This window comes from Punica granatum, chromosome 5 (genome assembly GCF_007655135.1).
Source record: "Punica granatum isolate Tunisia-2019 chromosome 5, ASM765513v2, whole genome shotgun sequence".
NCBI lineage: Eukaryota > Viridiplantae > Streptophyta > Magnoliopsida > Myrtales > Lythraceae > Punica > Punica granatum.
Window position 1 is genome coordinate 2,225,417 of NC_045131.1, and position 267,019 is coordinate 2,492,435.

At 39.6% G+C, this 267,019-nt stretch overlaps 48 protein-coding genes and 1 non-coding gene across 81 annotated transcripts; 24 read left to right on the forward strand and 25 right to left on the reverse strand.

Moving 5' to 3' along the window:
• The first annotated feature begins 2,007 nt into the window (after window positions 1-2,007).
• LOC116206901 (zinc finger protein 8-like) lies at window positions 2,008-3,281 on the forward strand. The gene has a single exon (XM_031539739.1). The coding sequence runs from the start codon at window positions 2,262-2,264 to the stop codon at window positions 3,033-3,035; it is 774 nt and encodes a 257-aa protein (XP_031395599.1). The 5' UTR covers window positions 2,008-2,261; the 3' UTR covers window positions 3,036-3,281.
• A 9,524-nt stretch (window positions 3,282-12,805) lies between these two features.
• Window positions 12,806-13,690, reverse strand: LOC116206900 (dirigent protein 21-like). The gene has a single exon (XM_031539738.1). The coding sequence runs from the start codon at window positions 13,604-13,606 to the stop codon at window positions 13,028-13,030; it is 579 nt and encodes a 192-aa protein (XP_031395598.1). The 5' UTR covers window positions 13,607-13,690; the 3' UTR covers window positions 12,806-13,027.
• A 1,860-nt stretch (window positions 13,691-15,550) lies between these two features.
• LOC116206927 (dirigent protein 22-like) lies at window positions 15,551-16,635 on the reverse strand. 2 transcript variants are annotated; one of them, XM_031539767.1, is made up of 2 exons: window positions 15,944-16,635; window positions 15,551-15,817 (listed from the first exon to the last, which is right to left on the reverse strand). In XM_031539767.1, the coding sequence occupies exon 1, from the start codon at window positions 16,543-16,545 to the stop codon at window positions 15,964-15,966; it is 582 nt and encodes a 193-aa protein (XP_031395627.1). In that variant the 5' UTR covers window positions 16,546-16,635; the 3' UTR covers window positions 15,551-15,817; window positions 15,944-15,963. The 2 variants fall into 2 exon arrangements, with proteins under 2 accessions (XP_031395627.1, XP_031395628.1); XM_031539768.1 differs by having other exon boundaries at window positions 15,551-15,822.
• Window positions 16,636-20,167: 3,532 nt separating this feature from the next.
• LOC116208808 (dirigent protein 22-like) lies at window positions 20,168-20,991 on the reverse strand. The gene has a single exon (XM_031542367.1). It carries the CDS (start codon window positions 20,923-20,925, stop codon window positions 20,347-20,349), a length of 579 nt encoding a protein of 192 aa, XP_031398227.1. The 5' UTR covers window positions 20,926-20,991; the 3' UTR covers window positions 20,168-20,346.
• Window positions 20,992-29,012: 8,021 nt separating this feature from the next.
• Window positions 29,013-29,994, reverse strand: LOC116208717 (dirigent protein 21-like). Its single transcript, XM_031542265.1, has one exon. It carries the CDS (start codon window positions 29,788-29,790, stop codon window positions 29,218-29,220), a length of 573 nt encoding a protein of 190 aa, XP_031398125.1. The 5' UTR covers window positions 29,791-29,994; the 3' UTR covers window positions 29,013-29,217.
• A 1,940-nt stretch (window positions 29,995-31,934) lies between these two features.
• LOC116206620 (60S ribosomal protein L21-1-like) lies at window positions 31,935-33,270 on the reverse strand. The gene is made up of 2 exons (XM_031539398.1): window positions 32,965-33,270; window positions 31,935-32,414 (listed from the first exon to the last, which is right to left on the reverse strand). The coding sequence occupies exons 1-2, from the start codon at window positions 33,199-33,201 to the stop codon at window positions 32,157-32,159; spliced, it is 495 nt and encodes a 164-aa protein (XP_031395258.1). The 5' UTR covers window positions 33,202-33,270; the 3' UTR covers window positions 31,935-32,156.
• A 1,728-nt stretch (window positions 33,271-34,998) lies between these two features.
• On the forward strand, window positions 34,999-40,315 carry LOC116208115 (carbon catabolite repressor protein 4 homolog 1-like). The gene is made up of 11 exons (XM_031541366.1): window positions 34,999-35,703; window positions 36,427-37,180; window positions 37,806-37,892; window positions 37,977-38,060; window positions 38,168-38,254; window positions 38,354-38,431; window positions 38,902-38,955; window positions 39,064-39,155; window positions 39,359-39,473; window positions 39,567-39,714; window positions 39,817-40,315. The coding sequence occupies exons 1-11, from the start codon at window positions 35,546-35,548 to the stop codon at window positions 39,963-39,965; spliced, it is 1,806 nt and encodes a 601-aa protein (XP_031397226.1). The 5' UTR covers window positions 34,999-35,545; the 3' UTR covers window positions 39,966-40,315.
• Window positions 40,316-41,040: 725 nt separating this feature from the next.
• On the forward strand, window positions 41,041-44,468 carry LOC116209172 (fatty acyl-CoA reductase 2). Its single transcript, XM_031542734.1, has 9 exons — window positions 41,041-41,732; window positions 42,241-42,344; window positions 42,428-42,627; window positions 42,707-42,807; window positions 42,927-43,137; window positions 43,268-43,429; window positions 43,516-43,597; window positions 43,697-44,082; window positions 44,178-44,468. The coding sequence occupies exons 1-9, from the start codon at window positions 41,351-41,353 to the stop codon at window positions 44,341-44,343; spliced, it is 1,794 nt and encodes a 597-aa protein (XP_031398594.1). The 5' UTR covers window positions 41,041-41,350; the 3' UTR covers window positions 44,344-44,468.
• Window positions 44,469-44,571: 103 nt separating this feature from the next.
• LOC116209173 lies at window positions 44,572-48,844 on the reverse strand. Its single transcript, XM_031542735.1, has 3 exons — window positions 48,509-48,844; window positions 48,057-48,404; window positions 44,572-45,324 (listed from the first exon to the last, which is right to left on the reverse strand). Exons 1-3 carry the CDS (start codon window positions 48,740-48,742, stop codon window positions 44,791-44,793), a joined length of 1,116 nt encoding a protein of 371 aa, XP_031398595.1. The 5' UTR covers window positions 48,743-48,844; the 3' UTR covers window positions 44,572-44,790.
• Window positions 48,845-52,470: 3,626 nt separating this feature from the next.
• Window positions 52,471-55,482, reverse strand: LOC116206578 (serine/arginine-rich SC35-like splicing factor SCL33). The gene is made up of 6 exons (XM_031539342.1): window positions 55,332-55,482; window positions 54,662-54,836; window positions 54,332-54,409; window positions 53,552-53,716; window positions 52,886-53,008; window positions 52,471-52,790 (listed from the first exon to the last, which is right to left on the reverse strand). The coding sequence occupies exons 2-6, from the start codon at window positions 54,808-54,810 to the stop codon at window positions 52,685-52,687; spliced, it is 621 nt and encodes a 206-aa protein (XP_031395202.1). The 5' UTR covers window positions 54,811-54,836; window positions 55,332-55,482; the 3' UTR covers window positions 52,471-52,684.
• A 3,564-nt stretch (window positions 55,483-59,046) lies between these two features.
• Window positions 59,047-71,462, forward strand: LOC116207508 (rRNA biogenesis protein RRP5). 3 transcript variants are annotated; one of them, XM_031540475.1, is made up of 40 exons: window positions 59,047-59,344; window positions 59,803-60,011; window positions 60,110-60,250; window positions 60,356-60,526; window positions 61,408-61,507; window positions 61,628-61,749; window positions 61,854-61,976; window positions 62,056-62,127; window positions 62,245-62,337; window positions 62,427-62,540; window positions 62,634-62,756; window positions 63,128-63,313; window positions 63,438-63,512; window positions 63,665-63,801; window positions 63,917-64,051; window positions 64,134-64,279; window positions 64,355-64,420; window positions 64,845-64,951; window positions 65,097-65,177; window positions 65,262-65,336; window positions 65,422-65,523; window positions 65,623-65,791; window positions 65,880-66,028; window positions 66,151-66,234; window positions 66,358-66,458; window positions 66,575-66,728; window positions 66,827-66,901; window positions 66,989-67,127; window positions 67,204-67,810; window positions 67,928-67,988; window positions 68,146-68,291; window positions 68,439-68,622; window positions 68,868-68,966; window positions 69,070-69,443; window positions 69,695-69,871; window positions 69,959-70,055; window positions 70,144-70,299; window positions 70,455-70,685; window positions 70,811-70,894; window positions 70,985-71,462. In XM_031540475.1, exons 1-40 carry the CDS (start codon window positions 59,185-59,187, stop codon window positions 71,090-71,092), a joined length of 5,733 nt encoding a protein of 1,910 aa, XP_031396335.1. In that variant the 5' UTR covers window positions 59,047-59,184; the 3' UTR covers window positions 71,093-71,462. The 3 variants fall into 3 exon arrangements, with proteins under 3 accessions (XP_031396335.1, XP_031396337.1, XP_031396336.1); XM_031540477.1 differs by having other exon boundaries at window positions 65,883-66,028; XM_031540476.1 differs by having other exon boundaries at window positions 61,408-61,504.
• LOC116207509 (mediator of RNA polymerase II transcription subunit 7a) lies at window positions 71,428-73,182 on the reverse strand. 2 transcript variants are annotated; one of them, XM_031540478.1, is made up of 5 exons: window positions 72,878-73,180; window positions 72,694-72,763; window positions 72,350-72,516; window positions 72,201-72,274; window positions 71,428-71,759 (listed from the first exon to the last, which is right to left on the reverse strand). In XM_031540478.1, the coding sequence occupies exons 1-5, from the start codon at window positions 73,010-73,012 to the stop codon at window positions 71,699-71,701; spliced, it is 507 nt and encodes a 168-aa protein (XP_031396338.1). In that variant the 5' UTR covers window positions 73,013-73,180; the 3' UTR covers window positions 71,428-71,698. The 2 variants fall into 2 exon arrangements, with proteins under 2 accessions (XP_031396338.1, XP_031396339.1); XM_031540479.1 differs by lacking the exon at window positions 72,201-72,274 and having other exon boundaries at window positions 72,878-73,182.
• Window positions 73,183-73,914: 732 nt separating this feature from the next.
• On the forward strand, window positions 73,915-76,203 carry LOC116208336. Of its 2 annotated transcripts, none has more exons than XM_031541713.1 (3): window positions 73,915-74,100; window positions 74,535-75,481; window positions 75,708-76,203. In XM_031541713.1, the coding sequence occupies exons 2-3, from the start codon at window positions 74,558-74,560 to the stop codon at window positions 75,900-75,902; spliced, it is 1,119 nt and encodes a 372-aa protein (XP_031397573.1). In that variant the 5' UTR covers window positions 73,915-74,100; window positions 74,535-74,557; the 3' UTR covers window positions 75,903-76,203. The 2 variants fall into 2 exon arrangements, with proteins under 2 accessions (XP_031397573.1, XP_031397574.1); XM_031541714.1 differs by having other exon boundaries at window positions 74,543-75,481.
• Window positions 76,204-76,318: 115 nt separating this feature from the next.
• Window positions 76,319-80,235, reverse strand: LOC116208332 (eukaryotic translation initiation factor 3 subunit C-like). The gene is made up of 4 exons (XM_031541710.1): window positions 80,067-80,235; window positions 79,735-79,800; window positions 77,857-79,641; window positions 76,319-77,479 (listed from the first exon to the last, which is right to left on the reverse strand). Exons 2-4 carry the CDS (start codon window positions 79,756-79,758, stop codon window positions 76,544-76,546), a joined length of 2,745 nt encoding a protein of 914 aa, XP_031397570.1. The 5' UTR covers window positions 79,759-79,800; window positions 80,067-80,235; the 3' UTR covers window positions 76,319-76,543.
• Window positions 80,236-81,051: 816 nt separating this feature from the next.
• Window positions 81,052-84,318, forward strand: LOC116208333 (IQ domain-containing protein IQM6-like). Its single transcript, XM_031541711.1, has 9 exons — window positions 81,052-81,248; window positions 81,450-81,852; window positions 81,940-82,054; window positions 82,143-82,208; window positions 82,309-82,397; window positions 82,475-82,562; window positions 82,668-82,907; window positions 83,068-83,169; window positions 83,260-84,318. The coding sequence occupies exons 2-9, from the start codon at window positions 81,551-81,553 to the stop codon at window positions 84,004-84,006; spliced, it is 1,749 nt and encodes a 582-aa protein (XP_031397571.1). The 5' UTR covers window positions 81,052-81,248; window positions 81,450-81,550; the 3' UTR covers window positions 84,007-84,318.
• LOC116208335 (homogentisate solanesyltransferase, chloroplastic) lies at window positions 84,163-87,716 on the reverse strand. Its single transcript, XM_031541712.1, has 10 exons — window positions 87,393-87,716; window positions 86,570-86,691; window positions 86,280-86,426; window positions 85,866-86,091; window positions 85,649-85,722; window positions 85,317-85,409; window positions 85,001-85,118; window positions 84,811-84,873; window positions 84,701-84,733; window positions 84,163-84,464 (listed from the first exon to the last, which is right to left on the reverse strand). The coding sequence occupies exons 1-10, from the start codon at window positions 87,615-87,617 to the stop codon at window positions 84,390-84,392; spliced, it is 1,176 nt and encodes a 391-aa protein (XP_031397572.1). The 5' UTR covers window positions 87,618-87,716; the 3' UTR covers window positions 84,163-84,389.
• Window positions 87,717-91,151: 3,435 nt separating this feature from the next.
• On the forward strand, window positions 91,152-91,667 carry LOC116209285 (40S ribosomal protein S28-like). Its single transcript, XM_031542878.1, has one exon. The coding sequence runs from the start codon at window positions 91,235-91,237 to the stop codon at window positions 91,430-91,432; it is 198 nt and encodes a 65-aa protein (XP_031398738.1). The 5' UTR covers window positions 91,152-91,234; the 3' UTR covers window positions 91,433-91,667.
• Window positions 91,668-92,527: 860 nt separating this feature from the next.
• Window positions 92,528-94,251, forward strand: LOC116208158 (40S ribosomal protein S5). Its single transcript, XM_031541424.1, has 5 exons — window positions 92,528-92,684; window positions 92,776-92,855; window positions 93,357-93,628; window positions 93,729-93,932; window positions 94,016-94,251. The coding sequence occupies exons 2-5, from the start codon at window positions 92,778-92,780 to the stop codon at window positions 94,068-94,070; spliced, it is 609 nt and encodes a 202-aa protein (XP_031397284.1). The 5' UTR covers window positions 92,528-92,684; window positions 92,776-92,777; the 3' UTR covers window positions 94,071-94,251.
• A 261-nt stretch (window positions 94,252-94,512) lies between these two features.
• Window positions 94,513-97,277, reverse strand: LOC116208156. The gene is made up of 9 exons (XM_031541422.1): window positions 97,080-97,277; window positions 96,759-96,959; window positions 96,495-96,624; window positions 96,177-96,247; window positions 95,958-96,006; window positions 95,808-95,869; window positions 95,545-95,648; window positions 95,031-95,136; window positions 94,513-94,765 (listed from the first exon to the last, which is right to left on the reverse strand). Exons 1-9 carry the CDS (start codon window positions 97,198-97,200, stop codon window positions 94,671-94,673), a joined length of 939 nt encoding a protein of 312 aa, XP_031397282.1. The 5' UTR covers window positions 97,201-97,277; the 3' UTR covers window positions 94,513-94,670.
• Window positions 97,278-97,579: 302 nt separating this feature from the next.
• Window positions 97,580-99,197, reverse strand: LOC116208157. Its single transcript, XM_031541423.1, has 3 exons — window positions 99,135-99,197; window positions 98,752-98,831; window positions 97,580-98,577 (listed from the first exon to the last, which is right to left on the reverse strand). The coding sequence occupies exons 2-3, from the start codon at window positions 98,777-98,779 to the stop codon at window positions 97,871-97,873; spliced, it is 735 nt and encodes a 244-aa protein (XP_031397283.1). The 5' UTR covers window positions 98,780-98,831; window positions 99,135-99,197; the 3' UTR covers window positions 97,580-97,870.
• A 36-nt stretch (window positions 99,198-99,233) lies between these two features.
• Window positions 99,234-101,694, forward strand: LOC116208159 (probable E3 ubiquitin-protein ligase BAH1-like). Its single transcript, XM_031541425.1, has 6 exons — window positions 99,234-100,100; window positions 100,227-100,471; window positions 100,567-100,812; window positions 100,898-101,035; window positions 101,184-101,242; window positions 101,353-101,694. Exons 1-6 carry the CDS (start codon window positions 99,893-99,895, stop codon window positions 101,468-101,470), a joined length of 1,014 nt encoding a protein of 337 aa, XP_031397285.1. The 5' UTR covers window positions 99,234-99,892; the 3' UTR covers window positions 101,471-101,694.
• Window positions 101,695-102,746: 1,052 nt separating this feature from the next.
• LOC116206814 (probable E3 ubiquitin-protein ligase BAH1-like) lies at window positions 102,747-105,003 on the forward strand. The gene is made up of 7 exons (XM_031539620.1): window positions 102,747-102,949; window positions 103,177-103,439; window positions 103,580-103,824; window positions 103,918-104,163; window positions 104,276-104,413; window positions 104,567-104,625; window positions 104,721-105,003. The coding sequence occupies exons 2-7, from the start codon at window positions 103,232-103,234 to the stop codon at window positions 104,824-104,826; spliced, it is 1,002 nt and encodes a 333-aa protein (XP_031395480.1). The 5' UTR covers window positions 102,747-102,949; window positions 103,177-103,231; the 3' UTR covers window positions 104,827-105,003.
• A 618-nt stretch (window positions 105,004-105,621) lies between these two features.
• On the forward strand, window positions 105,622-112,083 carry LOC116208568 (D-lactate dehydrogenase [cytochrome], mitochondrial). 3 transcript variants are annotated; one of them, XR_004157096.1, is made up of 18 exons: window positions 105,622-106,128; window positions 106,329-106,431; window positions 106,573-106,673; window positions 107,077-107,125; window positions 107,369-107,461; window positions 108,423-108,537; window positions 108,712-108,772; window positions 108,991-109,027; window positions 109,100-109,161; window positions 109,435-109,531; window positions 110,003-110,077; window positions 110,148-110,256; window positions 110,495-110,604; window positions 110,690-110,752; window positions 110,963-111,042; window positions 111,157-111,287; window positions 111,436-111,539; window positions 111,807-112,083. XR_004157096.1 is itself a non-coding variant. In XM_031542080.1 (18 exons), the coding sequence occupies exons 1-18, from the start codon at window positions 105,833-105,835 to the stop codon at window positions 111,924-111,926; spliced, it is 1,746 nt and encodes a 581-aa protein (XP_031397940.1). In that variant the 5' UTR covers window positions 105,627-105,832; the 3' UTR covers window positions 111,927-112,083. The 3 variants fall into 3 exon arrangements, 2 of the variants coding, with proteins under 2 accessions (XP_031397940.1, XP_031397941.1); XM_031542080.1 differs by having other exon boundaries at window positions 105,627-106,128; window positions 111,496-111,539; XM_031542081.1 differs by lacking the exons at window positions 108,991-109,027; window positions 109,100-109,161 and having other exon boundaries at window positions 105,627-106,128; window positions 111,496-111,539.
• A 166-nt stretch (window positions 112,084-112,249) lies between these two features.
• LOC116208569 (probable carboxylesterase 15) lies at window positions 112,250-116,801 on the forward strand. Its single transcript, XM_031542082.1, has 2 exons — window positions 112,250-113,438; window positions 116,370-116,801. The coding sequence occupies exons 1-2, from the start codon at window positions 112,780-112,782 to the stop codon at window positions 116,671-116,673; spliced, it is 963 nt and encodes a 320-aa protein (XP_031397942.1). The 5' UTR covers window positions 112,250-112,779; the 3' UTR covers window positions 116,674-116,801.
• Window positions 116,802-119,848: 3,047 nt separating this feature from the next.
• Window positions 119,849-125,458, forward strand: LOC116206633 (probable carboxylesterase 15). 5 transcript variants are annotated; one of them, XR_004156751.1, is made up of 4 exons: window positions 119,849-120,693; window positions 121,411-121,511; window positions 124,729-124,801; window positions 124,918-125,059. XR_004156751.1 is itself a non-coding variant. In XM_031539419.1 (4 exons), exons 1-4 carry the CDS (start codon window positions 119,864-119,866, stop codon window positions 125,044-125,046), a joined length of 1,137 nt encoding a protein of 378 aa, XP_031395279.1. In that variant the 5' UTR covers window positions 119,849-119,863; the 3' UTR covers window positions 125,047-125,458. The 5 variants fall into 5 exon arrangements, 4 of the variants coding, with proteins under 4 accessions (XP_031395279.1, XP_031395280.1, XP_031395281.1 ...); XM_031539419.1 differs by having other exon boundaries at window positions 124,725-124,801; window positions 124,918-125,458; XM_031539420.1 differs by lacking the exon at window positions 121,411-121,511 and having other exon boundaries at window positions 124,918-125,458.
• Window positions 125,459-131,113: 5,655 nt separating this feature from the next.
• On the forward strand, window positions 131,114-134,176 carry LOC116206846 (myosin-binding protein 7). 2 transcript variants are annotated; one of them, XM_031539666.1, is made up of 5 exons: window positions 131,114-131,382; window positions 131,460-131,492; window positions 131,614-133,160; window positions 133,400-133,446; window positions 133,755-134,176. In XM_031539666.1, the coding sequence occupies exons 3-5, from the start codon at window positions 131,790-131,792 to the stop codon at window positions 133,861-133,863; spliced, it is 1,527 nt and encodes a 508-aa protein (XP_031395526.1). In that variant the 5' UTR covers window positions 131,114-131,382; window positions 131,460-131,492; window positions 131,614-131,789; the 3' UTR covers window positions 133,864-134,176. The 2 variants fall into 2 exon arrangements, with proteins under 2 accessions (XP_031395526.1, XP_031395525.1); XM_031539665.1 differs by lacking the exon at window positions 131,460-131,492.
• A 700-nt stretch (window positions 134,177-134,876) lies between these two features.
• Window positions 134,877-136,949, forward strand: LOC116206845 (F-box protein At5g06550). The gene is made up of 2 exons (XM_031539664.1): window positions 134,877-136,328; window positions 136,464-136,949. The coding sequence occupies exons 1-2, from the start codon at window positions 134,992-134,994 to the stop codon at window positions 136,702-136,704; spliced, it is 1,578 nt and encodes a 525-aa protein (XP_031395524.1). The 5' UTR covers window positions 134,877-134,991; the 3' UTR covers window positions 136,705-136,949.
• A 306-nt stretch (window positions 136,950-137,255) lies between these two features.
• LOC116206844 (protein downstream neighbor of Son) lies at window positions 137,256-141,820 on the reverse strand. Of its 2 annotated transcripts, none has more exons than XM_031539663.1 (15): window positions 141,616-141,820; window positions 141,377-141,523; window positions 141,028-141,101; window positions 140,814-140,928; window positions 140,581-140,669; window positions 140,350-140,503; window positions 140,086-140,279; window positions 139,579-139,778; window positions 139,399-139,497; window positions 139,031-139,152; window positions 138,787-138,888; window positions 138,456-138,565; window positions 138,258-138,345; window positions 137,889-138,049; window positions 137,256-137,676 (listed from the first exon to the last, which is right to left on the reverse strand). In XM_031539663.1, exons 2-15 carry the CDS (start codon window positions 141,494-141,496, stop codon window positions 137,478-137,480), a joined length of 1,827 nt encoding a protein of 608 aa, XP_031395523.1. In that variant the 5' UTR covers window positions 141,497-141,523; window positions 141,616-141,820; the 3' UTR covers window positions 137,256-137,477. The 2 variants fall into 2 exon arrangements, with proteins under 2 accessions (XP_031395523.1, XP_031395522.1); XM_031539662.1 differs by having other exon boundaries at window positions 140,814-140,940.
• A 642-nt stretch (window positions 141,821-142,462) lies between these two features.
• On the forward strand, window positions 142,463-146,446 carry LOC116207721 (calcium-dependent protein kinase 20-like). 2 transcript variants are annotated; one of them, XM_031540797.1, is made up of 7 exons: window positions 142,466-143,832; window positions 144,161-144,304; window positions 144,403-144,555; window positions 144,726-144,841; window positions 145,491-145,658; window positions 145,832-146,056; window positions 146,164-146,446. In XM_031540797.1, the coding sequence occupies exons 1-7, from the start codon at window positions 142,920-142,922 to the stop codon at window positions 146,236-146,238; spliced, it is 1,794 nt and encodes a 597-aa protein (XP_031396657.1). In that variant the 5' UTR covers window positions 142,466-142,919; the 3' UTR covers window positions 146,239-146,446. The 2 variants fall into 2 exon arrangements, with proteins under 2 accessions (XP_031396656.1, XP_031396657.1); XM_031540796.1 differs by having other exon boundaries at window positions 142,463-143,832; window positions 145,832-146,300.
• Window positions 146,447-146,457: 11 nt separating this feature from the next.
• On the reverse strand, window positions 146,458-150,812 carry LOC116207720 (prolycopene isomerase, chloroplastic). Of its 6 annotated transcripts, none has more exons than XR_004156964.1 (13): window positions 150,152-150,811; window positions 149,615-149,821; window positions 149,410-149,509; window positions 149,152-149,261; window positions 149,005-149,061; window positions 148,743-148,895; window positions 148,562-148,640; window positions 148,274-148,422; window positions 148,040-148,174; window positions 147,778-147,911; window positions 147,307-147,417; window positions 146,906-147,014; window positions 146,458-146,743 (listed from the first exon to the last, which is right to left on the reverse strand). XR_004156964.1 is itself a non-coding variant. In XM_031540793.1 (13 exons), the coding sequence occupies exons 1-13, from the start codon at window positions 150,650-150,652 to the stop codon at window positions 146,670-146,672; spliced, it is 1,899 nt and encodes a 632-aa protein (XP_031396653.1). In that variant the 5' UTR covers window positions 150,653-150,810; the 3' UTR covers window positions 146,458-146,669. The 6 variants fall into 6 exon arrangements, 3 of the variants coding, with proteins under 3 accessions (XP_031396653.1, XP_031396654.1, XP_031396655.1); XM_031540793.1 differs by having other exon boundaries at window positions 147,798-147,911; window positions 150,152-150,810; XM_031540794.1 differs by having other exon boundaries at window positions 147,798-147,911; window positions 149,179-149,261; window positions 150,152-150,809.
• Window positions 150,813-150,994: 182 nt separating this feature from the next.
• On the reverse strand, window positions 150,995-151,066 carry TRNAC-GCA. Its single transcript has one exon. It is a non-coding gene; the product is annotated as a tRNA-Cys (tRNA).
• Window positions 151,067-156,448: 5,382 nt separating this feature from the next.
• On the forward strand, window positions 156,449-158,088 carry LOC116207722. 2 transcript variants are annotated; one of them, XM_031540798.1, is made up of 2 exons: window positions 156,449-156,943; window positions 157,558-158,088. In XM_031540798.1, the coding sequence occupies exons 1-2, from the start codon at window positions 156,766-156,768 to the stop codon at window positions 157,902-157,904; spliced, it is 525 nt and encodes a 174-aa protein (XP_031396658.1). In that variant the 5' UTR covers window positions 156,449-156,765; the 3' UTR covers window positions 157,905-158,088. The 2 variants fall into 2 exon arrangements, with proteins under 2 accessions (XP_031396658.1, XP_031396659.1); XM_031540799.1 differs by having other exon boundaries at window positions 156,480-156,901.
• A 2,884-nt stretch (window positions 158,089-160,972) lies between these two features.
• Window positions 160,973-162,565, forward strand: LOC116207329. Its single transcript, XM_031540234.1, has one exon. It carries the CDS (start codon window positions 161,881-161,883, stop codon window positions 162,325-162,327), a length of 447 nt encoding a protein of 148 aa, XP_031396094.1. The 5' UTR covers window positions 160,973-161,880; the 3' UTR covers window positions 162,328-162,565.
• Window positions 162,566-165,279: 2,714 nt separating this feature from the next.
• Window positions 165,280-168,735, forward strand: LOC116207328 (fasciclin-like arabinogalactan protein 15). The gene is made up of 3 exons (XM_031540233.1): window positions 165,280-166,834; window positions 168,094-168,244; window positions 168,349-168,735. Exons 1-2 carry the CDS (start codon window positions 165,520-165,522, stop codon window positions 168,165-168,167), a joined length of 1,389 nt encoding a protein of 462 aa, XP_031396093.1. The 5' UTR covers window positions 165,280-165,519; the 3' UTR covers window positions 168,168-168,244; window positions 168,349-168,735.
• A 1,568-nt stretch (window positions 168,736-170,303) lies between these two features.
• On the reverse strand, window positions 170,304-174,055 carry LOC116208747 (protein WVD2-like 4). 2 transcript variants are annotated; one of them, XM_031542298.1, is made up of 9 exons: window positions 173,659-174,055; window positions 172,614-172,809; window positions 172,150-172,488; window positions 171,984-172,045; window positions 171,810-171,887; window positions 171,637-171,718; window positions 171,485-171,556; window positions 171,217-171,324; window positions 170,304-171,029 (listed from the first exon to the last, which is right to left on the reverse strand). In XM_031542298.1, exons 2-9 carry the CDS (start codon window positions 172,806-172,808, stop codon window positions 170,571-170,573), a joined length of 1,395 nt encoding a protein of 464 aa, XP_031398158.1. In that variant the 5' UTR covers window position 172,809; window positions 173,659-174,055; the 3' UTR covers window positions 170,304-170,570. The 2 variants fall into 2 exon arrangements, with proteins under 2 accessions (XP_031398158.1, XP_031398157.1); XM_031542297.1 differs by having other exon boundaries at window positions 172,614-172,818.
• Window positions 174,056-178,427: 4,372 nt separating this feature from the next.
• On the reverse strand, window positions 178,428-181,518 carry LOC116207382 (calcium-dependent protein kinase 26-like). The gene is made up of 7 exons (XM_031540296.1): window positions 180,517-181,518; window positions 180,184-180,327; window positions 179,928-180,080; window positions 179,634-179,749; window positions 179,367-179,534; window positions 179,041-179,265; window positions 178,428-178,901 (listed from the first exon to the last, which is right to left on the reverse strand). Exons 1-7 carry the CDS (start codon window positions 181,334-181,336, stop codon window positions 178,761-178,763), a joined length of 1,767 nt encoding a protein of 588 aa, XP_031396156.1. The 5' UTR covers window positions 181,337-181,518; the 3' UTR covers window positions 178,428-178,760.
• Window positions 181,519-183,563: 2,045 nt separating this feature from the next.
• LOC116207384 (fra a 1-associated protein) lies at window positions 183,564-186,172 on the reverse strand. Its single transcript, XM_031540299.1, has 2 exons — window positions 185,861-186,172; window positions 183,564-184,300 (listed from the first exon to the last, which is right to left on the reverse strand). The coding sequence occupies exons 1-2, from the start codon at window positions 186,058-186,060 to the stop codon at window positions 183,934-183,936; spliced, it is 567 nt and encodes a 188-aa protein (XP_031396159.1). The 5' UTR covers window positions 186,061-186,172; the 3' UTR covers window positions 183,564-183,933.
• Window positions 186,173-187,021: 849 nt separating this feature from the next.
• LOC116207381 (putative pentatricopeptide repeat-containing protein At5g06400, mitochondrial) lies at window positions 187,022-190,469 on the forward strand. Its single transcript, XM_031540295.1, has one exon. The coding sequence runs from the start codon at window positions 187,327-187,329 to the stop codon at window positions 190,420-190,422; it is 3,096 nt and encodes a 1,031-aa protein (XP_031396155.1). The 5' UTR covers window positions 187,022-187,326; the 3' UTR covers window positions 190,423-190,469.
• On the reverse strand, window positions 190,415-193,378 carry LOC116207383 (iron-sulfur cluster co-chaperone protein HscB homolog). Of its 2 annotated transcripts, XM_031540297.1 has the most exons (7): window positions 192,683-193,372; window positions 192,463-192,559; window positions 192,285-192,374; window positions 192,006-192,071; window positions 191,415-191,483; window positions 191,032-191,178; window positions 190,415-190,859 (listed from the first exon to the last, which is right to left on the reverse strand). In XM_031540297.1, exons 1-6 carry the CDS (start codon window positions 193,024-193,026, stop codon window positions 191,041-191,043), a joined length of 804 nt encoding a protein of 267 aa, XP_031396157.1. In that variant the 5' UTR covers window positions 193,027-193,372; the 3' UTR covers window positions 190,415-190,859; window positions 191,032-191,040. The 2 variants fall into 2 exon arrangements, with proteins under 2 accessions (XP_031396157.1, XP_031396158.1); XM_031540298.1 differs by lacking the exon at window positions 192,285-192,374 and having other exon boundaries at window positions 192,683-193,378.
• A 693-nt stretch (window positions 193,379-194,071) lies between these two features.
• On the reverse strand, window positions 194,072-199,330 carry LOC116208286. 4 transcript variants are annotated; one of them, XM_031541637.1, is made up of 11 exons: window positions 198,895-199,330; window positions 198,098-198,267; window positions 197,834-197,958; window positions 197,476-197,584; window positions 197,313-197,352; window positions 196,587-196,676; window positions 196,401-196,500; window positions 196,179-196,318; window positions 195,689-195,791; window positions 194,823-195,499; window positions 194,072-194,732 (listed from the first exon to the last, which is right to left on the reverse strand). In XM_031541637.1, exons 1-11 carry the CDS (start codon window positions 198,909-198,911, stop codon window positions 194,453-194,455), a joined length of 1,851 nt encoding a protein of 616 aa, XP_031397497.1. In that variant the 5' UTR covers window positions 198,912-199,330; the 3' UTR covers window positions 194,072-194,452. The 4 variants fall into 4 exon arrangements, with proteins under 4 accessions (XP_031397497.1, XP_031397499.1, XP_031397498.1 ...); XM_031541639.1 differs by having other exon boundaries at window positions 198,967-199,311; XM_031541638.1 differs by having other exon boundaries at window positions 198,938-199,311.
• Window positions 199,331-205,303: 5,973 nt separating this feature from the next.
• On the reverse strand, window positions 205,304-211,671 carry LOC116208194 (ubiquitin carboxyl-terminal hydrolase 8-like). Of its 4 annotated transcripts, XM_031541499.1 has the most exons (14): window positions 211,228-211,364; window positions 210,272-210,472; window positions 209,993-210,093; window positions 209,809-209,860; window positions 209,485-209,544; window positions 209,289-209,381; window positions 208,562-208,915; window positions 208,322-208,462; window positions 208,049-208,219; window positions 207,532-207,789; window positions 207,298-207,440; window positions 206,607-207,122; window positions 206,067-206,340; window positions 205,304-205,906 (listed from the first exon to the last, which is right to left on the reverse strand). In XM_031541499.1, the coding sequence occupies exons 2-14, from the start codon at window positions 210,290-210,292 to the stop codon at window positions 205,793-205,795; spliced, it is 2,298 nt and encodes a 765-aa protein (XP_031397359.1). In that variant the 5' UTR covers window positions 210,293-210,472; window positions 211,228-211,364; the 3' UTR covers window positions 205,304-205,792. The 4 variants fall into 4 exon arrangements, with proteins under 4 accessions (XP_031397359.1, XP_031397357.1, XP_031397358.1 ...); XM_031541497.1 differs by lacking the exon at window positions 209,993-210,093 and having other exon boundaries at window positions 209,809-209,947; window positions 211,208-211,667; XM_031541498.1 differs by lacking the exon at window positions 209,993-210,093 and having other exon boundaries at window positions 209,809-209,947; window positions 211,228-211,358.
• A 12,543-nt stretch (window positions 211,672-224,214) lies between these two features.
• Window positions 224,215-228,616, forward strand: LOC116208321. The gene is made up of 4 exons (XM_031541694.1): window positions 224,215-224,816; window positions 225,610-225,765; window positions 225,862-226,551; window positions 226,984-228,616. Exons 1-4 carry the CDS (start codon window positions 224,493-224,495, stop codon window positions 228,163-228,165), a joined length of 2,352 nt encoding a protein of 783 aa, XP_031397554.1. The 5' UTR covers window positions 224,215-224,492; the 3' UTR covers window positions 228,166-228,616.
• A 1,567-nt stretch (window positions 228,617-230,183) lies between these two features.
• On the reverse strand, window positions 230,184-231,002 carry LOC116207818 (uncharacterized protein At5g39865). The gene has a single exon (XM_031540910.1). It carries the CDS (start codon window positions 231,000-231,002, stop codon window positions 230,184-230,186), a length of 819 nt encoding a protein of 272 aa, XP_031396770.1.
• A 1,034-nt stretch (window positions 231,003-232,036) lies between these two features.
• LOC116208408 (putative phosphatidylglycerol/phosphatidylinositol transfer protein DDB_G0282179) lies at window positions 232,037-233,913 on the reverse strand. The gene is made up of 4 exons (XM_031541820.1): window positions 233,631-233,913; window positions 232,943-233,044; window positions 232,517-232,677; window positions 232,037-232,327 (listed from the first exon to the last, which is right to left on the reverse strand). Exons 1-4 carry the CDS (start codon window positions 233,722-233,724, stop codon window positions 232,220-232,222), a joined length of 465 nt encoding a protein of 154 aa, XP_031397680.1. The 5' UTR covers window positions 233,725-233,913; the 3' UTR covers window positions 232,037-232,219.
• A 308-nt stretch (window positions 233,914-234,221) lies between these two features.
• LOC116208407 (RING-H2 finger protein ATL70) lies at window positions 234,222-235,097 on the reverse strand. The gene has a single exon (XM_031541819.1). The coding sequence runs from the start codon at window positions 234,932-234,934 to the stop codon at window positions 234,392-234,394; it is 543 nt and encodes a 180-aa protein (XP_031397679.1). The 5' UTR covers window positions 234,935-235,097; the 3' UTR covers window positions 234,222-234,391.
• A 3,241-nt stretch (window positions 235,098-238,338) lies between these two features.
• LOC116206662 lies at window positions 238,339-239,955 on the forward strand. Its single transcript, XM_031539457.1, has 3 exons — window positions 238,339-238,729; window positions 239,293-239,400; window positions 239,510-239,955. The coding sequence occupies exons 1-3, from the start codon at window positions 238,415-238,417 to the stop codon at window positions 239,819-239,821; spliced, it is 735 nt and encodes a 244-aa protein (XP_031395317.1). The 5' UTR covers window positions 238,339-238,414; the 3' UTR covers window positions 239,822-239,955.
• A 16,649-nt stretch (window positions 239,956-256,604) lies between these two features.
• On the forward strand, window positions 256,605-260,094 carry LOC116209538 (nuclear transcription factor Y subunit A-10-like). 2 transcript variants are annotated; one of them, XM_031543193.1, is made up of 6 exons: window positions 256,605-256,827; window positions 257,180-257,466; window positions 258,498-258,571; window positions 258,687-258,755; window positions 258,940-259,080; window positions 259,177-259,594. In XM_031543193.1, exons 2-6 carry the CDS (start codon window positions 257,220-257,222, stop codon window positions 259,582-259,584), a joined length of 939 nt encoding a protein of 312 aa, XP_031399053.1. In that variant the 5' UTR covers window positions 256,605-256,827; window positions 257,180-257,219; the 3' UTR covers window positions 259,585-259,594. The 2 variants fall into 2 exon arrangements, with proteins under 2 accessions (XP_031399053.1, XP_031399054.1); XM_031543194.1 differs by having other exon boundaries at window positions 256,608-256,823; window positions 259,177-260,094.
• A 354-nt stretch (window positions 260,095-260,448) lies between these two features.
• LOC116208287 (RNA-binding protein CP33, chloroplastic) lies at window positions 260,449-262,963 on the forward strand. Its single transcript, XM_031541641.1, has 4 exons — window positions 260,449-261,007; window positions 261,507-261,608; window positions 261,853-262,161; window positions 262,454-262,963. The coding sequence occupies exons 1-4, from the start codon at window positions 260,558-260,560 to the stop codon at window positions 262,577-262,579; spliced, it is 987 nt and encodes a 328-aa protein (XP_031397501.1). The 5' UTR covers window positions 260,449-260,557; the 3' UTR covers window positions 262,580-262,963.
• Window positions 262,926-265,875, reverse strand: LOC116208288 (putative deoxyribonuclease TATDN1). Of its 4 annotated transcripts, none has more exons than XM_031541646.1 (12): window positions 265,731-265,875; window positions 265,590-265,610; window positions 265,371-265,471; window positions 265,151-265,208; window positions 265,003-265,046; window positions 264,829-264,909; window positions 264,501-264,571; window positions 264,288-264,398; window positions 263,970-264,016; window positions 263,552-263,768; window positions 263,364-263,447; window positions 262,926-263,197 (listed from the first exon to the last, which is right to left on the reverse strand). In XM_031541646.1, exons 1-12 carry the CDS (start codon window positions 265,750-265,752, stop codon window positions 263,122-263,124), a joined length of 933 nt encoding a protein of 310 aa, XP_031397506.1. In that variant the 5' UTR covers window positions 265,753-265,875; the 3' UTR covers window positions 262,926-263,121. The 4 variants fall into 4 exon arrangements, with proteins under 4 accessions (XP_031397506.1, XP_031397505.1, XP_031397502.1 ...); XM_031541645.1 differs by having other exon boundaries at window positions 263,552-263,771; XM_031541642.1 differs by having other exon boundaries at window positions 263,552-263,771; window positions 263,934-264,016.
• Window positions 265,876-267,019: the final 1,144 nt, after the last annotated feature.

Sequence of the window (267,019 nt, forward strand, 5' to 3'; positions counted from 1 at the left end):
AACAATATTAATCAGGCGATGCTTAACAATGGGAGTTTTTCTTTTTCAACATCTATGACTTTCACTACATTTCGATGCATGATGGTCGATGCTTATGCAAAAAAATGACAAACCAAGATGACCCTAATTATATAATTAACTTTTACAAATTAATATTAGATTCAAAACATGTGTAGCATTTGCACGATATCTAGCTACCATATATGACTATCAACAATGTTTTGAGGTTAGAAGATTTATATATTTAAAGATTGGTCATTATGATAAAACTTGTTGGCCAAAAGCTTCAAACTGGTGATCCATATCAGAGCATGGATCGACTGCTGTAGCTTGATGAAATCACTTATTCCAAAAGAAGAATTCTTCAAGATCATTACGAAACAAACATTACTTGCGATATAGAGAAATACTTATAAGCAAAAACAAGAAATTAATGGTAAGAAAAAGAGAGATACAATTGACAGGACCAAATTATATCTAGTAGGTTTAAGTATTGATAGTGTACCATATGTCAATTTCACCAAACCAATTTTGATAGCAAATTAAAGCCATGTGAAACCCCATTGCTTGGATGTTGCTGGTGCAAAGCTTCATATAATTAAGTTCACTAGGAGAAGTTATTATCCAAATTTAATGTCATTATTTAATGGCAGAAGATTCAAATGAATCTTGTTAAATACTACTAATCACATCCCTAGCAAAAAAATAGGCAAAAAAAAAATTGGATTATACACATGCAACTAGAACTTAAAAGCCTGTTTGATTTCAAAGTTAAATTTCAAAATTTTAACTTTAACTTTAACTCAACACACTACATAACAAAACACACTCTTCCCAAGTCAAAAAGGTGGGTCTCATAGATTATAAAACATACAATCCCATTATAATCAATTATCTATACAATCATAACAGGTAGAGTCCACAACGGCTAATTTTTATTTGTCATTTTCTACAATCCAAATCACATTTACAAATTCAAAACTTTAACTCTGAAGTCAAACGGATTGTAAATATGTGGGGAGTTTTATCAAGCCATGCATTTCATATTAAATTTGGATGCAACCTCAATAAGAAGACACCTAATAATAATGTACACCGGTTACTGATAAAGAAAAATATTAATCGTGTCCCTCAAATATTAGGGTGACCTGCATATAATTTACTATTTAAGCATGTGATAAAGTATTGTTTTTTTACTAGCAATTTGCCTCCTTACTCAGTAAAACAACTTATATTATGTGAGATGTTTTATATTCAAAATAATATGTTAACTACTTAATAACAAGTTTTCTTACTAGATAGTAATTATATATATTAGACGTATAAGAGTTTGTTTAATAGATAATATATTGTTAATTTATTGGGTTAATACATGAATTTTATAAATTTAATTCTTGATTTATTTCATGCCCGAATTAAAAGTATAAATGATTAATAAAACCAATAAAACGACGACAACTAAATAGGAAAAGAGGAAAAATAATGTTAATGAAGAGAGGGATGAGAGTGAAGAGCAAATAGGAATTGTGAGATAAGTGGAAACAAGAGTCCATGGGTAGTTACTTTTGATATTTTATTATTTCATTATTCATCTAATGATTGTTATAAATCCAAACATATGGAGTAAGATAATATCAGTAACATATAAGTAATATATATATATATATATATTGCTCCTAAAAACATAAAATCAAGTTTTAAAAGCCTCCTCAAATTAGCATCACATTTTAACTTTTCTTTGATTTTTTTATTTTTTTATTCTTATGAATCCTATTTTTTGAATTGCTTAGACCAAAAAGAAGTCCAATTTTGTTTTCCCTTCTTTTCCACCCTTCTTTTGTCTATCATTATTATTATTATTGAGATCTGACATGAAATATTTTTTCTTTCATTCAAGGACCAGAACTTGTGGCCTTGTCAGCTATCACTCTAATAATATGGGTCAGCCCCCTACAGCCCATTGATCATACCGTCCCCTTCCAAGGATGGTCCTACTGCACCACCCACACCTCTCTAAGTCCTAACCCAAATCTCTCTCTCCGCATAATAATAATAATAATAAACCCAACCTTCGTTCACCCCTTCTCGCTTCCTCTCCCATTTTCCTTCCTTCCTTCCCGTCTTTCCTCTCCAAAGGTGGCCTTTTTGCACCCACCTCTGCACTATACACACAGAGAGAGAGAGAGAGAGGGAGACTGACTCTCCAAAAGCTTGACGTTCTCCCTCAGCAAAGGAGAGAGAGAGGCCTCACTCTTCTTCCGATGGACAAGACTGAGAGAGAGACTCGCGACTTCATGAACGTTGAGTCTTTCTCTCAGCTGCCCTTCATCCGCCCGGCGCCTGTCAAAGAGAAGGGTATCAAACTCTTCGGTATAGAATTCGGTGCTGATGGTGCTGCCCCAAGCGCCTCCGACGAGCCCGACCAAACAAAGGTGGAGAACATGAACTTGAGCGAGGAAGTCAAGGATGTCAACAATACCGAGAATGGAGAGAGCGCGCGTAGGTTCGAATGCCATTACTGCTGTAGAAACTTCCCCACCTCGCAGGCACTGGGAGGACACCAAAACGCGCACAAGAGAGAGCGCCAGCACGCAAAGAGGGCTCACCTCCAGTCGGCCATGGTCCATGGCAGCCTCTCCGACGCCCACGTATACGGTTTCATGAATTACAGGCTCGGCTCCGCCGCTACCAGCCCTTCACCTATGACTAATTATCCCACATGGAACACTAACAGCGGCAGTAACAGCAGGTTCTACGGGAGCCACGGGTCTTTCTCTCATCAACAGCCGATCAATGGGAGCCCTCTGGCCCTATGGCGGATCCCATCCTCCATCCAAACTAACCCTGCTACCATTAGTCGTGACCGTTCGTCGCTCCACCCCTTGCCATTGTTTGCAGGAGACGATTTGATGAAGCCATCATCAGTACAGGCTGCTAGTAACGGTAACAGCTGTGACACTTCTTCCCAAGGCAGGTATGTCTACGACGCAAAGCCAAGCATGCAAGACCATGTGAGCTTGGATCTTCATCTGTAGCTGTTCCCTTGACAACTCCCCCCCTCCCCTTCCAATTAAATAGATTTAATTTCTTTTTTTTAAAGATTTTTCTCATAAGCGTATGTGCTGCAGCCGGTTTCTTAATTAATTGAGCAAGATGATGAGAAGGGATCCTAATTATTCGGACAGTCATTGGTTACTGTTAACCATAACCGTCATTAACTTTATTATTATCGATTACCAATTAATTAATTAAATTAAATATGTACATGAAATGATATCTCAGTGCCTGTTTGATTTTATATTTTGATGTGCACCCCATACGATTTTTATTTGAATGTCAAAAGAGGTGGCTAGCTTCTGATCTCATTGATTGCGAATTGGCCATCCTAGCTAGATATATTGGATCGACTATCTGTATTTGTTTCCTCCAACTGATCAGTTTTCTAATTGTGTTAGCTTTTAGCATTAATTAAAAGTAACTCTAATTACACATATATCATCGAAATTTCCACCAGGAGTCTTCTTTTCTTGTCTTATAGAATCCTTCACCCGCGTGAAGAATGTATATTTGAGAGTTATCTGCAGAGAGATCAGATCAGAGGCGAATATGTAGACTTGAACATCTGTCTACACTCACTTCGTACAAGCCCCTCATTTTTTTACAAGTGGCCGGTTCGATAGCGATCACTGATTAGACTAGTAGTGCCTCGTTTTGAGAGCAGGGAAAAATTGTGCACATTATATATATATATGTATGTATGTATATATATGAATTGAAGACCTACCCTTGGCCATGGAGGGTTTTGAAATTTGTCTCCTCCTCTCAGAGATCCGAAAAGAGAAAGTGATACTTCCATGGCGCTTGCAGGTTAGCATTAAAGACGACCCTCATCAAAATCATTTCTCTAAGACATAAATCCATCTTTGGTTATTGAGATGGCACTCGTCAGACTATTATATCTAGATCCTGTCAATCATAATTATGTGGAATCAGAATTTGATGGTGCATGAAAGAGAGAAAGAGAGAGAGAGAGAGAGAGAGAAGAGGGGCATGGGCTTCTAGCAAAAACGTGCCAATCTAACTTTGAGGATGATGTAATGTAATATTGGAGGTGGAACCCCCTTGTCATGAGACCTGGGAACTAAGTATATAATAATAATAATAAACTATCTAAATTTAATAAAGGCCGACAAAAATCCTAAGGAGAGAAAGGATCAAACATATGTTTTGGATTAAACAAGATTTCGGATTCTACTCTCATAAATGGTCGAGAAAATCTATGTTGGGAGATTTTATCTCTCATTAGACTTCTAAATATCAGAATATATATCGATCGAAAAGAAACGAGAAAAATCTCCTTGGTCGGATATTTTATTCCAACCCCGAGGTTTTTTCACGATGGAAGGACAATAATAGCTAGGAATAGATAATTAACTTTAGGGGAAAATGGGGCTCTGATTGATGATGAAACAATATATATATATATATCTGTGTGTGTGTGTGTTTGCAGCATGTTGGCATGATAAGGTTTTTGGATTGGGTCACTCAACAGATAAAGTCGACACGAGGGGTTACCATAACCATGAAGGTCGTCTAATAAGGGCCTTCCTTATAGGAGAGGAAGGGATGGGTCATGTTATTCCTTTTCCACTCCGCGGCCACTGCCAGCTGCTGGGTGTCTACGTCTTGTCTTTTTGAACAACTTCATTTTTATTTTTTTCATCATTCTGAGGTAGCAAACTAAAGTTTTTTCATTCACAGCTTTAAAACGGCAAGACCAACTCTCAGGAAAAAGATGTGTCCACCTTTGCACCACAATGGAGAGAGAGAGAGAGAGACAAAGACTTTAAAGTAACATATGAACATGGTAGTTAGACTGACATCCTTTATTTTTCTCATCTTCTGTACCTCGACTATTATGTCTGCTCTGCTATACATCTATATATATATATATATAGAGAGAGAGAGAGAGAGAGAGAGGGAGGGGGGAGGGTGTGAGGAGAAGACAGTCTCTTGTTAGGTGCGTGGGTAATGCGTGTATTGGTGGGTCGGGTTCTTGGAGTTAGCAAAGCTTTTCTCTAAGTCAGTGAGAAACAACACTCCTCCTAGGCTTAGCTCTAACAAAGAGAAGCAGTAATTAAGGAGACTGAATTATATGACATGATATGATGCAAAATTTTCCTGTCTAATCTATCTGCTCTTGTGGAATAGCTGCATGTCTGGTATTAATCTTAGATAACACGGGCTTGAGTGGAAGCACATAATTCTTCGAAATGAAAAAATTGCCGGTTTGACCAGGTCCGGGGCTATTCTCGATTATCCAATGCATGAGTTGGGCTCGTGTGTCCTTGGTTCCTCTGTTGCGATTCCAACGATAGTAGAAGACAATATGAACGAAAAAGCAAAAGGAACACGGAATTGATTACCCAGTTCGTCAGTAATTCTGACTACGTCTGGGGGCGTCGCCAAGCCAGGTATATCACTATTTTTGAGTTAGGGTTACAAGAGATATAAACTAATAAATCCTAATTACATCACCAATGGGCCGAATAGTTGGATCGCCGATCTCGACCCGGATTCACAGTACTTCAGACTCCATAACTCAACATCCTCTCCATTCAACTCCATATAATCTGACAATGAGTAGGAGAAACAATTACTGACAATGAGTAGGAGATTCAATAGACACAGTATCTGTATGCATACAACGTCCTACTGTAGTTCATCGCGAATCTTCTATCAAATGTTTTCACACGACCAATTTTGTCCTATGCTAAAAGTTGATTATTTTATACAGGATTGGCACAAAATAACAGTGCATTTACTGTAATCACATATATTGGTTATGGAACCAAGTAGTCTTACAATCATGTCCCTGAAAGCATCTACATCAGTGAGCAAAGTATGCACCCATGTAGTATTTATTTCTTTTCTTTCTTTCTAATTAAGTAATTGATTACGTGTAATTATTAAGTAATTCATAGGAGGCAACCAGATCGTAATTTTCCTGGTGATAAAACAAACATATAATGGTTAAGTGATTTCAGGAGGAAACTTGAAAGAATGATCATTGGACACTTATAGCTGTAAAAATCCCAGATGGAACTGCCCTAGTGGTGAGCCGCTCTTAGACAGATGTGTTCTTCCCAAATACAAGAAGTCACTATAGAAAAATGGAAATTTATTAGTTTAGTGCATATGAACTAAACTTAGTACCAAGAAATTACGAGTTCGAAAATCACGTGGAATTTAGTCTGCTCCAATTTAGTTTCGCCCTTCCCCCTACCTTGAAACTGAACAAAGAGAGATACAAAAATTACTGAACAAGCTTTATCTTCCCTCTTAGGCCACTAACTTAGTTGCTTATAAGACTCCTTGTTTCGCCAAATTAGCATTCAAGTGATTAATCTCTATACGAGAAGAAGTCTTCCTAGTTGCAGCTATCATAGAAGAGATGATTTCTGAAACAGCAACTAAACATAGTAAGCTATATAATATGCCAACTTTCCACTACACAAGCACTTCCATAATTAGCCTATATACATGTCAAGTGAATTGACAAGGATGAACATTCAAAAGAAGCAAGAAATGGCATCATAATTTTTGGCACACAATATGGCTGCAAGCATAACTTGAATTGGCTATAAAAGAAAAGGAAAGGGATTCATCAGCGACAGTGTAAGGAGGGCATCCCGAAGGCCAAAATTGATGTAATGTACATAACAATTCTACATTTACATTAGTTACTTAATAGGCGAGACATCTTCGCTCTCTCACCAATACGACCATGGGGGATCCGATGACCAATTTCATCAAAGGGGATCTAATATTGGGTTAATCTTCTTACCTAACTTCTATTCTTGGAGCAAATAGTTAGATGCATGCAAAAATGTTCGAACGAGATTTCTCTCTCTCTCTCTCTTTTTTTGGCTACAATTGTATGCGAACATGAAGACCTAAACCACCTAGAAGGGGAGAAGAAGAAGAAAAGAGTTTCCGAACTCCGGACAACTTAATTATCATGACTGAACAATACCTGTCTGGGACTTTGTTATGGTCCAGACTCCAAAGGGTTTTGTCACCAGCATCAAAAGGGCAGTAATAAGAATAGAGCATTCACTGAGAAGCCAAGGACAAAAAATTGATGGGGAAGTACTTTAGGTTGTATTGCTAGTTAATAAAATAAATACATGTCTGGGATATGGTGAATCGGCTGTGACCTGTGGTTTAACAACTTTCGGTGAACCCACTAGGCCCTCATTCAAGAGCGTATTAACTAACTGAATGCAAGATCAGTATGGCTTTGGATTTCCATCTTTGTTCAACTATAAATTGTGTCCATATCTAATTTTCTAGAAAGTGCTGTCACGATGTAAACGTAGCCCAACAATTCGTGGGTCCACAAGTAAATGCATCTAAGAGATCATGTGATGAACAAGCTGATAAAAGCAACAATAGAGACGAGTGAAGAGTCCATACAATATCATTAGGACCACTCACATCGTGAGAGAGAGAGAGGGGTGGGGTGGAAACATCAGTGGAATTTAAGGAACATTGGCCCACAGCCCTATGAAGTTTCAAGCGAGATTGACAGTTTATACAGTTGACTGCTTCTAACCTGCGCTTTAGGTGCAATGTTCATCTACGGGCATTATTTATTCTCATATATTGCGAAAAATACCGTCTAAGCAGCGAGCCCCTTGTATAAAATGAAAAGCTTCATGTGCACCGCCGAGAGGTTCTTATTGCTCGGGATATACAGAAATAGATTATTAGAAAAATTCTTTAGTTTACCTATGTAACCTTTCAAAAAACTCTTAAGCAATTAATATCAACACTTTCATAACCAGAGCTATATATTGAAGAAAATCTCTGATACACAGCTTTATCTGCTATTCTGATAACGAAGTACCTTTCATGAGTTAGACCTTTCCAGAATACAGTGCATCAAAGTTTTATGAACCCATTGCTGGACCTACTACTTTCTCAACTGGAGCTTTCTTTTCTTTTTTTTTTGATACACATGTTAAACTGGTAATAATTGGTTGATCGTAGGACCGGCATGCAAAATCACGAAAGAAAATTTGATCAAGATGATAACCATTTACGGGCTATGGACACTTCTAACTGCGTATGAAGACAAGGGGACAAAGTCACCCGAACGGCGACATCCTCACGAAGGACCATCATCGTGTTGAGATTTGCCTATTAACGATGGAGAGAATAATGCACATTGCCACAACAGTTGTGCTCTATCTAGATTCAGAAGGTTTCATATTCAAATTGCGGTGTAAATTGTTACGAGCACAACGAGAGCTGTCAACTAACAGAGAGAAAATATATTTATTCCAGCAGACACCTCTGCTGTAAAGATGCAATGATTTTTTTTTCTTTTTTAAAGGACTCAAAGTACTCCTACAACTATTGAATGAAAGGGGACAAAATCATAATCTTGCTTTGTAGAGCCGAGGATTCTGAGGCCTATAGCAAGACTCAATTAGATAAAAATAATTCCAGGATAGACATCCACGTTCAAGATCAATAAACATCAGTCAGGACTATGCTTTAGAAGCCTTAAAACGCCATCGTGAATCCCAAGGGACATTCAGTGAGATCACCTCCGCATACTAGAGAAAGACATGCATCATAACTCAAGACTTGAACTAGAAATGCTATGAAGACCTTTTAAAATACGTCCGGTTTCTAAGGGCTTACTGGTGTAAAATCAGTATCCTAAAAGTAATGAGTGGGGATAGGACCAGTTACTTAACAATGTGTGACCTGTTGAAATCGATTTATCAACTACTGTGCAACAGACCACATACCATCTGACACTTTCAAATCATACTTTACAATCTGACACTTTCAAATCATACTCAATCAGAGGTCATTTAACATTACTTTCCTAGAGGATATACTGTGCCAGAAAATGGTAAAAGCAGAACAGCCATAGGCATTGAGAAAATCTGATACTCTCAACTGATTATTTAGTGCAAGTAGACACGGTTGGACAGGCTAATGTATCCATAAAGGACACAAAATTTGGGAATGAGTAGGAAAAGAGTTCACGATATCGCTATGATCTTAAGATCGCCTATCAAAAGAAATGTTAGAACACCCTGCGTGCTATAGCTTGCATTTGTTAAGCAGTTCAAACCGGAACTCAACTAGGTGGAAAATTGCTTTCAGCATTATCTTAACACGCAAACAGCTGTTCGTTGGCAATTATACTAAGGACAACTACAATTCGACTCTCAATGGCGACTGAGAAAACAGCGTCGAAGATAACCTATGGAGAGATCAGTCCTTAGATTAATGAATTCAACCAGAAAATTCATCACCAATTCATCAAATCTCTAAATACTTAAGATAACCGTGCATGTATGGAGCTACTCTGAGCTCAGAGATCGATAGGATTCAACAGAACAGAGGATCACTCACAATTGAAGTAGGTCATATGGAACCAATCATGTTTGTTGAGATATATTGTTCCATACGGAAAAAATAAAGAAAGAAATCATAAGCTTATATGAGATTTCGGTCAAGCAATCTATTAACTTAAGATTTTGAATTGCAGATAGGTTTAAGGCCGTCTAGGCCCAAGTATGAATTTTACATGATATCTGTAAAATATCCACTTGGGCCTACACGGACTTGAGCCCATCTGCAACCCAAAAGCTTAAGCTTATAAGTTACTGGACCCAAGCCTCATATAAGCTTGTAGTTTCTTTCTCAATTTTTCGATGTGGGACAACATATCTCAACACCCGCCCTCACGTGGCAACGTGTGGTCCAACACGTGCCACGTGCCTTAAACACCCGCCCTTAACAACTGACCCGAGCCGGGCATTCTCTTCCGTGCTCGGGTAAGGGGGGACAAATACCAAACTAGCATCGAGCTCCACACTCGGGCCTAACTAGAGGTGCACCTTTAACTACCTCGGAACTGGACCGGGCCACTCTTGGGCCTGATTAACATGAGGTGCACTCTTGGCTACCTCGAAATCGAATCTGGCGTGGTGTGAGCCCACATGAGCTCGCGGAAACATAACTCGCTCTGATACCATGTAAAATATCCACTTGAGCCTACACGGACTTGAGCCCATCTGCAACCCAAAAGCTTAAGCTTATAGGTTACTGGACCCAAGCCTCATATAAGCTTGTAGTTTCTTTCTCAATTTTTCGATGTGGGACAACATAGCTCAACACAGAGCCAGATTATGCTTCCGCGAGCCCATGTAGGCTCACACCACGTCAGGTCATGTCTTTCTGTGTTTGGACCGTGTGTGGCTAAGTCCAGCTTAGTCAGGCCTTCTGCAACCAACTCTTGGCTAGGACACGGGGTCCACCGTGGCGCAAAGGAGAGAGGTACTCCATTAGCCGATGGCTAGGGGTCACCAGTGCGATTAGCACCTGCGTATACCAACCCTACCAAAAGGTAGCAGAGGTACTCCACTAGCTGAGAAGGCATGCACAGCAGATTCTTGGCTAGGGCAATGGCTTACCGGGGCGATTAGCACGGACATACCCCAATGATATAAGAAGCCCATGTCCCATCACCTTAATGCCCTCACAAGCCTGCGCTACCGAGCTCGGCAAAACTGATCGAGCGATGAGAAGAAGAATAAGCACTGACCGTATGAATGCATCACGAGGGAGGCGATGGTTCAACTTCATCGTCATCGCGAGCAAATTCGATCGTCGTAGTGCTGTGTCCCCATGGCATGGAGAGAGGGAGACGAAACAGAGAGGCGGGAAGCGAGAATGCAGAGGGGGGGAGGGAGGAATGCTCCCGTCTCCCCCACGCTACCGGGAAAATAAACTCTTTGATTTTCTAAATTAAGTGCGTATATATTAGAGGGTCGAAGCCCATTCCCGTGCACGGCCCGGCCCAATCTAACGTCTCCGATCTATGACCTGCTTTGGTTTATCAAACTCAGCCCTCTTGTGAGGACCGGTGGATCTTCGGCTTAGCCCACCACGTAGACCGGCTGGCTTTCAGAAAAAACACCGCCTCGGTCTTGCGGTTCGTGTAGCAGTATTCGATATATAAGATCGATAAAGTACATCCTCAACTAGTTACAATCACGTAATCGGAAACATGGACGAAACAGGTCGTTCTTCGCCGAAGCCAACAAGCATTTTGCATAAACTCACGCGATATGGTTTGCAGGTCATCTGAGCATTCGCAGGTCATCTGGCTAGATCTGCCCTCTCAGCCCAATGGAACTACCGCTGCGTCAGACGTGGAACCGTCACCTCGGCCTTAGCCATAGGCCAGCGATGGGCTTCGTCCAACACTTAGACACTGTGGATATCTTATTAAGCCTAATGAATGTTACTCTGCCCGATCGACTTGGCTGCTTTTTTGTGTAAATAGAGTCTGGTCAAATATATAAATATAGTATTGAAGAGAGATTTTCCTCCTTCACTAAATGAATGAACAAATAAAAATCTCAAAGTTAGCCCACTTTCCCCGGTTGGAATGTTTTTCAAAAAATGCAAAAGCAAGGCAACTATACTAGACAACTGATCATCGAGAGTCGCTGCCGAGAGTGAACGTCCAATTCGTGTTGGGTGATTAGAAACCGCTAAGAGAGTGTCCGATTTATTAGAATCAACAAATGTCTAGAATTTAATTTCGATCCACCGTATTTTTCCAAAGCACTGGTCCACCAAACTTCCCACGACATATGAATCTTAAGAACGAGACATAAATGGTCCATGGTAAATTTATTTTTATTTTTATTTTTTTTATTGCAATTTTATTTATTTATTTATTTATTTATTCAATCTTCAAGGGGGGAAATTAAAAAAGGAGTTGATACTGTCTAATCACAAGCTCTCCCTTTTTCAAAGACCCCTTTTTCTTCCTGCCCCCAGTCGTTTTCAAATAGGCAAAAACTTATAGGCAGGATCCCTTGGAAGATTTGTCGACTGGCAATTGAAAAGGCATTTCGGAGGTGACGTGACAATGATATTATTTTTTATAACAGTGTGTATGCATGTGAACCGAATTCTTACGTGGTCCTTCTTAGCCCACAAACAACAAATCGAGCCCTTTGACATCGACGCGCATATATGTATTTTGTCAAATAGAAGGGGTGGAAGATTTGACTTCGTCTATGTAATGCATTCTGGCGACAACGCAATATAGACAGTGGTAATTTTGTGATTTTAAATATAATTGGATATCTATTCTTGGAAATTAAAAGGAAAAAAAAACTTCTTTCATCAGGTCAGTTTCTTAACAGGGAGACTCAAGGGGAAAAAAGTGCAGACAACCTCGGTAAAATTCTCACTTGAGTCTACACGGATTTGAATCCATCTGTAATTCAAAAACTTAAACTGATAGATTATTGAACTCAAATCTCATATAAGCTTATGATTTCTTTATCAATTTTTCCATGTGGGATAACGTATCTCAACACCCGTCCTCACGCGGTAACGTGTGGTCCAACAAGTGTCACGTGCCCTTAAACACCCACCCTTAACAACTGATCACGAGCCGAGCATCCTCTTCCGTATTGGTGCAAGGGGAGACAAATATCAAACTAGCCTCGAGCTCCACACTCGGACTCAACTAGAGGTGTACCTTTAACTACCTTGGAACTGGATCAAGCCACTCTTGAGCTCGATTAACATGAGGCACACTCTTGGTTGCCTTGAAACTGAATATGACGTGGAATAAACTCATACGAGCGTGTAAAAATATAACCTGCTCTGATACCATGTAAAATTCTCAGTTGGGCCTACATAGATTTGATCTCATTTGCAACTCAAAAACTTTTAAGCTAATAGACTGTTGAACTCAAATCTCATATAACTTTATGAATTCTTCTCAAATTTTTCACGTGAGATAACGTATCTCAACAACCCCAGACATAAAGATATAAGAGACAAGAGTGGTCTGTGTCACCATATTATATGCGCGCATGTTTCTAGTTATAATATCACGCGGGAGAAGATATAATTTCAACCTTCCGTGCCATGATGCCACCACATAAAAGGGAAGTAATTAATCTAGCTAGTAGTGGTAAACAAATACATTGTACTCGACTGTGGCTTGTTCGGCGGTAATCATATGAGTCCTCACTTGGGCGTACCCTCGGGCGAAACGGAACATTCCGCTCCCACCCACGATCGGCATCTCTCGCACCTCGGACAAGACGTTGTTCCGCCCGAGCAAGCTCAAGCTGCTGTCTTTATACTTCCCTTCAAGGAACACAAAGTTCATCACCATCACCAGCCCCAACTCCGCCAGAGATGCCGAGCCGTACATCCCTTGGGCCCGGCCTACGAGCCTCGAGCCCAGATCAGGCCCCAGAGTCAGCGGGTCGTCGGTCACGAACACCGTCCCGAACGCCGTGGGGGACTTGGCAGAGGCGGGAGCACCGGCCACTCTCACAGCAGTCGTATTCCGGCCACTTATGATGTCGTGGAAGTAGAAGTGGAGGTGGGTCAGCTTCTCGCGGTGTTTCGCCGGTACCCAGGGTTTGTGAGCGGATAAACTTCTCGAGAAGGGATGAGTCTCCGAGGCAGCGAGTATGAACATTAACGAAGATATGAAAGACATGAAGACGACTGCCCGGGAGTAGAGAGCCATCTTGATTATTCAGAAACTCGAGGAGGAATTTGGAAGGGGGAGGTTGCGTTTTATTGAGTGGACCAGCTTTTCGCTGTCATGCACATTTACCTACCTTGAAGGTGACTATGTAAAAGGGACGGATCTCATGAATCACCGGAAGGGAAAATAAATAAATAAACAAACAAAACAAAACAAAACAAAATAAGAAAAAAAAAAAAAAAAGAAATACAAAAAGCTCTAATATACATGATGGACCTACCGAAGCATGGGATTCTCATGTTATCAGCTTGGGATGGGCGCAAATCGATGAGGAGCTAACCTTTCTAATCATATAGATTTCTTTTATTCGAGAAATTAATATTTTTAATCAATAATTGATTGATAATAATGGTTACTTTGTCTACATATTTTATGCTTCCTGTTGTATTATTGGCTTAGAAAAGGATTTTTTTTTTAATGTTATTGATGCTTCTATTCATCAATTAAAGAAACTTTATAAGAAGATAGCCACTTGTCCACTATACAATAGCAAAAGATGCAGAACAAATTCAAAACAACTCAAGCAAGCTCATATCTACTGGCTTCAATACGAAAGAGAACCTTCTTAGTCCCCTTACAACTGATCAACATTAATTTCAAGATAAAAACAAAACAAAAAATCTAAAAGCTCTTGTATAAGCTGATATTGCAGCCTTATGCTCCAAATTTTGGAGAGTAATCAACCTTCATTGTCGCGGCGGGCTTTAGTTTTAAAATTTCTGATTTTTAAATTGTAATGCTCATATAAGCTTACAAGCTTCTCTTGTTGACAAAAAAAGAATACAAAAAGAAAATATGAAAATAGTCTGCCGCGGAGAAATAGGCACATTCCTGTCCTGCAATGCAAATTATCATATACTTTGTCAGAAGGGTCCAAAACCAAATGATAACATATAAGATAGATTTCTTTCAAATTTGTTGACTGCTTTTCTTCTCTTTCCGACTGCTTCGGCAAAGGATTGGTAGCCCATCAGTCCAATAAACTCCCGGCAGCTTTTGCGATAAACAAAACTTTCCAAATTCCAAAGCCCATTTCATGCCCACCCCACGAGGAAAAAAATAAACACATTTTAAGCACACAAAGTCAAAAGGAGTTGGTCGACTGCTTTACCAAGTCGGCCCACAAAGGAGCACTTATCGAATGCGCCCAAATTTTCCTACATGTGTGGATGCTGCTTTCACCGCATTATCTCCGTGCATTAATCTTCGTTTGACATCGGATATAGAGACATAAGAATTTTGATACCGTCATCGATTGCGAGAGTTGAAAAAAATAAAAATAAATAAAGAGAGTATGGTGCAGTAGCGTACATTCTCATTTGATAATAAATATATTTCAGGTTAGATTATTGGTATGACTATTCATGTCTATTTATTAGTTATTATAATTTTTATTTTATTGTACTAGATTCACGTATCATTCCTTGTAAAAAGACTAAGTATATGTAATAATGACACTTATTCTAACCTGAGAATGAAGAGGTTTTAGATCTGATTTTGATCAGTAAAATTATATATCTCTTTATTTAACTTTTTATGTCTTCGTAGTCACGAACCCCTTTTGTCATTAAAAGAAAGAAAAAATTATTAATTAATTATATTACGTTTTTCCTTTCTTGTTTATATATCTTTTCTTGGGTGAGGGATATTAATTAATTAGTATACTTGACGCGTAATTAGCTAAGTGAGGTGTGAGGACATTGAGGAGAAGGTTGTCTAAGATGTTAATATGTTTTAGGTAGCACTTCCATTAACACACGACCTTTTAATTTAAATAGGCAGGTGGGCGATTGCCATTTGGCTCCAATTTCCTTGGTTTTAGTTGGAAAAAATTGCTACTTCAATGGAAGATATGATCAAGTAATTTCCCCAACTACACGTACCTAACGATTGACGATACCATGGACACAAATATAGCATGCGTACGTATCAAAGAAATTATATAGAACTTCGAGCTGCTCGTCCATCATCACATACATAAGAAATAACTCGCACATATATAATTCAATTATTTTTATTGTAAATCTCATCTCAATAATAATAATACTAAGAAGACACCGAGACACGACAGTGCGTGAGATGCGGGACAGTTCCAAAAATTGTCCGTGGCCGTCCATTTATGTCCCAAGGCACATCCATGCATGCAGGAACGACGTCGCGTCATCCTCTTCTCAACCGCTCGTCCTTGTACTGAGCTGACACAACATCCCCGAATGTATATAGGAATCGGAAAACAAAAGGACAACTAGATATAACAAACATGATCAATATAAGCCATGGAGCACTCGGGAGAAAAATGTAAAGAGAACGACATACCCCGCGGAGTATTTAAAATATCAGTAATGGCGGACGTAGACGTTGTACTCTACGCAGGCGTCCCCGGTCTTGACATCATATGTGTGAGTCCGTGCCTGGGCATAACCTCGGGCGAAGCGGAACTGCCCGCTCCCGCCAAGGACCGGAAGCTCCCTCACCTGCGAGAAAACACTGTTCCGCCCTAGAATGCTTAGGGTGCTGCCGTTGTACTTCCCTTCCGTGAAAGCAAAGTTCATGATCATCAGCAGCGCTGCTTCGGTCTGGGAGGCCATGGCATAGATGCCCTGGGCCCGCCCCACGGGCTTCGACTTCTGCTCAGGGCCCTCGGTGAGTGGATCATCGATCATGACTGTGGCCCCAAACCCGGTGACGGACTGGTTAGTCATGTTGGCTTCGGCCACGCGGACCGCTGTGGGGTTGGGCCCGCTCACTATGTCGTGGAAGTAGAAGTGGAGGTGGCTGAGCTTCTCGCTCTTGAGGCCGAGGGACAGAGGGGAAATACTTCTCGAGAAAGTACTCGAGGATTTTGCCGGGAGAGGGCCAGGAGAAATCATCAACAAGATCGCGAGGAGGATCGGGAGCTTTGCTAGATACAATGCCATGGTATGTAGGAACTTGAAAGGAGAGAGCTAACCGTGGGATGGGAAACTGGAACTCTATTGGGGACGACTAATGGAAAATTACAAAGTAGCCAAGGGCTCTGCCTATATATATATATATATATATTGAGGGACTTTGCCCTGACATAAGATATAAGTCACCGAAAGTGGACTTATTGGCATACAAGTTCTGATGTAGTTGTTCACACCTAACAACCCCATAAAAGGTGCTAAAAATCGACGGGAAATCTCACGGGAGACTGGCGAGCTCGTAGTTATTGTCAAGATGCCGAACCTAGGTAGTAATCTAACAGTTATGAACTGATCCAGAAATAAAGTAAGTTCTTAGGAAAGATAACCATGGAAACCTACGTACTTTGGCACGAATTATATATCTTGAAGATAATCAAACAAATATTGCAAAGGAACAAGGCAAATTTTGGAAAGATATTTCCCTGATGTTTCAAAAAGAAGAAAAGAAGAAAAGAAAATCCCGTGATCAGGATTAAAATCGATATAGGCTCGAACGAGATTCTATCTTAACATTAATAGACAAAAAATAAATAATAAAAATAATAATAATAAAAGCTCGAATATTGGAGCTGTTATAATGAAGGAGCACCCAACATGCATCTGCTTTCCGAATTGATTTTCTTCTTTTTTTTCTTTTTTTTATCACGATGATAAGTTCTGCTCTCCTAATTGATGAACGTAGTTGATGCTATGCGCATTCAATAATAGTCCACCAAGAAATGTCCAAGCTTCTATAAATATTAAACCATAGGGAAAAAAACATAGATTTTTTCAATTTATATAACTTAAAAGATATTAATTTTTTTCTCTTCAAAAACAATAACGGTAGCGGCTTTAATGAAATCTTGAACGTGCAGAATCCCGAACATTGCTTATTCATTTATAACAAGACGTTGGAGGTAGTTTTAGATTATAGTTATATAAGACAAGTAAGCTATGTGGAGTGGTTTAACGGTGGAGTGCATAATTTGAGGGGGCAAGGAAGTGGGCAATACAGGTAAGGGGTAGCCACCGGCCATTGGCTGGTTGATGAAGTAGTATAATTGGATCCATATATATATATATATATATATAGTCCCAAAACTTCTCATGTCTATATGTATACATTAATAAAAGTGTCGCATCAAGTGAAGGTATAGCGCAGTTGTGTACCTCTCGACTAGTGACCAAGAGATCTCAGATTCGATACTTAGTGGGACACCCATGCCACTTTATTAGATATTTAGAATTTTTATTACAATGTACTAGGCTCACGGGTCTCTCTTGCAACCGAAAAAAATAAAAGTACTTCATGCTAAATTGGGAAAATTAGAAGGATATATATAGGAAGCTTGAAGAGTCTAGATGGCTAAAAAACATATTGTATATATAAATTAGGGTACATTTCGACACCTCCTATACTTTGTGAAATGGCAAACGACACCCTTTCTTTAAAAATTAGCCATACACTACCCCATTTTTGCTTATTTCTATTGTTTTCTCCTAAATTGGGTTATATTTGGTTCCGGTAAAGAAATCAAGTTACGGGTTGATTTGTCAAGTTCTGTGATATGATGTTCATGTGGCAAAGCGAATGCTCTCTTGGTGTCACGTCAACGAAATTATAAATTATAGGGAGTGTTATCGAAATTTATCCTATAAATTAAAGGCAAGTGTTTGTAAATTTTCAACTAGATCTATAATCGATTGGATTCACTATAATCCAAAAGCTCGAATTATAAATTATGATATCTAATTTCTTATAAATCCATTAAATTCTTTATACTTTTTTTAAACGCGAGACATAATAACGCTCAATAGTATAAGACAAAAATTTAGTCCATATATTCTTTATTTTTCATATGGTACGGGTCATATGGCGGGCACTATTTATGTGCCGCTTCAGCTTTAGGGAATATGATTGGGGCCTTGCACGCTTTTTATTTAAAAAAGTTTAGCCCAAAAAAATAATTTTGGGCTTGATGGGCCATTTTTTTAACATTAACCAGACTTCAGTTTTTATTTTTCTTTTTTATTTTGGCCAATCAAGACTTTAGTTGAGAAAATATATTTGCTTTTTACAAATAAATGCATTGGAGGGAAAAAGAAAAGGAAGCTCGAACTTGTTTTGGTATACTGGAAATAGATCTGAAACTAGCTAATTATTCCATGCGTGGATGCCATAGCGTAAAAAGTAAATCAAGCAATGCAAAAAGAGTAAAGGATTCGGTTCATGCTCACTATTAATTATCTGAAACTAAGAGATTATACATTAGCAGTTACTAGTGAGATTTTAATAATGTGTTGATGTCTTTTCCTCGACCTGCCTCGAGCATAATGGTTTTTCAGTGTATAGGGGCTTCATAAATTATCACACGCTTGTTCGATGATCGATGGACAAGCTTTTTCTGTCGAGAACGGATAGTCGTTGTCTATAGAAAAGATTGTTGGGCCAGTCCGTCGGCCATGCTAATAGGTGGGCTTGAAGAATGCCAACTTAGAAGAACCTCATCCCCTCAGGCCCAATTCTCACACGCATCGGCAGTTCTTCTGGGCCATTATTTTTTTAATGAAAAAAAGAAATAAAACTGGGGGCCCCTGAGCTCCCAGCTGATAGGAAAACTAAGTGCGCCAGTATGATCCATAAGGGACCACTTTTAAATTTATATATATATATATATATATATGGTTTAAGATATGATTGGGCCGATAATGTCATATATGAGAGTTGAGAATGGTCGTCATGGGCATGGCCCACTGGTTTCTGGGCTCGGTTCCTCGTTATAAACACGTACAAGACAAGAACGCCAAGTCAAATATGATATATATATATATATATATACCGTGATATTTCCATCGTGCTAAAAAAGTCAAATATGTACACCCGAATATTCCTAGCTAAAGCCAACTTATATAAGTTATAGATAATGGTTTAATTTAATCGTATTAGTGTTGGAAGTCAACCAAAACCAAAACCATGTGCTGCACCGAATGGGAAAAGAAAGCCGCTAATTAAAAATAAACAGTAGATTGTCTACCGGAAAAATAAAAGTGAAATCAGAATGGAAATTCTATAATGTAATCATTAAAATTGGTGATATAGTACATTTAAATATTTTACTAAAAATTTAAGTAAAACTCATTTAAAATCATTATAATTTACTAACAATTTAAGTAAAGACTCTTCGAAAATCATATAATTTACTTGATATGTAAATAATTTACTAAAAGACTAGGTAATTTATCTCAACTAATATGTTTGCATACAAGGAAAGAATAACATTCATTCTATTTATGTTTGGTCAGATATATAAGTAGTAGAAGAAAATGACCTTTTATTAATCAACGTGGGTTGTTTCAAGCGATTCGACGCTTATTCCGCTAAGCAAGATCTCGGGCTCGAGTCCTTGTGAATATAAAAAATTCACGCTGTGAAAGTTTTACCCATCGGTGAGCCGACCCTGTTCGACTGAATTAGTTGGAATCCAATTGAGTTTCCGGATACCAAGTTTATATCGAAAAAAATGACCGTTTATTTTTCCATATATAAAGTCCCTTAGCTTGTCAATCCAATCGTACATGTATTTCATACTCAAAATGTATGGAACATTAATTAATTTGAATCGATGGTGCATTTTACACTCAAATAGCTAGAAATACATAATTTCTTATTAGGATTGCATCCGAAGATCAATGCACTGTTGAAAGAAAGAGAAAAGTATGGACCAAACAAGAAATTAATGACACTGTTGATTAATTGATCATACGAAAGCATAGTGCACATATGCACGGCTAGTAGTAATGAAGCACGTAAAGGTTGTACTCCGCCAGTACAATCCCGGTCTTCCGGTCCAACATCCGGGTACTGGTCTTAACGTAGCCACGGGCAAATCGGAAATGCCCAGTTCCGCCAACAATCGGCAACTCCCTGAGAGGGGCACCCAGCCGGTTCCTGCCCAGCATGGTCAAAGTGCTGCCGTTATACTTCCCCGCCGTGAACACAAAGTTGGTCGCCATCAGCAAGGCAATCTCGCTCTGATCGGCAGATGCGGTCATGCCCTGGAGCCTACCTATGAGCTTCGAGCCCATGTCAGGGCCCTCAGTAAGTAGATCATCAATGACAGCCACCGCCCCAAAAAACGAGGGTGACTGGCTCGTTGTCGCTGCCTGGGCGACTTGCACAGCGGTCTGGTTGGGGGCATTGTTCCTCTCGTGCAGGAAGAACCGAATGTGGGTCAGCTTCTGAGTGTTGAGCCCGAGCTGCTCAGGGGACGTGCTCGTTGCGAATTCAGGATCGGAAGATTTAGCGTCGAGGAGAGATGAGGAGAAGAAGAGGTCCGAGAGAAAGAGTTTTGCTGGGATCATGGCCATACTGAACTCCGATTTGGCTGAGAACTGGTCCAACCGGATACCGGTAAATCGGGCTCGAACAATGGTTTTGCATAGAACAAGACATATTTATATTTTCCTGAAAATTTTAAACATGAAAAAAATATACATATTATGACAACTTGACCTGATTTATTTATTGAAGTCAACTGAGTCTGGTAAAGAGGAGAATCTATATAGCGTAAAAATGATGGACTAATGCTCAATTGCGCTCTCCAAATCGTTAGGTATACCGTATACGTGATCGTTGACGAGCAAGAAATATACAAATTCAACCAATTGATATACTACTTCATAAATAAAACTGTCACATGTTAAACCTTCTAATATCATTATCTTATAATTTTCTTGTATACCGAAGTGACTGACCACCTTGTTTGTCGGAATGGTTTTTATTTTTTTCCCTCATTAACTAACCGCAATAGATTAATTAATGAAAAGATTAAATAAAAACACTGGCAAGCAAAGACAGGACATCATGCGTCTTGTTTAAACACAAGCGGTTTTAGGTTTGATACTCGTAATAAATGAGACTTCCGATGCCACATCCCTTTATATTCAGCGGTTGTGGATAGAACTGAAATAAGACTCCATTTTGTTAGGACTTAGTTATTGCTTTGATAGATTATACGTTCGTCTTCTTGGCATTTGGCTCATATAATTTTATATCTCCCGCGATTTTTCTGATAAGTGGATTTTATTTTCCTTTTTCCCTTTCAAACTATCAAATTCCTTAATATAAGATCAAAATTATAGTGAATGATCAATGATAGAGAAGCTTTTGAATGGCACGATAGCAGTTAAGGATATTCAGGTATTTTAGAGACATAGAGATGATGGTAGAACATGAATTTTGCTCAAGTTCATTTTCAAGTACTAAAACAGATTCGTTAGACGAATCTTGACAGTCGGTTTGTCATAGGCTCGATGTAGCTGCATGTCATTTCATATATAAATATCGTATCGGATTACATTTTATTGTAAAGATCCAGTATTGCAAAGATCCGATAAAGGAAAACTGATCGTACCAAATCGGTATGAGATAGTCATAATTTAGGGATCGTTTTGGTGGAAAAATCAATGGTAGACTTGCGTGATTAGCAGCGAATTTTTCAAGGATCGAGTTGATAGCTGAGGATGTTGTTCTTTTTTTTTTTTTGGCGGGGGGCAGGCGAGGATGTTTTTCTTCATTTTGGTATTAAAAACTGATTTTTTTTTCCTGTCGTTTTATGTCGGCTTCCGCGCTAAATTTATGACACGAATGGATTAGCAGTTGATGACTGGACTATTTTGATAAAACGAGATAAACATTAAGAAATTAACTCGATGACAAAAATCTTTTAGGGACTAAACTATTGACTGACAAAATTTCCTTGAATCATAATGATAGTTATGCAAAACAGTTGGGAGCCATTTAAGCAAATCTTTCGCCAATTATTGGCGCAAGATTTGAGCACGATCGCATATAAGAGTTGAGCGCGATCGTATAATGTATTAGAGTGCTGATGTAGCTTTGCTTTATTTGTCAATGAGAAAATCATAAGGAACTTTTTTTTATCGATTATAAGGAGGTTATGGTCTAATATAATGATATAGAATTTCTGATAACATAATAAACGTGCAGGAGTAATCCCATTATTAGTATTGAACTTGAAATCTCTTATTTAACATGTGAGAGTGTGCGTCACTGGGTTATACCTCTTTGATACCAGAACCAACTCCTTATATCACGGCATACCAAAAATTGAATATATCAAGAATAAATCCGTGGATATTCAAATTGTTTGAGTGCTTAGATGTCAAGGCTATAATGTATGATATTATCTATGTACGACGTGCAAATTTATTTTTTAAATTGATCAAGTTTAAACCAAATACAACACAGCAAGGGGGCTCTACAAACGTGGGTTGATTCAAGCGGTTCGATACTTGTTCCGCTTAGAGTCTCGGGTTCGAGTTTTTACGAATGTAAAAAATCCACGCTTGAGATATTTACCTCTTATTGGACCGACCCGGCTCGACTGAATTAGTTGAAACCCAATTTGGCTTTTGAATACTGTAGTTCACACCGAATTATAAAAATAAAAATAAAAATAAAGGGCCCTTATCATTGAAAGGGTAAACAGAACATAATCTCCTTCACCAAAAGCCAAAGACAAGAACAGCCAAACTCGTTTCTAAGTACATGTAAATGTGGAATGTTTCTTAGCTCAAACTTGATTTGATGTTATTATAATTTAATTATCTTCATGAAAGTATGACACAAAGAATTCGAGATGTGATCTTGGGCCATTTAAGCAAATCTTGGGCCAGTAGTCATATATAAGAGTTGAGCACGATCGTATAATATGTTAAGAGTGCTGATGTAGCTTTGCTTCATTTGTCGATGAGAAAATCAGAACAAACTTTTATTTTTTATTTTTGTCGATTATAAGGAGATAATAGTCTAATACAATGAAATAAAATTCCTAATGACATAATAAACGGGCACGAGTAGTCTCACTACTAGTATCGAACTTAGAATTTCTTGATTATCAGACGAAAGTGTGTGTCACTGCTCTACATCTCTTTGATACCGGGACCAACTCTTTATATCATGGCATACCAAAAATTGAATATATCAAAGAGTAAATCCATGGATATTCGAATTGTTTGAGTGCTTAGATGTCAAGGCTATAATGTATGATCTTATCCATGTACGACATGCAAATATATTTTAAATTGATCAAGTTAAGAACAAATACAACACAACAAACGGGCCATACCAACGTGGCTTGATTCACGCGATTTGGTACTTGTTCAACTTAAGATCTCGGGTTCGAATCCTTGCGAATGCAAAAATTCACCATGGGAGAGATTTATCCTTTAATGGACCAATCCGACTCAACTGAATTAGTCATGACCCAATTTGACTTTCGGATACCAGGGTTCGTACCAAATTATAAAAAAGTAATAAAAACAAGGGCTCTTATCATTGAAAGGGTAAACAGAACATAATCTCCTTCACCAAAAGCCAAAGACAATAACAGGCAAACTTGTTTCTAAGTTCATGTAAATGTGGAATGTTTCTTAGCTCAAATTCGATTTGATGTTATTATAATTTAATTACCTTCATGAAAGTATCACACAGAGAATTCGAGATGCGATCGGATCACGAGATAATATACAAGTTGCCAGAGAAGTGAAAGGTGATATACAAGTTGGTAGACAGCAAAAATATCCAATTGGATATCACCCCCAAAAAAAAAACAATTGGATAAAGTACTCCACGTCCACAAAACGCGAAATTATCATGTGTACATTGTAAATATATTTCAAAATGCTAGAGAAAAATTAAAGGTGTACGCATGAGAAAACAAACTAATAAGAAGACATATATATATACTAGTAAATTTCCCGTGCATGCTCGGGGAAATTAGAAATATTAATAATTTAAAATGTCATTGTTAAAAGATCTTAAACGACATAAATTATATTTTCTAATTATATATATATATATATATATTAAATCTCATTAATTACTTGATTTTAGTAAAATATTAGTGTTCAATCCTGTGCGTTGTACGAGTTTGTATTTATATATTTATATTTTGTACGAATAATAATTATAACAGTTTAATATATTAATTTACTTATTAGTATTAATATTATTGAAAATAAAAATTGTCAACAATCAATTTTTAAAAATAATTTTTAATAGAGTTGCATGAATGCGTTTGAATAGTTCAATTATAATTTTACAATCAACGTTCTTATTTTGTCCTATATTTTTATTCAATTTCTTTTACAATTTTAGTTTGTGTTATATATAATTATATTATTTTTCAAATTTATGGAATCTTCATTTTGGATAAAGATTGTTATTATTCTATATAATATTATTTTTTCAATTTATGTAATCTTCCTTCATGGGTAAGGATTTTATTGTTCCATGTAATGAGACATTATATATATTATATATATATGTATATTAACTCTATCTTGTATATATACTTTTTATATATTCCTTATTGTTTTAGAATTTATTAGAAGGTAACATGTTAAAGTTTACTTTTCAATATACTCGTACATATATATGTTTTATTTTTATGGTAAATTATATATATGCTTCATTAATTTTCAAAAGAATATCAAAATTCTTATATCAAATTCTATAAGCCGGGCTTAATTATATCAATGTCAAATTGAGTTAATTGTTTATATATATATTTATCACTTTTATATAATTAAGAAATTACAAAAAAAATTCTCTTAATTGTATTTAGTAAGAGATTTTAGGTACATTTAATTACAGTTCTTAAATATTTTTAATTATTATTCTTTGTTTTTAATGTTTTCCATATTCTTTTAATTTTCTTTTAATTATTATATACTGAGTATGAGATTTAGATACATTAATTACATTTATTAAAAATTTTGAATTATTATTTTTTTGTTTTTCAGTTTTCTTTTTTCATATTTTTTAATTTTTCTGTTAAGTATATATTATGCACCTAATCTCATTTATTATGCACCCAAATAAATTTTAGTTATATCTAGAAATAGTTAGTAGGAGATTTACATACATTAATTGCATTTATTAAAAGTTTAATTATTGTTTTTGTTTTTAAATTTCTTTTCCATTTTTTTAATTTTCTTTTATGCATTTATTATGCACCCAATCTCATTATACACCCAAGTAAATTTTAGTTATATATAGATATCATACCTTGCTTAACAATTTATAGCCCATGTTAGTAGAACTTACATTGTAATATGTGACAAAATTAATTCAAGTTTGTTATTTTTTATGGCAAAATTTAGAAAAGAAGGAACGTATATAATATTATTAGTTACTTCATAGTTAAGTAAGCGTATCTATCTATCTATTATTATTATTATTAGGTTATTATATTATCATATATTTTTTATGATTATTATTAATATTATTATTACTTACTTCATAATTAAGTAATCTATAGATTTAAATTTTTTTGAACATTAAGAAAAATTATAATTTGTATTATAAAAACGAAAGAAAGTTGCGAGAGTTTGAAAATCCATCGTATTCTCTGCGAAAATTCTCGAAAAGTCGCGAGAGTATGATATATTATTTTATGATTATTATTAATATCATTATTATTACTTACTTCATAATTAAGTAATGTATGGATTTATTTTTTTGCAAATTAAGAAAAATTATAATTTTATGTTATAAAAACGAAAGAAAGTCTTCAGAGTATGAAGATCTATCGTATTCTCCACGAAAATTCGCAAGAGTATGAAAATCTATCTTATTCTCCGCGAAAATTCTCGAAATGCTTCCGCTTTACTTATAGATAGATAGATTGATTGATTGATTGATAGATTGATAGATTGATAGATAATAGATGTGTGCTGCAACAGATGGAATATAAATTAGAAGATGAAAACTACTAAATTAAAGTGGCAAGTTAATTTTGGTTGGTAGATTGACATGGTCTTTTCCTTTATTTATATTTCAGTTTGTATGTAAATTATTTCAGAAATTAAAATATCGTTAATTGTCTCAATATTTTTTCAATTTTTAATGGTTCACGTCTTAGTAAACATATATATATCATTTGGACCTTGTAAGCAAATGTGTTTAAAACTTTCACGGTAGCGGAGATGTCACATGTTGCCCATGTGATTCCAAAAGTCATAGCCATGCGATATATGCATTATGCATATTATATACACTGATTGAAGTGTTCAACTATAATCAGATAAGTATTCATCAGGGCAACTAGCGAAAAATGTGCACCAGGTGGAAAATAAATTGTCAATAAAAATAAATACAAATAACAATTAAAAAGAGGTGGTATGTGTTCTGAATACAGAAGGATATTCCATTCGACACCTTAATTTGAAGTATAATCATACAAAAATAATATGTGACAATAATTCGGATTCAAGCTGGGAATACCACGACGGAATTTTCTCAAATAATATTACTGTATATGCATAATAAGTAATTTAATTTTAGTCAAAAGAAAAATTTATGAATTAAAATTGCCTTCGGGATTCAGGTATAAAAATAAATAAATAAATAACTCAATGCGTATTGCAAGCTGTCAAACTAGACAAAACACGCGTGAGAAAAATACTAGATCATCGTTAATTTGTCGAACTAATTATCTCAGCTAAAAAAAAAAGTTCATGGAAAATAAAATGAATTCATGTCATATCAGGAGAACAACGAGTCTGATAAAATAAAACTTTAATAAGTTGGCATGGAGTTTTACAAAGTCAGCCAAATATAAAATGGCTTGATTACCTAAAAAAGTATGACATTCGCATTTTTTAAAAAATATAACATGGCCTTTGAAAAATAGTATCGAAGTGCACGACCTTTACATTTTTTTCTAAATGTAGCACGACCTTTAGAGAGTAGTATACAAAGGCACGAACTTTAGATTTAGTTGTGCATTTAGATTAATGTAAATTATTCAGTCAAATTTTAATGACAACAGCTAACAGTGCCACGTGACAGAACATAATTGAACGAGTAGACCCCACAAGAATGGGCGATAACTGCTAACATGGAACTAACAGTGTCAGATACCACTCGTTCAATCATGTTGTGTTACATTGCATCATTAACTCCCACTAGTTATTATCTTTACATTTGATAGAATAATTGACGTCATGCTAAAATCACGGCTCAACCTGAAAGTTGTGCATTTTTGTGCTATTTTTTGAAGGTCGTTATATATTTACCAAAAATTGCAAAGGTCGTACATTTATATGCTACTCTGGAAAGGTCGTGCTATATTTAGAAAAAAAAAATGCAAATGTCGTATCTTTATGTATTATTTTCTAAAGGTTATGCTATATTTTGGAAAAAAGTACAAATGTGGTGCTTTGTTATGTAATTAGCCCCATATTAAATTTATGACAACCCATCAATATCCATGACAATGCTATACCTAGTCTTAATATGTCTTAATTAATTGCGTGATCTTAGACGAAATGATGAATTAATGTTTTTATTATATTTTTGGGTTAAAATAGAGGTTTTTACTCTTACGCCTAGTAATACGGGATAGAAAAGACAGAAATAAAAAAAATCTTGGGAATAAAAATTGAATTCTGTGTCTTCAAATTCTAACTAAAAAGCGATGCCATTGTATTAAACCTTTTTTTTTTAAGGTGAACATTTTTTATCAAGTGGGAACTTTATTTCTTCGCCTTTTCATGAGTTAGAATTCATCTTTGTGGGCATAGTTATGTCGCAACAAGGATGTGCGTTGAATTTTTTTTTTTTTCACATAATATCAATTGCTTATCCATCGATCTAAGCAAGCACTCTTTTACGTGCATCGATCAAGTATTGTTTTACCCGCGATTTCTCTCTCTCTCTCCCCCTCTCCCTCTCTTTTCTTGCTGAATTGTTTTGCCTGCGATTTCTCAATTTAATTTTAACTAAATATCGTACAAGGAGAAAAAAAAATGAGAGATGGAGCAAGAGCTTTTCAATTCACCCAAAAAAAAAAAAGCAAGAGCTAGCTTTTGAGTGGCAGAATTAAGGGTGTGTTTGGGAGTTGGATTTGGAGGGAGACAATTTGAAGGGAGAGTGTTTCTCTTATATGGGAAATTTATTTGAGGGAGAGAAAAGGGAGAAGGAGAGATTTGAAAGGTCTCCTCTTTCATTTCTTTCAATTGTTGAGAATCTCCCAACCCTCTAAATTTGAGAAATTTGGAAGAACTCATGAATTTTTCATTTCCTCGTCTACACAACTTTCCTAACTTATAGTAGTTTTTCTAAAACTTTTATAATATATTTTTAAAAACAAAATTATAATTTCTTTTTTCCTGTTTTCACTCCTCTCCTCTCATCTTTCTCGCTATAGTATCAAATAAGGGACTTCATTTCCTCTCCTCTCCTCTCCTTCACTCTCTATTCCTCCCCTCCCCTCTCCTCTCCTCTCCCTCCCTAAAAAACTCCCCAGCACACTGTAAGGATATCAGTTATCCTAATTTGGAAGTTGAACAATTAGACTAATCGAAGCAGATAACACCTCTGATCATATGCAAATAAATTTCGTCGAACTTAATTACTGCAATTACAAAACATTCAAAATTTTCTCTTACAAACAGATTGATTTATTAGATGAATCTTGTCGCTTGATTTGTCACATGTTGGACCGAGGTGCAAGATCCGATGTTGCAAAGGGCCATATTTGGTATGATAAGGAGGAGAGCTGACTAGGTCATTTATTCGATATGATAAGAGATACTTTGTGTAATCAGAAAAGAAACAAAAGGGCCATATCAATAGTGGAGTACATAGAGATCACACTCTACATTAGCATCTCTCTGGTTACTCGTGAAGGTCCGGATCAGGGCGTAGCCACGAGCAAATCGGAAAGCTCCGGTTCCACCTACTATAGGCATCTCCCTCACCTTATGTAGGAAAGGGTTTCTGCCTAATACTGTTATGCTGCTCCCGTTATATTTCGCTTCTGTGAAAATAATATTCATGGCCTGGAGAAGGCTCATCTCCTCCAGCGATGTGAAGGCGTACATCCCCTGGGCCAGCCCCACGAGCTCTGAGGTCAAGCTCGGGCCATTGGTCAGCGCATCATCAAACACGAGCACCGCACCAAAGAACGTGGGGGATTGATCTGAGGTGGCTGCCCCAGCCACTCTTACAGCAGTAGGGTTAGGAACCTCGACCAAGTCGTGCAAGTAGAAGCGGAAGCGGGTCAGCTTCTCAGTTTTAAGCCCAAGCTCATCCAGGGACAGGGTTGTTGCATAGCTTTCATCGGCATCCGCAGAGTGGATAACCACGGCGGAGAAGAGGATTGTGAAGAGGATGATGATCTTTGCCAGGGAGAAGGCCATTGCACGTTGAGGGTGTTGGTGGATAGAACATTAGATCATGGAATGCTCAATCGGGCTCTATCGGTTATATACATATATAAAAGACCGTTGACTGGAGAGGAACATAACCTGAATGGACGTGGAATTTATATTATACTAGGTTATTAAACGCGTGCAATGCACATATTTTGTGAAGAAAATTTTATAATAAGAATTTAAGTATGAAAATAATAGTTTATATGAATTTATAGTTTATATTAATTAATCTATAAAAAAGTTTACTTTCATACTAAAAACCTTTAATACGGTAAATTTTAGACGCACTATGTTGAATATATGTTCAACTCATAAACAAATAATTTATGTAATAAATTCATATATATCATTTCTATTATGAGTCTAAATTTTACATAAATAATTTTAAGAAATCCAAAATATTTCAAAATCTCTAGTTTTATGTGATGAAAGAAAAATAATCATAAAATTTTCTAAGTTTTATAATTTTAGTATTTGTTTGTACATTATTTTTTCACATTACATAATTGAGTTTTATGAATTTGAATATTTTTAAATAAAATGGCCCAATCACTTCGATGAACGAAATGCTCAATCAATTTTTAATAAGTTTAGCTTTACAATACTTCTAAAAATTTATGAATATTTATTTACTAATAAAATAGATAGGAATCCTTTTTTTAGTACTTTTTTGAAAAAAAATTATATTGTTTTAATCACAATAATAATTTTTATCATACTTTATTAATTTCTATATAGCAATTAAACTTCAATTAAAAGGTAATTACTATTATATCCCTATTTATTAGGGTGCAGTCATGTTTATATTATATATAGATGTAATTAAGGTTTTTGTCAAAGGAATCAGTCTAATAGCCAATTTCTATCAACAAGCAACTAAAATTTATTTATGACGGAATGATAAAACTGTACAGAGCAAAGAGAGCATAAGCTCAGACAGATTGCATAGGAGTTTGATATATATAAATATATGTGTGTGTGTGTTCCTGGCAAAACTCTACAGCAACAATCCCTGTTTACCTCCCTTTACACTCGATCTCCATTGCGATGAATCGGGAGAGCGATTTACAGGGAAGAGAAGAAGAATAAGAATGCGCTTCGGGGCAAATTTCGTACTTTCTACTGAGGTGGAAACTTACAGTAATAGGTACAAACACAGAACCTGCCCTTGCATTCTCCATAGCCGTAAGGTTCCTTGGAGCACTCGTGGAAGCATTTCTGGGGATGACATTTTTGGAGGCTTATCTGCTTGTGGCACGTGTGCTCAGGGATCCTCGCGGCGTACCCGCCACGGACTGTCATCATATCTGTGGGAAATAATTATCCTGAATTCATTTGTAGAAACTTCATCGCCTTATATTTTACCAAATGATTATGCAGAGAATTAAAAGCTGTGTTTTGGGTTTTAACACGAAAACTTTGGAAATGGGAAACAAAGAAAAGGATGTTCTAGTCATTGGATAAGAAGATAATGTTGTCATTTTCGAAAAGCTGGAAGACAAGAGCATCCGACCATCAGAATCGTAAGACTCCTACGACACCCTCTAATACTGACCACGAAAAACACCAATGGTACCTGAGAAGACCAGAAGCAGAACAAGAAACAGAGAGGAGAGAGCCTGAGGTGCCTTCATCCCTCGACCTCTACCGGTGGTTTTGGGACTCGAAAGCTCCCTCTCTCCTCTTGCATGGAAGGAGGGAGAATGATAGTTCTCTGAAAAGCAAGTCATAGTTTATATATAAAGGAGGAACAGAGAAACTTATCCAGAAAATGAGGAAAATTCAAGAGGAAGAACACGGCAATCATCACAAGAAGAAAAGGAGATGGATCCATGCAGTTAAGTTGAGATGGAGTTAGAAAACTATAAAGCAGATGAGTAATGAAAAAGCCATGTTCGGCCTGAGAGTGTTAGAGAAGCCAGAGCCAGTTTTCATTCCCATGCAAAGATGCTTGCTGTATGAGACAATCTTATTCTCTTTTGGGACATGTGCTTTTCTTTCTACATACTTATCAGATAATGCCAACCAGAAGCGATTGAGCAAAAAAAGATAATGCCAATCAGAAGCTTTTTAAGCGTTTCAATCATATGGAGTTCAGTTCCAGTGAAGATTCAAGTTATATAGAGAAGAAGAGAATAACAATTCCCACCATTGTAATATATCAAAAGAAGCATTTGAACTAACTCGAGATGAATTCCTTGTCTTTAAATACATACATGTCCATTGTGTCGGAATATCGAAGAGCCGGGGGTCAACGAGAATGTCACAACAGACATCACGCTAACCCATCTTAAAATGCATTCAGAGGGTACAAGTAAAAATAATGGGACCAAAACTGGCAGAGACTGGACCTAATAACCACCCTTGAGATCGTTGACTACATCATAAGGAATTGGAGTAACAGTCTCTATGGTAGCACCCTCCACCATAAATCCAAGCTTGGGCCCCTCAGGCTGCCGCTTTGTGCTGATCTTCTCACCTCTCGCCTTGGCCTCGGCTTTGAGCTGGTCGTTCTTGATCTTCCTCAGGCGGAAGTCCTCATTGCACCGTGAAGGTTGGACATGCTCAATTCGTACATGGATCCTCTTCCTGATTATTCTGTTACCCACCTAATCTCACAATGATTGCAATCAAGTCAGAACACAATGTGACTGATATTGTCATCTTTCCAGGAACCTTAGGAATATATGACGAAAATGAGCAACCTTTAAGCACAACCTAATGATGATAACTGCAACATTGTGAACTGGACAAAAGCCAATACTAAGTTCACCAATCGTTGAAGATCTTGCCAGGGGAATTGGAAATTTACATGTCGGATAATACATAACCACTATGCTAAAAGTTGCGAGCTTTAACATCATTTCCTGATAGACATTTCGGTTCCACCGAAGAGTCATAGCCAACCTCTATTGGCAGACATAACAATGAGGCAACTTTAAACACTACCGTAGCCTCCTACTGAATTACAGTAGAATCAACCCGTATGTCATCATACTGACAATGTGGTATCAAACGGGGAAAAGAACAATCCTAATTTCTGCAAGATTGAAACAGTCTTCAGAAAATCTTTTGTTTGTTCTAACAGTGTCTGTAAACATAGTGCAAACAAATTCCTAGGCGGGAGGGATACAGAAATGCAGGGCAGCGGGAACGCACCTGCTTGTTGACCTCGACGCCGATGGCGCGCTTGGTGACGTTCCAGACGCGGCCGGTGCGGCCGTGGTAGAACTTGTGTGGCATGCCCTTGTGGACGGCGCCATTAACCTTGATGTCGACGTAGTCCCCAATCTTGTAGGTCCTCAGGTACGTCGTCAGCGGGATGTACCCCTTCTTCCTGAACGGCCGTGAGAACAGGTCCCTCGTCCGCGACCTCAGCCCATGCCCCGCCGGCATTTTCACCCGACGATGATGCTTCCTCCCGCTTGCTGCTACCGTTAAACCCTAGACTACCCATCTGCGATGAATGATCAGACTGGCTCTTGCCTGGCCTGAAGAGACGTAGACTGGGCTGGGCTAGACTGGGCTGGGCTGGGCTGGACCTATATTTCTTTTGTTCCATTTTTGCCCCTGTATACTGCTGGAAATTTCTTTCCTCCCTATACGGAGAAAATGTTATAGGCCTCGTTTGTCTCCATGGAAAAAATAATAATTAATAATTATTCCCGTGCAAGTTAGATAAATTCTACAAATATCTTTATATATATATATATATACTTTTTTTTATTTTTTTTTAACCCGGGGTGTCCGAGTTTTGCCCGACTAATCATCGAGATTTCGTAAACCACCGGCGACGCACGAAACAAGTAATTACGTCAAAGGTGTTCCGGTGACTCCAATGAGTTTCGAATATGGAATCGGATGAATACTTAAATTCATCCTTACCACTAGACCAAATTTCTTGGAGTTACAAATATCTTAGTAATTTGTATATGTTGTATTAATTTAATCAATAAGTTCTTTGCAATAATTTATGCATGCAATGATGAGAAAATAAAATTAGAAATTTTTTTTCTATAAAAAGTATTTAGAAAATCAATAATTTATTAATGCGGGGAAACTTTAAGAAATGCGCAAATCATGAATTGAGAATCGCCTAAAAAGCCTATGTGAAAGCATCTTGTCGAACGAATCGGATAACTTCGACGGGACTACATGAGTTCGAATTAATATACATAATAATATATACATACGTAGATTAGAGAATAATAATATATAATCCCCTCTCCCCATACTTTTCAATCTCAAAATATGGTGAGAGGGGAGGGGAGTCGACCCTGCTGGGGGCTCCCCCGCTGGCCTTGGACCCCTCGGGCTAGGTGCTGAACTCAAGCCACCTCGCCTTGGGGGTCAAAGGTCGGCGAGGAACTCTTAGCCAGGTCGAGCCTTTGTTCACTCTTCCCCGATCCAAAATTTCAAAAGAAAAAAAGGGGGTCTTCTTGGAAAATCGGGTGGGTCAAGAGGGTCACTTGTCGCTATTCTATTAGAGCTTAAGAATCGTTAGGCCACGCCAGCAACCGTTAGTTGCCACGTCAGAAACCGTGACGAAATTGGAGACGGACGATATATTTGGTCTAACGTGATGCTAAATTTGGAAACATTTGAGAGTTTATGTTAGATTTTGAAATTCAATGAAAATTCATAGTTTTTGACGTGATTAATCCCACGACAAATTATTGAATTTCAGCGTATAACTGCATCGAAGTGAATGACAACTTCTATTGATTTACAAGGACGTCTTAAGATACATACAGAGATCGTGCATGGACTAGCAGCAAACCGATCTATCGTGATATGATTGCTATCCCGTTTGTTTCGTCTTCTCACGACGGACTAGGCTTTCTTTCCACCCTTTTCTTTGAGTCTGCATGTTATTCACCCGTTCTTTGTGCTAAGACTGGGGAAGTCCGACGACAAATAAAGAAAGAAGTACGTCCGACTTGATTGCATGAAAGAAATCAAAACACAAATTAAACACGTAAAATATCACTTCATTGCACGGAACGACTGCACTAATACAGTAATTCAAATAAAATGTCTATAAATTCACATATACAGACGTTAACAATGGAAAGAACACGCATGCTCTGCGTATAACCAATACGGCTCTACATTTTTTTTTTCTTTTTTGACGAATAATAAAATTATCATCATAGTTCCTGTCTGGTCGTATAAAAACATCCCCAAACGAGCCTCAAGCCAAACCCAAGGAATGGAGTGAAGACCGAGCCGGCGGCCACTAAAGACCCGACCACCTCGGATGACCGCCACGAGCCTCTCTCTCTCTCTCTCTCTCTCTCTCTCGACAGAACACAACTCACTCGACACAACAACTCCAACTCACTCCCCAGTAGATATTTCTCCGCTCTCACTTCCTCTTCCTCCTCCTGCAAAACCCTAGCCCTCGATCTCACCTTCCCCCCCAACTTCCTCTCCCTCTCCCTCTATCTAATCCCTCTCGCTCCCTCTCTGCCTCCGTTTCACTGGATCGCGTCCCCGATCGAGCTCTCTCGTTCGCCGCCGCGCCGTGTCTTTGTTTTCTCCGCCGGGAGCTGAGGATCCGCCTGTCGCCTCCTTTTTGTTGTGAATTATCGGGTTTTAAAAGGGTCCGACAAGGCTGGCGGGCCAACGGGCCAGATAAATGGCGGATCCGCCGTGCATCCGCCGGTATAGAGCAGCCTCTTCTTCCGCTCCCGAGTATACAGAGCTACGCAGCTGTGACGATTTCAAGAAGTGAAGTATGCTGAGCGTGCTCCGCGTGCACCTGCCCTCGGACATACCAATTGTAGGCTGTGAGCTGACGCCGTACGTTCTCTTGCGTCGCCCCGACAAGTCCCTCACCAGCGACGATGTACCCGAGTCTGCCCCCCTTGACGGGCACTTCTTGAGATACAAGTGGTCAGTGATGACTTCCTTTTTCTCTTTGCCTGCCTTTTCACCTATAAAAATGATCAGGTGGACGCTCATTTCTGGTGATTCTGAAGTCTCACTATCGGAGCTTAGCTTGTCTTGCCTTTGTTATCATTGTACACTGGCTTTGTTGGTTTGATAGGCGATGCTTTGGTCAACCGAGTATATAATGGTTCGAGTACGTTTGTTTGAGCATTGTTAGGTCTGAATGTATGTCCGATCGACTTCGGATATGATTAAAACAAGAAAGAGAGGAGTAGGATCTGAACCATCTGTCCCTGTATGATATCGGTCCGACATTTTCTCCTGAGCAGAACTGTGTTGGTCTCGTTGATAGATATTTCATTTGACGTGATAAAAGTTCTTCAGGTTACGAATAGTGGTTACTTGAAAATGGATATTTATATATTCAAATTCCCATAACAAATGTGACACTTTGCGCCGTGTATTTGGCTAACCAGATACTGTGGGATCATGCACAGTAGAAATAAGTGTCACTTGGAAAATCATGCTTGAGCTGTTAACTTCCCTGAAGTGCCGGAGAAATTGCTCTTCCCCAGTATAAAAGAATGATGCACTGAATTTGCGTAGATAGAATGTCAATGAATAGGCTCCAGTTTTCTATGAGGAGGACGTTTCTTTGGAGTTTTTGATCATTTTGATTTGTGGGCATTTAATATGTTTCTCATCGCCGACAATTTTCCTTTCCAGGTATAGGATACAGAGCGATAGGAAAGTTGCCGTTTGTAGCGTACACCCGACTGAGCAAGCCACGTTGCAGTGCTTAGGTTGTCTGAAGGCGAAAATCCCTGTGGCCAAGAGCTATCACTGTTCTCCTAAGTGTTTCTCTGACGCGTGGCAACACCATCGGATCCTTCATGATCGAGCTGCTAGTGCCGTGAATGAAAATGGAAACGAGGATGAGGAGTTATATGGACGGTTCAACAGCTCCGGTTCTGGAGTCTCAAACACTAGTTTGTCAGGTTCTCTATCTGGTCCTGGTTTGTCAAATGGTTCAGCACCTTTATACCCAGGACCCGCAGCTACACAAAGGAGTGGGGGCGAGACTTGGTTTGAAGTTGGGCGCTCGAAAACTTACACACCAACCGCTGAAGATATCGGCCATGCTCTTAAGTTTGAGTGCGTGGTAGTTGATTCAGAGACGAAGCTTCCCGTTGGGCAAGCAAATACTGTACTAACTTCCCGGGTCATTCCAGCTCCTTCGCCCACTCCTCGTCGATTGATTCCAGTGAGCGGAGTGGATCTAACAGGGCATTTAGATTCAGAAGCCCGCGTTTCCTCTGGTACATTTACTGTTCTCTCGTACAACATCTTAGCTGATATGCATGCTTCAAGTGAGTTGTACAGCTATTGCCCTTCGTGGGCTCTTTCCTGGCCTTATCGGAAGCAGAATCTTCTGCGGGAAATTGTCGGTTACCGTGCAGATATTATTTGTCTTCAAGAGGTATGTCTAAGCATTTTTCACTTACTACCTTATATATAAGCTAATTAATTCGATTCAGTAATGAATCCTCTTAGGATATGATTCCTTGGTGCTGTATAAGACTCCGCCATTGACAGTTTCCATGTCTGTGTGGAGCAATCTTCAAGGATATTGAATTGTATATGCTGATCCTCTCCCATTATTGTACAAATATGTATATACCTATATAGGTTCAGCTAAATGCATATCCAGGTTTAAATTAATCTGAGTCGTGTCTTATTTGCAATGTGGATTTTGGTTGCTACAGCTCGTGGAGTCTGGTCCTTTCTGTTAGTTATCTTGAGAGTGCATTACATTGGAAAGCATGCTATTACATTTTTCTGTGTTTTGCTGCATTGTTGTGCTAAATTTAGACTACTGAAGCTGAAGATTGGATGCATCGTGCTAGGGTGCAAATATTTAAGATTTGCCAATGTCGTGTTTAGAACCTTTTCATAAGTGATGTTCATGTATCTAGTTGGTGAAGCTTCAGTCCAAAATTGTCTCAATGCCTAGTCATTGCTCGAGGGAGAAGTGCAATGACCTGTTGAATTAGCTGCGATGATGGCTGTGGGTATACTTGATGGTTTTATTGGTCTCGTTTCAGGTTCAAAGTGATCATTTTGAGGAATTTTTTGCACCCGAGCTGGACAAACATGGTTATGAAGCATTATTCAAGAGAAGAACTAATGAGGTTATTTAGAAACTTCCTGTACGGTTTTACAATATGAGGGTTTCAATTTTTCCTTTTCACTGAGCTGTCCTTTTGCTGTTGCAGGTTTATGCTGGGAATATGAGTATAATAGATGGGTGTGCAACATTCTTTCGCCGAGACAGATTTTCCCATGTGAAGAAATATGAGGTTCGACGAATTTTCTTGCGGCGTCCCCTTTCATCTCTATCATTAACCATTCAAGGAATGCATTGTTTCTTTGCTTTCAGATGCTGAAGTATATGTATTCTATGTAGGTTGAATTTAACAAGGCTGCTCAGTCATTGACAGATGCCTTACTCCCTAGTAACCAGAAGAAAACTGCTCTAAACCGATTGGTTAAGGTTGGTACATGGTTGCCAGTTTTATTCATTTTCAATTTTTGAACTTATACAATAGAATTGTATCAATTGGTTCTCATGGACCATTTTTGCTACGCATAGGATAATGTTGCTCTTATAGCTGTTCTTGAAGCAAAATTTGGAGGAGACATTCCTGGACGGCGACAGCTTCTTTCTGTGGTAAGTGTTTGTTTTACTCTACTCCGCGATACTTGAGCCAGCCACCATTTGTTGTTTGCCCATAATTTTGGCAGATAGCTTCTGAGCTGATGAGCATTATCTACAATGATTTGCCTGACATAGTTCCATGCTAGCATTTTTGTGTTGCAACAATCAGATGGATTGGAAGATTATCAAATCGATTCCTTCACTGATCTGATTAATTTCACCTGGGGTGCAAGTCCATTCTGATTCTGTCTGATTTATTAATCGATTTTATCCTTTTATAGAATCATGTCAGAGTTGTTTGTCTACCATAATTTTCCTCGTACTGTTTTAAAAGCCAATTTTTGTGTATTCTTTTAACAAAATTAAGAATTTATTGGATCATCATTACTTCATGTGCAACTTAATACCTAACAGATGCTTTTCAAAGTTCTTTGCCCCAGCATCATCTGACTTATTTCTTTTGTTTGTGGTCTCGAATACAGGCTAATACTCATGTTAACGTGCCTCATGATCTCAAAGACGTCAAATTGTGGCAGGTTTGCATCTAAAACTTCTCATGTATAGTGTTAAATTGCATTAGTTTTAGCTGTTACATATGTTACTGTAATTGCTAGCAGACTCGATGCTTACTGTCTTGAAATCAGGTCCACACTCTTTTGAAAGGACTAGAAAAAATAGCTGCCAGTGCCGACATTCCAATGCTGGTCTGTGGAGATTTCAGCTCACTTCCAGGAAGGTTTGTCCTCTGTTATCCCCTTGTTTTTTGTATTTTGGTGCATATGTAGCTTGTTTTTCCCCATTTGAATAACTGTTGTCTTTTGATTGCTGTCATGTGTGGAAAGCTCATCCTGAAACTAAAACAACCTTTTGATATTTGACCATTTTTGCCAAGTTCGTTGCAACGTCATATTTACTGATGGAAGATAAACTTTGCTGCAGTGCGCCTCATTCTCTCCTTGCCATGGGAAAGGTGGACCCATCTCATCCCGACTTAATGGTCGACCCTCTAGGAATCCTGCGTCCTCCTGGAAAATTAAATCATCAACTGCCCCTGGTAAGGGAAAAAAGCAATATAATTCGCTCTCGATTTGCTCGGGGAAAAAATATCTTTTCATGCTGCTAGGTTTTGACATGATGAGCAATACAGGTCAGCGCGTACTCCTCCTTTGCAAGGATGAATGCAGCTCCTGGCTTGGAAAAGCAGAGGAGGAGAATGGATACTTCGACAAATGAGCCCTTGTTCACTAACTGTACTCGAGATTTTATCGGCACCCTGGATTACATATTTTACTCAGGTGATACTGCTCGGATGATTATAAATTATATTCATAAACTTTGTCTGAAATATATACCTAGTTCTCACTTTTGTATTTAATATTGCTTGTTCATGGTAACAGCGGACTCATTAACTGTGGAGGGTCTGCTGGAGCTCTTGGATGAGGATAGCTTGAGGAAAGACACTGCGCTTCCTTCTCCGGAGTGGTCCTCCGATCACATAGCACTTCTAGCCGAATTCCGCTGCAAGACTTCGAGACCCCGACGATGACCCCTGTTCTGCTAGCAAGTTTTTCCCCGAAGAAACACATATTAAGAGGAATCGGAGATAGGGATGAGCTGCCGATCCATGGATAGAGGAGTGGAAGACTTGCTGTGATTTGCTCTGTATCATTGCATATAGAAATCATGATTGAAAGCCCATATTGCAAAGCCCCCCTTTCTTACTTTTTTTGTTTTTCAGTTTCGTCTTAGGAATTGGTCCTTTTGAATTTTCAGTGCCGCAATCAAATACAAGTCCGTCAATTGGCCGTAGCCTGTAGTCATCTAACTCCTTGTCAAAAGAAATTTCCAATACATGCTATCGCCCTTTCCGACAACATCGGGAACTTTATATCTTCATCCAATCTCTTCATGTCACTGTTTATGGGTCAGGCTGATTGTCGATATTGGGGTGTATTCCGGCAGTAATAGGATCAACATAGCATATTTATTATATTAAAAAAAAAAAAAAAGGATCAACGGAGCGTGGAAGCTGTGTGACCCACCGAAAACATGCGTACTTAGGTGTGGCACTACGCAGCGCCAAACAGCCAGGGTGGGATGTTGTATAATGAGTTGTTTCACTACAATGTCTATCTCAACGTAATTCACATGCTTATATCAGCTGTGATGAATTAACTTAATCGCATAGCAACATGACTTGCTGCTATCTGCGGACCAAGGTGTCATCCTTCCCGCGTTTGTCCAAAGAACCGCCATTTTTGCGGCGCCTCTCCGGGTGGAGTCTGTTGCCATACGAAAGCCGTTTGAACTTGAAGTTCCAAGTCGCATCCAACGGCAAAATTGGAATTGAAAAACAACGGTAGCTCCCGCCAAATTTGACGGCTATGGCAAAAAGAGAGCCCCTTTTTATTTTTTCTTTTGGGCAAGAACCAGGACATGCTCTCGTATCCTTCTCTGAGACTAATCCTCGCTCGGCAGCCAGCTTGGTAAAGTACAGATCAAGGGTTGGTCTAAATTTAGATTTTGAATTCCTACACTGTAAGTAAAGTCCGTTTACATAAAATGCAGTTTCTTAACTGCATCACAACTCGTGCTTAAAGAGTCATGTCTTTGAGGGACCACGCGATACACAGTTAACAACCGAACCAAACGTTGCGGTTAGTGAGCCCATTTTACGAGAAAAAAATCTGGGAGAAAAAGAAAAAATTCATTTCACCAACCTCTCATCTCCCTCTTTACATGCACCAATATAATCTCCATCTATCTATATATAACCAAATCAAAGCCCACCCTTCGTCTTACAAAGCTCGGTAGGTTCACTGGCTTTTTTCCTTTGGGCTCGCCAAGTGTGTATAACTAGAAATAATCTAAAATCTCGTCACCTTTATTCCCATTTGAAATTCCTCCCTCCCGTTTCTTTTTTGGCCGAAAATGGAGGCTCTCTCCTTCAGCTCCCTCATGGCCTCCCCGGCCAATAAAGTCCGGTTAGTGGCGGCGAGGAAGGGAAGGAGCCTCCAGGTCCGTTGCCAGGGTGGTGGGAATGTGAGCAAGTCGGTCGGGATCTCGTCCTCCTCAAGCGGTGTTTTCACGGAAAGGGAGAGGCCGACCGATCACACAAGAGCTGTGATGGAAGCAGGGAGCCTGGTCTTGTCCCCAAATGGGACAAGTGAGAACATTACCACGAAGGAGCTGATGCCTTATGCAGGTGGGCATGGCCACTCTCTGGTGGAAATGGATGAAGGGATCGGGATCGTCCGGTTCTTGAGGGGGAAGAGGTTCTTCATTACTGGTGCAACGGGTTTCCTAGCAAAAGGTAATCACATGATACATATACTCGCACAAGAAAACACAAAGATTTGATCCTTTACTTGGTCGCAGTTAACTTCTGTGCATATCAAAGCTACATGTGCCAGAAGATCAATGTTCCTGAATTACTAAGAACATATTCTGGTATAATCAGTAGGTAGAAATGGAGACCAAGGATGAAACCAGAAACTGTTCGTTGATATCATGTCGACCAACCCTAGGTGCACCATGTAGTAGTATACAAGGATGGTTCTGCAGTTGATATCTGAAAGGCTCGAGAATTTTAAATTTGTGACAATCTTAAACGTAATCAATGTGCTTAAGCATATAGTGATAATGAGAGAAGGAAGCGAATATATTTGTCTTAGGGTCATAAACTTGTCTTAGGATTCATGCATGTTGATTTCCCACGAAGTGCCATGCAAGTGTTTCCCATCTTAATTATAAACAGTCTCTAGCATTATCCTGCTCTCCCTGAGATTAACGTGTTTCGGAATTGTATGATTCATGCTCAGTTCTAGTTGAGAAGATCCTGAGGACAGTCCCCGATGTCGGAAAAATATTCCTCCTGATCAAAGCAAAGGACAAGGAAGCTGCAATGGGAAGATTAACAAATGAAGTATGTTTTCCTGTTTGGTCTCCTCATTTACTTCACGTTTTTCGTAACTCAGTCGAGAATTGATTGATCTGCATGTTTTCTAGATCATGAATTCGGAACTCTTTAAGTGCCTCCGGCAGACTTACGGAGCATCCTATGAACCTTTCCTGCGGAGCAAGCTTGTTCCCGTGGTTGGAGATGTCTGTGAATCAAATCTTGGACTGGATGAAGATTTGGCCGACTTTATCGCCAAGGAAGTGGATATCATTGTAAATTCAGCAGCTAACACTACATTTGATGAAAGGTCCTCCATCTTTTCGTTTTCTAAAAGGTTAGGCTACATGTATGATAAGGTTTCTAATTCATTATTCCCGACAAGGCAGGTACGATGTAGCTATTGACATAAACACAAGAGGAGCTCACAACATCATGAGCTTTGCAAAGAGGTGCAAGAAAGTGAAGCTCTTCCTGCAGGTTTCAACCGGTAAGTATCAGAAGAGAGACAAAACGAAGAAGGAGAATTCATGATGTTGACTACTCCAACTGTTTTCCTCGATCTACAAAGAAATTCATCTTTTCTTTTCTCTGATTTGCGGTATGCAGCTTATGTAAATGGACGTAGACAAGGGAAAATATTGGAAAAGCCATTCGGCATAGGTGACAGCATAACGAGGGAAAGTTTCACAGCCAAGCAATGCAATGGTTCCTTCCCGAAATTGGATGTGGAAAGAGAAATTAATTTGGCTTTGAGTACAAAGGAAGGTTTAGAGGATCATGCTGCAGCTCAGAAGATGAAAGAGTTGGGTTTGGACCGGTAACACGCCTCTCTCCTCGGTTTTTTCTTACTTCCTCTTTATTGTACTAACCACTAAGGTGTTCTCCATTATGACTCTGGAATTTGCAAAATGAAAAAGTCTCTCATTTGGGGAAATCATGGTGATCAGGGCTAAGAAGTTTGGTTGGCAAGATACTTATGTGTTCACAAAGGCGATGGGAGAAATGGTAATCGATGACATGAGAGGGGAGATACCAGTGGTCATAATAAGACCGAGTGTGATCGAGAGTACTTGGAAGGAGCCGTTTCCTGGATGGATGGAAGGAAATAGGTAACATTATGATTGAACCATCACCGATACAAACCAGAGGAGACCTCTGTGATCATGAATAATTCCGATCTCTGACCTGTATGCAGGATGATGGACCCCATTGTCTTATATTATGGAAAGGGGCAGCTCACAGGATTTCTAGTAGACCCGAATGGAGTGCTCGATGTGGTACTTCCTTCACGACTTATAATTTAACTTTCATGGATTTCGTACATGGCCTTAACAGATGCCACCGCGTTCCCTTGGCTAATACTTAGTTGCTTGCAGGTCCCAGCAGACATGGTAGTGAACGCAACCTTAGCGGCAATAGCTAGGCACGGAATGGCTGCAAAACCCGACATTGCAGTGTACCAGGTTGCTTCATCAGTCGTGAACCCTCTGGTCTTCCAGGAATTGGCTCTATTGCTGCATGAGCATTACTGTTCTTCCCCATGCATGGATCCAAAGGGCAGGCCTATCCCGGTCTCATCAATGAAGCTATTTAGCTCTATGGAAGAATTCTCTGCCCACCTTTATGGAGATGCTTCTCGGAGAAGTGGCGCCTACTCAAAGGGGAAGTTGTCTCAAAGGCTTGAAGTTATATGCAGGAAGGCTGTGGAGCAAGCAAAGTATCTGGCGAATATTTACGAGCCATATACATTCTACCAGGGAAGGTCGGTATTGAAATGAAATACTATAACAATTGATCACTTGCTTGGTTTACTACCGGAACATGCTGTGAACCGGCAAAATTGTTACATGACTGCAGGTTCGATAACAGCAACACTCAAAGACTGATGGAGAGCATGTCTGAAGAAGAGAAGAGAAGCTTCAGGTTCGATGTCCAGAGCATTGATTGGAAAGACTACATCACTAACGTCCATATACCTGGCCTGAGGCGGCATGTGATGAAGGGCAGAAGGACTGCCGTGTAACTTTTAGTGAAACTACATCTTCTCTTTTGGCGGTCTCACTCAAGTTTAATCAATGTAATAAAAATGAATTTCGATTAGATTTAAGGAATGCAGCTATAAAAATAGTTTCTTCTAACTCGCGTCAAACAAGAGGGACATGTATGTCACAGTGATGCTGAAGTCCCTCAAAGCTCAAATCGAGACAATCCAAATACGCACATTTTCGAATAGTAGCCAGTGAATGTATAGTTATTTGGAAAATTCCATCCTATGGACCATGAAAAATTGACTTCTCATCATCTCTGCATCTTCTTTTTTTTTCCTTCAATGCTATGAACTTATATACAGAACAAAATGAACATTTGACCCAGATCAATTAGCTGGACCATGACCAAGCTCAACGGAAGCAAAGAGAGCATCTAAACAAGGAACCAACCACACCGTGGCAGCCCCAAATTCATCCCACCATCACCGGATCGGTGATTTACAGTCGAGATCATCCCCAGGGAACTTATGATCCCGTACATCGCCGGGAGGAATAAAGCTATCCATCGAGAGACCAGGGATGTTGAACGCCACATCATCGATCAACCAAGTCTCCTCCAGCCGAGTGATTGCAGGGCCAGCCTTGAGATCAATGTTGTCCCCGAACCGTGTGATTGTGACTGATGACTGGCCAGAATGGGCAATCATCACTCCATCCACCGGCTGGTAATCCTCAATTTTGGACCCAATCGTAGTCTCCCAGTACATAGGGTGAGTCCCCGGGGACTGTATCCTTGTCAGGTAGGAGTCCTCCAAGTAGACCAGGAGCCCGCTTCGCTGGCTGAAGTAGCCGTAGGCCGTGTGCTTGATCATCTCGGCAGTGGCATCGCTCCGATCAGCGAGGTCCTTCTGGTCAGCTGACAATTTGAGGATGAAGCAATCGACATCCATGATCATCTTCTCTCCCATGTACTGTGCCGCACAGAACATCACCGCTATAGACACTGGATCTAGGCCCTGAAACACGAAACATTCTTTCCCTCATTCGGCATCACCAATGCAGGCATTTACAAATCGATACGAAGATGTGCCATTCAATAATCTATGCAATGAGCATAAGATGCAAAAAAGGTGGTGATGTTTCTATGTGGTCGAAACAAAATTCACAATATTAGAGAAGCAATTAGATATAAGAACATGCGAGAAAACAAGTCAGTCCCCCATGGAAATGGAATTCGACGAGGACATGGTCTAACTAATATACTTCCATAGATCCAACAAGAAAATTCCATAACACATGGAACATGTTCGAGATTCAAAACAAATGAAAAATGATTTACTGACTTGGAAACAAGATCCGGTTTGTTGGCTGCGAGGAAATAGTGATTGGCCAATGGTAGGCCCAAGGAGCGTAGGTGTAGAGTAAGTAGGATATGCATGGACCACCCTAATCTAATACAAATGTATGTGTGTGTATACATATATAAACAAAGATTACTAAATCCGATTCTTACTAGAAATAATTTAAGTTACCACTTTTGTTTGCTAGAAAGGAGCATGCCACCAACTATGAAGTATGTTATGTGAATGGCTTTGGTACAAAATAACACCTATGTCCACCAAAGTTTGAATTAGATTGATGACCAACCAACTGAGCCATTTACTGCGTGATGCAAACGGTCGGTGAATCTGCTCCTCTTCCGATATGAAATTGAAGCTCCTTTCAAGGCCCGGTGCCATGGTAATTGTTATAGGAAGGTACAATTCATAATTAATATTCAACAATTACAGAACAAAAATTTAATGCAAATGGAGTAGAAGATTTTTTATTATTTTTTTTCCAGTGCACAACATGGTATCCAAAAATTTAATGAACTTCCGACTAATTCAATCGAACCAAATCAGTCCAAAATTCCTCCAGCGACCACGCAGATTTTAAAAATATAGGACAAAAGCAGATAATGCACTAATAATTAACAAGTATCCTTCTTTTTTTTTTATTGGAAGAGAGAGGCAGATGATCTAATAAACATCATGAAAACAACAAAAAAGTTCATTGGAGAAGAAATTGCAGTTGCAGAGCAAAGAGGGGGAGGTTGCATTGCATGTCCAATAATTTATGCTTTTTTTTAATGGGAAAGTAGCAGATTCCCAAATCTGGGTTGTGGGCATGTGTGAAATCTGCATCACGGTGTTGACTATTTATGCAGCCTTCCCCTCTTTATGTGACAGTGAAATTCTGCGTGAGAAGTACATTAAATAACACTCTTCCGTTTTTCGTTTAGGAAAATTATCCAGTCCAGGAGGCGGACCGTCCTGGGTGCTATCTCCACCGTCAAATGAAGCCCTCTCATCTGAGCCATCCAAAGAAATAATTGGTTTCACCGGTTGCCCTCTTTCCTTCCTTTTTTTCTAATAAATAAAATAATTAGTTTTCTTTTTTCAGCAAATCGAAGGAAAAGTTAGGCTAGACTGTTTTCTATCTCAGTGGATTTGATGACTAGAAAAAGGGTCTAATAAAAGATAAAAAAAAAAACAAATTATAGAGTGATATATGCCCAAATAAGTTGTTAGTTTGGGTCTCTGATTTGTCCTAGAATAACAGGGGTGCATCTTAGCTTAGGTGTAACTCATACCTAAGCAGAGTTAGTTCAGTTAAATATATTTCACGGTCAAATACCCTTATGCCCAAAGAAGTGAAGAATGTCTGAGACATTTAAATTTGTTGTTCTTATCTGCCCACTTTTAATTTAAAATGGTTATTCTATGTGATATGCTAATTGATATTGTTTTAGACAACTAATTAGAGTTGATTTGCTCTTTTTTTATAGTTCTCAAAATTATAAATTACGGTTAGATGACAAGTTTTCATCTTTTTTTTTCCAGTATATGTTTGAAGTTGTACTTTACATTTTTAATTTTCTTACCATTGAAAATAGATCAAGAAGACGGAGAAGAAGGAAGAGAACGGAATGAACAATAAAGTGTCCTTGAAATTTAGGGGAAGTGACCTTGTAGATTCACGGAAATGAAGAGTTTGATATTTAGTTTTGGGAATTTTGCAGAATTGATATATTGTTTAGTATGTTTGGTATTATTGTTGGTCAAAATATTTATTTATCTTATTTCTTGGTTTTCAGATTATGACTCCAATTTAGTTGAAGGCGTCAACTGAATCTTGAACACCTAGCAAATATTTGGAAAGGCCTTTGTCTATATGACAATCTTGCTGTGAACTTCAGAATTTGGTTGTATTTGCAATAATTAGGAACATCTGATTATACAATTGATTGTACAGTCGATATATTTTGTGATAACTTGCATTTTGGAAGAGTTATCACAAAATTTTTTATTATTAACTATATGAGGAATTTTTTCTTACTAATTTCATATTCTTTTTATAAATTTATTTTTATATATTTCTATTTATTATTAATATAATATAGGAAATAAAAAGGGGGGGTTTACCGGTTGGAACCGGCAATACCGGTCCCCCATACTTGCTTCTACGGGGACGGTGCGCCCCTGACCATTTCTAATCAGGTGGTCCCAAGTTCATAGAATATTCCGGCGAAGAAAGATTACTAAGAAACGGTTTGAAAATGTTCCGACACCATAATACTATGCAAATTTCGACGGAATGTTTAGATAGGATCACCAAAAATTTTCTCATTTCCATATGCCATTGATTCGGAAAGTATTTCATTATAATTTTACTACTGATATGTGCAGTGCAGTAGGAAGCTTGCCTGAAGCGCTCGCCGGAGAGGCCGCACGCTGCCACGGGCGGCGTGAGAGCCGAGCCACGGGGTGTGCCGCCAGGCGACGTGGCCGTCACAGCCGGCCACAACCTTGTGGCCACCCACCGCTAGTTCGATCAGCCACTTGTTGGGGAACATCTGCCACATCACGAAGCACCCCTTCTGCTGCCCGGCGGATGCGGCCCCATTCGCAGCCGAGCCGCCCGATCCAAGGTCATCCACTACCGCCATCACAACCTTCCCGGTAGTGAAGATGTTCTTGACCCTCCCCTCCAGCTTCCGGCAGCCCGTCGCAGCCGCGAAATGCTGTACGATGTATTGCGCAGAGGATGACACCTGATGGGGAAATGTCATGTGACAATTAAAGAAACCTCTGCAACCCAATGAGGAGGACATGGATTAAATGCAGAGAGAGCTCTGCGTGTAATGGAGGGTATTACCTCGTTAATGGAGGACTCGTGGAGGGAGGAGGAGACGGGGAAGAGAGGGCAGCCGAGGACGCTGAGGAGGACGTTGAGATGGCTGGACTTCTTGCCGAACATGGTGAAGGAGGAAATGGAGATCAGCTGGGACTTGAGCCAGCTCCGCCATGACCGGCCCTTCTTCAGGCGGTTCTTGGCGTCTTCTTCTTCTTCGTCGATGGGCTCCTCCGAGAGCGGCGCAAGACGACTCATGATGAACGTCGTCCTTCCTCTGTTCTCTGTTATTGTAGCAGAAGAACAGAGCAGAAGAGAGAGAGAGAGAGAGAGTGTATTTCCGGAGGGAGCAGACGAAGCTTTCTTAAGAAAACCGAGTGGAGTAGGAGGAAGAGGATTTTGTCGTGTAATACTGCTTTGTTTTTTGGCTACGCGCATCCTTTGGAGCGTGTAGCTCACTCGACTTGGTGGCTGGCGAGGAAAATAGAAATTTAGAGTGCGTTTAGTTTAAGAGTTAAAGTAACTTTGATTTTAATTGTGAAAAAGGACGAATAATATGGGATTATAAATTTAACTTTGAAAAAGTTTGTTTTTGTTGGGTTGTGTGTTGAGTTAAAGTTAAAGTAAAATTTTTTACTTAGGAAATGTGTATTTTTGTTATATAGTGTGTTAAGTTAAAGTTAAAAGTTAAAATTTTTGTGATTTTAACTGCGAAAACAAACAAGTTTTTAAATTTTGGAAAAAAATAAAATTATAATTTTTTTTTCTGTCTCTTTTTTATGAGCAAATTGCAATGCATTTTTCTATTTCTTGCATCAGCCAAATTTGGTCTTCCAATTAATCAAAACCTAGTCGCGAAGCCCTCGCATTGTGCAAGCATCAATTTTACATAAAATATCGTCAACTCGTTTTATATAATTTTGGTAAGAATCTATCGATGAACTTCATATTCTATACAAGATAAATTATACTCTTTTTTTATAACAAGGAGTTTATTCTCTCCAAACCATGAACACATCACAAGCCCATGAATTTAGGTAAGTCTATGTGCAAGCACATGTGTGGGTGGCCTCACTAAAGGTTACGCGAGCAAAGGGGGATTCAAACCTACGACCTTGTGATTTGTTTTGTACACACGTTCTAAAAACTTGCGCTAATCTTGGGGGTTATATATATGATTTTTTTAAAATAATTATTTGAATAATAAGAAAACAAAAATCATAAAAATCATAAAAATTCATGGCGGAAGAAAAAATGGGAGAGGAATATGAATAAGAACTTCCGGGAATCGAGAAGAATTAGTAGGAGAAGAACTCGAGGAAGAAGAGAGTCAAATATAACTTAATGGAAGAATGAATAAATTTAATGCATGATAGGTAGCTCGCGTGGCAATTCATTCTCGCACGAAAAAGCTTACATGGTACATTTTTTTTGTACGAACGAAAGACTTTCATGAGAATAGTTCGAATTACATAATATATAGATAGTTTAAGAGACCTTTTTCAAGCAGTGAATTGATCATATATAATAAAGTAATGTCTTGTTCTCGAATTACATCATATTGAAGTTGGTTTCATTTCATAGTATTTAGTGTTCGTGATTATTAACCATCTCTTTAAATCTAAGCTCATGCAAGAGAATTTATGAATAAGGCTTCATCAATTTCATTAACATTACTAGGATCTCATCTCGTAGGCTTGTTCAAACCAGCATGTGGTCAGAAGTCGACTGTCAACCGAATTAAAACCTTACTGAGAGATGAACAAAAGATGGCTAAGTTGCAAACAGAGAATAAGCAAGATAATGAATGTTCAAAAGTGGACTAAGAGAATTCATGAATGACTCAAGACTAAAGACTTGATGATGTCGTCATTAGACGGGAAAGTTCATACTACCGAATATACGATGAACCTTTCCCATAGCTTACAAATACACTCGGCAATGCTTGCCTCTTCCCGTAAAGGGAAACACTTTATTAATCAAAGGGTCTGGACCTTTATTTATTTATTTTTTCCCTCCTTAATTTCGGAGTATATTAATCAAAAGGAACCCTAAGGTTAAAAAAAGGAAAAAAGGGTTCTGATCTTAAAGGGCAAGAAAGGGAGAATTTTATTTCCTTTTGCAATTTTACAAGCTGTTCTTCTGCAGGAATGATATCTTTTTGAAGGTACGATGGATGGATGGATGGACGGAATGAATTATGATGGGAGTTGAGTTGCGTTGCAATGCGTTGCTTTCTTTCGAGCGAACAGAAAAAGGTAACGAAAATGAAAAGGCCAAAGGCAAAGCGGGGCTCTCCTCAAAAGGTGGAGATGGCTTCAGCTTTGTCATCCGACTCAAATATTTATTTATAAGCTTGACAACAAACAATAAGAAGTCGGGTTCATGACTGAACTCTCTTGAGAGTCGACATCTAGAGTTTAATGGAGGTCTCAGGCCGTACAATACGCCACCCGGTGGACTAGTTAGTTTCTACAGCGCCGGACACCATCGATTACACAAAAAAAAAAAAACTCAACTCATGTCTTTTTATGATAAAAGGCATATTCATTAGTTTCTCCAAAAAGTAAGAATCATGACCCATCTTGTACTCGGCTTCTTAATTAATAATCATTTACTTACGTCAAACAAAGGTTAATAAATAGAGAAGATTATCATTGCTCCTGCCTTTGGCAAAGCAATACACGAGTTATTAACATCCAAGTAATAACTGTTCTCGGTAACGGTTACGTAGTTACAGCACAGGAAGAGTTCTTCCTTCTCGCACATGCATTAGTCCTTTTTGTTTTTGTTGTCACTCACAGATCATCGGTCAAGTAACCATTTCATCATCCCTGATAAACTGGAATAGAAGCCATGGGCGAAAATTACAATGATAAAGAGGAGGTTGGCACATGGAGATTTACCGAGATAATATTGTACGAATGAACCAAGGAGCCACGACATATGATTATGAAGATCGGGAGCAGTTCATCAACGGGACTAAGAACATCAGCCGGTCATTTAGCTTAGCACATCAAAAGGTTAGCAACTTATGGATGCGTTATTATTCATTTCGGGCTATTTATTTTGGAAAATGGGACTTAATTAACAAAAAAAAAACCAAAGGTGGTCCTAATTAATTCAATTAATTAAATAGGGGCGCGTGGATCTTGTAGTATATGAGCGGCCTTGAATGCTACAAGAAAAGATGGTTGCAGAGCAGTGAGATACGAGTAAGAGAGAGAACTTCGAAGGCAGGCAACTTCCGGTAGGGGATCCACATCACTCCTCCCCTCCCCTTTCGTAATTTTGTAAAAAATTATTATTATTACTTCTTCTTTTCCTTTTCTTTTTCTTTTTTGCTTGCAAAATGAAACTATGAAATCGGTAATTGTCTGTTCTGTTTGCTGCTGTTACAGAATTGCCGTCAAGAAATAGGGCATGGCGCCAAGCCAGTGATGGCACCGATGTGACGGTTGGACGGTAAAGAAAACCTTTGGCCGAGTCGACGGTTTTCGTTATGTCTTCTCTCGAACAACTTTGTCTTAGTTTACTGTAGATATTGACTTCGGCCGGAAAATGTAGAATTTTCCACTCTCGACAATTTTTAATTTCTGAGGGGCCTATTGTAATGAAAAGCCCAGCAGGTATGCTTTAATATGAACGGACTTCGGCCGTTCAGTTTGATGAATGATGAATGACCCAAGTTGCAGTATGCTTTGCAGCCCTTCAAAGCATCCAACCGCTGCACTCTAACCGGAAAAAATCGGATGGTGGAACTAATCAATCCATAAATAAGAGAGGAGTGAGACCGTCCTAGTTGAACGAGTTCCGTGTGTATCTTCCCGAGCACCGTCTGGCCGAGCCTCGAGATCAAAACTCAACTGTCCTTGATGTATATGTAATCTATTTATATTCTCCTAGGAAGAGGAAAGCACGGGCCACTTATCGTAAGAACTTTGCTTCTGATCCAATGCATTAACATTAATAGAAAAGCAATTCTCGAGGAGAAAGTATAAATTAGCCCACTGAGAAATCGGGATTGAACCATCCACAAGAACAGCCAAGCTTGAGGACACGAAGAGTTTCATAAATAGAACAAGAAAATCTTGGGTTCTCCATATTACTCCAAAATACTATCTGTGTCCACTCTCCCAGTCATGACGCATAGAAAGTCATAGCTAACAGATCTAAAAAACCAACCATCACATAGGCTACTTAGCGGCTGCGGCTGCCGCTGTAGCTCCAGCTGCGGCTCCTAGACCTATAAGGTGACCTCGAATAAGAACGGCCTCGGTACCTCTTGTCCCTCGGCGAAATTGACCTGCATCATATTGAGGAATGGTTCGTGTCGTAAGAAAAGAAACCAAATTAGCTAGTATTGGGAGGATGAAACATACGCTCCTTGTCACTTAATACCTTGAGTAGTGTCGCCCTCTTGGTGAGGGAGAGTAATAGTCTGGACTGCGTGAATAAGTCCGTGCATACCGGGGGGATCGCGAATAATATGATGGAGTTCGCCTATAATCATAGGAACGGCCCCTGACAACAGCAGTAACCAAGCACCCACTTATAAGTAGATAAAAAGATGATTGTGTTAAAACATCTCACAAGACCTACTATACAAGCAGATGACGCTTCTTGAGAATTTGGCGCACCAACAACCTTTAAACAAGTGCTGTTCTCGGCACTATGCCTTGAAATTGGATCCAATCCAAAGGTTAGATATTACTTGTGGGATAAGGGTTAAAGAGGGTAGGTTATGGAACGAATATCAGTGCTCTAGAAAACACAGATTACCCACATAGAATTGCCATACAAAATAACACAGTAACCCAAACAAATAAGTCCCGATAATTTGTGGGTATATCTACTATATTGGCTTGGCTGAGAGTGCATATACATTCAAGAAAGCAGATTTTTCTATTGTATAATGCACCTCACGGAAAACTAAGGAAAAATAATGGGCCAAAATTTTGGAAATAAAGTGTCGATTACTCTACACAAGCTACAATATCCACTTCATGATTTATCATTTATGCTACAAAATAAGTTTAGCCATTAAACAAAACTATCCGAACTAACCTGTATCTTTCTCTTGCTCTCATTTCTGAAGGCTTCTTTCTGTTTTCCTCAGCAAAAAGGACTCTTATTTCACGGCCAAGCAGAATTTCACCATCCAAGTAGCGTTTCGCATCTGCAGCATCTGCTGGGTACACAAACTGAACGAAGCCAAAACCTCGAGGCTCCCTGCCCCACAAGAAGGGTTTAATTATCATAAGAACTCAAAAAAAGAGACGCCCGGTGTGAGGAGTAGATCACGCGGACTTCTCTATATGCTTTGGATAATTGTCATAAAATTGTAGAAAATCACGCTTCTCCAGCACCACAGCAAGACAGAAAGGCTCCTTTTTTTTTTCCCTGCCAACACCCCATATGCAGCAGATATTTGCTTTTAAAACAATCAAACGGTCGCTCACCTTGGAAGAGCCAATCCTAATTGGGATGAAATTCTTCAAGACTTGGTACTTCTTCTCTATGTTTTCACACCAACTTCTTTCTCCATCAACAACAAGAAAATCTTGAACAGAACTTCCCCTTACTTCATTGATGTCTTCAATACTCTCATTACTTGATTTGTGTCTTCAAAACTTTCAATGGCAAACCAAACCCCAATGAACATACATGAATTATCTAAGAAGCAGACCCCTCAACCTCAGCGGGAGGGGGCTATTCACGGACAGACAAAATGATCGACAGTTTCTCCACTATTTAAGACACAAAAGTGGGTGGGTGTAACCTTGTTTTACGAGAGAGGTGTATGTCAAAATAAAAAACACAGAAGTAAAATCAATTAGGACTTACCCAGTATAATAATCACGGGGCAAATATATGTCCTTGAGAGGACCAAACTGACCGAATGGGCCACGAAGATCCTCCGGCCTGCAGAAGAAGAACGTGGTCAGAAGTTCCAACAAATGAAATCGTCTCCTATGGGCGACACACTTAAAAAGTAGGAATAACAAGGTCATCCAGTTAACCAACAACGTGACATCAGAAGTACAAAATAAAATAACCTGATGCAATCAGCTATTAGCTTGTCAAGAAAAAGCTATAAGGTGTGATTGGCCACAAGACATGGATCCATCAACAGAAAGAGACAGAATACACGAGAGAACTGAAACGAAACAAAACCTGCAGTCACGGTGAAGGTTGCGAACAAGCAGACTGGTAGGAGGATCCCTAGAGCGATAACCATATCGATCCCTGGGGCTGGGGCTTCGACCCCTTCTGCTGTAACCCCTAGGTGGAGAAGGACTGTAGCTATAACCCCTGCCCCTCATTTGCACCTCTTATCACAGCCGATAACCTGGAGAACAAGACAGAAACCTGTGTTAAGAAATCAGAAAAAAAGACCAACACGTAACAGAATTGCGACCCACAACAATTCACGGATGTTTTCCCGGACCCTGACAGACACAGACGGGAAGCTACACATTCCGAGCATCACCCCTTCAGCTACACGAATTTCAGCAATATGTCGCATGCATATTTACTATCAACCCAACTCCAATCAATCTCGATTGCTTCCATAATTACCCGAAACCATCAGAATATCATCTGATCAAAGAATAGAAGCGACAAATATGCAAAACATTCATCATGTGGCAATCTGCATGAATCCTACAATAGCAATTCATGTTCTTCGAGAAAGCTCTTCCAAAAATAACCACGTCTAGAGAATTCCATACTCAGAGAAACCACCTCGAATAGGCAAACACAAAACAAAAACACCGACCAAAAATCAATCTTTTCAATCAAACGTATGAATCCGATCCGGAAGGAGTCAGTGGATGGCTCATACCTGTAAGATTCACGATAGAAAAAAACGGTTTTCGGGCGAAGAACACTCGTCTCTACTCTCCTCTCGTCTGGATCGGTTGGTTGCAGCCAAAGAAGTAACGGAGGCGATATGATTGCGTTCCAGAAGCTTCAGCGGTCACAAACGGGCGGGCCCGATGCTTATCGGTCCAGCCCACCCCCATTACTCCCCGGCCCAGTCACGTTCTCTTTCCCCCGACAAGACATTGATCACAGGAAGATCAAACTTAAAGGAGTCTTTTTTTTTTTTTCTTTTTTTCTAGGTTAGAAAAGGTTTTAATTCAGGCTGGATACGAATCAAAGCAAAGGTAGTCGCAATACTTTCCAATGGACACATTTTTATTAATACACACCTACTAACACCAAATGACATTTTTTTATAGGGCGACCCGCTTATTGTATATAATTTTGGTTGGAGCAACACAGTTAGATTTGACGAGAGACAATTATGGGGATTGGTGGAGCGAAAAATAATCTCTCAATAGAATCGGTGGTAATAAATCAATTACGAAAACACAAAAAATATTACACTAATACCATGTGCTTTACCTATGTTATTTGACTCAGAGAGAAATTTAATATATTTCAGGGAGTAGAATGTCCCTAAATCCGACTCTAACGAGTATTTTGCTAAGCACATTTATAGGTACAAGGTAATTGTCGCACGGAAAAACATCCCTCGTGATCGAACTTTCGGAAGACATTTACTTATAACAAAAGTTTTTATTCTTTAATTTCTTGAGATTGAACAAAACATGAAGGAGAAGACATATATGAAATTTACAAAATTATTACGAGGTAAAATTACAAATATACTCTCCCATTAAAATTACAAACTTTTGAACAGGTCGATGGTGGGACATCAACTAATCACCATTAAACTTTTGGTGATGTGGTTTGAGGAATTTAATGGGAGAGTATATTTGCAATTTTACCTCGTAATAATTTTGTAAATTTCATAAATGTCTTCTCCTTCGCGTTTTTTGTCCAATCTCGAGAAGCTTTTTGTTATAAGTGAATATCTTTCAAAAGTTTGGTTGTGAGAGTTGTTTTTTCGGGTTATAGTCACCTTTGTACCTGTAAATGTGCTCAGCAAAATACTTGCTAGAACTGGATTTTGCGACTTGCTCCCAAAAAGATATTATATTTTTGGGCCAGTCAAATAGCATAGATGAAGCACATGGAATTAGTGTAATGTTTTTTTCCATTTTACGTAACTGATATATTACAACTGATTCTACTGAGAAATCGTTTAACCAATCTCCATTATTGTCTCTTGCACTATTATAAAGGGAGAGTTGTCCCGCTTTGTCTCACTTTCACTCCCCGAATTTGCCCATAATAAATGTATTTTAATTAACAAGAGCTATTGATTTTCGGTCAAATTTTAAAATCACTTGAAAAACTACTCACTACTCACTCCCCATTTTTTCTTTATTTTATCGTCTCTCTCGTCTCTCCTCTCTCTTTACTATGTACTTTTCTTTCCAAAATTGTAATTGACACCAACTTTTTTAATTTAATTTGATTATAATTTTATTTTAAATTACATTATTTGGTATTATTCTATTTTCTAATTTTTATGCTGCCGCATGTAGCGCGGGTGCGTTTCTACTCGTAATTAGCTAAGGAGTCAATTTACATATGGTGTGCGTTTGGATTGAGAGTTGAGTTGAGTTGAATTTTGATTTTAATTGGTTTGTAATGATTGTATTATTGAATTATGAGAAAAAATATGAAAAAGTAATAAATAATTGAGAGAAAATAATGATTAAGTAATGATTGTGTTGTTAAATTGTGAAAAACTAATTAATAGTTGAGGAAATTTAATATTAAAAATTGAATTGAATTGAATGGTTAAAAATATTTTAAATAATAATAATAATAATAATTGTGATGTTTAATTGAAAATAAGTGGAGTTGAGTTGAGTTGAACATTGTTTACAAAACAAACACACCCAAAGTTTAAATTTATATATGTATGTATATTGTAATATTATATATTATGAATTATTATATATGTATACGAGTAAAGTTGACTTTTATAACATTTAAAGGCTTAGAATAAAAGAACTTCTATAATATTAAGGATCTTATCAAAATACTTTATTAAATAGATTAATTGAGTTAATTCAATAAACCAATTTATAAAAACCCAATATCTGCTTGGCCTATTTGAATAAGTCCAATTGTGAAAAATAAGTGACCAACAAACAAGTACACTCACAAAATAAGTATCTACTTGGACGGTGAACTAATTTCTATTGTAAAATTAAAAATTTTATAATATAAGAATTTATGGCTGTACAAAAAAATAAAAAAAAATGTATTTTATATCCATTTTATTTTTATATATGAAAGTGAGAGTATAAATTGGTCATAACTATATTTTTTACTATATTGTTTTTTTTTAAATAGCCATATTACTCATTAACTTTAGTACACGAATTAAAACTTTATTTGAGAATGGAGTGGAGTTTTCAACTATAAATAATTATATTTATTTGGATTTGTAATGATTGTGTTGTTGAATTATGAGAAAAAATGGAAAAAAAACAATGAATAGTTGAGAGAAATTAATGATTGTGTCGTTTAATTGTGAAAAAAGTAATGAATAATTGAAAGAATTTAATATTAAAAATTGAATTGAATGGTTAAAAAAATTGAAGAAAACGAAAAAAAATAATAATTGTGTTGTTAAATTAAATATAAGTTGAGTTAAGTGAAGTAGAGGTTAAAAAAAATTTCAAATCCAAACATGCCTTACATTTTTTGAAAATCAACGGTGTCAATTGATTGCATCAACCACCATGTAAATTCTCTCTTGAATACGGATGTCATAAAATATACTTAAAAATTTGCATCAAGTTTGCGTGAAAACCTATAAAAGATCTGTATAATATAATGATATATAAACGATTAAATAAATAGGAAATGCCTACTAAATGAGACCATTACTGTAAAATATTCATTGACTCATTCAAAGTTAGTTTAACTTTATTAATTAAATTATTCTAGGAAATTTGAAATTAATTCATTATATGTATTTTATTGTTTTAACAAATATGTTGTCCAAAAGTCATAATAATTATTACTAGAAATGATATATATAAATGTGTTAAAATGAATATAGATATCATACAAATAATATAAACTCTGTGATAACGTTAACTGATAATATATAGAATTTTCAAGAAAATTATAATCCTATAAAAGAATAAATTTATATCATAACGCTGTGAATTAAGTTTATAAATGAAATAAAATTATAAGACTTAAGAGTATGGATACTTATGTGTATTGTTTTAGGAAAATGACTCTAATTATTAAATTTACTATATGTGACAATTATATATTAATAAATTAACATAAATGTATAACAATGCATATAATTGAAAGTAAAAAAAGATAGATATATTATATTATAACAATTAATTTTAATTTATAACAAAAAATGATCCTTAATATTGTTTAAAAATAAAAACAAAATTATTAGTGAAAATTATTATTATTTCTAATAAGAAATTTGGTGTGTCAAAATGTAAATAATCACAACAAGAAATAATATAGAAATACTATACGCATATAAACATAACTAATACATTTAAAAATTAAACACAATAAAATTAATATTAATAAAAAAAATAAAAAATTATAAATGTGAAATGTTATTAATATGTTCGCTGTAGAGCGGAAAAGCTTGTGAAACATAAAACCCTTCTAAAGCCCCAAACAAAGAGGCCTCCAGCAGTCCCTTTCCTGTACATCGGCAGCTTTCCGGCGGGGAAGAGAGGGGAAGACAGCACCGCAGAGCAGGTCGCAGTTGGAACACTCCGATGGCAGCTCCGAAATCTCAGAAGAAGAAAGCCAGAGATGGCCCCAAAGTCTCCAAAGCTTCGAAGCAACCATTTAAGCCCAGAAACAAATCCCTGGAAGCCGCCCAGCCGCAAGCTCTCCCCTTTCAGCTCCAAGACGACATGCCAGATTTCCCCCGAGGTTTGCGTCCTAACTTTCTGGTGGCTGCGATAGTACCAATCTGATTTCTCATTGATATCAGGCATAATAGTATTGTATACATGGTGCGGTTGCGTGTATTAACGGTAGTAATATGCTAGAATCGGGAATATTGCTCGGGTTATGTCAAATTTCAGTGCTTTTTGGGTGCCAGTACCCCTTTGAGCTGGAAAAAAAATGTACCAATGCTCATCTTCACTTTATATTATCAGCTATTCCATGAGGAAGTTGAGGATAACCATGTTTTTCCTCTTTGGCAGAGCTACAGAATGAGAAATTTTGATGGCTTTAGCTGTGGTAGAATTTATAAAGAACGGAAAAAAAGAGAGATTTTTGCCTACTGTTGATGGAAGCAGCTTCTTTAAATGATGTAACCAAAGAAATTATGGATGTCTTGGTTTAGGTTGATATATTGAGTTGCCTATGCCTTCTGTGAATAGGGGGAGGAAGTTTTCTCAGTAGGAAAGAGAGAGAAGAAGTTCATGCGGAAGTCGACAGGGAGCTTGAAGCTGAGGAGAACGCTTCCAAGTCAAACAAAAAGAAGAATATGCGGAAGAAGGTTAATGCAACAGAAGATGATCTGGGTTCGCTCTTTGGAGACGGAATTAGTGGAAAGCTCCCTAGATTTGCTAATAGGATCACTTTAAAGGTAGCGTGTTCATGGTATAGTTGAGTATGTAGCACAATTGTTAGTTCCATGGTTTCTGAACATTCTAATTTTTTTTTTCCTCATGTTTTTATGTCCAGAATATTTGTCCAGGTATGAAACTCTGGGGAGTTATATCTGAAGTAAATGAGAAAGATTTAGTTGTCAACCTTCCAGGCGGTTTGCGCGGGTTAGTCCGGGCAGCAGATGCGCTGGATCCTGCTTTAGATGATAATGTTGAGGTGGGAATCCTAATATGCTATCTGCACACCTTTTCACTTCTACATGCTATATTTTCATTATTTTCTTTTCCATATTTGCTGAGCATCTTTTCCCCTTCCTATTAGGGGACAGAGAATGTTCTCTCGAGCCTGTTCAGTGTTGGACAGTTGGTTTCTTCTGTTGTATCACAAGTGGATGATGACAAGAAAGAGAAAGGGAAACGGAAGATATGGCTCTCTTTGCGTCTCTCTTCGCTGCACAAAGGCTTTACTCTGGAAGCCATTCAAGAGGGAATGGTAAAAGGAGTCACTCTCAGTGTTCAAGCCACTCTCTTCATTGATTGATACTTTTATATGCATAAATATATGATGAAATCTTTTTTTGTTTTGATAAGTTTTTTATGATGAAAAACTGGGTAAATATGCTTAGCTTTATATCGTCAATCTCTGAATGTGTAACATTCTTTATTATTTATCAATTTAGATATTAAGAGCTCATATCATCTAAATTCTGGTTGAACTCCTGTGATGGGAGACTCGAAGGACAGTTTAGCATTTTTTCGTGATGTGTTATAAGTTGAGCTCATCATGAAGTGTCATCTGGGTTTTGTACGGCAGATGATTATAGTGCTGCCTGCCTAGGATCAAATTGCATGCTTGGTATTGGAGAATCAAGCCTTTTGCTTAAGAATGAGGATGAATCAGATTGTGTACTCCACACTGAAGATTATCTAGAACTCCTTTTTCTCATTCATATGAAGAAGAAATGTCATTTCTTATTTCTGCTTAGGGTGATTTTTACCACGAGAACAATTATGTCCTTTCTTGAAGCAGAGTGTTTTCCACTGTCAGTTTTCATCCTATTCTTTCTTTTACTCTTCTTTATAGAAAGTTTAGATTCTTGGGTATTTTTATTTTATCGTTGAGAATTCTTCAGGGATCAACAAACTGAAAGTAAATGAAAGAAAAAGAAATTGTGAATGCTTTTTGAGTTCATAAACACAACGTAGCCTAGATATTCTCTCTCTCTTCCTCCAGCCAAAGTGTAGGTGCTTTAGTGCTTTGGCATTGTGAGAATATAATTTCTTTGATCATGTTATATCACAGAAAGAAATGTAAGCCAGTTCAATTCTGGGACGTGATGGTATGGAAATTAAAGTTCATTTCTGGCCATACAGGTCCTCTCTGCATGTGTAAAAAGCATTGAAGATCATGGTTATATTCTCCATTTTGGATCGCCATCTTTTACGGGTTTCTTACCAAAACCCAGCCAAGGTAGCAGTTCTCCGTCAACAATCTTCTTCTTGACAGGGTGTGATCAAGTACTGTTTAATCAGTTTCTGCATTATTTCATCTTGTAAATAGACACTCTTCTTAAATTTGGTTTTCTTTTTCCAGCGGACCCTGGAGGGTCGGAGTTCAAAAGTGGGAAGCTTCTGCAAGGGGTTGTTAAAAGCATAGACAAAACCCGTAAAGTTGTCTACTTGAATTCGGACCTTGATATGGTGTCGAAAATTGTGGTATGCTAAATTTGCAGTGAATTGCTTCCTAGCTATCTTACCTATACTTTTTTCACTCAATAGGATTTAGCCTTGATGAATCTCTTGCTTTGACTGCTTCACAGACAAAGGATCTCAAGGGCATTTCCATGGATCTCCTTGTCCCAGGGATGATGGTTAATGCTCGTGTTCAATCAACACTTGAGAATGGCATCATGCTGTCTTTCCTTACTTACTTTACTGGAACTGTGAGTTAAGGATTCTCTCTATGATTTCATAATCCTTCTGCCTTTTTATTGCTGACATGTCTCTGTATTCAATATTCAGGTTGATTTATTCCACTTATTAAATCCCTTACCTACAAAAGACTGGAAGGATGATTACCCCCAAAATAAGAAGGTTTCCCTCAACCTACTTGTGGTTCTTGTTTCCTATTGGCTTTATTGTCTTGCTACAATCTATTTTGTCTTCTTTAATGTCCTGAGTGTTGATTAAGTCTTTCCTATTTCCGTGCAGGTTAATGCCCGAATATTGTTTATTGACCCATTAAGCAGAGCTGTTGGTTTGACTCTGAATCCACATCTTGTTCATAACAAAGCGCCACCTTTGGTGAGTTATATAGCAAACTTGTGTTAACTTGTGGAAATGAACGGTTGGACTTGATTTGTTATGTACTGACTATGTACTTTGATATGCAGCATGTTGGGATTGGAGATATTTACGAGAATTCCAAAGTGGTTAGGATTGACAGGGGGCGAGGCCTTCTACTGGAAGTCCCTTCTTCTCCTGTTTCTACTTCTGCTTATGTCAGCGTATGTTAATTCTGTCACTATGTTATTTGTGAGAATGGATAGGCGCTAAGCAACTCATACGGTTGATGCTGTTTTCACTATTTTTGGTCACAGGTATTGGACATTGCTGAAGATGAAGCACGGAAGTTGGAAAAGAAGTTCAAGGAAGGAAGTAAAGTTCGTGTCCGCATCCTTGGGTTCAAGCATTTGGAAGGGCTTGCTGTTGGTGTACTCAAGGTCAGGTTTCCATGTGACTATAATTAGAAATTGTTACTGATCTACTGAGCATGATCACAGAGGAAGCGTACTGTCTTCAATTTGGAAGTTGATACCAACGATTCTTTATCAAGATGCTTCTTGTTAGGATTTCTATTTAGATTAAGAAGTTATAATTTGTAGATGTTACAGCTGGCTCTTTTCCTTTATATGCTGGTGAATTTTTTCTTTGTATATTTTGTGCAGCTTTGTTGCTAAAATGAAATGGTGAAGAAGCCATATTCTGAATTGGATAGTCTTTTTTCTTATAATTCTAGATTTGTTACCTTGTTTACTATCACACTCAATCATAGACCTAACCTTTTCCTCCCATTCTTATTGAATTTAATCAGGCCGCTGCATTTGAAGGGTCAGTCTTTACCCATTCTGATGTAAAGCCTGGGATGGTGGTGAGAGCTAAAATCATAGCTGTGGACGACTTTGGTGCCATTGTCCAATTTCCCGGTGGTGTCAAGGCACTTTGCCCTGTAACGCATATGTCTGAATTTGAGATTGCTAAACCTAGGAAAAAATTTCAGGTATTGTTTCAGCCACTATTTTTCCTTGTATCTTGTCATATTATTTGGCTCTTTACCTCTTTTGGTTTATTTAGTTTTCTCTCGTATCATTTTACAAGTAATTGTTTGCTGTATCTGTTAATAGGTTGGAGCTGAATTGGTTTTCCGTGTGCTTGGTTGCAAGTCCAAGAGAATAACTGTCACGCACAAGAAAACACTTGTAAGATACATATGTCTGATATTTCCATGCAATAATATTAGCGTGCACTCTCGGGAATTAAATTCATAGACGGTTAGTGGAGTTGTTAAAGATTTATAAAAGGATTTCATCCGGTTTCTAATAGGGAAAATTGCCACTTACTGTTTTTGCAGTTAAAGTCCAAGCTTCCTATACTTAGCTCGTATGCAGATGCTACTGATGGATTATTAACACATGGATGGATTGCAAAGATTGAGAAGCATGGATGCTTCGTCCGGTTCTACAATGGAGTCCAAGGCTTCGCTCCCAGGCAAGTATCTGATCATCTGATGTCATCCCTCTTAGAATCTCCTTTTTCTGAATTAGATTATCCTGTATCTGATGGATTGCATACATGTTCTTGATCTTTCCTTCCTTTAAAGCAGACATGATCTCGGTTTAGAACCTGGGTCCGATCCAACTTCAATGTATCATGTTGGACAAGCTGTCAAATGCAGAGTGACAAGTTCTGTTCCTTCAGCACGTCGGATTAATCTTAGTTTTACAACAAAGCATTCAAGGTTGGTTTTTCATATGTTTGCATATATTTAACTGGAGTCTCATTATAAGGGGAGAAAATAACGTGTATCTGTGTTTTCACAGGGTTTCGGAAGAGGAAGAAGTAAAGGTGGGAAGCATTGTTTCGGGAGTTGTCGATGGACTGACACCTCGTGGGGTTATAGTGTATGTTAATGGGAAAGGTTACTCAAAGGGTATAATTCTGGAACAGCACCTGGCAGACCACCATGGTAATATTTTATTCCGTCCTCGAAAAGTTAACATTTGATTCATTTTACAACTATATCATGCGCTGTTCGGTGCAGAGCTTGCTACTTTGCTGAAGTGTGTGTTAAAGCCTGGAGCAGAGTTCGATCAGCTTCTAGTTCTAGGTATTTCCATGTGCTCACTCTCTTTGCTCTATTTCTCTCTCTTCCTTAGCAAATTTTAATTTGATTCTATTTTTCTTTTTTCTTTTAAAGAAAACGAGAAAAGTAAGGTAAACTTTACAAGGCATCATGGATTATAAACGTCTTTGGGAGTGTATCCCTTTTTATTATTATTATTATTATTATTATTATTTGAAGAAACAAACTAGAAAATTGGAAAATTTCCCCGCTTCCCAAAATCAGAGGAGGTTCACTTTTGGTGTTTATACCAGACCAAGAGGCATTCAAAATTGCTCATCAGTTCGTAATTGTGCTTAGTCCAAAAAACACATTTAAGAGATGAATTCCTAGAGTTGATGGACTGCAATTTTTGGAAGCTTTGTGGAATGGATCTCTCTGTATGTGATTTCAAATTTCTTTTCTGTAGATATCGAGGGCCACAATCTAGTACTCTCTGCAAAACATTCCCTGATAAATTCTGCTGAGAAGCTTCCCTCCGAAATTTCTGAAATCCATCCGAACATAGTAGTCCATGTAAGTAAATCATTTTTTTTACTGTGTATTACCCTATGCAGAACTCTTCTATTCCAAGAAGAATTTTCCTGCAGCTCAGCTCTATCATCAATAAATTTACAGATTCATCAAGTTTTTACTGAATGTTGTCCATTTGCTGAGTTAGGGATTCGTCTGTAATTTGATTGAGACGGGCTGTTTTGTTCGATTTCTTGGTCGTCTGACTGGTTTCTCTCCCCGAAAGAAGGTATAATTTCTATAGAAGGCCTTTCACACCTTTTGTTGAGTTGGATAAACGCGTTCTTACATTATACTTATTTTCTTGTTGAAGGCTACTGATGACCTGAGAGCTGATCTTTCTGAAGCCTTTTTCGTGGGACAATCAGTTCGTAGTGAAATACTCGATGTGGGTACAGAATTTGTCTTTTGATTGCAGTTTGCTATATTTTGGTCATCTCAAAATTCTTACATGTCAGTGTTCTCTTCGACAGGTGGACAATGAAACGGGTAGAATAACAGTTTCATTGAAGCAATCGACTTGCTCTTCGACTGATTCGTCCTTAATAGAGGGGTACTTCCAGTCTGAAGAGAAGGCAAGTATATCACAAGGAAATTAACCCTGTGAGTTTGAGTTTTTGATTTTGAAGTACTCTACTTGTTTTCAAGTTTCTGAGTTGACCTGACTGATTCAGATTGCTAAATTACAACTTTCTGACTCAAACGGGTCTGAGTTAGAATGGGGGGAAGGATTCAAAATTGGCAGCATTATTGAGGGTCGGATTCAGGAGGCAAAAGACTTCGGAGTTGTAGTGAGTTTTGACAAGTATAATGATGTGTTCGGTTTTATTACTCATTACCAGAGTAAGTCCCTTCATTTTGTTTTTGATTAATAATAAACCCAATTCTTGCAATACCTGATCTCTAGAGCTGTGAAATGATATCTCTACAGCAGGTGGAAGTTCCATGGAAGTAGGCTCTACTGTTCGAGCTGTGGTTCTTGATGTTTCTAAGAGAGAGCACCTTGTAGATTTATCTATAAAGCCAGAGCTTGTTAAACAATTCGACAAAGAAAATAGCAGCAGTCAGTCACAGAAGCAGGTTAAAATCAGCTTATTCCACCTTCCATCAATTCCTTTCTTATCTTGATTGGGTCTTCTCTTAGTGAAGTTTATATCAACTGCATCAAATGCTTGAGCATAACTTTACTGCAATCATTCCAGAAGCGGAAAAGAGAAGCCTCCAAGAGCTTAGAAGTGCATCAGACAGTAACTGCAGTGGTGGAGATTGTAAAAGAAAATTACCTGGCAAGTTATCTATATTATCTATGTGCTAGTCATTCATTCTTTCTATCTTTGAGATCATTCTGATTCTTTCTATCTTTGAGATCATTCTGACTCGTTTTTTTGGTTTTTATTTTGAGAAAACAGGTTCTTTCAGTTCCGGAGTATAACTCCGCAATTGGATTTGCAATGATATATGATTACAACACCCAGAAGTTTCCCAAGAAACAATTTTCCAGTGGACAGAGGTTCGTGCTTCATGATCATTTATTTTTGTGGATTTGTTCTCTCATTTCCCTCAATCTTCTGTTTCAATTACATTCACTTCATGATTGTGGAACATGACAAGTCTTCATTTTCTCAGTGTCGGAGCCACTGTAATGGCACTTCCTAGTCCTTCCACAACAGGGAGGTTACTATTGGTCCTTAAGTCTGTTACTGAGGCCAGTGAGACTTCTAGTTCGAAAAGGGCAAGAAAGAAGTTAGCTTTTAATGTTGGATCTCTGGTTCAAGCTGAGGTAAATCATCATATTATTTCATATAGTCCTCTTTCTTTGTGAATTTTAATTGTCTATAGCTAGCCTTTTCTCCTTGATTGATGTCTGTTCTTCACCAGATTACCGAAATCAAGCCCCTTGAATTGCAAGTGAAATTTGGAGTCAATCTTCGAGGAAGGATTCATATAACAGAGGTGATTTCTCTATCCCTAAATATTGAAGCCAATTACAGTTGCTTTGTATTGATCCTATCATGAATGATGTACCTTTTCTTTGTGAAGATAACTGACGGAAGCACTATGGATAATCCTTTCGGTGACTTCAAAGTTGGCCAGACATTGACGGCGAGGATAATTGCAAAAACAGACAAGAAGAGAACCAGCCAATGGGAGCTGTCTATTAAACAAAAAATGCTGACAGGTAAAAACAGTAATTTCTCTCCATTTTAATTTGTCTCATTAACTTTTTCCTGATCTGAAGGAATCTATCTCGTCAGAGTCTTCTTGGAGCGAGGAGAAGCTCAATGAGGAAGACTTTAGCTATTCTTCTGGGCAACCTGTCTCCGGTTATGTGTATAAAGTAGACAGAGATTGGATATGGATGACAATATCTCGACAAGTGAATGCGCAGCTGTTTATTCTCGACAGTTCATGCGAACCAAATGAGCTCCAAGAATTCCAGAGGCGTTTTCCTATTGGAAAAGCTGTCTCAGGCTATGTCCTAAGTGCTAACAGAGAGAAAAAATTGGTGCGCTTGGTCCCACGTTCGTTTCCTGTCCCTAGTGGTGAGACTTCAAATGCAGATGTTACACTTCACATGTGCGAAGGAGATGTGGTGGGCGGAAGAATCTCAAAGATCCTTCCTGGTGTTAGGGGAGTGGTCGTGCAATTGGGCCCAACTGTTTCTGGGCGGGTCCACTTCTCAGAACTCACAGATTCCTTTGTGACTGATCCATTGTCGGGTTATCATGAAGGGCAGTTTGTGAAATGCAAGGTCATTGAGACTGGTCATTCAGCTACGGGGACTTTGCACATCGACCTGTCGTTTCGTTCTTCACTGAAGGGAATGGGAGGTCTTAGTTCGAAGGAGCTTTCAGACAATGTGTAAGCAGGGAACTTTGCCTTTTCAGAGTTTTATATCATTCATATGTGATATGTTTGTTTAATTTACATATTTTATCTGTAAAACCAAGAGGGGCTACAAGTTCTTTGTGTTTGCAGGGACAGTAGCTATAAACGAGTGGAGAAGATAGAGGATCTTCATCCTAATATGATGGTACAGGTATGTGATACCATAATTTCCTTGGATGAAAATTGATGAATGGCTACCTTTATTCTATGTTCATTTATTCGATAATATTTCAGGCTCACTCATCTTTTCTTTGTTTCTTTTCTTTTCCTTGTCCTATCTTTTTAATCTTAATGTCGGATTCCTTCAGGGTTATGTTAAGAATGTTTCCCCCAAGGGATGTTTCATCTTGCTCTCTCGGAAGTTCGATGCTAAGATTCTCCTCTCCAATTTAGCCAGTGGTTTTGTTGATGATCCCGATAAAGAATTCCCTGTTGGAAAACTCGTGATGGGCAGGTAAGTTGTCATTTAAACTCCATCTAGTTGATGCAATAACATGATAATGTAATGAGGCCTAGAGTTACATGGATCTTGGATTTTGGTTTGATCATGTGGTCGGTGAAAACAAAAGAAATATTCGCGTGCTGACAAGATTCACAACAGGGTCTTGTCTGTGGAGCCTGTATCTTGTCGAGTCGAAGTTACTCTGAAGACAAATGATGCAGACAGTGAACCAAAACCGAAGAGTTACGACTTCTCCAGCCTACATATCGGGGCAATTGTCTCAGGCAGGATCAAGCGGATGGAGGCTTACGGTCTATTCATCACAATAGACCATACGAACCTGGTACAAATTATTTATCCTTTGTATGGCTTTCAAGATGTGGAGTAAATCACAGAATAATCTCATTTTCTTTGACTGTTTTATCAAGCGGATAAGGGAACTGCTGGAAGAAAGAAATAATATGAGGCACTGAATATGACAGATTTTTTTTGAGAAAAATTGTAGGAAGAAAATGCATCCTCTCCCTTTTGGTTTCACACTATCAAACCAATGTTTCTGATTGTCTTTTTAATGTCTTTTGTTAATAGGTTGGGCTATGCCATATTTCTGAGCTATCCGATGACCATGTTGATAATATTGAGTCCAAGTATAAAGCAGGAGAGAAGGTCACAGCAAAGATATTGAAGGTGACATACTCAAACTTGTGAGAGGCAGAGCTCTGTCTCTGTAGTGCTTTGATAACCCTTTATGATGATCCATCTGTTCTGTTCTTGGAATCTCCTTGATCAGGTCGATGAGGAAAGACGCCGGATTTCTCTTGGGATGAAGAATTCTTATTTTCAGGATGTTACAGACATTCAGATGTCATCAGATGAAGAATCCGACGGAGTGACTAAAGAAAATAGCTCCGACGATGAAATAAACTCTACAGTGTTTCGTATTTGCAGTTCGCAGGTCATTGAAGAGGAAAATGGGGGTTCTGCAGCTCTTGCTCAGGTGGAGTCTAGGGCTTCCGTTCCTCCTCTTGAGGTCCCTCTTGAGGAGATCGAGAACCCTGATGAGGATAATCACATGAAACCAAACGAAGATCGTAGCGATGAGGTTAACAATCAAGATGATGATAAGAGCAAGAAACGGGCAAAGAAGAAGGCAAAGGAAGAGAGGTAATTAACTTGGATGAACCATTTAGTCAAAATTAATCATTTAGGTCCTTGGTTAATTGAAAAGAGTCATGGTTTTTCCAGTTCTGAATTTTCTCATATTTCCCAAAATGTTATCCTTGTCACTTTCATCCCCCTTTTTTTTAGAAGAAAAGGAAGCTAAAAAACATTCCCTCTTTTTCAAGAAGCGTGAACAAACTAACGCTCAAAGCTTATTAGTCAGTCACTTAGGCATGGCAATTACGGTGCTGCAGGGAACGACAAATTAGGGCAGCTGAGGAGAGGCTTCTCGAGAAGGATATTCCCAGGACTGCTGACGAATTTGAGAAACTTGTCAGAAGCTCCCCAAACAGCAGTTTTGTTTGGATAAAGTACATGGCATTCATGCTCTCCTTGGCTGATGTCGAGAAAGCCCGCGAGATTGCTGAAAGGTACTCTCTGGCTTGAGCATTTTCTCTTTCAGTTCTCAATTTTTGCCAGGATTATTCTATGACACTGCTTCTGTCCTTTGTCTAAAGGGCTTTGAGGACAATAAACATTAGAGAAGAGAGTGAGAAACTCAATGTCTGGGTCGCATACTTCAACTTGGAGAGCGAGTACGGGAATCCTCGCGAGGTCAAATTATACTTGCTTTTCTGTAATTTTGCATTATTGTTCTAATTAAGGTGCTTGGAGAAAAATCTTAAGTTGGTCTTTGTTTCAGGAGGCTGTTCAGAATGTATTCCAAAGATCCTTGCAGTACTGTGACCCGAAAAAGGTCCACCTTGCACTTCTGGGGATGTATGAACGGACAGAGCAATATAATTTGGCTGATGATCTCCTTGGCAAAATGGTGAAAAAGTTCAAGCATTCGTGCAAGGTACTCTATTGGACCATGAACGCATTGGACTTGTTTCGATTTTCGGTCTCATGGGTGGCCAAGCTGTATGAAATGGGATCGAGGAGCATTCTATTTTCTTACATTTAGTTCTTTGCAATTCTTTTCTGAATTTTAGAGTGGCATTCTGATTTCAGGTGTGGTTGAGGCGGGTGCATATCACATTGAAGCAGGAAAAGGAAGACGTTAAGCCGGTAATAACCAGGGCTCTGATATGCCTCCCCCACCACAAGCACATCAAATTCATCACACAAACCGCGATTCTCGAGTTCAAGTGTGGGGTCCCTGATAGAGGACGATCATTGTTTGAAAAGATATTGCGGGAGTACCCGAAGCGGACGGATCTATGGAGTGTGTATATTGATCAAGTGCGTAGCCCTTTAACATTAATTCACGGGTGAAACAATTTCGCAATCATTCTTAAACACTCATACCTCTTTTTTTTTCCACCCCCCCCCCCCCCCCCCCCCCCCCCCCCCCCCCCCCCCCTCAGGAGATCCGGCTCGGAGATACAGACGTGATTCGGGCACTCTTTGAGAGGGCAACAAGCTTGAGCCTGCCACTTAAGAAGATTAAGGTGGGTATTCTAACTTCCCGAGTTTCTGAAGAATTCTCATATAAACTCCTGCTGTTTCTTGAATTTTAGTCGGCTTTTATTCTTTTGCAGTTCCTGTTCAAGAAGTATCTCATGTTTGAGAAGAACACAGGCGACGAAGAACGGGTAGAATACGTGAAGAGGAAGGCAATGGAATACGCTGAGAACACGCAAGATTGAGATACCAAATTAACCCACATTTAAACTTCACTCCTCACCCAGGCCCCAAGTCGACTCGCATATCTTAAGAGTCCAAGGAACTGCTCGTGCAAGTCCGAGTGGTGGACTAGTTATGCCCAAACAAGCAAACTAGAGGTGTTCCGCGGAGGAACAACAGTTTTGATTACAATGTCATATTTGTCTTACCGTAAAGCACATCAAAGAAATTTTGGCTCTCGTCTCTGTTCTTCCTATTATGCTCTGAAAAGGTTCTAACTTGTGTAATTTGGTCTGATCCTTGATGTCAACCATCAGATACATGTAATTCGATAACATGAATTACAACTACAGTCATATTCGGGTTTTCAATAGGCTTGTTTCTGTTTCTTCATTTTCCCTGATCTTCAGGTGACAGTAACGGGATTTAAAGCTACAGTTCCTGTTGCTTAGTGCATGAAAAAAAAAAAAATCCCAATGGAGAATAAATTTAAACTTCGACGATCTCTACCCCATACTAGTATTTTCCAAGCCATCCATTTGGCGTGGAACAAAAGCTCCATATATGTGAAGGCAACAAAAAGCTTCATACATTTCTAGCCAAGGAGAGGCACGGACTTCAGTCGTTGGCTATTGTCCCTCTAATGTTCCGATGGCCTCCTGAAGAAGTCTCTGCGCCTCTTCCCTTCTCCTGAATATATGCAAATAAAACATCAGGGTCAGTAGACTGACTACACCCCAGCAATGCAAGATGAAGAACACATGTCCAATTTCTACAGTTGATAATTATTCTTTCGATCCGAAAGATAGATGGATATGAATATTTTATATAATGAAAATTATGCCCTCTAATTTGCCTGGTTCTTTAGAAGAGCTTCTGCAATAACTAATCGAACTATTCCCATAGATATAACGGGTCGAGTATCCGAAGCTATGGAAATTGTAAGCACTGCATATGATTCCCCGTGGATTATATCGAGATCATCTCATATCTGTAAGGATATCAATAAACTAGAGTATGAAGTAAGTAATCTTGTTCCCCTTACTATTGCTTTAAAGGTTCCAGCTTTTTCATTTTCCTCCCATTGCAGACAAGAAACGAGGACTACTGGCCAATCAGTAGAAAATGTACCTCTTGATATCCTCGACAGCTTGTTTGCGGCGTTGAATTTGAAGTTCTAGTATGTGAATTATTGTTGCTCGGGCCTAAGAAAATACGCCATCGATGAGATAGGTCCACGGACGGCTCTGAAAGCAAACAAGTAGATATAAAGTCCTCACCTGATGGGGACGCAAGGAATTGAGAAGGTGATGTAAGTTCTTGAATATCAGAGATATCTCCTCCACTCTCCTTGCATACTGCGATGGCCTCTCTACAAGAACATCGGCAAGCTCCAGAAGGTGCAGCTGCAGTTCTCTGTTAAGAGACTTCAGCTCCTTCTTGAAATCTGAAATGGTGCGAACAAAACCATCAGTCCAGGATTCACAATCATATACCGAACCTCGAAACAACACTATTTTTTGTTTTGAAGTACATAAAATCCAATCAAACAACTGCTTTCGTAATGCAATCCAGCCAAATTTGCATGTTCATCATCTAAAGACGATTCAAAATGGAAACATACCGACATTAGGTCCCTTCGGGTAGAGCTGCCTCACGCCCTGCTCTTCCAAGCTTGGGAGCACATCATCAGTCTGCACGACAAAAGACCCAACTTTCAAGCGAACTCTCGAGTGTACAAATGAAGCTTTTACATAAGAACAGACACGGAATCACAAACAGCGAAGTAAGCAGAGCTAGTCCCTCACAGTGTAATTGCCTCCGAAGCAGACGTAGGTCCCCTCGATAGGAGGCGGCGGCTCGGGAGCCGAGTCGGGATCTTGCAGGTAGTCCTTGTAGAGCCTGTAATACGGCGGCGGAGGCGGATATGTTGCTGTTGACATCAGACCCACCTCCTCAAACTCTTAGAGATCGCTTCTTTTATCACTTGGAGATGGAATTCAATGGCTTCGAAGGCTTCTTCAGAGGAAACCGATCACCGCCTGGACGGACGGAGAATGGCGGAGCGTGGGATGAAGTTGTGCTCTAGAGAGAGAGAGAGAAAGGGCCTTGGAAGTTGGAAATTGGAAGTTGGAGGAATCATTTGGGCTTCGCAGGCCCAAAATGAGAAGACGAAAGGCCCAATTTATTGAATGGCGGAAGTGGAATCAATGGCATACGGTGTTCATCTCCATACTCCCGGCGCGCCGTGTGCATCGGTTTCATTACTCTTCTCCTATTCAATTCCCGGGCCGAGCATGATCCGTGACTCTGGATATACTCCCGGATCATTGAGTTAACCGACGGACCGTCCTTTATTGTACATGCACCGGGTGCACGGAATTTTCACAAATTTTTTGAACTCATACGAACGAAGGAGACAGTTGGACACAGTGCGATTAAGGAAAAAAAACAAAAGCAAATCTCCCTCCCCTCTCCCTCTCTTTCCCTCTCTCGAATTTTCACCGGGTGCAAGTCATTTTATTTTCCGATGTGATCGTGATATTCAAAATTCAATTGTTTGAGTTTAATTCAATTCAAGCTGAGTCGACCCACTAAAGAAAGAGTTCTCATAATATGAACTTTCATCATTCACAATACTCAAATCCGACATCTATAGGTAATAAGGCGGTGAATCAGTTAAATCAATCTATATTGATTCGAGTGCAAATCATTTTCCGGCCAAAACTCTGAATACCTCCATGCTCCTTGAGCATTGACTTTGACCCGTGCACCGTTCTTTGGGGTACATGCACCGGCTGCATAGAATTTTCAGAAATTGTTTGAACTCGTACGGACGAACGAAAAGCAAATCTCCCTCCCCCCCCTCCTCTCTCCCCCTCTCTTTCTCTGTCTCTCTCGCCCTGTGACAATCGGCGTCTCAGCTCATTTCAAGGTTCGATTCTGGACGGAAAATCCTCGGATCTTATTGCATTTGACCGGATCTCCAAGCCTTTCCCTGTCGTCGAAATACGAAATCAATTGATTCTAGGTAATGTCTCCTTTACCTCTTGCCAATTGAGCTTCTTTTCCGCAGTTCGATTCTCCGTTGTCGATGTGAATGGGGACGTATCTCAGCTCGCGTTGATTGAAGTTCCATTCTTGCGGTTGTGTAAGTGAATGTGGGGATAGATTCTCAGCATTCTTCGTTGAGTGTTGAACTCGGCTTTGGTTCGGGATTCTTTCTGATTCCGAAGAGGAGAATCGAGAATTTTGATTATGAAATCATTGACATTACTGTAGTTTCCGGTATGAAACTGGGGGTGCTGTATAGATGGATGTGGAATTAGATAAACCATCTCTGTGTTAATTTTAGGTGATAGGTTTGTCCTAATTGGGAATTTGCACGTTCTGCTTAAATCTAGATTGAAATGATTCAGATTGATTAGGGTTTTTTTAGCTTGATCGAAAGATACTTTTATTTAGGTTTTCAGTTATATACCCAAGCAATGGATGCACCTGCTGCAGATATGGAGCTCGAACACAAGAAGATTGAAACCGAGGAGAAAAGTCCTGCCTACCCTTGCGGCCTGTGTGATACCGAAGTAGTCCACAAAATAGCCCAAATGCTGCTCCCAGGGTTAGCCACGGCCTGCGTGGACAGCACAACTGGTGACATCTTCAGGACCGCGGCTTCAGTTGCAGTTGATATGAGGAAAGAGCTCATCGAATACCTCACTCAGAGAAGCGAAACATTCGTGGCAGATACTGTTATCCTGGAAGAGCACCCCGCTGAAGAAGTCTCTGATCACCCTTATGATATAATTTCCGATTTTGTAGAGGACTTTGCCACCTTGAAGAGGAATTTGTGGGGTCGGGTTTCGGGGTGGCTTCTTAGCGAGAGGAGAGAGGACAGGATTGATGATATTGTACAGGAAATGGAACTGACTAAGTTTTGGCTGATTGATCGGAGACAAGCACTTGCTCAAACTCTGCTAAAGAATGTCGATTTAAAGAACACGTTCCACTGCGATATGAAGTTTAACACGGCAGAGGAACTCGAAAATCATGCGCCTCAGTGCAGGTTCAGGTCCATGATATGTGACAATGAGGGCTGTAATGCAATTTTCATTGCGGATCATATGGAGAAGCATGATATGACTTGCCCTTTTAAGATAATTCCATGCGAGCAGAAATGCCCCTCGGATGGCATCATGAGACGAGATATGGACAGGCACTGTCTCACTGTCTGTCCCATGAAACTTGTGAACTGTCCGTTCTATCAGGTCGGGTGCCAGTCCACGATTCCCCAGTGTGCTATGGATGAGCACATTTCTGATAGTCTCCACGACCACTTGCTACACGTTCTTCAAAGCACCCGTAGGGAGACCTCTGCAGATAAACTTAAAGCTCTCATGGAGCAATTGGAGAAGGTTAGTTTTGCTCATATTCCCCCCCATGGATATGTTAATATTGTGTGTTAGAAAGTTGGGATGGCTGTTTATTGACGAATCTCAGGTACCTCTTCCTCAAGCAAAAGCTTTCATCTGCTTACGCACTCATTTGCTGGTGACTTATTAGAGTGGATTTTCACATTCCTCCTTTCTTCAATCTTCTCGATGATAATATTTGCTTTACGACATCCTGTCTGTGTTACAGTCCCCATTCAGCAGTCAGCTTGCAGCAGCACGTGATCCAAGATCCTTAATATCAGCTGTCAAGGCTGTCGAGGCAAAATTGGAGCCGTCGGAGATGGAGGTGGTGAACAGTTCTTTTGGAGAACAAGCACCCACTTCTAGTTCAGCATCTCCATCTGCAGAGGATTATCACGGTCAGAATGGAGACGTCAACTGAGTCCTCGGCCGATTCCTTTAAGGGAGTACTGACAAACCATTCTTTTGCCTCGTAAAGATAATCTTCAAGGCGCAAGTATTTCACAAGCAGATATTTGAGTGCTGACCATTTTGGTCTACCTTCTAAGGTTTCCCTTTTTCTTTTTTCATTTTCCGGGTTCGAACATCTATACTATACAAATTTTGTCGCTGGTTTGTTCCAATCGAGTTTATATGATACTTCTGTAACCAATAGTCTATTGTTGAATGCCAATGAGGATATACTGTACTACTTTTGAAACTACATCTTTCTATCCGAGTTTAAGATTAGTCTTCTATGCTTTAGCTCAAGAAGTACATATTGGTCGGAGAAATCAAATATGGTTCTTGGTCATCCCACATAGCAATGCAGAAGATTTTGAGTGTCAAAATCCGAAATGGAAGCAAAACAATAACAATACATTCTCGTAACAATTACTCATTGTCAAAGTATCACGGAAATTCCCTAATAGTTCAATAATTGGCCAAAACTTAGGATCTAACTTAGGACCCAAAAATGAACAACAGAAGTGAAAATCCAAGATCAACGATTCTGCTATATAAGGTTATGGCTAGTGAAGATTTCAGAGAGAATTCAGAAGCCTCTTTCTGCCAAAAACCCAACTACACGCGAACCCCTCTATTCAGACTAACCATGCGACCTGAACCTTCCATCTGGGAACCCCTAGCGGCCCGATTTGAGTACCCACCACCTCTGACCTGACCTGCCCGATCCCTCGAGTAACCACTACCTGTCCCAGATGACCGCCCACCACCGTAACCTGATCTTCCCACTGAACTCCCCTGCCTGCCCTGGTTAAAAGAGAAGCCACCCTCTGCCCACTTGCCGCCTCCAGCAGTTGAACCGCCCGCATAGTCCTGGTTATCCCTCCTCCTCATCGGCAGCTCCAGTCCTCCACCACCAATCCTCGCCTCGAGGGCCCTCTCATTGCTCTCAGTCAGGACTGACAGTTTCTCAGTGAACTGGAAGGCAAGGGCCTGCAGCCTCGTGTGCTTGACCTCGTGGAAGACGATCGACCTCATGGGCTGGTCCCAGCTGGCGTGGAGCTCCTCGTTCACCATCATCTTGCTCACCACACCATGGGCCTGGGACTCGGAGAGGTCAAACATCTTAGAGAGCTCGTCCAAGCTGAAAGACTCGTATGATGAGGAGAAGGTGAAGAGGTAGGTCCTCAAAGCTTCCTCCTTAATATTAGCCCTAAGCATCTCGAGGACAGAATCCTTGTTTCTAAGAAGCTTCCATGTGTCGAGGGCCTTGATGGCATTAAAGGCTCTTTCATGATCTCCCTTGGCGAGTGCTCTGGTTGCCACCATCACATGGTCCCGGACGTTCTCAGGTGGACCAGTGAAGGTCTGCCTATCACTCACCTCGAGAAGGCGGCGGAAATTCTTGCTTATGACTTTGCGCTTTGCATCATAGGTGTTTACCGCCATGTTCGGGACCTCTAGAAGCATTGCGCATATCAAGTGGACTGCTTCAAGAAGCTCAAGGTTTATGTGCATGTGATAAGGCATTTGACGCCTCCTCTCCAACCTTTCCTGAAAACAGAAGAGCCAATAGAGAAGCTCATATTAGCAGAGAGCCCCATATATTATGAATTAGATGCAATCTGCTGATCTTGTCAAAATCCCCAATAAAGTAAGAGAAAAATAGAGTCACGGTGACATCATTTTAAGAATTCAACATAGCTTGAAGAATGAGTAATTCTTTGAATGGCCAGATTACTAACAGGTTCACCTAAAAGACAGATACATTTACATGCAAATATTCAGCTCATCTACCACGAACTACAAAGGCGAAAATACGTAGTATTGAATAATGCACTATAATAATATGCTCAAAGGGCCAAAACTGCATTCCACATAGTAGCGTTGATGAATCATGGAGAGATGGATTATTGGCAGAAAACTTTCACCTGCTCAGGGGTCTTCTCATGATACCTACTTTGAGAAACGCCTTGTGCAAGCAACTCCTTCACCCTTCCACCTGAATACAATTCAGCAAGGCAACCGTGTCCTTCAGCAATAAGCCCAACCCGGAAAGCACACAGCCCGAGCTGTGCCATGGCCCTATTGAAGAGTATCTGGGTTGAAATGTCCATAAGTTGAATACTGTCTTGCAAGTGACTCATCAGCAGCAGGTCGCGGGCAGTGGAGAACTCATCAAAGAGGGCATGGTGATAAATGTCACAAAGCATGGCACGGGCCTTAGTCCTCTCATCACCATATTTGTAGATGAGAGAGACCAGAATGTCCATCATTGTCCTGCTGTTCTCAGGAAATGTCGGCTTTCTGGGCACAAGCTCGGTAGTGACAATAAACATAGGTGGGGCCCTGCCTTCCTCAGGTACTTTAGGCTCCTCCCCTGCTTCCTCCCCATTATCCTCAATCTGTTCAGCTAACTTCCTCATAGCATCATAAACCTCCTGAGGCTTATAATATATAAGTTCAACTCGTCGTAATGCTACCTTTGAGGCAGCTCTGAGATCTCCGGCACGTTCCAAGTAATCCTGGACATTCTGGGCAAGAACTAAAAAGATGGGCTCATCCCTTAACCTCTTAACATACTCACGAGTGTGAGGATCAATACACTGCAAACTTTTGAAGAACTCAGCATCTATCCTCTCCAGGAAGGCAACTAAATTTCCCCATATCCTGATTGTCCCAGTGAACTCTGGTCCCTTCTCAGACTCGTTCTCATCAGGCTCCACAGAATCGTTCACTACAATGTTGGGGTACTGCATGAGAATGTCGAGAATAACAAGCATATTCTGCACGCATTGCTTCCACACATTTATCGGCATGTGACCAGTCAGACCAGGATTAACATCAAATTGAGCAGATACAACACTGAAAAGTATCTCAAGCTTCTGCGCAGGGGTCTTCGCCACCTGAGACAAGAATGTCAGCTGCTCAACCTGCTCGTACCGTCCAGTTCCCTTTCTTCCCCTGGCAGAGACAACCTCCTTAAACCATTTATTAACCTTCTCCCAAGTAGCCTCCTTAGGATCCCTAAACTGCTTGGCCAAAAGGTTATCTTTCTTGTTCATCTTTAACTTCCAGCCACTCTCCTGACTATCAGGCTCATCAACCTCACTTGCCTCTTCCTGATCAGAAACATTGAGCTTCGTGGGGTCCTCGATCTCTGAATCATCAGACTCTTCTTCCTCCTCTTCTTCCTCATCTTCCGGTTCCTCCTCACTCTCAGGATGTTCCCGGTACTTGTTAATCAACTCTTCATATTGCTTATTATTCTTCTTTAGTTTCTGCTTCATTGAGTTCAAAGCCTTCGCGTTGCTGCTACTGATCTTCTTCTTGGCCTCCTTATTGGCCAAAGACTGAGCCAGAAAATCCTCCAACATAACCAGAGCCTTAATATAAACAGTGGGGGCCTTGTCAGACTCCATCACTCTCATAACCTTCTCAAGCTGCTTGTTTATCTTGTCAAAACTCTCCTGCAGGCTAACCCAGTCATTGATCTTCATAGCATTTTTCATCTGGTCAACCGTGACCAGCATCTCCTCAAAGCGCTTATCTTTAGCAGACCGAACAACCCGCTTCTGGGTGTCGGAATCTTCGCTATCACTAGCATTGACCGAAAGGTATCGATTCCCAGCAACTTGAGCAGCATTATCAACTGGGCTCCCGTCCTCGTTTTCGCTGTCATAATCGCTGCTCTCCTCCTCGGTGTCGCTTCCACCCTAATTTCAACAGATAGTAACTACAGTAAGCAGACAGAAATCTCGTACAATTCTTGGCAATAAAACAGAAGAAATAAAGGATTAGGCCCAGACCTGAGTCCAGAATTTCGACGCCATGTTCTTCAAAAGCTAAAGGCAATCAATCCGAAGCGTCTGGATCTGCATAACAGTACAATAAATCGTTAACAGCCCAGCTCACCAATCCGACGGTCCAAACTAGATAAAGCTAAAAACTTTTCATTCACAGGCAATTGGTGGTAAAACCGCAACACTCTAAACGCATAGGGATTAATGTGAAGAATCATGCAGAACGGACGAATTATCCACTGACCATACCATCCTTATTCAATTTTATCAAGAAACGGATCCCTTCTGATGCAAAAGCTCTGCAAATTTACAAAAACCTAAAGATGAAAACCGGTTACCTCTTTCACTTCGGCCAGCAACGAGAAGGCGGCAAAAACGAAAGAACTTGCAGTCCAAATCGATGTCGGCGAGAGAGAGCGGGGACAGAGAAGACAGGGAGTGAAACGTTGAAGGGTTCCGGCGGGATCAGCTTCACAGGAACGAGGAGGAGGCAGCAGCCGACATTTGCGGATGGGCTTTAGGGTTTTGATAGAGACAGATATGGACTACGTGGGCCTTCACAATGGGCCACGTGGGCCCTTGAAAATGTTAAAACATGATAAAACTATCAATATGGTCATTCAAATACCATATTATCATCAATTTGACCCTTTAAAAATTTTTACCATCAATATAGTTCTCCAAAGATCATATTGCTATCGATTTGGTCCTTTAAATATTTTTGCCCTCAATATGGTCCTTCAAAGATCATTTCGTCCATCAAATTATAATATCATTAGTATTGCTTAATTCCGTCAAATAATTTCTATAAAAAAATTTAGAAAAAATTATCTGCTGAAACAAAAAATTGACAATATTTTTCATTACAACACGTGTGCTGTGATTTTATTAACCGCATAATAGTTTCCATCTCCACTCCATTTCTACTCATCTTCATCTTTTCCATTAATAATGAGAAGAATAACAAAGAAACTAAGCGGACACGTATATTTTCAACATGAAAATATACAAACTGAGTATTACAAAGGGAATGTGAGAGAGACTGAGATAAAACAGTTTTTCTTCTATCCAAAAAAAACATTTTCTATTTTTATTTTATTTTTTATAGAAATTATTTGATAGAATTAAGCAATTCTAACGTTTTTTCTAACAAAGATTAAATTGATGGCAATATAACATGAGATCTAATCATCCTCTCCCCCTCTGTCCATAGGCTAATTACGTCTACTAACAAATAGCAGTTATAGCAAAAAGTTAGCCAAAACTATTTTGGGAAAGAAAAGAAAAAAATTCGTGAACGCCTTAATTAATAATTTCCTCGGATTTCCACGTTATTCGGTCCCTCTCCCGTTGTTACCTGCCGGAGTTTTTCTCCAAATGTCGGTTTCTTTTTCCCGTTTTCCGGTTGGGATCTCCGTGTTTTATCTCTTCCCTCTCTGGTTCTCTCATTCCGACCTTCCCCATTGAACCAGCCTCTCTCTTGTTCATGGAGATCCCCCCCAACCACACCGTAGCCTGAGGTATATCAACCTGCCATTCTCTCGATTATGATCATCTTTTATATGTTGGGTGAATTGGTTCGATTCGATGCAGCATCCACGGCGGAAGAAAATCATCTGGGAAACACATTTTTACTTATGTACATTCGTAGGTTGTCACGTTTGATGTAGCATTGTATTTTTTTTCGACGGAACCTGTTATGATGATTCCCCTCATGGCAGGTACTAGAAGTCCCAAAGACTGCACCCGTTGTCCATCGATATTTTGCATCCAGGGCCACACCGAGAGAACGGGGGAACCAGCAGAAAACTGTCGGGGAAAGATGATTTTCCACGGGTCGGCTCTTAGCTTTAACGGGAGGGAGCTGGAGGCCTTGTTCGCACTCTACTCTCCTTCATCGGACTTGGAGGGGAAGGACTTTGCCTGGTCGGCGAGCTTGAGGAGCAACAGCTGCCACGACTTCCTGGGAATGGAGACTACCTCGAGGAACAACTACTCGCCATTATCTCCTATGCGCACGAACCAGAGGCATCACCAGGCGGCTCTGAGGCTGCAGAAAGTCTATAAGAGCTTCCGGACAAGGAGGCAGCTCGCAGACTGTGCCGTTCTCGCCGAGCAGAGATGGTTCGTAGATTACATACCTTCGGCTATTTCTACTTTCCCCTTCCTTCTCGTTGGTGTCGTCATTACTGTTGCTCCATGTTTTTATAGGTGGAAACTGCTGGATTTTGCCGAACTGAAGAGGAGCTCCATATCGTTTTTCGACATAGAGAAACCTGAAACTGCTATTTCCCGTTGGTCGAGAGCAAGAACTAGGGCCGCAAAGGTAAATACACATCATAGATAATCAAAGGTATATCTGGAGCATATTACCGATGATAAAATTCGAGTGACTAATGATGTTCTCGGTTCAGGTGGGGAAGGGCTTGTCCAAGGACGAGAAGGCTCGAAAACTAGCTCTGCAACATTGGCTAGAGGCGGTGAGGCCCATAGTTTCATTATCAGAAGCAAACTTTCCATGTTTTTTCCGATACGAGATTGAACCCTTACTATCTATAACATCTTAATGTTATCGAACAGATCGACCCTAGACACAGATACGGCCATAATCTTCAGTTTTACTATGCTAGATGGCTCCACTGCGACAGCAAGCAGCCTTTCTTCTACTGGTAAGTCAGACTTAAGACGTGTCAAATTGAGCCAAGCCAGGAGGACAAAATTGACAATTTTAGTTCGGGCTATGCAGGCTTGACATTGGAGAGGGGAAAGAGACCAACCTTGATTGGTGCGCCCGATCGAAGCTTCAGCAGCAATGCATCAAGTACCTTGGAACAGTAAGCATCATCTATCGTTCTCCTGTTAGATGGGAAGAGCTCAATCGATGCCTTCCTCAGAATTTCAGGAATCTCATTTGCGGTTCTTTCGGTCCCATATTGCAGGAGGAAAGAAAGGCTTACGAGGTTTCAGTGGAGGATGGCGAGTTTCTGTACAGGCAGAGCGGAAAGCTTCTGGACACGAGGGAAGGACCCCCTGATGCAAAGTGGATATTTGTTCTCAGCACTTCGAAGATCTTATATGTCGGGCAGAAGAGCAAGGGCACATTCCAGCATTCAAGTTTCTTGGCTGGCGGAGCAACATTAGCGGCCGGAAGATTATTCGTGGAAGAGGGGATCCTCAAGGTAAAACCGCCATATAGAGAAGGATAACCAATTAACATGTTCGGCTCTATGGAACTAAATAATTTCCGGATTTTCCAAACAAAACCACCTTGAGCTCTCTTCCACAATGTTGCGCCTGTTCTTAAGCCCAGAGCTTACCTTTTTCTTTGGTTTTCTTCAGGCAGTTTGGCCTCACAGCGGGCACTATCTCCCAACAGAAGAAAATTTCCAGGAGTTGATGTCTTTCCTCGAGGAACACAAAGTTGATCTTTCCAATGTAAAGGTAACTTAAGGTCGACGTCTTCTCTTCTTGAAGTTGTTATAATGATCTGCCTCGTTTTGAAGCATTTCGACATTCCAATGTCCCTCACAGAAATGCCCAACCGAAGAGGAAGAAGCTACACTGTTCAAAAGAGTCAACAACACAATCTCAAGTTGCTCTTCAGAAGAGAATCTAACCCGACGTATGGACGAACCAAATACTGAAAAATCAGCTCAAGGGAAAGATGACTTGAGAAAGCAAAACCAGAATGCAGATGAAAGCTCCGACCAGACCGCTTCTACTTGGTCCAGGAGACGGGGCATTAGACTGGGCTCTTTGATCACAAGACTCGAGATACCTGGAAGGGCTGATCGGCTCTACATGTTTAGGAAAGATTTGGGCACTCAGCCCCCGAACTGTGAATCTCCTGGAGAAGATGGATATGAAACGGCCGAGGAATATTTCCTGGAGCAAGAGTTCATGGTCTCGAAGCCGAACTTGTTTGATGATAAGAACGACAAGGACCTTATCCCGAAGGAGAAGATCATGAAGAGGATTGATTCTCATAAGGGGATGAAATCATACCAGTTGGCGCAGCAGCTCTCAAGCAGGTGGACCACTGGGGCAGGTCCACGGATTGGGTGCATGAGGGACTACCCCACAGAACTTCAAGTCCAGGTCTTGGAGCAGGCGAACTTGTCCCCGAGGGGAACTGCCCGCACCTCAGCCCCCAGAGCAAATTCACGTTTCGGCTCGATGGCTTCGCTTACTTCGATCTCTTCTTGCAGAGAATCGAACAATGGTGGAAGCCCTCTCACTCCCGATAGACTTGTCCTGTTCCAAACAGCAACCCCGTAACAAATGTAACGGAACTGCGGATTAGAGTAGAGATGATGGTGATAGATAATTATCGTCCTGATGCTGCATTCTTTCTTGGTCGTACATGTACGAGCATGATGACTCTTTTTGGTAGAAAGTATTTCTTACCATGATAAGAATGAGATCTTGAAAGAATTTTGCAGATCAAATGTTCCTGGAACATCGTTATGTATTTATATTCACGTGAACATTATCTAGCACCAGCCACGACATGGAACAACACTGCCCGAAGAGTTTTACAAGAGAGCTACAAGAAGTTACTGGTAAAAAAGGAGGAGCTATGTGTACAGTCAGGTCTCAAAAAGTTGAAAGGAAGTCTTCTTTCGCACTCCAAATGTATGAGAGGAAGAAGGTATATATGCTTAGATGAATGGAAATATAATGTACTCTGCATAGAACAGGTTCCATATGAACCGGTAGAACCCGGCAATTGCTTCCTGCAAAATGGAGCATGACAACATAATCATATAACAAGCGCTGCAGGGGTCCTTAAAAATAATTATAGAGATTAAACTTGAAATAGTGCTCATCTTAACTCTATGATTCGTGCGCTAACTACAATCTACAGTTGGGCAGCATTTTTTCAGGAAAAACATGCATTTATAATAAAGCGACTTCACAAGCAAAAGAACCCTTTGCTTCTATGGAATATAGACTGCAGATTAGAGACTACCTTAGTGTAGTTTGCTTTCTCCAAGACCCATGTCTGAAAAGAGAAAAGATGTTAATTACAAAAGAAACAGCTATTTGGCAAATTCTTTTGCAATTTAATATATAATATACCTGGAAAATCAAGCTCAATGCCAAGACTGTATGCAAAGGTATCATGAGGTTACGTTTGAAAGCCTGGGCAAAATCCAATTAAAGTACTTAACTTTGGAGCTCATCCATGTCAAAAAATATGTGGGAAGGAAAAAAGAATAGCAACAACAAAAAACATCATCTCTACACAAAGAAGAGTTTGAGGGCCTACCTGGGGCATGTAGATTGCAGCGAAGATGGAAGCAATATAGTTTAACAGCAGAAGTCCAGAACCTAGAAAGGCGATGTTTCTGACCCCAAGCTTTGTTGCAAAAGTAGATATCTGAAACCTGCAAAAGAGTAGTTCAAGAATTTTAGCTTTCATATGAGAATGCAAAAGGAATCAACTGCAGAACCTGTTGGACTGCCATATTTGAGGCTCATAAAACAAGCCCAGCAAAGTTTGAGAATATTGGATGGGCTTGCCATGGCAAACTATATTCTACACTGAGTAGCAGCAGGTGCTGGAAAAGGATTCAGCAATGTACTTGCGATCGCCCTCGACGTCTGGAAGATCCTTGGTTATGGCTATGACCAGGGCAAATAGCGTGACAAAGGTTGTGATGAAAGCCACAGGTGAGCTATTCAAGGAGCAGTTCAAATCAACACGAAAATGCTATGTCAATAATTTGAAAATTTTCTGACAAAGAGATCGTATCAAATTAATTGGAGAAATGATACAAGCATTCGCCAAAAGCAGTAGCATCATTTCCAATGAAACTGCATCACTAAAGCACCTAAGCTGGTAGTTATATAATAGCTGAAAAGTAGGTATCTATCATACATATCACTAAACAATTTGTAATAGGCAGAGACATACCTCCACTCAAATGCAAGTCCTAGGGCAGCTCTTGTGGCATAATATACGCCGAAATTGAGGAGAAAACCCCGTACCTGCAAATAATCCATTCTCAGGTAATCTCTTTTAAAAAATAAACTTTTATATCAAGAAAATGGTCCAAGCTGATCCTCGTACCGTCAAGCAGTTACAACTTATAGGATCACTTATAAACCACAAAAAGGGATTAAAGACTTACTGTGGCAATTATAAGAAATGCTGCGACTGGGAATCTCTTCATTCTGAAAGGAGGAACTGAATATATGGTGCCAAGAAAAAGACCGAGACAATAAAGGGAAGTAATGAATGGTCCAAAATAAGCTGCAACGATCAACAGGCCAGTCACCGCAAAAAATATTACCAATAACCACGCAGTTTGAATGGATAGATCTCCAGCAGCTACAGGTAAATAAGGCTTGTTGACCCTGAAATTGGAGAGGAAGTATCATACTAACATCCCAAGACAAAACGACCAACAAGAGACATAATTAGAAAATTCATGATGCGTTAATTTCATAGTTTTTCCTCTCCTCACCATTTCTTTAGTAGTAAGAGAAAAAGTTGCATTATCTATACAACAATATGGCAACATATTAATAGTATATACGCATACCTGTCAATGCCAATGTCGTAAATCTGGTTGATGCCGACAATGTAACCATTGCCACATATGAGAGCAAAAAGACCTGAGAATGCTTTAAATAGCAGAGACCACTTTATGAGGTGCGAGTTCTCGATCAAGGCTCTTGCTACCAGCGAACTGCGGAGGTGCAAGTTCTATTATTTAGTTAGATCACGAAGGAAAAAAAGAGTAAAAATTTATTATTATTTAAAAAAAAAAAACTGGGAAATAGTGCAAAACTAGTAGTAAGTTAGGCAGGAAAATCACAGATCACAACTCACAAGGAGCCCAGAGCAGTCCCACGTATCGTATGAGGACGCAAGAATCTCCAGCATGCATCTTTGAAATCCGAGACTTTACTCGATATAGGATCAGATCCAGCTGCTCCTGCTTGCGCACAAACCTGGAAGAATTTTCATCCACATAAATCAAGCCACATTCCAATAGAAATATGAAACTAAGAATAAGATCTTTTGAGGATCTTTGAATAAACCGTGATATTCTTACACATAGAAGCATATAAACCGCAGAGTTTCCTGCAGTTGGAAAGAGACCAATCATAGATTTTACGTATGAAAGGCGCTTTGACAGCGCGTTTTCCTCGGGACCATGTTCGTAACATTGTTAGTGTATCATCCCATTAGCTTTGACTTTCACCAAAACAATCAGCACCAAACACGAAATCAGAGGGCAGTTTCTTCTTCCGGGTCTTAGCAACTTTCCCTGTTTCTATTAAGAATCTTCTCCGCAGCCGCTATGCATTTATTATTCCTGGTTTTAGTTTGAACTCAACTCTGAGAACAATTTAGCGCTCCTGTAGGCCGCTGTTCAAATTGGAATCGCCTGTCTGTTCATAGTCGCAGACAGTTAACCACCAAACCGCAATTAGATGGAGCGGCTACCACGAATTTGCAGATGAAATCTGCTGCACGGCACATTGGGCAGGAACATTTCACTTATTAATCCAATTTCACGGAGAACAAGTAACTTGGAAGTACACTACAACAGCTTCATCAGACGAGTTGCAGAAGACACAAACTATCCCAGCAGAAATTGATGATTGCACACAATAGGGGGGGACCAGAGCTTGAGAAGAACTCAAACCTTGACAGAATTTCGCCTGCTGTGACCGTTTACATCAGGTTTCAAGGAGCTGCCATGGCCGAAAAGCTCAGTCGAACGCAAACCTCTGGAGCGTTTGAAGCGGGGATGAGTGGAGTAGAGTGTGGACCCGGCGGGTCTGCTTGTGTGGTGAAGTGATGGGAAGTTGTGGTGTGGACTCAAAGAAGGAAGTCGGACCAGAGAAGAGGTAGACAGCAAGAGCTCCATGCACAGCACCGAGAAAGATATGCGACACTGAGAGAGAAAGGGGGGAGAGAGAGATGTGGGGATGAAGGAGCAGCTGCCCGAGTGCTCTCTCTCTCTCGTCGCATTTTTCGGAATTATATATTTTAATTTTATGACTTATTTGGTATCAAAATAGAATTTAAAATTACATTTTAATTTAATTTTATTAATAATAAAATAAAATAATTTATGTAAAGTTAAAAGGTAAATTTTATTTATATGACTCTTTTTTATAATAAAATAAAATAAATAAAGGGTGAATTTATTTATATCACTCTTTTTTATAATTAAAATCTAATTTTAAAATTTTATTTTGAAACCAGGTTCAACATTAATTATTTTATTTCTGATCCTTCCATATTAGACGGACTGTCTGGTTCGAGTTACAAAAACGAAAATAGAAACATGACCGACATATTTGGTTCAATGAGGAATCCGAATTTAGTTTTATTCGACTATGCCTGGTTCAAATGGCTACGAAGTCGGACTTAAATTTCAAAATTTAATAATCATTTGTGAGTATTATCCTATTGTGCTCCAAATCTTTTGCGAACCATAATCACCGATTATATTGACAAAGGGTGGCTACCACGATCTTGACCGAGATCGGCAATTGACCTTTACGGCTTTCATGATTTCGATTGATCGTTGTATCTGTTTCCAAAGATCCGCCAATGATTTATATGTAAATTTTATCTATATACATGCAATATATATTAGTTTTTTTGTTTCGTGCGATGCCCATACTCATTTTTATATCTCTCTTTATTTTTTATTATTGTAACTATTTTACATTTTGAAACATCAATTTTCTTATTAAAATAATAATAATTAATTTTAATTTACAAGTAATAGCCTTCAATAACTTTTATGTTATGAGTTAAAGTATCTTAATTATTATAATGATAAATTTAAATTGATCAATTAATATGTATCGTATTTTTAAATAATCTGCTAATATAGATATGGCACATATATTAAGGTTTGGAATTAGAATAAAAAATTATTTCGTCCTTTTTAAAAAAAATTGCTTAAGACATCCTTAGTTTTATTTTTTATTTCATTTATGACCTTAAATTCACAGTACTATGTCATAATATATAGACCAGATAATATTCTTTTAATAAGTTCTATATATTATCAGTTAATTTTCTTATAGGGTTTGTATCATTTGGAGTCCTTGTATGTGTATATATATATATATTCGTTTTAATATACACACAATACATATATATTATTTCTTTATAACAATTAGTCTGAATTTTGAAAATACATTTACTTATTAACATAATAAAATATTTTCAATATTATTTTTAAGTTTATATGATAATCAATTAATAAAACTAAATTATTTTTAAACGGTTCAATAGATTTTTTCAACTAATGGTCGCAATTACTGTATATTGTGTATTTGTTTAATTGTTCTGTATTACTTACTTACACAAATTTGATTACATATTTTTAAGTACAAAATTTTATGACAGTATTTTTTTATAGGGCAAATTACAAAAAAAAATCCAAATTTTATAAAATGTCTAAGTTTTGTCATAAATTTTGTTTTGTAACAAAAAAAACCATAAGTTTTCTAAAATGTCTAAAAAATGACCTCCGTTATAACTTCCGTCAATTTTTGCCTACGTGTGACATACGTGGACTGTTAAAGGGACCCACTAGCCTACGTGTGACCTACGTGGACTGTTAAAGGGACCCACCATCAGCAGTAAAAATTGACGGAAGTTATAACGGATGTCATTTTTGAGACATTTTAGAAAATTTATGGTTTTTTTTGTTACAAAACAAAATTTAGGACAAAATTGAGACATTTTACAAAATTTGAGTTTTTTTTTGTAATTTACCCTTTTTTATATTGCGATAAGTTCATATATTATAATAAGAAATATATAAGATATGAATTATTTTAGATCATCTCTTTGATCTTTTGCATAATTTATTTTAATAATTTTATTTCATTAATGAGAAAGCATTTATTGTTCAAGAAGTCAACATATTTACCTTATACTATTAGAAAATTACTCTTTCAATCCTATTTATTGTGTGCGATACAACTTTATACTGGCTTTTTTGCCTGTGCGATGCACAGATTATTGGTTATAGTGGTTATTTTTAGTGGATTTGTAAAAATTTTGACATCACGATTGAAATGTTTATTAAGTTATCTATATTCTTAAATTGAAACGATTCAGATATTAATGCATATAATAACAAATTAAGGATGACTGAAAGTGAATTATAATACTAAATATGGATGAATAAAATGATATTACTTAAAAAACATATTGCATTTTCTTAAATATTAAATACTAATAAATTGTAATAGATGACTTCCATGTATTTTATTAAAAAAAAGAAGTGCAAATAATCTATTATCATATATTCTTCCCACAAATTCTTACTTTTAATAATTTTTAAATAGATTTATCTTTTACTATTTAAAAAGTGTTCAATATATAAGCTATACTCACTGCATATCAATAAAATTTTATTTTAGTTATTAATTATGTCGAAAAGTTTTTTTTATAGATATGTTATTTTAAAAAATTGTATTTTTTCTAAATAAACTTTCAGATTTCATTTTTTTAAACCAAGAATGTGATTGTATAACAAAATTATTAGTGGATAATGATTTACATGCTATTACTAGTTTAACCTTAATTGTATATAAATTTACATTTTTGTATTTAAATATTTACCTTTATGACCTCGTGCTATGTATAAAATTACTTTTCTAGCCCTATTTATTATTGGGATACAACTTTTATATATATATATATATATACACACCTTTATGACCTTATACTATATATAAAAATACTTTTCTAACACTATTTGTTACGAGAAATACAGCTTTATATTATATATATATATATATATTGATTGCCTAATGCTGTAAGAATAAAACTAAGAAAAAAGGCAAAATTTGCCTTAAGTGATATTTGAATCAAATAATTTTCATTCCTCTTGTCCATTTACTAAGATTTCCAAGGAATAAAAATTCCCTTGTTTAGAAAATTGAAAACTGGTTTCCCAAGATAAACAATCACGATCGGAATGAATATTTTTTATTTTAATTGTAATTCCGATCTCATTTTGATGAACCAAATGCGACCTAAACAAGGAAAAAAAAAGGATTGAAAAAAGAAATGACTCGAACGGGTCACATCCAATCTAGAATAGTGGAAGGCACTCTGCGCTGACATGTAGTACTCAGCTGCGTTTCTGTGCATCATTTTGTATGTATACTGTCTTCATAAATTGAAGAATTTTTTTTTTGACATTATGTGGCCTATTATTCGAAGGGTAATCGATTTTGAGTCGCTGTTTCTCAGTTTTAATCTCATAAATGCATTAGGCTTGTGTGTGTATAAAAGTGTCTGCTTTCGGTGTTTCTTGTCATGGTTCTTGATCTCACAGCGTGGATCAGTTTGTCTGCTTTAGGCTTAATGACTTCTTTGTATATGGGAACTTATGTTATGATGGAGCATCGTGAATTAAATTTGCGTACGCTCATGAAACAAGCCCGTGACCTCTGCAGTTAATTTACAATTTCTCAATGTATTGCTGGGTTTGCTTTGCGCAGGATGGATAGTCAGATTAGGCACGCTATGGCGGCCAAGGTTATGGGCAGGACCGAGTCGAGGGGGCAGGTGACCCAGATGAGAGTCAAGTTCCTCGACGACCAGAACCGGTTCATCACGAGAAACGTGAAGGGACCCGTCAGAGAAGGCGATATTCTCACTCTGCTTGAGTCTGAGAGAGAAGCAAGGAGGCTCCATTGATGGTTCCATCTCAAGGGCCAAGCTTTCTTTGAGTTTTGGTGCAATGATGGTTTATGTTACACGGATGAAATCTACTGCTAGAATCTTTGAAGGATGTTTCTCATTTTCGTGCTTTTCTGAATCTAGACTTACAAGGTTAGAACTTGATCGAGTTGCAAGTTTGTGAGACATAGCTTGTTTGAATATCAAGTGTGTTCTGGGAATTCTCCAGACAATTTTTGCTTCAGTATCAGCCATGAACGGAGCCACCACCTAAGTATAAAATTTTCTTAATGGATGACAATAAATCTCGGGCTGTCTTTGAGAATGTATTCTATATCCAGGACTCCGTGCTATCCTGATCTGCAGCTAAATTTAGCACACAGCAGATCAAAGTGCAAAGGCGACAGGCTATACGGATGTTTTGATTGGTTGTCGTGATGTTGACATACGCAAAGCAACAGCAACTGTTGCGAAAACACATTGTCTGATGGAACAGAATAACTCGACAATGTCTAGCGAGGTCCGAACCCGGATGAAAGAACCGGTAGATCTTGCAACTCTTCCTTCAAGTTACTCTCTCCTTTCGACCTCTGTCGACAATAGGAGACCAGCGTGCAACCAATTGATTTTCATATACTCTACATTCATCATTATCTCCATTCTCAATATATATTTAAGGCTTTCTGAACACGCACAATTTTCTACTCTAAAAGCACCTATTCTACCTCGGGCACCAACCCGAGAACCCTTCTTGCCAGTACAGAGCAGTGGCCGGATCCGGGGGTAGCAATTCGAAGATTTTTTCACACATCATAGGCCGAGGCCTTCTCTGCATGCATATTAACCGAGACAAATTCTCGTTCGGGTTCTGAACTGTTGCACTGCAGGTCAAGTAGTGTACGTCTTTTCCGCTTGCTTCATATCGTATTTTTTGCTAAAATGAATGGAAAAAAAGAAAAAGCGCAGATCGTTGTGCTCAGCCATATGCAGTGAACATTCGACAGCGCATGTTGGGCTTTCGTTCATTCTGGGCCGATTAGAGATAATTGGGCCGGAGTACCCGATTCGTGCGAAAGCTGGTCCAGTCCGCAGTTGGTAATAATCGGCTTTCCTCTTAACCCTTTCGGTCCCTGGTCGGGGCGAGCTATAAAAGCAAAAATCTCTAGGGTTTTCGGATCCTGCTGCGTCTGTTGAGAGAGAGAGAGAGCTCCAGCAGCGCCGCTCCTCTTACCATTCCGGCTCTCTGCCCGCACTAAACCCTAATTTGCAGGTAAATGCTTCTGTCCCTCCGTCTCTCTCTCCGATGCTTCCGCAGGAGCTGTTGAGCTCGACATAATTGTCCTTGCTCACTGGTGGTGCAGGTATGGCGGTTGCTGTCGATCAGACTCAGCGGGTTGATGATGTGAAGCTCTTCAACCGGTGGACCTTTGAGGACGTCCAGGTTCTCATCTACCCCGCACCCTGATTGATATGAAATGCTGACGCTATGCTTTCATGTCGAAATGCTCCGTGTAATCCGTGGTTGATCTGTAGTGCTTCTGTTAGAGGTATCGGGGTGATTTGGGGGGAAATCAGCAACTTCTTAGCTATTAGCAGAAATCCGGTTCTAATGTAAAGCTGTGAAGGATAATGGGCCACCTTCATCTCTAGCTTGATAATTGCCGAATTCAACACGATGACCTTCGGGTGTAACTTGTCACATGGATATTGGGATGTGGATGAGGTTTATGTCTCTCGTTAATGTCGATTTGTTAAAGTTGGTTTTCATCTGCTATAGCTCATTTGATATGTTGAAGTTGGTATTTTTTCTGTTGGAACCAAATAGCTTGATTATTTTTTTCAGCATTCAATCGAGAAAAGACCGGCTGATTAATGCTGGTGCAATCAGTGCTCCTTTCTACTATTGAACTCAAGGGATTTCTTTATTTATCATAATGTGTAGGTCAACGACGTCTCGCTGCTTGACTATATCGCTGCACAACCTGCCAAGCACGCTACCTATGTCCCGCACACCGCAGGGAGGTACTCAGTAAAGCGTTTCAGGAAGGCCCAGTGCCCGATTGTTGAGAGGCTCACAAACTCCCTCATGATGCACGGGAGGAACAATGGAAAGAAGTTGATGGCTGTGAGGATTGTCAAGCACGCCATGGAGATCATTCACTTGCTGACTGACTCAAACCCGATTCAAGTCATTGTTGATGCTGTCATCAACAGGTATTGGATGATTAACTGCAGTCTTCTAGAGGCCTGCATTTTCACCCTTCTATGTTTATCTCCATCCTCCTTGCCACTGATAACCCTTATCCCATTATAGTGGACCTCGTGAAGATGCTACCCGTATTGGGTCTGCTGGTGTTGTGAGGCGTCAGGCCGTGGATATTTCTCCTCTCCGACGTGTAAATCAGGCGATCTACTTGCTCACTACCGGTGCTAGGGAAGCTGCCTTCAGGAACATCAAGACGATTGCGGAATGTCTCGCTGATGAACTCATCAACGCTGCCAAGGGTTCGTCTAACAGGTAAACTGGGCATCAATTTCTATTCCCTTTCCTTACATGTAGAGTCATTTCATAACCCGTTCGGTTGGTTCTCGTGTGCGCAGCTATGCCATCAAGAAGAAGGATGAGATTGAAAGAGTTGCCAAGGCCAACCGTTGAGTTGTTGCTTCGGTGAAATGGAGCTTCGGGATCTCTTGGCAGTTTTCATTAAAGTTTTTAATCTTTTTGGAACATTGTGATAATAGTGTATGTGATGATGGCTTATCAAGTTTTGGTAATTGGATCTTACCTAAGTGTTGAAGTGTTTTCATGATGATGGTGGTTTTGAGGCTTACTCTTAGTACTATGTTTTACTGTTTTTCGTTGTAGTATAATCGGTCAAATGTATCACTATTTCCACAAGAACGTTGGTTCATGAGATTAGGACTAGCCATATTCATAGCCTCGGTTATATTATAGAACATATTATCTATCAAAAAAAAGACACAGAAATGGACACAATAATGTGCTTCCCCAGTTACGAAATTCTTTTGGGTGGGGAACTAGAAGTTGTAAGGATTGTATCATTTTATGTATGATGAAATATGGACTTACCAAAGTATTAACCACGATTAAGTCATGAAACAATTAATCAATCCATCATCAATTATTATAAGTGCTCGGCAAGATACAATTTATAATTTAGATGAGGGTACAAAAGCTGAGCGTCACTCGTGAGAAGGTCGAGCATTATACGATCTGCCATGGGGATGTTGAAGCTTATAATAGCCCGTATGCTATCAGACCATCGACAGTCTCAACAACCAGCTTTTTCATACGTACTAGCAGTAGCAGATAAGATCTCGCCTTTGGACCTGCAACCAAATCACCCCAGAATTAACAGCTTCAAAGTAGCATTGTCTGCATTAAACTATCAGAGCTCGAAGAGATACTAGACGAAAGATGCTGATATTATTAAATACGGGCCCTAACAATTTTAAGCAGGGAAAATGCTCAATGAACCCAACATTACACAATTGGTTGCATCGAATTCACCTCTCGATCTATTTATGCCCTCTGAAGATCCCAGAAATGTAAAAATTAATTTACAAGTTTATTACGTCGCATTTATTTACGTACCTAATGACATAGATGATATTTCATCTTGAAAGAAATGGCTTGCTCCTGTTGCGCTCCCTTTCTTGCATAGGCTTGTATTGATCTTATCAACAGCATCAAGCAAATCCTGCAAAGTCGAAAGCACATTGAACGTAGGACCTCATGCAACTTCAAAGATTGTAGTGAACTAGAGTATTCTGAGGCTGGACGTACAGCCTTTGGCAATAATATGTGGCCATTAGATTAGATCTACCTATGTCATCTTACATGGAAATTATTTCTACAGACAGATCTGATCGCTGATCACCACGCCCCATCTTCATCCAGCCTCGTATATATATGAACAAAACCATTCACAAATGAAGACGTGTACAGAGGACTGTGCACACATTCTTTGCGAATGTTATTATACATGCACATTTTGTCAAGGTCATAAGTATAGTTGTATTACCCCCAATTTTATCAAAGCCATTTCTCTAGCTATCAGCTTGTGTGTGAAGAATATTATAGTCAACAAAAAGGTAACTCGATATACCTCCCGTGATGCTAGGGCTTTCAAATAGGAAGGCAGGCTTTCGTAATCTTCTTTTGACACCTTCACCATAGATGTAGGAGCTTCTACAGGTTTCACAAGATCTTCTGCTATCCCAGTATTTCAAATCAAATGGTTTTGTAATCATCTTCACAAAATGACAGCCGCAAAAGGAGTGCAATAGTTTGTGACAGGGGTGAACCCCCTTGAACTAGGAAAAAGAGAAAAATCCGAAGTAGCTCTAGCAGTAGTACAAACTGTTCTACCTTCAGTTGCTGTTGCAGATTGAGATGACCGCTCCACAGAATCAGTTTTGCTCTCAAAGGATCTTCAAGTTGGAAACACGATAAACAATTAAAAGAATTGGCCAAGCTCCATAGTTACATATAATAATATCTTAGAAAAGATAAACTTACTTCATTGGTTGCCTCGAGCATAAATCTGATTCATTAGTTTTACTGTTTGCTGTAGAAAATGGTATAAGGAGAACAATTTTCAAGCACAAAATCAGAAAGACCATAAGATCAATGACACCTCCAAATAATCTAGTACAGTACATGCACGCTTGATACGAACCCTCAATGACATCCTTAATGCTGGAAGCATTGCTCATAAAGAAACTGATGTTTACTGACCTTCAGAAGCTAATGTAGCCAGAGATACATCTGAAATGCCAAGATTCTTCAAACTCAGTGATTCATCAAGTCTAACGAACATCAGGAAAGACAAAGGGTTGTGGATTTTGTTTCATCCAGAAACTGATAGCAGACCAATCATATTAATTAAGATCTATCATCCATTACTGTCGGTCAAGAAAGGAAAAATACCAATTGGACAATGTTTTGCGATATGGAGCAAAGCCACCTATATTGACGACCAATTGGTGTTCCCATTTTCATTTTTTTTTTCCAGATTTAATCTTAAGAACGGAATAATTATATGGGTAAGGATACAGAAGGTCCTCTTCAAGGCTGTTCATTGTAGAGCTTGCAGCAAAGACTCTCGGGGCATAAGAAGACAGCTTGTCCATCTCAAGAGGAGTTGACGCATCGGAAACCTCATCCTTTTCTTCAATATCAACCACTGATTTCATCAAAAGACTTGTGTTGAGATTCGAACGTCAAGGTAAGCAAAAATCGGCTGTACTATAAAAAATGAGAATTTGAACCTGAAATAATAATATAAAAAAAGAACCTCAAAATAACAAAATTAATTACCGGGATCGTATCCGAAGCTCCTGAGACGATCTTCAAGCTCAATGAGGGCGTTTTGGTTCATTTTGAAGACCTCGTTGCAGTGACCCAGCAGCTCTTCAAACGACACTGTCCCGAACGACATCGAATCCAGCATGTTCAGGTCGTTGCTGCAGCTCGACACCCGACGGTTCAGGGACTGTATGAAGGTCGACGAAGCTGAATCTGCTCAGTAAATCGCCGGTAACAGACAAAATAAGAAGGAAGACGATTCAATTTCTGGACAGAAATGTCCTAGGGTTCGTGAAGAAATGGAGCTAAAGAGAGGGAAGAGCAATGGCGCACCGAGAGGGATGGGGCGGCGGTCGATCGACTGCTTGAGGGCGTCGACACTGGTCTGCAAGTGGTTGCAGAAGGATCCGAGGCTCTTGCTGAGCATCGATATCGTCTCCTCCATCTTCTTCATCCTCTTCTTTCCACAGATCCACACAGCTTTCTCTCCTCTCTGCCAAATTCTCTGCGTGGGAAAACAAGAAAGGAGCGGGAAATGACTTGTCGGCTCTTTTCGAATGGAGATGACGGACGGCGATCGAATAACGTTAACGGAGACGGCGAGCACCGTTAGGTTGGACAAACGTTAATACGCCCTTGTGACAGTAATTCCTCACTGGGCCTGAGAAAAGATGGCCCGACTCATTGGTTGGTTTCAGTTTGCTAACTATCATCGAGTTGTGGTACTATACAGCCGGGTGTCGTGTTCGAGCTCACAGATGAAATCGAAGCTCCAAATAGGAAGTCGAATTCACGAACATTTGAAAACTCACATGCATACCATTGGAATCAACTTGGAAATGAGGACTGGGATTTCAGAAAAGAGAGGAAGACCCGGTTACACATTACAAAGCAGAAACTTTACAAAGCTCCGTGCACATATACATGCGGATATCTCTTCTGTCTCACATTTCGAGTTTTCGGGTACAATTTGCAGCTCAGAAGAATATCTAGCAGCAACCAGAACTTATCTAATCCACCACAAATATGTACATATCCATCATGAGAAGAAGAGATAATAAAGTTGATCAGGTGGCCACAAAACTGGGTTTTACAAGACAGGATCCTTGGAAGCCTTGAAAGAGTCACGGTCCGCAGCAACAGTCGATGGCATGCATCAGTTTCCTCCGAGGGCCGACAGCTATTAGCCCCATATCCTTGAGCTTATTCATTGTGAGGCTTGCGAGCTGAAACTTGTTCACACTCCTGCGCTCAAAGATCTGAACAAACTGCCCCAGCCCCAGCGACACTAACCACCTGCTCAACCCACCTGCGGTCTCAAGCTTCCTCTCGAGGTTTCGTGCTCTGAGTCTCTGCTTTATTAGACTGCACCCATTGGGGAAACTACAAGGGCTACTGAATCTTCGAATCTGCTCAATGCCATTTGAGGATTTCGATGGTTTCAGCAATTCACGGAACTTCTCAGAGCCAAGTTGGTACAGATGATGAGACTGTGGTTCTCGGGATGCAGGGAAGTCCAATGGAGACGTGACAAATCCACCCAAATGAATGCCTCCTCTAGGTGCCACTTCATCTGGATGTTGGCATTTCTTGCCCACAGTCGTCCTAAGGGAGCCCTCCACTGGCTTTGGACGTGCCTTTGGTGCTAAAATGTTTTCTACAACAGGTAGCGGAGGCAACAGAATGGTGACCCTCTGCTTCTTAACGACGACCCAGCTGCTACTGTCATGCAGGTCCATCTCCGAACAAGTGTAAGGATCGAAGCTCTCACTTTGAAGATCCAGCTCTTGCTTTCTTTGCTTTGCTTTCACCATTCCTCGTAAGTCGGGACCTGTTTGGCATATATTGCCATCAATCCTTTAACAAGCCGAGTCTTTCTAATTCCGTAAAAGGTCGTGAGCAATAACAACATGAAAACAGCAAAACAGTCTTGTTCTAAGCAGGTCTTCTGTGTGAACGAAGAAAACGGAAATGAAAATCCCAAGAATCTGATTAGATTAGGTACCTATTATCAAATGGAGCAATCGGCGCATCGTCTAAGAATTTCAGGCCATATGCAGGACAGGCTATACCTATCCTCTAATGCTGAACATTCAGAATCAACAGACAGATGAACATCGGCCCTTACAAGATTCAATCATATGCATATGTCGAGATAAGAAATTGCCGGGGGAAATTCAACTGGCGTCACGAAGGACCAAACCAGAACTTCGACGTGCTCAAAGAACAGCTAATATTGATCATAAACAGAAAAACTGAGACCCTATTTCAGCGTATTATAAGTGAAGAGAAGCCATTGGCTCCCACCAGCACGTGAATTCAGCAAAGAATCAAATACACACAGACAAGAACATCAGCAGTTGAAGGATTTGCAGAGTAAAGGCAAACCTGAAAGTCCACAAACCCTAGCAGACGATCGAAGAGCGGAGATAGGAGAGATCGGGCGAGATGATGCAAATGGTACGGAGAGAGTCTTCGACTCTGCTCGATGAACTGAAGGATCCGGAAATGGAAACGGGTCGGGCTTCACTAACGGGTCAATAATCTGGGCCTACGCTGGGCCCAACCTGGTCAGCTCGGATTCATCGCCGGGCTCCGGATAAGTCAACGAGCCCAAAATCCAATTCGAACCGTCCCGACATCTGTTTGTCCGGTCGTTCAAGGAGGAGATCACGAGCACGTGCGGTGCATGCGCCCTTCCCGACCGGGAATCCCGACGTTGCCGCGGGACTCTGCTGCTGCTTCAAAAGTTTCAAAACCTCCCCCTCTTTGTCTCGCCTTCATCTCCATCATCGGTTCGTCCCTGCCCTTCCCACTCTCGCTGGGAATTGCGATCTCAGCTCATGCTTCCCAACTCATCGGTAAGTCGACGGACGAGCTCGCCAGCTAGCTCCTGATACCATTCCTGGCTCTACTTGGTCACCAAGAAACCGAAAAGCTCCGTATAGCAAAGGAAAATCAATCGTACTAAAGCCGCATCGAACATCATAGATCATCATCCTCTCTTTCTTAAGCAGCTCCTCTTTAATCTCATTGATTATATGATTGATTTTGTCGAGTTTGCGGCATCGTTGGCGCGTTTGATTACACGGGACTGTGGATTCGACTAGGGATTCGGTGGGATCAATTGCTCCATTCATGAGAAGATGAAGTTCGAGGAGATGTTCACGGAGTACCTGCACGGAGATCAGGAGCGCTTCCTCGATAAGTGCTCCCATGTCGAGTATAAGCGGCTGAAGGAAGTCCTCAAGAGCTGCCGCAGTTGCAAGCATTCTGAGAATTCTTGCTCTTCTGAGCAAGAGAGCGCCAATGGCAATGAAGCCAAGGGATTGTGTCAGTGCGAAAGTTGTCCATGTAACGGTCTGTTTCATCTGCTTTTTTTTTTTTTGTCCTGTTATATAAATTTCTGGGCAGAAGTTCGGAGTCAATGCTACTGTCTGTGTCTTATACCGGACAGTTGATTTGATCTTGAATTCCTAGTTTGCGATCAGAAATTTTTCACCGAGCTGATGAAGGAAGCTTCAGATGTAGCCGGATGTTTTCGCATTAGAGTCAGACATCTGCTCCATCTTCATATGGCAACTGGAATGCAGAAGTACATAAAGTTCCTGCGCCATTGCTTTAGGGATGATCAACAGCTCAAGCTCCAGGAGGGAAGAGTGCTAATTCAATACATTACTATAAATGCCATTGCCATCAGGAAGATCCTCAAGAAGTATGACAAAGTATGTAGCTGAATGAGTCTGTGACGGTCGGTCATCCTCGTGTTTGACTGAATTTTCTTTCTCCGTTAGTTACCGAGCCTTGCACACCTTTGCAGGTTCATGGCTCGACGAATGGAGAGAATTTCAGATCCAAGATGAGGGCCAAACATTTAGAGCTTTTGCAATCGCCATGGCTGATAGAATTGGGAGCCTTTTTTATGAATATCAGGGGATCGAATGCTGAACGTTCCCAAGGCTCGAATCAATACTCTTTTGACTTTGATGCTGCACGACCTGTGATGACTATGTCTCTCCTGGAATCCGCAGAACTTGAATATGATCTGACTTGTGCTATTTGCCTGGTATAATCATCCCTTTTTCAGTCGGACGCAAAAGTTTCCCGTTATATACAAATAATTTGATTTTGTTCTTCTTACTAATTGCCAGGATACCGTGTTCAACCCGTACGCTTTGAGCTGTGGTCATCTGTTTTGCAAGCTGTGCGCACGTTCTGCTGCTTCCATGATGATCTTCCAAGGGCTTAAAGCCGCAAGTCCTAATGCGAAATGCCCCGTTTGTCGAGAGGTAAGGACTTTCAACCCTGTTGTAGTTCAATTTGTAACTCTGAAAAATTACAGGAGAGATGGGAATAATTTCTTCACTGGCCTGTACTGTATTTTGCTTTCATGATCCTGCTCGAGTTACTCGTTTCCAAATGTGAACTCTTCTGCAGGCAGGAGTATATGCCAATTCCGTGCACATGTTGGAACTCAATCTGCTCTTGAAAAACAGGTAATCGAATCGAACACTTTGACACGAACTTTCAGGAATATTTAGAGATAAAGAAAGAGAGAGTTGATTATATCTGAATACACACTGTGAAATGATGAAATCACTTGCAGGTGCAAGGAGTACTGGAAGGAGAGGATGATAGCCGAACGTGCAGAGATTGTGAAGCAGTACAAGGAGTACTGTGACTTCCAGACCAAATACGCGATTGGACATCAACTTCTGCTCTAGCTCAATATTTCATATAATCATATGAACAGCAATTAATTGTTCGAGATGTTCACACTGCATTTTTTGAAAGAAGGAATAGTCGGTCATGCATTTGTATCGTAAATTTTTTGGACAAGTGTCAGTAATTTTACTCGTATAATCAAAGATTTACAAACACTCATCCAGATCATTTGTGTCCTAAATTTGCTCTATGACAGCTTCAGAATTCGGTAATACCAGCGAGTATACAATGATGCTTATCTGATCAGAATCCTGGTGCCTTATTCTTACATATGCTCTCCCGGCAGGTGTTTTCACTGCTCTGGCATTGTAATTGGGACAGAACAATGGGAGAGATTCTACACAATTCTTTTTTTTTTTTTCTAAATAAGATTCTACACAATTCAGTTCGTACTTTCATGTCTGAGAGAACAACTGAAATTTCCAATACAATTAACTAGGAAAATTTGATAGCGTATTTGATTTTAGAGTTAAAGTAGAGTTAAGTTTTGATTTTAATTGAGTTGTAATAATTGTGTCGTTGAATTATTAAAAAAAAGTATGAAAAAGTAATGAATAGTCGAGAGAATTTAGTATTAAAAATTGAATTGAATATAATGGAGTTGTATGTGGATTTATGTATGAAGCTCACTTTTTTTATTTTGAAGTGTTAATTTTTATTGTGTAGTGAGTAGAGTTAAAATTATAGTTAAAATTTTAAAATTCAATTACGAAATCAAACGGAGTATGAGGATCTTAGATTGGAGAAAGTCTTATATAACCAGTATACCACGAGGTAATGTCATAAGTTAACGAGTATACTACGTGGTAATATCACAAGTTAATAAAAAAATTTCAATATTTATTGACTGTTGTTAAAAATAGACTGTTTTTATATGTCCGGTAATAATGTGCTACATTGTATATTCGTTGTTCTCCCCAAGCTGAACAGTCTTGTGAGGTTTGGGTACCCCTGCCGAATGTGGTCCCTCTCATCCAATGGTCACATGACCTGTTGGATAATCTGAGAGGCCGGAACTCCCCTGCACTCCCTGTCATGGATCTGCCCATGAAACGTACCGCCAACCCCGTTTAGGTCAGGTTAATGAACTGAAGGATCCGGGGTAACGGAACGGGTCGGGTTTCACTGTTGGGTCAATAATATGGGCCTATCCTTGGACCGTTCTGGTCATCACGGGGCTCCAGGGACAGGTCAACGAGCCCAAAATCAAATTAAAACCGACCCGACAAATCAACGAGCCCAATATGTCCGGTCGTTTCAACGGGGAATCACAAACACGTGCGGCTCATGCACCGTTCCCGCTTCTCCTCATAGCCTGCGAATCCCGACGTGGCCGCGGGACTTCGTTGCTGTTTCAAAAGAATCAAAAGCTTTTCTCCATCTGCCTCCCGGCCCCTTCATCTCCATCGCCGACACGGCTCTCGGATTCCCTCTCCCTCCGGCACCTCTGATATCGGTTCGCGCTCTTCAATTCATCGGTGAGTTGATCGATGAGCTCGCCTGCTGGTTCCTGTTTCCATCACTCCTAGCTCTGCTTGATCGCCGAGAAAGCAAGCAAAACGTCGATATAACGAAGGAAGATAAATTCCTGAGAAATTAGAGTTTCTCGTCCTCTGAGCTGCTTCCGTATTATCTCATTGATTACTTGATTGATTTTGTTGAGTTTACGCCATCGTTGGTGCGTTGGATCCTCGCTTTTCGACAGGGGCTGCTGATTCGATTAGGGATTCGGTGGGATTCTCCGTTCGCTCCATGTGAGGATGAAATTCGGGGAGACGTTCACGGAGTACTTGCACGGTGATCAGGAGTGGTTCCTTGACAAATTCTCTCATGTCGAATACAAGCGGCTGAAGAAGGTCCTCAAGAGCTGCCGCAGTTGCAAGCACTTGGAGAGCTCTTGCTCTTCGGAACAAGACTGTGCCGATGGCAATGAGGACAAGCGATTGTGTCAGTGCGAAAGTTGCTCATGTAAGTGTCCGTTTCATCCGTGTTTTGTTCTGTAATATAAATTTATGGGCTAGTGTTCATAGTCGAAGTTACTGTCATAAGTATGTGTTCTATACCGGACATTTGATTTGAAAGCTTAACCGGGGACTTTGATTTCGCAGTGTGCGATCAGAAGTTCTTCACCGAGCTGATGAAGGAGGCTACAGATATAGCTGGATGTTTTCGCACGAGGGTCAGGCATCTGCTCCATCTTCATGTTGCCACAGGAAAGCAGAGGTACCTACTGTTCCTGCGCCACTGTTTCAGGGATGATCAACAGCTCATGCTTCAGGAGGGAAGAATGCTGATTCAATATATCACCATGAATGCCATCGCCATCAGGAAGATTCTCAAGAAGTACGATAAAGTATGTACATGAATGATGCCGATTAGGTCGATCACCTTGTTTGTCCGAATTTTCTATCCGTTAGTTACTGGGGATTCTGCTGCACCTTTACAGGTTCATGGCTCGGTCAGTGGAAAAAATTTCAGATCCAAGATGCGGGCTGAGCATACAGAGCTTTTGCAGTCACCGTGGCTGATCGAATTGGGAGCTTTCTATATGAATTTCAGGGGATCGAATTCTGAATGTTCTGAGGGCTCGAGTCAATTCTCCTTTGACTTTGATGCTGCACAACCTGTGATGACAATGTCTCTCCCTGATTCAATGAAACTGGAATACAATCTGACATGTGCTATTTGCCTGGTATAATCCATATTTCAAATGGAGACAAAAATTCCTTTCATTCGCGAGCGAGTGTGTGATGGGTATATATACATATGTTCTTTATAATTTGGTTCTACTTATTAATTGCCAGGATACTGTGTTCAACCCATACGCCCTGAGCTGTGGTCATCTATTTTGCAAGTTGTGCGCTTGTTCTGCTGCTTCCGTGATGGTCTTCCAAGGGCTTAAGTCCGCAAGTCACGAAGCAAAGTGCCCGGTTTGTCGAGAGGTGCGGACTCTGAGTTTCAATCCCATTTTGTGATCTCAATTGTGTCTCTGTTAAGTTACCTGAGAGACGGGAAGGATATCTTTGCAGTCCTGTGTATTGCTTTCATGATCTTGGTTGAGTTACTTGTTCGACTGCTGAACTCCACTTCTGCAGGCTGGGGTATATGCCAATTCCGTGCACATGCTAGAACTTGATTTGCTGTTGAAGAACAGGTGATTGACTCGAGCACTTCGACATAAAATTTTGGTCATAATTGAGAGAGAGAGCTCGTTGAATCTGACTACACACTCTGTGAGATCACTTGCAGGTGCAAGCAGTACTGGAAGGAGAGGATGATAGCCGAACGCGCGGAAATGGTGAAGCAGTCCAGGGAGTACTGGGACCTGCAGACCAAGTACATGATTGGATATTAACTTCTTTCAGGCACAATCCATATAATTATTATAAAGGCAATGTATTGTCAACGTGTTTATACTGCTTTTAAAAGATGAAATTGTTCATCTATTCATTCGTGTCATAAATTTGCTGCTGAACAGCTCTGGAATTCTGCTGATCAATCCCAGTATGGACTTATGTTTATTCGCTGAGAATCCTGCTGCCTCAGTTTTTTTTTTTAAACATATGCTCTCTCGGCAGTGTTAAGAAAAAATCAAAAGTCGAAAAGGAAAATTTCATGGTGTGTTTGGTTTCAGAGTTAAAGTAAGTTTAATTTTGATTGTGAAAAAAGACAAGTGATTGTGTAGTGTGTTGAGTTAAAGTTAAAAGTTAAAATTTTTAACTGCGAAATCAAACGGAAAGGATTGAGGCCCGGATTATTTTGCGTCTGGGGACCATTGGATAAAGGACATACCCTTGCTAAATGTGGGCCTTTCACATCCAACTGAGGCAGGGTTTCCCGGATGGTGCGACCGGGACCTTCGTTGTATATTCTTAGCTGATCTGCCCGTGAAATGCATCATCCGAGCTCGAGCCTTCAAGGCACAACATGATTAAGAATGACTCCCACGCTCAACGTTGGACATGCAATAGTTAATTGTCGTGGTTAACTTATATTTAATTACGATTTATATGGGAAAAAGACGAAGAAGGAAAATCAAATTCGACCCAAGCCTATCGACAAAGATTGGTTCGAGCAGTTTAAAACTCGTCAGCAGAGCATTTAGGGGGCCCGAACTGATTAGTCGGGGCGGGGACTTCCCAATGGCAGGAGGCAACCCGTAATTAGATTCAAACTCAAGCCTGACTTGAAGTTGACCAATCCAATCCCACGTGCTGTCCTGATCTGAACTTGAGCTCATCCACGGAAGCTTTGCTCAAAAATCCGGACCTTTTCTTGCTCACCTCTCCGTCTGCATTCAGTCGATCATTTCCGATTTACCCAAACAGATACATAGAGAGAGATTCGTATAGTGTTTTCACATGGCTTTGAGCTCGTGGCTCTCCCGCCTCCGCTACTCCTCGAGGGCCGCCTTCCTTAGCAGCTCCCGCGCCGGCCGTCCACATTCCATCGGCCTCCGCGCTCCCTCTTCCCGTCCTCCTCCTTATCAGTGTCGAGGCGCAAACAACCAGGTCGTTGCTCCTTCGAGATATCACGGCAGCTCGGAAGAACCGTTCCTACTGTGGCCGAGGGCTCTGCTTCCGGTGGCGGTTGCCGCGTCAGCTGCATCGATGGCGCTTCAGTCTCAGGCGAATCCCTCACTCTGCGATGATTCCAGGTGCGAGCTTTGATACTGTCGTAGCAATCTCTAATAACAGAACTAGTACATAGACTAGAGCTAGTGGCACAGACACGAGCCACTGGCGTTGTTTGTCTGGGAGTTTGAACATAGCTGGTTTTAACTTCAAAAATTGCTTGTTCTTCACTCCTTGATTAGTTTGATTTAATTGGAAGTGTTCATATTCTTTCTTCTGTTAGACAAGTCCGATTTGGAGGCAAAGGGAGCACTGAGTTCGTGGTGAAGGGCAATCATAAGGAAGTTCCAAGACAGCTTATTGATGAACTCAGTACAATCTGCGGAGTACGTAATGCAATAAACATAAATAACATCATGTCGTCTTTCAACTTTGAAGCAGATTAATGTCGTTGCGCCGATCACAAACAAGACAGGATTTTCTGATACTCATTATGAGAGCGTGATAGTTTTCCATGAACCTTACAGGAAGACATGACTCTTGATTATGACGAGAGGGCTTTTCACGGGAAACCACAGAACAGTTTCCATAAAGCTGTTAACATTCCAGATGTGGTCGTCTTCCCCAGGTTAGTTTGAATGTATGGGACATTGATTCATGAATAATGAAGTGATTCTCTAGAAATTGGTTTCAGGTGTTTTATTTTGACATTGCACCAGAAAATCCAACTGAATCTAGAAAATAGACAATTAGTGGATTATCTGATCTAATGATATGATGCTCAGTGAGGGCTTATCATGTTGATGAATTATCAAATGACTTTCTGTGATCATCACCATGAAAGTGGCAGTACAAGGAGCATATTTGATGATGCTGTAGTTATTGTCTTTAGTAGGAACATGAATAGTTCGCGTCAGTTTTTAAGACTCTATTGCTTATTCCAGCTTGCCTCTAGGTCTGCCTGTGTTATGGTTGATCCTTGCATGTAACATTAGACGCTGTTTCCTCACATTTGCTTTATGGACATGCAGGTCAGAAGAACAAGTTTCCAAGATAGTTCAGTCTTGTAATAAACGCAAGGTACTATTTCAAGCGTCTGTAATGGTCTTTCAATGGTATAACTGTAACTTTAGTATTCCAGGAAAGAAAGATCTTACACGAAACCAAAGCCAAGGATATTGTTGCGCAAAAGTGATGTGATAGAGTGTATAAAGATTGCATCCATTCATCAAGTCATATGCCTGAGATATTTCTACCTTACAATCTACATAATCTGATTTTTCCTTAATAGCTTAATTTGGCCTGCTTCTATTCCATATGCAGGTTCCTATCGTGCCTTATGGTGGAGCCACATCAATTGAAGGTCACACTTTATCTCCCAACGGTGGTGTTTGTATAGATATGTCATTGATGAACGTATGTAATAGTGACCTTATTTTCCAACTTATATATTTTCTCACAAAATACAAAAATCTATTTTTTGATGTGGACTTTTGGAGCATGAGTTTGTCTGGTAGTCTTATGATCACTTTAATAGGTAATTTCTTTTATGCTTCATACTCCAAGTTAGGTTCATCTCCGTAATAATCTAATAATCCCATGAACTAAGTTAGAAACCTGGAAGCTTACGAACGCGAGGGGCGTCCGTCAAGATAAAAGTGACTCCTCTCTGTGGGGATAATGATTATTCTATCATGGAATGAATTTGAAAATTCTTCTGGCATGCATCTTTCATTGAAATGTGATTGGCCTTGCAATTGCAACTGTGATCAGCAATAATTTGATACAAGTGTTCCCATGGGCCACATTGTTGTCCTAATAGGAAGCTGCCATTGGGTTTTTGAACTCACTGCAATTGAAGTTTCACGCAGTTCATACCTACGTATTTTCTGTGGATTTCTTTGAGCAAGCTAATCATATGCCTCTTAGGATATCTGAAATGGTTTTTGCAATTGTGATCTTCGGCATATCAGTTGATATACGTCCTACTTGTGCCTGTGCGTGCCTGATCAGTTGAGACTGGAAAGCTAGGTGAAGCACAGCTAATTTATAATACTGTAAACTGAATGCGGTTAAATTTGATTTGCCTGACATTTTGTGTACCTATAAAAGTTAATCTAAGCAACAGACCACATTTTGTGTACTTCCAGAGGAATTTTGCAGGGAGAATCTTTTTCCCCTGCACTAAGCAGTAGTTTTATAAATAATTTTGCAAATATAATCTTCATTATTACAGATAATCCATTTATTAGCTTAATTACTGGTGCAACTGAGCATATAGCTCTTGTCAGACAAATGCAACTCTACAAAAAGTGAATTTGATTTAGTACTGCTATCTCTGGAAATTTTAACTGTTATCCTCAATAATATATTGCAGAAGGTTAAAGCTTTACATGTGGAGGACATGGATGTGGTTGTTGAACCTGGCATTGGGTGGATGGAGCTCAATGAATACCTCGAGCCTTATGGTTTATTCTTTCCTCTTGATCCAGGCAAGTTTTTATCTTTTCGCCTTGAGTTGGATCTGATTTATGCTCATATATATTCTTATTATTTGCTTTATTGAAACTCCTGTTCCATTTATATAGGTTAATCTTATCAAAATGCTTTGCTTTTTCATATCTTTTACTTCACCGAAATTTTATTTGCAAATGTTTGATGGACAGGACCTGGTGCAACCATTGGGGGTATGTGTGCCACTCGATGCTCTGGTTCTCTGGCTGTAAGGTAGCTTCCTTCGCTTAAATTCACTGCATTCTTTGATCATTAATTTTTTTATTACTTTCACACCACATAGCTACTTTATATCTTATTCTGCAAGATATGTCCTGAAACTCTACCTTACAACATATTCTTTTAAAATTCCAAAGCAAATGGCACTCTCCTAAAGATATTTCCATGAACTATAGCCTTGATGGCTTTAATGATTTTGCAATAGCATGTAGGTATGGCACTATGCGTGACAATGTCATCAATCTCAAGGTGTGCCATTTTCTGATTTGGACGTTGATCTGTTCACATGAGACTTGGTCTTTTACACTTTATAATTTCCAGGTGGTTCTTCCTGATGGAGATGTTGTCAAGACAGCGTCTCGTGCACGAAAGAGTGCTGCCGGGTCTGTTTCTTATCTTTTTTGACCAGTTTTGCATGAGGCAGTTTACCTCCTTATACACAATTAATATGCATTACTATGTAGTGTAGTGATCCTATAAAATTTGTTGTAATCATGCTATTCCTTTGTCCTTGTCTCAAAGCAGTGTGACTATCATGATTATTGGTTAGCAACTTCTCTTGATAGATGGTTTTGCTTTTATGCTGGGTAGCACAATATTTTATTACTTCGTACAATGTGGGCAAGCTGCTAAATTTGTAGACTTCTGACTCGTAGGTATGATTTGACTCGCCTGATTATCGGAAGTGAAGGAACCTTGGGTGTGATAACAGAGGTCACTCTACGACTTCAGAAACTTCCGCAGCATTCAGTGGTACTTATGCTTTCTCCATAGTTTGAGCTTTTCATTTCATTGTGTATAGATTTATCAGGGCGTCGGATAGTTAACACTCTGTATTTGTATCTTTTCTACTTAGCTGAATGGCTTCTGATTTTATTTATCATTTTGCTGCTGGAAACAGCCACATATAAGGGAATGTTCTGATGATCAGTACTCTGGGTAATTTTATTGGTGATTGGGCCCTATATGACTAAAGGCAACCAAGCAGACAAATGATAATAACTATTATGTTACTTGTTATTTGTCGGTTGTGGATTTGTTAGTAAATGTCATACTTGCTGGAGGAGATATAACTTTCATTTACACTAGTGTTATTTTAGACGAGAATATGTACTTGTTTCATTTCAGTCCCATGTCTCGGGTTTTAGAAGCATGAGAAAAGTTCTTAGGTTGATTTGCTTGCATTAATAGATTTTGATTAACTCATCTCTACAATTATCGCAGGTTGCTATGTGTAACTTCCCAACTATTAAGGATGCTGCAGATGTCGCCATCGCCACTATGCTCTCTGGAATTCAGGTAGTTTGCTCTGTATTGCCATGGAGGTATCTATCAATGTCACTGTACTTAAACTTGATATGCTAATCAGGTATCAAGGGTGGAGCTGTTGGACGAGGTTCAAGTGAAAGCCATTAATCTTGCTAATGGGAAGAATCTACCTGAAGTTCCAACATTGATGTTTGAATTCATTGGCACAGGTATGCCAGTGCCCATTACCATCCGCAGATATTAAGTGTATATCATCGGACTGGAAACACCTAATTTCAGCTCTACTGAGCTTGATAAGTTCATGTACTGATTGTTCCCCTGGAGAAATAGCAAGTTGATCTTCTGTTGCAGATGCGTCTCTGTATTCATTCATGGAGCACCGTATAAGTTTTAACTCTTTTTTCACTTTTATTACATCAGCTTATTTATATTTTCTCGGTTTTGTAGAGGCATACTCACGAGAGCAAACACAGATTGTCCAGAAGATTGTTTCTGAGCACAATGGCTCGGATTTTGTATTTGCAGAAGACCCTGAAGCAAAGAAGGAACTTTGGAAGGTATAGCCATTAGTTGAATATACCTGTAGGTCATAACCGCCAGTTCTTTTGATATGTACCTTTCTAATGATTTACTTTTATGCAGATAAGAAAGGAGGCACTCTGGGCTTGCTTTGCTATGGAGCCCAACTTTGAGGCAATGATTACGGTAAGTAAATTATGTCCATATCAGCTAAGTCTTCAGCTTCAGTATATTTGACTTTCAAACAGAATTAGATTTGCCAACGTAGTTGCTTCAACATCAAGGACAATTGTAACTTTCTTCTTGGATGGTTTAATTGGTCCCCCCCACTGAAGAGTGAGTTTCCATTTCCTTCTAAATTATATTTCCCCGATGGTTTACCTATTCTAACTGCAGGATGTATGTGTTCCCCTCTCACACCTAGCTGAACTGATATCAAGGTCCAAGGAAGAGCTCAATGCATCACCCTTGGTCTGGTGAGTTATTGAAATTCTCTTGATTATAGATATAAAAAAATATTATCCATCTTTCTTCTACCGATCCCATATAGATCATGGTCTAATTATACTTGCACGAATTACTGATGACAGCACCGTTATTGCTCATGCTGGGGATGGGAACTTCCACACAGTTGTTCTCTTCAATCCTGACCAAGAAGATCAAAGGCGCGAAGCAGAAAGACTTAATCATTTTATGGTCCACACAGCCTTGTCAATGGAAGGTAAGATTTTCCCTCAGGCTTATTGGAAGATGGACAAAGAACTTCTATACCCCAGTACTGACCGAAAAGTCCTCATATTTTTCATGCTTATATATCAAATTAAAATTGTCAATCTCAAGTTTAAGTTGACCTAGTTTTATATTCTTAGCTGAATGAGAGACTTGTCGATCAAGAAGATCCTCGTGCTAAAATATTCCTGGTTGAGCAGGAACATGTACTGGCGAGCATGGTGTTGGCACCGGGAAGATGAAGGTTAGCAGTCTCAAGTTTTGTGTGTTATGACCAGTTGTTTTCTTACTGAATTCCGATGGAGAAGAAGTGCAAGTCTACAGTAGGCGTTCTTTTGGATTCCATCATTGTGAACCTTCCATTTTATTGTCTCTGCAGTCTGCTGCCATGATGAGATAACCCTTTCAATTTCAGTTGCTTTTGCCCTGATCTTGGGTTGGTTTGGTTTTAGAGTGTTCATCGCCAATTTCGTTTCCTGATGAGAACCTGGCTTTCTGTACATGCTTGCAGTATCTCGAGAAGGAGCTAGGGATAGAGAACTTGAGGACGATGAGAAGGATCAAACAAGCCCTGGATCCGAACAATATCATGAACCCGGGAAAGCTGATCCCTCCACACATATGCTTCTGAGATCCCTTCACATACAAAGTGTAAGTCCTTTTCAATAAACGACTACGAATTCTTATGCCATCTCCGGTTCAGCCGAATTTTAAAAGGGCTACAATGTATCTGTACACCACTGATTGTCTTGTCAAAAATAAAATGTCAAAAAATTGAGATTAATGAATGTCAGTGCTTTGAGTTATGCACATAAAAGCCTTTGTTTTCTCCCCGGTAAAATTAATAATTTTCAGACGGTAAAATGGTAATCGACATCTGCGGCGGCATCATGCCTTTGTTTGACAAGGACAGAAAAATCGTTTTAATCTGTCACATGGGAAATGCAAGAACGACGGATAGATTTAGCAGTTTGTCCTGCTGTTGACATTATATTTAATCTGTGTTAGGTGGGAGGGTGGTTGAGCTGCCCCTGTAATTACCAAACTGTATAAAGAATTGGACTTGAGAAAGGAGTATGCAGCGTATTGTCACACGCCCTCATTAGTCCCTTGTAGTACACAAGGAATGTGCGATGGACAATACAACCGATTAGAATCGTGTCCTCCAATAGGCTTATGAAACCAAAGTGCTTGGATCACCCTGAAGCAACCAACTTTTACATGGTCATGGTCATAGTAGGGCTGAAATATGTTTGCATTACTGGTAAACTCTGCACATCTCCAATGTTTAAAATTAGTGTTGGTTGTTACGATTAACATATTATATTATAGATTTTCAAACTTAGAATTAATATTAAAATCAAACTTTGTCAGTCGTCGTATATTATATACGCGATTCATACGTCATAAAACCTCCCTACAATTGTATTGAGAGAGGATGAAGAAGGCACATTTCTCATATCAAGACAGCAATTTAAGGGAAAATGGGAACCGCCGCCCCTCATGTAGTAGAGGACTGCCTCGGCCTCATCCGGCTCTACAGCGACGGCAGCATTTGGCGGCAAAAACCCGAGGTCGTGAGCAGCTTATTTCCCGAAATCGCAGATGACACGGTTGTCTTCGAAGACTGCACCTACGACCCCCACCACGGCCTCTCCTTCCGCCTCTACCGGCCGAAATCAGCCTCCCTTGGCCGCCCCCTCCCACTTATCCTCTATATTCACGGTGGCGGTTTCTGCTTGGGCTCCCCCCGGAGTAACTTCTCCCACAACCCGTGTCTCCGGCTCACCTCTGGCTTAGAAGTGGTGGTTGTCTCGCTCGACTATCGCCTTACGCCAGAGCATCGGCTCCCGGCAGCGATTGAGGACACGCTGGGTGCGGTGGAGTGGATCAGGGGCCAGGCGGGAAGCGGAGATGGACGGTGGAGCGGAGTGGACTTTGAGAGGGTCTTCGTGGCAGGGGACTCTGCAGGTGGGAACCTCGCGCACCATTTGGCAGTCAGGCTAGGGCTTGGGTCGGCTGCGGCGGCACCGATGAGGACCAGAGGGTTTGTGTTGATGTCGCCTTTCTTCGGCGGGGTCGCCAGGACGCAATCAGAGGAACGTCCATCTGACCCCGTCCTAAATTTGGAGGGAGCCGATAGGTAAGCATCTAGAGTTGACTATCCAGCGTTTGACCGCCTCTTTCCTTGATTTCCCTCTTGCTTTTGACCGTCGTTTTCGTTTTTCTTCCAACGGCTAGGTCTTTCTCTATTAGCATAAATTTGCACTAGATGGATTGCAAAAAAATTCAAAGAAAGATTCACAAAAAATAAAAATAAAAAAAAATCCAAAGAAAGTATAATCCTCGATTGTCATTTATCGTATCATTAATTCAACGTGAATATCAATCAGTTATCGTAGTCGCTAGAATTCTAAAACTAAAGCTTTTTGCTCGAAGCTATCTACTACAAGCGCATGCTTCATAACTTTCGTAGATACATGCTTATAAGCTCATGCTTCGTCGATTCATAATTAATTGAGTGTACTATCAATGCTTCATCATATCTTGCTCGCACAAATGATCGAAGATCACTTGCAATGGATAAGCATCACTTATCAAAAAAGAAAAAGGATGGACATCATGTAAGTTGGATTGACGTGTATAATAAAATCATCCGCGTAGCTAGAAAGTGAATTTAGGACCATCATGCGACCTAGATAAGAATTCAAATTACTTAACAACATTAAAGATGATACTTTTCAACAAAAAGTCACGAATGATTCTGAATTTATTGATTAAAATTAATTCTTACGAATTGATGTCGGATTGGTCCTGGCAGAGAAGATATCACTAATGAGTTTTGAATTTCTGCACTATAAGTAATTATGTTTGTCAAGTGTAATTTGTCAATAAATGCATTATATTTTGTAATTAAAAAAAGAATAATTAAACTGAAGCTTTTTGCATAGCATAATGGAGTAAAAATAGCAATTAACATTTTTCCACCAGATAAGGGGAGGCCTCTTACATACATTAATCAAAGAAGCAATCACTAGAAAAAAAGTTTTTGAAAGTGCCATCATGTTTTGTCTTTTCTCATCCTCCACTCTTCAAGTTGACTGTCACTTACGATTAAGAATATTATGCTGTCCCATCTGCTAATCATTTCTTATTTATTTATTCGTAATTAAAAAGCAATAACCAGAAAACTAAAGCTTCAGTAATTTTTCCATTTATAATCTTACTTAACTCAACTTTAATTTTCCCTCATTTAACTACACAATCATTACTTTTTAACTATTTTTATAATTAATTTTTAATAATAAATTCTCCATCTACTTTCACATCTATATATACATATCAATTTTTTAATAATAATTTTCTTATCAACTTTCACATTTATATATACATACGTATATATATTCTCACACATTAATATATTTATTAACAATTGCAATCATTGTACAAAATCAAGTTGAGTTGGATCATTATCCAACTAGAAAACAAACGCAAGCTAAATATTATGCAGTCAAATATAAAATTTAACCTATCCAAAAAAAAAAAATCTCTCCTAACAATTTATGACTCTTTAAGTACTATGGTGAAGTTGCATCTTCACCCATTAAACGGTAAAAAGCAGCAACATTCTATAGCATTTTTCATATCTTGCCAAATTTTGACTGATATTTTGTAATATAAAATATCTTCAGAGGAGACATGCACGGGCTATATGTATCATGGCAATATTGTTATTTATTTTTTCTTTTTTTCTTTTTTTTTCTTCTCATTTTGGCCTAATATCAACGGGTCCTTCTAATTTTTTTTTATTTGGACAAAATGATTGAGAAAATGAAAAAAGAAAGACTAAACGTGAAGATGTGAAGGTTAGTGGTAGAGTAGTGGCTTGTTAATGAAAAAAATTCAACGTTGTGAGAGTTTTAACGGGCCGATCTGACTCGAACTGAATTAGTCGGAATTCATTAGGCTTTCGAATACTAGAGTATATATTGAAAATAAAAATAGTGATAACTCCTTTTATATGGATTTTTTGCCAATCATGACAAATTTTAAGATAATGATCGATCTAAAAATCTTTCTATGATCTAATTTGATTTGTTCCTTATCTATGTGAAGATAGTGGACGATGCATTATCTTTGCTGATCACATTTATAAAGAAAATTCCCAGCCTTCATCAGCATGCAATTATAGAAGTCCTTTCCTTCTCATCATTAGTGACCTCGAATTTATCCCTCGATTTTTCAGTATGCATAATTAAACAGGTGAAATAGATGTATACCTTATCCCACTATAGAAATTGCAGTAGTTTTGTCCTCACACGTGTGAATTGCCCGATTTGCGTGAATTTAATGTTTTTAAGTTCAACATTTGTTCTTTTTACATGGGATTTTTAAGTTCGAGTCCTATCAACCAAAAAAATTCATGGTGATCAACGTGAGTTAATTCAAGCGGTTCGACGCTTGTACCACTTAAGTAAAGTCTCGGGTTCGAATCATTGTAAATACATAAAATTCACATTGGAAGAGTTTTGCTTCTTAGTGGGCTGACTCGACTCGACTCGATTAGTCGGAGCCCAATTGGGTTTTCGGATACTAGGGTTTGCACCGAAAAAAAAATCATGGTGTGAGAGTTTTACTCTTAGTGAAACAACCTTACTCAAATTGAATTTGTTGGAACCCATTAATTTTTCATATACCAAAATGCACACTGATAGATAAGCTTCAAAGTTTAGTGTCATAATTAGGTCTCTTAATTAATGGTGTTAATGGAGCACTTAATTTCGTTTTCAAGAGAGGCCTAAAGGTCAAGTACAAAAAAATAAAATACCTATATCATAAAAGGCACGGATAATCCTATTATAATAATCAAATTTAAAACCTTTGGTAATTATTAGACTGCTGTATGTCACTGTACCACCCCTATCATTTAATTAAACTAATAGGGGAATAAACCAATATTCAATATATTATTAATTAATCTACCTGATAAAATGTACACAATTACGAGAGATATATAGAATATCCTCAAGTTCGCTTTATTTTTGAGTATGATATGTATTTCTTTGATATATAGACTGTGGAGGCTATCACTGCCGCAAGGAGAGAATAGGGACCATCCATTTGCCAATCCATTCGGACCATCCAGCCCGAGCCTCGAGCACATGGCCCTCGACCCGATATTGGTCATTGCAGGCGGAAAAGAAATCATGAGAGACCGCATACGCGACTATGCTCAAAAGCTGAGAGATGTGGGGAAGACGGTAGAATATTCCGAGTTCGAGGGGCAGCACCATTCCTTTTTCACCAGCGATCCCTACTCAGAAGTTGGCTTTGAAGTCATCCAAGTAATTAGACGTTTTATGTCCAAATGCGATTAAAGTGTAGTATTTCGCTTGCTATATATAAGCAATGGTAGCTTCTGCATTACAAGCAATAAAAATCTTCATGTTGACATTATCGTTGGAGTTTAATGAGAGATGCTGGGGCACGATCAGTTTCCTTTCAACTCCGTGTTTATGTCTTTTTCTTTGAATAGTATAATACTTCGGTGATATATTATATAAACACTAATATGAAAATACGTAAGTCTTTCTTTCTTTAATATTCTTGTAACTATTTCCATAGCTTGCCTTAGAAAGAAAGCTCGAAAAACTGGATAATATCAAACATCAATTCGTACACATGCTGCACGTGAATGTTGCACAAGACATTGTAAACAAGTGAACAATGCTTTTAGAACAAAGCATGACAAATGAATAGTAATGTAAGTTCTAATTATATATTTTTACTGGCTTTGCATTACAAACAAATGGCATGGCATGACTAGCTAGGTGTAGGGCTTCTCCTTTCTTGGTGATCATTCAAGGTTTTTGCGTAATTAGTTCTATTTGCCTTAATAACTACATGCTACTAAGGGCTCATTTGATTTCTTAATTTGATTTTAGAATTATGATTTTGATTTTAACTCTATCCACTACACAACAAAAACACACGTTTTCCAAGTCAAATTTATAATATCATCTCATTTATCATTTTTCACAATCAAAATCAAAATCAAAATTACTTTAACTCTGAAACCAAACGCACTCTAAATCTTCCCCAACATGTTATTTGAAGTTTTTCTTTTAATAAGCTTATACGAGCAAAATCTTAATAAGTTTTAATTATATGTAGTATAATGTTAAATTTCTACAAATCTATGTAAGTAATTGAATTTATCATATTCAAATTTAAACCGATTATAAATGACGAGGTTCATCATATTTTTATTTTAGTATGAAGTCAACCATTTGCCAATATAATATAACTTAAATTCGATCTTAAGATTCCTCGATTATATATATGTCTGATAAAATTAGCACAAAAGACAGGGTGGTCTAATCATTTCCATGCAAATGATTAGCAAGTAGAGACTGTCGAATTTGTGTTGGAAAAAGGATTGGGGGGGGGGGGGCCGGGGGGGCTTGGGGGAGAAGGAGGTGGGGCCGCCGCCCATTGAATGGCCTGGCGGAAGAAGACAAATTCAAGAAAACAGGAAGAGATATTTAAAGAAAGAAGAGCCAAAATGGAGGAAAAGGACAAAATTGAGGTACGATAAAGTAGTGTCGGATATTCCCAATTTAGAGAGAGATTTCCATTTTTATTTGTTTAATTAATAATTATTTATAAAAATTATTTCTTGCTTTTTCCTCAGGCAAAGAAGAGAGATGTTACCAGAAGTATTGATTGAATGGTCAGTAACTCACCCTCGTAAAGAGAAAAATACAAGTTTGAACTCCGGAAAATATACTTGTTGGGAGAGAGAATAACCTTTAATATTCGATTTCTCGACTGAATTAATCAGATTTTATTAGATTTCTGGATACGATGGTACACACTGAAAAAAAGAAGAGAGATGTTCGAGAGGAAGAGGAAGAGGATCATTTGATGAGACTCCTCAAATATCTTAAAAGTGAATCTTGCATTTCGTACGGGTCTTAGAGTCTATAGATTTGGAACCAATCGGGGGCCTTCCCCTTCCTTTATTTGTGTGCATTCTTGCATGCACGTGACATTCATCTAGGAACATGGCCCCTGCTTCTCGGGGTTGGAGTGAGATGATCTTATCTTTTTCTTTTATGCCGGCCACTTTTTAATACAGCTCGAATATTCAAACTCCTCGTATCATCGATTCGATTCTTCATTCATCCCTTGATTCAGAAAAGATGACAACTTGAATAATTACAAATTTAATTAGTATTCAACCAGCAAGTGGTTTGGATTAAAATATAGAACCATCACGACTCCGTATATCGTGTTTCATCCTTGAGATACAATGCATGATTACTATATGAGGATAAAGGATTCTCAAGATGGCTGAAAACGTTCACATAGCCATTGTACATCACCAAATTAATAACATGAGTTGCAGCTGAGTTACCACGTCCAAAATATGTAATATGCCATGAGTTATTCCAAGCATCCTCACTTTTTAATAAAATTCGAAAATAAACTACGCGAAACACATATGTACATGCAAACCCCTACATAACTATTTTCTTTATGTTGGCCGAGGGGCAAGTAATTGCATGACAAGGCGAACAAGATACTCGAACTCTTATTCGCCCGTTGGCTCCTGCATAACAGAAAGGAGTAAGCATGCGCAATGAGTTATGTGATTATGATATGTTTTTATAAATTAGAGGTCGGGACAACGTGCACTGGAGGCAGTCAAAAGATAATTCCACCAATCCCTCCTCTTTTAACTCATAGTCATTGCTTATAATATACAATACATAGCATGATTAATTGATCACTTTGAATAAATTAGCCTAATAATGTGGCGGCTAATAAGATTGATAAAATAGTTGAGCTAAAACAATCATAACTTATCATCACATATCCAAAAAAAAAATCATAATTAAACTTATTATGTTATGTTACTTATGTATATGCTTATTATATGTAAAAAAGCCCTAGCTAGCAAATGAGAGGAGATGCCACCTATATATGTAAATGCGGAAGACCTAGTCTCATGCTTGTTATGTACATACACATGTATATATACGTGTATATATATATATAGATACATATAGGAGTCTCATATTTAGGGCCAGATCTAGTTGAGGCCCGAAATATCCGTATCAATTTCCTGGTGAGAAAAGCAAAGTTTCATAAGCGCTAAAATTCAACCTTGATATATGGTAATTAACATGTGCCATTATAATTTCGTTTACAAATAATATATATGATATACATTGTCTGTCAAAACTAATCCATACATATATTAATTGTACGTGATGATCTTGCATTCTGCAATATTCCAAACTATATATAAAATGACAATCTCCAAAAACAAGCTCATCTCCATGCATGCATTCATGGTCCATGTTGTAAAAAAAAACAAAGAAGATAACACCAATTGCTATTGCTTCAACATGTGTGGCGCACAAATGCCAATTCAACCAATGTTATATATTCACCCAAAAGACAAAAAGAAAAGGCATGGAAATGAAACTACAATTTCACCCTTCACGGCCCCACCATTCTCTCTGTCCATCAGCCTCACTTCGCCTATTTATACACCACATGATCGATCTAATCCTTCCATCAAATACTGAAGAGCCCCAAGCAAAGCAATCTTCTATAAAGAGAGAGAGAGAGATGGGTTCATTGCCTCATGTAGTCGAAGACTGCATGGGAGTCCTCCAGCTCTATAGCAACGGAACCATTTTCCGTTCCAAACACATTGACTTCAGCCGCATCCCCGTTGTCGACGACTTCTCTGTCCTCTTCAAGGACTGCCTCTTCGACAAGCACCACAACCTCTACCTCCGCCTCTACAAGCCAGCAGCCCTCACCGCCACCCCAAATATTACTACTTATTATGACGACAGTGATGGCAATAATATCATCGAACATAATAACCATAACAACAAGATCCCCGTGGTGTACTACCTCCATGGTGGTGGTTTCTGTGTCGGCTCCCGTTCCTGGCCCAACAGCCACAGCTGCTGTACCCGCCTCGCCTCTGGACTTGGGGCCCTCGTGGTTGCCCCTGACTATCGCCTGGCCCCAGAGCATCGGCTCCCTGCTGCCATGGAGGATGCCCACAACTCCATCAAGTGGCTCCGGGACCAGGCGAAATTGACTGGCAAGGAGGAGAGGGAGGGTGGTTGTGATAGTTGGCTGAGGAACGGGGTTGACTTTGACCGGGTTTTTGTGATAGGGGACTCCTCCGGAGGGAATATCGCCCACCACCTGGCTGTCCGGTTCGGCAGCTACGAACCGGAGAAGGATCTGAGTCCTGTCAGGGTGAGAGGCTACATTCTGTTGGCGCCGTTCTTTGGCGGGTATGCCAGGACCAAGTCCGAGGAGGGACCCTCCGAGGGTTTGCTAAATTTGGAAATACTCGACAGGTAATAATGATTTGCTTTATATATTTTATATAAAGTAGTATTAATGAATCACCTCACTTCACAGACATCAGTTCGCATATATATATGCACACCACTTCAATATATATGCATACATAATATATAGCATCACTTTGTTGGAAGTATAATCATTCACCTCCAATAAATATCTATCCGATCCAGATACATAAATGTACATGTATATGTGCATACGCACATCTAGGTGCAAAAAAGGACCACGTTGCAGTTAGATTCACCGGCAGATATATTTTTCTTTACATTATCTGTTATTCTGATCAAATGACATGTGAATATAAGTTACTCGAATTGTTCTTCATGTTAATATTCAACTTTCAAGGAGTTATCAGTTTTAATTACAGGATATATTTACAAAAGTCAGGTTCTAATTAGCATATATACATATATATTCGCAAAATAAATTAGTAGGATATATATATATAATGGCTCAGAAAAGTGGGAAGAAGCTAACAATTCAGTGATGAGAATCAATTCAATGGAATATGTGGACAGAATTATATAACATGCAGAAACTGAAATATTTTTCGGTTACAACGGAAGTCCGTAGACCTATTATAATGAAATAGAAATATTAATAGTTAATAAAAAGGCGCGGATAGTCTCACTGAGTATCGAACATGTAACATTTCAGTTACCAGACAAAATCGTGCACAACTGTACTATACCCTCTTTTGATTGCAGAAACCAATATATCTGGTCTTTCGATTCATACCTCAAAGCCTGGACACATACCATATCTAGCCAACTTTTTGTGAAAGAAGTTACTTACACACTTGATTTAGGTAAAAGATTTCTTCTCTTCTTATTAATACTGCTATAGTACATGCTCTGAAAACTTCCTGGATATTACAGGTTTCGTTTCTAAGATAATTTATAAGAGAAGCTGCGAGGTTATAAATCTTTATAAAGATCGGTACATCCGGTTTATGAATGTTAAATTCTTGTCTAATCTCTCTCTCTCTCTCTCTGCTATATACTGTTCTATTTCGGCCTTCTTTTTTTTTTTCCTTTTTCTCTTTGTGTTTTTTCTTTTTGAATTTTCTCGGATGTTCTATTATTCTTTCTCATTTTCATAAACATCGTTTTCATGATAATGAAAAAAGAGTGAAAGTGACCTCTGTGTTTTTTGTGGGCTTTTGGGTCCAGACACACACAAAGGGGGTCGCGACTAGTAATGGGCACTGACCAGTGACCCATTCACTCCTTAGGAATCTACCTCATATTTCTCTTGCACAATAGTATTTAATCATTGTTGTATATTCACCGAATCTAATATATATATAGATAGATAGATACATATATGTGTCTACAGGTATGACATTTGACCATAATTTTGTTTTAATATTCAAGACCTAGAAACGGGACAAGGATAGGGAAGGTTCAGAGATAGATTAAGAATTCTCAGGAGTGAGAATCAATGAATAAATCATCGTATATTCATATTTTTATGAACCAAAAATTTAAATCGGTATAAAAACCCACCATTTTTCAAAATATTGTGAAAAAAATTGTGAAATATTGCCCATTTTTCTTCTTCTTCTTTCTTTTCTTTTTCTTTTTTTCTTTTTAGTTTTTTTGTGAATTTTATACACCCAATCAATTATAATACATAAAAAATGAGGCTCAATATTAGAATATATCACGACCAACTTCTTTGAAACCCTCAGCCAGTGGTTAATGTATTTTTGATTGGCTGGACAATTTAATTCATGATCGGAGATTCGTGTATTTTGGTATTTCTATCACTATCTTCACCTTTTTTTTTTGAACATTCTATATATGTAAGATATCGGGAAGACATTTCCTACATTCTATGCACGTAGTATATCGAGAAGATACTAAATATATTCTTGAAAATATATAAAAAAAAATTATCCATCGTGAATAAAATATCAAACACGATTTGTGAAAAAATTCTTTTTATGATTTAAAATATTCTATATACATTTTGGATAAAACTAAATTTTATTCACATTTCTTCCGAACCCGTGCTACTCGCATACCTACACCTAACTATGAGAATTGACAAGGACTAATGCAAGGTTTGAAAAGTTAAATCCTTTCGGTTCAATGTATATTCCAAGGGTACCCATTTGCAAATCCTAATCCCAAAACATGCATCGCGAGCATTGCTCACCAATAATAAACAAATTGATTGATATATCCGGAAGAATAATTTTTTTCTATTACAAGGGAGGCTCATGGGTCTAGTGTATTGAAATATAAATCCTAAATATCTAATAAAAAGGCACGGATAGTCCCACTGGGTATCAAATCTGAGACTTCTTGATCACCAGGCGAGAGGTGCACCACTGTACTATTCCATCTCTTGATATCCGGAAGAACAATTTACATCCACATAAGTTGCTAATGTTTCCCCTCATCAAATTTGTTCCACCATGTAGACAATTAAAGATCAAATTGCCGCCATTATTGAAAAAAGAAGAAGAAGAAGAAGAACAAAGAAATATGCATGTCTAGTTTTTATCAAGACCCCCTTTATATATGTACGCATGCATATGTCTATATAGTTTCAAAGCAGCAATTATATTTTCTTCCCAACTCCAACACAAATATCCGTGAATTCCACATACGAACCGAAAAGAACCACTTGTCTTGTTTTCTATGGCCAAAGAGTTTCCTCCCCATATCATAAAATGCAAATATTTGGAAAGAAATCGTTCTCTCTTTTCCTATTATGATGATTCATCATGCGCGCACACATACACACATATATAGCTAGTCACCTATATATACATGTGTGTAGGGGCGGAGCCAAGATTTTATTTCAGGCGGGGCAAAATCATACTTTTGGGGTAAAATTTAAAAATTTTAAAGTTCAGGGATGGCAAAATACAAATTTTACATAATAAAAAACTCATACTTTTGGAAATAAAACTTAAAAACTCTAAGGTTCAGGGGGGCAATTGCCCCCCTGAATATACATTGGCTCCGTCCTGTGTGTAAACGTTTAAACCATCGGTCTTTGTACCCAATTTCTTTCTTAATAAAAGAGCCTTCTCTTCTAACCATAAATTTGATAAATAAATAAATAAATATATATATATATATATTTAGTGCAGAGACACCTACTTTTACTTGATAATTAAAGATTATAAATTTAATTTTAGTGATAGAGCTCCGTGCTCTTTATTAGGTTTTAAATTTTCTTATATTAAACTCATAAACCTCTATTATAAACCAAAAAAACGAATATAATCTCTTCGACCAGAGAAGCTTCTTTCTTTCTTTCCCTTTTTTATAGAATTCTCAAAGTCAAAAGATTAATTATTGGCAGCAGAGAGAAACGTCTCATTGATTAATTTGCTGATATTATTTCGATGATACAGCACACCATTTGCTAATTGTATTATTTGCAAAATCAAAGACTTTTAGCTGATTGAACGTCCAATTGTGTCTTATAATTAGTGGAGGAACAATTTTAGATGGGTGGCTTTCTGTGATCGCGCACACACATATATAGCTATCTTCCATTTATCTTGTAGTTTTTTTTTTTTTGGGATAAATGGTGCATCCTCATTTGTAGTTTTTTTTTTATTTCATGTTCATGTCATTATTATACATTATAAAGCACTATGTCTTTATACAGTCGTCCACTCAAGTGGTTTGAAAGATTAGCAAGCTAAGACCATATACAATTGGCATTGTGTATATGCCAACGTGCACCATACATTGTGAGAAATGACTGCAACCAAAAAAAAAAATTGATATATTCACCCAAAAAAAAGTAAAAGTTAATATTAATATTGTTGGAACTTATGACGATCCAATTAATGGTGCTTATCTTCGCCTTTTGATTTTCAAGAAATCAATGAAATAATTATTGTTAGTTTACCTACATAATTTCTAAAATATGACGTAGACCAAAATTCAAATAAATATCTTCTCTCTCTTTTTTTTTTTTTTTGGTGGACAATAAATAAGCTTTCTATTTTCGCTTTTGGGGATACCTGAGATTCGAGATGTCATGCAAGCTAGGTACATATATAGGAGTAATATAGCCTACAGGAGAGGACAAAGCTGGCCTACATATATTATAAGGGCAGCAGAGGTCAGGTCATTTGATTTATTGGCCTTTTTTTCCCCCTTGAAATAAATAAAAAATTTCTCTTATACTTGTTGACACAAAAATAAATTTCCAACATTAAAATGGGAATAAATATGCAGGTTCTGGAGGCTGTCGATGCCGGCAGGAGAGAATCGGGACCACCCACTAGCGAACCCATTTGGACCGGCGAGCCCCAGCCTCGATCGGGTGGCGCTTGGACCGATCTTGGCCATGGTGGGCGGAGATGAGCTGTTGAAAGACAGGGTGGACGACTATGCAAGGAGGCTCAAGAGTATGGGAAAGATGATAGAGTATATAGAGTTTGAGGGCAAGCAGCACGGTTTCTTCACCAACGACCCTTACTCCAAGATCGGGAATCGAGTGGTTGAGATCATAAGACGATTCATGCTAACGAACTCTAAATGATGGATATGGTACTTAAGATCGGTCATGTGGATTTTCGGTTCCGCGTATATGTATTTTGGCGAGGGTTGTCTACAACCTTTCTGATCTATCTACTATATCAAGAATTCCAAGAGAGAGAGCGATAAACTACTATATGTGATAGCAATTATAGCGTGTTCTTGATGATTTTGGCCAATTGATCACCGAAATGTTGCGTCTTGATCAATATATTAACATTATTACCGTGTTGAATAATGTGATAATCACTATAACAATCGATTTCACCATTACTGACTTTCAATGAACACATATACGTACAAGATCATTGTCCATATTGTATTATATACATAAGAATATTCTTTATATTGTAACTTTCTATCAGTTTTCTAACGTACCAACACTCAAATAGTAACGAAGTGGTCTTTTTTTTTTCTCGAGGTCAAAAAATAATAAAACCGATTGGGTGAAAATGTATACATTAGACGAGAGCGGGTGATATAGGAAATATTTTCTATTATAATTTGGTCACGATAAATAACTGATTGGGGTCATCATCATCCCATCACCTTAAAATGATTCAACCACAAAAGGCCCTATGCTATCTATCATGAATATATATCAGCGTTAGTTAATTAAATTGATAGCATTAGTATATATAGAATTGATTATTGCATGCACACGCGACATACTATTGATAGATACATAATAAAATACGTCGGTTTTGATCCCTGAAATTGGGGATAACGAATCATAATGAATTCGATTCAATTTGTTGTCCCCGATGATCCTAAAAGAAATTTCCTATGAACTCAACCCGCCCCTTTTATATTTCTGTTCTTATATGTGATTAATATGATTTAATCCATGGTCAAGCTTTACTAGGACATGTGTAAAGGATAACTCGAACATTCTTAAAGGAGAAATAGGGCTTACAATTGTAATCAAATATAAAATAATCATAATCCCTTACCCAAAATAAAAGGACATAATCATAATGAATCCATTATATTTTATTACAATTCAGTTAGGTCAAGGATAAGATTCACACACTGGTCTCTTTTCTTTTGTCGGCATAATTATTTAATATACATCCTCAGCATTCGACGTGAATTTGATGTTAAAATTGCATCGATATTGCTCAGGTTTTATCTCTGTCACAGGCTCACAGCAGTAGAAAATTTAATTACTATATATATATATTTATTTATTTATTTATTTATTTACATACACCGCCTAGACACGAAAGTGGAAGAACCCAACTAAAGTTCCTCATCTTTTTTTGATAAATAACTAAAGTTTCTCATCATTTATCTAATTAAGCATGTGAACATATTCAAACACCATATACACATGTCGAAGGAGAAATTTCACCGAACAAGTGATACATACATATATATATATATTGAATAAATTTGCATAGGATTTGCTTATTAAAAGGACAATTATTCAGAATACAGATCACTATCAAGTTCATTTAGTATAGATCACATTTCATATATTAAAGAGACCTCAAACACAACCTATATATGTAATTCGGCAAAAAAGAAAAAAGAAAAAAGAAAAAAGAATGATGTAGATTTTCCTCAATTTCTAATGGAAGTTGAATATCGTGACTAATTAATTGAGGCGGAGTGATTGATTGACCAATCGACTCAGTGGCATGTTGGAGTTGCGAATTTTTCAACGAATTATCGATCCATAAAAAAAGACCGGGAAAATGAATAAAAAAGATTTCTTGCTTTTGGTTCGTGTTTGAGTCTACTCCAATAAATCTAATCGACCTTGTTTCATTGATACCTGGTCAAACTAATAATAGAACTTATATTATTATGCCATACGTGTATAAGACAGAATTATCATATGATTATATGTATAGATATAAATTTGGTTTTTGATTAGATAGTGTAAAGGTGGAGAATTTCTTGGAAAGATTTTATGGGACCCAGAATCTCCTAATTTCATCATATGATCAATCGATAATGAACATCTAGTATCTCTTTATTTTGTTCTTCTTTCTTGTAATTAATATAGAGATATAGAATAAAAAATATTGTCCACCTTCCTACATATCAATGTCATCTGATTTTCGAGATAGGTATGACCGGGGTGATTAATTAATCAAAAGAGAGGTTTGATATGATCTTATCCCTTCCATAAAGCTAACAATAATAAATGGGGAAAAAGAGATTGACGGTGAAGGAGCAAAGTGAAAGGTAAACGTTAGATCACATAGAAGAGCAAATTTAGATCATTTTTCAGTGATCAACTAATCGATTTCCACCATTTTCCATGACACTTTCTAGGGGACCAAAACAAACAATTAATTTATATATTATGTAACTGTTTTTTTTGGCCAAATATAATTGAACAAAATGTTATATATATATATATATAAAATCTATGCCATTATAAAATATTATATGAAAAGTTTTAGTCTGATTTTTAATTTTCATAAATGCTCATCATAAAATAGTGTCATAATTTTTTTTGGACAAATGCGATTTTATTTATACTTCAAGTTAACAAAATGCTCAACTAATTGCATCAGATCATCAAACCAAACTTAGAAGTTATAGCAGGATCAAACTTTGCGAGTAAAGTTGGGGAGGAAATTGCTTTCACTCAACAATCTGACATTTGAATTTTACAGTAAGTCTGTCCAAAAATTACAAGGTAAGAAATAAAAGACACGCGTGGGTATGTCTTGAAAACCAAATAAGTCTATGCCAAAATAATATAATAAATTAAGAATCATTGGATTTTACAAAATTAAGAATTAAATTATTTCAAATATTTATTTTTCAGCACTCACTTCATTACTCCTATTATTACTCCTATTATTTTCTCTCTTCCGCTCTCTTCCCCCCAACCCAACCCAAAACCCCTCTCTAGTCACTAGTTTCCCTCCCCTCTCTTGGTTGTTAGTTTGCAAAAATTCTTTTAAATTTTTAAAAGGAAATCTATCCATATTTTAAGAAATTAACAATAAATACTTTTACTTTTTTATAGCTATATTAACATGATAAGAGAAAAAAATTTGTAACGTAATTAGAAGTGCGTGCGACACTCGCACATAGCGCAAGCATTGATTGTAATATCTATATCTATAATCTATAATATTATAAAGGGAGAAAATAGTGAGTTATTGTAACATTCAATTTCTGAAAATGCCCATAAAATATACCATACAAAATTAAAAACCACTAGATTTAGAGAAAATTGTGGGTAAAATTGTTAATGTAGGTGCATTATCCAACCATAATCCTCTTTTTTCACTCATTCATTGTTTTTTTTTTATTTTTGACAAATTTTCACTAATTTTTGCTCTCCCACTTTGGTTGGGACTCTCTCCCTCATTTATTTCTTTTCTCTTACGTCTCACCTCTTCCTCTCCTCCTATCCTTGAGTAAAACCAAATCTCCGATTTCATTTTTTCTTTTAATTAATTAGTTTCATCTCCTAATCTGTAACTACTTAAGTAACAAGTGTTTTACAAAATATTTAAATTTTTACTTTCGGTGAGATTTATAAAAGAGGCCCATTATACATAAATTAATGATTAAGGACAGACTAAAAGGATAATAAAATATGTGCTGGCATCAAATTGGGGGATAAGGTCCATTGGAATCTATATATATAGATTATTGAGCCCAAAGAATTTGTGGGCAGATCACAACTCCACACCAACAGTCCAACTAACTCATAACAGATTCTCTCGGCCCAAGAGCTCCGGCTCTCTCTCCCTTCCACGTTCCCTCTCCCGAACAAATTCTCGAGAACCTGGCCAGGGCTTGATGGTGGCTCCGCCATTGCCCAGCCATGCCTAGACGCTCCTCTCCGATCCGCCACCGATCGCCGAAGCCCTAGGTTGGTTCATGAATAAAGATTACACGGAAACCGTGACTAGCCCGGGGCACCGCCGATTGCGGTTTTTGTGCTGGGCCGATGATTATATACAGATCAACTGGACAGTTAGGCCCACTGGAAACACATAAGCCCATGGACATGGACTGTTCCTCTAGCTTTGCTCATCTGCATTCTTCTGAACCTCATGATGTACCCATCTCTTTATCTGCACGAGGCATGCACTTGGCAAATAATGTACCTTGTACTGGACGGGATCTAACTGTGTTTGAGAAACCGAACATTAAAAGAATCGGTTTCTTTTTACGAGTTCAGTTTCGATTATTCACCAGAACTGTCTCGCCAGATGGCGTCGTGCCGTTGAAAAGCCTTGATCCATGCCCGACCAAATTCAATCAGCACCGAGAAACTTCCTACAATGCTTTGTTGTACTATTTTAATGTCACAATCTTGTTTCGTACAAAATATAAACTGACCATACCATAGCATTTTCAAAGTATGTTTGTGATCATCATCTCAATATTTCAGAAAACAATGACAATAAAATAATGATTATTTACGATTTTATAGGTATGGATATCGTAAATTTTCATGGTATTTGAATCTTATGACGACGTATAAGTGAGTCCATATATATAGTAAATTCTATAAAATGGCCGTGAGAGCTGCACAAAAATACTTAATTATAATCGCCATTAGATTAGGATATAACACGTGGTGTTATATTGATACGATGAATTCGAAATTACTAGTGTATATATAAAGCCACCAATTATAGCCATGAAACTTTATGGGATCTGTTGGAAGGAACTTTGAGTTCTTCACAACTCATCGCTTTTCTATTTCGAGTTGTTTGGTGGTTTCACTGGGGGTGGGATAATATGATGGAAAAGTCGTTAATCTACAGAAGTGGTGGTCACCACTTATCTACTTGGAGTTTTAGAAAGGAAAAAAAAAGAAAAAAGAAAAAAGAAAAAAAGAGAGTAAGTGGCCCACAAATTGGGTAGCCCTTTGAATAAGTATTAGTTTTCTCTCATTAAAAAAAAGTATGAGTTTTTTAAAAAAATAATTTTTCCTATTTATGTACTATTTAATTGGGGCCCAAGAAATTGATTAAAGAAACTAAGACAAACGAGTGGAGAAGGCCACCAGTCAAGTCAAAAACTCGCCACGGCCAATTCATAGTTTCCTCAATCATGACTCGTTATTATTGGTCCATATTTACACATCCTCTATGAAGGATTGAAGATGTAATCAATAACTCAATTATAAAGTAGAAACAATCAAAGAAAAAAAAAATTATAATCCTATCTATCATATCGCGGGACGAAGTATTAACTAAATTGCAACCAACAAATGAATAAGCTTATAAATACATAAATAATGAGCCATAAGTTTACGTAATAAAAGAATTTTATTCATTTTTTCTTGTCACGTCTAAGTATTAATTGATTATAAAAATTTTTCGACAATAAAAAAGAAATTCCTTAGATGTTTTTGAGAGACGAGCAATTAATCCATAATTTCACCTTCACTACATGAAGTATATGCTCATGTCATTTTTTTTCGGTATGCACCGTGGTATTGGGAAGTCAAATGATCCATGACTAATCCAGTTGACTCGAGTCAGCCGACTAAAAATTAAAACTCTCCCAATATGAATTTTTTCTATTTACAAAACTTGAATCCGAAACCTTACTTAAGAAGAATACGTGCTAAACCGCTTGAACCAACCTACGTTGATTGCTTCTGTCATTTTTTGAATCACATAAATTCCAGAAACAATAGGGACAGTTCAAATGAAAGAAATTTCTTTTCTTTTCTTTTTTATGTTTTTTATGAACTGGATTTAAAATTTTTTGAAAATTTTATTTTTTTCAAAGGAGAAAACAAGTAAAAAGATAAATGCTAAGAAGAAGAGATAGTGCTTTGGTATTTTCTTGTTGCTGGATGAGTGTTTTGGTATTTTGTTTCTTAGTTGTAAAATCCGACAAATTATAATTAAGTTTAATTGAATTAAGGAAACAGGTCATAACACAGTCACTAGTCCCCATGAGCCGTCCGTTCATCCTCCCCTTTCCAACCAACACGCCCCTTTCCTCTCTCTCTCTGTGTCTGCCTCTCTGATAGCAAATCACATTTCAAGAAAACAAAAAACCAATAAAGATTACGTTTTTATCGAACAAAAAAGCATAAAAAAATCTAGGGTTTCTCGAAATTCCCTCAGGGTCCTCGGTGTTCTTCCCCCCGCGGAATTGTCGAATTTTCCCGGGGAGAAAATATCTTCCCCCCCGTCGCTGTCAGCATCTCAGAAGGTGAGGGATCTTCTGAGCATCATTCTTTCTCTGTATTTGTTATAGAAAGTTCTGATTTTTCAGTTTATTATATGTAGAAGAAGCTGGCATCACGTATTTTCGTAATTTGGGTATGCTTGAAATAGTAGTTTCATCATGTTTCTATTTTTATGTATCAAGCTCCCTGGGGTTCTTCTTGGATTGATTGTACTTCGTCATTGATTGCTTCTCCTGCTTTTCTGTGTATTCTAGGTGTTTATTTAAGGAAGCTTTTGATCTCAAAGGAGCTGGTTTTTGGCGGAGGTAATCACGCGTAGATCGTTTGTCATTCTAGAATCAAGAGGGTAGGATTAAATCAGCTAGATTGTGATCCGGAGGAGGATTGGTTGATCGAGGAATTATTCGAGGTTAATTAATGCTCTCCTTGTATGGAGTCGGAAGCATTGATTGTTGCAAAAGATTTGGTCCCATGTTGTAGTTGTGGGTGTAGCTGCTGTTCGGACAGCTACAGCTCCCCGGGGACTTGGCTCCGATCCGTGAAGCGGAAATACGATGAATTTGAAAGTGGTGGTAGATTTTTCATACCTGGGTTGGATTATACGGATGTTGTTAAGGTCCAAGTCGAGAATGAGATCATCGCGCTTCGGGAGATGGTTAGTAACCAACAACAGACTATACAGGACCTCTGCGCTGATCTCGAGGAGGAGAGAAATGCCGCCTCTTCCGCTGCGAATGAGGCCATGTCGATGATCCTGAGACTGCAGAGGGAGAAGGCGGAAGTCCAAATGGAGGCGAGGCAGTTCAAGCGTTTCGCGGAGGAGAAGATGGGCCATGATCAGCAGGAACTTGCTGCATTGGAGGACTTGCTGTACAAGAGGGAGCAGACAATCCAGTCCTTCACCTGTGAGGTGCAGGCCTATAAGCACCGGATGATGAGCTATGGGCTCACGGAGGCAGAAGCTGAAGGTGAGAGGAGCCAGGGGCATAGTCGTAACCCAAGCATGGTCGATAACTTTGATGACCAGTTCGACTATGAATATCCTCCTCTGAGATGCAAAATGAATGAGAATCCTGACCCTTTGGAGGTCGAGAGTGATGCCGCTGATGTTGAGAAGTATGCCTTTGGTGAGACTCCTCGTGGACGAGAATTGAAGAGCTTGGAGTACAGGATCTGCCAAATGGAGAGAAACCCCAGCAGCAATCAGATGAATGGGGACTTTTCTGCCCCAAAAAACATCCTGGAGAAGGTTGTAGTTGGTCAATCTCCGCACCATGGGAGGCATTCCAGGAAGTTTTCTGTCGATAGTTCGAATTCCTTCCTAGGCATGGGTGGAGATGCAGGCTCAGAGTTGGTGAAGGATTCCCCAAGGGCGAACATTAGCATAAAAAAGATGGATTATGTCTCTCATACTGACAACTACACTAAACCGGGGGTTTTGAGCAATGAGTCGGAACTCGGAGATGATGGGGTTGATAGAGTTTGCACCATTGATTCTGTCCACAATGGAGCACCGGGAGTTGGGGCTAGTGAGGATTATATCAAAACTCCGGGAGGATCACTGAATCAAGTTGATTGTGGAGATCCAGATATTCAGAAGCTCTACATGAGGCTTCAGGCTCTCGAGGCAGATAGAGAGTCAATGAGGCAGGCAATTGTGTCAATGCGGACTGATAAGGCCCAATTGATACTACTGAAGGAAATAGCCCAACGTTTATGTACTGACATTTCATCCGAGAGACGCGTGCCTGCAAAAAAGCCTTCACTGGTTGGAGCATTTTCCTTCATGTCGGTTTTTAAGGTAATACATTCTATTGGTCTGTTCCTTGCATCTTGCTGTTTTCCCATTTACTTGGATATCATGAAGTTTCCCGACTCTCGACTCAACTCTATCGATCATGTTTGTACATCAGCATTTTGTTGTGATAATGTTCCTCTCCAGTCTGTCTTCTGTAACTGTCGGTTTTGGGTTTCCAGGTGACTGTATTCCATAACTTCTGCCTCTAACTTTGACTTGTTTTCACTTTTCGTTCTGTTCAGTGGATCATGTCCTTCATCTTTTGGCGGAATAAAGCTCGTAGAAGCAAGTGAGTTTTTTACTTCTTTTCTTTTCATCTATAGTTCTTCTTTTAATAGCAATAACTTAGTCCTCACTTATAACGATAAGAAACGATGAAGTTAATGCAAGAATTTGGCTGTCTTTTGAAAACTTATATGCATACCTATGTGCTAGTTTGAAGTGGTTCATCTCATCCCTAGTGATGAAAGAGCTGTTTAGCTGAGAAATGTTCGACAATTTTCTGTCATGACTAAATACATGATAAGATTTTACTCCTACTCGTTGCAGTACTCGTGCCACCAAGTTCTGTAATATGCATTATTCTTTTTACTGCAGGTATCTATTTGGGTTATCACCGGACAATGTGGGTCTGCTGATGTTTCTGGACAAGAGACCCCTCACAAGGCCATGGAGATGTGTTACCAGCTCGCAACTCTGGAAGTAGTTCCCGCGACGGGTGGGATTTGATCATGTGCGTGTCTCAGTTGCCGGATTCTATCTATGCTGGTGCATAATCCATTGGGTGTTTTATGCAGCGGTCTATATAGGTTTGGGATTTGGATTATACAATTTGTTGCTTGATGATGAGTGAAACACGAGTGCTGGCAAGTGCTGCGCTTGCTCGAATAGTTTGGGCTTTTCGTTTCCGAGGTAACCAGTCTTTCTGACTGCCCGGCCTCTCATCTGTGTATAATTTGTATTATTCTTTTGTATGATAATCCCACTCGAAATTGTGCAGTCCCGATTCTTTTCCTCAATCAACACAATCTCTTTGTAGTCGATTTGTAGTCGGATTATTCACGGGCCGTTTGGTACTATTGGAAACGGTAAGGGAATGCCCATGGTTTTAGGATTCGGGCCTACTTATTTTCTTGTATTCCCGTACCAAACATGGCATTATTGTTAAATTTCTACTTTGGTCCTTTTGATAATTGCTAGGCTTAAAAGGCAAAAGGAAGCGTGTGAGCTATAATTGCACCTTAGAAAAAAACTTATCCCAACCCCTCTATGGTTGTCATTAAATTTGGTTGATTTGTTAATAATGTGGGGGACTCATCATCCATTCCGCTCATAATTGATAGTCGTTTCTCCTAGGAAAGGAAAATGGATTTATCATAATTAAAGCTTCACATTGAGTTGTAATTTCGGACGAAGGTTTCACGTGTCGGTGACTACGAAAATTTCGATTTTACTAGGAAAGCTATAGGTAGGTGTAAACCTTTGATTTTTTTTTTGGCCGAAGGTCTAAATCAAAGATGAAGTGCAAGATTTTGGATGATGATGTGAATCGGGGTAATTAACCGATGCAACGTTATTAGGCCTTGTCGCGTGGGCTTCATGGGCCTGAAACGGCAATTAGGCCCATATGCACAGGTCCATTGACCAAAGTTACTGGGCCTGCAAAGTCCAAACGCGTTTCGTTTGGAGGTGCCCAGAAACGCATTCAGCATTCTTCCCCCTGAATTGTTATTCCGTCTCGTTAAACCCTCCGGAGGCCGGCGGCTGGACTGGAGCTACCCGCCACCGCCACCTTGTTCTGCAGCACACACCGCCACATTGAAACTTCATAACAATGCTTCGATGCAGAACCTTGTTGGCCAAGAACTCCTCAAGGAGAAAGAAGAAGAAGAACAACACTGGCAAAAGCAAGAGCAGAAGAAAGATAAGCATCAGAGAGGGATCTGTCTCCAATGGTCCCACTGAGCTGGAAGAATCGTCGGAATACACAAGAGAGGATCAGGAAGAGGAAGAAGACGACGACCCAGAATTAGGGTTCAGCCTCAAAAGCTCTGCCCTTTCCCAGACTCACGGGGTTCAGCCGCTGGGCAACCTCTTCCTCAGCCCCGGCGCCGTAAATTCAAGAAACACCGGCCTAGGTAACCTCCAAACCTTAACCGATGAGCTCGTTCTTGAGATTCTCGGGCTCCTGGGCGGGTCCCACCTCGGGGTCCTGTCTGCTGTCAGCAAATCTTTCTACATTTTCTGCTCCCATGAGCCTCTTTGGAGGAACATCGTACTGGAAACCGTTGGTGGCGGGTTCTTGTATAATGGGTCTTGGAAGTCTACTTATGTTTCTGCAAAGTATCCAGCTTTCGGGGCTGTGAGGATTCGTAGTCCGGGTTTGAGAGTTAGGGACTTCTATTCTGATTATCTGTTCCAGAGTTGGCTCTGTGCTAATCTAGAAATGAAGCCGGAGTGGCTCGAGAGAGACAACATTGTGAGAAAGAGGGGCATTTCAGTTGAAGAATTCATAAACGGTTTCGAGGAACCGAACAAGCCGGTCTTGTTGGAAGGGTGCATGGACAATTGGGCTGCACTGGAGAAGTGGAACAGGGACTATTTGGTCGATTTGTGTGGTGATGTCCGGCTTGCTGTTGGTCCTGTGGAGATGAAGCTTGAGGACTATTTCTGTTACTCGGATCAGACGAGGGAAGAGAGGCCATTGTACTTGTTTGACCCGAAGTTTGCGGAGAAAGTTCCTGTTCTGGGCTCAGAGTATGAGGTTCCTGTCTACTTCCGTGAAGATTTGTTTAGTGTTTTGGGCAATGAGAGGCCTGACTACCGGTGGATCATCATAGGGCCAGGCGGGTCAGGTTCGTCGTTTCACATTGATCCCAATTCAACTTCAGCTTGGAATGCGGTAATAAAAGGGTCCAAGAAGTGGGTCCTATTCCCTCCTGATGTGGTTCCTCCCGGCGTCCACCCAAGCCCTGATGGAGCTGAAGTGGCGTGCCCCGTCTCGATAATAGAATGGTTCATGAACTTCTATGGCGCCACGAAGAGTTGGAAGAAAAGGCCCATTGAGTGCATCTGTAAGGCGGGAGAGGTGATATTTGTCCCGAACGGATGGTGGCATCTGGTGATCAACTTGGAAGAATCCATTGCCATAACGCAAAATTATGTCAGCAGGTAATACTTTCTCACTATTTTCTTGCATAAATGACTGAGGAATTGATAATGTATTATGTGTTAGCTAATGTTGATGAATGTCTCTTTTAAGTTGTCTGATGACTTATCTTTACAAACTTGTGGTTCTGTTTGCAGGAGAAATCTATTGAATGTGTGGGACTTCCTTAAGAAACCGAATGCTAGTACACTCATCTCTGGAACGAGAGACCGAGTGAATCTTTACGATAAGTTTAGGAATGCAATCGAGGCCTCTTTTCCCGGAACTATTGAACAGTTGACCAGGACGGCAGAGGAGACGGCAGCTCTGCAGAAGAAGCCTTCCTTCTGGGATTCAGTAACCGATTCCAAGGCCGGGGCTTTCAAGTTCTCTTTCTAAATTGATGCTCTTCCAACAATGCTCCTTCTAATTATTCGGGCGTTGATCTGTCTTCTGCTTTTCTTACTTGGGGAAGATAGGAAATGATTTGTCAAAGCTCTTGGGATCGATCATTCTCATCACAGTTTGGCACTCTGACCATTTTCTGTAGTTATATGAATTCACTAGCAATTTTGCCCCTGAAAGAGCAAATTGCCGACGTTTTTGTCCCTCAATGAAAATTGCCACCAATTTCGTCCTTGAAAGTCCAATCCATCCAACATATTAGTGCATCCGTCATCTGCTCGTGGAAACCCTTGACGGAAATCTGATGTGGCGCTAACATGTACATAGACGGCATTAGATAAAAATTACTCAATCCCATAAGCAAAACGGCGTCCTTTTTAGGTTATTTAGATATTAAAAAAATAAATAAATAACAAAGGATTAAGGGAATAGGGGAGAAAAAGTTGGCAATTTGCTCTTTCAGGGGCAAATTAATTGATCATTAATTGATGTTTAGCATATTCACTGTTTACTCATGCCAAACTGAGCACACTTGTGCAAGTATATCAGAGAATTAAAGCCCATTAGGGTCCTGGTTCTGATAATTATTCCCTTTAAAAGGACGAATATTGCTCAGTCAGTACAAGAAACACAAACTAAATCTGTTCTTTATGGTAGTGACAATAATTGAAACACGGAAAGATCTATGATATGCTTAAGCACCCAAATAGGGACTTGGAGGAAATTACATTAGCAGCAAAACCCAGGATGAATTGTTAGTATCTCATTCATGCAGGAGAAATTGAAGCTGTATAGGAGCCATCACAGAATCTCAAGCTCTTCAATGATCCCGAAAGCAAGAAAGGGGAAACTGTGGCTTCTGAAATACCAAAAGCAGGGCTATCTTTCGGGTCTTCTGAATTGGGTTCTGCACGGATTGCTTCAAGGGCCGCATTCAACCCGATGGAGATGCCTTCCGTCATGAAACTGCACATGCACCATAAGAAAGATAAGAGATCATTCAAACTAATGCCAAGATGAGGCTAGCCAATTAATGTATTCGAAAAACCTGTCTCTGAAGTAACAAAACAGAGGGGCAGGGGAGCTCTATATGCAAGTTGGTAATAAACTTAAGTTGCAGCTGACTTGTTCGAGAATGTCAGTTACTGATATGATGTGAGGAAATTCAATTTCCATACCTTGCCTCAAAACTCCCGAGAGAGCCCACCAGTTGACATAAGTTGCACACAATCCAGGGTGGAAGATATGAATCCTTGATTTCTAGACTATTGCTAAGAGTCGATTCAGCAACTTGATTAGTAGGTCCTCGATCAGCCTGTTTCATCTCAATGCATCTAACCTGCAAAGCACAGCAGTAAACATGCTAACTGTTTGAATCCGATAAACAGGCGAATGAAATAGTTATTTACTGTCGAGGTGGAAAAGCAAGAAAATCCCGTTCACATATACACTAGTCAAACTCAGCTCCCAAAAATGAGTTTGCAAATAGCTAATCATGAGAGAAAATAACTAGCAAATCAATTTTTAAAGGAGGGCACAAAATTCACCTCTGGCATAGACAGAGCAGCATTCCGAAATGGGACAGGTGAAAATAATAATGGAACATCCTCTCCAGCCAAAACTGGCAGAGATGACCTGAAGGAAACCATTAGTACAAGAGCCGATAAGAAAATGATCGAGACTATAGAAGGTACGCACCCTTGATCTGATCATAAAATATTCACAAACTATAATCCCATACATACCTATAATTTAGCAGTACATCATAAAGACATTGGACATTCTCATTTCCACAGAGAGCTAGAAGAGATTGTGGGCTGTTATCGATGTTAGTCAAGGAACTGGGCTTTCGGGCCTATAAAAGCAGCATGACATGTGTCAAACATAAATCAGAACATGATTTAAACAAAGGAAGTGAACAGCCTTTAGATGAAGCAAGTACTAGCTGGCTCCCTTTGGCTTAGAGGATAGACTTGTAATCTCCAAACACATTAATGGCAAGGCACTGCATGTGCCACTACTATACAAACTGAAAATTGGAACAGGATTTCAATAAAATTCAATTATTGGCATCACCTGGCCTAAATTATTCTTCTCTATCTCTGAGAGTTCAACAAGATCTTCTGTAGTAACTTGCTCCACTTTAGAGAGGCAAAGTGGCATAGAGAAGGAAACATCCTGGTATATTGCCGAAAATGGAAATAAAGAAGTCTCAAATTCAGATCATAACTAGATAGTCAATAGATTCATTAAAATGAGTGCAAAAGTCAAAAAGAAAAAAGGGATGAACTAAGAGATGATTATGGCAGGCAAAGCTTACATGCTCTCTCAGCAATGATCTCAAACCTCTGGTAGACCGGGAGACATAAGCATTGCATGCTTGTTTGGTCCTCTCAAACTCGTTATTGCCAGTAAACATCACCACGAATTGTGAAGTGCAAACTATTTCAAACAGAATATTGTTTGTATCACAATCAACAGACAACAAAGACCGAAAGGATTGAATATAAAGCATAACAAGAATAACAAATAACAAATGATTGCATAATAGTCATTAGACATCTACAAAATGACCTATAGCTGCAGGCATGATGGCTATGGGATACATCATGTAACAGTTTGCAATACACATGCTACTAAACTATCATGTATTATTACATCCGAAATAGTTGAAGGAAAGGAATTTACCGTAAAATATGTGACATGCCCTCTTCCGAAGCATATAATAAAGACTTCGAAATGATTCCTCCCATCCCAACTCTCTTTTCTTAAGGAAATCCATTTCGACTGCAGACATAAAGGAAAATTCTTTTCAGGGACAAAACCCAGAGACCTGATCCATAAACTTATGTCTTCAATTTGACAAACCTTTCTCAGTTGCTGAAGAGATCAAAACCGATATAAGAGATGATGGAAGAGTTGACTGTGGGTAGATCCACGAATGTAAGCCTTTAGTATCAATGTCTGAGGAAGTGGATGCTATTCCCGAGCTAGAGCTGATTTTTTGAGCTTCGAAGCAACTAGTCAGGGTTGAACCATAACCATCCTGCATAATAGACCTATAAATCCTAAAAACCATAAAGAATGAAACACATTAGCATGCAACTATGGGAATCATCATTGCACCACCTAAGTTGCAACTTTATATTAGAACAGAGAGACTGCTAATGATGTCCTCCCTATATGAAGGTAGCTTGCATGTATATCTCAACATGTGAATATAAAAGGGTTAAATAACAACTGAAAATTCAAATAAGTTATTCAAGCTCCTTTTGCCATAATACTGAATAACAGTAAGAAGATCTCCATAAGTTATTATATTAATGAAGTCCTTGAACTGAAATCAAGGCCAAAAGCACATATCACCAGACTCACCTATTCAGAGGAGATGATGAAACCACTCGGACGGCAGTTTTCAAAGTTAAATCTATAGGAACTTGTTTGCTGATAGTGGTGCCTTGAGCGCACATATTGCCCACTGCTGAAGGACCTTTAGATGTTTCTGCAGAATCGATGGCTAAACCAGAGGATGATCTTTCCTGAGCAGCCAACCCTTTTAAAGCTTTATCCTGTAAAGACAGTGGTTATTTTAATAATAAGAGTACCCATCATACGAGGTAAAAGCAGTAGTGCTGTTACCATATCAATGGCTGCCAAGGAAGATAGTTTTTCACTCCTTGATGAAATCTCAGCAACATTGCGAAATTTACTCAGGCTACAAGCCTCAATCCTTTGATGAGTTTGTGTTCCCATGTTATCAGAAATATCAGGGGGAACAGTAGAAGTTTCCTGCCTGTCAGGAACAAAGACCACTATGAAAAAGACTGCATAGCCAGAACCACTAAATATAAGCAAGATAAAGGAGAGTACCCAGGAAGTTGATGTTTTCTCTGAGCAGCAAAAGATGAAAGTGTGGAGATGTTCCTCAAAGTGTTATTATGCTCAACTGAATGGTTTTCCTACAAGTGTGTGTATGACTTGGAAATGAGAACCAATAATCTCAGGTCATGTGAACTAAATTCAACCATGAAGAACGGAGATTGATAAGAAACAGTAACAACAGTAAAATCTAAAAATTCTATTTATCAAAATGGGATGCTGACCTTGGCGTTTTCTTTCGCAGAAATCATCTTAAACCTCGACTTTTTGGCAGGATATACTTCATCTACACGCATGTCGATGTATCTTGGAGGCTTCAATGCTCCTGGTTTCTTAAGACTGTCCATTGAACTGTTGTTATTATTGGGAACAAACCAGCTTCTCAGTAAGCATCTCATCAACGAGGGAAAATCCCAACACAAGCTAGAAAAAGCTTACTTAATAGACCCAAGCAAAGGGGCTGGAGATTCATCTACAAGCTCAGCAACATTTGCCTGCTTCAATTGCTCCCCCTGTCATGAAAATGTAAAACATTTTCTTCACCATTCCTAACAAAAAGCTACTGCAAAACGCTTTTTTTCAGCTACAAAAATGAATTAAAAAGGCAGATAATATGGTAGAAGAGGAGCTATTCATCGGGAGATACTGGACTAAAATAGTGCACCATGAGCACATATTTTAATGAGTTTTCGAAGCCTCTAACGCATCGAATCTTCGAGAAAGAAAGCAGATGGGACTGAAATTCCACGAGCACCTAAATTTTTTTTCCAAAAAGCTTGCAACATACCCTGAGCTCAGATGGCGTTTTCCGTCTAACTCTGGTGCCGACCTTCAGAGATCCACCACCCCCTCCTCCAGGACGAAGCGACTCGGGAGGTAACGCACCGGGACCAGCAACCGTCGCCATCCCACTCGCCACTCTCAATCGCAACTCCTGCCAATCAATCAGAAGCTCTTCGTTTCATTACACTCAGACGCAGAACCAGCAAACGAATCATCCTCAATCAACAAAGCGACAACCCGCACCTTTTGCGTTTGCGATGGGATTAATTCATACCCCGAGCTCAGAAGCAAGAGATGCCCTAATCTAAGCACTGTTCAAGCGAAGCTCCGAGTAGATTCAGCCACAGACGAAGGTTCGAAGACAATTGCAGCCTTCAGAGAGAGTGCGATGAGAGAGAGAGAGAGAGAGAGAGAGAGGGAGAGAGAGAGGGTGGGGGGGGTAAAGCTGCTCCTAATTGGAAATGCGTTTGAATGAAATTCCGGTTCCCTCTCTGCTGCAACTGACGGCGTCAGCAGCAAGTCTCAACGTTCGTTAAGGCAGCCAGAGATCGTCAATTCGGGGACCGCCGTGATTAGACGGTGGATCCAGGCCCATACTAGGGCCCGTAATGCTAAATTACGGGCCTCTCTTAGGATGGGCCAGGCCCAATGATAACTCCGTAGATACGAGTATAAAAATAGTAGGCCCAATAGTGGCCCATGATCAGAGAGCCCATTTCTGAGCCAGCCAGCGGAAGTGGAAGAGGGCCGAGGAAGGGAGGAAGGAAGAAGACGAACCCGGAGAAGCCGCCATTAACGAGCTGATGATCGTGGTTTATGGTGAACCTCTGCACGAGGCGGCCCATGACCTCCTCGAGCTTGACGTCCATGATCATGGGCAATGTCGAGCACACCTCCACCAGCTACGTCTTCTCCTCTCCTCCTGCGTCCGAATGCACCATCTCCTCCCGGCAGAAGATCGTGATGGAGTTCCTCCTCCGGCCAAGGAGTTTGCATGAAATTATTAATTTTTCATATTTTTTTGAAAATTGGATGCATGAAGATATATTATATTTATTTAAATATTATTAAATATTAAGATGATGATTGATGAAGGAGAACGAATGGAAGGTGACAGCACAGCTTTGCTCTCTCTACTATCTATATTCATCGTCTGTTCCATAATAAGAAAATTATGGAGCTCACAGAGATTTCTTTGGCCACATCATTTTTCTTCACCTTCATCTTCTTCTTCTTTTTCGTCTTCTCAATCTTCATTTTTTCGTCATTTGTAAATTCCCCCGTCCAAAAAGTTCATCATTTTCGGTGAATATACTATGCTTTCGTCGGTTCCGCTGTCGGAGTTTTAGGTGAGTTGTCGCATTCAAGTTCTCCGACGAAGAGTTCGCCATTTCCATGACCGTTTCGATCAGGAATCTTCTCTCTGGGTTGGGTTCCTGATCTGGTGACTGACTGCAATTTTTACCATATGGAGCCAACGACTATCGGTCCCCATATAGTAACGCTAAGGAGGAAGTCGTTAAGGAGTTGAGAGACCGGTGAAATTGATGGGGAACACGTGCTCGGGACCGAATCTTGGCGGCAGTGGATTCTTAGGATCTGTAAGCGCCGCGATTTGGCGGAACCGACCTCTTCAAGACCGCCTCCCTGCACCATCGGCCGGGGATACAAGCTCCCAGAACACCGTTAACTCAAGCTCCGATGGAAACAAAGGCTCCAACCCGCCGCCTCCTAATAATCCAGCTCCTGTCCAAAGCACGCCGCCAGAACCAATGAAAATCCCTTCTTCTCAGGAGCCTAGAGGGGTGGCCTCTCAGGAGCCTGGAGGGGTGGCTTCTCAGGAGCCTAGAAGGGTGGTGGTAGAGCCGGAGAGGCCAGCCAAGCCAGCGGAGGAGGCGAAGCCGCAGAAACCGACCCATATGAAACGAATATCGAGCGCGGGGCTTCAGGTTGAGTCTGTGCTCGGGAGAAAAACTGGAAATTTGAAGGATATCTACAGCTTGGGCCGCAAGCTTGGGCAGGGGCAGTTTGGGACAACATTCCTGTGCATAGAGAAGGCAACGGGGAAGGAGTTTGCCTGCAAAACGATAGCCAAGCGTAAATTGACGACCCAGGAGGATGTCGAGGATGTGAGGAGGGAGATTCAGATAATGCACCACATGGCGGGGCACCCGAATGTGGTATCGATCGTGGACGCATATGAGGACGCCATGGCGGTCCACTTGGTGATGGAATTGTGTGCGGGTGGAGAGTTGTTTGATCGGATTATTCAAAGGGGCCATTATACAGAGAGGAAGGCGGCTGAGCTTGCAAGGGTGATCGTGGGAGTGGTGGAAGCTTGCCACTCTCTTGGAGTGATGCACAGGGACTTGAAACCCGAGAATTTCCTGTTCGTAAACCATGAGGAGGAGTCAGTGATTAAAACGATTGACTTCGGCCTCTCTATGTTCTTTAGGCCAGGTACGGAGTTCTTGATTAATACGGGAGGGCAGCATCGAATAAGCAAGCGATGCCATATTGCACCATCAGCTTTACGATCCTAATACACGAGTAGTAGGACTATTAGTTCGTTGTCTCATTACCATTTTTCGCTGTTCATTTCTTTATGCTCCTCCCTTGAAGCCCTTCTAATCTTGATCATATTAGTTGTCACTGTGTTTTACGTAAATTTAGAACAAATTCATAATCGAGATACATCAAATCCTATTCTTGTCCATGTCTGTTGTCTACTTTGGCTGCTGAGCTACCAAGCGAATTTGAGTTTCTCATGGCAACAGTTTCCTCTCAGGTGAGACATTTACTGATGTGGTGGGAAGCCCTTATTATGTGGCTCCAGAAGTATTGAGGAAGCATTACGGTCCCGAGTGTGACGTTTGGAGTGCAGGGGTCATCATTTATATTTTACTAAGTGGAGTGCCCCCATTTTGGGACGGTGAGACCAGCATGATTTAATTCTCCTTCGTTCTCCATTAAATCCACCGGGGATTGATACGGCAATTTGATCTCACTGGCAGTACACTTCTTGATCAGAAACCGAGCAAGGAATATTCGAGCAGGTTTTGAAGGGAGAACTTGACTTTATGTCAGAACCGTGGCCTAGTATATCTGAAAGTGCAAAGGACCTCGTCCGCAGAATGCTTGTTAGGGACCCAAAGAAGCGGCTGATAGCCCACGAGGTTCTTAGTAAGTGGCATCATGTTACTTTGCACACATATTCACAATGCTTGAGCTGCAAAACCCGGTTATACAAAGTCTAATTCTTTAGAAAGTGAACTGCTTACCTCTGGCTAGGAACCGGTTCCATGGAGCAGTGTTAGCATATGGATAAATCAAAGCGCTATTGCCTTGCGCAGGTCATCCTTGGGTTCAGGTCAATGGTGTTGCTCCAGACAAACCTCTTGATTCTGCAGTTCTGTCTCGTCTGAAGCAATTCTCTGCCATGGACAAGCTCAAGAAAATAGCCATCAGAGTAAGCACTTTTATGATCCTATTTTGTGGCAGTTTTTGAGGCTATATACATGGGGGGCTCAGATAGTTGGATAGCGGTAAATTGGATGTCAGTTAGATAGTCAGTCCATTGATTTTTCGGATCTAGCCAAGAGCTTATAAATTAATCAAGGTGTGTCCATGTGTGTTTGAGAACTTCCAAAATAACCGAAAACAACTTTTTAATTTGTCCGGACACTGTTCACATAACTGCTTTTGGGAAATTGTGAATTCTGAAAACAAAGTTTGAAATTTACAATTTTCTTTTGTAATGTTTCACTGACATTGCGACCACCAGCATCGACCCCCTTCCACCCGCGGTCTCCACTTCCTTATTTTTATCTGCCAGTCACTGGTTGTCGGATTTGTGATGGTTTTGGGTTCTAAAAACTTCTTTGGGAAGCAATTCATGGAAAATGATCCTGAGATTTCTTAGACCAATTTTTTGCGGCAATGCTGAATGTTCCATATCTTTCTGAAGTGCCTAGAGTTTGAGCTCTCTTCTTTGCATTGCCAGCTTCCTTTTTATCGCTCCGGTTAGTATAAGGTTTTAGTGATCCTGTTCATTAGAGTTCTTTGCCCCGACATTCTAACTCATCTGCTCGTTCCCCCTGTCATCGATCTTCCTGTAGGTCATGGCAGAGATCCTCTCAGAAGAAGAAATAGCAGGGCTAAAAGAAATGTTCAAGATGATAGACACAGATAATAGTGGACATATAACTCTCGAGGAGCTGAAGATCGGTTTGGAAAAAGTGGGCGCTATGGTCAAGGATTCCGAAATCAACAATTTAATGAAAGCCGTAAGTTAAATTCATTGATGGAACTTTATGACGAGATAGATTACATCTGCCTCGCTCGGAGCAGAAAGTGCTTCGCCAAACCCAAACTCAAGAGAGTTTGGACATTTTAACAAGAGCTCGGTCTATTGAGGCTTACATTATTCGACATTTTCATCTATTCATCATGCTTGCAGGCGGATATAGACAATAGTGGTACCATAGACTATGGGGAGTTCGTAGCAGCAATGTTGCATCTCAACAAGGTCCAGAGGGAAGATCACTTGCATGCAGCTTTCTCCTACTTTGACGAGGATGGAAGCGGATACATCACCAAGGATGAGCTTCAGCAGGCTTGTAAGAAGTTCGGTCTCGAAGATATTCAGTTGGAAGAGCTCATGAACGAAGTCGACCAAGACAATGTAAGAGAGAGATTTCTCAATGCCAATAGATTGTTCCAGGCCTACTTTTCATCCGTTAGCACTATCAGAAATGTGATTCGAGTACTCATGGTCTCCTTTATTTCCAGGACGGACGCATAGATTACAGCGAGTTTGTGGCGATGATGCAAGACAGTGGCTTCGACAAGAAAGCACATTTATAGCATAACTCAAACAAAGTAGAAGCCCGTTTGTCTGTCTTGGGCTATTCATGCATTTGTGCAGTGTTTGTACTATGTTTTTATCTCTCTCTTTTTTTATCTTTTCTCTTTTTTTTTTTGTATGGGGCAGTTAGGAGAGGCAAAGTTAGTTATTTTGCTTCCATCTTTACCCTATTTGTTCTCTCCATTCTTTTAGGTGATTTTGGTCCAGAAATAGAAATAGATGGAAAGATTCTTCATTTTGAAATTATCTTTGTATCTTCTGTGGGAGCATTTGGGATCTTCGGTAACCATGAAAAATCATATCCGCGATCAACATCCCGAATGCTAGTACTAGTACTCGATTGAAGAATACGGAGCTTCCTTTTACAGCCCATCTCTCTGCCTCAAAACTGTACGTTCAAGTCTGGCCACCTTTCATTTGTTACGTTTCTTCATGCCAACGAACGTAACCAACCCAGTAGGCTGAGGAGAGCGTTGTCCAACAGAGGAGACTTCTTCTCGAGCCCTGTCGGAAGAGAGGCAGCAAATTAGAAAATATACATTACAAACACCAGCAATGAGTCTAGCGAACGATATGCCAGGGCAATCAAGCACGGAAATGGTGCGCTTGATTTCAGCAACAACTCAGTTCATTTTAACCAATGAATGTAGTGAGCCTCTGACTTACCGATATCGGCAGCTACCCGATGAGCACACATTACTCCGGAAAAGGCCACAGCTATGACACCTTGCCCGGGAAAGCAGCTGTCCCCAACGCAATACAAACTGTTTAGTCCCTGCAATATTTCAATTTTCCCGTGAAAGTCCAGTAGAGATATTCATTACTTAGTCTAATAAATACCCGATTATGCGTTGGAGCCAATACCCGATTATGGGTTGAGCTAAAAGTTTAGCAATCCATAATTTTATTAATATAGATGTGTGCATATATACAGGCAGACTACAGAGGCAATAAATGCTAGATTGCTACCACCCTTTCTCCTCCCACCACTTTCTCAGTTTCCTTTTTTTTTTTTTTTTTTTCCTTTTTGGGGATAAATTGCTACCACTACCTCTACTAATGCTTACCGTAGTATTGAATGGCATTCCTAGCAGGCCTTTAGGAGTATTTCGAGGCATCGGTCCGTAGGTTCCGCTCTGCCGAGCTAAGTATCTCCTGTGCGTCTTAGGTGTGCCCACCTGCCCATTTACGTTATAGCAAAAACTGACGAACAGCACAAAACAATAGCAAAATAAACACATTTACCAGTAGAAAAATCCTTTTACTTAATGGTTCCGAAATAACAGATTGGGCCCTAGAGAGTCAAAGGCAACTTCATTCCAGCTCGATTTAGGTTTTAATCGGTTATGTACAGCTCCCGTACTGTATGAAAAGTTTGAGATTCACACTGCAATCATCAATTTTGCAAGACAACCCTTTCATTTAATAAAGTTTTATACGTCTAGAAAAGAAAGGGACAAACATTCTTCTCCCACAAAAAATTGGAATAAATATCTATCAGAATCAATCGTAAGAATTTTTATGAAATTGTCCATTACCACGAAGGAGAAGGCAATACCTCCACAAAAGTAATGGAAGACTGGAGACCTGGAAATAGCTTCTTTTCTAATCTCCTTATAATTTCATCTGCAACCTTTTCCTTTTTTGCCTCATATTCTTGCCGTGGGAGACCCTGTAAAAGGAATACCAAATTTGTGCATTCAGCTTTTGGGGGAGAGCTATAATGAAGTCTCTCGAGTGCATGCTAAATGTTGTTAGGACTAGCGCAGAAGCAATCTTTCTCAATTTAAGCACACAAACCTCCCAATCTTCGATGGAAGAAGTCGTGAATATGTGTAGTATATGGCGCCCTTCTGGAGCTAAAGACGGGTCCAGGACAGTTGGAATGCTTAAGAATATACTTCCATACGGCTCTTCCAATCTTGACCACGAATCCTACATGATTGAAGGAACACCAAGAAATAGAATTTTATGCAAATCATTATCAACTAAATATTCCGGTGAACCAGTATCCAAACAAGTACACTGACGCACCTCAAGAACAAAATGATGGCAATCTGTTTCTGGTGGCAAAACCTCAGCTTTCACCCCCATGTGGATGGATAGAAAAGACGGAGCCTTAACATACCGCTTTTGAAAATCCCTCTCTTCTTTCGGAAGGTTTTCTCCTTTCAACAACTTCCCTATGCCAAAAAATACATAATTTTTTTTAAAAAAAAATAACAATGATGATGACGATAAAGTCTAAAGAAAGGTCATCCTTAAGGACTGCAAGTACAATCAAGATCAAAGAAACTTTAAAAAGCATCCGTTGAAACTCACCAAATGTGTCCCATCTTGTAGCGTTAGATATTATTGTTTTAGCAAAGAACTGCCTTCCACCAGAGAGCCTGACTCCTACCTTCAAAATCGAGACTTTACAAATAATAAGCAAAAAATAGTGTGAAAATTTGAATTCACCTATCATTTTAATCCAAAATCACAAGTAGATTCCGGCACTCACAGCCTTCCCATTCTCGACAATGATATCAGTCACGTTTGCTCTGTACAGTATTTCACTCCCCTTATCAACTAACCCCTTCGCCAAGGATTTTGCAATTCCTCCAACACCTCCTACAGGGTAGTTAATTCCTCCAAAGTGCCTGTCACATAGGACCTGGTCCAAGAGATAGATAAGGAAGCGTGGCCTTTCTGTGATGAAGCAAGAAATGAGAATATATCTACAATAGATGGGGCTCCAGGAAGACATCAGTTAAGAGCCTCACCATGCTTGCATTTATCATTGGAGTCTGGAGTGCGTTAACTGTGCTGACTATAAAACACTAGAAAATAGTCAAACAAGAAGATTCATCAGAGAGTTATCAAAGTCATCGTGAAATTTTCATGAGCTTTGAAGAAGTACATGGAAGAACCTTTTTTCTTTTCCCCTTCTGTCTCACCTCGGCATCAATGAAAGACAACAACTGGGGATCCTTGATGTACTTCCGAGCTATGTCTCCAGCATTCTGGGGTAGGTAATACGCTGCGACAGGTGGCCAAATTCCATAACAATTAATATGAATCAGAAACTGCAGTTGTTTATAGATAGAGCTAAAATACACCCTCCATTCCTATCATCAGCATGCCCGATGCATAAAAGCAACGAAATGGTAATAAGCAGAATTAGTTACCAAGGGTTAAACATTCAATCGGCTTCTGAAAGAATTGTCCGAAAAGGTAGAGTGGCTCCTCGAGCGACTTTAGCTCCAGCGAGTTCAAGGCATTAAAGATCTGTCACATGCATGTAAAGGTTCTACGAGTAAGTCACAGAGGGATTCGACTTACAAGTACAAAGTCACTAAACAAAAAGTTTCAGTCATCACACTTGGTACAGACCTTCCAACACTCGCCATAGAATTTGAGTATCCCCCCCTTTTCATGTGGAAACTTGCTGATCAACTCTCCAATAAATTCACCATACCCCCTGTGGACTTGAACAGAAAGGTCGTTTGGTAGATGGAAATGGACAGTCGTTGGATCAGGTATGACCTCCATCTTGCAACCAACTGCCGCCAATGCTTGGGTTATCAAATTTAGGTTTCCCTGTGACAAGTCCTAGGCTTAGCTTCAGCAGACAAATATGGTAAGCATCATGTCTATGTTGTGCCGTTGAACACAGCTAACTGTGACTATTCCTTCAATATACTGCGATGTAATTCAAACTAGCCAAAGCCCATTTCATCAGCACAACAACATGATCATCATGCATAAACAGAATGGTAGAGTCCAGGGATTCAAATCGCAACAATGTTCTCTGAGACAAAAGCTATGCTTCGTATAATCTTCAAATAATCATCTAAAGAACGATAAGACACGCATCAAGACATTCGGAGAGCCTACAAATTCCACAGAATAGCAAGTGAAGGAGCTGACCTTGTCACTGAAACCGAACATCACAGAAGACCCAACGTCGAAAGTATACCCGTCCCTCTCATAATACCCGGAGCTCCCACCAGGAATCACGTACTTCTCAAGAACAAGAATCCTAGCTCCCTTCACCGCGAGCTGAGTCGCGGCCACCAGCCCACCAATCCCCGACCCGATAACAATGGCGTCATAATAAGCCTCCCCGCTCAGTCCTCCCCTCTCCGCTGCCTTGTCCGGGCTCAGGACCGCCTGTGAACGGACCCTGGAGTTTGAGCTCCCGGGAGAAGCTCGAGCTCCCCAGCTGCTCTGGGTTCTGGGTTTGTGCCGGCCAAATAGGTGGGAGCTGCTGAGCTCCAAAAGGTGGGAACTTGAGACGTAGCAAGCATCAGCAACGCCGATGGGGCGGAGATGGGGAAGGCCGGGGCTCTGGGCGGTGGGTCTTTCTGGGTGAGCGGAGAACGGGGGACTGAGACAAAAGGATGAACAGAAGCAGAGCCGCTCGGCCATGGCAGAGGAGAGAAAAGGAGAACTACCGGCAACGGTTGGTTCTTTGTAGCATCAGCAAGAGCACAAAATGGGGCGGCCGTGGGAAGTGGACTGGAGTGAGTGGGGGATTTGATTGTCTGATTCCAAATTGCTGATTCCATTACCCGGACGATGAGAATCAGACAAAACCACAACAGTAAGACTGAAGAAGTAAGAGGGACAAAAGAAAAGGTTACAAACGGGATCATAAAATCAAACTCGGGTCGGGTGATATAATGTCGGATGGGCTTTTGCTTTCTGGCCCAGCAGAGTTGACTCGGTCCAGCCCAACATGAATTTTGAGTTAAAATAAAAAGACAAAAGAGGGCCCAACCGGGATCGAACCGGTGACCTCTTGATCTGCAGTCAAATGCTCTACCACTGAGCTATGGACCCGAATCTGATAGACACCCGTCCAACTGTTCCTAATGACAGCTCAACTCTCTAGACCAGTCTCCCCCCCCCCCCCCCCCCCCCCCCCCCCCCCCCCCCTCCCCCCTCTTTCGATTTTTTTTCCCCCCTCTTTTCTAACCAACGTGCATCACCTGATATTGAATCCGAGATATGAAAGCAGTTTACCCCCGATGGATTTCTGAGCCTTTTGTTGAATCCAAGAGATAAAAGAGTGGTTTAGAGTTCAATATTTACAAATGGAGAGAATCAACGATTGAATCTAAGAGAATTTTTAACGATTGAGTTTTTATTTACTTGAATTAGTCGAAACTCATTAAATTTAAGAGATAAAGACATTATGTTCCCCAAATCATGGGGTAGTTATTAAGTTTGCCCCCAAACCTTCAAAATTTTCCATTGTGCTTCCAAGCTAATTGGAAAATAAGCACAGTAGCCCCTCTTACCAGACTCGGATACTTTTCTTGCTCCTATCTAAACGAACAATTTCAACTACTTTTTTTATTTTTCTTTCATCAGACCTTCAATTTGGTGTCTTTGGAATTTTTATGCGGTGTGTATTACAGTCTAGAATCAATTAGAAGTCGAAACGAGAAGGAATGATATCAAAACTTGGGATTGAAATTAAGATTTTGTCATAAAACTGGAAACTCTACTATGCAACTATTAAATCGTGCAATGAAATTGAGTGCCTAAGAGTGCGTTTGGATTTAAAGTTGAGTTGAGTTGAGTTTTGGTTTAATTGGTTTGTAATGATTGTATTATTGAATTATGATAAAAAGTGTGAAAAAATAATGAATAGTTGAGAGAAAATAATGATTGTGTTGTTGAATTGAAGATAAATGGAGTTAAGTTGAAATTTTTTAAAAAAATAAACACACCCTAAAATGATATAACTTCCTTATTACCCTTACATTCCATTTGGTTTCACAATCGGATTTTAATATTTTAATTTTACTCACTACACAACGAAAATTAACTCTTCAAAGTCAAAAAAGTGGATCCCACATATAAACTCACATACAACTCCATTATACTCAATTTAATTTTTAATACTAAATTCTTTCAACTATCTATTACTTTTTCACACATTTTTTTCATAATTCAACAATACAATCATTACAACTCAATCAAAACTCAATTCTACTCAACTCTAAAACCAAACACACCATTAAGATCTAGCCAAATAGAAATTTAATGTCAATAACAATCAGATAATCACAATAGTTACCCAATTTATAGTTTTCTCATTCTCGGTTAAAGGCGACTTTTTGGCGTATTATTTTCAGCCTTAAATTTTAATATAGTTAGACTAAAAGCTGTAAGGAAGTTATATAAGTTTTTAACAACACTCAATTTCACTGAGTAACTTAAGAGTTATTGCATTGTAAAGTCTTGGATTTTGTGAGAAATTGCTAATTTCAATCCCATTCCTTCTTGTTTTGAACTTGCAATTGTATCAAAACTGTAATGCTCCACGCAAGATTTATAAAGACACTAAGAACACCTAATTGGAGATCTAATGCAAGAGAGAAATGTTGTGAAATTGGTGGTTTGGATAAGAAGAAAAAATGTACAAAAGAATGGCAAATTCGCCCTGTTAAAATTCTCTCAATTATGAATATTTATCCGTTCATAAATATCAGAACTCTAGACCGCACTTTAAACGAACGAGCATCGAAACCAACCCGCATTAAACCAAAGCAAACGGGACGCCCGACAATTGTTGTTGTTGTTGTTGTTTTTTTTTTTTATAATGAGCGACGCCCGACAATTGTTGCTTACAAGGCAAGTGATAAAATATGCATTTTACGGTTAGCGGTTAGTACGTGCAAGAGAAGCTTTCGAGTGTGGGACCACACGTGGCAGGCATGTGCAGCGGTGCCCTGCCACGTTTAACCAATGACGATTCTCATCCAGTCCCTCCGTCCTCCAAAATTTTCAAAATATCGCTCTTATCCGCACTTTATGCTCTCTCTCTCCCTCTCTCACTCTCACTCCCAGATCTGAGATTTTCAGGCGAGAGCAGATCGGAGACCAGACCAATGGCGCTGAGGATCGTGTACGGCCTGGTGTTCCTCTCCTTCTCCTGCGCCTGCTTCAAGATCCTCCACCTCTTCCTCCGCCCCGTCTTCTACCTCACTTCCTGAGCGAGCTCCCGCAGCGGCGGCGGAGGCGGATTGTTCTCTACTTCCGCCGCCGCCGCCAAATAGATTCGAGCTGAGATGGGTTGATGGGTTCGACTCCCCCCCCCCCCCCCCCCCCCCCCCCCCCCCCCCCCGACGCTCTACTGCTATACCTTTTCTGTTCGTTTGTTTGTTTATTAAGATGTAATTAATCAAAGACAAAGATATTTGGTCCGGTCGGGTCGATTGCGCTTGTCTCTTTCATCTTCTTCTCTAATTTGGATTTTCTTTTTTTATTTTCCCTTTCTTTTTCCTGGTGGGGCAATTGAGTTTGCCTCCGATTGGTTGCGTTGTGATGGGAGGGATTCTACATGTAAGAAAGCATATATATTGATGTGATATGATTAAAGTCCTCTTGCTTCTTTAGTTCTTTCTAATTTTGGTAATCACGCGTTCACCATGTGATTGAGACATGACTTTGCGATTTATTTTATTTTATTTTTAGAGTACATAATTATAGACAGATACGCCTTCGAGGGATCTAAACTGACTTAACTGCGTCTAGACTCCATTATGGATTAGTTAATGGATTGGTGTCTATTCCCTTGAGTAAAGTGATGGATCCTGAGTACTGAAAGAGTTTAATCCTATAATATAATGGGCCGAGTGGTTCAAACTGAATGAGTTTAGTTATATTAGAGTTTTAAATATAAGCGTATACACCTATAATATATATATATATATATATATATATATATATATATATCCAGTCCATTAATCCACGTCTGGTCAAGCTTGCAGCGGCGGTTACATTGCAGAGAGTGCTCGACTTGACCGCAATGCCATGTCGTTGCCATGTCAATGTGCGGTGCACCAGGGCAGTTGGGACGCCGTTTCTAGAAGAACAAGGGCAGTGGTTAGTCGCGACCCCTCGGCCCCATTAACCGGATTTACCCATTCCACCCACTCGGCCCACCTTATTAATTAACATTTTGTTTTTTCGGTAGGTGTTAATTTACATGTTTGACTCCTCTATAATCTGTAGAAAAAAGGCTGATAATTGACGTTCCATTTCCATTGTCATTTTTCATTTACCAATGTAAAGGCAAAAATAAAACCAAAATGAGATCATATTTTCGAACCAAAATCCTTTCCTTTTGCGAAAGGATTTTGGTTCGAAAGTTAAACTTACCCAATGACGGTATGTACGTACTAAGATATAATCGATAATTCACATCCTATTGGAGTTAACATACGTATGGATGTTTGTTATTACAGTAAATACTTTTCGGCCATCAATGCTCTTATATAAGGAGAAGACTATAAAATGGTCGTGAATTAGGTGCCCCTATTTGCCCTCCCTTGTCGTGGGTATACATTTTTTTTTTTGGTGGAATGGGGCCGAAATCCAAGAAAAAATTAAATTACACGAGATTGGGTTTTGTGGATATAATTAAAAGTTGTTTAAGCAAGTGGTAGGTTGACAACAAATGTTTGCAGTAGCAGGATATGACCAGACATTTCCTTATAAAAGAATATCAACAAAAAGGAAGGTGGTAGTTAACAGGTTTCCAAACCTCAAAAGGCAACCAATTAATTGAATGATTATCTTAACACTAAACTAAAAAGAAATGTTAATTAATAGAGAAATATTAATTAGTGGGGGAACACAAGACACAGAAAAAGATAAGTCAGCCGCATCAGTAGGCCTAGAAAATTAGCAAAAACTAATTGGTTTTTGCATGAATTCAAAATTTACTGAAGCCAATTTTTTTTTTCATTCGAAACAGATTAATACTCAAAAAGGAGTAATTTTAACCAAATAGTCTGATAATACCTTTTAGGAACTTATCCAAAAAAATCTTACAAATTTTATCAAAAGAAAAAAAAAGAACTTAAGAAAAATAAACCAAGCGCAATCTTAAGAGATAAAGAAAAAAACTCCTCTTTTTTTTTTTGGCGTGCACATAGTATCCAAAAGTTTAAGCTTGCGTTTAGTGTTTGGGTCGGATAAATTATCCAATTTAACTTGATTTTGTGCAATGATTATAAGTGTTAATAAATATATTGATATGTGATAATATATATGTATATATATACAATGAAAGTAGGTGGTGAATTTATTATTTAAAAATGGTATGAAAAAAGTATAAGTGGGAAAGTAATATTATATGAAAGTTTAAAAATGGTTAGTAAAAAGTATGAGTGAGAATGTATTATTAAATGGAAGAAAAAGATAAAATAATTATTATTATATTGTTAAATTTATGAAAGAATATAATTGAGTTAAGTTGGATAATTATTCAAATACCAAACAAGACTAAGCCTAGTTTGGTATATGAACTTTTTTTTAACTCTACTTCACTTATCTTCAATTTAACAATACAATTATTATTTTTTCTCTTTCTGTAAATTTTTTTATCTTACAATTCAATTCAATGATCGTAAGTGTTAATAAATATATTGATATGTGATAATATATATGTATATATATACAATGAAAGTAGGTGGTGAATTTATTATTTAAAAATGGTCTGGAAAAAGTATAAGTGAGAAAGTAATATTATATGAAAGTTTAAAAATTATTATAAAAAAGTATCAGTGAGGATGTATTATTAAATAGAAGAAAAAGATAAAATAACAATTATTATATTATTAAATTTATGAAAGAATATAATTGAGTTAAGCTGGATAATTATTCAAATACCAAACAAGACTAAGCCTTATTTGGTATATGAATTTTTTTTAACTCTACTTCACTTATTTTCAATTTGACAACACAATTATTACTTTTTCTCTTTCTGTAATTTTTTTTTATCTTACCATTCAATTCAATTATTAATACTTAATTCTATCAACTATTCATTACTTTTCTACAGTTCAACAATACAATCATTACTTTCTCTCTACTATCCATTTTTTTCGATTTTTTTTCATAATTCAATAATACAATCATTATAATTTTAAATAAAATATAATTATTTATAGTTAAAATTGAGTAGAATATAATAGAGTTAAAAAAAATTCATTTGCCAAATAAGGCCACTTATAAAAGATAAAAGTCTTTCATTATTAATTTTTTTATTAATAATACTTGAATTTGATAACTTAATTAAAATAAATAAACGTCTAATTCCTCGAACCAAAGCACTCCTCGTTGCCTGGGGAAAAGATTCTTTACGCTTCCAATGATAGTCAAAGTCACCACGGACGAACCATTAAAACGAGAAAATAAAAAAGGAAAAAAAAAGGCGGAAAAGGAAAAAAGAAGGGGGCCGCCCACATTTTAAATTAGTGTTCAGTATTTGTCATTGACCAAAAACCAATCAGACTGGTTCTATGTTCTTGCCCTTGATTTCTCCCTCAAAGGCTATCGAATCTTCTTCCCTATACCCCTTCTCCTATGTGTGATCGCCATGGATCTTGTGACAACAGCCGACGAATCTTCTCCAGCAGTGGACGAAGATCGATGGGAGCCTGAATCTTAACGTTTTTGGGATTCTGGGCCGGGGAAGAGAGAGAGAGAGAGAGAGAGAGGTTGAGCATTTGCAGATATATATGGAGAGGTCAAACAACGGATCAGTGGGAGTGTTGGCAGTTTGCGCGGTCTCATGGAGCGTGGCCCTGATCGCTCTTCAAGCTCACAAGCGCCTCCTCTCCGATTTCATGAAGAAGATCGACTCCGAGCTCCATGGCACGTACTCTTCCCGCCTGCACTTTCTTCCCCGATTCCCAGGTTTTTTCGAGAGGGCTAAGTCCGTTGGGGTGCCAGATGTGTGTATATACGTATATCACTTTATCTCTTGATTAGATCATAGTATATATGCCTGTCCTTTTAGGTCTCGTACACATTCATCGACTCGGTCAGCCAGTTTCCTACGCGTGAAATGCATGGACCATGGTAAGGTCTTTTGCAGATTAGCATAATTGATCGTCGTCGTGGTGGAATGAATTTAGATCGATTGAATACTGACCTTGCTCTCATAGCAAACATTAAATGAGATATTGTTCTTCGAGTTGAGCTTAGCATAATCACGGTGAAAGGCTATGTGACTAGGATTTGGATCGGGCTAGACTTGCTTGTCGTCTGTCAAGGTTAAGTCGGACAGAAGAAGTCTCGTTGATAGACCAAAGTCAACGAGCCTAACCGAAACAAAACCCTCGGGTACCAATTTGGTCCGAATAAATGGAAATTGACATGGAATTATCCACATTAAAATGCAAGTCTTACATATATGGTGGATCGGTAAACATAGAAGATGGTAGTTTCCTTTATATAGGAGTACTGATGACTAGAGATTCACGTACGATAATTTCTCGTGATTTGACTGGAGAAAATACGATATGTAGGTGGTGAGAAATGTGATCAGAGCTGCAAGGTGAAGAAGGTGAGGTTTGCAGAAGATGTGGTGGAGCCTTCATCGGACAACAAGGAATACAGAAGGAGGAGGAGGAATAAGGGAGGAGGAACAAGATCTTCCTGCATCCCAAATGGAAATGGTGATGGAATATTCTTGATCGGAAATCGAATGACGATGCAGGAGGAAGACCGACGACTTCCATTCAATGGGAGGCTGTGTTCTTTTGCGGATGATCAGCATAATAATATGCCTTTGAACAGGCAAGTTTTGTACAGAGGGATCATAGAACATAGGATGCTTAAGGCCGGCCACAATCTCCCTAGGCATTTCTATTGATTTGTGTCTTGATTTGGTAGGATGCGTATGCTAGCTAGATGATCGACCAACCAATCGATCCACCAAAAGCGATGAAATTCATCACCTTGATTTATGTATGTTAATAGCTAATAATAAGGAAAACAAATACTATATTATGTACATTGTTTTTTTTTTGGATAGATTATTTTAAGACGTCTTTCTATTCGGTTTTATTATGATATATATTGACTGATCGGATATTGCACTTAAGTCTGGCCTACGGGCTTGAGTTAGGTCATATCTCTTGAAAGAAGCTGTTAGGAGTAGATTAAGATGGCTCAATTAAAATCATAGTCAAGCACAGATATGGCTGCCCAAGAAATATAATATTGAGCCCAATTTATGTCCTGAGATGCATGCAATTATTGGACTTAATTCCCAATTATATCCTATCCTATTAATCATCGTTGCCGCCGAACATAGCCAAACACGAAAATTGGTCATTATCAAACACATAATATGTGGCACGACCATCAGATATTGTATAATTGTCTATGCTGCAGAAAATGACAAATACCAAATTGAAGATCTATCAAATAGAAGCCAACACGGAACATGATAATTTGGAGGTTTTAGATTTTGGATAATTTTGAAGTTTTATAATTCATTTTTATGGTAGATTTCAGATTCAATTTTCATTAACAAGATTATATATATACTCTTTCATTTAACGTTTCTTTTCGTTCTCTTTTATTAAATCCATTAACTTCTTTTACAACTGGAAAAAAATCACTGTCCTGTGCATATTTCTTATCCTGATATTCAATCTCGGTGTCGCCTGCATATAATTTATGGAATTGTCGCGATATAAATATCTGGAGATTGATTGAATTTGAGAGTGTAATGATGACATCTCTAGATTATTCGTCCATGCCTGCGATTAATTTCTCGACACAATCATATAGTCAAATAATAATTATATAAAAAAACAAAAAAAGAAATTTTGTTCCCGAAACCAATGGATTATGCTAATTTCCCGTGAATTTTGATTATCAGCCACGTATATGGAGATTCATTTTTTGCTCGATATTAATTTGAAACTCGTTCCATTGCCTCCCGGCTTGGATATGTGCGTTGTGCTGCAGTGCAGTCCTCACACGGATGACTGCCGCCATCAGTTAGCTGCTGGTCGATGTTTGAAAAAAAATATGCTTAATTTTGGCCGAGGATTGGCTCTAGCCGGCCTTGCAGCTACCAGTCCATCGCCGGGCGGACCTAATCATTTACGCACTCTTGGCTGTTTTCCAGATCCAGAAGCAGCACGATGCGCAAGCTCCTCGACCAATTGCCCAATGTTATGGACACCCTAAGCCATAACTAGCAAAGGCTCTGTCTGACGGTCAAATACTCACGGCGCGGGACAAGATGTCCTGGGTCGAAGTTATATGCAAACAGCCGCTCGCATCCTCTCCATATTAAAGACATCACATGCCTACTACACAGGTGCATGCACACCGTGTACCTAACAATCCATCAGTACCACACGGATCGTGCATTATGCATTGATATGTTTACATGACCTAGCCATGTAATATCGGGATGCAAGGCAGTACATATAGTTGACGAGATTTTTCACTAACACTTTATTTGGATACCATTATGAAAGGTTATGGAGGGATGGAGTGAGGTGAATTATAGAGGAATGGGATGGGATGGGGTGAATTATAAAAGAATTCTTTAATTTTCATAACATTACAAATTAATAAGATTAAAATATAAAGATTATGGAAGATTATGACTGAACGAATTATCCTTTGTAACTCTCCAATCAAACAAGATGGAAAAGTCTGGGGGTAATGGCATGCATTGATGGACATCCGAAGCTTCCAGAATGACAAGTCAGCCGATTTGCAGAAAGACCCCACCTGTACTATGATGTTCTATCAGTCGTCGAACACTCGCACGTGGGCAGTGGGATTCTAATGTCAGATGACTTTCGCGGGGTACTGCCAAATTAGAGCTCTTAATCTTTATCTTCGAGTAGCAATTTATCTTTCAACAATCGATCGATATTTTATATATATATATATATATTCATGATAAAACAACCTAGTCAGCTCCTCGTATTTTTTCCTATACGAAACTAAAAAATTTAACCACCAGCATGGTGGCTTAGTGATTAAGCATCAAGAACTCCACTTGAATATCACGAGTTCGAATCTCACTGAGGACGTAGAGCTCGCCACTATGTGGGTGTATTATGGGATGGCGGTGGCCGGCCCATAATACTTGATCCAGTAGACTTTGATTTAATTCACTAGTGTGTTGATGAGATTGCAGTGACCAAGTTAGGCTAAAGTCTCAGCGAGCTATGGCGAAAGGAACATTCCGTGGTGGTTAGATTTTCTTAGTTGGGGCAGTCAAAGCGGGTTAATAATTCGACCTAACCTTTTATTAAAAAAAAAAAAAGAAACTCAAAAATTTAATAAGAGAGGGAGAGAGAAATAAAAAGAATGAAGATTTTATTAGAACTGAAGTATCTTCGTTTCAACAATTACGTGTCTGCTGTAAGACCACATCCCATCTGAGATGATCGAGACCTTCTAATTAATCGCATATCAATTAACTGATAAGTTAACTAATATTATTATGTTATCTTACGCCACTATGATTCACGCGCAATGAAAGCGAAACAAAATCAAATCAACAACACGTGGCGACGCGGAGCCCGCATGCTGTAACAAAGAGGTCACGTCACATCGGTTCACACGGGCATGATGTGAAGATTGAAGAGAGAATTGCTTCTGCTGTCCACATGATGAGCAGCAGCACGCCACGTCAGCTACGAATCACATTCTCACTTGGACTTGCTTGCTTAATTGCGTCTCCAATACGGCGAACACCGTCGTTATTGAACCGTGCAAGGCAAAAAAATCTTTAAAACAACCTTTTGATACAGACAGAGCAAGGGATGTAGCGTGAATGATACCTGTCATCATATTTGGATTAAACTTGTTAATTACAATATTTGGATTAAACTTGTTAATGCTTACCTGTCATCATAAGTGAGAGAACATATATGTCATCCAACATTCATTTATCAAGTTTAGCAGCTGACAACAGTTTTTCACCATACACAGTGCTACCTGAGTTTGTATAGGAGAGATCCGATACTCGATAGTCATCATCGGTTGGCCCTCGACAGCCGATGTTACTCGAGCAAGTATGATCTGTTGAAGCTAAATAATAGATGGGAGGGGAACGGACGGACTCCATGTCACCATTGAAGGTCCAGGTCCTGCCCTTACATATATAGGATTTTTTGCACGCAAGATTCCATGAGAATCCTCTCTTGATCTTCTCCATTTCCTCTAAAACATAAATTAATAAAAACAATTATTATTATCTGCTATTTCCTCGCCATTTTCCGCGATAAAATTCTCTTGACTCTCTCAATCTCTCTCTTATATATCTGTGGAGCAGCTGCTCTTTTGTCAAAAATATCCTTAAAACAATTTCTGAACCGAAAACCTCCCTTTGCACCATTTTCGGTCCGATTCAATCACAATCCTCCCCGTTTCTTCCCTTTTTAATTTAGTTGGGACTTGCAATCATCATCCCTTGAACCCGTCCCCCATCTGATTTCCCCTGTTTTCCGGCGGACTCTGGCCGTCGGGCGGCTAAGCTAAGACGTCCCCTTTTCTTTCTCCTTCCCCCAGAGAGAAAACCACTCCGCCCCGCCTTCGCCTTCGCCGCCGCCGCCGCCACAGTCCACCGCCCCCGTGGAAGTGCTCTCTCTCTCCTGAAATTCATTTCCTCTCTGTCTCTGTCATTTTCCTCCCCGTAAAGAGTTTTGATCGGAAAATTCAACAGTTCCTGAGAAAAATACAATCTTGATTCAAGAACCGACACATTTGGAGAGATTGACTTGGGTAAAAGGAAGGGTCTTGATAAGAAAGGACGAATCTCTCTCTCTCTGTTTTTTATTGGGGCTGAATAGCGGCTCCTTTCCGGCATGACCCGTCACTTGGTGCTGCGCTTGCCGTCGGTGAACAGGCGGCAGCCCCTGCTCAAATCCCGTCCATCCTCCGCCGCCAAGGCCGCCGAGGTGGCGGGAGGGACCACCGCGGAGTGCGCGGCCGTCTGCTGCTGCTGCCCCTGCGTGGTGGCAGGCCTCCTCGTGCTCGCTGTCTACCGGCTTCCCGCCGGGCTGTGTCGACGCGCCCTCCGGCGGAGGCGGCTGCGGCGGCTGTCGAAGCAGGCCAAAGGCGGGAAATGCAGCAAATGCTCCTGCGGGTGTGAGGAACACGAGCCCGACAGCGGGGCAGGGATAACGGTGGAGGAGCTGTTGGAGATGAAGGCGGAGGAGTCGCCGGAGATGGAGGAGCTGGAGGAGGAGATGAGGAAGAATTTCTACAGCACCGGCTTCTGGAGAAGCCCCTCTCAGACTAAGAGGGATTGATTGAAATTGATTTGGACTAATCATTAGGTTCTTTTCTTGTGAAGCTCTTCTCAAGGCCAAAGAGAGATCAATTCTCTCCTCTCTATGTTGTTGTTGTTTTATTTTTTTTTGGTAATTTTTTTCTTTGGCATTCAAAATGTATAATGGGTGAAGGTTTCTTCTCCGATGTAAATTTTGTAAACATGAACTATGGAATGAATCTTCAGAGTTCAGTGTGCATGAGGCACGTTGCAATTTCCGGTACCCGATCGTTCGAAATGCAATGTCGTTACACACTTGAAATGAGGAGCTCCTCAATGGGTCATTCCCGTCTACCAGATATGAATCCGGCATATGCCCAAAGCAGCCAACTATGATCCCATCATCGAGATATGGTTTTCCCGATAACGATGAGGGTCGGAGGAGAAGCATTTCGAGCTCAAGCTGCAAGTTTAGATGAGGCCAGAGATATACTCGATTATGTAAATTCATGGTGGGTCTAAAATGGTTCATTTCATATGTAACCAATACTTATCAGTCATATGGTTGATAAAGCATCGACGAAAACAAGAACAGCTTATCGCAAACTTGCACGTAAAGGGTATCGGACCTTGATCCGATGCGTGAATTCTCGGTCATTATAAGCTGGTATTTGGGAATTAGATATGGCCACCTGAAGTTCCAATCACCCTTTAATCCTTCGTTAATGGCCAGTCTTCCTGTGGGCTGTGGCTCATTCTAACTGTACTTGCTGTTACTGAAATTAAAGGGGAAGATGTACTTTTGTTTTTGGGGTCCAATGACCAGAACCAGAAGGAGGTACAATAATTTTGTTTGGTTCTTCGTTTCAGATCATCACAGGTCTGGAAAAAGGAACAGTCAGACAGCGGATATAAAGGAACGGTGCAAAAGACGAGATTACCCTCAGCCGTGCGACCTGTCGATGTCCCGCTGACTGTTGGGACCCCTCCAGGGGCCCGACCTTAACTACTTCCTCATCTCATGAACAAGAAAAACAAAATCTTTGCATGCCCGCTCGATTTTATTTGCTTTTCATACATTTATCGGTCTCACCGATACCTAACTTTGTGAACCCGAACTTCTTGGATCCAATTGGTACTTATCGGTTATCACATCGAACATGGTGAGCATCTGGGGCAGCAACTTCCGGGATTGGACATGGGGACAGCCAACTTCTGCCGTGACTAGATACGAGATACACATCCGTATCAATGTATCATGGCTATATGGCATATAAGAACAACTTCCAGTGAATCGCAAAATGCAGAATGAACATATGCAGGTTCCAAGACACAGATTTCAGCCCCATCCATCCACATTGGTCGGGCTATATGGCCTAGGGAAGCTCTGTCCCGTCAGATGAGCCCTAAGCAGATAAGTGGGCTGGGATGGGCTCAGTTACCTGGTAGGACAGTGACGCCTCTCGAGCTACTGGGCTTACTGATGGGCCACATCTGGGCCTTGGCTAGTGCATCTTCAAGGATGGAAAGTCTTCATCAAGAAAAAAAGGTTGTGACGTATTCACTCACGTGTAAATGGAGCCAACATCATAAGAAACACGGGAAAAAGGAACCAGCCAGCAACTGAGGTTTGGTTTGGAGGCTGTCATTGTTCGAGTGATGAGCTGCAAAGGACTTTCCACCCATAAATTGTAATTAATTAGCTTAAGATTAAAGAAAAAGCGACCGTAGATGTCAAACGAAAACGAGAGATTAATTAGCTTATTAGCTCATGCTTTATTCATTGATTTTTTTTTCTTTTATAAAAAAATTCCAAGAAAAATAATGTAATGGTTATTGGCAAGAAGTAACATTGACTAATACAATTTTCTTTTACCGTATAAAATTAGTGTTAATGTGAGTTGCAAGGGGGTGATATCGATATTTTATTTATGTACGTAATCCAACGACTTGGTCCTATTAGTTTTACTGTTAAAAATATTAAAAATAGATTTATATTAATAAACAACTAAATAAAATAAAGAAATGAGAGAGGGTCACGTTCGCGGTTTAGCGCAGAAGTCAAGTAATCTTTTTTTTGTCTTTTAACTTTATTTGGAGGTCAAGGCACTTGAAAGGCGACGAGGCATCTAACTGGCGAGTAAAACGTCGCCGTTGCAGGCGTAGTAGTAGTAAGGAGTCCTTTTCGGTTCGCGATGGGACCTTCATTTATTGTTGTTAGCAAGTATTAATTAATTGCATTTTCTTTTGTTTTTCTTTTTGGCCTTTTTTGTGAGCTTAGCGTAGAATTCGATGCATTAATTATTTTGTCAGAAACACCGACAACTGAGCTCTTCATGCGCGTCTCGGCAGGAGCCCCGCTTGTCGGCTTGCTCTTGGAGCCGACTGCCCCCAAAAATTTCCGAAATGGTGAAAAAACAAAAAGAATTTAAAAAGGCAGATTATAATTTGTGTAATGTCTTCGTTGGAATAATTGGTAAAGATAAGTGATTACATATCAAAACTGTACGTAGTTACGCTATGCTCTCATCTAATATTCAAGAAATTACAGGTTCTATGTTCATTAATTATTTATTAATATTTCTATTTCATTGAATCAATCTATAGGTGATAGATATTTCACAAAAAAAAATGATTAGATATTGAATTGATATTCGACATTATGAATTGGATTTATTCATAATTAGGAGATTTTCCTTCTTAATTACTCTCAAAATTGCAATGTGACTTGTACCCTTGACTTGAAATTTGAAACATAACGCTTACGAACTAAATCGCCAACTCATTAGTATTGCAAGCATGAGTCGTCCTATTTTACCGGCAAAATTGAAACCATTTTCATGAAAGGATTGGAGGGAAATAAATATTTATATTTATAGAGAAAAGGAAAAATGGCTTTCGGCTCAAACCTCGAAAAAGGCTTTGATGAGCCAGGCAGCCAGCCAAGCCAGATGGGACAATGGTGGGCGGCGCCAATTCCGTGTAGTGCCCACTTCCAGCCTGTCACCGTAAGGAAGTCTCCTCGCGATCACTTTTGCTTACTCTCTCCTCACTCCTACTCTCTACCTTGTTCTGCCACGTGTCCCCCTTCCTCTCCCTACACAGAACAAAACCATTAGCTCTCACACAGTACACGAAGGAGGAGGATGAAGAAGAAGGAGCCATAAGCAGAGACAAAGCCTCCCTCTCCCTTCCTCTTCTTCCATTCTCTGAGACTCAGAGACTGAGCATTATGGGTCCGTACATCCATGGCGCCCCCAAGCTCTTCCTCGCCATCCTCTTCATCTCCTTTTCTTTCGTCCACCCCACATTGCCTGTCAATCCCACCACCGCTAATTCTTCTTCTTCTTCTTCCGGGCAAATAAACTCGAACTCCGTTCTCGTAGCGCTCCTCGACTCGCACTACACCGAGCTCGCCGAGCTCGTCGAGAAGGCCCTCCTCCTCCAGACACTGGAGGAGGCCGTCGGGAAGCACAACATTACGATCTTCGCGCCCAGGAATGAGGCGTTGGAGAGGCAGCTGGACCCCGAGTTCAAGCGGTTCCTCCTCGAGCCCCGTAACCTCAAGTCCCTCCAGACCCTGCTCATGTTCCACGTCGTCCCCAAGCGGATCGGGTCGGAGCACTGGCCGGCGGATGAGTCCGCCTGCTCTGAGCACGCCACTATCTGGAACAACGCCTTGCATTTGACCACCAAGGACTCCGGCAGGAAGCGGCTGGTCGACTCGGCGGAGATTGTACGCCCCAGTGATGTCGAACGCCCCGACGGCGTCATTCACGGAATCGGGCGGCTCTTGATCCCCAGGTCCGTGCAGGAGGACTTCAACCGCCGGAGGAGCCTCAGGTCGATCTCCGCCGTCCTCCCGGAGGGCGCCCCGGAGGTGGACCCCAGGACCCACCGCCTGAAGAAGCCGGCACCGCCTGCCCCGGCCGGATCCCCGCCGGCGCTTCCCATCTATGACGCCATGGCTCCGGGTCCCTCCCTTGCCCCGGCTCCTGCCCCCGGCCCTGGCGGCCCCCGCCACCATTTCGACGGCGAGAGCCAGGTCAAGGACTTCATCCACACTCTCCTGCACTATGGTGGCTACAACGAGATGGCCGACATCCTCGTGAACCTCACTTCCCTCGCCACCGAGATGGGCCGCCTGGTCTCGGAGGGCTACGTTCTTACCGTGCTCGCACCCAACGATGAAGCCATGGCGAAGTTAACCACCGACCAGCTGAGTGAGCCCGGAGCGCCGGAGCAGATTATCTACTACCACATTATCCCGGAGTATCAGACTGAGGAGAGCATGTACAATGCCGTGAGGAGGTTCGGGAAGGTGCGGTACGACACCTTTAGGCTGCCCCACAAGGTGGTGGCTCAGGAGGCTGACGGGTCCGTCAAGTTCGGGCAAGGGGACGGCTCAGCTTATCTGTTCGATCCCGATATATACACGGATGGGAGGATCTCAGTGCAGGGGATTGACGGGGTCCTCTTCCCTCCCCAGGAGACGAAGGTGCCGGAGAAGAAGACGGTCGTTAAGGTTGTCACCAAGCCCCGGAGAGGTACGTCAATTCCCATCCAGTTTAAGTTTACTAGTTGAGGTCTATCTTCCTGAAATTTCTTGCTATGCTGCCTTTTGCCTTGTTCATTCGTTTTAGCATTTTTCCTATGAAAGGATTGATGTTAGGTTGAGATTCTGACCAGATTGATGTTTGAATGCCGTTGTTATTGCTTAGATATTGTATACAATTCAGATCCTAGAAAAGGAATTCGATTAGGGTCGGCTTTCTTTTGGCACTTGGGATCAGATTATCGTTCATCCCAGTGCCATAGATGCTGTTCGGGTTGATGATTGATAGTGAGAGTAGAGGGAGATGGAATCATCAGATGCTTGTAAAGAGGACAGCTGTTATTGGGTTCCTTTCTTCTTAGATGATGAATAGTAGAACTGAAGATTGGTAGCCCTCTTGTTTGTGCCCAATGGGGTTGGGTTGGCATAATTGTGGAACCACATGATATGTTCCGAATACGATACTTGGTAGATTTCCATGTGCTGCGATCCAGGGACCTTTAGCCTGGAATTGCCCCGGTGCTTGTCGGAAAAGAAGAATATAAGGATCAGTTGGGCGTTCTTAGATGCCGCAGTATCTCAATAATTGAAAAATTAGAAGAGAATATTGCAGAACCAACTTTAGGCATATTGCACGTAGTTTTCCATAGAGTCCCTTTACTTGCCTCGAGAGGTTTATGCATCTGGTTAGTGGGATTTGCATAAAGTCGCTCTTTGTGGGTCCGCTTTAGAACAACATAAGTTCGAACCGGACTTACAAATGGCATGGGATTGTTAAAAGGAAATGGTGATGAGCTTTATTGATTAGCATGATGATTGATTGATATGTTCGGCACCCTAATAATTTTCACTAAGTGCCAGCCTTTACCTCCATCTTTCCTTCCAACATGGCCAATGTATCATACTCCCACAGCTGTGACCAAATTCTCCTCCTGCCCCCACCATGACTTCATTGCCATTGACAACAGCCTGTCTTGAACTGATTCCCCCTTCTTTTTTTATATCAAAAGATCGGAAAACATCCATTTATTCAATCCAATATAGCTGGTATGATTCATACTTCTGATCAGACTTTTCTGTTGGCTGACTTTCCATATTTTATTACCAGTCAATGCTGCTTAGTTGGTGAAGAGTTAAATAACTCAATAATGAGGGCATTGAGAAGTTATGATATCAATTGATTTCTTCGCGGAGATGAACATTCAAGCAACGACCCGGCTCACGGTTTTCCATGTTTTTGGGGCAATGCAGGGAAGTTGATGGAAGTGGCGTGCAGAATGCTCGGAACCTTCGGGCAGGACTCTCATTTCTCGACGTGTCGATAATCATGAATTGTGTTTTTAAAAATTTTTCTAGATTAAACCCCTGAAGGGGGTTTTCTAAAGATTGTAAATGGAGAAAGGTATATATCTTCTGGCAAATTTTTATATATTTTTTATTTTTAATGTAAATGATTCCATCGAATATATTTCTGATATTTCCGTGTGATATGATATCTCTGTGCAGTTCTTGGAAGACGACTCTGCTTACCGTGGACCATAGATGATGAGCTCTGAGAGAGAGAGAGAGAGAGATAGAGAGAAGAGAGGTGTGTGCGCAAAAGATTCCTTCGAACTATATAGAAGATGAAGAATTGTTCCCCCCATATTTTGTCATAAAAAAAAAACAGTAAGAAAAATACTGTAATTAAAAAAACTGTCATATTTTTTAATTATTTTTATATTCAGATTCATCCCATTCCACGTTGTACACTCTCTGTCCGGGGACACTGTTACTGTTCTGTCGGTGGTTTCTTTTTTGGGCCTGTTTATATTTTATATATATATACATATATATATTCATTATTGTTGCTGTTGGTAAATCCGAAATATATATAAAGCATAGTTTCTGTCATTTTAGTTATGTTTCATGGATCTTTCATTTCCTTGAGAATACAACAGTTTAGTAATGAATTTGCGATCTAATTGTCAAACGATCAATATCATCACGATGCACGAATATTGAGCTGTATATTAAGTAAATAATTGATTTTTATGAGAAAAAAAGGAATATGTGATGTGAACATGGATGAAGTGTGAGCTTGCATTTGACTTTTTATTTCAATTAAATAATTTGCAGAAAATAATGCAGATTTTTTCTTAAAAAGAATTTGGGGGGGGGGGGGGGGGGTCTTAAAATGAATTAATAGAGCACAAGAACAGGTGAGGGAGAAGCATCCAACGACTATGGCGGGCATGTTGTCCTTCACTCCTTCTCCTGTCTTGCGATAGAGCTGGCAGCTGCCAGATATTGTCCTGCTACTCTACCAAACGGTAGGTGCCGGCATGGTTCGCTTTTGCTTTTGATCGGTTTGGTTTTCCCCAACCGATCCTCAAAACAAAACCAAATGATATCCACAACACGAGCCTCGAATGGTAGCATTGGCAACGTGTGATTCGGTCCGTAAACTAGACCAGATGGATTGATAGACTCCGGCTGAAGACTGATCTTGTATTTCCGACATGCTGACCACGCAAACGTAAGGGTTGGCTTGGTAGCAAACAAAGCTTTCATGTATCCGTGTAATCGAACATATATACAATTCTGAAAATTCCAACATGACAAAGGATTAGAATAACCATTTGGGATTTTAGTTTAGGTGTTTAATATTTTCTTTTTTTATAGATAATGTGGTGGGTAGTAGTGTTGGCAACATTACCCTCCCACCACGCACCCTAGCATATGCCTAAGGGGGATTCGAACTCGAGACTTGATAGTTTCCAAATCACGTTGGAGTGAGTTTGAAGCCATTAGTCCATCATGATGAATAGGTATTTAATATTTCAGTTTAAGTATTTAATACTTTTACTATTCATGATGGTATAAAGTATTAAATACTTGAACTAAAGTATTAAACAATTGAACTGAGAATGAAAGTGAATAGTAAAAGTAAAATATTAAATACTTGAACTGAAAGTGCTTAACGTATTCCCTTAACTCATTGTCATATTAGATGAACCCGCATACACTCATTGCAATATTAGAGGGACCCGCATACAGCTTAAGCCCAAAGACAGGTATGTGAAGATAGATAAGAACAAATGGAAACTTCAGGAGGGGAAGATCAGTGAAATTGACTTTTAACAACCACCGTATTATCATATGGTGCTGTCAGTAGCTGTTTTATTTAGGTGAGGTTCTCTAAAGTGGCGTAGCTTTACTTTAGATCTTCTCCAACCCGAGCTTTTGCTTCCATCACTTAAAAAGGAAGGAACTACTCTGGCCCTCTTGATTAGTTTGTGGGCCCGTCCCTTCCTCGGGTGGATCTGTGAGTACTCAAACTTGAAACTCAAATGCTATGCGCCAGAATCACAGGATGGTTCCATTTCATTCCCGCTTCTTATTATGGATCATAGTTCGTAGTGAGGAAATACGTATACGGGAAGATAAAAAGAAACAGCGGAGTGGTGGACTACTGAAGCTTGTAGAATGACCGAAATTTACAAATGAACAGGTGATGATGATCAAATTCTGAAAGCTGTTCCGCATGAAAATTGCCCACATGACTCATAGAAACAGAACAAAATGGGAAGAAAGATATATTTGACCTGTTACAATGATATAGAATGACTGGAAGCAGCAATATTAACACCACAGAATCTCCATATCTCAGAGCCCTAATCTCTCTAAAACTGTATATGATAATGTAAATATGTAACGCCAGACAAATCACACAAAACAACTTGTAGCTAACCTCCCACAGCGACTTCCGGGGGCATGATATCAGCAGCAGCAGCAGCAGAAGGGAACACAGATTCTTCCTCATGGGCAATTGGATTTGCTGCGGGTGTCTGGCTTGCCATGTTAAGCTCAGAACTGATAAGGGCAGGGGATTGCTCCAAAGACTCTACCATTTCTTTGGTGCTTTCTTTCTCACCCTGCAGGTTCTCTAAGCCTTTGGAAGCATTGGCTGATTTAGAAGGCTGTCTGTTGGAAGATTCCTTGGATTGAAGCCGAGAGTGGGACCTCTTGACAGGCTTCTTTGTGGAAGACAGTTCCTTTCTTTGGGGTGTTCTTGGGGACTTGACCTCTTCTCGGTCTAGTCTCGGGCTAGCTTTCCCTTCAGAAGGGTTGCTAACTGTAGATGTTGTAGCGACAGGTGTCTTGTTCCTCCCCAGCTTTGGAGAAACTGCCCTTGTCGTTGGTATCTGTACATGAAGACCAATTTCAGCACCGAAACTTGATTGAGCTAGTTTAATAACATTTAGTTTATCAGACCAACTCATATGGAGAAGCCAACATTGGTTCCCCAACAATGTCTCCGGCGCCTCAAAATCAATTTAGATTGCTTCGCAAATTAGTGTAATATGGATTGAAAACAAGACGATCCATTACCTTCTTCAGCTCAACCTTTGGGGGAGGTTCCTTGTAGAAGCTCGGCATTGGTGTTGCTTTAAAGGCCATGCTCTTCCTCAGTTGCTTGATTTCTGCCTCCTGAGTTTCCTATTTTGGAGGAGAAAGTAAACAAAATTCAGGGCAAATAGGCCGTACAGCACTGCTTGAAGATACCTGAGTTAAACCAACTATATATATATATATAAAATATAATATAATATAATATAATATACAAAGCATGAGAATGGAAGTCCTAACAGGCTTCTACCTGTGATTTTGCCTGCAAGTTAGTCTTTTCTGCTTCTTTTGCTTGAATCTTCTCTTCTAGTTTAGAGAAGAACTGGAGAAACCAAAAGAAAGTTATATTTGAAACTACGAGCTGACCATGAGAATTAGAAAAATTTAGTATGCGTCATTTACCTCCTTTCGTTTCTCAGCCCGCTCATCCAACCTGAAGGCGAAGCCAGAACTGCTGCTCCTCCGCCCACGAGAAGTAGTGCTTCTGATGAAATGCAATATACACTGCAATTACACAGACATCTATAAAGCATAATGGACAAGTATTTTAGATGGTCCAGGATTAAGAGAAGTACGAGGCAGTTGATCGCGCATCGTCAACTTCATCAAATCTGTGCACTGTTTTTGAAGCTTTCTGGGTATCCTCCTGTGAACTGCAGATTGTCAAAGCCAAATTATCACCTTTTTAATATAGGATTACTCCGAATTTTGTAGTCAATACTTTTTTGAACTTCTGTCTCATGACTTACGGGGAGAGCTCACAAGGAGGATCATGGGTTCCAGCATTTGTTGAACTAAGCTTCTTCCCAGACTGGTCAGTTCCATAAGAGACAGAAAGCTAAAGGTCAGCAGAAAATCTAAGAAAAAAGGAATGGTAAAACAAGTCAATCCAATCCTATGGTCCAAGTTCCTCACCGAACTACGTTGAGAGCTAGTAGAGGTTGCAATGGAAGCTTGAGAGAAAGAACTTTTGTTCCCATTAAGATTAGCTTCCTTTGAGTTCGGTTGAGTGGCTGTGCGTCTGCTAACAGGTCCACTGGAAATGGTAGGGCCACTCCCTCCAACATGTTTGGAATCAGCTTTTATTGGAACACTCTCTCTCATGCCAGTAGCACGAATTCCTTTTGCTGGAAAGGAAAGGCTCTGGGACAGAACTGGCTTACAGATATTGGCCTGAGGGGTTGTCCCTTTAAGATCAGATTTATTCCTCGAGAGCTTGTTCTTTGAAAGTCTCCTGTTCGCAGCACCTGGTTCCTGGAGACAGACATTCGCAGACATTTAAGTTTGGATAGATTTCTTTTCCAAAATATATCCCCAGAAGAAACTTATTCACGGCTTAATAAAATGGGAGCAGTATCAGGATGGTTTTTGAGACTTACACGTTTGAAGACCTTGCTAGCAGGACCAGAGGAATTAGGGGCTTTGGAATTTTCAGCTTTCTCAGAAATTCCATTCATTGCCAGTGCTTCATCAACATTAATGTTCTTTGTTTCTTCGTGATTTGAATCAGGCATGTATTCTTCCACTGCAGTTTTCTCTATGAGAGAACTCCAATCCCCGTCTTGTGACTCCATCCTGTAATGCCTGAATCATGAGGAAGTCAAGCAATGACACGCTCTCATTCAGACAATAACAAACACGGTACAGAACATACTGCAGTGACCTGCTTTAATTGACCATCAATAAGCAGAAAATTATTTAGATAAACAAAGGATGCCAAAGCTTTATCATCCAACCTCTCCACTGCTATACAACAATGACAACGACCATAGAACTTGAAAAATGGCATGAAGAAGTGCCCAACTAACTAACTTCTGCTTTTCCAGACAAGATCTTCATGGTTAATGTTCCCTGGAACCAATATTGTCACCAGATACATTCCTATAACGAACAGAGTCTGCATCCCAAATAAGTAAACTCCCTGAAGGCTAGAGTCTCCCTCCATTACACAGTTCAAACTTCCACCCATCTCAGTAGAATATGCTACTAGTATTCTCTAGATCGAGGATCTACAATGAATAATCTTTTTACTTCTTATATGTGCTCTAATTAAAAAGGGCACTTGCTCCTTTTGTTCAGTGACAGTTACAGTTCAAGTGATAGCAGCAATTTCTACGGCTTCCACAGAGATCGACAGACAACCCACATTAAAGTTCCATTTTCTCTAAATTCACGGCAACCCCGTGGAGAATTCAGATGGATAATCAGAATGGAGCACCATAAACACTCAACAAGTCAACGAATATTCAGCTTTATGGGAGAACAACAACTGGAAGGGGCGGGAAAATGGAAGCCACACGCAGAGAATGGCCAGGAGTTTCATCAAACACATAGAATTCAACCACCTCGGGCATCATACAGAACGCCATCGACATCAACCAGAATATCGAAGAATCAGCAGAGATGAATGAAGGAAGAACTCACCTTTCTTTCTGGGTTCCCCTGAACCTGCAGCCGCGGAGCCTCAGTTACTTATAATGGGGCCGGAGAAGATCCAACTCCACCGGAATGCTGGGACAGTAATGATGGCAGAGACTGAACGGAGATTGGTGAAGGGATTAGTGGAGAGAGCGAATGTGAGTGGAGCTTTGAACAGAGATGGGATTGGATTGAAGTGGGATTGAGGATAAGAAGCACTCTCAGTCCCTGTTGATAGCTATGCGTTCTTCCTGAAACTGAGGGAGGAGGACAGAGAGAGAGAGAGAGAGAGAGAGAGAGAGAGAGAGAGAGAGTTGGTGATGAGAGTGAGAGCCTGTCACAGTGTCACTCTCTGTGGTCCGAGAAAGAATCGAGAAGAGAGAAAGAGAGAGGTAGGGGAGAGAGAAAAGCTCCGGTTTGGGCGAGGCTTTCAATGCTGGAAGTTGATGGGATTGGAGAAACGAGCCCAGCAATTGACCAAAATACCCTGTCCTCCCCTCCGCTACTATTGTAACTATGAGGAGATTTTTAGTTTTTGTTAATTTCGTAATGAGTAAGAATATGGAAACTCGAAATAGCATTTCCTTTGATTTCGAAGTATGATTTCAATTCTATTCCATTCTACCGTGTCTGAAAAAAATAGGTGATAATAAACTCCCTCCTTGTATTGCGTATTTTTACCATTTTCTCGTAATTGAAGGAAATTTGAGATCTATCTTTTACAATACAAATAAATAAAAGAGGAGAGGGAGGGGGGGGCAAAAGGGTCAAAGTGGGGGAACCCAAATGATTGAGGGACAACCGAAGAAGGAAGGGGGGACACTGTTGGAGAACGTGGGAGGAGGGAGCCTCTGCTTCGCTGCGGCGGCGTCCTCAGCAGTCAGCAGGGGGACTCCTTGTCGTAATAGCTGACGTGGCAGGACCGTGGAACGTGATTGGTCTCACGTTACGCCAGCCCAGACACGTACCCCACCACACCAACCGCTCCTCTGCTGAGCTGTCATAACGTGCTCTCGCATCACCACATTTCCCATAATTCCATCAAGCACAAGCATACCATACCATACTAATCTTTCCATTTTTCACCTCGAAAATTATTTACTTTTGACAAATTAACTAATAACAATCCCATAATCTATCTGTCACCGAAAAATCGTAAAGCAAAGTAACCTCGGCAAAATGTAAGAGTAATCGTCATCATTTTTCTTTCAAATTAGGCTACAATGATGTTATTATAAAGTCTGATAAATTAGACTAATCATATTATAATTTGCACGTATGAATTATGGAGAGCAGGATGAAAAGAGATGTTACGGCCGTTTTTAGGTTTGGGAGAGACAAATCCGGCCATCCCATAAAGCTGAGGATCAATTATTTGTGTTTTTTGTTATTATTACCGGTACAAAATATATATATATATATATATATATATTCTATTTTTTAATTTATATTATATTTTATTTTGGGCACTGTTGGGGGGCCAGCAATAATTAATTGGCACGTTTATTGCTGACTCTTGGATTTGTTTTGGTTCGATATTTTGTGGGTAATACGTTGCACTCATAAAGCTATGCTTGTCCCTTCCCCTTCCCGTTTAGGGTGTGTTTATTTTCCGAACAATGTTCAACTCAATTTATATTTTCTTTAATTCAAAATCACAATAATTACTTTTCTTTTTATTTTTAAAATTTTTTTAACCATTCAATTTAATTTTTAATATTAAATTCTCTCAATTATTTATTACTTTTTCACAATTTAACAACACAACCATTACTTAATCATTACTTTCTCTCAATTATTTATTACTTTTTCACATTTTTTCTCATAATTCAACAATACAATCATTACAAACCAATTAAAACCAAAACTCAACTCAACTCAACTCAACCTTAAATCCAAACGCACTCGAAGGAGTGGCCATGACAAACCCCCAGTACCCAAAATTATTGCCCAAAGTCACATTTGTTATTTGTCGTGAAAGTATTGATCAATTCGATGAGAAGATTCGACGGATAGCCAGAACTTTCGATATCATTGTTTCCCATTCGATACAATAGCGGGCAAATAATTCCATGAGACTAATCATATATGACATGAAGAGTGATCCAGAATAGTTAGTTCAAATGTTAAGAAGGTGAGGACGTGTGTCACGGTAACGAGTTTTCTCGTTGACTATCCCGGATGCAAGCATCATTTCGACTTAGTGCGCGAAAGCTAATCCGAACACGATACGAGTGTTGCTGTAGAGGTATAATTTCTTTAGCAAAATTATTTAACGATGACTAATGAAAACAAATCTAGATAAGGATACAACTATATATATATAATTCCAATTACCAACCCAACATACATATCCCTCTTCCATTTTCTCCATGAACAATCACTAATAATTAGCAAAAGAAAGAAGGAAGCAGTCACTCTCAAACCATAGTGATTGATTCATTTTCATGCTGTCAATAATTAAACCTTTTGTAGTTAATTAGGTTTGGTTTTATGGAAATTTCTAGCATGACTATGCTGACACTCAATCCTCAACTGTTGGATATCCGCACAAGTGATCGAACGGCTGTCAACCCTTTTTTATTTTTTATTTCTTTTCCTTTTAAATCTTCCCGTCGTGGGGGTTTGGTTCTCAGACCGGAGGGGGGCTCTCTACTTATAGTGCTTCCACATTTCGTCTCCATGGGCCTTTTTTATTAAGGATTAGTTTTATTTGAATTATTAACTCTGATTATAAAAAGGTATAAAAATTGCATACTTTTTAAATTTGGATACCTAAAGTGTTTTAACACTTCAACCTTCTGAGAAAAAACTTGAGAATACTAATTTAAAAATAGTAAATTGATGGTACTTGTTATCCTTTGTTAAATACGTGAAGTATCGAAATTTTGAAATCTTCAGTAAAATTCCACCACTAATGTAGATCACGGATTTATCCACCGGCTTCCATCAAAGCAAGGGAGGGGCCGGGTGGGGGGCAAGACGGGCCTTGGCAACGATCCGATCACCCTCCCTTAAATTGGTTGTAGCCCGCCTTTCAAGGGCCGAAGGCTACTAGCAGCCTGCGAGGCAATCGGTGACTTCATTTGAGAGTTTCGTGACTGTCAATAAGGAACGAGCTCCAAAAGCCCTTTGGTTTCAATGTCTGTTTAAAAAAAAAAAATCGGTAAACAAATTGAGAACGAGGGTTCTTGCGGGGGTTATGTGGTCTTGTAAGTAGGTGTCACGGGCTGGCATTCTGGTCTCTTCCCAAATACGATAATGGAATTCTGATGACCGTGTACTGATAGCCTTCATTGTACGTAGGTTAATATGAGCTGCTATATTACAAGTACACGCTCCGAGTGTTATACTTTGAATCAGTTGGATATCTATATTAGTTTATCAATCTTGGAGATGACTAGTTCGGGGAGCCTCGATGCTCAAATCCTTGGATGCCTGCACTGACATCAAACTCCGAGCCCGTGACATAGGGGTGGGGGTTGGGGGTTCCGATGATGATGGGGCGTGGCCCCACTTATATATTTTATAATAAACTCATTGAAGAAACGGGAGAGGTGGGTGGGGTAAGACCGTGGGCCCCGCTTATGGATTTATCCTAAAGTGCTAGGACCGGTGAAACCGGCTACAAAGGGTAAATCATAAAGAGCCAAAACTGTGTCATGATGACACAAATGTCATAATTAGACACACTCCGTTTATGTACTTTACCTGGCAATAAGCTTTTTACCCGTCTGAACTTACACTTACATATTGGGGAAATTTGGTACTAGGTTCAAAAGTTTATTGCTTGACAAGTGTTTGTAGTCCTTCTAGATCTCTCTCTGCCCTTTCCATTTACTTCACTTATTTATTCATTTATTAATTTGTTATTAATTTATATTTTGAGAGATACGGAGATATTAGTATGATATGGGCAAAATCAAGTATGACCCACAATCATAATTAAGAAAGATTACTTGACCAAATAGAAGAAAGAAACCCACGACCCCACATACACTTGTGCTTCGATGTCTGTCCTCTCACATGATTCAAGTCGGTAATACCCTTAATGAAGTTGCGGATTGGAACTCTGATCATTATCCCACTCTCATCAATTATGATATATAGAAATTGAGAGTGGTACGAAAAATCATCACGATACACTTTATTTTAATTTCGAGTGATGGTTCATTAACTTCTTGACTATTAAGAGAATTTAATTTTTTTTGGTGTATCTCAACATCCGAAAGTTCAACGAGTCCCGATTAATCCAATTTTAGTTGAGTCGTCGGCTCACTAAAAAGTAAAGCCCTCCCGATCAAAGATTTTTTTTATTCACAATACTCAAACTCGAGACTTTTCTTAAGGGGAATCGGCACTGAACCGTTCGATCCAACCCTCGTTTGTAAAATTTAATGTTATTGCTGAAGTTTTGCTCATTCTTAATCGCTATTCTAGAAGTGGAAAAGGAAAAATTCTAGACTAATAAATATTAAATATTTTTTGGAAAAATGCAAAAAAATTACCAATTAATACATATTAAAGATCGTATTTATCCAAAAAATAGTGAAAATAATCTTAAAAAAAAGTTCTCTTAATAATTTTAAAAAAATTCTCCACAAATGTCAAATAAATTTCATTTTGTTAATTCTTTTACGTACTTGCCCAACGCGTGAAGCTGCACATTTAATCTTTTCTTGCACATTGGATTCCCTTTTTCTTTCTCATTTTGCTAAGATAATTAATAGTTATATGTAATTGCTCTCTTGGATTAGTGGAATCAATGCTATTAAAAAGCGATTTGATCTCCAGGGCTTATTGGAATATAATTTTGGTGCCTCCCTGATCACATGGGAGGAAGATATAGATGCTAGCTAACACAACAACAGCTAGTACAAGAATGAACTCGAACTTTTCCTCGTTCCAATACGGACTTAGACACGGTCTTATGCGGCGGTCGGCTTCGGGCCAGAAGCCTCATTTCGGTCAGGACTTATATTACATGAGAGTAGTTATTGTTATGGACATGAAAGAAGGAATTAGTGGACTGTGGTTTTGGATTCAACCCCTTGTATAGAGAAGATGATTAAGATCATGAAAGAAAGAGCGTTGGGCTCAGTACTGTGTCACCTAACCCAAATCGCCTCTCTGTATCCGATACTAAAACTCCTAGTCCTGATCTTCTGTATGCTCATCGCTCCGAAATCTGCAGTATTGTTCCCTTTCTGCATCATCGCCACAAACTCGTCGTAGTCTATTCGACCGTCCTGCAAAAAAGAGAAAAAATGGAGCACGATTACTCGTATTGGTTTCGGAATAGCTCAATTTTACCGGCCAAGGAGCAAGATAATCTTGTTTTGTTCGATGTGTTACAGTGATAGTATATTCATTGCCGTTACTACTCACGTTGTCCTGATCTATTTCCTGGATCATTTCCTCTGGTCGAACATCCTCCATTCCGAACTCCTCGCAGGCTTGTTTGAGCTCGTCCTTTGTTATATAGCCGCTCCCGTCTCTATCAAAGTATGAGAAAGCTGCAAACAGATGATCCTCCCGTTGAGCTTTATTTAGATGCAATGTTGCAGCCACAAACTCCCCGTAATCTATGGTGCCATTGTTATCGATATCGGCCTGGAATTTCAATACAAACAACTGTTGTCAGTTTTAGAGAAAGAAAATTAGCACTCCATACACTTGCGAGCTTAGATCAGTCGAAAGTGACTTATACTTACGGATTTCATCAGATCAAGTATCTCGGACTCATCAAGATTCGCGCCGGATTTTCTGAGCCCATATTTAAGTTCTTCAAATGTGATCTGACCACTGTTATCGGCATCGATGATCTTGAACATTTCCCTTAAACCTGCGATTTCTTCCTCGGAAAGGCACTCTGCGATTACCTTCATAAATATTCACAGACCATCAATTAGGAGAGAGTTCATCATTCATGCGCGTATGGTTCATGAGCGAAACTAATCGAGGAGTTCAGTGAAACTTACTCTGAGAGCCATCTTCTTGAGTTTGTTCATAGCAGAGAACTGCTTCAAGCGAGTTAAGACTGCAGGATCAAGAGGCTTGTCCGGAGCCACGCCGTCAACTTGAACCCAAGGATGGCCTGCGAGCAGACCATAAGTCAAGACGAGTACTGGAATTCGTAGTATTCACAGATTCTACCAGATGATCAACTTCCTCTATAAGCTAAATCCTTTACATCCAACTCATCAGAATGATTTATCTCATGACTTAGTTCCTCGTAGAGTTCATACAAAGGACTGGATAAATGAGCAACTCACAGAGGACTTCATGGGCAGTAAGCCGTTTTTTTGGGTCCCTGACGAGCATCTTTCTGACGAGATCTTTCGCACTTTCGGAAATATTAGGCCACGGATCCGATGAAAAGTCAAGACCTCCATGCAAAATCTCCTCAAATATCTCTTGCTCGTTTTCTACGCATGACAATCAGCAAGAGACGAGTGGTGCATGGATGGTCAGATTTTGACGGAACTAAGACAACATCGGTATGGAGATAGGTAAAAGATCAACACTCACCGGCCCAGAAAGGAGGAACTCCGCACAGAAGAATGTAAATGATCACTCCAGCGCTCCACACATCTGCTTCAGGACCATAACGTTTCTGCAGAATTTCTGGTGCAACGTAAAACGAACTTCCCATCACATCAGTAAATACATCCCCTGCAGTTCATATGGACCAGTATCAGCCTGTTGGCTTCTTTCTTCAGTCATTAAGGAAATTTCCTAAAATCGAACACTCGACCCTACTCGGATCAGCGGAACAGTCATAGCATTGATTTCTATACAATACGGGGATTGTAGTTCTACCGAATCACAGGAACTATGATGCACTTGGGAGATATAAAGTACCTGGCTTGAAGAAAACCGATAACCCGAAATCTATTGCCTTGAGGGGCGAGTCCTCCTTTTCGTCAACAAACAATAAATTCTCGGGCTTGAGATCCCTATGTATGACCCCCAACGAGTGGCATGCTTCAACTGCACTCACGATAGTCCTCGCGAGGTTTGCAGCCTTCTTCTCGCTGTAATGGCCTCGGCTCACTATCCTATCGAACAGCTCCCCTCCACTGCACAGTTCCATTACCGCGTGAACTGCCTCCGAGTCCTCGTAGGCCCCCTTGATGGAGATGACATTAGGATTCCCGGAGATGTGGTGCATGATCTGAATCTCCCTCCTCACGTCCTCCAGGTCTTCAACCGTCAGAAGCTTCCTCTTTGAGATGGACTTGCAGGCGTACTTTTTCCCCGTGGATTTCTCCACGCAGAGGAAGGTTGTCCCGTACTGCCCGTGCCCGAGCTTCCTCCCCAGTGTGTAGTAGTCCTTCAGGTTACCCGTTTTGGTCTGCAAGACCGAGTCCGCCATTAGACCCGCGCTGGGCTGCCTCTTCCATTCTCCGAGCGATTTCTTCTTCAATTTATTAGTCTCCCGATTCTCCTCCGCCTTGAAAGGTTTTTCCTGGGTCATCTTCACCGGTGCCGGAGCCTTGCTCTCTGCCACCACCGATGGAGGAGAAGGAGGATAGTCCTCCTCATCCACCGGCATGGTTCGGCTATTGTTGATCCTCGGTTGAGCCGCCATACCATCATTCGCTCGGGTCCACCACAATGAGCTCGAAATCGACTGGAGCAGGCTGTCCGTGTATCTTGAGCTGACACAATTGTTCCCCATATCCTAAAGGCTGATTTTACTTCCGTAACTGTTTATGTCTTGGCGAGAATAGATCGTAAATCATCCAACACGAATCACTGGACGAGTAAGATTGACTGATCGATGATCACCCAGTCGAAGAAGGAGGAGAAGAGAGGAATGGAGAGTGAGTTGACTTAGGGGAGGATTGGATTTATAGGATTTAAAGGGTTCTTTAGTTTCGATTTTCCCGCGTGATTGTGATGTCTTTGATATTGCTTTCATTTGGAAAAATGGAAGGGAAAAGGAAAGAGGCAGAGGGAAGAAGACCGACCGGTTATTCTGTTGGAAAGTTTCAACGGGCCAAAATTGCATTTATTGTCTCTCATTTCTTTCGCATTTCGTTTTAGGAATATTGCATCGGTACCCTTGTAGCTTCCAACCATTCCTAATAGGACCCCTAATACTTTGAAGTTCAGAAATTGACCGCATGTAATCCGGAATCATGGAAGACCAATCCCCACATAGGACCATTGGTGGCCAGTGCGATTGAGCACCACCTGGGGATGAGACCTTACAAATCAAATAACTCTAGTTGAACATAAGTGCTCATCTCAACAATCATCATATTGGCCCGTGAGTCTCTATGGCGTTGACTGAAGTAATCATTGACATGTGATCAAATTTTCGTAATAATTCTATCACCCGTTTTCTCTTATTGTGGCTAGAACAGTCGCAAATATGTTTCTGCACCATGAACAATTTTCTTAAAAATGATGACTATGCGTGTGGAAAGACGAAGGCTTGGTTGATGATCGACGATATGGATGCAAGATAGTTTATTTACGAACTTTGAACTATGGGGCATCTTCTAATGGATTTAAAAGTAGAGAGGCGTAACATTTCAAAAAAACAAAAAGAAAGTAGAGAGGGGTAAAGGTGCAATTTTGCCTTAAAAACTTTGTTCCTCATATTGGGATCGCAGCCATTGAGTATGAATCTTAACAAAGATTCAGCTTTGGGATCAATCGGCCAGTCAGTCTCCCCTGCCGGCCTTAGCCGGAAATATCAGTACCCATTTCCAATTTTCTTCTTATTAATTACTCTAATTTTTCTTTTCTATTTTTTGATTCATCAACAAATTCATAAAGCACTGAAATTCTTTTTAACTTTCTCAATTTCTTAAGAATCATCGCACTGGAAATTCCATGATGTATAAATAGCTCGACTTTTCGGCTCATCGGTCTTCACGAACCAAAGGCCGATAACAGCTTGCATGATTGACATGATCATAGTTTGAGGAGTTTGACCGGATCATCATTCCAAGTTGGTTCTGTCACACAAAGCAAGAAATTTCATATATTTTGTTTTATTTATTTTTTGAGCGAATCTTTATTTTGTTTTAATTTTTGGCTGACCCTTCTATACACACACACGCACATACGTATAAGTTTCTTTTTCATGTACACAATTTGTCATTTTGCTGTACAATTACAAGTCTCCCCAGCGTTTCAGCCCCTTCCTTGGAACTCATCTTTAGCTGGTAACAGATGTGGATGGTATGCCCTGGACGTCGACCAAGTCAATCCCTGATTTAATTTTATTATATAGTCAATATATATCCATTTTTGACAAAATTATAAATGTTAAAAACAGTGGAATTGTAGTGTACCGAAGAACCGGTCCATCGTATTATTTGAGAGTAGCTCCAGTTTTTGTTTTTCTTGTTTTTTTCCCCCCTAATACAAGTCATGTATAAATAATCATAATAGACATGAGATTTTTTCTTTGTCAGATAGATTATCCAATATTAAATAACAAAAAGAGCAAAAGGGTCGATAATTTAATTTGTTCAGAGTCTTCTCAACAAGCGTTGCATTGTCCCTTGCGGTCATAATGTTCGCGAAGACATGATGAACACACGTGCGCCGCGCTTTTCATCATCACCTACCTATTAGTTTCACTACTCTTACCGTCGCGGCTCATCTCGCCTTTTCAAGGAGCTTTTTAGTCTATGGGTCAAATCAGGTCCCACTTTAAAGGCCACACGATGATGAGCAAAAATCTTATCCAAAAAGGAGATGGTGGACTGGACTACTTTCAATTTCGTACCTCCGCAGTGCGCTAACATCTTCAAAACTGAACCGAAATCCATCATTTTGGCACGTATATTCAACGGTAGGGCAGTGAAAGATTGTCACTTTAGACCCCGAAAAGCAAGGCGTGTGTCGCACAATAATCCTTCAAGACTTGAAAAGCTCGGTCAACGTAGCACGAACTATCGTGTCCCCACAGCTCACATTGTTTGAAACTCAACATGACGAACGTACGAACCATCTTATTATCTGAGAGAACATGCATACCTCGGGAAATTTACAAGGGTCCGAGGATCTTAAGAGCAGATATTAGACTCTAATGAGGTGAGAGCAGCCATTGCATCTCAAGAACATCTCAGACTAAGCAAAACGATATTATAATCTTAATTCTTCTGTACCCGAAAAAACCAAGGAAAACAGAGCGCGTCATCAAGTGGTAAGAGACGGCGGCGGGGGGGTTGATCGGACCAGAGAATTCACAAAAACAGAGTGCGCCCACTTACTTCTGGAAGGAACTAGGAAGAATAGCCTAGCATTAGCTCACTACACTTCTCTGGCCAATCCATTAACATCAACTTGCCCATACTTGGGCTCACTGGGTGTCACCGTTGGAGGGTGGCCTTCAATGGGAATTCCTCGCCTAGAAGATGAGGACGAAGAGTCCCAGTCAGGTGATTGAAAGCCATCAAAGATGCTTTTGAAGAAGCTGTTCTTCATGTCCTCAGCTTCCTGGAAGAATCGATCAATATTCCCAAAGAGGCTTTGTCCAATGGCGTCAATATCACTCCGAAGCCCCGGGAAGTTGAAATGTCCATCGTCCAAAGATCCAGGAGAGACAAAACCTCTCTGCATCTCTGCGGTCACATCTTCTTCAGTGTACTCCTTGTTAGACTGGACCAATTCAGAGGGCCTGGTAAAAGGACCAAAATGGCAGCTATTAACCTCATGATGAATACTAATAACAGCACATGTATAACGGTGTAGACCATAGGCAATGGCAGTTGGCAGTGAAGATGTTCATAACAATAGAATACGGAACACAGACATCTTTAAAATGAACAATCAGCTTCCCCTAGTTACCAATTTTTACCAACTCCATATTCGCAATGAATCAGTGGATATAAAGGATTTTCCCCCTGACAGGTCATGACTAATTCCTAGTTTTTCAGCAACGACAAAAACAATTCACCAGAATCTTTTCAGTCATTATCCAATCTATACCATCTAGACAATGCTCTCACTGAATGACTAAATCAATATGACCAAAACAACATGAAATGCATAGTCAGATGACAAAGAATAACTGGCACCAAGGAATTGGGAACGTAGACCAACCTTAAGATACTCGAAATAACAACAGAAAAAATTGTCCACATACCAGAGAGAGGTAAACATACATATTCATTGCACATAAAAGTTGCAAGGTTAACTTAGAACTTTTGAACATCTATGTCCCAGTGTCCTATGGACGGAAAGGAAAAGGAAACGAAAACCCAACAAGCCTCCAAATGTGCTGCTACTGTCATTGATATCTTAATGCTTCTTCCAGCATTTGCAATAACACACTTCGGCAGTGAACTTGATCAGCATTATTCACAAATAGGTACTCATCACCCACCCCATTTCCTTACTAAATGCTTCCATTGAGGACTGTACAAATCATAGTATCCAATTAGTTTCTAATGGCTCCTGTCTCGAGATTTTTCATCCCTTTCCCCACATCATCAAAACACGAGCAGTATCTATCACTTGATGACATAGACAGAACTAATTCTGTAAAGGCAGGGTCCTTTTTTTCCTTTTTGGGATAAGTAAAGGCAAGGTCTTCCCATATATGAAGCATACTAAAGCATGGGCATGTGCTAATAGGGCTGACAATTGAACTACAGAACAAAAGCAGTATGTTGAAAACCCAGATATGATTGGATCCTCGTATTTAGGTCTAAGGCAGCTCTAGACTGCATTTATGAATTGAAAATTCAAACGAGTCCCATTCCGCAGCTGAATGAATCTTCCTTAAAACGAGTAGGTCCATGCGTGCTGCAAACATTCCCTATCCAACACTCTTATAATCTACAGATTCAGCGCCACGGCGTTTCACTGGCATATTCACACCCAACATCAATATCCAAAACACTCCTAGAGAACGCTGGCCCATGTAACATTACCATCTAATCATAAAATAAACGATTGCGAATAAGAAGAATCTGCACAGCAACAATACCAGCTCCATAGGCTACCTATAATCCTTATGAAGCTGGAGCTCATAGAACTGATACACAGATAGCCTCGCAGCACCTAAAGAACTAAACTTTTCATCCAAACGAATGGAGCCAACATCTTTCTGATATGCCCATCACGATCAATTAGCTACAATTATGCAAGAGCTGGGCAAAAAAAAGAAGAAGCTAATTTTGAAATAATAGCAAGGGAATTGGAACCGTCAGAGTGAGAGGGAGGGAGGGATTACTTTCCAATGCAGCTCCGGAAGATCTCCTCGGTCTTTTCGCACTTCCTGATGAATTTCCCGGGCTCGACCTCCTGGGTCTTGCACTGCGACTTCACGACCTTGCGGGTGGAGCACCGGTCGTCCGATTGCGAGTCGTTCTTGGTGACGTCGGCGGAAATTGAATCGGCGCCATCTCCGTCGTCTCTCCACACCCACCCCATTTCTCCGTCTCCGACAGGAGTTTTCTTTCTCAGCACGAATCTGCGAATGGGCTATCTGTCCTATGAATGGTGTTCGTAAAGACGACCGGACCGCCTCAAATCCGGGTTTCTAGAAACGCCGACTTCCGAAGGCAAATATTTATATTTAGTCCTCCTAAAAGATCGGGGCCCGGGCCATGCGAGGCACTGTTCATTTCCGTCCCAGACTCGGCCCATCAAAATCCCACGGTGTGTTTGGTTTTAGAATAAAGTAAATTTGAGTTTTGATTTTAATTGAATTGTAATGATTATGTTGTTGAATTATAAGTGAAAGTATGAAAAAGTAATAAATAGTTAAGAGGAAGTAATGATTGCGTAGTGATTATATTGTTAAATTGTTTAAAAAGTAATTAATAATTAAAAAAATTTAGTATTAAAAATTGAATAGAGAATAATGAAATTGTACGTGAGTTTCCATATGGGGTTCACTTTTTTTAATTGAAAGAGTTAATTTTTATTATGTAGTGAATAAAGTTAAAGTTAAAGTTAAAATTTAAAAATCAGATTGCAAAATCAAACGGAGTGTTAGATATTGTACTCGGCCTTTTGGCTAAGATCAAGGTTTTTTTTTCTTTTAAGAAAGGCTTATGGCTCGAATGTAAAGAAATATAAATATTAATAACTAATAAAGTGATACAAATAGTCCCATTGAGTATTAAATCTGTAACATCTTAATTATCGAGTGAGGGCATGCGTAATTGCTTTACGCCCAGTATTTTTCATTGTGCGATTCAGGATGAGTTCAACTGGTGATATCCATCAAGGCATTTTTTTTTCCTAAGATATCCATTAGGCACAGCAAAAATTCATCGCACATTCATTATTGGAGCGAAAAGGAAAAACTATGCAGGAGGAGGATTTTTTTTTCCCCCTTTCCTGCTTTGACTTTTTCGTATTGTCATATTTAGTCGGTATCTTTGTGGAATCAATTTGTCTTTCATCCTATTTTGTATTATGGAAGTAAAGCAACTCCAAGTCTCCAACCCGATATCGTTTTGGCAAGTAGTTTGCACAATGTTGTATGGATGTGGATAGAGTTAAATGAAAACTGAAACTTTAGGGAGTATATTTTGATATGTTAAAGTTCGGGGGGGGGGGGGGGAAATAGGATTATTTCGAAATCGAAGGGCCGTTGTTTTGTGTTTCTCTCCTCTTGGTTTGCTCCTCCCTCGTTGGTCGGAGAATGTTCAGATACTCCTCCGTTCATCGGAAGCTTTCCCCAGAAGGATGAGGAAGTGCATGATCGAGCTCTTCCGGTTTCATGCTCACCCAACAAAGACGGCTTCAAAGTATCACATTTTCCGCTGCTCGAGCGCCACTAAATCGGCTTCACGTTCACAGCCCAATAAGGCGCAGCGAGCCCAGCTGAAGAGTCGAGCAGAAGGCAGCAGCTTCGCCGCCCTCTTCAATGAGATAGCGGAGATCTTAGGAACTGAGAACTTCGGTCCCACGTCGGAGGTCGATATTTCCGTCACCGAAGCGGCAAAGTCGAAAATTGCTGCAGAAAGAGAGAACTTGAGTTCTTGCGGACGACCTGTTTGTGAAAATGTCCTGGAGGATGAATTTGAAACCGCCGGCGGTGCTGACGTCAGTACTACAGTCCGTGAGATTACGGCGATTGTCCGTTCGGGAAGTGGGTCGGTGCCGATGGAGGAGAGGCTGGAGAGCTCAGGACTCCTGTTCGAACCTCGTGCTGTGGAGATGGTTCTGAAGAGGTGCTTTAAAGTGCCTCATTTGGCGATGAGATTCTTCGACTGGGTCAAGCTCAGGGATGAGTTCTCCCACACGACTGAGACGTACAACACGATGCTGTACATCGCAGGGGAAGCGAAGGAGTTCGCATTCGTAGAGAAGCTGGTGGAAGAAATGGAGGCGAGCTCGTGCCAGAAGAATCTCAAGACCTGGACTATCCTTATCTCGCACTATGGGAGGGCGAAGTTGATCGGAAAAGCACTTCTGGTTTTTGAGAAGATGAGGCATTCTGGGTTCAAACCTGACTTTGCTGTATATTCGGAGATTTTACGGGCCCTATGTGTTGCCCGGAATGCTGATGTTGCGATGGAATTTTACAAGGAGATGGTGCTCAAGGAGATGAACCCCAGTTTGGGCTTGTATAAGACGCTTCTTAACTGCATAGCAATCACAGGAGATGCCGATGCTGTCCATTTGATTGCTGATGATATGGTCAGGTTTTTGCAGATTCCAGAGAACACTGTCTACGGGCTTGTGCTGAAGAGCTTCTGTATATCAGGGAAGATTACCGAAGCTCTGGAGATGATCCGTATCATCAAGAATAGGGGTCTATCGTTTGGGCCCGAGCAGTACGGCACCTTGGTCAAAGGGCTGTGCAGGGCAGGTAGGGTTGAGGATGCTCTGGAAATTCTTGATATAATGAAAAGAAGAAATCTCACGGATGGTGATATCTATGGCATGATTGTCAATGGGTATTTGCAGAAGAAGGATGTTTCTCGGGCTCTTGATCTGTTTCAAAACATGAAAGAAAACGGGCATGTGCCTAGCAGATCTACATATACTGCTTTGATTCAGACTCTCTTACAATCAAAAGAGTATGAGAAAGGGAGGGAGTTGTTTGATGAAATGCTGGAGAGAGGAGTCGAGCCCGACTCTGTGGCATTCATGGCCATTGTTGCAGGTCATGTTTCTCATGACAATGTATCTGAAGCGTGGAGGATGTTTAAGGTTATGGAGGAAAAGGGCATCAAGCCAACTCACAAATTTTACTCTGTATTCATCAACGAGCTCTGCAAAAAGGCAAGAAACAATGAGATCATCAAGGTCTTGAATGAAATGCGAGCTTCTAAGGTGGTCATTGGAAACAAAGTTTTCCAGAGAGTGATTTGTCACTTGGAAAAGAAGGGCGAGATGGAAACTCTAGAGAAAGTACGAAAATTGCAGGAAGCCGATAAACTGTCATTCCAGGACGCCGAAGAACTTCATACATTGAGCAAAGGGGAACATTTTACAGAGTCGAGCTTCTCTCAACCCCATCTAAGGTTAACTGGCTCCGACTCAGCAGCTGCATCTTCACCTGCCTACAGTGAAGACGATGTTAAAGAAGTGAGTAAGATTTTGATGTCGTCTTCAGATTGGAGCTTGATTCAAGAAGCCTTGGAGAAACTCTCAATGAAATTTACTCCCTCGTCCGTTCTTGCAGTCCTGCATGACTGTAAAATCCATGGCCACACGGCATTGAACTTTTTCAATTGGGTGGGAAAGCAAGAAGGTTATAGCCACACCACAGAAACGTATAACATGGCTATTAAGATTGCGGGCTGCGGTAAGAGTTTCAGGCACATGAGAAGCCTTTTTTACGAGATGAAAAGAAATCGTATCTTGATAACACCACACACATGGACGATCATGATCATGGTGTATGGGCGAACTGGTCTAACAGAGGTCGCCTTGAAAGTGTTCAATGAGATGGAATCGAGTGGCTACCAGCCGACCAGAAGCACTTACAAATACTTAATTGTGTCCCTCTGTGGGAGAAAGGGCAGGAAGGTGGACAGGGCCGTGAAATTGTTCCACGAGATGGTCAAGAGAGATTATGTCCCAGACAAAGAGTTGATCGAAACATATGTCAGTTGTTTATGTGCCACTGATAGATTATTAGATGCTACAAGGTGTGTCGAGTACCTCGGTAAAGTTGGGTTTACAACTGAACTTAGGTACGCACTGTATGTGAGAGCTCTGTGTCGAAATGGGAAGTTGGAAGAAGCTCAGAAACTAATGAACGAGATTGGGGCGGATCGAGAGAAATTGAATACTTATGTGTACGGAAGCATTGTTCATGGATTGCTTCGGAAAGGACAGTTCAAGGAGGCACTGGATAAGGTGGAAGAAATGAAACGAGTCGGTATAAATCCAACCGTCCATGTTTATACATCCTTGATCAATCATTTCTTTAAGGAGAAGCAGATCGAAAAAGCAGTGGAGATTCTTGATAAAATGCAGATGGAGGGATGTGAACCAACTGTTGTCACTTATTCTGCAGTAATACGAGGTTACATGAATGCCAAGAAGGTCGATCAAGCTCAGGCTGTCTTCACTAAAATGAGAGACAAAGGGCCTTTCCCTGATTTTAGGACTTATTCAATTTTCATCGATTGTTTATGCAAGGCTGGCAGGTCAGAAGCAGCTTTGAAGCTTATGTCAGAGATGTTTGATAGAGGGATTGCGCCTAGCAGTGTCAATTTCCGTACCGTATTTTTCGGGTTGAACAGGGAAGGGAAGCGAGGATTAGCTCAAACTGTCTTGCAACAGAAGAAAGCTTTAGTGAGACGACGACAATTTGTAACATGAGATGTACATTTTTTATTTTCAAAGTAAAATATTGAATGCTGGATAAAGATACAACTAAAACTATACGCAAAACCATACAACTGAAAGTATGGATTCTGAGTACGTGAAAGAATTTATCCTCAACATAGTAAATGCATACGAGATGTTACTGTGAAAACAAAGAATATTCTCAGCCTAGTAAAGATGCATACAAGATGTTACTGTCAAAACTGTGGTGCTACCTGTACGAGCGAAGGCTGACGGCCCATATATCTGTTACGTCTGAGTAGTAGAATGAAGCACCATATGTTCAAGTGAGCGGACCAAAACCCGAGCGGTTGATCATTGACCTTTGCATGATTTTGGGTGCAGAAATGTCATGAGGCTGTCAAGTTCTTCATCATCTATGTCTTGCATGAGCTTGGGTGCAGAAATTCCGCGAGGCTTTAAAATTTAAACTGTGAAAACATATGATAGAAGGAGATAGATTAGAGCACAAGATAAATTAGATGAAGATTTACGTATTCGTTCATCTATATTTGGGCGCCACTTGGTCACAGAGTGCTTCAATATTCATTCACTTGAATACTAGTCAGTGCCAAATGATAAATATCCCGATATTTGATATACCTTTCCACGTCAAAGCTTCTTTGTGATCTGTTCATTCACACGAGTGTAGTACTTCATTCTCCTGACACAGACTAGAGCATCTTCAAGTTTCCCGCAATGAATTGCATTTGCAAAGGACTTAGACCAGTGTTTCAGTTTCTCCTCCATCTCGATAAAAAGAACAAGGTCATACATTAGCTGATCAAGCTACATACAGATGATCCTTAACCCACCGCAGGGCCCATGTGCCACCGCATAAAGGAAAATATTTCAGCAAAGAAGTTGTAAATATGGAACAGACAAAACAATTGTGTTTTAACACCAATCACGATAATGTCTCTACCTTAAGAGAAAACTTGATAAAAACAGAGTCGACAAACACAGCATTATCTTTAATTTTGTACCTGAGATCTGATCTGGTTTAAAGCCTGAGAGTCAGCTGCCTCTTCTACAGCTTCACGAATTTCAAGTATCTGCACATTTGGGATCAGAAAAATAAATGATTGGATTGAATAGGACTTTTCCAATGGTAGGAACCAGAATTGTCCCTAGCTATGATAACGATTTAAATGAGAGAATGACGACTCTCGTGCGGATAAGCGGAGACAGTCAAAAGAACATGAAAAATAACACACAAAATCCATTGCCATCAGCAGCCCAAGTTTGCAACCCATATCCACACTCCTAGTTAGAATTGCATAGCATCAAAAAAATTGCTTCCTGCAGTTCGATCCTCAGTACAAATAAATTCCCATTCTAAAACATACACATCTCGTGCATATAACAACAGAGAAAGGATCCACCCAAAAACTTTATGTCCATCAGCAAGCCATGTTTGCAACCCATATCCACACTCCTAGTTAGAATTGCATAGCCTCCAAAAAAATTGCTTCCCGCAATTCGATCTTCAGTACAAATAAATTCCCATTCTAAAACATATACATCTCGTGCATATAACAACAGAGAAGGATCCACCCAAAAACCTTATGGCATACCTCAGTCAACAGTTCTGGCTCTGAAACTGTTTCTTCTTCATCAACATTTACACCTTCAAGCTTTAGCTGTGAAGAAACGAGGCAGTTCATATATAAGTCATTAGTGGCACCAAATTAATGTGAGAAATATGACATACTCAAACAAGCATCAATATGAGGAATTACAATTATTGTCAACAAATGCTACATTACTGAGGTCAGGTCAACATGCTGAACTAGCATGTTGACCCTCAAGGTTCTACCTGCAACTTTATGCAAACAAGCTGAAATTGAACTTACAACATATATAGCTCTTGGCAGCGGATTGCTAAGCGTTCGATATGCATCAATTACCCGAGCAGATTGCTCAGCAGCATACTCTTTTTCTCGCTGTAGTGGAAATGCAGCAAAGCTATTAAAAATAAATATCGGAAGAACTCTTCGCCTGAGATGTCACTCTATGAAAACAAAAGCATACCTCAGATTTTGTATGGACAAGGTCAGGATGCAACTTCTTCTGCCAGTCTTTGTACTTGCCCTCTAAATTGATACCGTCAATCTCGTACTTCTTCTCCCTGATAAAGCACGAAATCTCGAATATATTAGCTTCAAACATGATAACACATTAGCTCGAAATCTCGGAAGTAAGCATTCCAGACAAATCAAAATTCAATTCAAGCACGAGTTGAGATGCGTACAATCCGAATATCTGGAAGTAGTCGACGGAACTGTCCACCGGCTGAACGCTGCGGCAAGAGTTGCACGCCAGGAACGGCGAACTCTGAGCTGCAGAGCCACAATTCCAGCATCTGGCGGCCGAATCCTCGGCCGGCTGGGAACAGTAGCTCCTGCTAGCAAGGTGGAGATTCTCCAGAAGATAACACCTCTCGCTGCCAGAAGGACGCCGGATTTCCCGTCGAGAAGACAAACGAGAAGAGCCGAGCTGTGAAGAGGAATGGATTGGGAGATGAGAAGCCGGAGCTGGCAACGATCTCCGCCGCAGAGCCGTAGAGATTGGAGAAAGCAGCTTCCTCTTCCACATTCTCGGTAAAGCTTTGGTTGAAGGGAGGACACAGAGGAGAGTTAGCCTTTAAGCGAGCGAGTCGCTGGGTTGGAGTTACTACTTCTGCGACCGACGTATGAATTAATATATATGTGTGTATATATATATATATATATATATATATATATATAAGCCGACTCGTTGCTAATGCAGTACGGACTGACATAAAAAGCATGCTTTGGATGAGTTTCAAACTTCTGCACCGCAAACAAAACCTATCCAGAGAATAAGAAGGCATGAATGAATGATAGATGCTCGTCACTGCCGGAGGAGAAGGCGCCTCGACGGTGGTGATGGCCACCGGCGACAGCTTCCCACCGCCTCATGTGGCCTTTTTTCTGAAGTTTGTTAATTCAAAACTTTTTTTTTTCCCTGAAATTCAAAAGCCCTATTTCATAATATAACCAAACGCTACGGCTTTATATTTATATAAAAATAAACGTTTTGATCTGAAAGGGAAAAAAAAAAGAGAGAGAGAGTAACAAATGTTATTTGATATGCTTATCCCTTTTAATTTTTTAACATATGAATTCTTATAAAATGGGCGAAATGACATTTTTTATCGAATGATAATTAGAGTCGGCAACTATGACGAGGTCAGGGCAAACATAGCCTACTCCCAAAGATTGAGGGGCGTTTGCTCTTTGATTTTTGTGGAAATTTTATAATAAGATGGAATTTTTACCTAAAATGGTCCATGATTTATCCGTTTTGTCAAATTTATCATATGGTTTACTTTTTACATCAAATCTATCCCGGCGTTATCTTTTCCGTCGATATCTAACAGCCGTGCTGACGTGGCACGTGGAGAGATAGTGAATCACACTTGCCACGTAAGCGCCACGTCAGCACGACCGTTAGATGTCAACGAAAAAGATAACGCCGAAATAGATTTAATGTAAAAAGTAAACTATGGTATAAATTTGACCAAAAAAAATATATAATAGATTTGATAGAACGAGTAAATCATGTGTCATTTTAGATAAATGTCCCTAATAAGATTGATAGATAGATGAACGAAATAATAAAAACAATAAAAACATGAAAGCACTCGATTATTATCTTGTATGGAGTACTAGTATACACAGTATACAGAATCACAGTTGCCCAAGTTACAAACGTACAACAGTTAATAGCAGTCATGTTCGTTCGGAAAGTAGAAACCGTATAACAGGTATCGATCGAAGCAAGCTGCTTCTGGACCGCGGTTGAGAATGAAAATAATGGCCTTCCGTAAATAAATGGTACTGATCACCCGTTGTCGCTCTCGAGAACACAGCTGAAAGGGGAAACTCGATGAAGAGAAGTTTATCGGTTTGTGGAAAAAGGCGTGAAAATCATTCTTTTAATCAGCTCGAACCATGATTAAGAACTTAGCAAGAGCGCCTACTGTGCGGCTAGCTTCTCAAATCATTGATTGCCTAGAACTCGGGTGGAAGCAACATAGCCTGTATTTTCTCCGTCGGTTTCTCGACTTCTTCCCTCCATCCGTGTCATTCTCTTTGATCTCTTCTCCGATGATGACTGGGTCGTTTAAGACGTGATCTGGACCTTCTGCTTTACCTTTCTCAATAGAGTAGAGAGTAACTTGATTAATCTGACCTGGGACCACGAGGTTCTCCACCGGAGAAGCCGGTGCCACCTTGTTGTGGGTCACTTCCCTCAAGGAGTTCGATTTCTTACTCCTGCAAAAGAAAACAATTGGATATAATTCCTGTAGTGCGTAATTATTTATCGCGGGAAGGACAATACCACTGAACTCATTGGTATATCACCTCAAACTGTGACTGCTAGAGCTGTTCCTCGGCTCATCTGAGTATATCTCTCCGGTTTTTTCTTTATTCTGTACTTCAATAGCAACTTGATCCCCCAAAGAGGTTCTCCAATCTGCGGGGGTTGATTTTTCCACTTCAGCCTCTTCATGATACTCAGGCTCCTCTTCATTTGAAGAGGGCCTACTGTAGGCATTCCACCCATGTTCTCTAACCAAAGCAATAACTTTCTCCAATGTCCCGAGAGCCTGTTCCACTTCGGGACTAATATAAACTTTTCTTTTATTCGTGTCATGAGACCTCACCTCCTCTCTCCTACTATCTTCCATTCCCTCCTCCTCAATTTCGCAATAGGTAGTTCTACTCTGCGCTGTCATGCCATGTGAAGTACTTTCGCCCTCATTTTGGTCCACATGGATCTCCTGATTCTTCTCCTCCATGCCCTGTTCAACAACTTCAATAGTATGCGTTTCCTCACTCGTCTCCTCTGTGTGTTCTTGAATGACTTCAACCACACGGGTCTTCTGTTCATTATCGCTGGCATTGGTCTTTGGCCCCTCACCTTCCAATTTCAGATTTTGTTCATCAGTGCGATAAAGAGCTTCACGTATCCGATCGTAAAGGGGGTCCCCCAATGCTTTCTTGAAGTCCCCATCTGAATTGAAGACGGATGCAATTGCCTGAAAATTACAAGTTGAACGGGTAAGAGCAGGTATGAACCTTGAGAAAATAGGCTCATAAGGCCATGTGATCAGTTGTTACAGGAAACTTGATTAGAGGCAGTGTGAGGAAGAGGGGCAAAAGGAAACATTCGTTTTATCATTTGACTATTCAATTTCCAAAGCAGAATTAGACTTCTCATAGAAAACCTTCTGATAGAGTCGAAATCCACTCCCGATGAGCTGCCTCGAAATGAAGTTTATTAGGGAGGGAGGAACGAAGTCCAGCTTCAAATCCACGTTCGATATCGTCCTACAGAAGTGGAAAAACCATTTCAAGATTCATCTTCTCAGCAGATGAATACTAAAACGAATAAAGCAGTAAATCCACTCCTACAAATGCGATTCCACTGTTTCATATAGCAAACAGTTAAAGTAAAGCAACACGACTAAATGAGAAAAGCCGTTTCTATGTAACCAACCAGAGCCTAAAATTACATCAAGATCTCATTCGACACTCGTCAGTTGTCAAGAGTCGGACTAAGGTAAGATGATTTTACATAAAAGATTTGTCGCTCTGGAATTGCTAGAAACTTGCCTAAAAAGTAAAATCTTAACAACCTTGATTTTATGATAAAGCTCAAACACATCACAGTATTCAAGATTGCCGGAAATTATCTTAGAGGTTTGTAAAATTCACCTGAAGTAACTTCTACCCGAATTCACCTTTTGCAATGCAAATCCTCCAACAGCACCAATCCTAACAACATCTTTTGCTTGTGGTATCATATCTCTGCTGTAACCATGAGTCCTTCTATCAATGCTCTCTGATTCATTGATCTAAGAAGAAATCATGGTAAGGTTGGATTGTTTTTAATAATATATTGGAAACTAATCACATATAAGTTTGTTGCATGAGTACCGTGTTTAGGAGAACAATAATCAGGTCATCTTGGAAGTACTCAAACTCAAATAACTGTACAAGTGCCTCCCGAGCCGATAGTGGCCATGAAACCTTCACCCTTTCTTCCACAGCAGAGAAAAAACAATCATTTCACTGAGAAGAGAATTCAAATGAAATAGAGTTATTGTAAAATATTGCACTTACCTCAACAATGATATTTGATCTCCAATACGAATCTTGTGCAGGCACTCAGAAGAAACAACTTTGAAAGTCGGAACAGTATACTGTGGCCACCTGAGGTACAATATATATTGAATTGAGATTCCCATGCCATATTCAATTACTTCAGACCATATCTATAACGGCAGCTACATTATCTTGGTTCAATTCAATTGAGACTTTCTGCCTTCTGCGACACTCCTATGCGATGTCTACCGGCATTGCCCCGGTAAGGTTTGCCAACTTGCAAATTACTGGCTTTTACTCTTAGCAGACGGCACATGATTCTATCAACAATTTAAAAAGTTGTAGTCATCCATTATTCAAGGTAGAAAGTTTTGAGATACTAATTATTTCCTGCTTTCCATTTGTCAAACTCGAGGATATAGACATGAACAAAATGACCCCAAAAAATGTGCACATAATTTGTGCAATGTCAAACTCAATACTATTGCATCAGAAAAATAAAACCTTTCCTCCACACATGATTCTTCAATATTAGAAACAAAAATTGGAAGAAAGTTTTCAAGAGAAATAGCATTCAGTCTAGTCAGCTCTCTGGTGGACATAATTGACTGAAAACCATATGAATAAATAAGGGAGTAACACAAAAGATTAAATCAACTGCGCATTTATCAGAAGGGAAGAGTAACACATACGAGAGAACATTTGAAATTTCAAAATAAAAAATGATTATCTAAAAACTCTCACCACTTCTTATATAGATTCGACTCCCATGAAACGCATAAACCTGAAAATTTACAAGTCAGCCGAAGCCCAATTGCTTATAATTTGTCCTCAAGTACTTAAAAATTGTATCACTAGTCATGACCAGGCAAAAGCCGGAAACTTCCTTGCGAAGCATTAAACTTACAAGCATCTATAGTGCCATCAATGTAGCCTTCAACAAGCATCGTATGAAAGGGAGATCCAGGTGGTCCTTCACGATACATCACCCGGAACTCTTCATTATCTTGTTTCAACTGTCAGAAGAAGAATTCTGATGTCGTTATCTGTTTTAATGGTGAAGTAATGAAAAATAAAGTGATCACATAATATCTATTCTTGAACTTGCTGAAACGTGGACCGATGAACATAAGGTGGTTAAAGCAAGAGAAAAGTAGCATCTGAATGAACCCAATAGCTGAGAAGACGCCAATCATGAAGCATAAATTTCTCGACAGTAGAAAAAAAAATGGTAGCGGGCATTCGGTTTAGATAAGCTAGCATACTTTCCATTCGGCATGCGATTTTTCGCCAGCTTTTTGTCCATCACTTTTGCCAGAAGCACTTCTCAACATCTCGAGAAAATTTGAAACTTCTGAAGTCCGTCTCTCCAGCAGAGCTTCACTACATTCTTTAAAAACCAAAAATTCACAAATCATAAAGCAAGCAGGTTGCATTTAGCATTCATCTCGAATAAGGAGGTTAACAAAAGCAAGCCCACTAAGCTTAATTAAGAATTGACAGGGAAGTCTGAGACCAGCACTACTAACCTTCAACTCCATTTATAGTAGTACTGAGGAGATGTTTTCTTATAAGAGACTTTAATGTCTCTGGATTAGTTAGATCAGGCGATGCCAGAGTTTTGTCCAGCCTATCTCTGTACTTCGAAATTCTTCCATTCATCTCCATCTTTGCATCTCCCACTAAATTAGGGGCGCCACTGTACAGAATTCATGCAGAAAATCAGAGCTCATTAAGAATGCTGATCTTATTATCAGTTTCTGGGGAAAATAAGCCGGAGAAGTTAGATTTTAATGGAAGGGAATGCAATGAGAAAGTCTTTGAGAAACCTCCTTATCTTGAAATTGGATTTGGGGGAAAAAGAAAATTGTCTTAGCAGCAAATCAGCAATATGCAATTGGCATATATCGGACCAAAAGATACAACGATCAAAACATATAATGAAAAGAATGAGATTTCAACCAGTGGATCAAAGATAACTGTTAAAATTGTAACTGTTGAGAAACATTAAGAAGCCTCACGTTTCAGGTCATTCAGGACACTGAAACAATAAAACTAGTAGATTATCCCCGGACGAATGTCAATCTGCCATCCAAGCCGTATAGAGACATATGCATTCACAGTACACCAGCTGAATTCGAATCAGCAAGTTCTTGCAGCTACATAACCGTCCAGAAAAGGCGAGGCGAGCAATCACGGGAAGAGTTTACTCTCAATTGACAATTGTCATATGAATCCAAGATGAAACACAGCTTAATACAAATCACATCCATAAAAAAGGTAACGCAGAAGCGTGCAGAAAACAAGGTATTGATGATGATAATACATGGATGGGGAAAGCATGAACTCAGGCAAAAAGCTCAGCTCACAAGAACTCTGGAGATCACGAAGCTGACACCTTTGACAAATCTGGACAGCACCCCAGAACGGAATGAATCAAGAAGCATGGACGGTCACAACCCAGAGGGGATATCCGAAGTTCCGCCTTGAATGGAGCGAAAAGGGGACAGGAGCCACCTGCTATGTGACCATCGAGACGGGATATTGAACGGGGCTCCCCTCTTGGGCATGACGAGCTGCAGACACAAGGCAGAATAACCCAACAATCTAGTCGACCAAGTCCTAACGAAAGATGCAGGTGAGGTCAAAATTCCAATTAGCTCTGCTGGAGACCACCTTACTTTACGAAGGCCATTGGGCAAGAGAAAGGAAGGCACCAAGTTTGTGAATTATGTCAGACCACCTGCAAGGCAGACCAGAGTTGCGGTTAAAACTCTCTAATGTGGTCCACGTCGTGCAGAAACTGAGAAACATGACAGGAGCATCGATATTACCAGACATTTGATCATAAGTTGGTTTTTTATTTTTTATTTTTCGTCCTAATTTCCTTTTTCCTGTTGCATTGTTCTTTTCTTGAAGTTAATATGATTTGTTATTCACCCAAAAAAATATGATTTTTTTTATACTTTCGGAAATAAAAAGCTTATCATTAATCTTTCCATTAATTTCACTAACTGGAAAAGGCAAAAACATGAGTACCCGATATATATAATTTCCACAAAAGCTGCAGGCCTCGAGATTCTCTCCTTTAATTATGATGATTTTCTCATATGCAATTTTAAGATATATATATATATATATATATATATATATATATGAGAAAGTAAGATACGAGGTATACCCGACCAAATAGCCTGAGAATGTTCCGTTTTTAATGAATTTTTCTCTATTTTTCTCTATTTTAAAATTTAAAATTATCTTTCATTATAAAATTAACAACAAAATCTTCTGAAATAATATTTCACTTAAAAAATTGAAAATATCACAAAATCTTTTGAATTTGCTAAATGGACTTTCCAGGTTCTTTAAATATTTTTAATATTTTTTAAAAAAATTAAAAGATATATCATTATAAAATCATATTTCTTGATTTATTTAATTTTTATAATTTACAAGGTATTTAATAATTTTGAATTTTTTAATATGAAAGTCAATATTCATCCCAGATGGCTTTAGAAAGCTCTGTTTCTTAGAAAAATTTTAAAAATTTGAATTACATTTTTTAGAGATTCTTTATTGTACATTATAAATCGCAAAATCGTTTTCAAAATCGCATGTACCGGAGCTTCTCTCTTAAGTCTTATTCCTTCTTCAATAGCAATTCGGGTTAGCTTACATACAAAATCTTCATCTCTAAGCTTTTGGAAATACTGATGCAGGCGGCCACTCTACCCCCATTATTTTGAGAACGAATACTATAGTGACCCATTCAGCCCCTCCATTATGCTCAACAGTTCATCCCAAGCTTCCATGGTCAGCATATGACATTCTTCAAAGGTAAAAACTTTCAGACTTGGTATTGTTGTAGCCGGACTTCTTTTAGTAGAGTTTATTGCTCGAGTTTTCTGGGCTTGAAAGACATCTATTGCCAATAGATATTTGCTATTTCTCTTGGAATAAAAAACAAAAAATTAGCTCAAGCCTTCTCGACAAAAAATGTAATTGATGATTCTTTACTCTTTTTTTTCTATCAACTAAGGTATTCTTTGAATTATGAGTTAGTCTATGGCTTCAATTATCACTACACACAAGGTGATTAGTTATTCAATTACTATTGTTTTTGTTTTCATTTTTTTACTTTTTCTTAATTTAGAAACATACAGACTGAGTTGTGGTAGAGTAGACTTTAACGATTGACCTCGCATACAACTGGGCGCGACGGGCGAAGAAGACTAGGGTGGAACAGAGCAACAAACTGATAATGAAGAAATTAGTTGTTGCCTTGCCCATACTTTTCACTTTAAATTCTCGATCTAAAAAATATGAAAGTCGTGATAAACTAATCTCAATTAATTTTCTCTTTCCCGCGTCTACCTACACGTTCTAATGAAAAAATTTCTTTTCTTTAAATTGAAGAATGTTTGAACTTTGCACACACACGTCATACATAAATATATTATATATATTTCTATATATATACCGTAAATTATTTTTAGTTAAATATATATGTTACCGAGCAAAAAAAAATTAAATTTACATGCTTCTATAAATTTTATTAGCTCTTTTTTAATTTTAATTTTATATTATAAAATTGTAAAAAAAATTATGATGTTTTATCCTATACAACGCACGGGCTTCACAACTAGTATTATATATATATAAACACATGAATAAGATGTTATCTCTCACTTTCTTGCTGATGACAAGCTGGCACAAATTTTGCAGATTTTTCACCCAAAGAAGGGGTAACAAGCTTTCATTCTGTCCTACACCCCGCCGCGGGGGGGCGGGGTTTGTGTTTGGTTGGTAAGGTTCTATGCTTTCTTCTGCTTAATTTCTCCAATTAAATAAAACAAATGATATCCAATTCATTTAATTTATGGCACACCAATCACCAAGCAACAAACCAATTGCAATAAATTGCAGGCAACAAGCAGCACCTACGTGCAACTAACATTAGAAAGCTGCCGAGTGTCTCTCTCTCTCTCTCTCTTAAGAAGATAACAAGATTGGCAATACATTTAAATATTTGGAGCCACAAGTAATCAGAGTCCGAATACAGTGGAACTCTACCAAACGTGCATCCTCGATATGATTCATTAACCAAGACAATTTAACATGACCACTACCTGTCCACGGAGAAACTGCATCGATAAATACATGTGAAAAGCAGCAATTATCAAACGACCATAACATGATGGAATTATGGAGTCACCATAAGCAACTGGTAATTTCACAATAACAACATCCTTGACGAAGCAGGGGCAAGAGCATCTTTAAGGTCAAATATCAGAATTCAAAGTTTTTCTTTCTAGAAGAAAGCAGCCGGACATCGGAAGAGAAAATTTGGTTAAAAATTCAAACTTGGCCACCTATTTCGTCGAAACAGACTCCTTTTTTGTCGGCGAGCTCCCTAAGCGCAAGGAAGACCAACGGGGTTTCAAGTCAACTCTTTGAAAAATCTAGAGATAGGACATGGGTTCAGTTGGAGAATGAAGAGAATGATTGGTGAGAGAGGAGCTATCATTTGCCCAGTTGATGTATCATCTTATTGTAGAATCGGCTCGGCCGTCAAAGCATATGGTACTTTCTACACTATATCATAGAAGACACAGCTGTTCAATTGCTGGGGTCAAGACGGAGACGCTACACGGGAAATGCCAGAGATGGCTTTGCCCCTTTTTGCCAGCGATATGTCCGATCTCATGATTTCTCATCGATATGATCGCTAAGAAATCAAGTGGGCCATATACAGTAAATGCAAACCTATAGACAGAAAAAGCAGAAGGATTCTTTTCCATGTTCCTCTCTCTTCATGGTGTTCCTCCCTCTAAAGAAAGGACTGATAGCTAGCTTTATTCACTTCCAAATGGCAAAAAGGCCCACATCAAATTTACAGCCGGATCCCCTTTGGGAGTAAGCACTAGGATAACCATGGAAGGTACGAGAGAGATTCCAAGTCATATAAATATCATTTGCTAGGGTATATATGCTCGAAGGATAGAGCTGGTGAAAAGGAGCAACTGGCTTCGGATAGATTCCTTGCCCACAAAAATTCTAACCAATCCTTCTAGGTTGAGTATTGGTGGGAGTTTATTAGATTGAGAGGATACTATTTGATTCTCTAGTCGGTTTCATTTCAATGGTTTGTGCCTTCCAACGCCTCCACCCAGCAACAAACGATGGGCCTCGGCCTGTCTAGAGTTAACCTGATTGGAAAGCAAAGGCTTCCTGTTCCAAGGATTTCTTTGCACGACCTTACAAAGAGCAAATCTCAGATGACTTCAGAAGTTCCCATTAGATAGCAATTCCCACTTCTAGTGTATATCATTTCACTGAAAGAGAAAACAGAGGACCATGTCTGGCAATGTGCAGCTTCTACCTTTCTCCCTATCTAATTACCAGGGCCAGTTGTTGTGTTGATAAATGATGAACGTTCTGGAATGGCTCTAAAATATTATGAATCAATGCTTTGAAAACTTACTATTCTGCAAAAATGACAAGCTTAACAGACCCACCGATACTAAGGAAATGCAACCCACATCACAGCCATAATAACTCACTGCAGTATATGAGAAGACGAATACGGTCACGGGCAAGTTAACCTTATGAACCGGTCAATAGATTCTACCCTCGTCTTATCAGTCCATGTACGTGCTTGCATCGTAAAATACCACAAGTAGTACGAGTATTTAAATATCATGGCATTGCTGACCTCTACATCTTTCTGTGGCCGATTGCAATGGAAGAACGGACTGATTTCCCACCCATCTGGACATCTGCATATGCCAGAAACTCCTGTGCCAGCTCCCCCTCTTCCACGGAATGGCGAATCCCCTCCCTAAGAGCATGCGCCCAATCTCAGGATCTTCCATCTTTCTCCCTGACAGACGAGAATGGACGTCATCGACTTTATCAGGATGCACGTACGGAAACACACATAAAACAAGACGTGCTGTAGAGGATCGATTCTCGCCTGTCTGTAAGGGGAGGCGCATTACACAGAGGAGTTCTTTCCACGAAATTCAACTCAAAATAAAACCAAATCCATCCAGCACGGCTTGATACCGAACCAGACGATGCGGTGCGGCATCATGCTAGCTGCTACAATACATTGCCGATTCAGCTTCAACAGGTTAAAGAACTGATCGTACCGACCAGAAACTCTTCACATCGACATAGATGATCGGCTAATGAAGCAGATACAGGAGAGGAGCATTTTGCGTTGGTGTGGTGATGAGTGGGAAGAACGGACCACCAACAATCGCCGATCGACTCTTCTCATTCTCAGCTCATGAAGTCGAAACCTCTGCATATCCTCGCATCACGGAGAAGACAGAAAGAGACGAAGGGAAGCCGCGGACGAATCGACTGATTTAGCGGGCGGGAAGGATTTTCCCCTCGTTCTCAAAATTCGCTCCTTTCAGGTCAACGACGTCGTACCGTCGCCCGCAGATGAAGTGGAGGAAGTTACCTCCAACCGGGCCTCCCAGGCCCACCAGAAGCCCAGGCCGCAGGCCCAGTTTCTGTTGTTCGATGAGAATTCTCAGAAAATGTTTGGCTTTTACAGCGTTATATATTGAAACACTTCCAAATAAATTTCTAAATGTATAGTTAAAAAGAAAGTTATTTTTCATTTTTAATATAACAATAGAAAGTAAATTTACAATTATTTATACTAGAAAATTAAGTACTCGAATATTATTTAATGTATGAACTTATAATGTTACCGTGTCAAATGAAACCTGTAAAGATCGGTATGAGTTTGGTTCAGTCTATATCAGTTTATAATGCTATACATGTTCCTTTCATCTTTTTTTTAGGTAAATTACACTCTTCTTCATTTAGATTTTCTCAAATTGACAGTTAAACCCGTTCATAGGAAGACTGGACGCTCCCCTCCCTAGGATACTTATATATTTTAAATATTTATCAGAAACAATTTATACATTCCCGCGTAACGTACGGATTCCCACCTAGTCATATATAATAGGAATAAATGTGTATGGGGTAGTTTGAAACTTCAAAGAGAGAAACAGAAATGCACATGAGGTAGTTCAGGACTTTAAATGAAATGAAAAAAAAAAAAAAAAAAAAAGCCCCAGCTTAGTTGTTTCTTTGGGTATATAATATAATATATTCATTCATTCATTCATTCATTATGAATGAATGTCGCCCTGGATTGGAATTTTAAGTGGAATAATATTGGACCAAAGCCCAGCTTATCAAGAATTTGCTAAGAATGGCCTGATGGGTGTCTTGCGCACACACGTTACTAACAACGGGCTAGTATAAATCATCTAGTATTCTATATAATCTTGGTGGATGATACCGGAAATTTATACGAATGATGGTCAGTAAGAGTCGTCCTCGGGGAAGTCGATTGTAACATTCCGAAGATTCACGGCCATCCATACCATACACGATGCTTCAAACTGCCGCTCAACTGACGTAGAAGGAATGCAAGTGACATGCAAAAACGTCTGGGTGGTGTTTAACCGTGTATAGATTCTAAACAATAGCCATCCTTTCATGTTTCCATGATTCTAACGAAGGGTTGTAGCTGCCAAATCCCGAGGTCGGAGTAGATGCATATCAGGGTTGCCCGTTCACACAAGGGCATGCCTCATGCTGTTGATGGAGCTATTGCAGTACAACCAAATACGAGATCAATCCAACGGAAAGAGAGCCGTAAAAGTTCGGCGAAGGTTGTAAGTCAAGTGCTTCCGCACACATTGAAGAGAAAGAATAGAAGCAATTCCATATTTCCCTTTCTCATGTTCATGATGTCTACTATGTGCATAGCAAAATTTCAACTTAAAACAAAAGGCATACACCTCTACTTCCTGTGTATTATGAATGTGCAGCTTCTAAATCAATCAAAATAGTTGCTGTCCCTCTATCCCGACTTCTCCAGGCCACCAATATGAAACACCATCGGTGATTGAATCAACCGATAAGAGATGGGAATATCCTATCATATATGTAATTGCACCGTTTGGTTGCAACCATGCCACGTTGATTGCAACATAGCTTGGAACAATCAACAACTGTGAGGACTGTCCCTTTTTCTCTTTTCCTTTCATTTCAAGTTGGATATGGTGTCTTTCTGAGGTTGAACTCCAATTCCTACCCGGCAACAAAAGATTGTTTACCCAAAAACAGTATCGGTGCCCTTCTCCCCTAAAATGTAACAAACACAGATTCACAGGATACAGTCGCCATTATCCTGGGACCCGCTGGTAGAAAAGAACATATGCAGCAGACGTCTTTATCTCATCCAATCTAATGGGAGAAACCCGCTCATCATCAAACTCGTACCATCTTCCTTGTCCATGCTACAAGAAAGGAAACGCCCAAGAAAAAGTATAGGAGTTATATGTCAAATTACACAGACCTGGACCCTTCAAAGAATTAGCCCATAGATCTTAATTACGAAGAAATCATGCTTCTACTCTAAGACTAAATACTCAATTGAAAAGAAATCTCTCAACTTACCTTGATGAATGCTGTATAATGACCACCTCCCAAGCCTCCGTAGTGATTACTGATTGCATAAAGATCATATTTACAGGGAAAATTACTGATACTATGGACAAGGTAACCCGAGAGATCAAGATCATTAATGGGGAAATCGACAAATGTCTCTAACTTGTTCTTCAAAGACCAGCTATACGAGAATCGTTTCAGATGAATAACCAGAATCTCCGGCAACCTCCACAGGTCCAGCTTTTTACTAGCTTGCTGATGCTTTTTGCAGCTTGGACAGTACCTAAAGTTTGAGGATCCAATGAAGGAGTCAATAAAACCATATAAACAAATTTACCTAAGATCAAGAATTTTTGACTGCCCAGGTTTTAAATTTAACCCGCTTTCTCCGTGAACAACCTATTCATTCTCGTTTTCACCTATATATATGCAACTTGGTCCAAGGTTATTTTATATTTATATTATCCCCCTTACTATGCATTGTTTCCTCAAGTGGAATAGAGCTCTTGAATTCACGAAAACTACAAGAATAAGGATGCAGAGACTAACCACATGTCCTCTGGTCCCAGAGGTTCTTCTCTCAAGAAAGCGTCTAGGCATTTATACAAGGATACAGACTCCTGAGGCCTTCTTGCAAACAACTGGGGCTTGCAAATCTCAGGCAAACTACCTAGAACATTTATGTCATACTTCTCGATCATTTTCTCTGGCCAAAAGACGTGTACATAGCTCTTCTCGTACATGGAGACCTTTAGTTGTTCATTCATTTTTACCTTTGAGGAACCTATCAAAGAAAATTGGAAAGCATTGCTAGAATATGGATCATCTTCTGTTTCAGCTTCCGATTCTGTGTCCCATGGAGTATGAGCATCTTCCATCTCGGAATCATCATTAGTAGAAGCTGAGTGTTCAGTATCATCATAGGCATTCGATGCATCTTGACTTTGCTTCAGGAGCGGGTTAACCAACTTCAAGAACTGTTTCCTTAAGTCGGATCCAAATGATGGATCAGCAACCCTTGCCAAAAGTGGAACCCCAAATTGACTTGGCTTGCTGGAGAAATCCCTGGTGCGCATGAGATGTATGAGAACAAGAATGTGAAAGAAATAATATAAATCTGAAACGAGATGATGCCTAGTCATGTACCCACATGACAAAAATTTGTTAATAAGTACAGAGTCAACTCCCATTGAATCTTGATAACAATCATATTTTGGGAGACGTACTATATCCACCATACCTTCTTTCATTGATGAACTCCACCAAAAAGGACATCTCACTTTCTTTGGGTAACCGATATGCAACAATACGATCTTCATCTCTGATCAAGTCTAAGGAGTCTGTTGGATCGTCAAGATATCGGATAATGTTGTTGTTGAATACCTAAATAAAAAAAAAATGTTCAGTCACCGGATGAATTCGTGACCAAATGTTTATCTGGTCATGCTAAAACTCTTTAAGTGATATGATATACCTCAGCCATCACAAGGGTTTCGTCGTTTCTTAAAGAACATGCACTGGTTAAAGCCTCCATGAGATCTTTCAGCATTCCATCCTTGGGTACAGTAATTGTAAAGGAAGAAGGCAACGTGGTCCCATCACTGCTAATCACTGTGAGGGTCATCGAACGCATTGCCGTTGAAGGCAATGGAACTGTCAGGTACATGAAAGGATCGAATGTAACAGACACCTTTTTGCAAAAAGGGCACACCAACTTCGACCGGTACTGACCCTAAAACAACCAAAAGATGAAGAAATTTTCTCAAACCCAAAGAAGCGTATAAGATGCAGCAAGTTCAAAAGATAAATGCAGGAATCTTGTCAAAGAAATCATGTTTCAGTTTTCATAAGATAATGGAAACATGGTTAAATTGACAATATTTATGCTTGGACTTTGAGAACTAAAAACCTAATGGATACTTTTCATCCTTGCGATGGCAATGACTAAAATGTAAGACCATAAAACTTCTTAGACACCAAAAGATACTCACTTGACAAACATCAACAATTATGGAGTCATTACGAGCTAGATGATTGTCCCAGTATTCTTTTCCTACTTCTTCATCTGGACGATCCCCTGCATCCTTGATTTCTATATAAGGCTTATGCTTTACACGGTTCAAATCTTCATGGAGTCCGTCTAACAAGAAGACAAGAAGTTCCTGTGTAAAAAAAAAAAAACATTAGTACAAAATCTACCACACTCTTGAGAGTTTAAATATTTCAACTGACCATTAGTTTAAACAACAAGAAACTGCACTAACTTGAGAATCATGTTGATTATAACCACTAAATTGGGGGGCAAAATAAGCAAGTTTTGACTTAAACAATCTGGGAGCAACTGGGGTGGATCCGGGAGCCCATATCCTTCTTAATAAGTCTCCAAATGCTAAAGCAAGACCTCCCTGGAAAAAAGATGCGATCAAAACGATCGGAGAAGAAAAAGGACATTTATATGCTAGAGAGAATATATTCATTATAGAAAGGAAAGTACATTAGTCAACCTGCATCCCCAAGGGGTTTTCACAATTTATCTCTTTCTGAAAATCTCCCAGGAAATAATCTACAAGCTTCGGAGTATGAACCAGGCATTGGATGGCACTGTTCATGAAACACGTATTACCAAGATTTTGCAATCCTTTCAGTCCCAACAAACTTAACATTCCACTGGAATTACAAGAACGTGAGGAACTTGATGTGCTTGCAAGAGAGTGGACGTCGCTGTTGATCCCACTCAACCCAAGTGAGTCACTGCATGAATATCCATCTATCTTGGAATCAAACATTGAGATTTCATCATCCCTTCCCTGCATGTCCATGGAACCTGACAATCCATGTGCCTCCAATTCCAGTAAAACCTAAGCAGGTGTATCAATTTAGAGTTATTTACAGTCCTCAAGAATTCTATGTTCTAGGGGAAAATAGAAAGTTATGAGCAAGCTAACAAAAGCATGCGACAATAAATATGAATTATTTTCTGATGAGAAAGAGAGAAAGAAATTACAAAACAAAAAAGAGGAGGGGATGAGTTCAGAAGCAAATTGAAATTTGCAATAAGAAAATTGATAATACAAATCAGTTCCATAATACAGATATAAACAACTCCTGCCTTTGCCATTCCTGAGAGGCCAATTTAGAGATAAAAGTAGGAAGCAACGTAACCTTGGGATTCTCCTAACTTACAGGAACGTATAAAGCGAATTAGAAGGAATATGTATCTAGAGGAGTCACCTCTTGTGCTGGAAGTTCTGACAAGCCAATGGCAGAATCAGTAGCATCAGTGAAAAATAAGGTAGTCTGCCCCGAGAAGTCCCAGATGCATAACTGGTCAATTGTCATAATAAAAAAATAAATAAATAAAAAGTGGTAAATTAAGAGGATGGATGGATCAACAGCCTGAAAAATCAGGTGACCAAATATAACTCACCAGGTCATTTTCCGCACTAAAGATATTAAAGGCCCACCGATAAAACTCCATTGGATTATCCTGCAAAAGAGTTTTCTGTTGTTAAAGCAGTATTGAGATTATATTTTTTTGGGTTTTGCAAACTATTTCATGGCTTCACTTGCCAAATACAGCTCAAAGCTCTATATGGAGTGGAAAAATAGGAAAAAAGAGATCCCGTAGGAATTTTTTTAAAAAAAATCCAGGTAACCACTGGATACTCTAAATACATTGAAAAACAGAATAAGAGCCCGCCATGAGAAGGGGGAAAAAAAAAGAGTTAGAATAAGAGATTTCAGAACTGACCAGTTGGCTTATTCTAACTCGCAGTGACTCTGCAACTGCTGAAACAGAAAGCCTGATCTTCAAAGGAAACACATCGTGCATTAGATTCGTCGCAGCTACTGTCACAGCAGTATTTTCCATTCTGTTAGAATTTTGTTGCCTGTATAAAAGATTGCCACATTAAGTCATGATATAAGATACTTACCTGTTCAGTTCCTGAATGAAAAATATAGCAGCGTGTAAATTCTTCAACGGCACATGTAAGAAGCCACAGACGCATCGAGAATCATAAGTAACACTAATCATCTAAACAGCGAGAAAACATGGCAAGTTTCGATTAGATATGAACGGCATCGAGACATGAGTACTCCAATTAACTGATGAAAGAAGAACAAGGGTTACCAGGAAAACTGCAAAGGAGAGAGAACAAAAATATTTCTGACCAATTAGAAGAAAAGGAAGCACTTAATTGTTTCTGCCTCACCATCTGAGAGCCTGCAACCATGTTCCTTCCCGAACCAAGGCAAATTCACGACCCAAAAATATTTCTTCATCTTCACTCTTACTTGTATCTTCTCTATGCAAATCCAGCAAGATTTGCGAGTCAGAAGCATCCACTGAATCTGCAGAGTACCGAACACCCACTATTTCCTCCGCAGTGCAGTGACGAGCCTCTTTCCACCACCTAAAATACAATTCAAACATAATGAGACGCCAGAAGGCTGGCTAATACATATTCCTCTTGGCAGATCCAGCAAACCATGGCATATACTGCATAAGTTGCAAGGCTATAATAGCAAAAGAAACTTGACAAGCCTGACAGATTTTCCATTTGCTTTTGGTGTGGTCAAGGACCCAACTAAAGTCAAGGCAAATCCTCCACTTGTTTCAGGGAAATACCCCTTTTTCCCCCAACTCAAGTACCTCTTACTGTAAAATGAATGGAACTTTTCACAGAAAACAATTCATAAGGGCAATTATTCAGACCTCCATCCATTCATTCATTTGATTTAACGAAGAAAGAAAAAGTTAACTCCTTGGGCATTCCAAGAAGAGGCCCACTTTCAGATTCTTCGCTGCCTTTGCTAAAGTCCGTCTTTGCGATAATTAGCATTCAAGCATCAAACTTTGTAACGGTTCTGGATTATGAATGCCATGGAAAATTCAATTCCGGGATATCATCGTCGTCATACTCCAAAGATATAGCAACCAAAAACACCTTGCGAAGCGATTCCTCTGCTCTTCTAGTGCATATTATTCACTTTAACTTCTTTTACCATAGATTAAACAGGAACGACCCCATTGCAAATAAACGAACTGTTTCACCAAGTCTCTTATTCGAAATCGAACAAATTGAGCACTTAAAACAGCAATAAGAGCACAGAAAAGGACATGCAACGGAAGGACCGAGTCGACTGACCCGTAAGGGACGAGGTAGACCTTCTCCCGGGCAAGATCGTCGGAATCATCGTCGGGGATATACCGGAGGAGCGGCAGGGAGCGGGAGCCATACTCAAGGTCGAAGAGGCAGTCGTCAGGGGCGAGGAGATCATCCATGGACAGAGAAGGCAGGAGGCGTGCGAGGGATCCGGCGGAGGGGTAGGAGGAGAGGATTATGGAGGCGACGGACCTGCAGAGGCGGAGGGAGGCTCTGGCGAAGCGAAAAGGTAGCGACTGGACGAGGCCGAGCACTGACGGGAGCCGAAAGCGGAGACGGAGGCGGAGGGGCTTCGCTGGGAGGGGGAAGCTGCCGATGATGCGACGGCGACGGGTCATAGCCTGAGGAACCACTGCCTCCTCGTCATTGCTGACTGCTGCTTCTGCGGTGCCAATCTCACGCGCGAGTGTGAACTTGATATCGGGTCATGCACGCGTGCAGTTGGAAGGTTGGGACTCTAGATGCGACAGTCTAGACGGTTCTTAAAGGGAGACAATGAATGAGCCCGGAGCACATACACCCAGGGTGATTTGTGGTCCCTACCGCGCGAGTTAATGTCCTTGGAGGCGTTCATGAGCCGGATGCATGTATCCATGGTATCTGAGTTCTGACTAGATCTCCGAATGACCTTTTTGCAGGTTCCGTTGGATGTCGGGGCTGACTGAGAAGTGGCTGGAAATTTGATTTTGGGTTGGACGCGGCCCACTGTGGCTTGTGGGACCTCCGGGCTCCGGCTGAACCGGATGGCATGCACTGAATCTCAATCCTTCTGGTCCGGTTCGGGCCGCGATCCAGCTCTACTTCAGCATGCATTTTCTAATGAGCGATATTGGTCCACAGGATGAATAGTCGGACTACTTGCACATTGTTAAAGCCTTGGAGCGACTGCGGGAACTTGATAACTTTATTGACTTCCAATCTTTCAAATGGTCGCATTGCTTTAGAAAGCTCGTTATGTCTGAGTGTTGGGCACACGAGACTATAGAAGTCTTCCACGAACAGAATCTATGGTTGGAAAACAGTTTCCAGGCCATCCATTTTTCGAAATCATCAGCCCGAAAACTTGAAAAATGGTCTCTAGAACAAATGCATTCCACTGGAAAACAAATGGAGCATAAACAAGTGGGCCTGCTTCTATAGCTCCTCGCCCATATTTGGACTCGTAAGCCCAACCTTTTGTTTTTCCTCATTCATCATGGGCCTGAATTGAAAATTTTGAGGAAATGTTTTCTTCTGGTTCTCTTAAGATATATTATAGATCGACTCACAGAATAATGTGTAAGTTTTACATATAGATTTTGTTTGAGACTTGAGTCAGTGTCTCGACTCTCCGAGAGCAGTTGCAAGACCTTACCGGGAACACGGGATTGAAAATCGAACTAGTACCAAGCCAAGCAGCGTGAGTATATATGCGTGTTACCGCAAACATATATTATCTAAGAGACTCACTTCTTTCTATGGCGAGCTGATTAGAAAATCTTGCAACTCATCACGAAGACGTGGCGTGGCCGTAGCTATTAGCCGGATGGCCGGCCACAAGGTGACTAAATTAGTTCAATTAATAGTATCGCATATTGCTGATATATTCAATTTTTATTATTAATGCGATGGGCATGGAGCTGAAGTCCACATCAATGGTTAATTAGTTTGGACAGTAGCTGCTCTTCGATCTTGTTTTTGCTTGTCCAATTTTTTTCTTGGCTTTCCCACAAAAAAAATAATCTTGAAGGAAAAGTAATACTCAATTCCATTAATATTCTCCAGAAAAAATAATCTTGAGCCAAGAAGAAAAAGGAAAGAAAAGAAAAGAAGAAGAAGAAGAAGAAAAGAGACACATGTATTAGCAGCCACTCATGAAAGAAAAATCATGATCAGTTTAGGAATTGTAAGAAAGACATATTCAGATGCATTTTATTTTCATATATTTACTCAAAGAAATTTAAAAAAAAAATTGCCACTCTTAGGAGCTGCGTGAGTTATTAGAGAATTGAATTCTAGTATATGTATCATGTACTTTTCAATCCTCGAAATTAATGGGAGAGGGAGATTGTCTCTTTTCCATATCGCAAAAAATAAAATAATAACGATGAATAAATTCTTCGAGGACTACGCACTTGATCAACTAGACAATGATGAATGTGGTGAATTCTTGATAAACACTACTTGGTTGTCATTTGTTTATTGGGCGGACACGAATTGTTTTTATAAAATGTGTGCCATGAATCTTCTTCCCTTTTTTTTTTCCCTTTTAGTTATCATAATATTGTTTCCAATAAGATAGTTATAAAATCGAACCGTCTTAGATCTCTCGGGCCATGAAAAAAGGCATGGCTGAATTGAAATAACACCGGCACAAGATTGTTTCCTTTACTTAAAATAAGAAATTTCTTTATACCAATCAATGAATGGTAATGTTTAATGGGGGAAAAAATTGATCGTCAAGTTTAATCACGGATATGAGTGATTTAAATAAAGATACATACATACATATATATATTTATTTTTATTTATTAGGGTTAATTGTCTTAAAAAACACAATTTTTTCACATTTTATCAATTTTAGCATACCATTTTTTTTGCCTAAAAATACTCAAACTATCAATTTGATATCAATTTTAGTATGTCTCAATATTTTTGTTAATTTAAACAAGAACTTGTGGCCACACCCTCCAACAGAGGTAGCCAAGGCTGTCGGTGACCTTATAGGGGCGGCGAGTGGCTCCAATGAGACTCTCATTGCCCGAATTTGAAAAAAGAAAAAGTAAAATCGACAAAAAAACAGGTAGTGGAAGTCTCATCGGTAGCTACCATCCCCCTAATTGAGATCACACCTTCGCCGTCATAGGCAATCCCGATTGGGTGAGTGGTGGTTGTCGTTGAGGTCCACCGATGGAAAAAATGGAATTCGTGCTAACATTAATATCAAATTGATAGTTTGTGTATTTTTAGGTCGAGAAAAATATTTGTGTTAGAATTGATCAAATATGAAAAGTTTGTGTTTTTTATGCAATTAACCATACTTATTAAAAGGGGGCCATTATATTCTTTGGGCTAATTAAAGAATACGAATGCATTTTTTAACAAGTAGTAAAATCCCTATGAAATTTTTTCCCTCCGTCGGTTTAGTGGACAAAATAGAAAGAAACACTACTCAAAATGATCCTCTTTTTTATTGATAAAATATAAAGACAAGATGAATTCGGCCACACAAATTAATCAATTGAATAATAATCTAATTAAGCAGACTTTTATTGTTCAATTATATCCCTTAAGAAGAATGATTCAATCCTACTTTTAAAGCTTTGAACGGATATTTAATTCTGGTACTTTTGTCTCGTGAGCCATTCCCAGCTGTTCTTATGTTTTTCTATATATACTGGGTAAATTCTCGTATCCAGAAAGCTGATAGACTCGATTAATTCAATTTGAATCACGTAAATTCATTAAGAGGTAATGTTTCTATGAATTTTTTTTAATTTACATGATTCGAACCAGAAATTTTATTTTAAGAAAAACAAACGCTAAATCTTTTGAATCAATCATGTCGATTAGGCTTTTCTATATTCATCCCCTAAGCTTCGGCCTTCTTGCAAATTTTGCCTTAACCAATTATAGCACAGATCTCCTCTTCAATGTGAGGGAGTCTTTTCTTTCTTTATCGACCTACAAATTGATATTTTCTATCCCGCTACTCCGACAAGGAAATCACAGCAATTTACAAGCACCAACCTTGAAAGAAAAAAAATTATCAGAACTCTTTAGTGATCATTCCGATCTTTTTCGAGTGATAAATCCTCGAATTATTTTTTTTATTCATGGTATTAAGATTTGATCCGGTCCTATAGTCATAAGAGGTCGGGATCAGTTCTCGAGGGATGGATGCCGGGATTTCCGAACGAAAGGGACGGTCGATGGCGGAGAGTATTATTTTTAATCAGGTGGAGAATTGAATGTCGAGGAGTCACGGGGGCCAAAGCCGAAACAAAAGAAAAAATCCAACTCAACCTAACTGCTCTCCCACCGGGGAAGTCGCAAGCCGAATTACGCTTTCTTGCGACCTACCGAATTGCGTCACGCTTGCCACGTGTCACCTCCCTATTGCATGGGTGGTGGCAGAGTGGGGCCACCTGTCTTTGCTGGGCCCCACTCCAGCACTTCCTGTGATTTATGTGCGCGTATTTTCTCCACACATCTCTCTCCAGTTCCCATTAAATTTTTAGTTTTTGTTTTTGGGTTTTGATGCGACCTTAAAAAAAATTAATTCTTTTCCTTCTCAAGATTTTATATCTCCCAAATTTGCTTTTTTATGATAATCTATATGGTCAGGGCGGAGCCAAAAATAAAATTCAAGAGGGGCAAAAGTCAAATAATAAAATAATTTAGAGGGGTATTGATGATTTTTTAGGGATAAAAGTTGAAATTTTTACAAATTTATATGTGAAATTTTTAAGAAATGAAAAAGTCGGGGGGTCCCCCTGAAGCCTTAATGGCTCCGCCCCTGTATATGGTGTCAGGTCATCGTAGATATCGTGACATAAAAATATTATTTGTCACTAGTCGCGTAACACCGATGTATCAATAGAGGTCGAATTCGAGTATATCCAAGAATGCTTTTCCCCGAAAAATGAGTACTTGTGCGATTTTGCAAGGGATTGGACAAGTCTATTGCTGAAGACGGTATCGATCTAAAACGACTGATGAGATCAATTTAGACTTCTCAAAGGTTGGGTAACAATCGACAAGAGTACCTCCATTGTGAAAGAGAAGCCGCCGACCCGATGACTCGAGGGAAGGCACGGTTAGCGAAATTGTATTAATTGGTTAATTACTTTCAAGTTGTACTTCTTCACCCTAGTAATCACTGCCTCGCCCAACTTATCGCATTCCATTAGCCAATCAAACTGTAAAAAACTATCAAGTTATTATCCGGCCGAATTTAATTGTGAAGATAAATTGATGCAGATCCGATAAAGGGATAGTAGTGTAGAATTGCCTTTTCAAATTTTTTTCAATGCCATCTTTCTGCTTGTCGCCATCACTATGACAAGGGAGAAATTTTGTTAGGCTGTGGTATCGTCCTACCAAATTCATCGATTTAATGGTGTGAAACCAATCCCAGTCCCCTTCTATTGTGAAAGGCGTTTGTCCCTACAAATACATAGGAAGTTGACGTGATGCTTCAGTTGATAATGATGTTGGTCTAGCTTGTGACTGACCAATTTTATGCGGGCGAATTTCTCTACCATCATATTATATAAATATAAAACATCGCGTGATTATCAACTGTTAGCTACATGCATGCGTGACAAGAGCATGCAGCATGATGGATGTGTACCCAAATCATATCGGAAGTTTTCTTTTTTCTTTTTTCTTTTGCGGTGGAGTGGAGTATCGGAAGATAAGCTGGACTGCAGTATAATATATCTTTTTCATCAAGAAGCACTTGTAAAGATTTGGTCGAAGTTATCGTTACCGAAATTAGGTCTCTAAGATATCTATGCCTTGACATTTAATTAAAAGATAAATAAATAAACGCTTACCTGATTTTCCTATCTCGTGGACAGATCGATCCAAGCGTGCATGAGACTTCTTAGCCTATAAGGAGTCGACGGTTTTGTTCTTATATATAATAAATAAATATATAAATTTGCATATCAATCTGATGAAGGAAGAAATTAGTTTTTGACTCAATAAATTCTACACACAGATTCGTAAATATTATAATTTAGTCGTCAAATTCAAAAAAAAAATAGTCAGACACACGGAAAATATTAGATACTATTACATATTCTTAGTTTTATATCTATCACGTAATACATAACTTAACGTCAAAGAAGCTTATTAAGAAATAATTAGAAACAAATTAACTATTGATGACATACAGCTAATATTAGGTTATGGTATATATATCTATTTCAGCGACCTAATCGAGTCAAGGTACAAATTTTAATTAATAATGTGCCTGAACTAATATTTAATTATTAGATAGATAAGCCAAAGCAACTAAAGCAAGCGTGTATAGCAACTTCTGCGAAACACAGTCAATTCATCTGCCCAATTTGAGAGGCTCCCAAAGCTTCAAGTCATTTCAAAAAGGGCCAAAGTCGTATTCATGAGGCCATAAGTGCACCCCACATTATTCATCAAAAAAAAAGAAGGGAAAAATGACACTTGAGGTCCTATATGTTTGTCAGTTTTTGATATCGAGTCCTATATGTTTCAGTTTGAAAAAACAAGTCCTAAAAGGTTTGGAAAAGTGACACTTTTGGTCATTTCCGTTACTCCCATTAACGGAATTCCAGTAAGACGAACGGAATGCCACGTGGCGCTTCCTAAGTGGTCAGGAGTTGGTTCGGATAGTTGGGGGTAGAATTGGGTCGGTTTCGGATCCGGATGTCTCCTTCTTCACCCGACTCCCTCCCCATGCGCCGCCCCTACGCTAGAAAGACTCCTCCACTGGCGATGGTCATAGAGCCCAAGCTCCTGGGGAGACATCAGAAAGGGAATCCTCTACCTTTCTTCTTGTTTTTTTTGCCCCTTTCTTCTTGTTTCGGGTCTTTGCAGATCTGTGGGATGATCGGAACATGAGCATTGCTATGCTTCTCCAAGCTGGAAAGTAATTGAGGCAATGGTGATATCTTGGGATTTGTCATTAACTATTTCTGCAAGTTATGTTTGAAGGGAAAGGGCCGATCATGTATTTCATATCGATTTAGCCTCTTTGCGATTTAAGTCATATGAGCTTCACATTAATCCGCTTCAAATCGTTGTTCTGCTCCTCCCCTTCATTCTACCAAACAACTCAAACGCGGAATCAAACACCTTTTGAGCTCACCACCGAGTTTCATGAGACAACATCTCGCTCAGGCATTACATCGAACACCTTTCGGGCACAATCCACACACGCCCCATGTGATGAATACATTGATCAGAAGTCGGTTCTTAATCACACCAATGTTTCAAATGGAACAATGCAAATGTTTAATGCCTTGCAATCTTAGGGTTTTCTGGAAACCATGAACAAAAAATCCACCAGACTCGCTTGCCCAAGAAGACGAAAGGTGGTGTGAGGAAAGGCTTGAAGAAGGATGGCCCTGATGCCATTGTTGCAGGGGCGGCGGTTGCAGGGGATGGAGTCGGGTGAAGAAGGAGACACCCGGCCCAAACCCGACTCGATTTTGCCCACGAAATCCGGACCCGAACCAACTTGTGACCAATCACGAAGCGCCACGTCAGCATTTAACGGCCACGTGACATGGCGGTAACGGTCAGTTAGATTTAGGACCAAAAGTGTCACTTTTCCAAATCTTTTAGGACTTGTTTTTCCAAAATGAAACATTTAGAACTCAATGTCAAAAATTGGCAAACATATAGGACCACAAGTGTCATTCTCCCAAAAAAAAAGTGCACCCCACATATGTTTCATAAAGTTTTTTTTTTCTTTTTAAGTGGGGTTAATAATAAAAAAAATTCTAAACTTTTTGCATTTTAACAATTTTAACACGAATTTTTTTATTTGACCAATTAAATCACAAACTACCGATTAGATAACAATGTCAGTACACTGTCAATTTCTTCGTTAATTTTAACCGAAATTGCTTACGTGTACATGACGGTGTCACGTGTCTCACGGTGATTGGTCGAATGAGTCCCATATATTTTTTAAAAATAAATAATATTCTGAAAATTAAAAAAATAAAAATAAAAGGCCGTCTGGCCGAAACCAAATGTGAGGAGGCGGGGAGGTGGCCGGTTTGGGGGTTTTTCGATTTCGACCGGTAGGGACCTCAATGCCGGCCCCCACCCTTCCTCCTCATTTCGGCCTTACACAGCCTTTTTTTTCCCCTCCTTTTTTGTCATTTTTTTTTTATTTTCAGAATATTATTTATTATTTAAAAAAATGTGAGATCCACTCAGTCAATCACCGTGAGTCATGTAGCATCATTATGTACACGTCAGCAATTCCAGTTAAAATTAACGGAAAAATTGACGGTGTACTAATATTATTATCTAATCGGGTAGTTTATAATTTAATTGGTTAAAGAAAAAATTCGTGCTAAAATCGTAAAAATGTGAAAAGTTTGAAATTTTTTTGTTATACTCTTTTAAGTGATGAAAGAATCCTTCGAATTAATCCATTATAGCCTCTGGGGTCTACGACTGTGGACGAACCTCTTGCTCGATTGTTCAGTAGTCCGAGTTATATACATGCACGAGTAAATAAATATGCATTCATCACAAAAAAAAAAAGAACCAATTGTAAAACCGATATATTGTGTTATATCTCATTTGTCTTGAAACAAAGACCATTTATAAACTCCAAACAATCTAAATAGCGTCATAAAAATATATATTTCAAATAATTGAAGCATTTTTATTTGAAATAATCTACTTTTTGATATTTTTGCTAACAAATTTAAAGTTATTACCGATAGTTGAATACCAAAACAGTAACAAATATGTCCAAATTTATGTATTTATGTACGAAAAAAATAATGAATCCACATAGAAATTTGTCAATGTTAAATATCATTGAAGATAGAAAATTTTCATAATTTATTGCATTAACCATTTTATAAAAAATTTACAATTCAATAAATATTTATTTATATAAATATATTATATTGCAATATCTAATATATAATAAATGTACAAATTTTACTTTACTATATATATTATAGGGAAAATAGCCCCATATAGCACATTTTTACCTTATTTTCACTCCCTAGCATGTTTTTAAAAGTTGTCACGATCTAGCACGAATTACCATTTTATTCCCGGATCTAGCACACTGTTACACTCCGTCTATTTTAGATAGAGTTTAACGGTGTGCTAGATTCGGGAATAAAATGATGATTCTTGTTAGGAAGTGAAAATAAGGTAAAAATTGTGCTACATGTGGCTATTGTCCCTTTAAAAAATATTTACCACTCTTTTAGGTGTTCTGATTTTGATAGTTTTTGTGAACCGTATGATCTCAAAACAATGTGAAACTTTTACCCTATGTTCCTGTTATTATTATAAATGTCCAAGCAAATTTTAAATTTTTCTGGGTAGTGAATTTTCAGATAAAAAATATTTACTTATTTTTTTGGTGTTATGATTTAAATAGCTTTTGTGAATTGTTCGATCTCAAAACGAGGTGGAACTTTTACCCCATGTTTCTAATATTATTATAAAGCTCCACACAAAATTTCAAATTTTTATGGGTGATGAATATTCAAATAAAAAATAATTACCCTTCTTTTCGGTGCTATAATTTTGATAGTTTTTGTGAATTGTACGATCTCAAAATGAGATGAAAATTTTTCCCCATGTTCCTAACATTATTATAAAGCTCCTCACAAATTTTTAGATTTTTCTGGACGGTGAATATTCAGATAAAATATATTAACCCATCTTTTCGATGTTCCGATTTTAATTATTTTTGTGAATTGCCCGAACTCAAAATGAGATAAAAAATTTTACCCCATATTCCTGATGTTATCATAAAGCTCCACACAAATTTTTAGACTTTTCTGGATAGTGAATCTTCAAATAAAAAATATTTACCTCTTTTTTTTGTGTTGTGATTTATATAGCTTTTGTAAATTGTCCGATCTCAAAATGAGATGAAACTTTTACCCTAGATTCCTGATATTATTATAAAGCTTTGTACAAAATTTCAAATTTTTTTGGCCGGTGAATCTTCAGATAAAAAATAATTACCATTCTTTTCGGTACTCTGATTTTGATAGTTTTTGTAAACTGTCTAATCTCAAAACTAGATGAAACTTTTTCACCATGTTCCTAACATTATTATAAAGCTCTCACAGATTTTCATATTTTTATGGGTAGTGAATCTTCAAATAAAATATATTTATCTATTTTTTTGGTGTTCCGATTTTGATAGTTTTTGTGAATCGTTCAATCTCAAAACGAGATGAAACTTTTATCCCATGTTCCTGATATTATTATAAAGCTCCACACAGATTTTCATATTTTTCTGGGTGGTGAATCTTCAGATAAAAAAATTTATCATTTTTTTTCCGTATTATGATTTTGATAGTTTTTGTGAACTGTCCAATCTAAAAAATAGCTTAAAATTTTAACCCATGTTCCCGATATTATTATAAAGTTCCACACTATTTTCAGATTTTTTTGGGCGGTGAATCTTCAAATAAAAAAAGGGGAAAAATAACCTCATATATCATAATTTTTATCTTATTTTCACTTCTTAACACGTTTTTAAAAGTTGTCACGATCTAGCACGAATCACCATTTTATTCCCGGATCTAGCACACCGTTAAACTCTGTCTAACAATGTTTAACGGTTTTTAGACGGAGTTCAACGGTGTGCTAGATTCGGGAATAAAATGGTGATTCGTGCTAGATCGTAACAACTTTTAAAAACGTGCTAGGAAGTGAAAATAATGTAAAAATTGTGCTAAATGGGGTTATTTTCCCTATATTATATAGATTTTATAAACAAAAATTGACGATGCATCTAAAATTCAATAAAAAATTATTTATATAAATATATTAGATTGCAATATCTAATCTAATATATAATACATGCACAAATTTTATTTTACTATATATATTATACATTATACATTCTTGAGATATTTTTCTTTCTTGAATGACTTCGAAAGTGCATCTTGCATCAAATCCTCACAAGGGAAATCCTAATATAATTATAGTATTCGCTCAACAGAATACCACGACACGAATAAATTTTAGGGTTAATTACCTAGAAAAGCACGACCTTTGCACTTTTTTTAAAAAATATAATACGACATTTGAAAAATAATATAAAAAGGCACAACCTTTACATTTTTTACTAAATATAGCATGACTTTTAGAGATTAGCACATAAAAGTACGACATTTTACATTTTTTCCTAAATATAGAACGACATTTAAAAAAAGCACAGAACAGCACGGTCTTCGGGCACAATTTTCTTTTTTAATGTGCTAAAATCACAGTTAAACTTGAATGTTGTGTTTTTTTATGCTATTTTCTAAGGCCATGTTATATTTAACAAAAAGTGTAAATGTCGTGCCTTTTTATGTTATTCTCCAAATGTCACTTTATATTTAGGAAAAAAATATAAAAATCATGTATTTCTGTATCATTTTTAAATGTCGTGTTATATTTAAGAAAAAAAATGCAAATGTCGTGCTTTTCTAAGTAATTAACCATAAATTTTAAACCTAACTTTTGAATTTGTGTATTTTAAGGGAACTACTGCAAGTCCATTTCAATAAGATATCTCATAACTTTATGAGTCGAATAAAAGAGATCCGATCGGAAGATACGTATCCTCGGCCCCCATCTCACATCTCCCTCTCAAAGCCTAGCCCACAAGCCAAAGGAAGTCATATATCCCAACCCATGCTTTTAAGCAATATCCCACATGAACGTGATGATGATTCTATTCATTTCTAACTCTTCAAGGGGGAAATGTGGTGCACATGCAGTCAAAGGGCCATCCCTCCCTCCTCTCAGCCAAAAGTCATCACTTACTTTATGAAGAAAGAAATCATACAAATATATTTAAAAAAAAAGGAAAGAAAGAAGAAATCCATCATCAATCACATTTGGTGGAATTCTTGATAATTTTCAACGTTGACTTATCATCATTGTTGACTATTATTATAGGCCATTTGTGGGAGGGGAGAATGAGATGAAGGGGAGAGGAGGAGGAGGATGTACCGTGATGATGATCGCATCCACGCATATGACCCGAAATCTCGGGAATTTTGCTGGGATCAATTTTCTTTATAATTAATGCATGACGTTGCTATATTAATTAAGATCAGCTTTCCAAGTCGACATATGCTCAATTATGTTGTTATAATTAATGTAAATATCGAAATTATTGTTTCATAATTATCAAAATGATAGGCAAAGACGGTGCATTTTCTTAATTACCCTACAAAATAATATTTAACTCAGCTTAAGAGGTACATCTTGCAATAAACTACACTCTTAATAAAATGGATATGAGTTAATGATATGATGTAAATATTAAGTCTTACACTATGATATCAAAACAATAGTTTTATATGGGTTAATGAATGGATCATGAACAAGAACGTGTGTTAGTAGTTGAATGGATAATTGCATGTTCAATAAAATTCTCGATATATATTGCCGGGCGACGATGTCCGTTATTTAACAAAATCAAAGATCTCTATATCCTTGGAGGAATGATTCATGGGGTCATAACAGCTCTTGGGGATAAGTATGAAATGAAATTCGAATTGAAAGGAATGTGATAATAGTATAATTTCGAAAAATCATTTAAAAATTTAAATAAAATTCACCATAAAATCCGTCTCTCCTCCCTGAATTAGAACCAATGCTGATCCGTTGAGGCGTTATGATGGCATATTCCAACTTGTACGGTTCGGTTTTTGGATAGTTTCCATGCGATGATTGTCGTTCGAGTACGTTATTAAGTCCAATTCGAGAGCTTTGGATCTACATAATTTCCCTTCCTTTCCATAAACTCAAATCTTCCCAACTATCATTATCATCATTCTTAGGAAGGAAGCAATGGCACGAGATTGTCGCGCCACAGTGAATATTTATTATCATCCTTACCTTCACCAACTCAAAAAAAAAAAAAAAAGTGACATGGAACGGATCATGTTTGTTTGGGTCCATAATGCGCCCCCGCGTTGAATCTTCAAAGCCGAAGCAGAAGTCAACGTCCCCGTTACCGCGCCGTTACTCCACTTCACATTTACTCCTGGACCCGGTGCATGTGAGCCTTGAATGACAGAGGGCGGGCCCCACGTCCCACATATGCTTCCGGTCTCATGAACCGGGTGCGTGCTGTAATACTTCGAAAGTCCGGCTTTTGCCCTGGTCGGGGGCGAGTCGTAACCCCGCCCTGGAGTTAACGTTAACCCCATAACCAAACAGCATCGTCTCTCTCTCTCTCTCTCTCTCTCTCTCTCTAGACTCTCTCGCAAATAAGACTCTGCCCCCCCTTCCCCCCCTCCTCTCCCCTCCACACAAACTAACGGCATATTCCTCTCTCTCTCTCTCTCTCTCTCTCGTCGAGTGCTTTTTTCTCGGAGACAAAAGCTCCTAAATAGGTTCGCTCAATCCACAGCTGTTCTGTTGTTTCGCTTCGGGATTTCCTATGCGATCGAAGCTTACAAACACTCCCCCGGCTGCTCCCCAGTCTCTGACGCTGTCGCCGGATATTTGCTGCTGCTTTTGACCTTGCCGGAGTCTGAGATTTTTCCGAGTCCTTCGATTGCCGAGAGGAATGGTGGCGAAGATGATGAGGTGGCGCCCCTGGCCACCTCTGCCGACGAGAAAGTACGAGGTGAGGCTGGTGGTGAGGAGGCTGGAGGGGTGCGACCCCCTGCCGGAGGGGAGACTAGCTGTCGAGGTCCGGTGGAAGGGCCCCAAGGTGGCCCTGATGAGCTCCCTGAGGCGGACTGCTGTGAAGAGGAACTTCACGCGGGAGGAAGGGTTGGGGGGAGATGGCTTCGTCGTGTGGGACGAGGAGTTTGAGAGCCTATGCGCTTTGTCGGCCTGCAAGGAGAATGTCTTCCACCCCTGGGAGATCGCTTTCACTGTCTTCAATGTGAGCCCTCTCTCTCTCTCTCTCTCTCTGCCCTCTCCGATTCTCGTTCTTGTTTATCGTCCTTCGCCTTTTTTAAGGACGTGTGGTTTAGGAAATGTGTCCTGTTCTCTGTGTGTGCGCGCTACTCATCTTGTCGGGAGATACTCATCCGACTAAATGTGGTACCATTTAAGATGGGATTAGGATGCGTATCAATCATCCAGCGACGATGTTTTTGTTTGGTTTGGATTTGAAGGTTGATTTTGTAAATTTCCTATGTGCTCGTCGAGACGAACTATGATGCCTCTCTAGTTTCTGGAGTTGATTAGTCATACGTAGAGCTTGTGAAATAAAAAGAAAAAACATTAGGTGTTACTCTGTTATTGCAGTCTATAGCATGTGAGTCGAGAAGCTGTCAAAAATGTACAGTTTAATTGTCAAAAATGTACAGTTTAATTGTCATTCCAAATGAATTAGAGGGTTGATCGTAGTTTTAGGCCACTAGTTACCGGGTTTCTATTGTCCTTGATGCCTAGTAGGAGAGGTTTGGGTAGAAATCATTTGAATGGATCTCGGCGCTAAAGCTGACTGTTTGAGTTGACGTTTGGTTTCTGATGTTATATTATCAACGACAGAGATCTTCATCTGTACATATTGACAACTGTTTGCGTAGAAAATTTAATATCTGGTTAGAGTCCTTTACTTGTTCGATGTACATGAATGAACGTGGATCAAGTTTTTCCTGTGGAAGCCGTGTGAGGAGTTATTGTCAAGCTTGCTAAGGAGCCTGTTACTATTGTTGTTTCTATTCTAGGGCCTTGACCAAGGGACGAAGAGCAAGGTACCTGTTATTGGTACAGCTTCAGTAAATCTTGCGGAATACGCCTCTGTGGAAGTACAGAAGGAATTTGAATTGAGTATTCCTCTCACAATCCAGAATAGTTCTTCAGATACTCCTCCATTGTTAAGCGTATGTTATTCTACTTTCTTCTCTTGTCATTTCCTCTGGCTTTGTCATCAGCTGCAAATTAGGGTCATTGACGTGGTTTTTATTCGGATTGTGCAGTTATCTCTAAGCTTAGTGGAGCTGAGAACCTCTCAGGAGACTGTGGACCCAGAGCAGCGGTCAATTGTTCCTATTCGTGATTCATCAAGCAGTGGGGAACCTGTTGCAGCTGAAAAGGATGAGCTCTCCACTCTAAAAGCCGGCCTTAGAAGGGTCAAAATATTTACGGAGTATGTCTCTGTTAGAAAGGCGAAAAAACCCTGCTGCGAAGAAGATTCCAGTGAGGGCCGTTACTCAGGTAAGAGCGAGGACGGAGAGTATAGCTACCCTTACGACACTGAGTCACCCGATGACTCCGAGGAAGGAGAGTCCGAGGATGGAAAGGAGAGCTCCTCTGTGAGGAAGTCCTTTAGTTATGGAACCCTTGCTTATGTGAATCATGCTGGGGGCTCATTCTGCTCAAACAGAAGGATTGATGGCGAAGATGAGGACTGGGTTTACTATAGTTACCGAAGATCTGATACGGGAAGCTCATTGCAGAATGAGGATCCTGTTGCATCGGCTTCTCAGCTGGCGCATCTGAATGGTTCAAAGCGTGGAATATTGTCTTGGAGGAAGCGGAAGCTTAATTTCAGGTCCCCTAAGGCCAGGGGAGAGCCGCTGCTGAAGAAGGCCTATGCTGAAGAAGGTGGAGATGACATCGATTTTGATCGGCGTCAACTTAGCTCTGATGAATCTCTTGCTTTTGGGGTAAGTAATTGATTTAAGTTTGTCTTCTGCTATTTTAGCATGAATTTTCTTCAACGTTAGACTCGTTACATATCATTGGAATGATATTCATGCTTTCTTTCCTAATGGAATACTAGGGAATTTTCCATTTGCTTAAGTTAAAACAAGGAAATCATGAATTGCCTTACACAATACATGCTTGCTTACAAAAATTCGTGTGAAGTGAAACCGGATACTCTTTGTTCAGTTTTTTCCCTTTATTTTTCAAGAGGAGATGAATGAAACCCCTATTAAGAGACCAATTAAAGACTTCATTTTCTTTTTTCCCTTTCCCGTGCTCGAAATCAATGTTCTTGGCTTCCTTTCTCTAAATGGATTTGTCTACTGGCCCTTCTTTGAAGTCTGGTCACTTTTTTCCCTTCACTTATTTGATTTTCTCTTTTTAATTGACAGTGGCATAAGATGGATGAGGATTCATCTGCACACCGGTCCTCAGTGTCTGAATTTGGAGAGGACAATTTTGCCATTGGCTGTTGGGAGCAAAAGGAGGTTATAAGTCGTGATGGGCAGATGAAGCTCCAGACTCCGGTATTCTTTGCCTCCATCGACCAGCGGAGTGAAAGGGCTGCTGGTGAGAGTGCTTGCACTGCTCTCGTGGCTGTCATCGCTGATTGGTTCCAATCAAACCGAGACCTAATGCCCATAAAGTCTCAATTTGATAGTCTGATCAGAGATGGGTCACTGGAGTGGAGGAATCTTTGCGAGAATGAAACTTATCGGGAAAGATTCCCCGACAAGCACTTTGACCTCGAGACTGTTCTCCAAGCCAAGATTCGGCCGCTAGCTGTTGTTCCTGGGAAGTCATTCATCGGTTTCTTCCACCCTGATGGGATGGATGAGGAGGGTTTCGATTTTCTCCGCGGGGCAATGTCATTTGATGAAATCTGGGATGAGATCAGCCGCTCGGGATCAGAGTGCCCCAGTAATGTTGAGCCTCGTATTTATATTGTCAGTTGGAATGACCACTTTTTCGTCCTCAAAGTCGAATCGGAAGCTTACTATATAATTGACACATTGGGGGAGAGGCTGTATGAGGGTTGCAATCAAGCTTATATCCTCAAATTTGATGAGAACACAACAATCTCCAAAATGCCAAAGGTTGAGAAATCTTCCGAGGAGAAAACCTCGAGCTCAGGAGAACCCAACAGTCAGCAGCAACAGGAGAACGCGAGTCCCAGGGAAGAGAGTGCCGGGGATGTTTTGAGCGAGGAGAGTAAAGAGGAGGAAGTGGAGATTGTGTGCCGAGGAAAGGAGTCATGCCGGGAGTACATAAAGAGCTTCTTGGCAGCAATTCCCATAGGGGAACTTCAGGCAGATATGAAGAAGGGCCTGACAATGGCTTCAGCTCCACTTCATCACAGGCTTCAGATCGAATTCCACTACACTGGAATCACACAGCAGCTAGCGGTCACCCCGATAGTTGAGACTGAAAGCAAAGAGGATATTATCGAGGCTGCAGCAGTGGAGGAAGAAGCAACCATTGGAATTATGCAGCAGCTCGAGGTTACCCCGATGGTTGGGACTGAAGGCAAAGAGGAAATTATCAAGGCCGCAGCAGCAGAGGAAGAAACTTAGGTAACTTTCAGGAGTCCAGTAACTGTATAGAGGGACGACAACTACTGACATGTTCTGTTTCGTTACAAAATGAGCGGTCTATATTAATGATGTCAAGGCGTGTTATCCCTGTTAGAGAGAAGGAAACTAATCTGAGATTTCGAGCGAGCGGTGTAAGAAAAACTTGCCGGGCTCCTCCCTTTGTTCAGTGCCTAAATGCTAATTTCATCTTTTATCCCTGATCATATGTCTTGAGTCTCTTTTCATTTGTCTAGCACATCTTCCAGACAACCGGGCATCAAAGCTCAGTCCCTAACCTGAAGGGATTCGGCAAAACTGTTTTCCACGAGATATGGATACTCCCTTCACATGATATTCTGTTCTGCTGTGTAAGCTGTAAAGGTGCTGAATTGAGGGACCATAGATTCTCTTGTGATCTGATGTCCCTTTCTTGAATGGAAATTTGGAAAAAGTCTGCAGCTTGCGAGAGTTCCTAAGAGATTCCTTATTCCCATTTTCTGTTCCTCTCTGCTTTCAACTTCAATTCTCATAAAAACATGCCGCGACCCTTTTTGTGAATTATTCCTTTCCGTGTTTCGTTGGACAATCCAAGGGCATGAGTTACCATTTTGATCCGAAACAATCCTTTCGAATCCCAGAACAATAATCACCCGTAACTTGTCGATGTGGGTACAGTGAGTCCAGATAATCTCAGATATGAGAAAAGATTTGAACTCCTCTCCCTCCCTAGACTCGACTTGGCTGCTGTTACAACCAAGAGGATGACTGATATAATTAGCTCCGAGTTTGAACCGGCTCACCGGCTCGATAACGATGACATCTGGTTTAAATTTGGAAATTCGAAGCTGCTTATATTAAAAGAAGAAAAAATATGAAAAGCGAGCGAGCCCACGGAGGAAGAACCTAACGTGGGAGCATGATTGGAAGAGGTCCACCTAATTTTATCAGGAAAGGAATTTTTGTGTGGCAGACACAATGAGTCCCCACCTATATGGAAACTCAATCATAAGGCTTTTCCTGATAGAGAGAGAACTGGACTTACGCAATCCGATTTCGGAAAAAAATCCACCTCAGACCCGATCTCTAAACTTATACACCAATTAATCCGGTCACACGGATTCTGCAGCAAACGAGCAACATCAGTTCGTGATTGATAGTAATATAGCTTCTCGACACAATCGGGCGTGTAGAGAACGATATTGTGCTGAAGGTTTGGACTAAAAGCAAGTAATCTCTCAATTCTGCCTGATCTTTCCCAATATGTCTACGGGATATCTGCTATTACCAGCCTACCAATACAAACAGATACAAAATGATCCTATGGTGAGTCCGTGTTGGGTTCCATGTTTTCTGTAGTTGCTGCTCCGTTAACTGAAAATATAGTCGAACTTCCCGTAAAACCAGATGATCCATCATGCTGCAAGCTGTATAATCTTGTGCCTTAAAATGAGAATCATAACAATCTTCCTTATTAAAGCCATTGATTGCTCCAAAAGTTTGTTTGTTTTTCTTTCTTTCTTTTTTGGTTATAAAGGAAGTGCACCAAAGGGTGGTTAGGAAGTTTGACCATTGTAAAGTTCAATCAGAGGGGAATCCTACCAGCAGTGTTCTACTTTCCTCCTCAGCTGTTTACTCAGCTCATCATGAGATTTGGTATCGGAGACCGCCTAGTATCGGTGATTTGGTGCCTGAGTTCTCCACATGATTTACCAGACACTGGGCGAGCTAGAGTCGAGATCACAGGGACCTCTTCTAAGCGAAACGCGTCTGAACTAATGAAAGATGGCGATTTAACAATACATCATACTGAGAGTCAGATAATCTCGATCGTGCCGATGCAGGACAGCCATGGTATGCAGACTTTGACCGGGAAAGTTAAATTCTACACATTCTAGTACATAATCATAGAAGGGTCAATGAGTAACTGACTAACTAGGCAGTTATGTTTCTTGGATTCGGAGTCTCCACGACTGGATTAGTCCAACCGTCCACATCTTGTATGTTGTTCATGTTACTCTTCAGCAGATGGGGCATCTCACGAGACCGTTCTCGTTGCACTCAGGGCACTTGATCCTCTTCTCGGTGTCTGCAACGATCCTGCAACTTCCGCTGCAATTCGAGCATATCACAAACCAGAAATCTCCGCACTGCACACAAGGGCCCCTGGAGGGATTGAGAGGGATCCCATGCAGAATGTCCCTCAGCTCCCCCCGCTCGTGCAGTCCGACAACCTCATCCGCTCCTCCAATGAGTCTTCCCCTTACGAAGAGCTTCGGCGGAACTGCTCTCTCCCCGCCAGAGACCTGCCACAGCTCCTCCCTGTACTCTCGGTGCATTGACACGTCCCTCTCCTCGAACCTCACCCTGAAGCTTCTGAGCAGGAAGCGAACTCTGCTGCAGTCCTCGAACGTCTTACGGATTCCTCTCAGGCTCGTGGAGTAGAATATGACTGAGCCAGCACCACCCCCTCCTGGAGGGCAACTCTCCTCGGTCTGCAGGAACGTCCCTGTCTCGGGAGTCCAGTCTTCTCTGGGGCTGCAAGTCTCAGAATCAGTTGAAGCTTCTCCTCCTGAAAGTGGGAACTCCACGCTCTCAGGGGCTGATGAGTTTGCATCCTCAAAGTCATCGTGCACCGACTCCATGGACGAGCAGTCGTCCTCCTGTCCATCCTTGATGCCTTTGACGCCGTTCAGCAGGTCAGGGATGCCATATAGCGGGCTGTGATCATCCTGAGTCGGGATTTTGTCACCAGGGTCAAGATGCTGGAGAGCTAGGCCTCTCTTGAGTGTTGAGACGATATTCAGTTTCTTTAGGAACCTCCCCTTCATTGCTTTCATGGCTGGCCTTCTTTACTATTCCCTCCACAATTTGATTAGAGTTCCATGGAAGAAGGAAATGGACACTTGAAAAGGGTTGAAGAGAGAGAGATGGAAGTGAAATAATTGTGGCTGTTTCTCTTTGGACTAATTGGCAAATTGGTTGATCAATTGAAAGGATGATAACAGAGAGAAAGTTGAGCTTGCTTTCTTTTAAAAGTTGCGAATGATCTCAAAAGATATATGATGGAAGTTGCATTGTCCCTCTCCTTATAGGGATTGCAAAAACGACCCGCTTAATCCGGGACCATCCTGTCGAGGACCGCACGGGTACTTCTATACGGGAATTTAAGATACGGAGCGAGAATACCGAGTTATGAGAAAGGGTCAAGACATGATCATATCAAATCATCAATCCCGAACTTTAACCATCGTCATGATTAGATTAAGGGTCATAATGAGGCGATCAAGTATAACAGAGTTGTTGTATCATGATAAACTTATCGGACTCGCTATGTCTCATGTTAGGATATCCGAGCTTCTTACTCTAATAAGTGATTATATCCACCATGCCAAGGATTCGTGATGCATACGTAGATGGTTAGAATGCAGCGCTGTGCTAGGCCCACTACATGATCTGTTCAGGTGAGCCTTACGCAGATACCGAAACTCAGAGGTCAAGTAATCTATTCGCTTGTGCCCCGGGACTGAGTGTATGTATCTGTAGCCATGCCTCCGTGTCTGAAAGGGTAAACTATACCCTACTATAAAGTGAAGGGAGACAAGTTGTGTCCGGTACAATAATTCCCTATTGCAAAGCATGCAAAGTGGTTTTATATTCCCCTTTCATCATGATGGAACCTTCTTCACAGAAACAAATAGTTCTCCCAGTCTCAAAATGATATGTCTACCGAATTAGAACCCGACCTGAGTTGTCAAACAACACCAATTCCTTGTCATCGAACTCAAACCAGTTTCAGTTGGCTAAGAGCAAATGGAAACCTTTTTTCGGACAAGTATTTCGAGAGTCGAGAGTATGATCCGGAGAGTCTGTATGCATAAACCGGTGCATATAACAAGGTGATATACTGCAATACTAGGCCATACTCATAACATTGATCAGCATCTCCAGATGCTCGAGTTGTGATTACTGAGTTCATATTAGAAAGTAAACTGAAGGCAACAGGGATGCTTTTTACATACTATTACTTGGTGGGATGTGATGCAGATGCAGATACTCAACTCTCGGAAACAGAAGCTGCGAACCCGATGCTGAAATCGAAGCCAATGCATGTCAACTCTTTGTTGCTTGTATTGTACATCTTCATCTTAAGAGAGTATGAACCCTGCATATGTTGAAAGTTGGGGGATTAACCAACTATAGAATAAAAGCAGGGCCAACCAACAATTTAACCACTGTGAAAATCTCCGTGGCTAAATTACTAAAGAAGCACATGATACTCTACTGAGGGCCAGATACAAATTCACTTTAAGGAACACAAAACAAAGAATAATATTATCCGAAATTAACTCACAGGTGGAGTGAACCCTGGAAGGACTTGTGAGTGAGAAACCACAAAGTCCCCTTCTGATACTGGGCAAGATGTCTCTGTGCAGAGGTCATGAGTCTCGCTGTGAATGTGCCATCCAAAGTATGAGACTTCGATCACCAGTTTGCCCCCAGTGATTGGTTCGCCTATGGTAATTAGAGCGAAAACCGAAGCCCATCTCAGTGAATTGACAAATGCCAAAAGTGTTCATCTTCACCCACTTACTTTCATATATATTTTACCAGAAACATAAAACTAAAACCGGAGATCAAGAGCAGGAGGATGAGTCATGGATGGCTTCCGATGTCTTACAGGAAACTCCAAAACAAAAGCAGGTGGCATCAATGGCAGTCCCATAGAAAACTAAAAAAGGGCAGAGAACTTTGGAGGAGGAGGCCTAGTCGGTAGTACCTGTCGTCGCAGCAATGCTAAAAGTAGCAGGCTGCCCTCTTGCAACGGGATAGGGCGTTATCTCGACACCTGAGACTTTGACCCCATACTCCGTCTTTTTATCTATATCCATCACAGCGATAAACAAGTCATCAGCATCCAGTTAGTTCTACAATTTACAAGAAAATCAGCACTGGCGAACAGCTTCGCACAACACAAGGCCGAATTTACTCTGACCCTTAAACATGATATCAATGGATTCATACCATTCGAAACAACATATATAAGAGGACAAACAAATAATAATTCAATATCATAAAAGAGATTACTGCGCCAATTTTACCATCATGTTGCAGCTAAAAATTCGAACTTTAAGGCATCAATCAATCGAATAGCGCCCACATGGGTCGGACAGTATTATACGAAGGACAGACAGCAGTCACACACAGCACACATGCAATTTCCCATCAATCAACCTATCAAGCTTCTCTATCGGAGCACGAGATCATCAAGTTTGAAAAAAAAAAATAATGCGATTAAAGCAGAAGTATCCTATCTCTTTCAGCAGAACACTCAAAGGCAGCGACGAGGAGAAGCTCAGCCGGAAAGTCCACTCAAGTGAAATATCCGACAAAGAACAAGACCAGCTGGTCCGCATGCAGGGTGGGAGAGAGCGAGGATTGGAGAGGACGAAGGGACAGAGAATCACCGCAGTAGCTGACATCCGTGGCCTGAGCCAGAGGCAGCACCACCACCAGGCAGAGGGTCAACGCCCAGAGCTTCACCAGCTGCATCATCTCCATTCTCAGGACTTCGATTCTCCGATCAGGCGACAAAGATTTTGCTCGAAGAACGATCAAGTTGAGGGCTTTGATGGCGTCGCCGAAGCACGGGAGATGGAGATGAACCTCACACTTGGTTGACTGATAGAACGGTTGGCTCTGCCTCGGAACTGTTAGGTGAAGACAGGCACAAATTTTCTGGTCGAAGCGGTCGTGCTTTTTGACTTTTCCTTTTCCATTTTCTTATTATTTTTCCTCACCCATGGGCTTTGAGTCGAAAATGGGCCTTTTCTTTTCTAATTTTGGGCTCCAAAGTGTTAAGCCCATGGGCCTTCAGGTGGCTGACCTGATCATCGACAGCTACTTGGCTAATCAGGCATCATATGCTACTTGCCCACCCCAGTAGGAATTCAAAATTTGAGTTTTTAATGCAATACAACATGATGTGTTGTGATCGGATGTCTTCGAATAATCCTAAGAAACGCACTAATCTAATCTTATGGTGATTATTACATTACGATAAATGCTGCAAAAAAGGCGCTAAGATGAGAATTCATTAGAAGAAGAGAAAGACTTCATTGGTATTCACATTACACAATAAAAGGTTACATGACCAACTAACTTTGTCGCTTGTCCTATGTAAAACTGATTAACAAAAGGAGGGGTTGATGGAATTGATGTTATGATTTCAGCCGTCTCTCCTAGTGGCTAAAGGTACGACCTCGGCCAAGGGCGTGGACAGGGGAGTCGGGATCGGGGACGTCCGACAGACGGGGCACGTGGCATGGAGGCGCAGCCAGGGGTCTATGCACTCGGTGTGGAAGAGGTGGCCGCATTCGGGCAGCTCTCGGAGGACGTCGCTGCCCTTGTAGTCAGCGAGGCAGATGGAGCAGCACGTGGCAGTGGAGTCCGCCTTCTCTAGCTTCACCTTCGAGTATTTCAGCTTCGGGTAGCTCTTGATGGTCCCTTCATCGAGCCCCACGTCGATCACTACAGGTGCCTCAGGAGGTGGATGTTGGTCGGCCGCCCCCACCCTTCGCCTTGTCGTGGTTGTTGCACTCGACCTCTGGGCAGCAGGGTCATTCCGGGTGCAGAAATAGGAGGCAAGGGTGATGGTGGTGATGAGGAGAAGGATCCCAATGGAGATGCCGATCCCGTACCCGAAACCTCCAAGGTTATCCCCTCCAAGGAAGCCACCGGACTGGCCCGGGAAGTCGGTCGAGTTGCTCATCTCAGAGAGAGACGATCCAGGCCAAAGGAGTGCGGGACGGGGAGCTATAGGTTTGGTCAGCCATTGCTTGAGGAGGAGGAGGAGGTGGAGGAGAGGAAGAAGGCCATCGAAAGACAAAGGGGTGAGGATTTAAGAAATTAAAAAAGTCAACGGGATCATGAGATTACATAAAAGAAGAAAAGTTAATTTGATTTGAGCTTTAATTGTATTTGGGCTGAAGGCATGCAAATGCATGTGAACTCTCTCTCTCTCTCTCTCTGCCCCGTTTTCCCTTCTTTTTCAATGGCAAAAATATTTCATGTGATCAATATAAGTTGGTTCGAATGACTTGATATTTATTTATCCTAAATAAAATTTCATTTTGAATTTTATTAATGAAAAAATCAAAAAATAAGAGAGATTTACTCCTTAACAGATCGAACCAACTGTAATCGGGACTAATTGAACTTTTGAGTAATCGGGTGCACAATAAAAATTTTTATATATGTATAATTTTCTTATTTTACATATAAAATTGTTAGGTGCAACCATATGTTCATCTTCTCATACGTTTGAAATCTGTACATATGCGCTGATGATGGCAACTGTCAGGAGATATTCTAATTTTTAAGGGTCAACGAGTTTCGCAATTCCATTTGTTTACTTTTGCTTCTACGTATATGTATAAATCAATATATATATATATATATATAGCGGGGAATATATCTTCATTGCTTCTTCTCAAACAGGCAAAGATAATCAAAAAGAGAAAGTCCCAAAGTGGCTTACGACATCGTGTCTTGATCTAAAAGTCGTAAATTAAATATTTACTGGAATTATTTATATTTTTTTATTAATTATTTAGAATTTTTATTTTATTTTATTTTATTCGAAAGAAGGAGAAGGTTATGAATTAATAGGTATAGGTAGCTAAGGTCTTCTTCCATGTTTGTCTCTCCCCTTCTTGTCTTCTTCATGGAACTGAACGTTGGGAGCTGTGAACATATTATATTTTAACAATCAAATCAGGCAATTGTAATGCGTGTTTTATCCATTTATATACACTCGTGAATACGCAAGCAGTCAGATTCATATTGCGTGCTAAGATCACACCAATTGCCAGAAGCATATAATATAACCACATATCATCGATTGACAGGCTACAAAATCATTCCCCGGTCCTTTCTTAGCACTTAATCATCCTACTTGGATAGAGCCGCAGACAGTATATGACGATGTAGTCAGATTAATGCTTGATCAGGCAGGAGTTGCATTACGATTACCGATATCCTCGGTCAGTGGATTTCGATGATAGGGTTTAAGATAACTTGGTCTTTTTTTTTTCGAACGGGTTTAAGAGAGCGTGCTTCGAGAAAGGATATTTTAAAAACCAATAAGCACCGATTAATTATGTTCGAATTAGGTTGTTTTAAGGAGTAAAACTCTCTCAATCATAATTTTTTTCATTTACAATAATCAAATCTCGAAATCTTACCTGAGAAAAATAAGGCTAAACTACATGAATCAACGCGAGTTGGTTCCGTTTTTTAATATTCACAACATTTGTATGATGGGGCTTATTGTTGTAATGACCAAACGAACATGCAAGGCCATGACATGACATGGGCCCCATGTGGTGTCTTATGGGCTATTTTCTTTTTCTTACTCTAGCGACCAAGTAGGCCTATGAGATCTTGGTCCATGCTTATGTCACCATGAGGCCCCACAGCAATGTGGGCCCGCTCCGGGTTCCAATCCAACTGCTATCGCTGCCTCTTGAACATCTATTCGCACGCACGCCAGCATTTCTCCAACGGGATAAACTTCCCTAGCTCCTCAAAAACGAGCGATCACGGAGGTCAATCAGAGCATGTTACGTCATCGATTATCAGTCTTGAAATAATAAAAAATTTGTTATTTTGAAAATATTAAGATACCTGCTAATGATAAGCAACTTAAAGTCTGTATAGAAACGAAATTTTACTCCGTTTTACTTCACTCTAAATTTTTTTAAATTTCAAAATGACTAAAATATTTTTCAATTTTTCAATTTTGCCCCACCCCTTCTCCCTCTTCCTCCACGTTCGTCATCTTCCTCCCCACTCCACCGTTCATGTCCCCGAGCCCCCCCTTCTCCTCATTCCCTCTCCTCGTCAAGACCAATTTCTCTTCCACCAAGGATGTCGCCATCTTCGTTCTTCTTCTTCCCCCTGTACTGTTCATGAAGGAGGATGATTTGCTCAAGGTTCATGGGAAGATGGCGATGATATGCAGATCTGCGACTCTCTCACCATCTTCGTTACTGATTTGCAAAATACTAGCGTGATAGTCTCCGACCACCCGAATAGCTCGCAATACAGTAACAATTGAAGTAGAGAAAGGGAAAAGTTTGGACCTTTCAAGCTCAGAGTCTTGTTCTTTGGTATCCGAACATTACTCCTCTCCGCCAGTTCCCTCCAATTATCTCGTCCGAGATTCCATGGAGTCAGGCTCCCATTAGAAACGGTGAACTTAGCCTCGATCTTCATATTATGAAGTGGAAATCGGAAACCCTAAGATCGACCAGTGACATTTGGGGCTCGATGATCGACGTGGAGAAGGAAGAGAGAGAGAGAGAGGACGGGGTAGATTTTGAAAAAATTTAAAAATTTAGGTCATTTTATAATTTTTAAAATATTTGAAATCAAACAAAATCATAACTCTACTCCGTTGGCAAACGCACTCTTATTGTTTTGTAAAAAACTTATGGCTTGTTTGTTGCAAAATCAAATTTAACTTAATTTAACTTAAATTTACTTTTTGCTCAATCCAACAACACAATCATTATATTTTTATATTTTTCAATACCCTCTCGTACATTTTCTTATATATTATTACAATTAATTTTTTAATACTAAATTCTCTCAACTATTCAACAATTTTCCTCAATTCAAAAACACTATAATTACTTTTTTATCTATTTTTTGAGAATAATAAGAAACTTGTTATTTTAAAAATATGTAGGATACTCACTAATAAAAAGAAACTTAGTATTTTGTAAGAAACTTATTATTTTGAATATAACAAGACTCTTAATAAATAATAAATTATCTTACTAAATAGTAAGAAATTTATTTTTTTGAACTCTCCACAAAAGTTAAAATCCACACTTTAACGAACCTCTGTACTCAACAACGCCCTTCTCTAACATACAAGCAAATATTGACTGAGTATTACTCAATAACTTGATTATATAACATCTAATCATAAAACCTGAAAGTGAAGAATTAACATCATAATGAACCCTCATAAATTTTTACTTATATGCATTTTCATTAGTAATTATTCATCCACCACCATGATGAGTAAATACTATTGAGAGTTGAGACTTCCCCATGGTTGGGCCCACTGCATGTGTGTTAACAGCGGCATGATTCGATTAAAGGTGGCAAAGCACCATCACAGCATAGCCTAAGCCTTTCCTCTTTCGTCCTCTCTCCCGGAAATCTCTCCGCGACGACAATGGCGGCAGTCTCTCATCTCCTGACGGCGGCGATGGCGCTGATGGTGGCGTCTTCGTGGCTGCTGGTGGCGCACTCGGCAGACACCAACCGCGCATACTCGCCCTGCTCGGACACAACCGTGCAGCGGTCGGACTGCTTCTCGTTCGGCATCGCCTTCGCTTCCCGGACTTCGTTCTTCTACAACGGCAGCCAACAGCTGTCTCCCTGCGACCGCAGACTCTCTCTGAGCAGCGCCAACTCGCAGGTCGCGGTTTTCAGGCCAAAGGTGGACGAGATTTCTCTGCTCACCGTCAACACTTCCTCCTTCTCCCCGGTTAGTCTCCTTTCCCGCTTCTCTCTCTATCAGATGCTACTTCGAGAGGAATTTGGCTCCGGTCTCTCCGTAGACATTGCTGTGATGCGGTGTAGTCTCTTCATTAGTGTAGCAGCCTAAAGCTTTCCCCGACCAGTTAGTGAAGTTATACTCGAGCTTGAGACTCGAAATGTCGTCCACGCGATGGAACCTAAGCATTCTGTCTCCTGAAGTTCAGTACATTGGAATCCTGATTGAGCTCTTTTATTGGAGATTGGATATTCTTCTGATGGGATTGGTTTTGGTTTGATGGATGATGGATCTTCACTTGCTATTCACAAGTCTAAGCATTTACGGACGGGTGAAACGATGGACGGATATTGTAAAACAATTCACCTGTTTGTGAGGCTCCTGGATCTTTTGTGTGTCTTCAGATTTTTTTCCTCCTCAGGATTTGTTACATGGATAAGTTGATAAGTGGTGAAATTTTCCGTTAAAGCACCCTTTCGAGCTTTGCCATAGCTCACAAACCACCTTTGGTTCAGCGGTCCATATCTGACACCATAATTATATAATCCTTCCAGGACAATTACGGTGGTTATATGGTTGCTTTTGCCGGTCGGAAATATGCTGCAAGGTCTGTTCCTGCTTTCGTTGCCAACAGCACTTACACTGTGACCAGCTTTACTCTCGTAAGTAGACGGTTTACAATCTTTTAAGCTTTCCACAGTTTTTTTCTTTTTCTTTTTCTTTTTTTGGGTTGCCTTGCTTATGAGTAGCCCTGTGGACTGGCCAATATAGGTGCTTGAGCTTAAGAAGGGCAGGCTGCAAAACCTTTACTGGAAAAGAGATGGTTGTGCTTCGTGTTCAGAAAAATCAAACTTTGTCTGCCTCAACAAACAGGATTGTGCCATCAAAATTTCCGACTGCAAAAACCACGGGGGCTCAGTAGATTGCAGCCTTGGCATACAATTAGCATTCTCTGGCACAGATAAGCATCTTTCAGTTTTCAATTCTTGGTATGAAGTGGAAAATCTTCGTCAGTACTCACTTTATGGCCTTTATTCAAATTTAAGAGATTCTCTCACTAGCCAGTATAACAAGATATTCTAATCACACTTCTAGAAAGTTTTATATATCAGTGCTTGATCATTTGTAATATAAACATGAATTTAGGATCATTTCTGTCGACGCGTGTAAATCTTTCACTTTAAGATTGTGACCTTAATGAAGATTTCTTTTCCTGAGGTTCTTGTTATTCTTCATAATGTATTATGAAGGTTTCAAATATTACACTCTGAAGATTGTTCAATGTTTGCAAGTGAAAAGATAATTGGCATATTATAATTGGTCCATGAATATTGTATGAGTCATTAGTTGAATTTATGCTCATCCGTGAATTACTTAAAATGTCTATGTGAATTCCTTCCTGTGAACCACAGAATTTTGTTAGTGACTTTCTATGCCAATTCCCTCCTGTGAACCGCAGAATATGAATTCACGATATTCAATGGCATATGGTGCTAGTGTTTTCAAGACTGCTTGTTTAATTGCCAAGATACTAACATAAATAAATTGGAGTAGCAGGGATTAGGAGTTATCAGAGCTTTTGCTTTGGGAATTTGCTGGTCTCAATTCTACTCAGTGACAGTTGCTTATAATTAAATATTTAACTTCACAGGAGATTTGTTATTTGCTAGCATCCAACTAGAGGAAAGGAAGATGGGTTATGGAAAAAAAAAAAACTTAATCTTCTTCTTTTTTTTTGGCTGGACAGCCTTGATCTAAGTGATTGATTTTATGTTCAATACATAGAGTATTGATCAGCTTCTACTTTATAAATTGTGTCTGAAGGTAATAGCCCATTCTATTATTGTTGAAGAAATTAAAAGCAAGGGTCTAGGACTTGATGGCAATAAATCGCTGTGTTGAAATAGTTAAGGACTGAAATTGAAATTCCATTAGTGAAAGAAAAGCAAGAACCTTGATGGGATTTGAATTAAGAATGCTGTGAAATGAAGAACCTTGAGGATGCAGTGGAACTGTTGCTTGTCATTAACCATTTTGATGGAAAACTATAGTATTTGTAGCTTTATATTTTTAGGTCCTGCAGCATGAAAATAGATGTAGAAGAAAATTCAAATTTGGTTGTAACAATCGATAATATAAGTGTTCTGGTAATTGCAACAGGAAAACTCATCAACCAAATTTGAAAGGCGAAATATTGCACACTTCTATTATATGGGTTAGTTCATGTTTCTGCCCTTCTTTTAAATAGCACTGAGCGAGGGGAGCAATGTAAGTCGCTGGTGCTAAAAAAAGTGTCCTTAAGGACACTGTTAAAACAAAATATCAGATTTTAGGATGTCTGCTAAGTTTTTCAGAAGAAGAAGAAGAGTGTAGGTATGCAAATTGGGTGTCCACAATGGGGCTTGCTTGAGGTTGCACTAGGTAAATCTTAGCCAAAATGACAAGCAACAAGAAAAAATTAGAAGAATATGGCTCACACTCGAAGAAACGAGAGGACACAACCCTTATTTAAAGCATGTTGGGATTTAAGTTACATATCAGAGGACAAAATTTGGACCCAACTTAAATTGAACATAAAATAAATAACAGGAGACACGACAGACTACCTCACATGAAAGAGAAGACATGACATGACCAATGTTTAATTCGTGCCTGTATCCAAGTTTCCTTAATTGAGATTCTCAGTCTAGGAAACTTTGGCAGAGCAAGAACTAAAACTAAGAGCCAGAAATCCTGCAAAAACTACAATGTAAAGAAATATCACAATTTACGATGAGAAGTAGTTGGGCCAATCCTTTTCCTCCCCTGGCTGCTGAGCATCATTGCCCGCTCCCCTGGAACTCCCGGCACTGTAATATGGTGCCCATGGATCGGTTGGTTCTTCAATGTTCATTGGGTCCCCAGGGGGCAGTCCTGCAGGAAAGTTGCTGCCTCTGCCATCTCCGAGAGCAAGCATGGTAGCCTGCTGCTCATTGCTTGTGCCACTGGCATTCCCTTGCTGCTGCTCCATTGCATATCCACCGCTGCCACTTCCACCCTCCCCTTGAGGGAGCATCATGCCAAATCCACCACTGCCGCTTCCACCCTCCCCTTGAGGGAGCATCATATTAAATCTACTGCTGCTGCTTCCACCCTCTCCTTGAGGGAGCATCGTGCCAAATCCACCACTGCTGCTTCCACCCCCTCCTAGAGGGAGCATCATATCAAATCCACCACTGCTGCTTCCACCCTCTCCTCGAGGAAGCATCATACCAAATCCAGTATTGGGGCCTTCAACATTCTGCTGCTGTGGGTTCTGGCCATAAACATTACTGCTGCCTGCCGCATCTCCATGGGACGGCATCATGCCATGGCCACTGCTGGTGCCTCCAACGTTCCAGTCATATTGTTGCATGCCTTGGCCACCTCTGCTGCCTCCAACATCTACATAAGGATTTGGAAACACCATACTGTATCCAGTGTCAGTGCTTGCAACATTCCAGTCTTGTTGTGTCCAGCGAGATCCCTCCACGCTTCCTTGAGCGCCTCCTGGAGAAGGTATCAGAGCAAGTCCACTCTCACTACCTCCAACATTCTGATCTTGTGGATTCGTGCTATACATGTAGATGCTACCTCCGATTTCCTGATGAGGGAGCAAGTAAATATGTCCAGCGCCCGTGCCTTCAGCATTCCAGTCATGCTTCCCCATGTTATGGCCGCTGCTGCCACCTCCTGCCTCTCCGTGAGGAATTATCATGCCATGTCCAAAGCCAATGCCTTCACCATCGCCATGGTGTGCCTCCCACCCATAACTGCCACCAGTCCCTCTAGTCACACCGTAAGGTACCAGCATACCTTGCCCTTGGACTCCGGCTTGCTCCCGAGGCAACCCAAAGTCACGAACGCCACTTTCGCCTCCCACACTTCCACGGAGGAGGGCTAGTTGATTTGCCTGGCCAATGCCTCCCTGAGGCTCAGTTGGTGCAACCATTTCACCTGCATGGCTGGAACTTCCTTCATATGCATGCAACACGGCCTTGCCTTTATCAGTGCTGCTACCACTGGGGACGTTTCTACCACTGGGGACGCTTCTACCACTGGGGACATTTCTACCGCCGGGGACGTTTCTACCACCAGGGACATTTGGTTCATTTTGCATCATGCCGGAGAACCAATGGGCCCACTGTGGGAGATTGTGCTCTGTCGCTTGCTCCATTTCCTCGTCTGCACCAGCAATGTGGGCCGGTGGAGGAGGAAGTGGTTCACCTGTGGCCTGGTGAAAGAACTGCATCCTTCTTCTGCACTCTCTCCATCGCTCTTCCACATAGAAGCGCAATCCATGGAGCTGGGTATGCGCAAACTCGGTGTAAGGTTTGGCGGCGCGATGCATCTGGTGCAGGAAGTGATTCATCTGCATCTCCCTGTTCTTCTTCAAGTTCTTCCTGAGCTGGTCCTGGTGCTTGCCTGCCCTCTCCTTGAGGTACGATTCTTGGTTCATCATTTTCCTGTTCTTCTCCATCTCAGGGACTTGCTCGAACCTGTTGAGGATCTCCTCCACCTCAGGGCGAGTAGGTGGAAAGAAAACAGGTTCGGCCTCATTGGGACTGTATACAATAGCACAGGCAGTCACACCACAGAGGATGCACAACTCACTCACTTTTTTCAGCAAGCCCATTCTCCTTTTCTTGAGGCTGGCTTTCCTAGCACTATCATTCACTATCCACCCAAGCTTAACCTTCTTTCTTGTCATGGTTAATGCTTGGTTTGTGTTACGAAATGACAAACTGGCAGGAGTATTTGTAGTAGGAGCGCAGGCTTGGTTTGTGTTCTCAAATGACGAGCTTGTAGGTGTATTTATAGTAGAAGGCTAGCACCTACGTCGCGGGTAAAATGGTAACTACTTCTCATGCCAGGTCCACCATAGAAATCTGTGTTTTCTTAGCAAGAAGTTTATTAGGAAATATTAGTATTTTTGCTGGCTTAGGCAGGAACTTCACTGCCTGCTTGAGGTAATACATTCCCTTCTATCTAAGATAGAGTTTGGAAAAACCTTCGTGAAATTTGCCATAGGGAGTCTTGACATAATAGGCTCCGCGCGTATTTTAGGGACGGAATTTAATCAACGATGGCCATGCCCTTTTTTAAGGGATCCGACCGATCCATCCATCGATGGATTGGTTGCCTAGTGTAGCGATCGAACGGTTGCCTAATGCGGAGGCATAACTCTTACCATACTCCTGGGCCTTGAACCACATTTCCACATTAGATAAGATCGTGATAAAATCTAATTCTGGTGGAATCCACATTGTTAGATTTTGTCTTAATAATTGGAATCTAGTCCAAATTGTGAGAAATTATCTGGTTATTGCTACAAATATAATTCCTTTATGGGACGATAAACTTTATTTTGATTGCATTGTTGCAGTGCTTAACCGTTATTTAACTTCTGGGAAGTACTTTTCAATATTATTTATCATGAAAATTTACCATGTACTGCTTGAGTTATTGTATTACACAGAGTAGTTCTCTCATGGTATTCCCAATGTTATAAGAGGCAGAAGGCAATGAATTTATTCGGCTAATATAAGTAACATGCATCCTGGGTCAGTGTCTTAAGAAGTAAATATTACGTTGAACGCTTACAAAGAAGAAACTAGGATAATATTGGAAACTGTTGTTAGCACGTGCTGGAAGTGAAGGGGAATGCAAATTCCATATTTACCAGCATTGAAAATCGTATGTTATTTTAATTTTTCCTTTAGTCATTTATCACACCAAAAGGGTCATTAGCAAAATTCAAGGGTAATATGCGGATATGACATTTTTTATTTACTGTAAAATATTTTTAATTTCAGAATTTCATACTCGTATTCTCTGTAAGAAACTTTCCTCATATTTTGTTCCGATGTTGGTAGTAGTACTTATTGTCGTGGAATTGAATCACGCGATTTCGACTTTGTCATTCTGGCACCAGATTGTTTATTCTGCATCTCGTATTATATGGAAGGTGGGAAGTCCTGGGGATTCTGTGCATACAAGCAAAACAAGCCAACTCTTTAATGTTGAAATATGCAGATAGGAGAGCAAATTAATCACTTGACAAACTCTCTATGCTGCACATTACATTCCTTGCCATGCATGAGTAGGAGCCTGAGATGCAATTCTGATATTACTCGACATATATGGCACTTTGACTCGAAACTCCAGCTCTGCTCGCTGGCGCTCTTCGAGACAAGGATTGCCCTGCCATATTTCCTCGGCGCCTTACCTTCCTATTTTAGATTCTCTTCTGTCCATTGCCATGTACAGGATACTGGCCTGCTGTTGCGAGGAGAATTGGAACAACGTAGACATTGGTAGGTTAACCAAAATGAGAAGGTAATGCATATCTTTACAGTTAATTTGTAGCTGTTTATGTAGGCAGGTCCTGAAATGGCAGGAGAATTTGGGACTTCTTGTTTACATGGCAGTGTTCTTTGTTTAGGTTGGTAAGTCATTTATTCTAGGCACTGAGCGAAAATGAACAAGGGATTAAGTGCAATCTCCCCTCTCTACTAATGTGGTAGCGACTTCAAAATTCGGCCCCGTAGTTTCAATTGTCTCAAGTCGGTCCCTTAATTTTGTTAAACCGTCTCAATTTTACCGTCAAGGTGTATGACTATTAGGTTCTTAGAACTTTCGGGGACTACTGTCATCAATCGACGAATTTAGGGGACTTGAAAATAAATGCATGATCCATACTTGCCATCCTGTTTTGCATCGATCGGAATTGAAATGATTTTTGTTCATTTCTGGTCGGACTGGAAAGGGGTTGAAGTTCGATGTCAGGAGTTTCTTGGCAAAGCCCAGATCCATCGTTGTGGCCTATTAAGCTAGTGAGGAAGTGGGCCCATCAAGATATTGAGCCGGTTGGGCTGCAATTGCGCAGCTGAGGTAAATTTTTCCCTATTTGGTTAATGCGAGTTTTATGTCCTTTTTCATTTTCAAATAAACAATATTGTAAATTTCTTAAGTAACGAGGACGACAAAAACAAATGTAGTAAACATGAACGTCATCGTCAAGTACTATATTAAGAGTTAAGACTCAAAGCTCTATTAATTGCTGCAAATTGGGAGACAGGCGGGATTCGGCAGGCTTGTAAACCGAAAACCATGCAATTTGACGACTTCAACTTGTAAAATAAGCACAAGTTGAATGTACTGAAACGAAAATAGCCCAGTAAGGATAGGGGGTTTGCCAAAGACCTCGGAAATTCTTTAAGACTCCCTTCCCCTCACCTCACTTGGGTCTATTCGGGTTCTGGTTGTCAAGTTGTCCTTTGCTGATTAGTACACGGAGTGTCGTTGTTTGGTAAGAGGCCGTATGACTATGACCTAGTCCTTCGCTTCGAACAACCTAGCTGTCGTTCTCTTCGGTCTTCGCCGGTTCATCTCCTGGCGGAGATTGCTAACTAGAGAAGGCCAAGGTGGCTTTTGTCAATTGATGTTATTGGTGACGGTTGCTCAAAAAATATGACATGTCACGTAGTTTTCTGGCTCTGACCTGCCATATTCTATAATTAGCTACAATATTAGTGCCCCACTGTTTTATTATGTTTATCGCATAAAAAAAAACATTTTAATAAATTAAGCTTCAGCTCGCTTGTATTGGTCCCTCCATCATAAAAAATTTTAAAAATATAGAATTTTCTTTTCTAAAAAATATCTGAAGTTGGAGAGATGATTCTATAGATATTTTTTTTTTACATTTAAATAATTAACTTAATTAAGCACTATCGAAACACCACTCGGCGACAAAGATGAAGATTAGGGAAGAGGCCATCCACTTATTTGTTTAGTGGCCATCCCATTCGATCCAACCCATATTAACCTTCTTTTCTTAATTTTACCCAAAAAAGTGAAAGAACCAAAGCCAAAAAAGCATTCGTATTCTTAATTTGTATATAGGCTGACCAGACTTTTTGGATTATACTTAAAATAATTCAGGAAAGGAAAGTAGCAATAATTTCTCAATTATATTCGTTAAAATCAATGAAGTAGTTCTCCACCTATGTGTTTTCCTTTTCCTAATTTATGTTTTTTTAAATCTTTTTTTTAAGTTGGTCCACGATTGTCATACCAGTTCCTAGAATATAAGTGCTTGCTTCATCATAAAAATAGATTTATACTAATGAAATAATTTTGACAGATTAAACCACATGAAATTAATTAAATGGGAGTTGCATACATGACATGTCAAGCCTGTATTCTAATACTATGTGAAATCTTGAAACAATTATAAACATCTATTTTAAGAGGTTCATCTTATTGGATATAATTTTATTTATTTATTCGCTTATTATTCAACGAATAGAACAAGAATTTGTTATATTTACGGTAATAATAACAAAGGAAAAATTGGAAAATTTTTGTTCGCGCACACTCTAAACTAGGCTTATTCGTGGTCTTTTTCAATATTGATATAATAATGACAAGTTATTCCACGAAGATAATTAATTAAGTAATTGAATTTCCCACATTAAGCCTGCTAAGGGGGCTGACTTTTCTTAAATTAAATCCCCACGTGAATTGTTTTGGAGCTGCTGAAGTTCTTAATTTGCTACATATATATTCTTCGTCCAAACTTTAGGTTTTCATAAGTTGCTCAATTTACAAATCATTATAGTGTCTTGTGAAAAAAATAAAATAATTATACGATCGTAACCACGTGAAGAAAATATATAAGGACTATTTCAGGATATAAATAAGTTTCGATTTACAATTGTAAAGTGTTGATTGAGCGTTTGTTAATAATATGCTTAACAATATATATAAGGGAGCTTTTTAAATTGGATAATTTCACGAGCTTTATGTTTTAACTTTTTTCTCCCTTTTGTTTTTCTAATAGGTTTCAACTATTAGCAGCCACTCCCAACATGAATATATGAACGCAATCAATCGATTATAATGTATAAAAGCCGAAGTATGAGATAGGGGACTTTCAATTGATAACCCTTAATTAGATCATCATTGCATGTCTTTTAAGTGAAAAATCTCCATTTGGCAATCTTTAACTTGTCGATATATGACATTTCAAGCGAAAATTTAGTAAATACATAAAGGAATCATGTGCTTATTGATTTAAGTTGAATGAATATTGTCGATTTTTGTATGTATTGCTTCAATAAATTTTTGATATTTCATCTATATTATTTGTATTTAGGGATGTAACTAAAAATTCTTTTTGAAAAATTAAAAATTCTCTTAATAACTTGAGGGTTTTTTCTAGATATGAAATATTTTTAAAAATTCAATGTATCACGTCCTATAAATAGAACACGAGAAAATTTATTTTCTACACTATTTTCAATATTATTTTTCTTTACACCTTATCTTGACCTATTTCTCTCACGATTAGTATACTCCGACATATTTTAAACTACTTTTAAATGGCAATTAACTATGTCTATTATACTTATTTATTGATTTATTTTATGCGTACATTATATATTTTTTATAATGTTATTTTTGTACTATTTTATTGATAATAGTAATATCATACAAATCGAGTTAGTTTTTCTTATCATTGCAATTTTGTTCTTGATAATTTTATTGAATTTCCTCCCTCTTGTTGTCTCAATAACTTTTCCTTTCATTCCAAAACAATATTATATATATTTTAGAATCGGTATGATTCAATTGTTACAATTAAATCTTTCGTTCCTATATTACTTATACTTATTATCTATATTCACAAAAAATACTTATTATATATTTTAAACACATATATAAAACTATTTTGTAATATGTGAAAACTTCATTTTGATAATTCTCAATTGAAGTTTAATTTATTTTTTAAATTATTAGAAAAATTGTAATATTTAATATTATATTCTAAATCACAAATCAAACTTAAAGGCTTAAACTGAAAATTTTTCTCAATTCATGAATGTATCAAAAATTTTATAAAAATAATTGAAAGATTATATAGATGAAATAATCATCAAACTCGCGTGATGATTAAGCGCGGACTTACACTTAGTAATAATAATACATTCCACCCTATTATATCAATTTTTTATCCTAAACTTTAAAAATTTTGTTATACCTGCCGACCTTTGAGTTTTGTGCCAGATCTATCCTATCATGGTTATTACCATTAAAAGTTGATGGAGATGTGCCCCGTTGAATGGTAACGACACCAAGTCAAACCAATGGCGACACGTGTTTCATGATCCACTCGAGGTTTAAAAGGATATTATATGTTTGATTTCAGAGTTAAAGTAATTTTGATTTTGATCGTGGAAAGGAACAATTGATTGTGTAGTGTGTTGAGTTAAAGTTAAAATTTTTTATTTAGAAAATGTATATTTTTATTGTGTAGTGTATTAAATTAAAGTTAAATTTTTTATAATTTTAGTTGCGAAATCAAATGAAATAATATTTTTTATATTTTAAATTGACCCTATCTCTCTCTCTCTCCTTCCTCCTCCTCCATCCCCCCTCTCTCTCTCTCTCTCTCTCTCTCTACCTCTGTTCTTGACCCCATCACGGCACTCGTCCCGCCACCCTTGAGAAAGCCAAGCCGAATTCATCACCAACGGCATCTGCGGCAGGCGGGCCGCGACTTCTGCTGGGGCGACAAGAAGATCGCCATCTCCGTCCAAGAGACCCCTGCTTTCTTGATTTTTGCAAAATGAAGAAGGAAAGGTAAAGTGTAGCCGTTTGCTCTGGGACTAGTGCGTGTGTGTGAGAGAGAGAGAGAGACAGAGAGAGAGAAGGTTGCAATGAGGCAATGGAACGGTAGTCAGATCTCGAGCACCAAATGAGACAGCTGATGGAGTTTTCTCTGCCGATGGTGTGAATGAGCGAATCAGAATCTGAAGAACCTCCAGCTTGGCGGCTATCTGATTGATCAACTTTCTTCAGGTTCATCATCCTTTCGGCGCTGGCCACTAGAAGCACCACCCTCAGATCCATTTTCCGGCACTTTCGCAATCCTGATGCTCTTCCTTACCATAGGATTGCTCACAGGAACCATCAATCCTCTCGTCTCGTCTTGGCGTTTCTCAGAGAGTTTAGATGACTTCCTCTGTTGGCGCTCCTCGGGGGTATCGGGTTCGAGGGGACGCTTGCCCCTTTGACATTGAACTCAATCCGGCAACTCATGCAATTCCAGCCGGTTCCCGCATGGCAGGATGACGCAGTAAACACGTGAACAAGATCCGTTGATTTCGCAGAATATCGAAATTACGACCTTCAATTCCCTATTGATTCTTCGAATTTTTAAGAAATCTACATCAAACTCGAATTGAATTTGATAATAGGCGAAAGAGCACTGTAGCTCTAAACTTATCAAAACAACAACTATTTAATCCTAGGTTTACATCATTTAAATAGGATTAAAAATGTCTAAATTATACGAAAGATATAAATTTTTTCCTAAAATTACAAAAACGTCCAAATAACATAAAAATTGTCACGTATGCCGCCGCTAACGCAGCATACATGCGAACAATTGTCACAGATCCATTGATTCTACAGAATAACGAAACTACTATCTTCAATTCCCTATTAATTCTTCAAATTTCTAAGAAATCGACATCCAACTCGAATAGAATTCAATAATGGACGAAAGGGCACGGTAGTTCTAAATTTTATTAGATAATCAAAACAACAAATGTTTAACCCTAGATTTACGTCACTTAAATAGGATTAAAAACGCCTAAATTATACGAAAGTTATAAACTTTTTTTTAAAATTATAAAAATATTCAAATAACACAAAAATTTTCACCTTTCTTGCCGCATCACTGGACTTAGAAAACCTCCTAGTGACAAGACAGGACCGGCCCTCCACCATTCTCTCCTTCGTATATCCTATCAGAAAAAAAAAAAGCAATAAAAGCCTTATGCATAAACCAAGAATTCAATACCAATCTGCTTTGCCCGTTACAGAAGACAAATGACTCCAATCCAATCAAAGAACAGAGGTAAGGTAAGGGGTGGTGGGACGAGTGTTGTGATGAAGGTTGGCGGGATAGAGATGTGATGGGGTCAAGAACATAGGTAGACAGAGAGAGAGAGTTGGGGTCCACCTCGTGCGTTCCAATCTCATCATGCACCGTACACGTGGCATGCGTCACAACCCCATAAGAGGGGTTTTAGTGGGAGCCACCCGGGCTTTTTTGTTTTTTGTGTTTTAATTATTACTGTTGATTATCGGCTTCCTCCGAAAGCTTAGAGTGCGTTTGGATTGAGAGTTAAGTTGAGTTGAGTTTTGATTTTAATTGGTTTATAATGATTATATGGTTGAATTATAAGAAAAAAGTGTGAAAAAGTAATAAATAATTGAGAGAAAATAATGATTAAATAATGATTGTGTTGTTGAATTGTGAAAAAGTAATGAATAGTTGAGAGAATTTAGTATTAAAAATTAAATTGAATGGTTAAAAAAATTTAAAAAATAAAAAAAGTAATGATTGTGATCTTGACTTAGAGGTAAGTTGAGTTGAGTTGAATATTTTTCCGAAAATAAACACATCCTTAGCTTGCGATTGGTTTACGTTTTCAAATTGAATAAGTGATTTAACTTAATTTGATATTATGTAATAATTACAAATATAAATAAATATCTTAACGTATTTGAATATGTATATATAAATGTGAATGTAAATTGAAAATTTATTATTAAAATTAATTATAAAAAGAAAATGTGAAATTAATTATTAAAAAATTGATTATAAAAAATAGTTATGAAAAAAATACGAGCGAAAGATTATTATTAAATGATAAAAAAGTAAAATAGTAATAGTTATATTATTGAATTTGGAGGAGAATTGAATTGGATAAAATTATAATTTTAAAAACAAAAAATAAATAAAGCTTTACATATAACAAAGATCGGCAAAAAATTCCGAGTAAAAACATGGGAATTGGTCAGGAGAGAAGAGAGAGGATTCAGCAAAAAAGAGAGGAGAGAGGGAGCGGTGACTCGGACCACCCCATTTTTCTTAAAGTAAAAGAGTGCAAAATTGCAACTATAATATCTCACATAATATCTCACAAAATATCTCCGTGCTTTGCACCGAAAAATAATAATAATAATAATATCTCAGTGCTTTGATGAAATGATGAAGGAGAGAAATCGATCCCGATTGATTTTTGGACCATCGATCTCATACCTAGATGTGTACACGGTTGACTTAATATTAATAATATATATCTACATTTTTCCCGAAGAAATATTGATTGTCACAAAATATTTAGATTATATTGATATTTTTAGAGTCCATGGACCATGAGGATCTCGTAAGTTATGAAATTTTTTTTTTGTCATCGTCTTAATCTTCTAGTAAAAGTAAAACGCGTAATTTATTAGCATGGAGAATGCGATGTATGAATTAACCTTCCATGTAATCCTTATCGTGCAATTTCTTTTGCTAACTAATTTTTCTAATTAATTCTCGGATTTCGATTTATGCTTCTATAGATTAATCATGAAAAACTTCAACATTGCAAATTGTCGAATTTATTTATCTTGAACATGCTCATAAATTTACAGGCATTTGGTTCGAATAATATCAAATTACAAAGAGTGTGAAAAAGGAAAAATTCAATTATGAATCATTTTTCATGAATTGAAAGCCGAAATATAAGATGGTTGTATTTAGTAAATATATTTAGAATATTGGGAATTTATAACATAATCAAGTATAATATATCATTTATTTCTACAATAATAAGATGTAAATCCCATAATTGTAATTTGAAAATTTCAGTGTTTTTGATGCAAAATCTTTACCGATCATAATTGTAAAATTTAAACTTGAAAAAATGATTACAATGATTAGCTTATTGTAACCAAATACTGTCAAACTGCAATGCTAAGTTCTTGCCTTGCATCGAACCAAATGCCTCATGCCCCCCTTAGGGGGCATATGGTTCGAGTATTATTATATTACAATATGACCATGAAGATTACATTAAAAGATTTACTTAGAATTATTTTCCCTTCATTCTAAGATGAAATATAAGATTATTATGTTTGGTAAATATAGTGGATTGCTGAAAATGTAGGTCATAATATATATATATATATATATGATTTACTTTTATAAGGATGAGATGTGGGTTCCTATTATTATAATCTCATTGTAATATAAGAATTCAATGTGTTATGGATGCGAAATCTTGCCGACCATTGTAAAGTTTTAAATCATGAAAGTTATTACAAAAGTTAGCTTTGCAACTAGTAAAAATATAAAATACGATGGATAGTTCGAATTTTTCCAGAAAAGTCTGAAGATTATATCAAACCAAATGGCCTATCGATGTTTTTCCCTTTTTTATTATAGAAAATTAAAATTCGGCAATAGATTTTTTTCTTTCTCTCTTTTTTTTTGGCTGAGTTGGTGTTCTCCATGTCTTTTGAATAATAATATATCGATGAATGATTATCTTTGCTAATTGCATTGCCATTTCAGTGATGTGATAAGCTCGTATACTTGCCATAATAGGGTTCTTAAATCTTACTGAAACTGCGATAATCACAGGCTAAATTAGTATTATACTTTTAAAAACTGACTGCAATAATTGTTCTAATAAATCTCTTATATTTATATAACCAAAAAAAGCAAAGGATGAGTAAAAAGCGTAACTAGCCAAAAGAAGTAAGACAGAGGTTAGAAAGCAAGTAAAGATGTATACATCGCAAAGGGAATGAATTGATTGATTGTCGATGTCGACCTAAATTATGACATTTCTATCGCACCAAGTAAGTTGAGTCTATAGCCTTGTAATAAAGGCCCTATAGATCAAATTCTGCAGTATTAATTTACTTGATTATATGCACGGAATTATTTTATATATGATCGTGTACTTATATGTTATTCTCTTAATTAATTAGTGAGCGAAATAAGAATGTCATGGGTAATTTCTTGGGTTTCTATATGTCCTAGCTAGTTACTAGTCAATTGATGGAACATGTTCGTGGCTATATATCAGTGCAGTTTTCCAAGGCAAATGAATGCGCGATGGATCGATTCTCGGAATGCGTTCAATCTAGCTATATTACCAAATACCGACCTGTTTTTATGATCTTGGACAAACAAAAGAATTTTATTGTCCGTTTCGAGAATCATAATGATATATATATATATATATATCTATATTACCTATAATTAGCTCCTTAGGTATCTACTTATATTTCCATTAGATTAGGGTTTGAGCTCCACAATCCAGGCAATATTCTTGTGAAAATATATGTCGTGGTATATTTCAAGAACCAGAGGAAACCATCACAAATATATTCATATATACACTCACACACACATTGACAGAGACAAGGCACGACAAACACATATATAGTTTCAATATACATTATATGTGATATTTATGAAACAAAACAAATACAATATACAGTTTCAATATACATTATATGTGATTTTGCATGAAATTAAAAGGAAAAAAAAATCTGTTCAGCCAAACCCTTTAAACCTACCCTGACAAAGACAAGACACGGCAACCGGGCCCGTTTGTAGATATGTACACGTATAATTAGTACTTCCAAAGTACACGAGCAGTTAATTTTCAATTCTCTCTCGCGTTTTCTTCTTCTTTATTTCTTTTTGGTGACAATGATTTAATTCGGGTTTTCATTAATTTAGGACCTTCACACGATCAAATTATTAGCCTTTGACATAAATTATATATTGGGCCCTCTAGCTAATTGGTGTCACACCCAAGCGTTCCGGTTAAGTAAAGCTACAAATAAATATCCTCACATATATCATCACTTTTATATAGTAATTGATTTTAGCTATAGATGTTAATATTGCACTTTGGCTTCCATTACAATATATGTATATGTATATATATATATATGCTGACCATTAGATATCTTCATGTTAATTAGACCCATAAATTTCGATTTAACGTGTACAATTAGGCCCAATGATCTTAATTATAACTATTTAATAACCTTGATATAAGCACATATAAATATCGAGAATATCTGAGTTAGGATGACCGCTATGAAATTCGATGAATTTTTTTTTTTATGGATGGCAAGCTACCAGGAGCTGTTTTTTTGGCTTGGATTTTGATTTTTGGTTTGGTTCACCAGTCCTTATCATTAGCTATTATTTTTGTTGGATCCTTATCATTGTGATTGATCGCTAAAAGTATACATAAGAGAATGCAAAGGAATTAAAAGACAAGTCACGGTGCCAGCATTTGTTTACTGATATAAATTGTAGGGCATCTTCCCAGCACGATCGATGCATATGTAAACTATTGATGGCCGGTCAAGAATGTACATATATAAGTAGCTAGATCTCAAACTTCTAGAAGAAAACTCTGTTATACCCGGCCAATTCTCACCAGTGGACTCGATCGGAAGCAGAACTAATGTTGTATCGCGAAACGGAAATAAACATTCTTACCGGGAGAGTATTGTTTTGTGCCTTTTAATTGAAACATCGAAGTAATTAGTACGACCGAGTAATATCGATCATTCCATCACAACCGGTATCTAATATTACCTTTCTATCTGCACCATGCATTAATTTCCACATGGACTACCGACTCTCTTTTGCTATAATGCTTGATCCTTTCACCTCCTCATCCTCCTTTCTATTCCCTTTTTTTTTTTTTTTAAATGACTTTTTGATGCAATAAAGGGATCGTAAAGTCGAAGAACAAAAGAAATAGCGAAAGCCATACTCATCCGCTTCGATCTCAAAATCACCGAGGATAGAGTTTCCTATCTATGCGCACTTTTTAAATTATTGTTCATCATCAATCACTGGATAAAAAGAATGATAGTTCTCTAACAAAATTGAGCTTGGGCATGTTGTCTCTGATTATAGAGATAGCAAATACAAAATCACAGGTTTATCCATCTGCTTCCTGTGTCGAATTTTTGTAATGTAAATGCACATTGGATAATAATTTCTGCGTTCTCCAGTAGCGTCAGTAATAGAAAATGATTAACCAATGTCGGCCGTAACTGCGGTGAGAGACACCGAGGCAAACTGAAAGAAGCAAGCTGGGTTATTCCATGTTGGTTGTTGCTAAATACAGTAAAACATGAAGGAATGTACCAACATTCGAAAGTTACCTCATGTGGAATGTCCAAATGTTGAAGCATAAGCAAAAGGCACCTCCCTCCTCCAACTTTGGGCTCAATGCCACATTCCATTCCAATTCCATCCGACAGAGCATTTCTTTAAAGAAAATCCGTACAAAATTTACAGATCCGGAAAAAAATTTATATTGGGAAAGGTACAAACATATCCAATGTTATCATGGAGGTCGCCTGCACCCACATAATGCCATAAACCTCGAGGGTGGGATTGAGATTGTCGATTGGTGACCCCATCTCCCGAATCGACTGAGAACTCAAACTCGAGATCCCGATCGATTCGGGGGCTGGGGCTGCCAACCGAGAATCCCGACCCCACCTCCATGGTTGCTGGCATTCTCTGTGGGTGCAGGCGACCTCCGTGATGGGGTTGGGATCACCGATCGGAGGTCCTAAACTCTTCCTTTTTTTTTCTCGAATTTTAGGATCAAATCGAAAAAAATTAAAAGTTTAAGAGTTATAATGACAAAAAAATTTGAGATAAAAATGACGAAAAAATTATCGATGAAGTCCTTTGTATCTCACAAAATAAATCAAAATTTGTTAATTATCCCTTGAAAAATCTGAAAATTTAATTTTTTTTTCCCAAACTTAAACAATATGGGGTTTTTTAATACTTTTTCCTTTTATCTTTTTTAGCATAAAGAAAGCAAAGAGAAGAGGATGGATTTCCTCTACTTTCCCTTCCACAGTGTCCCCCCTTTTTTTTTTTTGGAGCACAGAATACGAAGGACAGCCATGAAAGGGAGAGATCATTGGCTGCTTCCTCTGAGCTCGCATACACTTGTAAGCATTTATCGCCCGTCCATCCCTCCTCTCTTCTCTTCCCCCGCTCATCTCTCTCTCTTCCCCCTCCCTCTCCCTCCCTGTTTCTCTGCTTGAGATTATACCGACACGGCTCCTAACAAATGGGGTTCTCTGCTTGAAGCTCCCCAACTTCCTCCCCCTCGTCGCTTCTGCTTCTGCTCGGCCATATCCGTTTGTAAGTGAGCTCTCTGATTCTTCTGACTTCCTTCTCTGTTGGGTCCTGCTTATATGATCTTCATCGCTGTCTGTCGTTGTAAAGTTTGGAAATTGTTGTTTCGGGATAGTCAGTGGAATCGATTCCAGGTTGTTGTCGGGGGGGATATGTTACAATATCCTGTGCAGAAGAGCTGACCCATCATTTGTGTGTGTGTGGTTCTTTTTTTTTTGAATTTTTATCTGAACTATTGGATGGCTACTAGAAGCCAGTTCTTGACTCCAGATCTCTGGCAACAAATCCTGTTAAAGAAATTTTGAGTTCCGGGTCTTTCCTATTTTGCAAAACGTTGAGAAATTCCCATTCTTGCATTACAGTATGTGGTTCGACTGATCCCAGTTGAGGAATCAAGAAATTATGACTACGGAAGCTGTCTACTTTAAGGAACATGAAGGGATTATGCACAATTCAGCTGGGCAGCTTTCTTCCCCTCTGGCTCCGGGCCTTTGGTGGGGTGCTGGCTATGGAGCTCAGTCATTTCAATCGAACTCTTCTCAGCTGGAACGAACTGGGTGTGGGGACCACTTTGCTGCTTCGAAGCAAGCGGAGCAAGGCACGAAACAGAGTGCCGATAAAGGAAGTGTAACTCAGTCCATCTTTTCTGGTAACCTTCACCTTTAGCTTTCTCAGCTTAGTGATGTTACTTCCATGTATATTTGTCCTCTCTCGAACCTCTTTTTCGGGGGAGTTAATTCCTGCAAGTCTAATTTCCTAGTAGAGAGAATTGATTTTGTAGTATGAACCCGAACTCTTGGACTTCTTTGACAGTTCATTGTATCATGGAAGAAATTAGATGTTAGTCCATATACGGTATACCTTAGGTGATTGCAGTGATATTAGCAGATATTAACATTGACGCTCTATATGGTCGATGTTACTACTAGGTTTTGACGGAAAGGAACAGGGCAGGTGAACATGGTCATTATTTAGATCCAAAATGATGCAATTGAGTTGTTTGATTGGAGCAATGCTGTCTGCTGTACATTATCCATTCAGCCTTCTTGCTTTCACTTGTTTAGAGATTGTCTTTCAGCACTTATCTCTGCAGGGCCAAATTTGATAGCTCAATTTAAGAGCTCAAATTTCTTCCTAGTATGGATGTGAAATTTGGGAACCAGAATTGGTGCAATGAGAAAATCTCCAGGAAACTGTCTGGAATTGTGTACGCAAGCTTGTGTATTTTAAAAATGTATATATAATTCATTTGGAATGATGGAATAAATGATCCATTAAGCTTATGGTTCTAAGCAGCCTTGGTCCATCTTAAGTAAATTATTGGGATATGATTACCATGATGTTTTGATAAGCTGAAGTTCTTGGTATATACGAGCTACTGAAATATCTACAAAACTTAAGAAATTTCAATGGCATCCATAAAATTTTGAATTTGGCGCTCATTCTCATGTTTTTGTATTGGTCCTAATTACCATGACGGCGATTGATAGTCTTCTCTCTTTTGCCATGGAGGGAGTTTTTCATTCCCAGTTAGTTTCTACCATTTCAAGTATATTCAATGTCAATTTATTTATTTAAAAAATTTTGCCTAATCAGAGCTGTAGTTTATTACGTATTATGAGGGTCATGGTCTTGATATCAAAGTTATATCTTACCCATTTCTGGTGACTCAAACTTCAGGGGATGGTCTGAAATCTCATGCAGCTCTTCCGGAATATTGCTCTCGTTTCGAGCCGGGATTTAGTCAGCCAATGGTAATTACTCATTTGGAAACTACAAATGTTCCCGCCCTCGAGAGAAAATTAAATTTCATTTTATTTGTGTAAGCTTGAGGCTATTCATGCTGAATTCGTGTTCATACAAATGTAGATATGTGCAAAGTATCCCTATGTGGATCCATGTTATGGAGTCCTCTCAGCTCACGGACCTCAACTGTCGGTGAGTCTCCCCTATACTAATTGTATAAGGATTTCATTATGTTTGGATTGGACATATGTATATATTTCAAGGTAGAAGTTTGGCTACGTATAAGAAAGCGTGCCATATATTTCTGTCTAGAATAGAAGGTACTTTGGCAATTATCCATTTTCCAACGAATGACTCTAAGTTTTAATGTTCTTAGGGCCGAATCATGCTACCCCTGGATCTTGGGACCAACGATGTCCCGATATTTGTGAATCCCAAGCAGTACCACGCTATCATGAAGAGTCGGGAGCGTCGTGCAAAGGCTGAGCTTAAGAACAAACAAAATCGAGTTCGGAAGGTAAGATTGCTTGATATCATGGGACTCGCAAGCACAGTTTGTTCGTATACGTTTTTGTCACAATAATAGTGATCGTGTTCTTGATTTCAATGACAGCCTTATATGCATGAATCGCGTCATCTTCATGCTATGCGTCGGCCACGGGGCTGCGGCGGCCGCTTTCTGAACACAAAGAATCTGCCCAGTTGTAAAGGAGAAGCCGACCTTGAAAAGGACTTCAAACCGCCTGAGCGGCCCACGGGCTCTCAGGGGTCCGAAGTCCTCCAGTCTGACAGTGGGACGCTGAGCTCGCCCAGAGGAGCAAATGGTTCCATCACAAGCCTCTCAGGATCCACTGAGGTCACCAGCAATACTTATGCTCGGGAAGATCTTGGCAGGCTCTCGATGAATTTCCTCCGTCCACCTCTCCACTTTCTCCCACTTAACGGCATGATCGATACCGGTCACAGTATCGTGAAGCCTAGCACTTGGGTCACGGCAGCTGATGACTGCCGTGACCTCTAAGTCTGAAACCATAGGAACCGGTGGGGGTTAGGTTGGTGCATGGGTTTTCCCATCATCGCCAATCCCCCGTTCCTTTAGGGCAACCAAATGGAGAAGCTTTCCGATGGTTTTCCCTCGGGAGAACCGCTTTGGACTTCAGTTCGAAGGATTGTACGGCTGCCCATTTGGTTGCTTTAATAGGCAAATCATTCTTGGCTCATCCAGCATTGGGGCTTGTCTTTCGGTTCGTTCGCGGCGAGAGGCACCTCAAAGCAAACCCTATCTAATAGAACAGGCGATTGTAATAACAATGGGTTGTCAGTAACAAACCCGTCGATGAACAGTTTGGAACACCAAACAAGTAGTAGTATTTGTGTCGTGCTTTGTGTGTCATCCTAGGAATGGTTTAGAAGTCAGGTTTGTGCTAAGAATTGTTATTTATGACTGGATTTCCTGCAGTTACGGGTGAATGAATCTAATGTAAATTAGTCTGTGATGGTTAATGCTACTGCCTCTGAAGTCTGATTGCAACATGCTGTGTTCGAGTTCGATTTTAAGGTCGAGGACAGCCAAATGCATTGTACGATAGACTAAGCTCGAGTTTCTATGTCAACTTCGAGCCTTGAAATTGAATCCTGTCTGAAAATTGAAATCTGAAAGAAATTAACTTTAAATCACGAGATAAGGTGTAAATGACTAACGAAGGTTTTGCTAGCACACAAGGGATCGGAATCAAATGGAAAACCTAAGGATTGAGTGATATTTTAATCGAGTTGTAAATATATCGTGATCTCGCTGGAAAAAGAAAAAAAAAAAACTATTTTTCTGTCCGGTTCGGCTCGATATTGATGGGGTGCATGGACCAAACCTTATCCCGTTTTCTTCTTCTTCATCTCAACATTCTTCAGCAGGACAAAGAGAGGAGAAAAATCTTCTCTTTCAGAACAACTTCATCGTCTTCTCTTCATCATTCCTTCTCATCCGCCCTGCAACAATGTCCGCATCACTCATGTCCCTGACCTCACCGCCCTCTGCTCCCTCTTCTATCTCCACCAAGCTCTCCTTCATCCCCTTCTCGATCCCCTTCCCTTCTTCCAGCCAGCACCGCCCAGCACCCAACAGGTCCTACTCCCTCTCGCTCAAGTCCCAGCCCGCCATTGTTGCCTCCCTCAGCCTCCTCTCCCTTCCGAAGCACCGCTTGTTCTCTGCCGCGTTCGATGGCTTTGAGGCCGAGGGTGGTGACAGCACGGATGTCTCCGGGGAGGAAAGCCCAGAAACAGAGGAGTACGGGAGCCAGGTAGAAGATAGCCAGGAAGAAGAGGGGCAGAAGGTGTCAGGGTCCGGCGAGTACGGGAGGCTGTATGTCGGGAATTTGCCGTATTCTATGACCTCTTCGCAGCTCCTAGAGGTTTTTCAAGAGGCTGGTCGTGTTGTAAATGTGGAGGTTTGTTCATTTGCAATTCTTGTCTGATTGTCTTCGAACCTGAACTTTCTACATGGAGATCGTCGAGTTGGTCGTTACTCGTTTGTCTTAGGGGTTGTTTGCTTTCTTAGCTGCTTGTCTTTCAGCTGTTGGACCAAGCGTTAAATGACGACAATCTTGGAGGTTGTTGCCTGCTCATGTCTGTATTGTTTCATCAGGTTATTAATCGGTTGTTTGAATGGAAGAGTTTAATGTTTGCGAATGAGAAACTTTTGAGATGATTGTTTCGATATTGCTACTTGCCAGCTGCTCGGGTTTGTTGTGCTTGCATTGGTTTGTTCTTGTTTCTTGTTCGTGCGGAGCTTTGTTGTGTTTGTTTGTTGTAGCACATTGTTGTATTTTTCATTTTTCCTCACATGTTCTTTCAATTGCTTTGACAGGAAAGTTGAATTCTTTGCTATGTTGGAAGTCTCACAGGCTTGATCATTTCGTCCTTTCTTTTGTGGGTGAATGTGTATAGGTTGTGTACGACAGAGTCACCGACAGGAGCAGAGGTTTTGCATTTGTTACCATGGGGAGCATAGAAGAGGCTAACGAGGCGATCCGAATGTTCGATGGATCGGTAAGTCGTTGGTTCTGTTTCTGGGTGAAGTTTGTGAGCCAGGTTGCATTGGATAATGCATCTATTCAATTTCATTATCCGTGCTAAGGTTTGGTAGAGGTTATGATCACTATGAGATACCCGAATGTGCTTGAGTTGGTGACATTATACTTAGATTAGGAGATCTGGTAAGTTTTTTCTTCACTGTAACATCAAAACGGTAACAATCGATGCTCATGATTTTGATTTTTACTGTTTATGTCAGCAAGTTGGAGGCAGAACAGTTAAGGTAAACTTCCCGGAAGTGCCGAGAGGAGGCGAGAGAGAAGTAATGGGCCCGAAGATCAGAAGCAGCAATCGTGGCTTCGTGGACAGCCCACACAAGATCTATGCAGGGAACCTCGGGTGGGGTTTGACCTCACAGGGCCTTAGAGATGCATTTGCAGACCAACCGGGGCTTTTGAGCACAAAAGTCATCTATGACAGGAACTCAGGAAGGTCACGAGGATTTGGCTTCATATCCTTCGAGTCTGCAGAGGCTGTGGAGTCAGCTTTAAATGCGATGAATGGAGTGGTAAGAATGACTGAACTACCGCGCCCACTGATAGTTTATGTTTGTTTGATTTGTAACTTTGAAAACCATAGAAATCCTTTCCAACCGGGAATCAATCCCTTACATGTCCTGTATGGAGAAATGCCGTATCTGCACTTAAGCACATTAAACTGTCCAGTTCTTGCCAAATGATCAGTTTTCCCTTTTGAATATATGTTAACGCATGACTTGTCTGATTCAATTCCAGAAGCTATACGTTTTAATTATCATTTGTTGCGCTCTTTGGTCTGTTTTGCATGTATTATGCAAATAGGAGGTGGAAGGGAGGCCTTTACGGTTGAATTTAGCGGCGGAAAGAGCATCATCTCCTCCTCCTGTACAAAGCAATGCTGAGAGCAGCCCTGAGGGCTCCGAGTTGGCGTCAAGTATCACCGCCTGATCTTATAATTGAAGGCATTTTGATATTTTGAGACGATTTTGTCGGGCTCCCTCACAGTTGTTTCTTGGGAAATCTTGAACCAGCCAACTAATGCTCCAGCATTATACTGCTCGCCAATCAGACCCTGCTGCCGATGCAAGTTGAAGCCCTAATAGATTGATGAGCTCCTGGGGGTTCCGTAATTTTAGGAGGCATGATATGTTGATAAGCATTTGTTATCGACAGTTCATTAAGAGATTTCTTGAGTGGGATATGGCGTTACGTCCCTCTTTCAGGATATCTCACGGTTTCGACTTGTGAAAATTGACAACTACCTGATAGATTTTACAATTTGGCAGTCCTCTTATGAAAGGTAAGGAGAATGAAATATTGGTTCAGCTTCGATATCACACAACAGAACTAGCATTGCTACTTATAGGCTGTTCAAGATCAGCCAACTATGAAGTGATCAAAATTAAGTATGCATTGAAAAGAGTTCTTCCTTTGCTCTTTGAAGGAGAGCATGGGAAATTGTATAGGTAAGACATGCAAGTTTGAGGATGTCATTTGGTTGGCTGGGTTGGACTTCCTGCTAGAAGAGCATCCGCTGCAGTATCCAAGTCTTGAGGAAAGAAAACCCTGCACCACGATTGTTGATTTCAGCGGAACTCGGAAACATACTCTTGATTTCTCCCATGGAGAGAGTTCCTTCTATCAGCTTGACCAATAAGTTATAGAGCAAACAAAAAGTTTGATATAAACATTGAATAAAAAGAGTTTACTGAAAATGCCAGTATCAAGTTACCTGCATGTGTTATGGTACAAAGTGTTACCGAGTTGATTTATGTCTTCGATACCTTTACAACCAGCAACCACCTCAAGAACTTGCCTGCACATACATTGATTATATGCAAGGGCATTCGAATTGAATGAAACTCAACTGCAGCAGCATATATTTCCAGCTGAAGTAAAAGTTTTAAAATTGATGCTCACCGAACTAAACAAGGTTCATTCCGACCTTTGACTATGCTCTCCTGATCATACCTCTCTTTCTTCTTGGAAGGCCAGACGGTCTTAACATGACCAATACCTGCATGGGTGCTCTTGACTTCACAATAGGGAGAATCTGTTTCAATCATCACTCTCTCCAAAGGCAGACCCTTTACAACATCAATATTCTCTGCAGTCTTCAGAGAACAACCATTGACACCTGCTAAGTATCCAAAGGAAATTAACAGAACGTCCAGAAAATGTAGAAGCTGACTCATGGCTATTGGTGAAATGAAGTTAATCAGTCTTCATAATTTGTATGCCTGCCACCGTGAGGAAACTGTACAACCCAAAGATTGCAGGAGAGAAAGGAGAGCTTATAAACCTATGTACATATTTTCAAATGAAAGAAGCTTATCACGTTCTTCTGAAGTCCCAGTGAATGAATGCGCCACCCCCGCACAGAACCTGGCATCAGAATTGGAAAATGAAATATCCCACTACAAAATACTATGTTATGGGCAAATGCAATCATCGAATGCTCATGAAAGCATTTCTGACAAGCATTGACAATAAGATCTTACCCTGTAAAGGTCAGAAGTTCGCTATGTTCTGTTGCTTTGGATTACAGACTAAGAAAAAGTTCTTTCTTGCTTTAAAGGGAAAAGGGGAAAATAAAGCCAACGACATACTACCTACAGCAAGATATTACATTATACAGGAAAGCACTCAATTTCACCTGTCCTTGTTTCTCTCGACGATTTCGCAGAAGTCTTCAGCAGCTGCACGCATATGAAGAAACATTGGGAGCTTCGTCGCATATGCTAATTCAAACTGCTTCTCAAAGTACCTATTTTTGAAAGATGCAGCATGAGATGATCAGATGGTCAATGAGACATTGTGAATAGAATTACAAGCTTGATGAGTACTTATCACCTCAAGCCTTACGTACTTCTTTTGAATCTCAGCAGGGCAAAAGTGGAGTCTGTCATAGTCTAATCCACATTCACCAACTGCCACCACCTTTCACAGAGGAAGTGAATGATTTGCTTACAAAACCATGTAACATACGGAAATTTCTCTTGTAAGTAAGTAAAGGAAATCATCAACTCGTGGAAGAAGTCCCGCACTAAAGAATTCCAAAGTGGAGGTTTTTCAGTAGCATGTCATCAAAAAAATAGCAACTTACTTATTGAATCCCAAAGAAATGTTTGGCCAAAAATCCTACTCAAGTAGAAACCTTTGAAAATGAAGCTAGAGAAGAGTAAGATCGGGCTCACTTTTCCCTTTCGTTTTCCCTCTTTAGCCAACAAGAGTAGTGCCTGGAAATGGTTTTCTGGATCCCCACTATCTTCAAATTCCTGAATAGACCGAGAGGACCACAATGCACAGATGTATCAAGATAAATATTAAACAAACGAGGAACGACAGGAATTCAACAAATGAGAGGGCACCTTGCATCTGGTTGGGTGCACTCCAACCGTACAATAAAGTCTCCCTAACACGAACATCAATCCGTCACATCAGCGAGTCTAACTTATATCAAATGGGAGAGGTTCTGTGGAGCGGATTCTAGGACACGCAAATAACACACAGACATACCATCAGTTTCTGCAATTGCAAGAGCTTCCCGTGATTCCTCCAGCGATCCACCAGTCACCTATGATTAAAGACCTTTGTTCTTATAAAACGGCTTCTGCAAGCTCGGGAACATATGTGAGACAACCATTGTTCACAGAATTTTCTATTTTTAAGAAGAAAATGAATGCATTCTTCAAGTAAACCATGTTCTGTGCAGCAAATGAAGGGATATTATGCTCACAATGATGCGCTCAACGCCAGCAGTCCAAGCTCTGTTCAAGACCGTAACAATGTCGGGAGCATGGCACTGCTTGCCATTATAGATTCCCTTGAACATCCCATCTGTGCGATCAGACCCAATTCATGAACACATCAAAGATAATAGTATCATCAAATGAGGGAGCAAAGAAAATGTGGGGTTCAGAGGAATGAGCTCGAGATGTTTGGTGAAATGCCTGACCCGTGAAGTTGACTGCTATATCTGTCTCACAGAAAAAGAAGCGGACCATATGAGGCGCTAGTCAGATACAATAATCTGTTAGGGAAAGGCAGGAAGGGGAGGGGGAGGAATGACAGTGGAGCTTCGAGGAAGGCGACTTGCCTATCATCCGTACAGTCGCCATAGCCGCAGCTCAGGCTCAGAGATTCTTCGTTGTTTTGCTCGTTCTCTCCAATAATCTGTCCGTGCTTCAAAATGGTGGAAATTTCTCCCAAAACCGTTCCCCCATTCTTTTCTCTTCGACATTTTCTTTTATTAAATTTTTTCCCCTTTTTTCAGTTTTCCAAAAAAATATTTTAATAAATTAAAAAAGGAAAAGAAAATGGGGATAAATCATACACGTGTATTTTGAGATTTAGGGGACAAATCATCCACGTGTATGTCGGCCATCTATTTTCTTTTTATTTTTCTTCCTTTTCTTTTCTCAATTTTCCAAAAAATATTTTAAGAAATTGAAAAAAAAGAAAAAATGGGACAAATCATACGCATGTATTATCCTTATTTTTATTTTTTTCTTTTGCTCCGTCTGTATTATTGTTAATGATGCGTAAATAAATTGAGGGTATATTAGTCAGTGCATGACTATATCCAGTATAGATATCCTAGTTTGCTCCAAACTATGATTAAAGTTATCCTTAGGATTAAAATGTTATCATTTCCTCTTTTTATTTCCTATCTTATTCTGACGTCCAAACGCAGCCTCAATTGATTAAGTTAAACTACGTTAATACTTATTATATTTCTCCTTATTTTAAAAATCTTTTGTGATAAATAAATATACTTGACTGTGTTGTGTAGATTTTTACAGTGATTAAGTTGGAAACTATGATAGTTCCAAAGCCCATATATAGTATACTAATCCACACATACAACATTCACGATTGTACTATCGATTAAGTACGCTGAAGTGCATTTTTAAAGTCTTTCTTCTTCTGCAACATAAGCAATCCCTTATGGCCATTGCGGCACAAAACTTGAAGGTCTGTCTTTAACCTGCAGCGTTCGAAGACCTCATTTGGTTTAATAGAATGAATAGTATCCCCGAATTGAATCACGATATAAGATGTGACCATGTTAAACGATACGGCTCTATACTTCTTATTCTATCACATCAGTCAAACATGGTGCTAAGACTTTTCCAATATTAGGGTTTTATGGAGTTAGCATCACAAAGTGGAAGACCTTCAGGGTGCTCGAAGTCGAACTAGGACTATATTGGCACTGGCTAGTAGGCTAAGGTTGCATCGACTGTTCTAGATCAAGTGTACACACGGATAATACCTACGAAGAAAGAAGAACAACATTTTGTACGCTTTTGCATAAGCAGAGACTGTTCGTGACCCTTTAATAGAAACTAAAAGGGATCCAACTATTGGGTTTGGTTTCAGCTG

Excerpts from the sequence above, each read along its gene's own strand:
- LOC116208808 (XM_031542367.1), bottom strand. The coding sequence starts at position 20,925 with ATGGCCATGATCCCAGCAAAACTCTTTCTCTCGGACCTCTTCTTCTCC.
- LOC116208747 (XM_031542298.1), bottom strand. The coding sequence starts at position 172,808 with ATGGAGTCACAAGACGGGGATTGGAGTTCTCTCATAGAGAAAACTGCA. Across the intron at positions 172,489-172,613 it reads CTAGCAAGGTCTTCAAACGT|GAACCAGGTGCTGCGAACAG; the intron begins GTAAGTCTCAAA and ends GTCTGTCTCCAG. Across the intron at positions 171,888-171,983 it reads CCTCCTTGTGAGCTCTCCCC|TTCACAGGAGGATACCCAGA; the intron begins GTAAGTCATGAG and ends GACAATCTGCAG.
- LOC116208157 (XM_031541423.1), bottom strand. The coding sequence starts at position 98,779 with ATGCGCCGATTGCTCCATTTGATAATAG. Across the intron at positions 98,578-98,751 it reads ATTGCTCCATTTGATAATAG|GTCCCGACTTACGAGGAATG; the intron begins GTACCTAATCTA and ends TATGCCAAACAG.
- LOC116207382 (XM_031540296.1), bottom strand. The coding sequence starts at position 181,336 with ATGGGGAACAATTGTGTCAGCTCAAGATACACGGACAGCCTGCTCCAG. Across the intron at positions 179,750-179,927 it reads TACTGCCCATGAAGTCCTCT|GCCATCCTTGGGTTCAAGTT; the intron begins GTGAGTTGCTCA and ends GTCTGCTCGCAG. Across the intron at positions 179,535-179,633 it reads TCAAGAAGATGGCTCTCAGA|GTAATCGCAGAGTGCCTTTC; the intron begins GTAAGTTTCACT and ends ATATTTATGAAG.
- LOC116208332 (XM_031541710.1), bottom strand. The coding sequence starts at position 79,758 with ATGGCGTCGAAATTCTGGACTCAG. Across the intron at positions 79,642-79,734 it reads CGTCGAAATTCTGGACTCAG|GGTGGAAGCGACACCGAGGA; the intron begins GTCTGGGCCTAA and ends TGTTGAAATTAG. Across the intron at positions 77,480-77,856 it reads ATGAGAAGACCCCTGAGCAG|GAAAGGTTGGAGAGGAGGCG; the intron begins GTGAAAGTTTTC and ends TTCTGTTTTCAG.
- LOC116208288 (XM_031541642.1), bottom strand. The coding sequence starts at position 265,752 with ATGGCGACTGTACGGATGATAG. Across the intron at positions 264,572-264,828 it reads AGGGAAAACGAAAGGGAAAA|GTGGTGGCAGTTGGTGAATG; the intron begins GTGAGCCCGATC and ends CCTCTGTGAAAG. Across the intron at positions 264,017-264,287 it reads GTCGAGAGAAACAAGGACAG|GTTCTGTGCGGGGGTGGCGC; the intron begins GTGAAATTGAGT and ends TTCTGATGCCAG.
- LOC116206633 (XM_031539419.1), top strand. The coding sequence starts at position 119,864 with ATGATCGATCTAATCCTTCCATCAAATACTGAAGAGCCCCAAGCAAAG. Across the intron at positions 121,512-124,724 it reads TACTTACACACTTGATTTAG|CTAGGTACATATATAGGAGT; the intron begins GTAAAAGATTTC and ends ATGTCATGCAAG. Across the intron at positions 124,802-124,917 it reads ATATTATAAGGGCAGCAGAG|GTTCTGGAGGCTGTCGATGC; the intron begins GTCAGGTCATTT and ends ATAAATATGCAG.
- LOC116208717 (XM_031542265.1), bottom strand. The coding sequence starts at position 29,790 with ATGGCCTTCTCCCTGGCAAAGATCATCATCCTCTTCACAATCCTCTTC.
- LOC116206844 (XM_031539662.1), bottom strand. The coding sequence starts at position 141,496 with ATGGCGACGGTTGCTGGTCCCGGTGCGTTACCTCCCGAGTCGCTTCGT. Across the intron at positions 140,504-140,580 it reads AGAAAACATCAACTTCCTGG|GCAGGAAACTTCTACTGTTC; the intron begins GTACTCTCCTTT and ends TGTTCCTGACAG. Across the intron at positions 139,779-140,085 it reads TCATCATCTCCTCTGAATAG|GATTTATAGGTCTATTATGC; the intron begins GTGAGTCTGGTG and ends TATGGTTTTTAG.
- LOC116207508 (XM_031540475.1), top strand. The coding sequence starts at position 59,185 with ATGGCAGCTCCGAAATCTCAGAAGAAGAAAGCCAGAGATGGCCCCAAA. Across the intron at positions 60,012-60,109 it reads CTAATAGGATCACTTTAAAG|AATATTTGTCCAGGTATGAA; the intron begins GTAGCGTGTTCA and ends TTTTATGTCCAG. Across the intron at positions 67,811-67,927 it reads AAGGAGCTTTCAGACAATGT|GGACAGTAGCTATAAACGAG; the intron begins GTAAGCAGGGAA and ends TTGTGTTTGCAG.
- LOC116208156 (XM_031541422.1), bottom strand. The coding sequence starts at position 97,200 with ATGAAGAAGATGGAGGAGACGATATCGATGCTCAGCAAGAGCCTCGGA. Across the intron at positions 96,625-96,758 it reads GAGCTTCGGATACGATCCCG|TGGTTGATATTGAAGAAAAG; the intron begins GTAATTAATTTT and ends TGATGAAATCAG. Across the intron at positions 95,870-95,957 it reads TGCTCGAGGCAACCAATGAA|ATCCTTTGAGAGCAAAACTG; the intron begins GTAAGTTTATCT and ends TCCAACTTGAAG.
- LOC116209538 (XM_031543193.1), top strand. The coding sequence starts at position 257,220 with ATGACTACGGAAGCTGTCTACTTTAAGGAACATGAAGGGATTATGCAC. Across the intron at positions 257,467-258,497 it reads AACTCAGTCCATCTTTTCTG|GGGATGGTCTGAAATCTCAT; the intron begins GTAACCTTCACC and ends CTCAAACTTCAG. Across the intron at positions 258,756-258,939 it reads CTCACGGACCTCAACTGTCG|GGCCGAATCATGCTACCCCT; the intron begins GTGAGTCTCCCC and ends TAATGTTCTTAG.
- LOC116208408 (XM_031541820.1), bottom strand. The coding sequence starts at position 233,724 with ATGGAGATGATGCAGCTGGTGAAGCTCTGGGCGTTGACCCTCTGCCTG. Across the intron at positions 233,045-233,630 it reads CACGGATGTCAGCTACTGCG|ATAAAAAGACGGAGTATGGG; the intron begins GTGATTCTCTGT and ends TGATGGATATAG. Across the intron at positions 232,328-232,516 it reads TTCCAGGGTTCACTCCACCT|GGTTCATACTCTCTTAAGAT; the intron begins GTGAGTTAATTT and ends CAACATATGCAG.
- LOC116209173 (XM_031542735.1), bottom strand. The coding sequence starts at position 48,742 with ATGAGTCGTCTTGCGCCGCTCTCGGAGGAGCCCATCGACGAAGAAGAA. Across the intron at positions 48,405-48,508 it reads ACGAGTCCTCCATTAACGAG|GTGTCATCCTCTGCGCAATA; the intron begins GTAATACCCTCC and ends TTTCCCCATCAG. Across the intron at positions 45,325-48,056 it reads CTCTCCGGCGAGCGCTTCAG|GGCCTAGATCCAGTGTCTAT; the intron begins GCAAGCTTCCTA and ends TTCGTGTTTCAG.
- LOC116208159 (XM_031541425.1), top strand. The coding sequence starts at position 99,893 with ATGAAGTTCGAGGAGATGTTCACGGAGTACCTGCACGGAGATCAGGAG. Across the intron at positions 100,101-100,226 it reads TCAGTGCGAAAGTTGTCCAT|TTTGCGATCAGAAATTTTTC; the intron begins GTAACGGTCTGT and ends TTGAATTCCTAG. Across the intron at positions 100,813-100,897 it reads TGACTTGTGCTATTTGCCTG|GATACCGTGTTCAACCCGTA; the intron begins GTATAATCATCC and ends ACTAATTGCCAG.
- LOC116207383 (XM_031540297.1), bottom strand. The coding sequence starts at position 193,026 with ATGTGGAAGAGGAAGCTGCTTTCTCCAATCTCTACGGCTCTGCGGCGG. Across the intron at positions 192,560-192,682 it reads TACTTCCAGATATTCGGATT|GGAGAAGAAGTACGAGATTG; the intron begins GTACGCATCTCA and ends GTGCTTTATCAG. Across the intron at positions 191,179-191,414 it reads TAAACCAGATCAGATCTCAG|ATGGAGGAGAAACTGAAACA; the intron begins GTACAAAATTAA and ends CTTTTTATCGAG.
- LOC116206620 (XM_031539398.1), bottom strand. The coding sequence starts at position 33,201 with ATGCCGGCGGGGCATGGGCTGAGGTCGCGGACGAGGGACCTGTTCTCA. Across the intron at positions 32,415-32,964 it reads GCGTCGAGGTCAACAAGCAG|GTGGGTAACAGAATAATCAG; the intron begins GTGCGTTCCCGC and ends TTGTGAGATTAG.
- LOC116208321 (XM_031541694.1), top strand. The coding sequence starts at position 224,493 with ATGGTGGCGAAGATGATGAGGTGGCGCCCCTGGCCACCTCTGCCGACG. Across the intron at positions 224,817-225,609 it reads TCGCTTTCACTGTCTTCAAT|GGCCTTGACCAAGGGACGAA; the intron begins GTGAGCCCTCTC and ends TTTCTATTCTAG. Across the intron at positions 225,766-225,861 it reads ATACTCCTCCATTGTTAAGC|TTATCTCTAAGCTTAGTGGA; the intron begins GTATGTTATTCT and ends CGGATTGTGCAG.
- LOC116208569 (XM_031542082.1), top strand. The coding sequence starts at position 112,780 with ATGGGAACCGCCGCCCCTCATGTAGTAGAGGACTGCCTCGGCCTCATC. Across the intron at positions 113,439-116,369 it reads AATTTGGAGGGAGCCGATAG|ACTGTGGAGGCTATCACTGC; the intron begins GTAAGCATCTAG and ends TTTGATATATAG.
- LOC116208333 (XM_031541711.1), top strand. The coding sequence starts at position 81,551 with ATGATTTTCCACGGGTCGGCTCTTAGCTTTAACGGGAGGGAGCTGGAG. Across the intron at positions 82,563-82,667 it reads GCATCAAGTACCTTGGAACA|GAGGAAAGAAAGGCTTACGA; the intron begins GTAAGCATCATC and ends CCCATATTGCAG. Across the intron at positions 83,170-83,259 it reads TTGATCTTTCCAATGTAAAG|AAATGCCCAACCGAAGAGGA; the intron begins GTAACTTAAGGT and ends TGTCCCTCACAG.
- LOC116209172 (XM_031542734.1), top strand. The coding sequence starts at position 41,351 with ATGGAGGCTCTCTCCTTCAGCTCCCTCATGGCCTCCCCGGCCAATAAA. Across the intron at positions 42,628-42,706 it reads AACACTACATTTGATGAAAG|GTACGATGTAGCTATTGACA; the intron begins GTCCTCCATCTT and ends CCGACAAGGCAG. Across the intron at positions 43,138-43,267 it reads AAAGAGTTGGGTTTGGACCG|GGCTAAGAAGTTTGGTTGGC; the intron begins GTAACACGCCTC and ends CATGGTGATCAG.
- LOC116208568 (XM_031542080.1), top strand. The coding sequence starts at position 105,833 with ATGGCTTTGAGCTCGTGGCTCTCCCGCCTCCGCTACTCCTCGAGGGCC. Across the intron at positions 106,674-107,076 it reads GATGTGGTCGTCTTCCCCAG|GTCAGAAGAACAAGTTTCCA; the intron begins GTTAGTTTGAAT and ends ATGGACATGCAG. Across the intron at positions 111,288-111,495 it reads CACAGCCTTGTCAATGGAAG|GAACATGTACTGGCGAGCAT; the intron begins GTAAGATTTTCC and ends CTGGTTGAGCAG.
- LOC116208115 (XM_031541366.1), top strand. The coding sequence starts at position 35,546 with ATGCTGAGCGTGCTCCGCGTGCACCTGCCCTCGGACATACCAATTGTA. Across the intron at positions 38,061-38,167 it reads CCCATGTGAAGAAATATGAG|GTTGAATTTAACAAGGCTGC; the intron begins GTTCGACGAATT and ends TATTCTATGTAG. Across the intron at positions 39,715-39,816 it reads GGATTACATATTTTACTCAG|CGGACTCATTAACTGTGGAG; the intron begins GTGATACTGCTC and ends TCATGGTAACAG.
- LOC116208336 (XM_031541713.1), top strand. The coding sequence starts at position 74,558 with ATGGATGCACCTGCTGCAGATATGGAGCTCGAACACAAGAAGATTGAA. Across the intron at positions 75,482-75,707 it reads TCATGGAGCAATTGGAGAAG|TCCCCATTCAGCAGTCAGCT; the intron begins GTTAGTTTTGCT and ends TCTGTGTTACAG.
- LOC116206846 (XM_031539666.1), top strand. The coding sequence starts at position 131,790 with ATGGAGTCGGAAGCATTGATTGTTGCAAAAGATTTGGTCCCATGTTGT. Across the intron at positions 133,161-133,399 it reads CCTTCATGTCGGTTTTTAAG|TGGATCATGTCCTTCATCTT; the intron begins GTAATACATTCT and ends CGTTCTGTTCAG. Across the intron at positions 133,447-133,754 it reads AATAAAGCTCGTAGAAGCAA|GTATCTATTTGGGTTATCAC; the intron begins GTGAGTTTTTTA and ends TTTTTACTGCAG.
- LOC116208335 (XM_031541712.1), bottom strand. The coding sequence starts at position 87,617 with ATGGAGCTCTTGCTGTCTACCTCTTCTCTGGTCCGACTTCCTTCTTTG. Across the intron at positions 86,692-87,392 it reads GCAGGCGAAATTCTGTCAAG|GTTTGTGCGCAAGCAGGAGC; the intron begins GTTTGAGTTCTT and ends AAATTCTTCCAG. Across the intron at positions 84,734-84,810 it reads CATTGAGCTTGATTTTCCAG|ACATGGGTCTTGGAGAAAGC; the intron begins GTATATTATATA and ends TTCTCTTTTCAG.
- LOC116206845 (XM_031539664.1), top strand. The coding sequence starts at position 134,992 with ATGCTTCGATGCAGAACCTTGTTGGCCAAGAACTCCTCAAGGAGAAAG. Across the intron at positions 136,329-136,463 it reads ACGCAAAATTATGTCAGCAG|GAGAAATCTATTGAATGTGT; the intron begins GTAATACTTTCT and ends TTCTGTTTGCAG.
- LOC116207381 (XM_031540295.1), top strand. The coding sequence starts at position 187,327 with ATGAGGAAGTGCATGATCGAGCTCTTCCGGTTTCATGCTCACCCAACA.
- LOC116206927 (XM_031539767.1), bottom strand. The coding sequence starts at position 16,545 with ATGGCATTGTATCTAGCAAAGCTCCCGATCCTCCTCGCGATCTTGTTG.
- LOC116206900 (XM_031539738.1), bottom strand. The coding sequence starts at position 13,606 with ATGGCTCTCTACTCCCGGGCAGTCGTCTTCATGTCTTTCATATCTTCG.
- LOC116206814 (XM_031539620.1), top strand. The coding sequence starts at position 103,232 with ATGAAATTCGGGGAGACGTTCACGGAGTACTTGCACGGTGATCAGGAG. Across the intron at positions 103,440-103,579 it reads TCAGTGCGAAAGTTGCTCAT|TGTGCGATCAGAAGTTCTTC; the intron begins GTAAGTGTCCGT and ends TTGATTTCGCAG. Across the intron at positions 104,414-104,566 it reads AGTGCCCGGTTTGTCGAGAG|GCTGGGGTATATGCCAATTC; the intron begins GTGCGGACTCTG and ends CCACTTCTGCAG.
- LOC116208407 (XM_031541819.1), bottom strand. The coding sequence starts at position 234,934 with ATGAGCAACTCGACCGACTTCCCGGGCCAGTCCGGTGGCTTCCTTGGA.
- LOC116207720 (XM_031540793.1), bottom strand. The coding sequence starts at position 150,652 with ATGGCCGAGCGGCTCTGCTTCTGTTCATCCTTTTGTCTCAGTCCCCCG. Across the intron at positions 149,510-149,614 it reads TCTATGGCGAGTGTTGGAAG|ATCTTTAATGCCTTGAACTC; the intron begins GTCTGTACCAAG and ends TGCATGTGACAG. Across the intron at positions 146,744-146,905 it reads TCGGGTAGCTGCCGATATCG|GGCTCGAGAAGAAGTCTCCT; the intron begins GTAAGTCAGAGG and ends CTCTTCCGACAG.
- LOC116206578 (XM_031539342.1), bottom strand. The coding sequence starts at position 54,810 with ATGAGGGGCAGGGGTTATAGCTACAGTCCTTCTCCACCTAGGGGTTAC. Across the intron at positions 54,410-54,661 it reads AACCTTCACCGTGACTGCAG|GCCGGAGGATCTTCGTGGCC; the intron begins GTTTTGTTTCGT and ends CTTCTTCTGCAG. Across the intron at positions 53,717-54,331 it reads CCCCGTGATTATTATACTGG|GGAGCCTCGAGGTTTTGGCT; the intron begins GTAAGTCCTAAT and ends CTTGTGGGGCAG.
- LOC116207329 (XM_031540234.1), top strand. The coding sequence starts at position 161,881 with ATGACCCGTCACTTGGTGCTGCGCTTGCCGTCGGTGAACAGGCGGCAG.
- LOC116207328 (XM_031540233.1), top strand. The coding sequence starts at position 165,520 with ATGGGTCCGTACATCCATGGCGCCCCCAAGCTCTTCCTCGCCATCCTC. Across the intron at positions 166,835-168,093 it reads TGTCACCAAGCCCCGGAGAG|GGAAGTTGATGGAAGTGGCG; the intron begins GTACGTCAATTC and ends GGGGCAATGCAG.
- LOC116207509 (XM_031540478.1), bottom strand. The coding sequence starts at position 73,012 with ATGTCAACAGCAACATATCCGCCTCCGCCGCCGTATTACAGGCTCTAC. Across the intron at positions 72,764-72,877 it reads GCTTCGGAGGCAATTACACT|ACTGATGATGTGCTCCCAAG; the intron begins GTGAGGGACTAG and ends TTTGTCGTGCAG. Across the intron at positions 72,275-72,349 it reads ATTCCTTGCGTCCCCATCAG|GCCCGAGCAACAATAATTCA; the intron begins GTGAGGACTTTA and ends GTATTTTCTTAG.
- LOC116206662 (XM_031539457.1), top strand. The coding sequence starts at position 238,415 with ATGGCGGCAGTCTCTCATCTCCTGACGGCGGCGATGGCGCTGATGGTG. Across the intron at positions 238,730-239,292 it reads ACACTTCCTCCTTCTCCCCG|GACAATTACGGTGGTTATAT; the intron begins GTTAGTCTCCTT and ends TAATCCTTCCAG. Across the intron at positions 239,401-239,509 it reads CTGTGACCAGCTTTACTCTC|GTGCTTGAGCTTAAGAAGGG; the intron begins GTAAGTAGACGG and ends TGGCCAATATAG.
- LOC116208287 (XM_031541641.1), top strand. The coding sequence starts at position 260,558 with ATGTCCGCATCACTCATGTCCCTGACCTCACCGCCCTCTGCTCCCTCT. Across the intron at positions 261,008-261,506 it reads GTCGTGTTGTAAATGTGGAG|GTTGTGTACGACAGAGTCAC; the intron begins GTTTGTTCATTT and ends GAATGTGTATAG. Across the intron at positions 262,162-262,453 it reads TAAATGCGATGAATGGAGTG|GAGGTGGAAGGGAGGCCTTT; the intron begins GTAAGAATGACT and ends TTATGCAAATAG.
- LOC116209285 (XM_031542878.1), top strand. The coding sequence starts at position 91,235 with ATGGATAGTCAGATTAGGCACGCTATGGCGGCCAAGGTTATGGGCAGG.
- LOC116208158 (XM_031541424.1), top strand. The coding sequence starts at position 92,778 with ATGGCGGTTGCTGTCGATCAGACTCAGCGGGTTGATGATGTGAAGCTC. Across the intron at positions 92,856-93,356 it reads GGACCTTTGAGGACGTCCAG|GTCAACGACGTCTCGCTGCT; the intron begins GTTCTCATCTAC and ends CATAATGTGTAG. Across the intron at positions 93,933-94,015 it reads GCCAAGGGTTCGTCTAACAG|CTATGCCATCAAGAAGAAGG; the intron begins GTAAACTGGGCA and ends TCGTGTGCGCAG.
- LOC116208194 (XM_031541497.1), bottom strand. The coding sequence starts at position 211,563 with ATGACCCGTCGCCGTCGCATCATCGGCAGCTTCCCCCTCCCAGCGAAG. Across the intron at positions 208,463-208,561 it reads AAAACCCCTTGGGGATGCAG|GGAGGTCTTGCTTTAGCATT; the intron begins GTTGACTAATGT and ends TCTTTTTTCCAG. Across the intron at positions 205,907-206,066 it reads ATTATACAGCATTCATCAAG|CATGGACAAGGAAGATGGTA; the intron begins GTAAGTTGAGAG and ends CCTTTCTTGTAG.
- LOC116207722 (XM_031540798.1), top strand. The coding sequence starts at position 156,766 with ATGGAGAGGTCAAACAACGGATCAGTGGGAGTGTTGGCAGTTTGCGCG. Across the intron at positions 156,944-157,557 it reads CTTTCTTCCCCGATTCCCAG|GTGGTGAGAAATGTGATCAG; the intron begins GTTTTTTCGAGA and ends TACGATATGTAG.
- LOC116207384 (XM_031540299.1), bottom strand. The coding sequence starts at position 186,060 with ATGGGGTGGGTGTGGAGAGACGACGGAGATGGCGCCGATTCAATTTCC. Across the intron at positions 184,301-185,860 it reads TTCCGGAGCTGCATTGGAAA|GCCCTCTGAATTGGTCCAGT; the intron begins GTAATCCCTCCC and ends TCCTTTTACCAG.
- LOC116206901 (XM_031539739.1), top strand. The coding sequence starts at position 2,262 with ATGGACAAGACTGAGAGAGAGACTCGCGACTTCATGAACGTTGAGTCT.
- LOC116207721 (XM_031540796.1), top strand. The coding sequence starts at position 142,920 with ATGGGGAACACGTGCTCGGGACCGAATCTTGGCGGCAGTGGATTCTTA. Across the intron at positions 144,556-144,725 it reads GATAGCCCACGAGGTTCTTA|GTCATCCTTGGGTTCAGGTC; the intron begins GTAAGTGGCATC and ends TGCCTTGCGCAG. Across the intron at positions 144,842-145,490 it reads TCAAGAAAATAGCCATCAGA|GTCATGGCAGAGATCCTCTC; the intron begins GTAAGCACTTTT and ends ATCTTCCTGTAG.
- LOC116207818 (XM_031540910.1), bottom strand. The coding sequence starts at position 231,002 with ATGAAAGCAATGAAGGGGAGGTTCCTAAAGAAACTGAATATCGTCTCA.
- LOC116208286 (XM_031541637.1), bottom strand. Across the intron at positions 197,585-197,833 it reads AATCGCATGCCGAATGGAAA|TTGAAACAAGATAATGAAGA; the intron begins GTATGCTAGCTT and ends TTCTTCTGACAG. Across the intron at positions 197,353-197,475 it reads TGATGGCACTATAGATGCTT|GTTTATGCGTTTCATGGGAG; the intron begins GTAAGTTTAATG and ends GTAAATTTTCAG.